Genomic DNA, 288,358 nt, shown 5'->3' on the forward strand with positions numbered 1-288,358 from the left:
GAACGAAGCTAGCACTGTGGCACCATGTAGTTAAAGTTAAAGTTAAAGTTATCTGTATAATATAATAAACATATTTTGCTGCATTTCATCTTAAAAATGATATTGTCATCATATGCAAATATGCACTTTATAAAGTGGCTCAGGTTGTGCAATATTATAACTATCACAAGCTTACAGTGAGGTGATTGTACTTATAAGTACAAACAGTTCTACAAGGAGCACTTAATTGAGACTGAGTGTGTTTATAGTTCTTGGGATGGAACTGTTTGTGAACCGCGAGATCAGTACAGGAAAGACTCTGAAGTGTTTGTTGGATGAGAGTAGTTCAATAGACAGCATGGCTGAGGCAGCGTGTGCTTGATGCTGTATACCGATAATTCTCTTTCCGATCAGCTGCTGTACAGCTGTGATTCACACTCAAGATACAGTGATATAAATACTCCGAGTGCTGCAGTGAGAGTAATATGGAAAAAGATGATCCGCTGTGGCAACCCCTAACGGGAGCAGATGAAAGAAGAAGAAGAAGGTGCAGTGAGAGTAACAACACTAAAGCAGTTATGGTATCTGGAATAGTTTGACCATTCTGTAGACCATTATATTGTTACAGGTTAATTGCAATCAGATGCATTAAACTAAAACAATATGCGGTTAATTTCAGTGTATTTATAAAGCTGCGTCAGGGATGTAGATATAAAAAAGAATGGGTAACCACACAGGAACAGTAGCACTGCTTTGACGCTGGGTGCCACCAGTCTGCAAAACCGAGCAGAGAACTTGCGTACGACAGAATGAGCTACCGTGGAAATGTGCGTGGCTTTACGCCAAGTTTATACATGAGGCCCCAGAGCTCAGTCCAATGGAGAATTTGTGGCTGGACTTGATAAAAGGCAGTTCACTCACAATCTCCATGCTGATACAGCTTAAGGAGTTTTATACAGAAGTTTATTCCTTTGCATAATAATGCAATACTTCTGTAAAAAAGACTTGTATAATGCAATTCATCTGCAAAATAACACTTTCTTTGGTGGAGAGGTGGGAATAATCCTGTGTAGCTTTGAGCAGTACAATAGGGAAAAATTGCATTTTCAAAATGTGCTTAGCAGATTCTCTCCGAAGGTCATCCTTTTGAAGCGCTCCTTTATTTGCGCACGCATTTATTCGGCGCTCAATTGAGGTCGTCCTTTTGAAGCTCGCCTTTATTTACGCGCGCCTTTATTCGGCGTTCAATTGAGGTCGCCCTTTTGAAGATCGCTTTTATTTATGTGCGCTTTTATTCGCCGCGCCCAATTAAGGTCGCCCTTTTGAAGGTCGCCTTTATGTGCGCGCCCTTATTGACGGATACCCTGTCCACACAGATTCAAAGCTGACATTGCTTCCAAAAGTGCAGCTAATATCGACTGAAGGGAGTTATGCTTATATTTATGTGATCAATTATTTTGCGTTTTATATTTAAAATTAATTTAGTTTACATGGATCTGTTTTCACTTTGACATTAAAGAGTCTTTTTTGTTGATCAGTTTAAAAAAAAAAAGCCAAAAATATCCACTGTGCTACAATGTTGTATAATAATAATAAAATATGAAAACCTAAAGGGCTGAATATATTTGCCCTAAGAAAACAGCAGTTATAAAGGAACAAATAATAAATTTATGCATGTGTTCCCTATATTGCTATATATGAAGGACATACTTTAAGGGTGATTACCATCTCTTAATGGGCTGGATGCTGGTGAATTTGGCTGGGGGCGTCAGAGTGCTTTGTGATGGACTGGCCTCACGTTCCTGTCTTTCCCTTTGATCCAAAATAAATAAATAAATAATTCTGATTAATTGAAATCAGACCTGGCTTGATGCTACTATAAGGTTAGTTGGGAGTGAATGTCACAAGCATTTGATATTAGCTGGAATTTGGCTGGCAGCAATGCTAAATGGAATCAAACTGGGTACCAGTTTTATCTTGAGCTTATTAAATGTATATATGAATTTATCTATTTACTTATAAATGTCGCTATTTTGTTTGTCTGCAGACGTATTTATGTATACATGTATCACCGTGTGCACTGGACCAAATCCTCTAATAAGCCCAGCACATCGCGGATAAATCCTTTCGTCAACCTTTGGCTTAAGAGATAAACAGCTGTTAGCGGCTGCTGCTGTCGCTGCTGTGTGTGGGATGTATTTCTGTTCAATTTCCATTAGCTTCGGATCTCCAGCCTTGCGAAGTATATGTCTGCAACAAAAAATTAATTCCTTAAAATGCAGTATTACAAGCCGCTCACCAAAAGTACGTGTACACGACTTGCATAACTGAGCTACCATAATGAAGCCCCTAAATAAACGGATCCAATGCAGATTCGTCATCACTTTGGTTACTTCAGCACTAGCAGGTTTTCCTAACGCATAAAAAGATGTATCTGAATTGCAGTAGTATATACTGTATACATATTAGAACGATAATAATGAGCCTATCAAGAACAGTTAAAGAAGTGCCAGCACGTGTAGCCGCATACTTGTAGTTGTATCATCAGACAAAGCGCAGTTAAGGCGCATAAACACATTTAGAATTAGTTTTGTTAAATTGATGACATTGTCCTAAGGCGGTGTGAAAACTGACTGTGGGTCTATCCGTGGTGGATCGTCAGGGGCTTCACGAGTTAACCAGTGAAATCGTGCATTATCATTATTATTCCCGATTTTCTGTTCTTCACTACCTGTTCCTGCCTGTCTGTCAGGCGTGCGGGTGCTGGGGGCGTCATCAGCCGTGTGACAGCGGTGCGCTGTCTCCCCTTCCAAATCGGGGCTATAGGCGCTTATCTAGTGATATGAGAAACAGTTGCTTGCGCATCTCTCGAGTCGTATCTGGAGTGAGCGTGTGCGTCTGTCAGACACAAGAAGCTGGATTCAGGAAACGGCTTGGGAATTCTCGAGTGGCTCTGAGAGTGTTTCGGGGACTCCACACTTAGTTAATGCCAATTCCTTGTAAGAGCGATGCTTGTAGGATCTCAGCACCTGGGACACCATAGTTACAGGTATGCTACATACAAAAAATATGCGGTCGTACTTGTTTATTGCCTTTGTGTTTTCCTTTTAACTCTAAGAAGTTAAATAAAAAGACGAAATATAGCGTCAGTCACCTGCTTCAGTCAACTAATGCAATAGGCATTTACACTTTGAAGCTTGAAATCAGTTTGACCAGGGTATGGGCTTTTTTCCCGATGTGGATTCCAGATTTTTGGAAGGACTGGGTGCGCGATTGCATGGGGGGTCTGCTTCGAGGTATAATTAACATTGCCTCTTCCACTCTCGCAACCCCTCCCGCCGGGTTTCCTGCTGCATCTCGGGGCAAAATTGAAAAATGGACCTTACATACGTTAGGAGCACTTTAGACACGCCCGGGTGGACTGAGGAAAGCTGGATGGAGCCCGGGTGAACTGTAAAGATGCGATTGTTTGAAAAGTGAAGTCCAGCGTGTTGTTAAAGACACACCGAAGCGACGATCTAATCAATAAGGCGCAATCAGTTAGCTTAAGGGGCAGTTTATTCCAATTTCATGTTTACAGTTAAATGCATACTGATCCTGACAATTCAAATACAACTATTAAAACGGTACAAGTAATCATTTTTTATTACGTATCTACATAGTATTAGGAACACTTGGCTTATATGACAATGTTGCCGCTTGATTTAATATTTTTAAATGACTGCATCATATTTGTTGCTTGTCGTTTACTAACCTACTAAAATTCTGCAAAGCTGATCTAAGGGATTTATGTGCCGTCCTCAACATCAAACTCTTTTAGAGCCAGACCGTTATCACATTCAGGCAATGAAGCATCCGTTATGGAAATCGATTACTTTCAGCCTTATCACGTATTATTTGCACAATTTTGTAAACCCAGGAACAGACCAGGCACAGGAGCGCAATTGTGGAAAAAATTGTAAACGCTAAAGTGATTTGACCTATAAATGCAATGGTGCTTTGCTTTGAGCTAAAAAAGATATTTTTAAACTTGGAAATAATCTGGAGCATACAATACATAGAGAGAGATGCTGATTTTATATTTCATTGTCAGAAGATGAAGCATATGTTCACATGCAAAGAAAACTTTATTGTTAAGAATAAATAAATTTTATAACATATACATGCATATTGTTATTTATTTGTTGGAATCTGACATTAAGAATAATCAGAGTTGGTATTCATAGCTCAAATAATGTACATTGACTTAAGGTGTTTTACTATCTCTTGAAATAATCTGCAATAATTGTATTAATTGTTTAGGTCTGAAATGGAGTGTGTATGCCTTCTCTTCCAGCTTATTTTTCTTGCACATCAGTTGATGTATGCTCAGTTTTTAGTAGAAGTAATCCTGCTGTGAAACCTTAATAGCGTATGCCCATTAACTTGATAATTGTTTAGTAAACATATATTGAATTCTGTTGCTGCAGGCACTCTACTATATTGCTGCCAATGGTTATGCATTTACAATTAAGTTGCTTCATTTTAATACCCAATTTTCAAATGCCACTTTGTCTGAGAACAGAAATATAGAATTGAAAGAATGATTTTGCTTTATTTCTAATTTAAATCTATATGGTGGTGTTGAATTACAGTAATTGACATTTTTATTTATTATCAATAGCAAACCATATTCTTCTTGCTTTTAAATGCATGCTGAAAAATCCCCAAAACAAGTGACGTTGATAAGGTAACAATAAAATTGCAGCCATTTTCTCACATATTAAGATTTTCAAAGAAAATGTGACTCATTGAATAAAATTCTTTTGAACATTTTGTATTTATTCTTTCTGTTTATTTTATATAATACCGTACTATTACTTCATTATACATTACATGGCAAAACATATAAGTGCATCAGTTACTCTTTTGTACATAATGAATTGTGACATTTTACCTGCAGTGGGTCTCACCCATTTCATCATTTTGTCTTACAATACAAAGCACACAAAAGCATTCTATAGTTTTAATGGATACCCACAATCTTAGATGTCATTTTTTTAGACAGTTTGACAGACTGAACCAATTTAAGTTTCAGTCACATGCACAGAAAGCAGACAGTATGTGAAAAAAAGCCCTGTTTGATGTAAGAGTAAAAGAATAGAGCCTTCATCATCATGTTTACTGTGCTTATCCTGGTGAGAGCCACAGTAGCAACATGCTGAGCTGAGTGGGTGAGGCCATCCTGTCCATGACAACTTCTTCCAACACCTCCTGGGGAATTTGCAGATGAGGGTATGATCTTCCAGCATGTTCTTGGTCTGCTCCTGGGTCTTCTTCCATTGGGCATTTTCTTACACACCTCCTTTGGGAAGTGCAAAACCAGATCAATTATCTTCTCTTGATCCAGTGAATAAGCAATTCACCTTTATGGTCCTCCCATATTGTTAGATTGAATTAAAGAACAGGTTTAATTAACAACAAGAATTGGTGCCTAATTAAGCAGCTGGTTGGAGTTTCACGCCCTAACTTAATTTGTCTTCTGTTGGCTTACTCACTTCACATTTCATTTCTGCTTCGGTGCCATTTAAGGAAAGAAATGAAGCAATTCAGGAGAACAAGGAAGAAAATCATGGGGACCAATCTTAAAATAAAAAGTCAATTAAAGTGAAAGGAAAAGGAGTTAATTAGCAGCAAAAACAGGTCACTAATTAAGAAAAGGGTTAGAATGAAAACATGCAGCTACTGGGGCCCTCCAGGACCAGAGTTGGGGACCCCTGACCTAAAACAAGGCCCCCCTACCTTATCACCATCCAAAAAAAAACATATCCCCATACCTGTTAAAGGCATGTAGCAAAACTATATAAAACAAGGCACATTTACTATGGAAAAAATAGACTGTTCATAATAAATAAAGAAATAAAAGCCACCTTAGGCCTAGTGAGACTTTTGGGCTTGGATGTTCTTGTACAATTTGTCCACTCTGGGTTCCAGCTGACTTAGAGACAATATCAAATTATTTTCCACATTTAGACACACTCTATTTTTGGATTTCAGTATTTTCAATGCAGCAAAACCTGTTTCACACAGGGATGTTGTTTGCAAAAAGTAAGAGGCATCTGGTGGCTTTTTTGCTCAACACTGGGTATTCATTTCTGAGACTGCTCCAGAATTCTGACAGGGGAATAGCAGAGAATTGCATTTTCAAACTTCCATCATTCCAGGTCTGGGAATTAGTTGTTAAAGTATTCCTTCAAGTGTGTCAGATGTGACAGTATCACAGGCAAGACTATGTCTGCAGGCACATTGGATGTTCGTAGGTTCTGGAGCAGGAACATTACAGTATTTCCTTCATTTAGCTTTTTTCTCCCAAAGTCTGTTTTTTTTTTTTTTTTATAAATGTACAAACTTTATTTTGCAAATTAAGCATGATGTGATCATAGCCTTGCATGCTCTGATTCAAGATATTTAAAAGTTGAAATACGTTGGCCAAATATGCAAGCTTCCTAACCCACGACTAGCTGTCAAAACAACTAGCAAACTGGGAGATCTCAGAGGAGAGAAATTCACACAGCTCTTCATGGAGATCAAAAACTAATTGTAAAACTGTGTCATGAGACAGCCGCCAGACTTCAGAGTGCAGCAGAAGGCTTTCAAAACTCGCGCTAATTTCACTGCACAGTTTGGCAAACAGCCTGTGTTTATGGAGATGTGCTTTGATACTATTTACAACTTTAACAACATCATTCATTCTTTGTGAAGCATACAGCGTGTATCCACAGCATCTGGAGCTCTGGTCTTTATTAACACAACAACTCCACTATGCTTGGCCATCGCCACAGCGACACCATCCACCATCCACCCATGCAATAAGACCAGACAATTAAATTTGCCTGCATGAACACGTCCAAAGTTTTAAAAATGTCCTGACCTCTTGTCTTCCCCTGAATTTCTTTGTAGAATGAAAGCTCCTCAACAAACTTTGTCTCCAGTAAATCTGACAATAAGCTGCGCTGTGTTAGCTACTTCTGTGCTGTTGTCCAACTGCAACTCAAACATGGGGATGTTCTTTACCTGTTCCAGTAATTGGTTTCTTACATCTTGAGCCATGCCAGGTATCCATCTACACACAGTGCTGTCTGATAATTGGACAGTATCAGGAATCGTTGGGTAGAGGGGTCCTTTAATCGGATTGACTGGCCCAGTGCTGTCTCAGCTGTGGAATGGCCAATAGGGGGAGGCAGCTTGATGGCTGAGGTCTCCAGGACTCTAAACAAATCCAAATCATATTATGTGATATCATCTACTGTTAAATTCTGCTCTGTACTTGTAATGTTTTTATTTTACTATTATATTGTATTGAGGATTACTTGTTTAGTTCTGTGTATTTTATTGTATTGACCCCCTTCTTTTTGACACCCACTGAATGCCCAACCTACCTGGAAAGGGGTCTCTCTTTGAACTGCCTGTCTCAAAGTTTCTTCCATTTTTTCCCTACTAGGGATTTTTTGGGGAGTTTTTTCTTGTCTTCTTAGGGAGTCAAGGCTGGGGGGCTGTTAAAAGGCAGGGCCTGTTAAAGCCCATTGTGGCACTTCTTGTGTGATTTTGGCCTATACAAAAATAAATTGTATTGTATTGTATCAGTTTTACGGGCAGCCTCCTCACCAAGCAATTCAAGACACTGTGTCTTTGGTTGCCAGTTATATCAGATTTTCTCCAACTGTATAAGCTTTCTTCGCACGGGCTATGTGATACATTGCCAAGAATGATGCCTTCAGTATCCTCTGTGAAATCGTTGCTTGCTGTGTGAAAGTGCTTGCTTATTTCACAAGCAATGCTGCTTTCCTTTGGAAAAACTCAACATATTTCCCAACATCAGGTGGATGCCTTTGTTCTAGATGTCTTTTGAATTTACACAGCTTTAGACATTCGTTTGACAGAATTTCCTGACATAGAATGCATTTGGGGTAATCAAGTCCATCTTTTTTCTTAGCCAGCTGTAAGAAGCTTCATACATACTAGATTTAGATTTTTCTTTAGAATATGACTCTTTTGATGAATTTAAAGCAGAACTACAATATGGGTTTCCTTCAGAATATTTCCTTTTTAAAAAACAGTCCATCATTATGTTTTAGCATTCGATGTACTAACTAGCTGTGAACTGCGTTAATGCCAAAATACAATGTGTCTACATCTAATGTATAATGTACTGTATAATAGAATACCTAGCAGGACAGTAACAAATTAAGAAAACCTGGATTTAGCCTATGTTATTGTGTGCAGCAAGAGTCCTTTTAAAAACATGACCCATTGGTATTTCAGAGTTATATTAACATGTATTCTTGGTTAATTCTCCTATGGAGCCTGTTATGGATTTAGATAAATAAAAGGTTCTTTTTGGAACCTTCATGTGGAAGATTCTTTTAGGAATCAAAAATGGTTCCCCTATAGCATCACTCTGAAGACCATTCTGGCATCTTTATTTTTTTTAAAGTGTGGAGGTATTTAAAATTCCCCCATTTAGGCCAGCTGTTTACACAGTGCTTAAAGAGAATGAGTAATTTTTTTCCAGCAGAGGACCATGACCTCGTGACTAGAGGTGCTGATTCTCATCCCAGTTGTATCATACTCAGCTGCAACCCATTCAAGTGTGTGGTGAAGATCACTGTTTGATGAAACCAAGAGGATAACAGCATTTGGAAATATCAGAAATTAAGTATTTAGGTTGCCAAAAAGGATGCTCTCTAATCCTCAGCTGCACCTTGATATTCATGACAAATAATGAACAGGAGAGGAAAGAAGACTCAAGAAAACATCAAGTATTAACCAACACGGCTCATGCTCGACAAATACAGGGAAAGAGTGCCACTTAACAGCAGAGCAGGACCCCATATTCTTCAAGCACCTTTCACTAGTTAAAACAGAGTATATTGTCATATACTTTTCCAGACCCATAATGCACATGCAGAGAGGACTGACACACTCTCATTAGTCCTCAAATTTTTGTGCAATGGTAAAGACTACTACTATTCCAAAGCCAGTGTGTGATCATCATTTTTCTCTGTGTATCTGAGGTTCAATTATCAGATAAAGTCTCCATTCCAGTACAATATTGACTTTCAAAGAAAGCTGAGTAGTATGATCTCTCAGTAAATGCAACACACCCTTTTCCCACCAGTAAAACATTGGGACCACTGTTCCAGTCTGCCGGACCCTAGGCTCCATTTCCATGGCAGATTAAAAGGTGTGTCAATCACAAAAAAAAAACAAAAAAACGAAAAAACAAAAACATTCAGTGATTTCTGGTTGGGTTTCATCTGTCCTTTCATTCTTGCCTGTTTTAATTGCTACAGCAAACTCCAAGAGAAAGACCTACTCCATCAGTGATTCTGGCACTGCTTCATATGAGGATTCCATATTAATTGGGTTTAGGAATTACTCATAGTGCTCAATCCATCTCTTAACAATAATCCCAGTTACAATCAACAAAATGTCATCACGTGTGCTGAGAAGAGCCTGTGTGACATCTTGCTTATCATACCTGAGTAATCATATAATTTGCTAGAATCTTTGCAAGGCCATCCGAAAGTCATTCTCCATGGTTTTAAACTCCACCCATAAGCAATGTTTTGCATCAGACACTGCTGTAGCTTCTACCTGCTTGGTATTCAGATATCTGTCATTCAAATCTCGACAACTTCCTGCTAATATTTCATGGGAGGCCTCTCCCTTCAACTTGATGTCTTCTCTTGATGCACTTGTTCCTCAAACAGACTCAAGCATTGATTAGCACCAACAATCTCCTGGCCACAGCTATATTGAGACATCCCTGGACTCTTCTAAAATGCAGAAGAAGCTGTTATGGAGGTGAGAGTTGAACTCCTTATGAATAGAAACATTTTTCATTACCAGCAAAACCACTTAAGCCACTATACAGTGACTTATTGCTTTTATTAATTATGAAAAACAGGAATTTAGCCATTTAGGTTTTCTAGGTCTCTCTTTTGCTTCGATCATGTGGGACATCTCAACACTAAAAAGTGATCATTGAACAGCTCAGCATCTCTTATTACCTGGGTGTAAAGAACACAAGGCCACAGATCAGTTGACATGACTATAAACTCAACAATTACTTCTGGCTGAAGGTATTCTGGTACTAGGTACAGTAAAAGCTTTCAGTGGGTTTCATTATGAACAATCTGCAATTATCACAGAAATCAAATAACAACACTTGCACTAAAATCAGGCAAGCCATTCATCCCAAACACACCCTTCCAGGTGTTTCTGTCATTCCCTATGTGAGCCCTAAGGTCTTGACATATGACTACAGAGTTAGGTAGGTAGATAGATAGATAGATAGATAGATAGATAGATAGATAGATAGATAGATAGATAGATAGATAGATAGATAGATAGATAGATAGATACTTTATTAATCCCAAGGGGAAATTCACAACATTACAAACTGCATTCTCTGTAGGTCCTGACATTTTTCACCAGCGCAGCCAGTTCGTCGATCTTATTTGGTAGTGCGTTCACATTTCCCAGGATCACAGAAGGCACCGAGGCTTACATAGCCATTTTCTTGTTAGCCGCTTAGCCCTTAGCTTAGCGCCGGCTCTGCTGCCATGATACGACCTTCTTATCTCGTCGGGTAAATAGGGAACCACACCGGCACGGGTCTTTGTTCTCAACGCTTGAAGTTGACTACCTGAATAGACGAGTCTCTGCGTGTAAGAATCCATGTCAAAGTAGTAAAAAGTGTCCAGGGAACGAGTCCACATAAAAGAAAGTGGTAGGAGTGATCAGAGAAATAGAGAAAAAGGTAGAAATATAAAGTCGTACACGGAGCTGCTGGAAAGGCTGTCACTCACGGCAGCGCCTGAGTCATGAGTTGGTAGATGGTACACTTTTGTGCACTTTTCTGTTGCCTCCCTCATGGAGACACTCAAGACCAAGAGAGAGAACACACTTTGATCATGCTGTGCATAGAGACAAGTCCTATAGTATCTAGCCACTATTTTTCAATCTCCTTCACAAGCACTGGCTCATTTCATACTAGAGAAGCTAAATATCGTATCATAAAACTCCACAAAATCCAAGAATAGGAGTATAACTCTAAATTTAGAATAGTAATTAAAAAAATACAATTACTGGACAATAAACCCATTTTAGATAGTTAATCTTCTGTCAGCTTTTCTTGATTAGTGTACTGTGGTAAAAATGGCAATCCATTGTGATCAGAATGAATGGTGATGTAAACACGTAATTTAATACAATTGTGTTTTGCTATTATTAATTATGAAAACTAGTTTTAGGGCAACTGAATTGACATAACTAAATGCAGAAGAGAAAGTACAATAAGGCAGATAGGCAGATATAATAAGGTAGCATTGCAAGACACAAGAAAGAAGACAGGGATTAGATAAACAGCAGGTAGAAACTCATCTGGTTAACTTGCTTCTGCACTGATACAAGAAACAAACATCATGATGGCAATGAAACGGGCAAATGAATGACGAAGATGACGGGAGGTGCAAATAATTCTTTTTATTATGTATGTCTTCAAAGAAACCTAGCACTTATCAGACAGATTTGCCTTTTCTTCTAAGTTTACAGATCTCCGCTGGCATAAGCATTTTCTGCAGAATCTGAATGAAATGGAGTAGCTGTTGTCAACTGATGTTACTGTACTTTACTTGACTTTGCCACATTTACACGCCTACTGGACCAAAATATTTGTAATAACTGTGCAGTGTTGTTACCTTGTCCACTGAGATTGATAAATTAGAATATAGTTACTGAAAACCATTATCCTTAAGCAAACTACTGTAATATAAACTGTGATTTGTAACATAATTTTCCGGATTAACATTAAAAATTGCTTTTACAATTTTTTTTAACATAGTCTACTTTGAAAGATCTTTGTTATCCTTATTTTTGTACACAGTTTTTGCAGATTTCAAGGCTAGGGAGAAGATTGTGAAATTTCTTGAACTGAATAATAGGTTTCTGAAATAATGGTGCACATTCATGTCTGAATTTGTCTGTGGGTTCAGTGCTCACAAGCAGAAACCATATTGCTGTTGTGATGTGCAGGGTGCGCAGAACCATAAAACCTAACTAGCCTATAAAAGAATAAGTACACAGTGTATTTAGTGTCTCCCAGATAGAAGAATTTAAAAAAAAAAGCTAAAAAAATACTTCTTCCAACAGGAATACAATTTCTTAGTTTTATTCATAATGCATAATATTCTACCATGACTGATTTATTTTAGAATACTAGTAAAGTGAAATTTAATCTCTATCACTTTATTTGCTTTAACCATATATGAATGAGATATTTTTATAAAATAAAGCAGATGCATGCAGTGCCTATAAAAAATATGCAATTCCCCTTGGACGTTTATGCATTTTATTTTTGTATAACATTAAATCACCGTGGATTTAATTTGTCTTTTTTGACATTGATCCAGGGCTTGAACTGGCATTTTTCTTTTCCAAAGGCAGAGGACCAGGCAGTAAGTGGCTGTCAATCTCACATTCTGAAAACCTTCTTTGAATATATATATATATATATATATATATATATATATATGAGCGTACATGAAACTTCAAGGGACACCACACCCGCTGTTTGGTCAAACATATGTACTGTATAAATGCACACTCAAATCTGCAAGGAAGAACTTGATTAAGAAATTATGTTCAATATATAATGCATCACAAGGAGGACCTAGAAGTCAACAAAATCACAGAGTACTGGCAATTATTTGTTTCCACTTCAAGTACTGCATTGAACTATAGCAAAAAAGACTCTTTAATGCCACAATGAAAACAGATCTCTGCCAAGTGCTCTAAATTAATTACAAATAGAAAACACAAAATTAAATGCATAAGTTTTCAAGTCAGTATTTAGTAGATGCACTTTTCGGCAGGCCTGACAGTTTGTGTGGACAGTTCTCTCTTTATCAGCTTTCCACATCTGGACACTGCAATTTTTCCCCATTCATCAAATTTACATCTTTTCCATATTCTTTTCATTCCTTAATGATTGACTCAACTGGACTCAAAGGGATATTCCGTGACTTGGATATTTTCTTGTATCCATCCCCTGTCTTGTGATTTCAGTTACCCTTAAATAGATTTGTCTGGAGTGCTCTTTTTTCTTCATTGTGTTAGTTGGGCCATGATACTGACTCACCACAAGTTGGACCCTCCAAATAAGGTGCATTTAGACTACAATCAGTTGAAGCCCTTGACTACAGTCACATGATTTCCATTTAACTAATTTTGAAACTTCTAAAACCAAACGGCTGCACCAGTGATGATTTAGATGCATAATATTGGAGATGCTGAATACTTATGAGAACAATTATGTTGTGTTTAATGTTTGTAATTAATTTACAGAACTTTACAGAAATCTGCTTTTACTTTAACTTTTTTTGTGTTGATCAGTTTCAAAAAGTCAAATTAAATCTACTGTGACTCAACGTTGTATAGCAATAAAATGTAAAAACTCATTATAGGTACTGTAACTAAGGGGCAATGTGCACATTTCTTGGTAGAAGTACCATTATGATATTCTTACATTAAAAAAACAAAGTATCTTAAAGTTCTATGTTTAAGCCCCAGCTAGCTGCACAGTTTTTTTTTTCTTTAGTTCAGTTGTGCTTTCAGTGAAAATGGAGACATAAATAATTGAAAGGTGTCCTGGGAATTCATGGGTCTCATTTGACAGTGTGAATGAGTTTTGACCGGCCAAGTTTAACTAACAAGGGATACATTATTAGGTGGAAGGTGTGGATGAAACAGACTTTTGAATTTATATCTGAAACCCTAGAGAGCATTTCAGCATAAAAAATGTCAAAAAATATTAATCCACAGAGTTCCAAGAATGGTATTCAGTTATCACACTTCTGAGTCAAAGAACTGAAAATTAAGCCTTCTCTAAAGAGTAAAACTTTATAACATTGCGTCACCTCTGTTTAGTTTTTGGTTAAGAAAATCATTAAAAATATAATTTAAAATAAATACCTTTAAAAAGGTTTGTACAATTTGAATAATTTATTGATTTATTGTGTAGAATGTACTATTCAAGCTAAAAATAAAATTAAATAATTTGGAGCTCATTTTCGATCAGTGTATTGTAATAGTATAACATTTACATATAATAGCGTTGATCTAGTCTAATTATAGTGATGCATTTAGCATTGCTGACACATAAGACCAGCTTCCTGGGTTCAAATCCCTCACTTGTGTGCAGAATGGAACATTAACACATTAGAACAATTGTGACAAGAACAGGCCATTTAGCCTATCAAGCTTGTCTATTCTAAAAACCTAGATTATACAAAATAACATCATGTCAAGATTTGAAGATCCCTAAAATCCTAACATTCTATTAGACTTTTTAATTTCTTCTGGATGTAGATTGTGATGAGTCTATTATGACTCCTAGATCCTTCTCATAAGGGGCACATTCAAGTTTCAGACCTTCCATTGTGTATTCAAATCTAAGATTTCTACTTCCTATGTGTAATGCTTTACATTTAATTACATTAAATTTCAACTGCCACCAATCTGCTCAAGCTTGTAAAGTGCCCAAGCCCCTTTGTAACAATTTATCTGATTCTAGATTATTTGTCCTTCCATCTAGTTTGGTATCATCTGCACTTAACAAGATTGTTCCTTATATTCTTGTCATATATATTAAAACAACTGCACCTGTCCCAGCACTTATCTCTGAGTGACACCACCTAATCAGTACCGCCGCTCCCTATACGCAGAGTACGCAGCCTGTGTAGGGCACCAACTCCCAGGGGGGCACCATCCCAGCTGCTCAAAAAAATCGTTTTCATATATTATAATAATAAATTAATATTAATAATATACATATACAAATAAACAAAAATATAAACGTATATATTGCATTTTACGGTGAACGCAGAGTAGGCTAAGCACACGTGATGACGCGCGCGCCCTCACCTCTGTTACGGCTGCCTAATATTTGGGGGAGGGGGCACAAAAGTTAATTTCTGCTTAGGGCACCCATTTGGCCAGCAGCGGCCCTGCACCTAATTATAAGGTTACTTGCACTATAATCCTTTACTCCCTTTGTTTTAGCTGATTTACAATCCATCTACACAATACACTCTGAATTCCCACTTCTTTTACTTTCATGCCCAATCTGTCTTGAGGAAACTTATTAAATTTCTTCTGAAAATCAAGATAAATAATATCATATGCAAATCACTGACTGAATACATTTATTGCTTCTTCATAGAATTCCAGCATATTCATGAAACACAACCTACCCAATCTAAACTCATGTTGACTCTTCACTAATACTCCTTGCCACATACTGATCAATCTTGTCCTTAATAATTCCTTCCATTTAGATACCCGTGATGCATGTTAAAAATACTGGCCTATAGTTACTTGGATCTTCCTGATATATAATGGTAAAATGTTTGCTATTTTCCTATGCTTAGTAATTTCCCCAGTGCACAATGCCTTTCTAAAAACATGCATCAAGAATTTATATAGGCACTTACTCCCCTCTTTAAGTACTTGATGATAAAATGTTATCTGGTTCTGGTGATTTGTCAGATTTCAACCTATTTTATCTAAGCACCACTACTCCCTCTACAATTTCCAAACCACTCAGTATCTCCTTAGTAGTCCCTGTTATTTTTGAGAGGTTATCAACCTTATTCACACATTTAAACTTAAATAAAAGGCAAGATCACAGCATTTGCTATTTCACTGTCTTTATATTCCAGCTCAGCTTTATCGTTTTTAATACTCTTCTCCTCCTCCTTGGCTATTCTAATACAGTGGAACCTCAGTTCACGAACGTCTCGGTACACGACCAAAAAGTTCGGCAAACTTTTGCCTCGGTTCATGACCACACACTCGGTATACGAACAAGCCAGTTTTCCTTCCGGTTCGTATGCGCCGATTACAGTATTTAAGCACGTGTTCAGACTCTCCCTGTTCATTGTTCTCAGTCAGATGTGCGTGCTTTACCTGTTAACTTTTTGAGCTCTACAGTATTTTGTGTGCTTTTGCAGTTAACCATGGCTTCAAAGCAAGTGAAGAGTGGTGAGAAGAAAGTGTTGCAATGTTACTTTTCTCTTTTTTCAAATGTTCATTTTTTTCCCTGTGCTTAAAACTCATTTAAAAAGAGTGTTTACAGCAATCAGGTTGTAATGCTATTAGCGTGAACTCCTGCAATGTTACTGTCTTGGTTGGCTTTTAAATAAAGTTCGGATTTGTTCAAATGTTCCTTTTTTCCCCCTGTGCTTAAAACTCATTTAAAAAGAGTGTTTACAGCAATCGGGTTGTAATGCTATTAGCGTGAACTTCTGTAATGTTACTTTCTTGGTTGGCTTTTAAATAAAGTTCAGATTTGGCTCGCGTGCTGCTGAGAGAGAGAGAGGTGGGGGGGGGGGGGGGGGCTCGCGTGCTGCTGAGAGAGAGAGAGAGAGAGAGAGAGGGCTCGCGTGCTGCTGAGAGGAGAGGGGGGAGGGGGGCTCGCGTGCTGCTGAGAGAGCGAGCCTGCGTGTGCAGCTGAGCAGGGAGCCTGGGTGTTTGTGTCAGTGTTATTCAATGTTTGTACATTAGTTTACTATTACACTGTGCATTCTATGGTGTAATTAACTATATTTGTGCTTGAAAATCTTTAAAAAAATATATTTACATACAGTTCATACGGTCTGGAACGGATTAATTGTATTTACATACAATCCTATGGGGGAAATTGCTTCGGTTCACGACCAAATCGATTTACGACCAGAGGTTTGGAACGAATTATGGTCGTGAACCGAGGTTCCACTGTATTACTAAAATATTGAAAACATCTATTTAGGTCATCTTTTGCCTTTTCTACAATATTCCTTTCCAACTGACTTTTAGCCTTCTTAATGTCCTTTTTAACCATTGCTCTTATTGTCTCATATGCCTTATGGTCAGTGGCAGGGGTTATATTCTTATATTTCTTATACAAATGTTTTTTTCCTTTGTAACTTCATTTATAGCTTTTCCAGCGTTACATGTAAAACACTTTTGAACCTGACCCACCTTTTCTCACTTGTCTGCACATGTACAGTATAAAAGCTTATCCCAATTTATTTTAATTGGGCTTTGCCCGATACTCAAGATTTTTCCTAATAAAATTAAATTTAACTATTTTAACTTTCGAACATTAACTCTGCCAGACACTTTGAAATGTATTATACTATGGTCTATCCATCCCCTGAATTTCACCTAATTATTGTAGAATACTAAATATAGACAGGCTTCCCCCCAATGGGTGTTTTAATATTCTGTTTTAAAAAACAATGATTGATTACATCCAGAAACTCCTGTTCTTGTTCCCCAATATTTAAATTCTATCACAGTTAGTAATTACCGTATATACTCACGTATAAGTCGGGTCTTGACACCTGAAAAAGTGATCGTAAAATCAGACCCCGACTTATACGCCTGTTCAAAAATGCAATACTTAATTTTTTTTTGCATCTTCTTGCCTCTTCCAATCTCACATCAGTTTCTCAGACACTTCAAATTTTGTTGCAGCAGCGCAGTTACCAATTTCTTTTGCTACTTCAACGACGTTTAATTTAAAACCAGCTTCATGTGTTCTTCTGATCGAACACTCCATCGTAGATAAGGGATGCTCTTACGATAAAGGTGTGAAATACAAAAAAACACAAATCAGTGCATACGTTGCTTCGGAATAATGTGGGTATTACCATGTGGTCACATAGGCAGAATAGAAAGAGAGAGAGAGAGAGAGAGGTTAGGAGCACGCGTTGATACAGCGCATTGCTGCACCCACATAGAAAAAAAAGGCAGTGTGCTCCATGGTTACTCTCTCAGGTGGGCGTTAGCATATCATAATCCCTTGTACTAATAGCGTGAGTTTTCCGCATTCGACTTATACGACCGACATTATAAAATACCAGAAATTATGCTGTAAAATCAAGTCCCGACTTATCTGCGAGTATATAAGGTATGAATTAAAGGCCTTTAATGACTTTAATATACCTCCTCTAAATTTGCTGTATTAATATTATTAAAACAATTCTAAACTGGAACTATTGTTTGCATTATAAGGTCTTTAAACACTGCTAACATGAAGGGTCAATCAATGATGCTGTCTAGTCAAATCCAAACATCTTTACTTAGCTGTGGTTCACTACCTAACTGGAGATACCTTGCATTTAAATTCTGATTTACATAAATGGCAACTCCCCCACCTTTTCTGTTTTGCCAGTCTTTCCTAAACAGCGTGTACCTGTCTATGAACTCTTGTCCATCTCCATGATTTAATTAGTTTTCTGTCATTCCTGTTATGTCAAAGTTATGTGCAGTGTGGTAATGCGCGGATTGCGCATTACCAAATTTATGTTGAAGAAGCCTTGAACTTGAAGCAGCAGTATTTATAAGGTTGTAAGGAAGTGAGCCTACCGTTTGTATGTTGAGGGCGCTGCCAGTGGGGCTTACGCGTGCAACCACCAGGGGTTCGAGTTTAAATGCATAGTTGCTTGGGGTGTGAATGCGCTAGCGTCTACCTGGATAGGTGCGTGAGGTAGACAAGGTGGCAGATTGGCTGGGCAATCTTGGCGCTTATATTTAAGGAGTTACCGGCCAACAGGGGTCGTCAGTGGACCTAAAGGCGAGGTAGGAGTAAGCACTGCTGAGCTATTTGGAGGAGCAATTGTGATTTTGGCAGCTTTGTATATATTCTTTTGTATATAGAGTTATATATCTCCTAGTGATCATTTTGGTGGAGGTATATATACTGTACTTATTTGGTGCCGAGATAGTGTTTGATTTTGGGTTTGGTGCAATTGTTTTTGTATATACACACACTTGTTTTTGTGCATTTTTCTTTCCTGCTGGAGGAGCTTCTTGAGTCAGAGAAAAAAAGAAGACAATCTTCATTATTGGAGTGTGTGTATAGTTTTTATAAGAGTGCACTGTTTTTGTAAATACACCATATTTTTTTCCTTTTTTTTTGTTTTTATTTATTCTGAGGAAGTGACACTTCGTGTTGAAGGACTGTGTCTCAAAGCCCACCTGACACAACTGCATTTTTGGTTGTACAGCACTTTTGTAAATAAACTTGCACCATTCACCCTTCAATTTTTGTCTGTGTCTCATCTCTCCAATTATCCTGTTCGGTTCATAAACTATCAGATGTCCAGAGTGTAGGCTGGGGCCACTTCCCACTACACGGGATATCACATGCAGCAACATATAATTACAACTTTTTTTATTATGAATATTCTTAGCATTAACACAAATTATTTTTAAGGCATTATTTACTTTATTTTGCCTGAAAGCCTCCCTGTGGAGGTTTTACGGGTACAACCAGCTGGGAAGAGACCCTGGGGAAGACACAGGGCTCACTGGGAAGATTATATCTCCCAGATATCCTGGGAATGCCTTGGGATCCCAAAGTATGAGTTAGCAATGTTGTAGAATGAAAGTTCTGCATACAACTTTCCATAAAACAAAACAAAAGTGTAACATTTGAAGAATTGATTCATTTTTGTGCCTTACTACTTTTGTTGCATGGGAAGTAAATCCAATCCAAGCAATCCACCATAGAGCACACACATGCTTATGCCTATTGTCACGCTTGGGTCACAGAATTGCACAGAAAACAGAGGAGGTTGAAGAGACTGGAATTTTATTCAAACACTGCAAACAAACATTTGTCTCTTTAAAGGGTTTCAAACGTGCTCCTTGAAAGGAAAGATTTGACACCTCCATTTGTCAATTAAAAGTAAGCACGGGGTTCTTCTTCTTCGGAGGAATACGAGCCAGGAGCAGGAGAAGTCTGAGAGAGAGAGAGAGAAGGAGAAGCAAACAATCAATTTTAACAAACTGAAAGAAGCCTGTACAGGCTTTTTAAGTAGGTGGAGCACCACGCGAGAGGCATATTACGCGACAGAGCCGCCAGAAAGGTAAGGAGGAATGTGAAGGTAGTCTGTCAATGTTTTTCAGGGGTTTTCCCATGGGTGTCTGTATTCTCTGGAGGTGCAATCAGCTCTGCAGCTCACACCCCCTCCCTCAGCTTTATTCACGTTTCCGTGAATCAAGCAATCCTCCAGGCCAGGTTCAAACAGACGTGACAGGACATCAGCATTAACATGCTCAGAGCCAGGTCGATGCCTGACTATAAAACTGTAAGGTTGTAAGCCCAAGAACCATCTCATGAGACGGGAGTTTGTATCTTTTTGACGGTATAGCCATTGAAGTGGAGCATGATCAGTTACTAATGTGAAATTTCGTCCCCATAAGTAATATCGTAGCGCTTCTACAGCCCATTTAATCACCAAACATTCTTTTTCAATAGTTGAATAATTGCGTTCTGTGGGGAGTAATTTCCTACTCAAGTATGTGATAGGGTGTTCTTCCCCATCGAAAACCTGGGACAGGACTGCGCCTACTCCGAATGCACTTGCGTCCGTCTGTAGTACAAAATCTTTAGAGAAATCGGGATTTCGCAACACTGGATAAGAAGACAAAGCGGTTTTTAAATCTGAAAAGGAACGTTCGCAAGGTTTTGTCCATAAAATAGGGCAGTTTTTTCTTCCCTTAGTAAGCTCTGAGAGAGGAGCAGCCGCTATTTGCAAAGTCAGGGATGAATCTTCTGTAATAACCTGCTAGCCCCAGAAAAGCGCGTACCTGTTTCTGTGTTTTAGGACGTGGGTAAGCGAGCATCTCTTCTATTTTTCTTAATTGTGGATGAAGTAAACCCCTGCCCATGGAGTAACCTAGATAACGAGTCTCAGACATACCTAGTTTACATTTCTTAGGGTTAGCAGTCAACCCAGCTTGTTTCAGGCAATCAAGGACAGCCTGAAGACGTTCTAAATGCGAATGCCAATCACTGCTGAAAATCACCACATCATCATGATACGCCCCAGAATATTCAGAATGTGGACGCAATATCTGATCCATCATACGCTGGAACGTTAGGGGGGCCCCATGAAGACCAAACGGGAGTCTTGTAAATTCATAAAGTTCATCAGGAGTCGCAAATGCAGTTTTCTCACAACTGTCAGCCTCTAGAGGCACCTGCCAATAACCCTTTGTGAGGTCTAGCGTGGAGATATAGGTCACCTGACCCAGTTTTTCCAACAGCTCGTCTACTTGGGGCATTGGGTAAGCATCAAATTTAGAGACCTTGTTCAGCGCCTAAAATCAATACAGAAGCGAACCAAACCGTCTTGCTTGGGAACTAACATGACCGGACTACACCAGTCACTTTTACTTTCTCGAATTACACCTAGCTCCAGCATCTTCTTGACTTCTTCGCGCACAATATTTCTTCGTGCTTCCGGGATTCGAAATGGCCACATCTGTACCCGGACACTGGGTTCAGTAGTGATTTTATGTTCTGCTAAATTAGTGACGCCTGGCAAGTCTGAAAAAACATCAGTGTTCTGTTCAATCAAGGTTAATAATTCTGTCTTTTGTGAGCCAGTCAAATCGTTACCAATGACAACATCAGTCTGAGAAACAGCAGCCAAGGAAGTGTAAACCCCTTGTTGGTCATGCCATTTCTTCAAGAGATTAATATGTAAAATTTGGAATGGTTTGCGCCGGCCTGGTATTCTAACTTTGTAATTTACTGGTCCCATACGCTCCTCGATAATTGCCGGGCCCTGCCATTTAGCTAGGAATTTGTGCGGGTCAGACGGAACCAGTACTAAAACACGATCACCGGGTTTGAATTCGCGAAGCTTACTGCGCCTATTGTAAAGACGCTTCTGTGTTTCCTGCTCGCGTTGTTGATGCTCCACAGCAATAGAAGAAAGTTTAGAAATTCTATCTTGTAACGAAACTACCCGATCTGCAAAGCTCAGCCCGAGAGATGTTGACTCGTTTCCTATCCATTCCTCCCGTACAACATCCAGGATGCCTCTAGGGCGCCTGCCAAATAACAGCTCGAACGGACACAAGCCAGTGGATGCTTGCGGCGATTCCCGCACCGCGAACATAACAGAAGGCAGGACAGAGTCCCAGGATGTAGGATCATTATGAGCAACTCATCTGATCATTTGTTTTAAAGTCTTGTTAAACCGTTCAGTCAAACATTTAGTCTGTGGATGGTAAACAGTGGTGCCCAATTTCTTAATAGCGAATCTATCACACAATTGTTTCATCACAGGAGAAGTGAAAGGTGTGCCATGGTCAGTCAAAATTTCCCTAGGAATTCCAATACGAGTAAAAATCACGCACAGAGCTTTGGCTACAGTGGAGGAGTTGGCCTTTTTCAAAGCAGCTACCTCTGGATATCGTGTTGCATAGTCAACCAACAGCAGCATATATTGGTACTCATTCTTAGTCTTAGGCAAAGGGCCTACAATATCTAATCCCACCCTCTGAAAGGGGACTTCCAAAATAGGCATAGGACAAAGGGGAGCCCGAGGAGGCTTATAAGCGGAGACAATCTGACAGTCAGGACATGAAGTACAGAACCGTTCAACATCTTTTCCCATATTCAGCCAATAAAATCGTTTTGATAACCGCTCTCTGGTCTTATCAGCCCCCAGGTGCCCTCCCAAGATGTGAGAGTGGGCCAGCTGCAAAATAATTTCCCTATGCACCTCAGGTACAACTAGCTCAATAAATTCCCCCATTAAATGGTCTGAAATCACTCTGAAAAAACAACCGTCTTTTTCTAGAAAGTGTGGCGTTTTCAAGCCCCCGGTATCACGCTCTTGGTAATAGGAGTCACTAGCAGTGCGAACCTGTTTAAATGCATATTCTAATGAGCCATCAGCATGCTGCAAGTGCACAAAATCTGACTGCTCGCTAGTACTCGGTTTGGGTTCGGAGGCATTTACAATCTGAGAGCCATCCGACTGCTCGCTAGTACTCAGTTTGAGTTCGGAGTCATTTGCAATCTGAGAGGATGTAGAAGGGCCTTCCTGCCATTCTGGGAAATTGTGGGGGGTGTCTCCCTCAGTCTCGCTGGAGAGATCAGGTTCAATATCTAATCGGGGCTCTAGATTTTCCTCAACCGCCACTAGTTTTCCTTCTTCTTCCCTCCCACTAACCTCAACAGGGAACTTGATGACTGGTGAGCGATGTTCAGCCATTAGTCTAGGAAAAAGGGCATTTCTTCTGCCTATCAATAAAGGCCAAGAGCATGAGTCAGAAACAGCAGACCAAACTTTAAAGTGATGATCCTTATAAGTTAAAGGAAAAAGTAATGTCTGATAGTCTTTAACATCTCCATGTACACAACGTATCTTTACAGTTTCAGTGTTACTAAGGTATCTGTCATCAAGACAGTCCCGTCTGACAACACAAAAGTCACTGCCCAAGTCCAACAACGCCGTCATCTCGCGGCCCCCAAACTTCACCGATATCAATAAGCCATCTTTCTCTTTTGATGACTATTTGAGCAACAAACCCCCGCCAAACCAACTTCCATTGATTGAGCTGGAGACAGGCGACATTCTTTCGCCAAGTGACTGGGTTGGTCGCACCAGAAACATTTTTGTTCAGCACCACTGCCGAAATATCCTCGGCGACATCCACGGCCACGGCCGCTTTCTCCAGATACAGGCATCTCATTCGTAACTGCGTTCCCTGGAGGTCTTCCCGACGAAATCCGATGATCAGGTGCTGAAGGTTGACGATGTTCAGGTCTACGGTCAAGGTTACGAGAATGCCCTGGGTGGTCTCTCGGAGGTTGTAACACAGCATACGGGGCACCAAACCCATCGCTTTTTCTCCAAGCGGTCTGCGAGCCTTCTAACCGTTGAGATACAATTATCAGTGATTCAAGATTATGACGAAGAAACTCATCTCGGAGAGGTGCAGGTATCCCGAACAGTACTATGTTCATAACAACCTTTTCTACGACTCGCTCCATCTTGTCCCCCTCAAACCAGCAATGCACTTTATGAATCAAATCTTGTATTTGTGCTCGGATGGAACCGTCCATATTCAGTTTCCAGTCGTAAAATGCAAAACCTTTAGACAAAAAGGTCGTGGTTTTACGCAAAGGAATTTGCTCCTTCAAAAAATAATAATCGCCAAGCTTATCAGCAGGTACATTTCGTAAGGAAAGTAGGGCATCACCAGACAAAAAAGGGATGACGACAACAGCCCAGTGACGTTTGTCCCATCCCAATAAAGTTGCCACTTGCTCAAAAGCCAAAAGAAACATCTCTCGGTCATCAGAAGGACCCATCTTTGTCAGCACATTCTTAGCATTGTCTGGGTGCGGAGGCTGTGGAACGATTCCCCGAATATTTTGCAGAGGAGGCGGAGGCGGAACATACTGTTGAGGGATTTGATTATCCATTCGTCGGACATTTTGAGGAGGTGGAATATTCTGTTGGGGAATTAAATCATCCTAAGGGAGCGGAACATTCTGGGTGATTCGAAAAATGTATTCGGCATCCAAATGTGCATCCATCTGTGCAACCACTCCTGGTACCACTTGTCATGCTTGGTCACAGAATTGCAAAGAAAACAGAGGAGGTTCAAGAGACTGGAAGTTTATTCAAACATTGCAAACAAACATTTGTCTCTTTAAAGGGTTTCAAGTGTGCTCCTTGAAAGGAAACAGTTGACACCTCTGTTTGCCAATTAAAAGTAAGCACAGGGTTCTTCGGAGGAGGAGGAATACGAGCCAGGAGCAGGTGAAGTCTGAGAGAGAGAAGGAGAAGCAAACAATCAATTTTAACAAACTGAAAGAAGCCCGTACAGGCTTTTTAAGTAGGTGGAGCACCGCGCGAGAGGCATATTACGCGACAGAGCCGCCAGAAAGGTAAGGAGGAATGTGAAGGTAGTCTGTCAATGTTTTTCAGGGGTTTTCCCATGGGTGTCTGTATTCTCTGGAGGTGCAATCAGCTCCGCAGCTCACACTATGAATACTGAGACAAAGCCAGTTTACCATTTCCACTTATGGTAGAAGAATGTCTTGAGATTATAGAAAAAGAGGCAGAGTTAAAAAAGGCAAAAATGCAAAAAAAAAAAAAAAAAAAAATTATATCATGCAAAATCAGTTATGTGACTGGTAGTTTCTGGCCAGAAACCAAAACTAAATGCGATGCCCATGAAATTAGAACACAAAATGGCGACCAAGTATTTCAAAATGGAAAAAATGAATAACTAATAACCAAATGAAGACATTTCCAGAAAACAAATTAACTGTCAATTGGTATAGATAAGCATGGTTGCCAAATTTACCAGAGAATTAAATTAGTGTACCCACACTGGACTAGACAAACATCACATGGAATCAACATGTAAGACATGAATTCCTTTTGTAACTTGTGTGAGTAAGAAGCTGGGTGTGAGCTAGTAAGTATCTGCAAGTACTTAGCTAACTAATGTAATTTCATTTTTACTACACAGTAGTGCAGTGCTTAGTGCCACTGCTTTGTGGATTCAACAACCTGGACTCGAATGTGTAGCCTACTTTTATAAACTTGAAGATATCCATTTCCATGTAGTGTAACTGTGTATGTAACATCAAACTGTTAAGTGATATGCAATGTTCACAGAAATGATGTACAGTTGCACACAATGGTATTTGGTGCTCATCTGAATGTACACGGTGCACATGCAATAATATTTTGTGTGACCTTAAAGTATCTGGTACGTAAGTGGTGGGCACGAGATAGTTTCCAAAAAAAATTATACCATGTCCCCTCAGGGCCTCCATAGTATAATCAAGCACAGGTACAATAATGAAAGGTTTTATTTAGATTTTTGACTGTTGTGTGTTCCTTAAGTTATGTGTGGCTGTCACTCAATGTGTACAACCTACTTGAACAAAAAAGTTGGAGAGGCAGAGAAAGAAAGCAGTGGAGGAATTCTTTTTTTTAAAGGTTTTCTTGAATTTTTAAGGGAGATCTAATACAGGAGTCAGACAACAGAGTCAGATTCACTAGAGAACATAAGTAACAAACACAATGAACAAGGCAAATTGTCACTCATTAATCACTCAAACAATTCAAAAACCACTAAACCTAATTTAATAATTTAAAAAGCAAAGCATTTTTCAACTGAATTTGGTATTAATTTATTCACAGACTCTGGAAAAATAACAGGTATGGTATTACTAGACCTCAGTGATGAGATGACACTGCTATCATGGGCTGCATCAGGAGTGGGCAGGAGGAGGAGTATAGGGACCTAATCGATGACTTTGTTAAATGGTGCAACTCAAACCACCTACACCTGAACACCAGCAAAACTAAGGAGCTGGTGGTGGATTTTAGGAGGCCCAGACCCCTCATGGACCCCGTGATCATCAGAAGTGACTGTGTGCAGATGGTGCAGACATATAAATACCTGGGAGTGCAGCTGGATGATAAATTAGACTGGACTGCCAATACTGATGCTCTGTATAAGAAAGGACAGAGCGGTTATACTTCCTTAGAAGGCTGGTGTCCTTCAACATCTGCTATAAGATGCTGCAGATGTTCTATCAGACGGTTGTGGTGAGCGCCCTCTTCTACGCGGTGGTGTGCTGGGGATGCAGCATTAAGAAGAAGGACGCCTCATGCCTGGACAAACTGGTGAGGAAGGCAGGATCTATTGTTGGCATGGAGCTGGACAGTTTGACATCCATGGTAAAGCAACGGGCGCTCAGCAGGCTCCTATCAATTATGGAAAATCCACGGCATCCACTAAACAGTATCATCTCCAGACAGAGGAGCAGCTTCAGCGACAGACTGCTGTCACTGTCCTGCTCCACTGACAGACTGAGAAGATCGTTCCTCCCCCAAACTATGCGACTGTTCAATTCCACCCAGGGTGGGGTGGGGTAAACATTTACATTATACAAAGTTATTGTCTGTTTTTTACCTGCATTATTATCAATCTTTAATTTAATATTGTTTTTTTGTATCAGTAAGGTGCTGCTGGAGTATGTGAATTTCCCCTTGGGATTAATAAAGTATCTATCTATCTATCTATCTATCTATCTATCTATCTATCTATCTATCTATCTATCTATCTATCTATCTATCTATCTATCTATCTATCTATCTATCTATCTATCTATCTATCTATCAGTGCTGCCTTTGATACTGTCCAACATGGAATACTCTTAAAAAGATTGAAAACTGGGTAGGTCTCAACTCTCAGCTGGTTTAGGTCATATTTAAAAGGCAGGAGTTACTTTGTTGAAATTGGTAACTATCAGTCTAAGCAGACAGGAATAATGTGGAATACTACAGGGACTTATTTGAGTCCTCCTTTATTTAACCTCTACATGCTTCCATTTGGTAGATTGTTACAAGGCAGCAAGCTTAATTACCACAGCCAAGCTGATGATACCCAGATCTATTTCTCTGATTCTCCAAATAATCTCAGATCTATTGATTCACTGTATGACAGCATACAGCTAATTAACATCTGGATGCAGCAAAATTTGCTCCAATTAAATAAATATAAAACTGAAATTATACTATTTGGCAATCAACAAGAAAGACTGAAAGACCAAGTCAAGAATCTTGGGGTACTTCTGGAAACAGATCTTAGTTTCAGTAATCTTATTAAAACAGGATCTAATTCTGCATTTTATCATCTGAAAAACATTTCTAAAATCAAAGTTTTGATGTCTAAAACAGACTTGGAGAAACTTATCCATGCCTTTATTTTCAGCAGAGCAGATTTGTTCAATGCTCTTTTCTCAGGCCTGTCCAAAAAGACAATAAAAAAATTGCAATTTGTTCAGAATGCTGCTGCCAGAATGCTTGCCAAACTTAAGAAAACAGAACATATTACTCCAGTGCTAAGATCATTACATTGGCTTCCAGTCAGCTATAGGATTGATGTCAAGATACTTATTGTAGTATATAAGTCACTAAACAGCTTAGACCCAGAATACATCACAGAGATGCTATAGACCAAATAGACCTCTAGAATCATGGCCAGACAACTGGTTATACGCAGAGTGAGATCAAAACAGGGTGAAATGCCTTTTAGTCATTATGCATCACAAAAATTGAATAATCTGCTAAAACATATTAGAGATGCCCCAACAGTAGAAGCTTTCAAATCAAAGTAAAAAACATTCTTATTTTCATGTGCATTTGACTGATTATGTGTTGTGTTTCACTAATACTGAACTGATATGCTGCTGTTTCACTATATTATTCTCTTCATTTTACATATTGTTTTAACTTTCTGTTATTTTACTGCTGAGGATGTATGAAGCGAAACAAAGAAAAGTTGCTATACATAATTATACCACATGGGTGTTGTGATACCACATACCAATGATGTGAAAATGTGAAAAGAAACACTTATCGTCTGAATGCATTAAAAATGACACTAAAGGAATCACCAAAAATGAAGTTAAAACATAAAAATGAACTAGTTGCTTTGTTTTATTGCATTTTATGTTTCTGACCTGTTCTAAGTCTTGAAATTGTTTAGTGGGAAGGGTGTCTAACCTGTACCAGTCAAATATTAGCATCAGTGATGTAGGTAAGATGGGTTTTGAAATTACATTTATTTCTAATTCTATAGAATGGGGAGATGCATTAGTTAATCAATAGCTATAAGGAACACTTGTAAAAATCATTTAAGGCATCAACACAGGCTATTATAAGTTTTGAAGTTAGTCAGTGTATAGAAAGGTGTGATCTTCCTCTTAAAATGCATGTCTTTCAAATGTTTTGTCAATGTAATCCCTCCACAACTGAATAGTTAATGTGCTCATTGGCGAGGCATAATATTAAAGTATCTCAGTTACTTTATAAGCCATAGCAGAAAGAAATATGTAACATTGATATGAATGCAGTAATATTTGAGGCACAAACACCAATCAATTGATCTATATTTATTTTATTTAGTGCCATACATAGAATATACCATTACAGGGAACTTTATATAGCAAATGAGGATACATTTCAAAATAAACCAGAAAAGCCTACAATACAGATTACATTTAAGGACTAGAATATAAGTAACTAAAAAATAATCAGTTCATGGAGTTGATGAAGAGCCTGTCATTGTAGAAACAGGATTATTTGAGAAGTTACAAAAAATGGAACATCTTTATTATTAGTGCAAACTCATGTTGTTGTCAGAAACTTGAGCACATTTGAGTGGTGTACATTTTAATAATTATGTTTGGAACTTATTTTGCATGTAACATTTTTTTCATCTTTTTTGATTCTCCCTGTTTATGTTCTTGTGCTTGTTATGTCATACACATATGATTTCTTCAAGTGCCGTGTTGGGGCGTAGAAGCAATGCTTAGCTGCAGCAAATTTATGTGAACAAGGTGAAAAATCTGATGATTATTTGAAAAAAAAAAAGTTTCTTCATTACATTCTAGGAAGTGGGCACTTCTTTTGTTAAAGAATTGTCCACAATAAAATAAGCCTAATTTGCAAAAAGATCAAAACAGTTTCAGGGTCAAAAATTCAAAATGCTAAAATACATAAAGACACAAATAAACCAAAATTACAACAGACCAAAAATCCACAAAATAGCATTACTCACAAATGGCAAAAGGGTATGAAAAGGATCATTCAAAAGAAAAATCCAGAAAGGCAAAACTGACCTAAATAATTTTTGAGTGAAAAGAGAACTAGCAACACTGAGATGTTTCTAAGCACCATCGTGACCTGTTTCAGACATATTAAGACTTGAAGTGTGAGCAGCTAGGCTTGCTAGCTGCTCACATGTAGCACTGGGAGGCCCCAATCCCATGGTCTCCACATAAAAGTGAACAAGACAAAAAATAAGATTAAAAACATTTATGAAAACAGTAAGATTAGAAAATAATAAAAATAAACTAGAAATCTTAATGTAAACGGAGGTAATTAAAAATTCAATTTTCATTAACACAATTAACAAAGTAATTTGTTTAAGTAGAACCCAAATTCTAAAATGATACTGAATAATGGACTTATTTTTTAATTATGGGCATTGACCTTCCACTATTAAATACAATAAAAGTATTAACAAAATTATTAACTAAAATACAATGAGGACAGACACTGAAAAAATACTTAAAGATGATACAGCAGAAATTGAAAATTACATTTCAAAGCATAAAATGAAATACAGGAGAAACAAAAAACAAAACTCAGTGAAAGACACACAGGAAGACATGACAATAGTTACAAAAACCAACAGAGTGTTAAAGTTGTTAAATAGATCGAGCACACACTATCCAGAACTCCATATTAAGCCGAGATATTTAATTACTCAGAAATAAGGCAGGGAAATGTTGAGTTCCCATTTTCTAATTTTGGAAAGAGTTTGTTCCGACACATACATAAAGACTTCTCTAATGTGAGATACAAAAGTTGTATAATAAAGACATAAAAGATCCAAAACAACTGTTATTAACAAAAGACTGAAAAACAACCAAAGTGTCTTTCTATACAATAAGGCATGACTAAATACTGGTAATGTGCAGATGTATCATTAAAATTTGTCTTCCATCCACTCCCTTCTCTGGTCAAGTGCTGTGTAAATATAATTTTCTAATAATTGTGTAATGATTGATCTGGTGTAGTAATGATGAGATTAATGATAAGGGTAATTGCTCTTGATTGTGATTTTATTTAACTCTCTTTGGTGGAAGATTATTTGCATAATATGTGCTTGGGTCTAATATCTCTGAATCCTTTTTATGTTAACAGGCTGCTGCATTCAGCTCAGCAGTTCACTTTGAACCCTGCCTTGTATAGTCTAGTCTTAATCACAAGGATCATGGAGTGTAGCTGAACCTGGCTGTGTGTGGTACCAGCTGTTAACAACTGGATATGAAAAACAGTTATGTGATCTGTACAGCATGATAATTTTAGAAAGCACACACCTCACAGTGTTTTGTTTCCATATTCAATGCATACAGTGGCCATTCAAATTGATAACATGACTGTACAGATTATAGCTGCTGTGTTATTAATATTGTCTTCTTTTATCAGGTTTTCCTCGAATAAAAGATCATTTCCTTTGGACAAGCAAAGAGTGCAATATGTTTCTTCTACACTATGTGTGACCATAAAGAATTGTTCTTCTATTATAGAAAGAAAAAACTCATGCCACAGAATAGTTAGAAGGTCTAATAAAATAATTACCTACATTTTCTTGAATATAGATTTCCATATTTTTGCTTTCCAGCTTCCACAATGAATATAATTAATCCTCAGATAAACTTACCTCAGGAAGTAAACTGATGCCACAATCATGTATGAGGCAGCAGCTCTAAAGAGAGCTTTTTACTAAATGCTGTTAAGTCCTGATTATATGAATATGAGAAAACGTTTTTTTGATTTCCATGAGGCATTAATTAAAACATTGCCCTCAAGAGAGTAGTTCATCAGTTTTGCAATTAAATACTATTTAATGTTGTTTAAACCACATAAAACCTAAATAAGTTTAGGTGCAGCTAATTAGATAACCAATTTTTTTTTTCCTTTATACCCAATACCAGTGGACATAATGAGAGGAATGGTCGGTGTAGTGATTGCTCCTGTTTTACTGGATTCAGCATCAATAGTCTACATTTTAATAGGTGAAGTAGTACAGACAGTTTTCTAATTATATTAGTAAAATAAACAAGAGCTAATAAAATCCTTGGCAGCTAGGGCAAGAACTAAAACATAAAAACATTCTTCCAAAATCATACATACAGTTAAAATGTTAGTGTGAATAACAGCCATTCATATGGAGTTTTTACACAAGGTTAAGTATCAGAGCACTTTAATTTATCCAGTTTTTCTTGAAATTTAAGTAGATCAACACAAATGAATAATCTGAAATTGTACAAAGGTAAGCAGTACAAAAAGGCCCTTTACAGAGAACAAGTGTGTGTGTGTGTCATCTGTTCAGTCATTTCCGACCTTCGGTGATTCTATAAGCTAGCTCTCTTCGATCTTGCACAGCTTCTTTGAGCTGTGTTATGCTCATACCCGTGTCTGCTTTGATGGTGTTAAGCCAACGAGTCCGCAGGCGGCCGGATCTTCTTTTGCCACTTACCATCCCTAGCATGACCGATTTGTCTAGCGAATTTGATCACATTATATGGCAGAAATAGGTCAGTTTGAGTCTAGTGATTTTCCCTTCTAACGAGATATCCGGCATTATGTGCTCTAGCACTTCTTTGTTTGTTACTCTCATTATCCATGGAATGCGGAGTAGCTTTCTCCAGCATCAAAGTACAAAACCGTCGATCTTCCTTCTGTTAGCTTTTTTCAGGGTCCAACTTTCACATCCATACATGGTTATTGGAAAAACAATTGCACGGACTAGCCTGCATTTAGTGGTGAGGGGTTAATACCTTGCACATTTTCTTCAGCAATGAAAGTTAATTAAGCCTTGAAATTTGATTCAGACAGGTACTACAGGCATCCCAATTTTTGTTAATTACTTACAAACCCTCAGCCTGCATTAAAGCAGTGTTGGTACAAACCTTCTGAAGCATTATTTGGACAATACTACACTGCAGAATGTTGAATATTGCTGTCGTAATGGTGAGAAAAATGCACTTAACAAAGGAAGACAAACTGACTATTATAAGTGTATGTCTTTCCTTTAGAGAAATCGGAAAGAAGACCTTATGTTATTAGTACAGTGCAATACTGTCCAAAATTGAATGCTTCCGATGGTGTAGCAAAACAGTTTATTCTAATACTACCTTTACACAGCCAATTACTGTCAGGAGGAGCAGGGATATCTGAAGAAGTCAGTCATTAAAGTTGCTTTGTGAGTGGTGTAAGAGTCAAGCTTATCTGGCTGCATGGCCTCTTGCAAGCCTTGGATGTGGATGCTGGCCTTGAGTCAATTCATGGAGCTAGGGAATAGTGTGGTAGATGGGTTTTATCTGACCTTGAGTCAGGCAAGGCTGGCAGTATGTATGTGCAGGCTCAGGGACAAAGTAGCTGTGAATGTGTGGAACAGCAGAAGAACATGAGGCAGACAGGTGCAACTTATGAAGACGTAAATGGGTCCAGCCACTGAAGAAACTAGCAATCCTTTTCAGGTCTAACTTCCACTGGCTTTGTGCAAAGTGGAAAGACCATTTCATTGTTCCCAACTACAGGAATAAAGGGTAATTGGTTGTGTTCTAGAGCTACTTTTAAATTTCAGTCCCACGTAGCTAAAAATTAATTTGGGTCTGTCAGGATTTCCATTGAAATGCAAACCTCCAGACCTTTTGAAGAGTGAATATAATGAATGGGAGACTGTGTGACTACTGAGAAATTTATTGAAAGGAGGAGTTAGTAACTTTCCGTGTCAGAAAATTCTAAATCAGCAATGGTGACAACTTAAAAATTGGTCAAATTAAAGTCTTTCTATAAACAAAAGTTCAAAATCAGAAAACAGATACCTAAACAACAAAGGAATTGGTAAAGAGGCCAATCTTCTTGTTAGGTGTGCAGTAATATGTTATTTTATATGTCTTATAAAGTATTTCCTTCTGAGTAAAAATAATTAGAATATCTGTCAATAATATCAAAAGATAGAAAGTAATAGAAGCATTAGTTGTCACTTTTAGAACTTTTAGGAGTTCCTACTTTCTGTCCATCTGCAAGATCACTTTGTACTTGTTTTACAAAATTGTTTGCCAAACAAGATTGTTCTTTAACAGTTATTGGAGGTTAGAATAGACTTGTTATCAAGTGTACAGCCTTACACTCTTGTCTCTATCTTTTACTACTATCATTTAATGCTTTGTGAGGACTGCTTTCATTGGAGTGCACATTTGGTTTTTGGTGCTTTCCATATCTGTTTTACAAGTGTTTTTTTTTGTCTAATAAATAGTGGATCAATCAGCTGATCCTCTCATGTTTATTACATAACAGTTGGTGCTGCGAGCAGAGATCACTCAAGAGCATTCCAAGTTTCAAAATAATATAATAAAATAATGCATTACTCCACAGCTCCCCCCTTTTTAGCCAAAAAGGTATTCAGTATATGATATATAGAAGGAGAGGAGAGGGTGGGATCATGCATTGATTACAGTGCGTTGCTGCACCCACCACTCGGTGAACCACCCGGATTGAGATCCAAGTGCAGCTCTGCAACGGGTGACACCTCAGCACCACAGTGTGCATTTTGTTACAGTGGCTGGATTTCCACTATGATATATTGGATTCAAAATATTAAGGATTCTGAAGAACATAGATTAGCTTTTGTTTCTATAACTTATTTTGGGCTGGAGACATTTTTCTTTAATCTGGTCTAGTTTTTTAACTTGGTTTTGAAATGTGGAGAATCCAACTGTACCTTCATTTTCTACAAATAAATTATGGTTAGTCCTTGTTTTACTTTAGCATTATATTTTGGAAATCCCATAACTGTATTTAACTTTCTTGTGGTCATTGCCATTGTCTGGTCCCATTATTATGAGGCAGCGACAGTTTGCTAAGGGTATATTTTAAAAGTAGCACCACACAACTGCGTTATAAGGCACTGTGTTTACTTATCAGTCATCAGTGATTGCAGATACTTGTTTAACCTTTCTGTGCATTTGTCTTCTATGCAAATCTGGTTTACAAATAGCACACTTTATTTATTTATTTTTTTATACTGACTCCTTGAGTTTAAGGATTTGACTTTGACACATATTAGATAGATAGACAGACAGACAGACAGACAGACAGACAGACAGACAGACAGACAGACAGACAGACAGATAGATAGATAGATAGATAGATAGATAGATAGATAGATAGATAGATAGATAGATAGATAGATACTTTATTAATCCCAAGAGGAAATTCACATACTCCAGCAGCAGCATACTGAAACAAAAAACAATATCAAATTAAAGAGTAATAAAAATATAGGAGTGATCAATAAAAAGTAATAAAAAAAGAGAAAAATAAAAGGTAGAAGAATCAACCCTTGCTTAATTTCTTTGTCTTCTTGTTCATTTCCTGTTCAATCTATCTCTCTTGTTGTCTCTTCTGCTCTATTCTCTGGAGCAGTATACTGGTTTAGTACTAAACAACATGCATTATAGTCTTTTATGTACAGACCCTGTGACGAAACAAAAACCTATGCATACATGTGTATACATTGACACTACTTCCCCAGCAATGTATGGCATCTCCTAAAACCTATGCAATAATTGGTGGCAGCAATGACATCACTGACACAGAATCCATTAAAATGACACAAATTAAACAAAAAGCTCAAATTGGTTAATTCCAGACAACCACCAGTTGACAGTATTGTAGAATAATATGGTAACCTAAAGCAGGTGTAGCATTTAGTAATATAAAGGAGGTTCTTTGTCTGAGATGTGAAATCTGTACTGTATATTCAAATGAATACACTGTTTAATGTGGAAGGTCCTTCTGATGGGGCATAGACAGATAAATGGGTCATAATGTTTATAATGTTAAGGAGTCAGTTAAATTTCAATGTGTGTGTATGAGTTTGTTTTTTTTTTTATGCAAAGGACCATCTCCTAATATACTCTATGAACTAAAAAAGAATTATGAGGGGTCATATGACACACATGAGGGACATTAAGGGAACACTGAAGAAAACTAACCACAAATGGTTCAGAGTTTCATATAAAAATGATTGCTGCCAGGATACAGCATGTTCCAACACAGGGAAAGTGGCTAAAGAAGGTGGAGTAAAAGTGTGATTAAGAAGCTAACAGTATAGATGTACATTAGACTTACAATAGACTAGTGTTCAATAAAAAATTAGTTCCTGTCTTTCCTCTTTTGCTGGCTGAATAAACTTGTAATCCTCTGTGAATAACTTTATGGAAAATAACTGTACATAAGATGTAAAAGACTATATGCTTACATTAGATTTTAATTTAAAAAGACACTGTAAAAGACAAAAAAATATATAGTTTCTAAAATTATAGGATATATATATATATATATATGTATTCAGCACTAAATTAATCACATTTCCTTGGCGCAAAAAAGAAATCAAATTAGTGCAGACGTTTTTGAAACTGCCAGAAAATGACTCCCAGGTGTATTAGACTATATCACATACCAGTATCATCTGGCAATTAAAGTAGAACACAAGATAATTTACTTTCCATAAATAAAGCACCTTGATATAATAGACAATGCACTAAATTTCTTTGTGCGATGAAATATGCTTTAATGATGCATGCAAAGTGCCGTTAATTTGCATTCAGAATTTAAGGTATTAATTTATAATCAAATACAAGATATGACAGGGTGATTTTAAACACAAGTTAAAAACAATGTTTTGACATTAATTGTAAATAAATGAATATATTATATACATTTAAATTTCATTTGCAATAATGTATTCTTTCAGTATTCAGTGGAAAGGTGCTGCTAGTTCCTGGAAACAGTTCCTCAAATAAATCCTGTTAATATATTCTGTTCTTTATGTATGGGTATGGATCTCCTACTATTTGTTCACTTTCATTCAATACCAATCTACCATACAAACTATTTATGTGTTTGTTCTTCACTCTGCTACTTAATATTCCATATAGGATTGTTATTTCCACCTCCAAACCTACATTCTAATCTTTGTTCATGTGCCAGCAATGCTTTACCAGCAACATAGGACTATGAACCTACATCTCTGCTGCTTTTTTGGGGCAAGAATATTAGGTGGGTTTCCAACAACTATGAAACATTTAGTCCTCTACTGTACATAATAATGTTGACATTCCATCAAAGCCACATTTTGACAACCATTCACAGGTCTAATGTTTACAAATTATAAAGCAGAGGTGCGTCTCCTTAGTTAACATTTGTTTTTGGGGATTCCATCACCCTTCACTTTTTCCTTCTTGTATATCTGCTAGAGTTTAAACCGCTCAGTTTTTGTAAAGATACTAGGGAGCTTTGCCCCCTGCTCGCTTTGCTCGGCCACCCCCTTAGGGAGCGTGCTACGCGCCAGCCACTTCACATCTCTGCCTCTCACATTGTGAAGAGGGGGGCTGAACGCACACTAAGGAGATGCGGTTGTTCCTCTGAAACCCCTGCTTATACAGTGATACAATGGGAAAAAAATTTTTTTACCTCTTCTTTGCTTGATCAGCTGGCTTACTGCTACTTGTGCTCTGCTGCGTGATTTGCATGTCACACATCTCTTCAAACATTTAAAAGGCTGTACAGTAGCTGTCTCATCTCCTTCCAAGCCTTCCAAGTTTTTTTTTTTTTTTATAATAGTGGGCAATATTGTGTTGGTTTGAACAGAATTTTTAAATTGTTTGACCCTCTTTACTTTTTTAACCATAAGTTTGATTTTCATAAAGGTGAAGAGTTAAAACATTTATAGCTTAGGTTGAAGCTGAACATGTCAGTTAAATCTCTCCTGTTTCATTTGAACTTTTTGCACACTGTAACTGAGAATTCTGTTTTTAGTGATTGTTCAGAGGTGCAAAATATCAATAAAGTACAGGTTACAATAGGCTACCGTTAGGGAAAAACTTACTGTATGAATTTGTAAAATGCTTGAAACTGCCTGCCTTTTAAAGTAGGTCATCCTGACATGTTATGTACTAACGCATCAAGTTAGAGATAGGAACATATAACACTTTAACTTTTTATTTTGTTCTCTGATAATAATTTACATATAAGAAGTTTAAATTTTATGCAGCCAACATTTACCCAAAATTTTAAATGTTTAACTATTTTGAGACATTTAGATAATACTTAATGACATACAGTTGTTTAAAAGATCATACCATTTATCTGTTCCCTGATTGATGCAAATTAACATAAATTTCATTATATTATGTAAATGTGCCTAGCTGATAAACGGATCTGTTCTTTTAAGACTAATAATTCCTGTAATAGAGACCTCAGCTGCTCATATGGCAGGGCTCCACTAGTCTGGTGTAATAAGAGACATCCATCATTGAGTTCATATGCAGCAGTGACTCACAACTTATTTTTCGTAACATCTACTTCTGTCTAAAGAAACACAAAACGTTTACTCAGAGTATACGTTCTAGAACATTTAATTGTAATGTTTGGATTTCTGTATTCTGTGTGTCTGAGCAATTGCACTGTTGCACTTATTTGTTACAAATTCTAAATTTGTATTGTTTTCAACAATAAAGTATTTTTTTCAGTGGTTCTGTTTACACTAGAAATAGCTTTTGAATACCACAAAGCATATGTATAGAAAATAGAAATATCTCCTTACATGATTTAAATAAGTTTGTTCATGAACCTACAACTAGTTTGGTAAAGAAAAAAGTGAGCATCCTGTATACATGGACTGCATTGACCTTTCCAAATGTTAACGTCTTCTTGCAGACACTAATAAAGCAACACAATGCTTGCAAATGTCTATAATTTTACCAAAATATTACAAAGTTCCAATCCCAGGTAAATCACTGGAGACAGCACACCTACTCTAATACCCCTTTATTAATATAAAGAGGGATAACCTGGTGAAAACAACTCCAAGCACCATCATGGGAAAAAAATGGAAAAGAGTGGAAAGTATGATGTAACAGATAACAGCAAAGATTTTTACAACTGTTAAACATGATTATTATTTTTTTGTTATTCAAATACTTGAAGATTTCACACTAGATGCTCTTCCAGAGGTTCACTAATGTGTATCCAACAGTCATCCTCTAAGGGGAAAAAGAAATGAGGTAGATATGAATCCCTAACAACAACATTATATAACCTTTGGTCAGTTAGTACACTATGGGAAAAGCCTCCATTTGATCTCAGCTATTATTTGTCTTTTGTTTTTCTGCATATGGATTATAATAATCAATTAAGAGTCTTATTTGGAAGAGGCCAAACACCTTTTGTTACCATGTGTCAGTCATATAATATTTATTACAGTAATTATCAGCTTAAGAAACAATTTAATTTAAGATGCAGACAAGTCTTCATTCTATTTAGTTAAATTTGGAAAATAGCAGCAAAGGCTTCATTTCACTTTTTTATCATCGTAAAATATTTAATTTTACATTTGTGACACAATTGTCTGAAATATATTACTGCTATTGATCAAATGATTTTACTATGAGTGGCTATTGTATTGTATTTTTCTAAGAACAGCCCTATAGATGATAGTATACCATTACTCTTAGTTATAAGCTTTATGAAAAACTTTCTGTTTTCTACAGTGTCATCAACTTCACCTTGTCTGTATGCATTTATATCTCAGGTGTAATAGCCACTTAGCTTCCGGCACATTGTAAACTACTGTCAGGAGGTGAAAATGGCTTAAATTGCTGCACTATACTGTTTTTTACAGTTTTCATTATGAAAGAAAGTAAAAAAAAGCTCAACAAACCACGTTTTCCTTCAATTTAATTTGCAAGCTTAATCTATCTCAGCTAATGCTGCTTCTTAATTCCTCCATAACAGGTTACTTTGACAGTGCACTCAAAACATAAATTCCAGTAAATTATGCAGCAGAAAAGACTGTAGGCGTCAAGTGGAATCTATTCAGTTAGTAAACAGGCAAACAGTAAAATATATTAATTAATTTAGTGGATTTAAAAAATGGATGATTGAATAGATCCAGTTTGCTGTTTTCTGACAGCAGCCCTTTCTGCGTTTTGGCTATATATATATTTTTTTTGCTTTTACTTGCCAATCAAAACGCAGTTACCTGTGCCTTACATAATTATAAATACTGTTTTCTTTAACACTAGAGATGAATAGGACTGGCAGTTTAGAAAAGTAGGCAAAAGCCAAAATGAGAATAAGAAACTATTTGTCATCAATGTTCGATAGTCCTTCAGTTTGTGATTGTCTCTATGTTATGAGATTTTTACTAAGAAGGACTTTGTTTTAGTATACTTGGTCTTAACTGCAACAATTCTGAGCAATAACACTCCAACATGCTAGATGGCATGTGTAAGTTAGGTTCAGTTTTACTTCACCCTTTGTCCATTTTCATGCTCTTAGCTAATCACAACATATGAGGGATGTTTATATGTCTACTTAACAAATGTGAGTGCATTCTGTAAATGGTTTACAAGGGAATAAATATCTAATTACATTCATTGCTGTTAAGACAAGCTTCCCCCTGTAATTAAAACCCAGTGTATGTTATCACTTTGAGTAAAGCACTATACTGCTCACTACCTGACACACTGTATGAGCCATGACATAATGGACCCCAAAGTGTGCATCACATTTTCATTTTGGCAGCTCTCATTGCTCCTTTTCCCACAGCTTCCTCTAAAGAACATAAAAGATTTCACAAGATGGGGTAATTCAGCCAAATATCAATCTCTAAAGGTGAAAAACATGAAGGTGAGATGTGAACGTCCCCAAAGTACTACTGTTAGCTACAATATTTAATATCTTATCTAGTGTACCTATGATTCTCAGTGTGAAGGCATACAGTCCTTTAGTATGACATTTACCCTAAGCCACCATCTATCTATGCTCTTTCCTCTTCTTAAAGAACTTATGTTAAAGTGTCTGCTGGCATCTGCAGTACTTTACATACTCATTTCATAATTTTAAACATTTCACTCATCTTCTGTTACAATTGTTTTCTTAAAATTAAAAGATTCAGTTGCTTCAGTCATTAATCACAGGTTATACCCTGCAGCTAAAACATGAGTGTAGAGGCTGTTTTATGGACTTTAAGAAACAAGCAAACAAGGGAGCTTGAGTTGGGAATCCCACACCTCCACTTACTAAATTCACCCCAATTTACCAAATGAGCTAGCTTCTTAACTGGCCCGGATACAGATACACAAGTTAAGTCAAGTTGGGGAGCACGCATTGGTACAGTGCGTTGCCGCACCCACTACACGACGAAATATCTCGGGATCCCGGTTTGCAACCCCCCAGGCAGATGCATGGTCCAGTCCCACCCTCTGGGAATGACCCTCTGTCTGCCGCAGCCAGGTGTTATGTGGGCGACCCCTTGGCCTGGTCCAGCCACTTGGGTCTCCAGCAATAAGGATCTTATGATCTGGATCACCCTCGGGGAAACGTGCCATATGGCCGTAGTTCAGTAACTGACGCTTCCTTACAATGCAGGCAATGTGCCTTATTCAGGACTCCATGAGCAAATGCTCACTCGACACTAAGTCAAACCAACGGTACCCAAGGATTTTCCAGTGAGACACAGTACCAAAGGAGTCCAGTCTTCATCTCAGGTCACTGGATAGCATCCATGTCTTGCAACCATATAGCAACACAGGAAGCACAAGGGGCCTCATGTATAACGCGGTACGTAGAACTCACACTATAACATGGCATAAGCACAAAAGCGGAAATGTTCGTATGCACAAAAAAATCCAGATGCATAAATCTGTGTGAACGCCAACTTCCACGTTCTTTCGCTACATAAATCCCGGTCAGCATGAAAAGTAACGCGCGTGCACGCGCCTGCTGTTCTGCCCCAGCTCCTCCCAGAATTATGCCTATTTGAATATGCAAATCAATATAAATAGCCCTTAAGCTCAGCCTTCTGTGAAAAGACAATGGGAAAAGCATGAAGGAAAATAGAAGAATTTCAGCGAATACCAAGTGGAGGCAAGGAAAAATGTACTATTTGTTGGTTTAAACAGTGATATAATCAACAAAAGGAAGTTGATCGAGTGACAGAGTGTCAGAGAAACACAAAAGTTCAAGTTCACAAAGTCGCACAGTGCCCGAAATAAAAAAGAAGTTGTCAGATATCAAAGTCAATGTGAAAAGGAGAGTGTAGCCCACCGTCTGAGCATCATATGAAATCTTATTAGGGTACAGAGAAAAGAAAAAAAATAGGGACACAGTGAGAAAAAAACTTTAATCTTGAAATTTCCACCTTAATCACGTAGTTTATTTTGTCATTAAAGTAGAACATCATAAACTTTATCTTAAAATCATTTCATTTACTAGTTTCTCAAATTCCATCGTAACTGAAGTAGCACGTTAAATGCTTTGTTTTGTATTTGATCTTCTATGTGCTCTATGTGTGTGAATCACTACGTGCTTCTGGGCTGTCTCTTCCTCTGACAGGATACAGAATCCATTACATTCGTAATATTACAGCACTCTGAATAATTAAAATACTGAGATATATATACGTGATATCATTTTCATGATGACAGGAATTAAAGCATGTTATTAAACATGGGAACATGGTGGCGGAGTGATTGTTCATGTCTCACGCAAGATGCTTGCTGCGCCATGCGTGACCTTCAATGAAATACTTTATTGTAGCAGTACTGTCTCTTTCAAACGTACTAACCCCCAATTCCTGTCCTTACTTTTCTTTCTCCAAATACCCAATTGCCACACAATCAGCTCTGTAATAGACGTTAAGCCATCTGTAAGCTTAGAACGCAGATTCTTCAGGACATTTAAGGAATATTGAAATATCTCAGTAGTACATGTTTAATTATTCTATCCATCTATCCTTCCAGTGTCGCGTCAGCACCAGCAAGAATACAGCGCGAGGCACTGCTGCACCGTGTCCTCACATGTTTAATTATTAACAATATATATTATTTAAATGAAGTTAAAGTTTTATCTGTATAATATAATCAACATATTTTATACATTTCATCTTAAAAATGATAGTGTCATCATATGTAAATACGCGCTTTATAATGTGGCTCAGGTTGTGCAATATTATAACTGTAGTGCAAGTTTACAGTGAGGTAATTGTACTTATAAGTACGAGCAGTTCTACAAGGAGCACTTGATGGACTAATTGAGTGCATTTATAGTTCTTGGGATGAAACTGTTTCTGAATCGCAAGGTCCATACAGAAAAGACTTTGAAGTGTTTGCCGTGTGAGAGCAGTTCAAATAGACAGCATGGCTGAGGCAGCATGTGCTTGATGCTGTATACAAATAATTCTCTTCCTGATCAGCTGCTGTAGATCTGTGATTCCCCACTCAGATATAGTGATATAAATACTCTGAGTGGTGCAGTTAGAGTAATATGGAAAAAGATGATCCCCTGTGGCAACCCCTAACGGGAAGAAGAAGAAGGTGTAGTGAGAGTAACAACGGTAAAGCAGCTATGGTATTTGGAATACTTTGGCTATTCCCAGGACCATTATATTGTTACAGGTTAATTACAATCAGATGCCTTAAACTAATAAACAATATGCCGTTAGTTTCAGTGTATATGATAAAGCCGCGTCAGGGATGTGGATCTAAAAAAGAAAGGGTAACCACACAGGAACAGTAGCACTGCTTTGACACTGGGTGCCACCAGTTTGCAAAACTGAGTGGAGAACTTGCGTATGCCAGGGTTGGAGCTACCGTGAAAATGTGCATGGCTTTATGCCAAGTTTAGGTTTTATACATTGCGATTTGAGTGTGGAAATGTTCGTACGCAACATTTTTGTGTGTACACACAGTTTATACATGAGGCCCCAGGACTCTAAAGATTTGGACCTTCATCCTTTTGCATAGATATCGAGAGCGCCACACACCCCTTTCCAGTGACATCAATCCGTCTACTGACTTCATAGGAAGAGTCACCAGAGACACGAATGTCACTGCCAAGGTAAGTAAAGCTCTCGACAAGGTTGACACTCTCTCCGCAAACAGACACACTGCTGATGGCTGTGCCCAAGGGTCATTAAAGGCCTAGATCTTGGTTTTTATCCAGGACACTCGCAAGCCCAGACACTTAGACTCCTCGCTCAGTCTCTCAAGCGCCCCGATCAGAGCCTCCGTTGACTCCGCGAAGATCACAGCATCATCAGCAAAGTCAAGGTCTGTGAATCTTTCTTCACCAACAGCTGCCCCACAGCCGCTTAATCCCACGACTTTGCCCAACACCCAGTCCATACAAGCATTGAACAGAGTAGGAGCAAGAACACACCCCTGACGAACCCCAGAATCAACTGGGAAAAACACAGAGGTCCTGCCTCCACTCTGCACAGCACTCACAGTACCAGTGTACAGGCCGGCCATGATATCCAGCAACCTCAAAGGGGATCCCGCGAGCCCTCAGGATGTCCCACAGAGCAACTCGATCAACTGAGTCGAATGCTTTGTGAAAATCGACAAGCAAAATTGACAGATACATGATGCAAAAGAAGTCTGCATTTTTCAGACAGATGACATCAATCTTTGGTTTTGCAGCTTAGGTGATCATATACAACACTGCAGCCTCATGTTCCAGTTCTTGGCTAATGCGATTGGAAGTCATCATGGTCTTCTGCTGCTGTTGTACTAATCTGTTTAAAGGTCAAACTTGTTGTGTATTCAAAGGTTCCATTCTGGATATCAGAGTAATTATTTGAGTAATTGTGGCTTTTTTGTTAACTTGAATGAGTCAGTTCATTCCCTTCTGATCTCAGATCAAAAGTGCTGCTCAGTAGGTAATTTTTGCCTATTGCACCATCCTATCTAAATTCCAGACACTGTAAAGTATGAATCCCATGTTTGCCTGTTTGGAGAATTGAGCTATTTGTGTTAATGAGTTGGTGTACCTAATAAAATAGCCATTGAGTGTCTTTGGTTTTCTGCTAAAAGGCAATATGGCATAGTGTTCAAGGCTTTAGACCCCAAGGATGTGGGTTCAGATCCCACTGCTGACACTGTGTGACTATGAACAAGTCAATTCACCTACCTGTAACCCAATTGAAATAACTAAAAGAAATATAATGAAATGTATCACAAATGTTGTTAGTTGGCTTGGATAAATGCGTCAAACTAATAAGTGATAAAAAGTTAGTTTTATGATAAACGAAGGCTTCTGCTGAATCTCATTTTCTTGGATGCCTTTAGTTCATTCTGTCATACTTGCCACTAAATACTTCCCAACTTATTCAAACTTGGTGTGAGACAACATATTTAATTAAAAAAAGCTTGATATATTGTATACTAGTGTGTTTGTTTCTATGTGTTTATTGATCTATCTATAGAAACAGGTGCTGATGCATATAAATATTGTCACAAGTTATCCAGTCAAGGAGGGTATCCTTGAGCCAAGAGTAATACATGGTTAGGTATCATCTGTTCTGATATTAGGCGCTGAGTAGATAGACTGAAGTGTTTCTAAGTGCTAGTGGGCAATAGCTCCATTCTTTTAATTTTATGTTTTGGGCAGCATGTGTGGGGCAGGAATGTGAAAGGTGCTAGCCCTACATCTTTAAGATTATCAAAGTTATTATTTAGTTGGATGGTTTTATGTAGGTACACTGCCAATACATACTGATTTATCATTCATACTGCCCAGCCAACAATTTTGTTGTTAGATGTAGCAAACACATGCAAAGAGAGATGTCTAGGATCTTACACAGAAAGTACGAACGTTCTCAGCTCAGGGGCTTTTGTGGCTGCTTGAGCCTTTCAAAGTAATGTTGCCTGGCCTTGTCAGAAAGTAGTGCTGCTAGGCTTAGGGTGATCTGAGTGAAAGAAGAATGACAATTTCGTGATGAGAGGAAGAGTAGCCGAAGTGATAAGAATAGAGGTAAACTGTCAAAAGGATATAACTTCACTTCAGGGTATAACTGCCTTTCAGGCACTGTTCCATTTTACCACATGCCATTTAAAAATAATGCTGTTGCAGAAGTATAAAATTGATTTATCTAAGCCACTTCACCCTGACATGCAATGTCGCAAGATTTACTCATATTTTGCAATCTTTTGTTAATTTGTTTAATTTTAACATAACATATAAATGCTAGCTTTAAAAGAAGAAGCATATAAAGAAGAAATCAATAAAACAGTGAATAAAAGTAGCACAGTCATGCAAAATACAGTGTAGAAAAACAAACAATACACAACAGTGTACAACAGTGTGCAGTTGGGGTTCGAGGTCAGGACCAGGGCTATATGCACGTTAAGGTGGCACAAGACAGGTTTATGACTAAGCAAAGCCCTGATGAAGCCTCCACTGTCAGAAGCCAAAAATGTTGCCATTCCAGTGCAATTGTATGGATTCTGCCAGGGGGCAGTATGCCTTGTAGGTATACAATGTACCATTGAAAGGTTACAGATGGGAACATCATCACAAAGTTCAGGGAAGTGTGTCCTGGTTGGAAGCATGCTATTTTCCTCTGGGATGCTAGTAGTCAGTTAATCAGGACACCATAACTCTCTAATAAAAATAAGGTACAATCTTTTTTAAGACCTGCCAAAATTTCAGAAGGGGATCACTGGTGGGCTAGAACTGTTTATGTTAGAGGGGACGAGAGCCCTGAGCCCTCTTTTTGCTTCAGAGACACCAAACTAGAGCTTCCCTCAAGAGTTATTGGTGTCCCTGCACCTCTGTAAGTTTAGGATCAACCTCAGCTGAATTACTGTGCCATTACTTGATCAGTAATTTGTTGGAAGCTGTGCTGAATTCCACTGTCCCACAGGATGAATTAAAACTCTATTCACGTTTGTTTATGCATGCATATGAGAAAAGTGTTTAATTAATGTGTGCATTTCAAAATGAAAGCATTTTCTTATAATTGTGTATGATTGTGGTTATTATTGATAATTTTTCCCAGATTAAACAATTGTTTTCATGTAATGACTTATTGTTTAAAATTTTTCCCAAACAAATAATTGTTGTCTAAATGAAAATAAAAATTCTAAAAATAAATTACCTTAATAGCAGTCTACATACTTAAATGCTGCACAATGAGACCTTTATTTTTTCATTTGTCAGTATCTTCAGAGTTTTCAAACTACTGTATTTAACTTTATTTTTTTCTTTTGTTGCTTTGTTCCTTGTTTTGTTTGCATGTTGGAATCCATGCAGTCATACATTGATTAAATAAATGTGCCATGTGGGTGTATGTCATCATGTTGTGGGATTCATCATCAAACATTGACTTGTGCCTCCACCAGCACACCCTCACAGATGTTATCAGAACAAGGTATGTAGATTGTGGAGGACTTAAAAAAAGAAATAAAGGTTTGGGAAATTCAGCAGCGATACTGCAGAGCCAAAGAGAAGCAGGCTAAGGTCAAAGCATGAGGACAGAGTTCCAATTGTCAAAACACAAAACTCAAAACAAAACATGAATTAAAAAAATGTAGCAGGAGGTTCCTTACTAACTAAATGTCCTGTTCCTGGATAAATAAGAACAAGTTTAATGTTTTTAATTGTTATTATCCAAAATCTTGGATGTTAGTGTTATGGTGACATAACATTAAACAGTTGTAGGGCTGATGACATCTCAAACAGTGCTGCCATCAACCAATTGTGGAGAGTTGCACTGTTTGCCAGCGATCACTAGTTGTGTAGTTTAACCTGAACAGCATCTCCATCATAGTCATATGGACCTCAATGCAACGAAATCAAGCAAGTTTGATTTTGCCGTAAATTGTATTGATAGGCTCCTGTGTATGTGCAAGACTTGACAACCAATGAGTGTTCAGCCAGATGCAGAACTCATGCAATTTATCTTCAAGGAAAGATGGAAACAAATCAGAGGCTCATCTATCCATGGTTTTGTGGAAAAAGGAAAAAGAAGAGTCAAGATTTCGACTGAACTCACCATACCTGGAAAATGTTCATACAGCCACTGGCACAGCATGTTGATTGGCTGTCAAAATGGAGTGAACTTCCGATAGTTTGGAATTTGAAATTGTGCTGAAAAGTTGTGTGTCATGTAATCCATCATCCCGTGTGATTCCTAGTCATCCTAGACTATCTAAATGCAACGAAATCCAACAACTGCAGTCGTTAAGTTTGATACGCTCACTGACTCAAAGTCAACTAAAACTATGGAATTGTTACACAGGCTGAAAACGTGCATGTGTTATATTACTTTATCTAGATTTATATTTTATTACTTTTATTAAAAAGGTAAATAAATAACACACAACATAATAAGTAGAGTTAAATAGCTAAAAAACTTTCCATTCTTTAGTGTGCAAAATTTTAGTGTACAATCTAAGTCATCTGGGTTCCTGCTTAGAAGAGAATAAGTGACCACAGTGATAAGTTTAGAAGCGTATCTTTAAATTTTATTTTAGTCATCTATAATCATAGATTGTGCATCTGTGTATACCATAAATGAAGCAAGAGTGCAAAACAAACAGCTCAGACAAATTATAGCATTTTATGTGCTGTTATAGGTAATGTGCAACATAGTTATAATGATGAAAGATAACAATATTTCCATGATGACATGGCTGCAAATTTAAAAATCTGGTGGTAAGTTGGGTGGAAAGTAAATACAGTTGACATCTGAGCCTACAACATGAGAAGTTCCAGTTTTTAAAAGCAGCACCAATTAGTTTTTGTTGCCTATCCTTTAGCCCTCATGGTCTACCTGTTATTTATTCCGGTATCCATTTTTAGGATTAGATTACTACATTAAAAAAACAACAGTTTAGAAGGAACATTTCAATTAAGACTAGAATTATCAGAACCAACGAAAAAACTTGTAAATCCAGCCCACCTTAAATCCCTTCGCACCTCTCCGTCAGCCTCTTTTGTCTTCTAAATGTGTCGATAAGCCCAAGCAGCAAGCAGCCTGCTATAACATCCCCTCACCGGCAAGAAGTTCTCCCAGTTCCTGCCTTGATTGATTTTCTTGGAGTGAGCTACCTAGAATTGTAAGGGGAAATAATTTGATCTGTGTTTTGTGTCTACAACATATTTAAACAACTATGTAAATGCATCGTTAAAACAGAAACGTTTTTCATGTTTTAGTAATAAATAACAAAATGTAGACATGAACTGTATAAAGTGTGAAGGCTCATGGCCAAATATGAGTTCGAAACAAACTCCCCGGCAAATTTACCTTTTGAGTAGTGAGCTACTCTTATTGTTAATATTATACAATAAAAACATGCATTTGATTTGTGTCTGTAACAGGCGCTGTAAATTTATAGTACTTGTAAAAGTTTTTTCACATTTTTTATTCACTTTTATTCTCTCTGTCACGATCACAATACAACACCCACCCCCTGCCCCAAATTTGACACAGTTACTTTTTATCTGAAACTGGGAATAACTGTAGATGTGAGTGGTGTTTTGAGACAATGGAACTGGAAATTCTCTGATCTGGAGGGATAAAAGTTGACACACAAACACTGGTGAATCTGCCTTCTTCGTATCTCACCGTCACTTTAATTTTTTTTTTTATTCAGTTTTATTGAGTGTTCCTGCTCACGCTGAATTAGTATGCACCTTATGGTCCATGATGTCAAAGCCGCACTGAAAAAAACAGACATAGGCATATATGATATTTGGAATAACTCATTTTATGAACTGTATAGTACATTTTGAAAAAAATTGTGGCACTGATGCAACATTATTCATATTATTCATATTCATTTGCACGCCTTCTTGCGCTTGTAATCAGTGACCGTGTTTTGTTTTTCCAATCTTGCCAATGTCCACTTTTGGGTGCATGGGGGTGTTTCTTTTGTACTCCAGGACATGTAGAGGAAAGAATAGTACAGAGAGGTCAGTTCCGCGCTATATGCAATCATCAGATTCAAATGTTAACAGTTCCCATACACCCAAGGACCATCCTTTCTACGTTTAAGACATGTGTACCTGTTGCAATGTACACACTTCTCTCTGTGCTGTGGTTACTATTACACTGAAGAGGCTGGGGGGAGCAGCGGTCTTGGAACAGAAGCTTATCGATGTTGCATCCTCTTTTGCTTTATCCATTGTCTTTTCTTGTAAGAAGTGACGACTAAGTTCCTCTGCAAGGTGAGCAAAGAATACTCTTCTTTTCTCAGTGGCCCCTGTGCATGCCTTATACAGTACATGTGCATTGAACGCCGCCAAGTCAAGCGTGTTATAGCACAAGCAACCGGCCACCTGCATGCTCCTGCTTGCACTGAATAAGCTCACGCCTTCTGGTGCACGATGTCAACGCAGCAGCAAAAAAGAAAGACAAATATATGGGACATTTTGAAGAAATCATTTTATGACCTGAATAATATCAATCAGAAAACACTGTCACACAAATACAATATTATTTGAAAACGAATAGCATCAGATAGGGTTTGAATTTATACTGGCTGTGTTAGTTAGAGTCAGATCGGTATGGGGGCGAGGGAGAGCGTGAATGTGACTGAGAGAGTAAAACTGAAAAAAAGCTAACTTTTAGAAATGCCATACATGTCTCAAAACATCACTCACATCTACAGTTATTCCCAGTTTCACATAAAAAGTAACTGCGTCAGATCTGGGGCAGGGGTGGGTGTTGTATCGTTGATAGTGACAGAGAATAAAATTTAAAAAAAATGCTAACTTTTACAAGTACTATAAATTTACACTGGCTGTTACAAACACAAATCAAATGTACGTTTTTATTGTATAATATTAACAATAAGAGCAGCTCACTACTCAAAATGGTAAATTTGCCAGGGAGCTGGTATTCGAACTCACGACCTCCGGATTATAAATCAGCGGATCTTACCGCTGCACCACAGAAGCTGTCGTATTGTACTTGCACCTTTTGTGAAAGTGTTTATTTGATATTTGACCATCAGCCTTCACACATTATACAGTTCGTGTCTACATTTTGTTATTTATTACAAAACATGGAAAAACGTTTCTGTTTTAATGATGTGTTTACATAGATTGTTGTAGACACAAAACACACATCAAATTATTTCCCCTTACAATTCTGGGTAGCTCACACCCAGACAATCAATCAAGGCAGGAACTAGAAGAACTTCTTGCCCGTTCTGAGGGGGGGGGGGGGGGGGGGGGGGGGGGGGGGTCTGGGTTTGGGGTATGGGGATGGTATTGCAGGCTGCTTTCTGCTTGAGCTTATCGACATATTTAGAAGACAAAAGACGCTGACAGAGAGGTGTGAAGGGATTTAAGGTGGGCCAGATTTGCAAATTTTTTCATTGGCTCTGGTAATTCTAATGTTAAGGAAAAATGTGTAGACTATAAATAGTGTACTAGTCTTGTCAAGATGTTCAAGGGTAGTGCCTCAATATATCTATAAATATAGACAATAACTGAAAGGTTTTGAGGATAAGAAGCAAAATGGCACGCATAGGTATGAAATACTTATCTGTATAAAGTATGCACTTTATTAAAGTCCTGTACATACGTTCACTGAATTTTTTGCACAAAGCCACCATCTTAATTAAAGGCTACTTTTTTCGAGCTTCAAAATAGGTATAAACTTAATTCAGCTAATCTAGAAGGGAGATGCCAGTATTGTTTATTTTATAAGTGTACCTTTTATAGATGGTTATACATACGAAGGTGTACCACCAACACTGAATCAGTGCCACCAGCCTATATTTTAGTTTATGTCTTCTTTTCCTGACTGAATACCTTTTCGAGGTCATGCCTATATGTTTTGTACAGTTTTTTAACATCTAAATTCACCAACATGTAAAGCATCAGTGTGTTATTTACTGAAGATTTTAAATTTGGGTAAAAGAGTTGATGTTCTTTATCACAATGTATATAAATTATGGGTGAACGTTTTTACATTTGTTGTTGTGACAATCTAGCATTCATCAAGTGCTCTATCGGGCTGTATGTTCACAGCTGTCATAAAACTGCAGCAAAATTTTCTTGACAGGTAGAAAAGCTGACATTTAAACAACCATGAGATAGCTTATAAGTAAGCTGGATTTGCAAGGGATTTCTTTATTATAAGATGTTCATTACAAAGCATACACCCAACCTTTTATTTTTGCTATTTATGTCAGATGTGCAATTAAAGTAATTAGCTATAGACTCCACGTGTTTAATCACTCCAAATATCACACTCTGGCAATGCAATTCAACACACCTCTAGTGATAGCACATTTGTGAGCATGAAATTTGGCAGAGTTAGTTGTTAAATTTACTATGTCTCATAAGCAAATGCCTTTTCCTCCCTCCCTCCCTCTTTTCTTTGGTGATTACTTCCATTTCAGCAGCTTGCTTTGTTGTGTAAGCCCGTGCAGCCCCACTCCAGACCTGAACAGTAAGGGTGACATGGTTTAATAAAGTCCCAAAAATCCAACAAGTAACAGTACAAGCCACAGCTTTTTGGGGCTTAGCCTGGCTAAATGATCCTCTGGTGCCAGGTCTGAGTTTGTGTCCTCTGTAACTAAGTTTCTGGATGTGAAATTCAGCACTGTTTGGTGACTTTAGACTTTAGCTAAACAAAAATGCTTGAGTGATTTGTAAGAAACTGACATATTTTATTGCTTCATTTGTGAAAAGGGATGTGCATGGATGAGATGTTATTTAGAAACTGACTAGATGTATCTTTTTTTAACCAAAATGGACGGCCTCAATTGTCTCTCCTTCTTAAACTTCCCATTCATGTACAGATGCTTGAAATGGAAATATGTGTTTGTCGCAGTAAAAAATACAACATCTTTGATTGTAAATGTGCTGACCGGAATAATCAAGAGATTTCGTAAATAAAATTATTCAAAATAAGAAAAAAGAAAGAAAGCAATGCTGCTGTATACCTCAGAATGCAATTTTAAATAACAGTAGTATAACTTGTACCAGCTGTTATTTTTCTTCTGGAAAAAGTACTTTTGGTCAGTAAAAGTAACCTTGTCCTAGAAAAGCCTGTGCAAAGCTTTTAGTGTTGAAGCCCTGCTGGTTTAGTCCAAATTATAATGGAGGAAATCAACAGCAGTGTATTCTGATAGTTCTGCAGCACTTTCTTTTTTCAGATCCTACTTGAAGAAAACAATCAAGGATCTTAGCATCCGAGCATCTTTGTATGTGTGAGAGATAGATTGTTTGGTTGGCAAAAGCCTGCCAATGCAAAAGACATAATAAAGAAGGATGAGATAGACAGAGGGCTACAAACAGGGATGGGACTAAGCCCTTCATACGCAAGTCCCAAGTAAGCTTTGGGTCCTGACCTTCAAGTTTCAAGCCAACTTTTAAATTATAAGGATTATATTCAGACAAATCAAGTCACTGGATTAAATCAAGGAAGACAAGTCAGGTCTCCCCTTTTATTCAAGCAAGTCAAGTCTAGTCTTAGTTAAAAAGACTTCAGTAAGAAAATACTTACACTTTCATCACTATTTGCAATTAATCTAAATAAGATAATGTGTAAGTTGAGAAAAGACTATCTTAGAGAAAGCAGTTCTTATTAAAAAGTAACAGCAACTGGTATGCAAATAATTGTTTTACTTTGCAGTATTTTACAAATACACTATCAATTTTTCACAGTTTCCACATAAGTACATTATGTCAGAAATATCCTGTATTTTAACCTTTTTTGAGAAAGATCATGCCACTTTGGAGTAATGTATCTACATAATCAACTCTCTTTTTCAAATAACTTTTTAATATAATTCTGTATACTTATAAATTAACAAAATATTTCAATAATAACCCATCATTTAAATTACACTGTAGAAAACTATATTTGACAGAATTGTTTTGTTGTCAATGAAGTGTCAGTCACATTTCAATGTGCTTGAACTAATTGTATCACAGTTAACTGACATGTTCTCTCAAAACATCTGTCTTTAATGTTGGTAATAACATGTAATACACATGGTTAATGTTAATTGTCTTAGTGTGTAACCTGTCTATGATACATTTTAAAAAGAGAGTGCCATTAGTTCTTTTGGAGGATGTTGCCAATGGCACGTTATGCAAAGAGTGAATTTTCAGGAATAATTTTTAGCTCATGATGATGACTGGCTTATAAGTTGATTTAAACTTCCTAGAGCTATCTTCATGGAGTTGTGTCCTAAACTGGAGACTACATTGCAAAGATCATCATGCAGAAATCACACAATTCCCATTCCATTACAGGTTTTAAAAACCATAAAGTATCTGGCAACGGGTGCATTTCAGCACAAACTGTCTGACTGACCGGGAATCATGCAGTCATTCCTGAGCAATGTCATGGCATCTGTAAGGGATGGTATACTTCACATGCTATCCAGATATATCCAATTTACTTTCAGTCTGGGTAAGCAAACCAAGATCAAAAGGCATTTTACAGTGATTGCTGATTTTCCTAAGGTAATCAATGCAATGGACTGCACAGATTGCTGATTTTCCTAAGGTAATCAATGCAATGGACTGCACAGATTGCTGATTTTCCTAAGGTAATCAATGCAATGGACTGCACAGATTTTGCCATGAAGGCACCATCACAGAATGAATTTGCTTTTGCAAACAGAAAGCACTTTCATTACAGTTAATATGTACTGTAGCTAATATGTGATGCTCAAATGTGTCTCACTAACGTTGTTGTGAGGTAGCCCAGATGATTCCACAATTCCTTTATTTTATTAAATAGTATTGTAGGAAACAAAAGTGGATTTTGACATTTGACAACCATAAAAAATAATTGCATTTTTTTTAGAGTCACAATTGTACTGCTACATATTTAGATCACATCAAATGTCAAATTGCTCGCAATATATACAGCCACCACTAAAACTTACTTTCACTGAAGTCCCATTTCCTCTGTTCTCCCATGGTTTGCAAACATCCCTTAGGAGCATGGGCATATTCATATGGTGATTAGATCATGAATATTGGTAAAAAGGCATTTTTTTAAGCCATACATGGTTACTGGAGGGAGGCGACAGGGAGTGGCTAAAAGCGTATTTATGTGTGCATCGTTTTAAGTTGATTTGAGATTTATAAAGAAGCTTGGCACATGGCATATGCCAGGTTTTATCTTTATATATACTCTTCATTTGGATCTTGATCTTTGTTTGTCCGCGAATTCACTGCCTTGTGTGGTGTTCCTGCTGTGTTCAGTAGAGGGCAGTAGTGATGGAGGAGGAGAGGAAGTGAGGGGGAGGATCGTTGGATGAGGTTGGAGTGTGGTGATTAAAGAGGATTGAACTAAAGGAGACTACGTGCTGTTTGTACTGGCTGAATACACAACACCTTGGTTGTTACTTTTGTTTACAAACACTGTCGATAGCACTCTTTGTGTTTAGATCTGGCGTCGACACTGTGCTTTGTGTTTAGATCTGGCGTCGACACCTGCTTCGTTGTCGAGACTGTGGTTTTTTGTGTTTCTATCGACCGTCGTTGGCAGCACTTCGTCCAAATCGAATGTTCACCCACTTCTTGGAGTCGGCAGTCAGAGTATATAAGTCGGGCACACTTCTATGATTTTCCATCAGTCAGCGTTTGGAGTTCAAGAAAGAAGCATTGGTTCTTCCTTACTCTTTGGATTGCCACAAAGCAACCTGCGAGATTGGAGAAAGGTTGAGAAGAGATCGTGAGAGGAAACGACAGCGTCATGAAAACGAGACGGACTGTGAACGGAGAGAAGCAGAAATGCTCCTCCACCACCACATAATTACTATTCGGACAGTAATTTCGAGTAGGTCGTTCCTGTCGAATCAATGTCCAAGGGTTTTGTTTTGTAATTTTGTTTCCCTTATAAAAAATCATAATGCTGTGCGACGAAGGGCCCAGTTCATGACTGGCAGCCGCGTTTAAACAGGGAGCCCTTCACAGACAACTTTAACATGCGCAACGTAATTGGGCGCACATGGCTAGTAAATCTAATATTTTGTGTGAATATGCTGTTTTTGCCTTTTGGTTGTGTTTAGCTTCTGTAATTTTTGTTTTTAATATGTAATATTTTTACATCTTCCATTAAACAAAGCAAAGTTACCACATTGCAATAAAATAAAACAAGGGGTCTTCCACACTGGCATGGATCCAATAAGCTGAGGAGTTAAAGCAATCTAAACTTTGATATTACTTATTTTACAATAGGCCTCTAAACGTCTTTGCCATGTAGACATTATTTCATTTATAATTTTTGTGACTAAGGTGGCATAAGACAAGCACCATACTATAATGTGTCAGTCCTTCTTGAAAAATGTAACAGTTGTCAGCTTCAGAAGGGGCCTGTGACGTTGGCATTAACAGTAGCTTTTCACAGCACTTAAGGGACATTATTTATGGGGCATTACTTACTGTATGATTAAGTACTTCCGATGCTCTACTCTACAACACCCCTTTGTGCAGCTTGGTGGTGGGACACATCCTAACTTGGATTGGCAGTTCAGGGAGATGGTAAAAACAAATGGACTGTGCATTGCACTTACACCCAATGTGAGCAGGGGTACAGAAGCAGTCTGGGAGAAGATAGTTCGGGGTTAGACAGGAGCATTATTTAGTTTCGACTCTCTGGCTTGAAGTGACATATAAACTCTGAAGATGTTGTTGTCATGTCTGTGATTTTTGAAGATGGGTCCAGCTACAGACATCTGCAGCTCTGTTTGAAAGGCAATTGGATTGCAAGTTTTTGTCAATTGGTTTACTCGATGTGAGTCAGATAACCCACTCCAAACCCTAATCTTAACCATAGTGTAACCAGGCGTATTACTGACATATAATGTAAGACGACAACCTCTTCAATGGAGTGGAGCTTTGGAGGTCTACAGGTAAAGTCTTTTGGGTTTTTGTCCCGCAGATCTTTCAGACGATATTCAGTTCTTTGCAGTGTAGCCTGTAGTAAATTAAGAATGTCCAAAGTTGTTAATCCTCTGTGCTGATCCCTTCATTAATTTTGCCCTCTCCAGCTGATTTGTGCTGATGATTTACATAGGTATGGAGTTCAAAGAATGTATTAAGGGATGTAAATTAAAGGAATGCTATTTAAAAAGTAATAATTGTAGTGATGTAATTTTAGACTTTGAAAGTTATTTATCTGAAGTCCAAGTCAAGTCGCAAGCCATCAATAAGGAAGTACAAGTCAAGTCTTTTTTTAGTTATTGTTCAGCAAGGCCCAAGTAAGATAAATCATGAGTCATGTAACTAGAGTCGCCCTGTCATCCTGGAAAGTGTCCCTATGAAGTTATGCTGGCAAAAAAAAAGGTTATGTGCATGAACAGTTTTCATTGGCACTGATAGTTTCTGGATTTATAGTTGGTCTACACTTAAGAGAATACCTAGTGTTGCAAAAATGGGAGTGACGACTGGAGCCTCATTTGAAACCAAACTTCTTTCCCTCAATATAACACAGTATGTGAAACCAAAGATCTGAGGGAACCTTTCTGGCTCTGCTGCTTTGACAGCTGAAAGGCAGTACTGGATTCCTGACACTTTAAGAAAGAATCCAGACTCGGTGATTTATCAACATTTTTGATTATGATTTGGCACCATAATTGGATGCCCTGGGACTTCGTAGAGAATCTCCTGAACATAAGGGTGATTCCAGGGTTTTCCTGAAAGGCACCCAGATGAGGGGAATAAATGGTCAATCGCACTTGGAGTTGAGACGGAGCAAATATCTCGTGGAAAAATGTGTAGTCAATCATTATTTTTACTGAGTCTTGGTTGATTTAGTAAGAAGGCTATTATTAGGTCTATGCTATTTAAGTGAATCTACAGTGACAAGAAACCCATTTTAAAGCAAAAGGTGCTATATTTACCTGATTTAAAGTTTTCATTAAGGTGTGATGATGCATTAAGTGCCATGCCAGACAGCAGAGTGAAGTCAATACTACTGGATAAGTAAGGAAAAATGTTTTAAAAAGTTAAAGCTGGGCTCATAACATGACCATTTGGCAGGTACAGTAGATTCTGGACAGTCTAACTCAAAAGACACATGGGCAATTAACAATTTTGACATGAAGTAAACAATGTCTTGCAAAATTTGAAGAATTTATAATAATGCATTCTGTCTGTGGTTCCTTTTGTTTCATTATCTGAAAATATTATTATAAGGTCCTCTTACCAGGGTATCTCTCTAATAAAGTATTGTAGTAGACTTACTTCTTACTTGTTAATGGTGTGAGAAGTTATATCTATAATATAGCTGTTTAAAAGATGCAGATATATTATCAATATTCAAGTCATACCTTGTGTCTTTCACCAGTGATGTGGATCAACTTACTTTTGATACCCATTCTACAGTAAACACCAAACTTTTCATTTTACTCATTTCTCATTTCTCTTACTGTGAAAGTGAAGGTGATGAAATATTTAGTCGTGCTGCTGAGTCTTACCTGCTGCATATGAGCCAAAGTGCACAAGTGAGGAATAATAAATGAAGGAACAGAAAATAAATATATGGATGCTTGTTTTGAGGTTTGGGAACATGGAAATTAATGCCCACTGAGGATGAATGACTACACTCTTTGACTTCATAATATTACTATTGGAAAAACTACCATCAAGACCATTGTGTCTTGTGTAATGGACCGACTGGTGTCCTAGCTGGAATGGACCCTGGACCTGGCCTGGAAGCCAAAATAAGGAATGATCAGGGGCCTCATGTATAAATGGTGCGTACACACAGAAATGTTGCGTATGAACGTTTCCACGCTCAAATCACGATGTATAAAACCTAAACTTGGCGTAAAGTCACGCACATTTCCACGGTACCTCATACCCTGGCGTACGCAATTTCTCCGCTCGGTTTTGCAGACTGGCAGCACCCAGCGTCAAAGCAGTGCTACTGTTCCTGTGCGGTCACCCTGTCTTTCTTAGATCCACATTCCTGATGCGGCTTTATAAATACACTGAAACTAACTGCATATTGTTTATTAGTGCAATGCATCTGATTGTAATTAACCTGCAGCAATATAATGGTCCAGGGAATAGCCATAGTATTCCAAATACCATAACTGCTTTAGCGTTGTTACTCTCACTGCATCTTCTTCTTCTTTCAGCTGCTCCTGTTAAGGGCTGCCACAGCAGATCATCTTTTTCCATATTACTCTCACTGCACCACTCGGAGTATTTATATCACTGTATCTGAGTGGGGAATCACAGCAGCAGCTGATTGGAAAGAGAATTATTGGTATACAGCATGAAGCAGACGCTGCCTCAGCCACAGCAAAATGCTTCAAAGCCTTTCCTGTATCAAGTCGCGGTTCAGAAAAAGTTTCATTCCCAAGAACTATAAACGCACTCAATCAGTCCATCAAGCGCTCCTTGTAGAACTGTTTGTACTTATAAGTACAATTACCCCACTGTAAACTTGCACTACAGTTATAACATTGCACAACCTGACCCACTTTATAAAGCGCGTATTTACATATGATAACGATATCATTAAGGTGAAATGCAGCAAAATATGTTGATTATATAAAACTTTAACTTCATTTAAATAATCTGTATTGTTAATAATTAAACATGTGAGGACACGGTGCCGCAGCGCTAGCTAGTTCAGGGATTGTTCCTGCATTGCATTGTATTCTTGCTGGTGCTGACGTGAAGGATAGATGGATAGAATAATTAAACATGTACTACAAAGATATTTCAATGTTCCTTAAAAAGTTTTGAAGAATCGGCATTCTAAGCTTACAGATGGCTTCACGTCTATTACAGAGCTGATTGTGTGGCGATTGGGTAGTTGGAGAAAGAAAAGTAAGGACAAGAATTGGAGGTTAGTACGTTTGAAAGAGACAGTACTTCTGTAATAAATTATTTCATTGAAGGGCGCAGCAAGACTCTTACGTGAGACATGAACAAGCACTGAGCTACCGCGCTCCCATGTTTAATAACATGCTTTCATTCCTATCATCATGAAAAAGATATCACGTATACATCTCAGTATTTTAATTATTCAGAGAGCTGTAATATCACAAATGCAATGGATTGTCCTGTCGGAGAAAGAGAAAGCCCGTTTAAGAAGCAGGTAGTGATTCACGCACAGAGCACAAAGAAGATCAAATACAGAACAAAGTATTTAACGTGCTACTTTAGTTACGATGGGATTTGAGAAACTAGTAAATTAAACGATTTTAAGATGAACTTTACGATGTTCTACTTTAATGGCAAAATAAACTACATGATTAAAGTGGAAATTTCGAGATTAAAGTTGACATTTCGTGCTTTTTTCCCCACTGTGTGCCTATTTTTTTTGTCTGTACCCTAATAAGCTTTCATATGACACTCAGACGGTGGGCTACGACTCGCCTTTTCACGGCGACTTTGATATGTAACTTCTTTTTTTATTTAGGGCACTGTACGACTTTGTGAACTTGAGCTTTCGAGTTTCTCCGACACTCTGTCACTTGATCAACTTCCTTTTGTTGTTTATATCAGCTGTTTAAACCAACAAATAGTACGTTTTTCCTTTGCCTCCACTTTGTATTTGATGAAATTCTTATATTTTCCCCCGTGCTTTTCCCATTGTCTTTTCGCAGAAGGCTGAGCTTAAGGGCTATTTATATTAATTTGCATATTCAAAGAGGCGTAATTCTGGGAAGAGTTGGGGCGAGACAGAAGGCACGTGCTCGTGTGTTACTGTTCACGCTGATCGGGATTTATGTAGTGGAAGAATGTGAAAGTTTGCGTATGTACAGATTCCTGCATCTGGAGTTTTCTGTGCGTACACACATTCCCGCTTTTGTGCTTACGCCATGTTATAGTGTGAGTTCTATGCATGGCGTTATACACGAGGCCCCAGGAAGGGAACTGGAATCTTCCCCCTCTTTGCTAGGATTTGGGCATGGAGGGATGCTGTGGCAACAGGTAATACACCAGAACTGGCATCGTAGCAGCTGTGCATGTTCATATTGGGTGGAGAACCAACCTGACTTGGGTAGTTAGCAGTCCTTTTCCCCGGGGGTGTTTGGGGTAGGGGCAGAAATATAGGACAGTGGGAGACTACCTGCTATGGGCAGCTCATTCCCTAATACACTGGCAGAATCCCTTCTGACAGGCCAAGGTATTGATGCCTACAGGGCAACATGGGAGTTGTGGTCCTGTTGGGTTCTGTGGCAGCCTCCAGGGGGAGCTGTTGGGAATTAACTGGTGAGTGGCCTGGGCAGATGATGGGGATGGGCTGTCTGACCTGGAAGTGCTTTCAGGAGAGAATGATTTGAGCAGCAGAAGTACTCCACTTGGTCAGACAAGTCACAGTTGGGAGCGGAGAAGGGCAACACTCATCTGGGAGGAGTGGAGGAGTAAAGAGTAGAAGGAGAGCAAAGAAAATGATTTGTTTGTGTCGGACAATTGGAAATAAACCTTTGGAAAGGTACTTTTGTTAAATAAAAACATTAATTGGGAACCTGGGTTTTGCCTGTGCAATAGTGTCTGGGGTTTGGGTTTCAGTGACACCCTCTACAGACCACAATTGCTAAGGCCATAACTAATGTTAAGAGACTGAGGCATGTCTCTAAATATTATCAAGAATGTAGGTCAGCTTTCTCTTTTTTGAAAAATGAATTGGAGCAAGCAAGCTGGAAGGATCATATGGACTTCATTTTAGAGCAAGTTTAGTTAGTGAGCTGTTAGTTATTTAGTTATTTTTAACTGTTAGTTATTTAGCTATCTGTATCTGACCCTGGCAGAGGTGACACCACAAAAATACTCTGAAATATTCTATTGTAATATATTGTGAATTATTGGAGTAATTGGCATACAATCTGTGCACTACAAGCATAGGCTAGAATTATTTAGAGTATTGAAGGAATTTGATCTATAGTATGCAGTCTTAAAAATACTGATTCTTTAATGGCACTTAATGATTCTCTACTGGGTTGTGTGGTTCCTTGTGGAGCTATTGATTGATAAAGCACCATTTAATTCTAGGAAGGGTTCTTATAGAAAATATATAGAAAAAAATGTATTTTAGGGTACCAAGCAGATCACTAACAGATTAAGAAAACCTGGACATAGCTTGTATTATTGCAGTAAGATTCCTTTTAAAACTCATGACTTATTGGTATTTCACAAAACTGTTGCCATCTATTCATGGTTACTTAATGTGTAGAGTCTGTTACAGATCTAAATAAATAAAGGTTCTTCTTTTAGAACTTTCATGTGTAATGGTATTTTGGGGATTAAAAATGGTTCCCCTATAACATCAATCTTAATAACTGCTCTGACACCTTTATTTTTAAGAGTGAAGGCTCAATCTTTTTTCATTTTGAATTCCCCTTATGGGTATTTGACTTCCTATGCAGTCTGTTCGCAAATCAATCTTTTTTAAGTAAAAATTATGTCAATGCTGTTTATGGTGAAAGGAAAACAAGTATTCTCCTCTTAGACAAAAAAAGAGCAACAAGAATCTATGATAAAATTAAGCAAGTCTGCTTTAATTACATCACCATAAATATCCATCAGGAATGCACTAAACATGTTTAGTTAAGCCAAGAGCTTTGACCTGTTTGAAGTGGATATGCTCTGTAGGTAATAAAGCTTTTAAAGCTTTGGGCTGGTGACCACTTATAGCAATTGTAAACTCCTTGGGGAAAGATGGTTTATAAAATTACTAAATACAGCTTCAATCAACAACACAAATGTATGGGGCAAATGACAGTATCTTAACTTCAATAATTCCAAATGTATTCATTAAAATATAGCCTCTAGATGCATTAATCAGATTTACATGAGAAGGAGTCAGAGGACTGAGAGTGAATGTGTCACATTCTGAGTGCAGCGGGACTAAGGCTTCTCTTGATGTTGTGGTGACATGCAGTTTTTATCACAAATATGCAGCAATACAGGATCATAACGCAGTAAATGTATTCTGAAAGCGTGCTGTAAACAACCGTTCCCTTCTCAGTAAAGATCAAAGCTAAAGAGTTGGAAAAATTTAACTGTTAAAAAAAATCCTTATATTGACATAGAAAACACCGATTCATTTTTAACTACTGTAAATTAAATGCTTTTTCTTGCTAGAATTTTAGAGCCTATTTACTGTAATCCAACTATCACCCACACATTTTATAATTTAATTCTTAATAATCTTATCGCATTAAAATTTAATGACTTCCATTACTATAAAACAGACTGACATGTCACTATGTATATATGGTACATATATTCATATTTAAATACACCACCAAGTATGAAGAATAAGTTTAATTGCAATAGATTGTGAGTCATGTATGCATAAAGTACTTTTTTTTATTTTTCCATCCTATTAAATAGCCAGTCTTTCAGATATAGCCTTTTCTCTGTTTGAAGCATCAGTCCATGAGGTGACATTTTTTCCATGTAATCTAGCCTGTGCATGTGAAAGACTTACTTTTCATCTTTTGCCTTCATTTCTTCTTTTTCCAGCAGCTTATTTAAAAATGACTGCACACTTCTTGTTTCTAATATCTCCTCTACCCCACAGAGAACCTCTTTACTTTCTCCATATTTGGTTTAGAAGCAGATATTGTCCTGGGGAACAGCAGATTGAAGTCAAATTTGCCATGCTTATTACAGACTGGAAATGGTAGAACCCTACTGATTTTGAACAAGTTTCCCTTTGAAAAGAATATTTCAAATAAAAGTTGTAGAAAATGAAAAAAGGTTATACATTTTATTTGCATTATTACTCAATGTTTAAAATTAATTCCAGTCTGCCATAATTTTGCAATTACGATGGAGGAAAGCATTACTGTATGTGGCATTGCAACATCATGTTTTGGAAAGATGTTTCAAATGAATTTCTGTTCAAAATATTTTTCAAATTTTCAAGCATTTTTGAACAATGGAAGAAAGACACTAGCAAGAGGACCTGTTATGTTCACTAGGTGGTAACTTATCCCTTTTTAGTCTGTGGAATGTTCATACCATGTTTACTTCTCTTCAGTAAGCACTTTGTTTGTTGATGTTATTTATACATTTGAGCAATGCAGTATTAATTTGCTGCCAAGAACAGTGATAAGAACTAGGAAAGAAGTGTGTGACCCCCAGCCAAATTTTCTAAAATATTTGATCCCTGAGAAAGCTGCAGCCTAATCTGTAATCCTTACATTTTTAGTATCACCCATTTCCTCTGCTGTATCATCTTGATACTTGACAGCATCCTTTAGCGTACAAAACAGTTCAGATCAAAGATGAGTGTAGTGAGGGTGGAGTGAGAGGTGTATCACAAAACCCTTTTGTTCACATCTTATCTTTGGGTCTGAGGTAAAAGGGGGTGGTCTGCTATAATACTGGGTCTTAAACTGAATTTGAGCAACTTGTCAAGATCAACTGAGTGTAGTAGCCTTTTATGATACTTTTTATACCTGTTTAAAAAATACTGTAGGGCTGTAAGTTTCTATTCATTATATATTGAGTTATTGGGCAAAGAATAAAATAAAAATGAAAATAGTGAAAAAAATAATATACCGTAATTTTTATAAAACTTAACACAGAAAAGCAATCTTTGCATGCCAATGGAAAATGAAATATATTTTGCAATTTTATTTATAGTGTGTGAATTAAGGCGCTATATAGCGCCCGATCCGGCACACACTCACACAGAGGAATGTGTAAAATCCAACAAAGACTTTATTTTTCTTTGTCTGTGGGCTACGCCTTCCCCATACCCACAGACACAACACAGTCCCAAAGCACTTTACACAAATCACCACAACACTCCCGTATGGCACCACCACTCCTCCTCGGCAACCTCGTCCTCTTCCTCCCGATTCTGGCTTCTGAGTGGTGGTTGCTGGCCCTTTTTATAGCCCACCCAGAAGTGCTCCAGGTGCTTAATCCCTTATTTCTAATTGCATTTCCGAGCGGGGCTGTATAGTTGTCCAGGCCGGCTCAGGGACCCATGCAGCACTCCCTAGCAGTCACCCCAGATCCCAACAGGGCTGTGGAGAACTCCATCTCCCATGGAACCCTGCAGGAAACTGAGGCAACATCGTCAGCAAGGGAGGTTACCACCAAGCATCCAGGGGGAGGTACTGAGGAGCCCATGGTTGCTCCCCCGAAACATATGTAGAAGGGGGCGAGGCATGGGACCCGGCTGCCCACCACAAGTGGTTGAAGACAAACCTGAGAAGTGTTGTCCAATATTACCTTTTTTTCACAAGTCTAATCTAATGTATTTCTTCAGGACCTCTTTCTGCTCCTAGCAAACCTCTGTCAGTCAAACAGGACTTTTAAAATAATTAAACTACATGTTGTCCTATTTTTGCTTGCAAACATAGTTTACACATTTACAGTATTTTATGTTACTATTCTAATATGTTTATTACAACAGTTTTATTCCTACATCAGACATACAAATAAAGAAGTTAATAATATCACACTTTTAACATAATTTTACACTTAACACAGTAAATGGCAGCAAAATAAATCATCAGAAAAACATGCCTTACTATGCAAATTGACTTGCCCCACAAAATTCATTTTTTACTCATGACACATGTAACACATGTACAATCATATGTACACTTCATGAGGTATTTTGAAATAAAATTTATTTATTGATACATATGTATGATAATTTAGTGTGGTTTAACAGGAAAGAATAATCAAAGCTTTCCACAATATGCAGGAAAAACATTTTAAATAAATCATTTTAATTTCCAGCTTAAGAGTATAGATGCTGTAAGATATAATTGCCTTTCCTTGGAATGGGCAACTGACAAAATAAAGGAAATTCAAAAGTATCTAAACTGTCCCAATTGGGTGCTGATCTACCAAAACATTTTAAGTACACCTTGCAATAGATGTAGGTGCGTTTGTATTTATATTAGAGAAGGTCAACAACCATTTTTCTGTTAACGATTCCATTAATTGGTCTTTGAGGATGGTGATGGAAATTATTATCTCAGGTTCAGTTTCAGAATCAACTGCCTTTAGTGCTCAGATGATTTGGGATTTGACAACTGGAGCATCCATTACATCATTTGTATGTTCGTCAATCCATTTATTAACTACACTTACAGTACATTGAGAGATTTCGCCCTTATCGGGTGCTTCTTCATACCATTAGTATGATCACTTAGAGTTATTTTCTGGCATTTACCTGGAATGAAGAACACACACCCTAACCATTCATCATGGAAAACAAGCATTTTTAACTTTAAGAAAATTTTTAATGTGTGGCAGACATAGGTGGGGAACAGGTTATTATAATCTATCTGACCAAATGACATTTCTTCTCTGTTCTGTGGCAAATAGATAGCTAGATAGATAGAATTTTATTTGTCCCCAGGGACCAATTTTTAAATAAATAAATACATAAATAGATAAATAAATTATATACATATTTATATATATATTAGGGGTTGGCGGTATGACCAAAATTCTATATCATGGTATTTTTCTAAATTATCCTGGTTTCACGGTATTCGACGGTATTTTTTTCCCCCCATGCATGCGTGGATGTTAACCACATTTTTCCACTGCAATTACTGGCTAAGAATAACCTATTCCACTGTCAAGAGTATAGTACAAAAAAAACATTTTAATGCGCACACAAGTATTAATACAGTTTTGCATTGCCCCATAAAGTGATAGTTTTCAAGGGGGTGGCACTAATGGAGAAGGTATCACATTGCATGACAGATGCAGTCAAATATAGAACCTTTTTATTGAACAAATTTTGCAAAAACAAAACTATAATTTTGACAACATATTTTCAACCATACAAAGAGGCATTTAGACTTAGTAAAATATCCAGAAGTGCTTGTCAAAAATTGTATTGCACCGAATATGTCTTAGAAAAGGAATAAATAGTAAAATATTTTTTGTAAACCAACTACACTTTATGTTAATGTTAACAATCTCTGTCCACTGACACGTTAAAGTGACTTTTTAAACAACTATCATCATTAAACTGCATAATATTTAAACTAATACATAATAACAATAAAATAAATAATAGTATTATTACTGATAGTTGCACTATTACTTCAAGACTTCAAGCCCCAGGTGCATTACACAGTATTCACCAAATTAAATTAAAATAAAACAAGTGCAACTTGGTGATGACATCTTTACCAACTGAACCATCATTTAGGCAAACTGCATTAATATGGACCTTGCTTCAAGCTAAGCTATACTGGGAAGAAAAAAAACAAACTATATGTCGAGAACAAAGTCAACATTTCCACTTTTATTCTCGCCGTTTATGTCGAGATTAAAGTCGACATTTCCACTTTATTCTCGCCGTTTATGTTGAGATTAAAGTCGACATTTCCACTTTACTCTCATAGTTTACTTCATAATTAAAGTAGAATGTCGTAAACTAAACTTCTTCCTAAAATCCATGTTTAATCAATTACTTAATTTACCCCGTCATAATTTAATGCAGCACATTAAATGCTTTGTGTTACGTTCCCCGACCCAGTGGTTATCACTACGCTTCTTAAACTGACTTCCTCTGCACTAAGAAGAGACAGCGATCACCATACAGACTCCATTCACTTCATGATATTCCTGCTTTCTGAAAATTTAGAATGCTAAGATAATACTTGATATCATTTTCATGATGAAATGCATTAAAGCAGGTATTACACATGCACGGTAGTGAGGCGGTAGTGCTGCTCCCTCGCAGTAAGGGGTCCCCAGGTGTATGTTCAGTGTAGAGAACTTTATGGCAGGTGTGACGAGGCTACAAAAAAACTGGATGTATGAATAGCTATCACACAGGTTTAACTTAAATATTGTGTAAATGTTGGGTTTGTGATCTGCTGATCGGAGACATGAACACAGAATTCAATGCATGTTCTTCTGAGCGGGCTATCTTTATTGCATGCATGCTGTCTCTATCTGACGTACCAAAACCCCAGTTCCTATCCTTCCTTTTTCTTTCACCACATAACCAATCACCACACGATAAACGTCTTTGTGAAATTAAAACTAGCTATAAACTTAGTCCACGGAGTGTTCAGAACTTTAAAAATATCTTCGTTATACATGTTTAATTATGCCATCTATTCAGAGTTGCACCCATCTCTGAACGAGTCGCCAGCACATCGCAGGATGAATACAAGCAAAATATACACTAGCAGGGTCAATATAGCACAACAAAACCCCACATCCTACATGACTTTGAAAGGAAACTGAAGCACGCTGAGTAAACCCACCAGAAAAACATGCAAATGAAAGGCAGGCATGCTGCCGTGCCCCCATATGATTAATGCATGCTTTAATGCATTTCACCATGAAAATTATATTAAGTATTTATCTTAGCATTCTAAATGTTCAGAGAGCAGGAAGATCATGAAGTGAATGTATTCTGTGTGGCGATCGCTGCCAGCGCCTCCTCTTAGTGCAAGAAGAAGTCAGTTTAAGAATCACTTAACACAAAGCATTTAATGTGCTATATAACTTATGACGGGGTTTGAGAAAATCTAGTAAATTAAATATTCATTTTACAATGAAGTTTAGTTTACGATGTTTCTACTTTAATGACAAATTACGAGAATAAAGTCAACATGTCGACTTTAATCTTGACATAAACGGCGAGAATAAAGTAGAAATGTCGAGAATAAAGTCAACATGTCGTCACACTATTACACAGTACCCAGGTACATTACACTGTACTGAAAACAAATAAAACAAGTACAACTTGGCTTGCAGTATTATCCAGTAGTATAGAAACAGTATTTACACATCTGACCTTTTAAAACTAAAGTATCTCCAGGCGACGGACGTGACTCCTTTTTTTCGGCAAAAGTTCTTCTGTTCATCATGTTCAACTTTATCGTCGGCTTCAGTTTTGGAATGTTCTCTGTCCATTTTCACCGCACAATACCTATGCTACCGCTAACTATTTGGTGGTGTAGCAGTGAAAAAGAGCCCTAGTGCAACAAATCTCTGTTTAGCAGTGTAGCAGTGAAAAAGGTCCCCACTTGAACAGTTTCCCGCTGCGCCACGTGCCGAATGTCGTTTAGGCAATTTAAACCGGTGTTGCGGTATAAGAAAAATCCATATCATAAAAAAATAAAAAACGGTTTTCGGTTTGAACCGGTATACCGCCCAGCACTAATATATAATATATATATATATATATATATACACACACACACACACACACACCCATACACACACACGCACACACACTACGGTCTGAACACAAACCAGAATAACTAAAAAGGAAAAAAAAAATTATTTCTTGGTATACTAATGGGTTGATGCACAACATAACAACCATAGTATCCCTTGCTATGAAGTTCTTGGATGTCTGTTCTTGATGAAACATACTAATCGCACCATGGATCTATGTTTGCAGTCAAGTGATCCAGCGCTGCTTTTCATATCTTATTTTTTAAAGGAATTGCTTGCAGTTCCATATTTGTAGATCACTTCCAATTTACCCTTTCCCATCAAGGAAAAGTAGAGATGCAGGCAAGGGCAAAATTAATTTCAAAATATATTAAAAGATAGAGGAGGAGATGACCAGTGGGCTTGTGGACAATTAAAGTTGGAAAGGCATTAAAATAAGGCTTATGTTGCTGTTTGCATAATGTAATTTATTTTTTAAGTTATACAGGACATAATTTTATGAATGTGCTTTATAAAGGTATATAAGGATTACTCCAGTTGAAGGAAATGAGTTGGCAAACAATTAGTGGTATAATGATGAATAAAGTGTGCATTTCACAGTGATTCTCCATCTGGTGTTACTGCAAATGGGTGCTTATTGACATATTTCACAGGTGGAACTTAATCACTAGTTCATTTTGGAGACGCTGGGAGAGATGTTCACAATATAGGTTTTTGAACTGAATTAAGTTTTTTTTCTAAGATTGATGAAGAACATATTGTTTCTGTGGCTCACTTCCATTGATTATATGACATTTTATTGTAAGGTTCTGTGCTTATTCAAGTCTCTGATTATCTTTTGATTTATTTTCATAAAAGCATTGCTATACGTTGCAGTTATGTTCCTTACTAAGATCGGTTCTGTGTAGTAGAGCCTCTGTAGTAGATCATAGAAGAAGTTTATGGAAGTCAGTTAATTAATTCTTTGACGTGGAAGTACTGAAAGAAATAGTTTTCTGGGATGTTGTCTTTAGAATGAAGTTAATTCAAAGATAGAAATACATTATTAGTATACACACCTTTAAAGGTCTTGATACCAAGTTATGCTATATATTGAATACTTGGTATTTTAAGCAGAAAATAAACAAAAGTTGCCAAATAAATGTCTGTCACCAATGGTGGAGACCAGGAGCAATCATTACTCTCCTTAGGTCTCAGAAAAGACATAATATTGTGCCTGGGCCTTTTCACATCAAAATAAAAACTCTTAGAACTAGATCCATAGGACCTGACAGTAAGATTTTTGAAAATTTAAGTAGGATGTTTATTTAAATGACATGCCAAGTATGTGAAAAGATTGAAGTCGAAATGTTCAACATTAAACTTATGAATAGTTGCTTTAACAAGAAATAATCTACTCTTGATCAAATTAATTTTAAACACAGTGATCTTATGAAATGCATCTATTCTATTTAATCTGGGTCAGTTATGTAAACCAAGATATGTAGAGACTGTAAAGAGTGCCAAGTTCCTTGGAATACACATACAGTAACTGAGGACCTTGCATTGGCAAACAATACCACTTCCTTAATTAAAAAATTCCCAACCCAGAGTATACTTTCTGATCTTCTGTCCCCAATTCTGTCTTACCATTCCTTTACAGAGGCATAATCAAGAGTGGTCTGACAAGTAGCATTATGGTCTTGGAAACAAAAGTTAACTTTCTGTTGTTTATTGTTAAAATACACAAGAAATCTGTAACATAATATAAATATTAAGTTTTAAAAGCATTTACTTATGTACAAATACTGTACATGTACATGTTTTCTATAAGAGTTGAGGGTTGGGGGTTGCATTGTGGTTGTTGGGACTTGTGAATGTGCTCTCAGAATGGAACTCATTCGTATGTAGGGGCTTTACTGTAGATGCATGGAATAGTGTTTTAGATAAGGATTCCTTCTGTTAAAGGAACAAATAGATCATTAATGATAGTAATCTACAGGAGAATTATTTTATATACAGGTAGTCCCCAGGTTACGGACATCCAACCTACAACTTACGAATGAGGACGCAGCTGCGACGCATGCGTCTCAGTAAGTGCTGCTCCATCATCTTTGGCCTGGGGATGCTGCAAGCATTGGCTGGAGGGGGGCGATTTCGCTGCTCACGCAGTGTATTGTCCCTCGGGAGGCTCCCGGAGGCAAGCTGTGACACGTGGTCCATAGTCACCAGGGCCACAGCTATCACTCATGTGCAGGACGATGGTTCGCTGCCTGCCCACTACACCACCGCAGCTACTGCTCCTGACTGGACACAGGCTGGATGGAGCAGAGGGGGGTGTTTCACTGCCCGCCCAGCACACACGGCTGGTAATGCTGCAAGCGGTGACCCGGTTGTGGCTGAACGGGGCGGCGGAGGTAGCACTGTAGTGTGCCTCGGATGGCTGCCTGTTGAATTGGGGTTGTGCGATTCACTACCCGCCTTTGGCCGCACCGTGTTAGTTCTTGGTGGGCAGACACTGCAGAGAGCATACTGTAGTGGAGGTGACTGTGAGGTGGGCTGGTGATGAACCGGCCCATGCCTCCCCCAATAATTCTCAACAGCAAGCCTGCTTGAACTGTTACGCACATAGCAGGAAGTTGTCTCTCATCAGTACATCAGACGTGTTGATGGGTGCCTTCCTGCTGTGATAACGTGTACAGTGCTGTGCAGAATTGCTCATCTTAACCTTTTGTCTTCACCCTTCAAGAATGTCTCTGAAACACAAATCTGATGCAAGTGCTGGTGATACTGTAAAGAAGAGAAAAACCATCGCCATTGAAAATAAAGTAGAAATAATAAAAAGGTCAGAGAAAGGTGAAACTCCATCATTCATTGGCAGAGCACTTGGTTACAGTCGGTCAACAATAGCATTTATTAAAATAATGTACGTGTTCCGACTTACATACAAATTCAACTTAAGTACAAACCTACAGTCCCTATCTTGTATGTAACCCAGGGACTGCCTGTAATTCTATTCAGTTGTCCATTTGGATCTCCACCTTTTCAGAAACTTTCAGTGGTTGATCCAGCCCTAAAGCTTTAGTACTGTATACCCAAAATGCTTATTTGAGCATAGTTTGTATCACACACACAAAAAAGCAAAGTACATCCTGATTATATTGCTTATTTTTCTTTTATTCAATAATTTTTTAATCTGAGGACATAATATTTTCTGTTGTAACATTTGTTATTTGTGTGTATTTGTTGAGATATTTGCTTTTGCACCATTTTTGTAGTAGTTGTTTGTTTTTTCAAGTAATCAAGAGACTACATTCCGTTAGGAAAGCTATTATTTTTCCTTTTTTTGGTCGCTTGGTTTATGCAATTGTTAGTATTGCTCATTAATTTTCAAAATAAGACCTAGGATTTCTACTACATTGTTATTTGCAAAGAGCAGAAAAGGCAATTTTACATTGAGCATGGATTCAGAATCTTTCATAGATGTAGTGTTTTATATTTTTTACTCTTATTAAGTGGTAAGTTGTAACTAAATTAAATATTTTGCATTGCCCAACTCTCCGTTCATGCTGTGTTTGCTCTGATTAGTTCCTCTTTTGGCTGCTGCCTAGAATAGATGTAACAGATGGAGAATTTTTGACCTTAGCTAAAAGTTCTCTAACAGCAGATGCTTCTCTCTCATAGCAGTTTCTGCATTACACAGATTACTGAAGTCTTTGAAGAGACAATCAAAGAAAGATTCTATGAAACATTAGCTGTCAGACAGGCATAAACTATTATGTCTGTGTGAAGCATACTCGCTTCCTACATGCCTTTTTCCAAAGTGCTGTCCTTGATATAAAGATGATCTGCAAATGATAAGTGAACCATCGACTTTAATCAAGTGAATGCAAATTAGATGTCTTTTAATTAACTGACAGTATATGAAATAGGGAATGAATTTACGAAGTTGGTAAATCCTGTAAACAAATATGTTTTCCTATTATTCCCATAGTTTACAGGCTTCAGTCACCACTTTGACTTTACCAAACCTTCTGCAAGACTGATTTTCAGAATTAATTTGATGTGATTTACCGTGGTTCATGGCCTACAAAACGCATTTTTTATACTCTTTTTACCCTTTGACTAAACCATTGTTCACTCCTCATGTGAATTAGTATTGTGTTCAACATTATCAAATTAAATTTGACATACATTTATTCATTTTCATACAGTTAAGTCCATAAGTATATGGACAGTGACACAATTTTCCCAATTTTTGAAATATTTGAAATAAAGAAATCATTATTGTGACTGCAGTGTAGACTTTCAGCTTTAATTTAAAGGGTTTACCAAAAATATAATACGAGCCATTTAGGAATGAAAACCATTTTACTCTATAGCCCCCCAATTTCCAGGGGCTCAAAAATATTTGAACTTTGACTGACGAGCTATTCTATAGCCAGGTGGGAGCAGTTCCCTCATTATTTCATTAACTATTAAGCAGATAAAACTTCTGGAATTCATTCAAAGTGTGGAATTTGCAAAGAGGTGGCCATGCAAGTAAAAACAGGCCATCATTAGACTTAAAAAAAAAACAAAACAAACCCATCAGGTACATTCTTAAAAAGAAGGAACACACTGGTAATTTTGTCAGCACCGGGAGGTCTGGAAAACCACAGAAGACAACTGTGCTGGATAATTGAAGAATTCTGTCCTTGGTGAAAAAGAACTACTTCACAACATTTAGCCAAACCAAGAACACTCTCCAGGAGGTAAACATATCATTGCCAAAGTCTACAATCAAGAGAAGATTCCATGAAAGTAAAGATAGAGGGTTTACCACAAGGTGCAAACCACGGGTAAACCACAAGCATAGGAAGGACAGAATAGACTTTTCCAGAAAACATTTAAAAGCCTGTCCAGTTCTGGAACAATTTTCTTTGGACAAAGGAAGCTAAGATCAATATATATCAGATTTTTGGAAAGAGAAGAGTATGGAGAAGAGAAGAAATGGCTCATGATCTGATGAGTACCACATCATCTGTGAAACTTGGTGGAAGCAGTTTTATTGCATCATCATACATGGCTGCAAATGGAAGTCAGTTTATTGATGATATAACTGATAGGATGATGCTTTACAGTACAGATGGACAATGAGCCAAAACACACTGTGAAAGCAAACCAAGGTCTTTTCATGGCAAAGAAGTAGAACATTCTTTCAATGGCCAACTCAGTCAACTGACCTGACCCCAACTGAACATACTTTTCACTTGCTGAAGACAAAACTGAAGGCAGAAAGTCCATCAAACAAGCTGCAACTGAAGGCAGCTGCTGTAAATGCCTGGCAAAGTATCACTAGGGTGAAACCCCAGCACTTGGAGAAGGCCATGGGTTCCAGACTTCAGTCAGTCATTGACTGTAAAGGAGTTCCAATCAAATATTGAAATTGATCGTTATATTTATAATTATGTTACTTTGTCCAAATACTTTTGATCCCCTGAAAATGGGGGAAATGTATAAAAATGTCTGTCTTTTCTAAATAGCTCATATAATACTTTTGTTAAACCTCTATGAAGGAAAGCTGAAAGTCTATATTTCAATTACATTTTTATTGCTTTGCTTCAAATCCATTGTGGTGGAGTACAGAGACAAAATTATGAAAATTGTCTCATTGTCCAAATACATGTACTTATGGACTTGACTATATATTCTAGCTGGAAGAATACTTTGAGGTATAACTCACATAGTGAGGGTAGTGTCATTACAAAAAATGTATAGAGTGAAGTTAAAATATCTGGGCTCTGTAAACCCAGAACTCTTAGTGAGAAACACACATACATAAGCATGAGTGGCAGAAAAAAGGCTCAGAAAGAAACGGAAAAGATAGTTAAAGCTTCATCCAAGCCTAAACAGGCCTCAAGTTCAAGCTCAAGGTACGGCGTGCCAGAAACTGACCTGGAGCAGATAGGAGAAACCACAAATCTCCCGGAACCTGACACTGCTGTATCATCTCCAGCAGAGAGCAAATGTGCAAGTGAGTTGAGCCAGGAATGCTTGCCAGTTCCAGACGGTTCATTGAAACTGAAAATGGCCTTACCTTCCAAGCTGTCAACTACCCCTCGCAAGCCAGCAACACCAACTCCAACTCCAACTGGACTTACTAGTTTACCCGCGAAGCACGGAGAAGATTGAAACGATCTGTCCAAGTTGAAGGTAACAATCACAGCAATGGCCACTGCTCTTCTGGAGCTCAAGAATAACACTAAGAAGAATGTAAATGATATAAGGAAACATCTAAACTTATATACATACACAAGACAAATGAGAAGCTGCTTCAGGATATTAAAGACCAGGACAAATGTTTAAGTAATTGCTTTGAGGCAACCTTTACAGCTTTGCTAGAAAAAAATGAGGAGAAAATCAAGGAAAAATACAGGAAAATGTGTCTAAGTGTGAGAATAAATTTAGACAACTTGTTGCTCAGTTTGAAGACATTAAGCAAATGTTCAAGACTCGTATTGAAATAGATGAACAACTGACATCTACCGCTGATGAAAAAGCAACGGCTGCAAATTCCAAATGCAAAGTACTTGGAGACAAACTAACTGCACTGAAAGATGGATACAGAAGGAATAATATCGGAATTGAAGGTCTCCCTGAAAACCATGAAAGTCCAAACCCAGTGAAATTCAAAGCTAAACTATTCTCTAAAACAGTGTTTCCCAACCTCGGTTCTAGGGGCACACTGTGGCTGCAGGTTTTTGTTCCAACCAGATTCCTAATCAATGACAACAGCTGATAACACTGATCTCATTTAATTAGCCGGTATTTTTTTCTTTTACTCTACATTCAGAAAAGCACAGCAGCATGAATTTTACATTTATAAGACATTTAGAAATATTTCTGCTTTTGCTATAGATTTAAATGCTTAACTCTCTTTTGTTGATTTCATTAAATTTTGCCCTTTCTCTGTGAAGTTTTCCCCCTTCATTGAATCTTATTAATGACAATTAAAAATGAGCAGAGCAGACATGCTGGCAAACAACACTGGATAATCTAAGGCTGCAACTACTTTACCATCAGACCCAATAATTAGTAAATAATAGATTAATTAATCAATTAGAACACCTAGAAAAGTAGAATGAAAATCAGGTTGAAAATATTGTTAAAAAGAAAATAATACATTACTTCCATATAACTGCTTGGTACATTTTAATATATATATATATTTTTTTACTAAACTACATTTTCTAATTTCTATATTGTTCCCAAAACACAGAACTTGGGAAATAACAGTTCACTTAATTAGCCCTGGAGTCCAATTAAAAACAGAAGCTGGTTGGAACAAAAACCTGCAGCCACAGTGTGCCCCTAGGACCGAGGTTAGGAAACACCGCTCTAAAATAATTGGAGAGGACTTCAAATCAGACACAGAGATAGCAGCAACTTACTTCATACGTGGATCGAATGCCTCAAAACCTAGAAGCTTCATTGTGCATTTTCACAAATTGCAATGTAAATTAAATATAATGTTATTTCTCAGACAGAAACAAGAAATTATATTTGAAAATAACCGCATTCCTATTTTCCCCGATTTCTCACCTTCAACGGCTGCTAAACATGCCACAATTTACAGCATTAAACAGCGCTTACGGAAAGCTGAGATCTGATACAGCCTCTTGTATCCTGCTAAATTCAAAGTGGACATTCAAAGCAAGTTCTACATTTTTTTGTCTCCGGAGTAAGCAGAAAAAGAAATAAGAAAATTGATCCCGACACTTTCTGAAATACAATCATGAGCCGCATTATGTCCTGGCAAGGCAAAGAAGATATTACGTGCTGTTTGACTCGTACCATAATTATACATCCTATTTTCTTCGCTGCCAATTTTTTTTTTTTTTACATTTTAATTACAATTATATGCGTGTATATGTGTGTATGTATGTTGTCAGAAACTCCACTCTGAGTCATAATAATAATAATGCATTTTATTTATAGGGGCACTTTACATTAGCAGTAAATCTCAAAATGCAACATAAAAAGTTTAAACAAAGGCAAAGCAAGATAAAAACAGAGATAAAACAACAATAATTATAGCATTATTGTTAATAAGCTTTCCTAAATAGAAAAGTCTTTAGCTGTTTTTTTAAAACAGCCCACAATCTGCTCTTAGGCCCTCTAGTAGGGCATTCCAGAGCCATGGAGCAGCAGGTGGTTTGGGGCATAACAAGGTTTGGGGCGGCCACATGTATAGTTGGTATCCTGGTTTCAAACTTGCAAAAATATAAACAGCACTGACGTGCACAAAACTGAGTCCAAAACAAAACTGAGGGAATAGAGAAAAGGTGGAGGCTTTTAAAAGGGAAGACAGGAAGTGAGGTCAAAGGGGTCGGGCTCACAAGGGTCTTCAGCTATAGGCTCAAGCCCGGATGTGACATCACAGGGACTGGAGCCAGCAAGGGATTCCTCCATAGGCTCGGACCCGGAAGTGACATCAAGAAAGGGAGAAAAAGAGTCAGTGCACTCTGTCACATCCTGGTCTGATTTGGAATTGCCCTTATCCAAGCCCTTTAGCTGCCTCCCATGCGCACGTGTGTGACAATGTATGTATGTACTGTATGTATATATATATATATATATATATATATATATATTGTGGAGGATTGCCGGCTTTTTACTCTGGCCCTCACCCCCAGGCCGCCAAGAGGAGCTCTCCCAGCAGCGTGGACGTGCCCCGAGTTCCAGCAGGGCCTCATGGACTATGTAGTTTTTATACACAGCCCTGCTGGATACCTTGGGGGCCACCGGGAGTCGTTGTAGGGGGGCTCGTGGACTCTTATGTGCCCTATAACCCGGGAGTACGTCACGGTCACGTGGCAGGAAGGAGCGACGTGCTCCCGGGTTGAAGAAAAGGACTGTTTACCCTGACCCGGAAGGAAAAAGGAACTGTGGACTGTTGGACAGGAACACCTCCGGGTCAGGGTGTATAAAAGGACTGTGGGAAAGCCCAGACACTGAGCTGAGCTGGGTGGAAGGAGGGCAACGCGTCTGGGAGTGTGGAGGATTATTGTATTGTTATTATTGATTTATTATTGAGTATTGTGGAGCGGAGGGTGCTTTGTGCACTTTATTAATATAACAAATATTATTATTGGACTTTTATCTGGTGTCTGACGTCTAGTCTGAGGGTTCAAGGGGTCACAGAGACCTTAATCTGTCACAATATATATATATATATATATATATATATATATATATATATACATATATACAGTGAACACCCGCTATATTGCGGTTCAGCTATCGCGCCCCCTCTACATCGCGGATTTATTAATACTATTATTATTACTAGAGGGCAGAGCCCCCTGCTCGCTTCGATCACCCACCCCCAGGTTTGGTTTATCGGATAAACAATTTAAAGAGATTGTTATTTTCATGGGAATTACTAAATATGCATTATTTTCATTTTTACTTTAAAACTTTTGTAAAAACAATATTTGTCCTTTAGTTCCTGCCCCGGGCGTGGTTAAGTCTCTTTCTCGTGTTGTGCTCGCGTTGTGAAAGGGAGGTCTGAACGCATGCTAAAGAGATGTGATCGGTTCAGCTGGTGTCTTGCTGCTGTTGCTGGCCAGCTGTGTGTTGTGCTTGTGGTGCTTTGCATCAATCACTTAAAAGCATGTGAAGGGGGGAGCTGAACACATGCTAAGCAGAAGTGGACAGATCAGCTACAGGCTGCTTCTACCAAGATGCCTGTTCTGCTTGTTGCTCTTTGTGTTCTAAAGAAGGTGGTTTGGTTTCGGTGAGGGCTTAATGCACGCTAAGGAGAAGGGCTTGGATCATCTGCTGGGTTTCTGCAGCTGCTACTGGCAAGCTGCGTGTTCTGCTTCTCGCCAAAAGCATTCCAACAACTGCTAGGTTAGATGTCAATGAACTTGTTTTAAATTGTTTGTAAGTAGGGAGTGTCATCAAAGTGTCTGTCCGAGATGATCTTGTCTCGATCGCTTTGCTCAAACCCCCCCTCCCCTGGAGGCGCGCTATGCTCCTGCCACTTCGTGTTGTGAAGAGGGGGGTAGCTGAATGCATGCTAAGGAGAAGTGGACTTTGTGCTGGCTTTGTGCTGCTTCTGCCAAGATGCTTGTTCTGCTTGTTGCTCTGCGTGTCAATCATTTAAAAGCCTGTACAGCAGCTGTCCTTCTGTCTCACTGCCTTGTCTTGCGTGACGTTAAAATGTTTTATAATAGAGAGATGTTACTCATATCCTTAGCTCGACATCCACATATCATATGTGTTTACAAAGTGTGTTTTAATAAGTTTACATGTATTTAAAGCATGTGGGGGGTATTTTAAGGCTTAAACTATAAAAAAAAAATGTGGTCTTTCTATATTGCGGATTTTCACCTATCGCGGGTGGGTCTGGAACGTAACTTCCGCGATAGGCGAGGGATCACTGTATATATATATATATATATATATGTGTGTGTGTGTGTGTGTGTGTATATATGTGCATTATGTGTATGTACAGTATGTGTGTGTTTTTTTTTCCCAAAGGGCACTATTTAACATCATACCCCTGATTTATTGTATTAGAACTATGTGGTTATCCATGGCTACTGTTTAACATCATTCCCTGGGTTTACTCTTTTAAGATTGTTTAAGATTGTATTTTATGTTTATATGTTTGGACTATATTGTCAATAGATATCTCTATTTTAATCCTTATACACCGGTGCTGGTGGGCTTGTTTCAGTTTAGACGTGATCTGCGCACTGGGACTATGTGAAGTGTGGTCTAGTCTCACATGGGGAGGCAAAATAAGGGGGTTGGGGGGGAGAAGGAAAGCAAGCTATTCGTAATCTATCCCTTTAATTCTTACAATTGTAATTGTCAACATAACAATATGCTAAATTTACTGAAAAAGCACAAAAGCATTTGATCATAATGGAGCACATAAAATGGGGGGCAGTGGTCTGAGGAAAGAGGGAAAGAGAGCAAGCTATTTCTGATCTATCCTTTTCATCCGCATAATTGTAAGTCCCAACACAACAATAGGCTTCATAGCCATAACTCCTGGCAATGTTGGAAATTAAGGTTAAAGCTATCATATGCAATAACGTACTACCTTAATTTAAGATTATAAAATGACAACAAAACTTCAGAAGCAATGTCTCTATGGCCAAACAGTGAACTTTGTGAGCTGGAATGTCAAAGGTCTCAATCATGAATTAAAGAGGAAGAAAGTATTCTCTTAACTAACAGGTCTAAACGCCAAGATAGTATTTTTACAGGAGACTCATTTAATCAGCAAGGATCAGTTTCGGTTGCAAAGAGACTGGATTGGCCAAATATTCCACTCCAGCTATACAAAGAAAACTGGAGGTGTGGGAATCTGAATTCATAGAACAATTTCATTTGCAGTATCAGATGTAGTATCTGATCCTGAAGTGCGATGTATGATGGTGATGGGTGATTTTTTTAATTATAAAGTGATTTTGATAAATATCTCCACACCCAATGTGGATGATAGAGACTTTATCCAAAATGTATTTGCATCGATTCCCAACTTGAACAAAATTATAATGGCTGGAGACTTTAATTCTTTTTTAAATCCAGACCGGGATAGGTCTTAAGCTACAGAGGCGACAACATCTAACACTACAAAAATAATTACAGTTTTTAATTGATCATAACTTATTAGACCTAAGGAGATTTCTAAATCCAAATTTAAAAGCATATTCCTTATTCTCTCCAGTACACCATTGTTACTCAAGAATTGATTATTTCTTTATAGATAATTTCTTGCACACGATCAAATCTTTCAAATACAATGCTATTGTTATCTCTGACCATGCCCCTCTGATCACTGAGCTCACATCACTGTGCCCCACATACTCTTAACCCCCTGTTATTAGCTGACAAGAACGGTACAGAATTTATATCTAAGCAAATTGATTTTTTTAGAGACAAATGGATCCTCTGAGGTTTCTTCAGGAACATGCCAGGTCTCCAAATGAGATGCTTTTTAAGAAAAGACAGGCTTTGCAAACAGAACTCAACCTTTTGACAATGAAAGAAGCAGAACAACTCATTTTTAAATCATGACATCATTACTATGAACACGGAGAGAAGGATAATAAGATCCACAAGCCGACAGTTCGTAATGCAATAACAGTAATCATCAACACAAATGTGGATGGGATCATTGACCTTAAAAATATAATGTACACATTATACTTATATTCTACTCAATTTAAAGAATACAAGACACAATCTAATGTGTTTTAAGATACATTACAGATACCACAACTAGATACTCTCAGTGCAGAGGAAAAGGAAAAACCTCTGACACTATAAAAGAATTACTAGACACTATAAACTCAACTTCAGAGTGGGAAAACACAAGGGGCCTCATGCATAATGTGTATAGAATTCATACTAAAACATAGCGTATGGACAAAAGTGGAAATGTGTGCATACACAAAAAATTCAGATGCACAAAATCATGCATAACCCAACTTCCACGCACTTCTGCTACATAAATCCTGGTCAGCGTAAAAAGTAACATTCGTGCACGCGCCTGCCACCCCACCCCTGTCGCCTCCCACAATTTTGTTTATTTCAGTATGCAAATCAATATAAATAGCTCTTCCCGTTCAGTGTTCAGTTAAAAGACAATGGCAACAGCACAGGGAAAATAGAAGAATTTCAGCGAATACCAAGTGAAGGCAAGGAAAAACATACTATTTGTTGGTTTAAGCATGGTATAAACAATAAAATAAAGTTGATTGAGTGACAATAGAGTAGCTAAGAAACTTGAAAGTTCAAGTTCAGAAAGTTGCACAGTGTCCGAAATAAAAATAGAAGTGGACAGATGTCAAAGTCACCGTGGAAAGGCGAGGTGTAGCCTACCATCTGAGTGTCATATGGAAGAGTATTAGGGTACAGAGAAAAGAAAAAAAAAGGGACCGAGTGGGAAAAACTTAAAAATTTCCTCTTTAATCACAGTTTATTTTGTCATTAAAGTAGAATGTCATAAACTTCATCTTAAAATCGTTTATTAGTTTTTCAAATCCCATCATAACTAAAGCACGTTAGCACATTAAATGTTTCGAATTCTATATGTTCTTCTATGTACTCTATGGGTGTGAATCACTACATGCTTTTAAATGGGCTTTCTCTTACGCTGACAGAACACAGAATACATTACATTCATGATATTATAACTCTCTGAACAATTTAAATACTAAGATGTATATTTGAGATAATTTTCATAATAGGAATTAAAGCATATATTAAACATGAGAGCAAGGTGGCACAGTGGTAGCATCGAGCTGTCCCTCATCCAAAGATTGTTCCTGCTTCCCGCAAAATGCTTGCTGTGCTGCGCACGACCCTCGATAAAATAATTTAATGCAGCAGTACTGTCTCTTTCAGATGTACTAACCCTAAATTCCTGTCATTCCTTTTCTTTCTCTACGTAACCAATCGCCACACAATCAGCTTTTTAGTAAATGTCAAGCCATCTGTAAGCTTAGAACGCTGATTCTTCAAAACTTTTAAGGAACACTGAGATATCGTTGTAGTACATGTTTAATTATTCCATTCATCTCTCCGTCCAGGGTCACGCCATTCCCAGCAAGCATACAGCACAAGTCAGGAACAATCCCTGAACAGGGCACATGTTTAATTATTAACAGCATACATTATTTAAATGAAGTTAAAAATGTATCTGTATAATCTAATAATATGTACCTTACTGCAATTCATTAAAAAAGATATCAAGAGCTCCAAGAAGATAGCGTTTGGAAATCTAAATTGACTTAGAAGCCAGTTGTCATCTGTAAAAACGCACTCTCTGCTATTGAATTGAATTACTTTATTGTTATTGTATGGTACAATGAGATTCACTATGCAAATCCTCCATAAACTTATTTTCCTATAAAATGGTAAAATAACAACAACAGCAGTAATAATAACAATAATAATAATAATAATACGATAAAAAAACAATGAAAAATATACAATATGAAAGCATACGTGGCTCAGGTTGTGCAGTATTTCAACTGTAGTGCAATTTTACAGTGAGGTAATTGTACTTATAATTATAAACAGTTCTACCAGGAGTACTTGATGGATTGATTGAGTGCGTTTAGAGCTCTTGGGATGAAACTGTTTCTGAACCGCAAGGTCCCTACAGGAAAGGCTCTAAAGTGTTCGCTGAATGGGAGAAGTTCAAATAGACTGTCCGCCGCTAAGGCAGCGTGTGCTATAAATGTTCTCCAGGGTTCTCTGCTCTCAACTCAATCTGTCGTAGAGCTTTCCAATTAGCTGCTGTACAGCTGTGATTCCACACTCAGATACAATCGGTTAAAATTCTCTGAGTGGTGTACTGAGAGTAGCAACGCTAAAGCAGCTTTGGTATTTGGAAGTTTGGCCATTCTGTGCACCATTATATGGTTACAGGTTGATTATAATCAGATGCCTTAAACTAATAAGTGGGTAATTTCAGTGTATTTGACAAAGCTTGTGTCAAGGATGTGAATCTAAAAAATAAAGGGAAACCACATAGTAACTAGAACTGCTTTGACGCTGGGTGTCACCCGTTGGCAAAACTGAGCTGAAAACTTGCGTACACAATGGTTTGACTGGTGTGAGAATGTGCGTAGCTTTACACCAAGTTTGGTTTTTATACATCGCGATGTGAGCGTGGAAACAGTCGTACGCAACATTTTTGTGTGTGCACATCATTTATACATGAGGCCACAGGTTCTGATGGGTACCCTGCTAAATTTTATAAAAAGTTTTCAATTAAGTTAGCTCCCCTTTTATTAGCAACATTTATAGGAGCCAGAGACAATAAAATTCTACCTCAAACTTTTCACCAAGCATTAATTACCATTTTTTCCTAAGAAAAATAAGGACTTATCACAATGTGCATCACAGACCAAACTCACTTCTGAATAATGATGTTAAGATACTCTCCAAAATCCTACCTAGAAGGATTGAGAAAGTGCTCCCTTCAGTAATATCACAAGACAAAACTAGATTTATTTAAGGTGGGCATTTGGCTTCCAATCTTTGGCACTTATTTAATGTAATATATTCACCCATAAAGACCAACACTCCAGAGATCTTATTATCTTTGGATGCAGAAAAGTCATTTGATATGGTTGAATGAGATTACCTATTCATCACTGTGCATAAATTTGGGTTTAGCCCTAACATATGTGCATGGATCAAACTACTGTATACCAGTCCAGAAGCTTCAGTTTGTATTAACAACATCATCTCAGACTACTTCAAACTAGAACGCGGTACTAGACAAGGATGCCCCCTTTCACCACTGCTATTTGCAAACAACATTGAGCCATTGACTGTTCACTTTCGAAATGCATCAGAGATTAAAGAGACTTTCAGAGAAGGACTTGAACAGAAAATATCACTATATGCAAATTATATGGTGCTGTATATATCAGATCCACAAAATTCTGTGCCTGCAGCACTAACTGTAATAGCAGAATTTCAAAAGATATCTGGACTCAAAATTTGTTTGAACAAAAGTGTGCTTTTTCTAGTGAATTCTCTATGAAATATAATTAGATTGGACACCTTCCCTTTTATCATTACAGATCAGTTTAAATATCTAGGGGTAAACATCACAAGTAAATATAAAGCTCTTTACCAACAAAATGTTGCTGTTTGCATGGACAAAATTAAACAAGATGTGCATAGATGGTTTTTCCTCCATATTAATTTAGCAGGGAGAATTAACACTACTAAAATGAATATCATCCCTAAGCTTCTGTTTCTATTTCAAAACATCCCCATATAAATTAACAAATATTTTTTTAAGAAATTAGATTCAATGATAACGTAATTTATTTGGCATTCGAAATATCCACGCATCCAAAGGGTGACCCTACAACCGCCTAAATCAGAAGATGGCATAATTTTCAGTTTTATTACTGGGCAGCAGACATACAAGCTATAAAAACCTGGGGCCTCATGTATAAACGGTGCGTACGCACAGAAATGTTGCATACGAACGTTTCCATGCTCAAATTGCGATGTATAAAACCTAAACTTGGCGTGAAGCCACGCACTTTTCCACGGTACCTCATGCCCTGGCGTACGCAATTTCTCTGCTCGGTTTTGCAGACTGGCGGCACCTAGCATCAAAGCAGTGCTACTGTTCCTATGTGGTCACCCTTTCTTTCTTAGATCCACATTCCTGACGCGGCTTTATAAATACACTGAAACTAACTGCATATTGTTTATTAGTGTAATGCATCTGATTGTAATTAACCTGCAGCAATATAATGGTCCAGGGAATAGCCATAGTATTCGAAATACCATAACTGCTTTAGCGTTGTTACTCTCAATGCATCTTCTTCTTCTTTCAGCTGCTCCCATTAATGGTTGCCACAGCAGATCATCTTTTTCCATATTACTCTCACTGCACCACTCGGAGTATTTATATCACTGTATCTGAGTGGGGAATCACAGCAGCAGCTGATCGGAAAGAGAATTATCGGTATACAGCATGAAGCAGACGCTGACTCAGCCACGGCAAAACGTTTCAGAGACTTTCCTGTACGGACTTCGCGGTTTAGAAAAAGTTTCATCCCAAGAACTATAAACGCACTAAATCAGTCCATCAAGTGCTCCTTGTAGAACTGTTTGGACTTATAAGTACAATCACCTCACTTGGGATACAGTTATAATATTGCACACCCTGCGCCATTTTATAAAGTGCGTATTTACATATGATGACAATATCATTTTTAAGATGAAATGCAGCAAAATATGTTGATTATATTATACAGATAAAACTTTAACTTCATTTAAATAATCTGTATTGGTAATAATTAAACATGTGAGGACACTGCTGCAGCGCTAGCTAGTTCATGGATTGTTCCTGCATTGCGCTGTATTTTTGCTCGTGCTGACGCGACACTGGAAGGATAGACGGATAGAATAATTAAACACGTACTACGAAGATATTTCAATGTTCCTTAAAAGTTTTGAAGAATCGGCGTTCTAAGCTTACAGATGGCTTCACGTCTATTACAGAGCTGATTGTGTGGCGATTGGGTATTTGGAGAAAGAAAAGTAAGGACAGGAATTGGAGGTTAGTACGTTTGAAAGAGACAGTACTGCTGCAATAAATTATTTCATCGAAAGTCGTGCATGGCGCAGCAAGCCTCTTGCGTGAGACATGAACAAGCACTGTGCCACCGTGTTCCCATGTTTAATAACATGCTTTCATTCCTATCATCATGAAAAAGATATCACATATACATCTCAGTATTTTAATTATTCAGAGAACTGTAATATCATGAATGTAATGGATTATGTGTCCTGTCGGAGAAAAAGAAAGCCCATTTAAGAAGCAGGTAGTGATTCACACACATAGAAGATCAAATACAGAATAAAGCATTTAATGTGCTACTTTAGTTATAATGGGGTTTGAGAAACTAATAAATTAAATGATTTTAAGATGAAGTTTATGATGTTCTACTTTAATGACAAAATAAACTACTTGATTAAAGTGGAAATTTCGAGATTAAAGTTGATATTTCGTGCTTTTTTCCCACTGTGTGCCTATTTTTTTTGTCTGTACCCTAATAAGCTTTCATATGACATGGTGGGCTACGACTTGCCTTTTCACGGCGACTTTGATATGTGTTTTCTTTTTTATTTCGGGCACTGTGCGACTTTGTGAACTTGAGCTTTCGAGTTTCTCCGACACTCTGTCACTTGATCAACTTCATTTTGTTGATTATACCATTGTTTAAACCAACAAATAGTACGTTTTTCCTTTGCCTCCATTTGGTATTCGCTGAAATTCTTATATTTTCCATGTGCTTTTCCCATTGTCTTTTCACAGAAGGCTGAGCTTAAGGGCTATTTATATTGATTTGCATATTCAAAGAGGCGTAATTCTGGGAGGAGTTGGGGCAGGACAGAAGCCGCGCGCACGTGCGTTACTTTTCACGCTGATCGGGATTTATGTAGCAGAAGACCGTGGAAGTTTGCGTACGTACAGATTCCTGCATCTGGATTTTTCGGTGCGTACGCACATTCCCGCTTTTGTGCTTACGCCATGTTATAGTGTGAGTTCTACACACGGCGTTATGCATGAGGCCCCTGGACACTGACACAAATGAAATCCTGCAGTACCTCTTATATTCCTTGCTTTATACACCAGTAAATACAAGGTATCGTCATTATACTAACAACCCAATTGTACTTCATTCACTCAGAATATGGAACCAATGTAGGAAGCACTTCAACTTAGAGAATATTTTACCTGTGGCACTTCTATATGTTAACCACCTTTTCCACCCTCACAAACTTACACAATTTTCAATGTTTGGTAAATATATGGGATTAAATCATTTAGAGATTTGTATATAAATATTATCTTTGCATTCTATGAACAATTACACTCCAAATTTAGTTTCCCATCAACACAATTTTTCCACTATCTCCAAATGAGAAACTTTGCTAAACAAAATCTGCCCAGTTCTCCTCACCTCCCACCTATTTCTATTTCAGAAGAGATGTTGATCAGTCTTGAAGACTCAGACAGCATTTCTATAACATATAAAACCATTTTAAAGTCCCTTCCTTTTAAAGATCCCAAAGTACAGTGGGAAAAGGATCTCTTACTCAACATTTCAGAAAAGGAGTGGAAGGCAGCCAATGCCCAGAATTCACTCTAGCTCCATACGTACTCTCAAAAGGTTTACTCTGGCTGTTGGCCTTTCTCTCTTTTGTATGGGTGGGGGTTGAATTGAATTTAGTTTAAGTTTGACTTGATTATATTAAATGTTACATACTTTAAATAAATTCAATAAAAGTTAAAAAAAATCTAATTTGAAATTAATTGTGATATTATATAGATTACAGCACAGTAAACAACTGAACATCTGAAATAGTTAAATTAAACCTGTAGAACATTTATCATATACTGTGTGCTATACTGTTTGCCTGTAAGTAAGAACAGTAAACTGTTAATCTTCCAAAAATACAATTTTGTGGTAGGTTTTCAAGCTATAGCACCTTTTTTTTTTTTTACAAAACACAAAGTGGATCAGAGAATTAAGTAGACTGTGCCATTTTTATACCTTGCTCTTTAGCTCTTAGAAACTGCACTGATTTTTAACTTATTTATTCTACCAGTTAAGTTAATGGATTCCATGCTGTTTCATAAGATGCCTTTCACACATTTCAGGTTAACCTTTATGCCAGGTTGCCTTAACAGTGAACGTTCAAACGCCTTTTGAGTGAACTCTAGACACACACATTTGGTTGTAATTTTACTCAAGTAATACAACTGAATTTTTTGTGTCTAGGCCCAAATTTAAAAGCTACTTACAATAGTGCCCAGAATAACAGACTATATATATTGTTAAAGTGATAGTAGCTAGAAACCTTTCCAGTCTAATATGCAAAACCTAGACAAATGTACAGAGTAACATATTGTTCAGTGTGTTTTCAAGAGTTCATCTCATCCTATTGTCTAGCCAGGATGCTTTAATACTTGAAATTATGAAAAAGCTTCCAATTTTGCTGAATTTTGATTGTACAGCATTTTATTTAGATACATTAATTTGTGCATTATTTCCAAATTTATGTTATCTATGTCTTTAAAGTTTGATTCATTGTTATTCCAAGATACTTATCTAGCATATTTAATATTTTTTTACAATAGTATGTGCACACATTTACAGTATATCACCCACAGTCAGCTGCTCATTTCCTCCATATAGCAAGTCCGCTCTTACACTGTATAGCCCTATGTTTTTCTTGCACTTTATAATCATCTTTTTCTGTAACTGTGCAGTAATGTATTAGCTAATTAACTGTGCTAACTGGCTTCACCTGGCAAATTTTGTAAGACAATAGGCCACAGTTTCAGTGCTGTCGATTAATCACTATGTGGAGCGGTATCATCATAGCCATCTCCAACTAAACCCCAAGAAAACAAAGGAGCTTGTGGTGAACATTTGGAAGAACAAATCTTCTCTGGCTTCTGTCATTATTCAGAGTGAGGAAATTGAGATAGTTAAAAGCTACAAGTGCCTGGGTGTTCACCTGAATGATAAGCTAGGATGGGAGCAGAATGTGGACATTTTGTACAAGAAGGGCCAAAGACAACTCTATTTTTTGAGGAGGCTGAGGTAATTTGGTGTGAGAGATCTGCTGCTGAGGAGTTTCTGTGAGTCTGTGGTTTTGAGTGGCATCTTTTATGCTGTGGTGTGTTTGGGCAGCACTATCACAGCCAAGGATACTAACAGATTGAACAAGATCATCATAAAGGCCAGTTCAGTCCTCGGGGTGAAAATGGACACTGTGGAGGTGATAGTAGACAGGAGGAGGCTGGCAAAGGTGTCATTAATTATGAAAATTCCCTCCCCTCCATTCCATAAATTGATATGGTGCAGGGCCAAAAGAGTGCAATGAGTAGCAGACTGCTACTCCCATGTTGCAGGAAGGAGCAATTTTGCATGTCTGTTCTTCCTGCTGCTATCAGACTACACAACTCTGGATTTTACTTTGTGTATGTTTTATTGGATTATTTCATGAATTGTATGTATGGGACATCAGACTCTGTAATCACTGGTACTTTATCCATCACTAGACCATTTTTCTATGGTTACTGGTCATCCTATGTATCACATTTTTTTGCATGTATTATAATACTGTGATACTACAGCGTATTTATTACTGTGGATCAGTAATACACCATTATTTTTGTATTTTATGATTCTTATTTATCTTATCTGTATCATCATATATTTTAATAGATGTTTTAGTTATTTAATCTATGTGTACTTGTTTTAATTTTGCTGTGAGCTGCTGGAACACCAAAATTTCCCTTCGGGGATCAATATATTGATACCTTAGTGTATCTTATCTTATCGTTTTTTTAACTTATCTTAGTCAGATGAATCACAAGTAGTACAGTTTGTAACTAAGTACTTTTTTGTTTACAATATTTGTATTTGGGTTTTTTTTAACCAGGGGTTAATATTATCAGTTCACTGATGCTCCTTACTCTGTAAAATGCTAAGTATACAGTTCGCTATGGGAAAAACCTTCCTACAGTAGATCAATTCCTGCCTTTTCTAGTGACTGATTTTGGCTTCTGTTAAAGATCATTGTGAGACACAGTAAACTGTATTGTTGTTTTACAGGAAACTGCATTGTTTTGAATTAAAATGGGTAATAATAGGTAATAAGTAATAAGTAAATATTTGGAATTTTGAGTATTCAAGTCCACCTGTTTTGCGTCCTATGCTTGCTTGGATAGGTTCCAGTTTTCTAGTAACCCTTCTCAGGATAAAGCAGGATAAGAAAATGGATGGATGGATTATTATTATTATTATTATTATTAGTAGTAGTAGTAGTAGTAGTAGTAGTAGTAGTAGTTAGTAGTATTATAATAGGTTAATGATTTTAATTTGTTTACATTGTTCACTCAGGCATTACATTTGCACTCTGGCACTGAATGCACATAAGGTGAGATGGGCTCTAGGCCAGATTAACCCTAATAAGGTAGGTGGCCCTGATGGGGTTACTGGATGGGCCCTGAATCATTGTGCAGAACACCTGACAGCAGTATTCACCAGCCTGTTGAATATCTCTTTAGAACAGGCCACTGTCCCCACTTGCCTCAAGTCTGCTACTTTTGTCCCTATTCCAAAACAGGCAGTGATGAGGTCCCGGAGCAATTATCACCCGGTGGCCCTGACCCCTATTTTTATAAAGTGCTTTGAATGAGTTGTCCTCTCACACATTAAGAACAAAATACCTACCTCCTTGGACCAATACCAGTTTGCTGACAGGTAAACAGGTCAACTGAGGATGCCACCTCACTTTCCCTTCACACTGCCCTATCACACCTGGAGCAGAGGGACAGCTATCTGCGGATGCTGCTAACTGATTACAGCTCTGCCTTCAACACCATCCCCCCCAACACACTGGCTATCAAACTGAAAAACCTGGGTCTCAACTCACACCTGTGTAGCTGGATCTTAGATTTTCTTACGAACAGACCACAAACTGTGTGCATAGGTAATCACTTTTCTTCAACAGTAACACTGAACCACAGGGCTATGTACTAAGCCCTCTCCTTTACTCCCTCTTCACAAACAACTGCAAACCTACTCATGATACTAACATCATAATAGAGTTTGCAGACAACACCACAGTGATAGGCCTGATCTCCTATAATGGCGAAACAGCCTATAGAGAAGAGGTCGAGAATCTGGAGAGTTGGAGCCAGAACAACAACCTTGCACTCTATTCCAAAAAAAAACAAAGGAACCGATTCTGGACTTCAGGAGAATGAACTACAGTGGTCAACATCCCATCAGCATTAACAGCGATAGGGTGGGGATGTATCATCAAAACAGCTCAGAGAATTAGTGGCACTCAGCTACCATCACTGGGAGATATCTTTACCCACTGTACCAGAAAATCAAAGACCATTTGTAAAGATCCAATCCACCCATAGCATTTTTGCTCCTGTACCCTCCGGCAGGTGCTTCAGAGCCCTGCATACCCACACTACCAAGCTGAAGAACAGCTTTTACCGCAAAGCAATCAGCCTATTAAATGCATGGTTCCTATAACAGAAACGATCACTGATTGAACTGAACATCTGCATCATCCATACATAGTCACACACTTACACACGACCCATGTGGAACTCATGTCATTCACATTGACTGTAATCTTCACTGTGACTTTATTTATTTTTGACTTCATTTATTATTTACCTATTTATGCGTACATGTTTACCTTTACTTTTACTCTATGTATATTTGGAACTGTTAATAGTAACTGTGCTTCTCATACATTAATGTTTACTTAGTTTATTATCTACTCTTATATACTTTTATCTAAGGCATCTATAGGCTTGTCCCAAATGATATTTCATTGTATTGTACAGTGACAATAAAGGTATTTTGCATCTTGCATGTACAGTCCATATACTGTACGTGTTAGAATTTTTCATGCCCTAGGTGAAGGTATAAATATCGTGCTGCTACATGGGAGGTTTGATGGCGATGTTACACGTGTGCAAAGGATTTAGGGATGGGATATTCTGTTCATGCAATTTAGTGTATAAAAAATCAAAGGAGGGGTTGGCTGGGTCTCCTTTGGTTTTATGGGCCTACACTGTATATAGTGTCCATGTTCTTCGAACTGCATTAGCAAAGTTGGTCACAGCTTATTGTCAAGAGGAATCCAACTCCTCCTGTATTTCTCTCTTCTTCCCTGGCAGTTGGACTTACAGTGTATAGTGCACTTTGAATGTATTTCAGAGTTGGTAAACCTTTCTTCTTTCATTTAAAAATGACTCCACATATCATCCTGTTTCTTTTCACTTGTCCACTCATCTACTTGTCCGTTCACGCTGTTGATGAGTGCTGCTGTTGTGCACCAACTGGTAGTCTGTCCACACTGAGCAGAAAAAGATGGTGAGCCTTAAAGTAGCCCACTCACTACAGCATTATTATTGACAAATTTTAACAAATAAAAAAACATGTGTAGGCTATTTTTCTTTTTTCTGTTGTCACCAAATTTCAAGCAAATTGCATTTAGTATTTAGTTTTGCTGTTGTAGGTTTATTTTACCACTAAATATCAATATATCAAAATAACCTTTCTTAGCGGATACCTAGTTCCCTAGATGTACCATCCTGCCAAATTTCAACATTTCAACTAAATGGCAAGTAGTGTTTTTGTTCAGGAGTTAGAGACGGAGTGAGTGAGACAGACAACTTTGCATTTTATATATTGTATATAAAGACTGGACTTAATTGGTTCAGATACATCTTTAAAACACAGCAACCTAATCTAAAACTATGCTTTTTCTTGAAGGCATTACTGGGTGTTATAAAGTTAGCCCTCCTCATAAGAATTAAACTTTCTTGGCATTAACAAAGTTATTTTGAAATTTCTTAAATAAAAGCATACAAAAAAAGGGAAACTGAATCAACTTACCAACATTGCGAGGTAAGAATGCTTTTTTCAACATATTACTTTACAGATCCATCAACATATACCACTACATGTAATGTTTTAACATGCATAAGCTTCATAAAGCTTTAAAAAAGTACAATATATTTATATAAAATAATGAAATAGATAGATAGATAGACAGATAGATACTTTATTAATCCCAAGGGGAAATTCACAATGAACTGCAAACTGTGATTTGTACCCAACACCAAAAATTATATGTATTAATATTTCTCAGCATGACATACTGTCACTAATAGAGTTATGTAAAGCGAGATTTAAAAAATAAAAATTGAAAATTAGAAAATTCAACAAAAACAAATAAAAAGTAAAAAAGTCCCTAATCCATTATTTTAAGATTAGCCAGCAACACTGCTGTAATTTTTATTTTAATTAAAACTCATGAAATCAGGTGGTCAAAATTCAAAGTGAATAGAAAAATAATTTTAAAGAAAACTACAGAAAAAATAAGTAATTTTGCAAGTTTCTGCAAATAACTTAAAGTAAATTCTTTAAGAGGGAAATAGGATGAATAATGACACCATGTTGTCTCACTGCTTCTGGGACTGGGATTTGACTCCTACAAAGGTTGCATGTCTCAGTAGAATTTCTGTATTTTCTAATTTGCTTGTATGGATTTTCCCAAGTACTGCAGTCTCATCCCAAAAAATATTTGAGTGATATCCCCATATTTTAAAAATTACCTCTATAATGAAAATTTAATTCCAGTAATTCAGCAAATACTTTTACATTTTTTGTCAATTTATTGAATTCTTTTTATAATTTTTAAAATAATGTTCAGTTATATCAGGTCTTCTGAACACCATTCAGATAAACAAACACCGCTTATTTTGAATGGTTTATTTCTTTACTATTGAAATACTATTTCTTTTAAGTATAAAGCTATAGAACTGTATTGTTTAGATACAGTCTATACTCTTGGAGGACAGGCAAGTCAAATAAATTTATGCAGGCTCACATAGTGAGCTGGATGTGGAGATTAATCTGGCAGTTCAGAGCTTTGGAAAGCAGATCATAGTGCCAGCCTGGATAATGTTAATATTCAGCAATGCTGAATTAGTAAAGAAAACAGGCAGCCTGAAAAACAAAAAAGAAACAAGCAATGGTAATTTATTCAAAGACACAACTAATAAAACCTCTATGAATCATACAAAGAGCAAAATGAAAAAGAAAATAAATAGTGGACTAAGATGGAGGTGTTTTATGGACATGTGGCAAAAGGAAGTTTCAGATTTATGGCTGCCGACCTGTTTCCGTTCTCTATACATCAAAAATAAGGTGTTACTGTTACTGTTATTGTTCTTTGTAATGTTATGCTGGAAGGGTGTTTACAGTAAAAGTGGTGTGATTAACAGGGGTTGCAAATGAGCCCTAAATCCCAGATAAAATACACAGACAAGTCCTGGGTTCAAAATAAAGGTTTTTATTTTGAGAAAATACCTCAATGCAGCAATAACAATCACTCTTCTTCTTTCTTTTCTCCATTACTCCTCCCAAACAAGCATTGCCAGTCTCCTGTCCTGGCTCCAACTCGCCTGGACAAGGCAGTGGGTTTCTTTTTATTGAAGACCCGGGAGTGCATCAGGTGCCAGGGCATTGCCTGTTGGAAGCACTTCCAGGTCATACAGAAGTCCCATAAAGTAGAGCCCCCTGTGGGCACCCACAGACCCAACAGGGCTGCCCCACTGAACTACAATTCCCAGCATTCCTTGTGGGTGTCCACATGGGTAAAAAAGCCCAGGGATGCTGCCATCCAGCGGGAAGGGGGAGCTTAAAGCCTTGCTAGATATGGAGCCTACCCCGATCATTGTATTGGCCTGTTGGCCAGTTAAGGGAATGGGGCCAACCCTGGCAGGGATGCCTGCCCATTAGTGTTGTCACTGTCTTAGATGCTCAGTTAGACCATATGCACAAATTCATGTGGCTATAGTAGTTGACTGAGTGCATATTGTCAGCATTTATTATAGAATTGTTGGTTTATGAATTACTGAATGAATTACTCGAACCGCCACCTTATCATGGTGGAGGGGTTTGCGTGTCCCAATGATCCTAGGAGCTCTGTTGTCCGGGGCTTTATGCCCCTGGTAGGGCCACCCAAGGCAAACTGGTCCTAGGTGAGGGATGAGACAAAGTGCAGTTCAACAGACCTTCTATGATGAACAAAAATTTGGACGCCGTTTTCCCTCGCCCGGACGTGGGTCACTGGGGCGCCACTCTGGAGCCAGGCCTGGAGGTGGGGCTCGATGGCGAGTGCCTGGTGGCCGGGCTTGCACCCATGGGGCTCGGCCAGGCACAGCCTGAAGAGGCAACGTGGGTCCTCCTTCCCATAGGCTCACCACCTATGGGAGGGGCCAAGGAGGTCGGGTGCAGTGTGAGTTGGGTGGTGGCCGAAGGCGGGGACCAATTCTCGGCTATAGAAGCTGGCTCTTGGGACGTGGAATGTCACCTCTCTGAAGGGGAAGGAGCCTGAGCTAGTGCGCGAGGTTGAGAGGTTCCGGCTAAATATAGTCGGGCTCACCTCGACACACAGCTTGGACTCTGGAACCAATCTCCTTGAAAGGGGCTGAGCTCTCTACCGCTCTGGAGTTGCCCCCAGTGAGAGGCTCCGAGCGGGTGTGGGCATACTTATTGCCCCCCGACTTGGAGCGTGTACATTGGGGTTTACCCCGGTGAACGAGAGGGTAGCCTCCCTCCACCTTTGGGTGGGGGGACGTGTCCTAACTGTTGTTTGTGCGTATGCACCGAACAGCAGTTTGGAGTACCCACCCTTTTTGGAGTCCCTGGAGGGGGTGCTAGAGGGCATACCTTCTGGGGACTCCCTCGTACTGCTGGGAGACTTCAATGCTCACGTGGGCAATGACAGTGAGACCTGGAAGGGCGTGATTGGGAGGAATGGCCCCCCCGATCTGAACCAGAGTGGTGTTTTTTTATTGGACTTCTGTGCTCGTCACGGGTTGTCCATAATGAACACCATGTTCAAGCATAGGAGTGTTCATGCACTTGGCACCAGGACACCGTAGGCCTCAGTTCGATGATCGACTTTGTGGTCGTGTTGTCAGACTTGCGGCCACATGTCTTGGACACTCGGGTGAAGAGAGGGGCGGAGCTGTCAACTGATCACCACCTGGTGGTAAGTTGGCTTCGATAGTGGGGGAGGATGCCGGTCAGGCCTGGTAGGTCCAAACGTGTTGTGAGAGTCTGCTGGGAACGTCTGGCAGAGCCCCCTGTCAGAAGTAGCTTCAACTCCCACCTCCAGCAGAACTTTGACCACGTCCCGAGGGAGGTGGGGACATTGAGCTCCGAATGGGCCATGTTCTATGCCTCTATTGTTGAGGCGGCTGACCGGAGCTGTTCGGTGGTTGCTGAGGCAAAAACTCGGGCATGGGAGGAGTTTGGGGAGGCCATGGAGAACAACTTTCAAACAGCTTCGAGGAGATTCTGGTCCACCGTCCGGTGTCTCAGGAGGGGGAAGCAGTGCAGTGTCAACACTGTATATGGTGGGGATGGTGCGCGGCTGACCTCGACTCGGGATGTTGGGGGTCGGTGGGGAGAGTACTTCGAAGACCTCATCAATCCCACTAACATGCCTTCCAATGAGGAAGCAGAGCCTGGGGACTCGGAGGTGGGCTCCCCCATCTCTGGGACTGAGGTCACCAAGGTGGTCAAAAAACTCCTTAGTGGCAGGGCCCCGGGGGTGGATGAGATAAGCCCCGAGTTCCTCAAGTCTCTGGATGTTGTAGGGCTGTCTTGGTTGACACGTCTCTGCAACATCGCATGGACATTAGGGACAGTGCCTCTGGATTGGCATACCGGGGTGGTGGTCCCCCTCTTTAAGAAGGGGGACCGGAGGGTGTGTTCCAACTACAGAAGGATCACACTCCTCAGCCTCCCTGGAAAAGTCTATTCGGGGGTTCTGGAGAGGAGGGTCCATCAGATAGTCAAACCTCGGATTCAGGAGGAGCAGTGTGGTTTTCATCCTGGTCGCGGAACAGTGGACCAGCTCTACACCCTTAGCAGAGTCCTGGAGGGTGCATGGGAGTTCGCCCAACCAGTCTACATGTGTTTTGTGGACTTGCAAAAGGCGTTTGACCGTGTCCCTCGGGGAATCCTGTGGGGGGTGCTCCGGGAGTATGGGGTACTGGACCCCCTGATAAGGGCTTTTCGGTCCCTGTACAACTGGTGTCAGAGCTTGGTCTACATTGCCGGCAGTAAGTCGAACCCGTTTCCAGTGAGAGTTGGACTCCGCCAGGGCTGCCCTTTGTCACCGATTCTGTTCATAACTTTTATGGACAGAATTTCTAGGCGCAGCCAGGGTGTTGAGGAGGTCTGGTTTGGTGGACTCAGGATTGGGTCACTGCTTTTTGCAGATGATGTTGTCCTGTTTGCTTTATCAGGCCGTGATCTTCAGCTCTCTCTGGATCGGTTCGCAGCTGAGTGTGAAGCGGCTGGGATGGGAATCAGCACCTCCAAATCCGAGACCATGGTCCTCAGCCGGAAAAGGGTGGAGTGCCCTCTCAGGGTTGGGAGCGAGATCCTGCCTCAAGTGGAGGAGTTCAAGTATCTCGGGGTCTTGTTCACAAGTGAGGGAAGAATGGAGCGTGAGATCCACAGGCGGATTGGTGCGGCGTCCGCAATGATGCGGGTCTGTCATGGTGAAAAAGGAGCTGAGCCGAAAGGCAAAGCTCTCAATTTACCAGTCGATCTAAGTTCCTACCCTCACCTATGGTCATGAGCTATGGGTAGTGACCGAAAGAACGAGATCGCAAATACAAGCGGCTGAAATGAGTTTCCTCCGCAGGGTGTCTGGGCTTTCCCTTAAAGACAGGGTGAGAAGCTCAGAGTAGAGCCGCTGCTCCTCCGCATCGAGAGGAGTCAGATGAGGTGGCTCGGGCATCTGATCAGGATGCCTCCTGGATGGCTCCCTGGTGATGTCTTCCGGGCACGTCCAACTGGGAGGAGGCCCCGGGAAAGATCCAGGACACGTTGGAGGGACTATGTCTCTCGGCTGGCTTGGGAACGCCTTGGGATTCTCCCGGAAGAGCTAGAAGAAGTGGCCGGGGAGAGGGAAGTCTGGGCATCTCTGCTCAAGCTGCTGCCCCCGCGACCCGACCTTGGATAAGCGGAAGAGGATGGATGGATGGATGGATGGAAAATAATTATTAACAGAAAGTAGACATATCTTTATCCGGTTAAAAAAATGCAATTTAGAAAAAGAAATTGTAAAGTAGAGTTAGACACTCTCATAGTTGAGTATTTTTTGCTTTTCAGAAGTAAAGATACTGATTTCAAGTAAATCATCTGCTGGTTACTCTAAACTGTTCCTGGCAGATACAAGTTTGGCTGTATATTTTAAAGGTCTTATGTCGCCCTTTCTACTTTGTGCTATAATATGCACAGAATGAAATGCAGGAAGTTTGTGAAAAAAATGAGATCAGGAAGCAAACTCATTTGTCTTCATTTGTAGCATTTCAGTGTGCACTACCCAGAAAAAAATGAGATCTTTTAATAACCTGAACCTATAATTTTGGCCTTCAAACATTAAAACTAGAATTATATAAATGGCCAGAATATAACACAAAACAGTTTTAATTGAAAGGATAAGGAAGAAACATTAGTAAGAAATAGGAGGAAAACAAGAAGAATAAGAAAAAAAAAGCTTGCTCATTCTTGCCAATGCTACCAAAATAGGATCTGGCCATCCCTCAGCCATCAATTTTAATGATATATGATTGTTACCTGGTGCTCAACAAGAGCGATTATTTTTTAAAAATCTCACTTTACAGGTAATCTGCAAGTATTCTTACTATGGACTCAGCAAAACATCAGATCATCCATGCAGTGGTGCATTGGTAGCTCTGCTGCCTCCCAATAAGGACACCAGGTTTTGTTTCCCTAGTTCTCCCTGTTTGGAGTTTGTATGTTATCCCCGTGTCAGGATGGCTTTTCTTCAGGTGCTCCATTTTCCTCTCATTGTCCAAAGACATGCAGGTTAGGTGAATTGGCAATGTTAAATTGGACTCAGTGTGAGTTTGGGGTGGGTATGTGTGTGTGTGTTTTCACCCTGTAATACTGGCACCCTGTCCAGAGTTTGTTCTTCCTTTGTGCCCTGTCCTAGCTGGCATAGGCTCCAGCACCCCATGACCCTGGAATGAATTAAGCAGGTTAGAAAATGACATGACAAGTCATCCATGATTGCTGAAAAGACAAAAACTACCTTTGACTCGAATATTTTCCAAACAATCAAGCTTTGTGGTGTAGGAGTGATGGTTTGAGCATCCTTTTCAGCTTTATGACCTGAACAACTTACTATAACTGAGTCTTTTATGAATTACACGTGCAGCTAAAGATTACCTTAAATTAAATTACACATCAAGATATATGTACCATAGCACTCAAGCAAATCTACTGTATAACAGAAAAAGAAGAAAAGATATTAAAACAGTCTGGGTCCAGAACTTACTCTCATGGCAATACTGTGATGGATCCTAACAAGAGCTGTGCAAATAAGAAAGCCTTCAAACATCACATGACATTACAAGGAACCTGCTGCTTCTTCATCTGTACATATTGATGTGGCTTTGTAATACATTTAAGTATGTAAGATAAATAATATATATATATTTTTTTAATTGCAGTATCTCTGGACTGCAAATTACACGCCATGAGAAACTTATGAAACTGTGCACTTGCTGATCTTTACCCTAAGTTCTATTTGTATTTATTGATCAGGCTGCAGCACTTGTGTTTTTCTCACTGTAATGTTGTAATGTTGTGTATGTGAATTTCCCCTTGGGGATTAATAAAATATCTATCAATCTATCTCTTGGTAATAGAACAAACCACATGTCTTGTAATGGTCAGGAAATAATTAAATTTTTTAAATGTATCACACAAAAATCATGACTGAAAATAAAAAAAAAACAAGCTCAAATTATCAAAAACAAAATTGTAAATTTTGCCATGAACATGTGTAATTCAGTATCATCATATCCGGGATTGCAAGAGTCTGCTGCAATCCAGCATTTTAGCACCAGCTAATCTGCTGGTGTGTAATTATGATATATCAAGCCAGAATTTATTTTGAAATTCAGGATTGGTTAATCTCTTTCTGGAACAGACCCCAGAAAATCAAAGTGAAACCAATGTGACATTTCCACAGATTCCTAGCTGCCTAAAGTCCTTTCCCTAATTAACTACTCTCAAAGCATTTGTAAAGGTGTTTATCCAGATAATTGACTGATGGAGTGTAGCGCAGCACTAACCTGAACAAATGCACTGCAATGATATTACACAGCATACCTATTTATGGACTTTTCTTTTTAGCTGTTATTCTAGTCTCACAAGCCATTATTTCTTTACTTTTTCATATACAGTGTCTCCCTATTTGTCAGTCAGTCATTTTCCAACCCGCTAATGGTATTCGCGAAATATATACATTACCTTTCTTTTTGCCTGTTAAAATTTGCATCGCTTCTCCGTGATCAACAATATACACCTGATCGAATTGTGTATTCTTTAAAATTCAACTTGTCGTTGCTTTAACTGTTCCGGGACCACAGATTCTCATAGCGTATGGTCCATTATTGTGTAAATCCACGTTTTGTGCATTGAATGATGCAAATGCGAAAAGACTTTGTTGTCTACTCTTTGCCTTTTATTTCTGACCTCGATTTGTCCTGCTATTTTTTCAATTACACCTGGTTCTGATGATTAATCACCTTTTGTTTGTGGTAATGCAATCTTTTCTATTTTCTTTGATACTGTAGCGACTGACATGATAAAGTGTCACAAAAGTTTTACTTGAACAAACGTGCTTTTACACTACTCAGTCAGTCAGTCATTTTCCAACCCGCTATATCCTAACACAGGGTCACGGGGTTCTGCTGGAGCCAATCCCAGCCAACACAGGGCGCAAGGCAGGAACAAACCCTGAGCAGGGAGCCAGCCCACCGCAGGGCACACACACACACCCACCAAGCACACACTAGGGACAATTTAGGATTGCCAATGCACCTAACCAGCATGTCTTTGGACTGTGGGAGAAAACCGGAGCACCTGGAGGAAACCCACGCAGACATGGGGAGAACATGCAAACTCCACGCAGGAAGGACCCAGGAAGCAAACCCTGGTCTTCTAACTGAGAGGCAGCAGCGCTACCCACTGCACCACCGTAACATAAAAATCCTTAAATAATATAATAGTGTCTGATATTCTTACCCTAAAGAATAAACACTCACCATATGCATCTCTGTCAAACGGTCCACTTTATTCTCTGTTTAAACTGTTCACAAACTGCATATTTCACTTACATGCTGAACATCTTATCAGCAGAGGCAATGTTTTCTGTGGAAATATGTATTACTCTTTAGAAGATACAGTAGCTGATGTCATCTTTTTACACCCTATGCTTTATCATTTTATAGTTTTTATTAAGCAAAGCTGCAGAAGTTTATAATTTCCTGTTGGTAAAGAAAATTGATTTGATCAAAGTCTTCTGCTTGTTTCTGGTATAGTTTAGTATTCTTACCTCCAGTGTCACTTTCCCAACATTAAATACAGCTAGTGTGGCATGACTTGCTTTACAAATAAGTTATTTGTTAGATTTTATATAAAATGCTGTAAGCTACAAATATTCAGCACACCATTATTTGTTCATTTTTATTTACTTTATACAACATTTGTAATGTAATACTGACAAAGGTAAGAGTTTTTGTCTCTGCTGAGGAATTCCCTCTGTGTATTAACTCTTCCTTCCCCAGCCACAAATCAACCCTGAGACAATGGCAGTAGGGATTGGACACAGGTCACTGGAATTATATGCAATTTTTACGTCAATCTACAGTCAGTCTGAGGCAGACACTGCTGCTGAGGAACTTCTTGTGCAACTATAGCTTTATAGTGTTAACACTCACCTCTCCCCCGAGTTTATCAAGATCATAGCACTATTTGTCTCTGCTGAGAAATTTGGAGATCTCTGTTAAGGTGAATGGTAGAACTTGCCGCCTATAATTCTAGCAACCTGTGTTTGTGTATTACTGCTGCTATTGAGAACTACTGGAAGGGGGTGAACACCCTGAGCGAATCCCTAAGCATAGACAGTTTACCAGTATAAAACTACTGTTTTGCTACTGCTAGTACATTTAAAGTCTATAACAGTTCTTCTTCATTTGTTCATTTCAGATAAACATCTATAATATAATTTCCTGAAGAAGCAACGATGAATTGGTCCACCTTTGGTGGGAAAGTATTTGTCTTTGTTATTGTTAGCAGGTAAGTCTGATATAAAATATGGTTAATTAAATCATATTGTTGTTTAAAATATGTTTACTATGTTAAAATCTAGCTTCTGTATAAATAATATAAACAAATCACCAATTATGTGTAAAAAGCCATGTGAAAAAGTGATGCTGCTCTTTTTAAAGATCTTTGAAACACTGCAAATACCTCTGCAAAATAACCTGCTGTCACTGATAATAGAGTTAATATCTACAAGATATACCTAGACCATGCTACATTAGAGGTGCCCTTTTATTTAGTTTAAACAGCTCCATACTGTTTATTATTCACTGTTTCATTTCAGTTATTGGAAAGGTCAAAAGCAAGAAATCACAATAACCCCTTGATTTCACTAATAGTAGGATACAGTATCTATCTTGAATTTACAAAGCTTCACTAGATTTTGACCCTTCTTCCCCTTTCTGACACAAAAATACACTGACTGAGCCACTTTAATTCACTTTTCAATGGTCTTTCTGAAAAAATAATACAATATTTTCAGTAGACTAATATTCACATTGTCTCAAAACGAATATAACTACAGTAGATTGTCATACAAAATCTTGTCAAAACTACAGTCATACAAAACTGTGTGGAAAATGAGAACAAGAGCTGTTAAAGCTAATGCCTCAAATAACCAATCAACATTGCTTGCCTCAGGTGGCGTCCTCTGACAGCCTTTCTCAGTATTCCAAAAAACCTTTGGATAATTTTCTCAGAAACAGAAAATCAACATTACTAGAATATTGTTAGAAATGTCTGAAGTATCAGAGTGATTACACTGTCAAGCCATCCAATTAAATAAATAGCAAACAGAGGCTCTAATTATTAAATTAGATTTTGTTAGACCCTAGAGTCATTGAAGTCCTCCAGGAACTGAATTTGAAACCCCTGATCCAAATAATTTTTTTCGTAGACCAGTTTAGTACTTATAGTTAACTGACAACAATTTAAAGAAAAAAATAAGAAATTTTAGGATTCAGAATGTTTATAAGCAAGTCAAAATCAAAGCACTAGAGTATGTTTCATTCACAGCAGTAAATGGATACTAATTAACAAAGTGGCGGAAACAAAAATCTGTTTCTGCTGTGGATCACCAGGAACTGACTTTGCGACGCCCACTCTAAAATACCAACAACAAATCTTCAATGTTGAGTCTATGTAGTAGCCTCAATGCTCCAAAAGACGTAAGCACAGGACCCCAGAATACACTGTTCAATACTGGAAAAGGAATTGCACTCTGAACCACAAGGCTGCCAATTCAATTTCTGTCCCTTACCAACTGTGTGGCACAAAGGAAGGGAATTAACCTGTTGTGCTTCTACTGAAAAACAAATATCTATAAACAGTGTACTATTTCTGTACAAACGTACAGTGCCTTGGGATGGTATTTGAAAAAGAAAGGCAACTTATGAAAAGGGCTTGTTTTGTTTGATTTAGAAATCTTTATCTTTAATCAAAGAGGTTCAAATGACATTACGTTCTCATCAAATGAGAACAAAATGGCAGGGAACAAAAATGTCTTTCTGCAATTAATCTAAAATCTCTGTAATGAGCTTGATTAATTTCTAGAAATATTAGACTTATTTTTCTAATTTATTTTTTGACTTCCAATTGTTTTATTGTTTTAGCAGGATTATTTCCACTGTGTGATGAACCTTGCATAGCTGCAGCCATACTGTTTACTGTTGCTACATCTGTTGTGGGTCAACTGACATGTGTGCCATCATGCTACGCTTATTTAAGATGGTGGTGCACTGCTGCTGGCATCCTAGCTTTGGATCTCATTTCTAAAAACGTCTGGTAGCTTGTGGAAATTAAAACAAGTTAGCAAAATAACGACTTTTTTGCAGACAACTTTTTGACCCAATGTTTGGGATTTGGTGTTCTTTTTGGTTTCTGTGACCTTGGCCTGTATGCTGACTACTGGCACGATTATGATTCATTGTATTTTATTTCCTAGTACTGTTGTTTTATTTATTCAATATGGAGAAGTCACTTATGTCATTACTTTTAATTTCTTTCTTTTAAGTTACTTCTTTTGTTTTTTTGTTGGTCATGAGCTCCGTCATGTTGTTACTTGGTTACCATGATTGAACAGCCCGTAGCTGGGGGTCCTGTACATCATGCCTTGTAACATCATCAAAGCTACAGTTAGAAAGTCAGCGCCAAATGTTTACTGGCATCTAAGAATGAGGATAAATACCAAAACAAATCACAAGCACTTTTTTTAGTTCCTTATTTTAGGGTTTGATATTCTGCAACATTCTTTTGATTTGAAATTTAGGATTACATATTAGGATTTAGAGAAAGATATAGGAATCATTTGGGTTTTGAATTAAGAAATATTAGCAAACTACAAGGGTGCCTAGTGATTAACTTTTGGTGGCTGATCTTTTACTCTCCCTGGTTCTGACACGGCATATGTCTTTGTTTTCATCTCCCTGTCCCTGCCTCCCAGAAATTTACCCTGCTCCTTATGAATGTTCATTTCCCAGTCCCTTTTCACTCTTTTTATTTTCCCTTTCTGACCATACTTTGTTTAACCTCTTCTTCATCCGTTTCTTCTTCCTCTTTGCCTTTTGCCAGTTCTATGTTGGAATGCCTCAAATCCCAAAGAATTACCACTGTTTATAAGGTATTACACTTTATAACTTCTCCCCACCTTCTCTTCTACAGCTATAACTTCAGGCAATTACATACAGTAAAAGGACAAGCAGAAGTTAAGTTACAACTTTAAATAATGTATTTTTGATAATATTCATAAAACAACAACATAAGCAAAGTACATGTGAACATGGAAACCATGCAACCTGATAAATGCTAGATGTGTAGATTCAGATGGCACACAAACTTGTAGTTAATTAAATGTCTCTGATTAATAAGTCATCATTTCTAGTCACTTTTTTCTGGACAGGCTGCTGCATGCCTGTCTCAGTATGGCAGCTGAGCTGTGCTCTTCAGTGTGTTGTCTTTATGGCCATGGTGAGAGAGAGAGAGAGAGAGAAAGGGAGGTGTAAATTGACCAAATTTATAGATTCTCTGTGCAAATCCTTACACCTAGAGGGCCCCATGGTACAGAATGGCCTCCCAAACAGCCATACTTCAGACCAATGGGTATACATACTGCCTTTTCACACATGCCCCCAAGACCAATTGTTGAGCTGAAGCTTGTTAGATAGGTAGTTTGGCTTTCCTGTGAGGGATGCCAAACCGTTTTGAGGCACTCCCCCCAACCCTGCAATAAAATTCACATCCTGAGTCAGTCCTACAGATTTAGGGGGGTTGGTTAATTAGATATGAAACCATTGTTTTTCTCATCAATTAAATCCTGAAATACTATTATTACATTTGCTTTATCTGATTTACAAATAAAGATACAAAAGATATTTATCAACCTATATACAAAATTTCACGCCCTAACAGTTTTCAAATGGGATACAGCCATTTGCGTACCAACACAGATTATAAAGGCACATCAGCTCATAAGCACATTTTCTGTTATCCACTGCTAAGAGCTAGTTAAGCTCAAATACTGTATGAGGTAGAGAAAGGATAAGATAGTGAATTAATATGAAAAATGCGTTACAAATTTTGTTGTTATAAAAATAAATTTGAAACATGAAACAAACTGAATTCTTTTTCACTTATTAGAAAACAAAGCCACATCTAGCCAAAGCCTATGACAAACTAATCTAAACCCAGCCCAAAACCCAATACTTTGTTGGGCTACGTCGGGCTTATGTAGCAGACCTCTAAATCCAGTTCAGCCATTTTGCAGCTTTTTTTTTTTGCTTTGTACACTAAACAGTCATCCTCCCCCACTCCCACCTGATCTGTTACAGACTGACACAGAGTGCTTGACCCTCTGTCTTTTGCCATTCAAGGGACTGCAGTATTCAATTCCTGTCCTCTGGAAGTTTTACTTTGGAAATTAAGAATAAAACTCGGTGCCTGAATCTGATCATCATGGTGGACCATAGTATTCACCAGTGCTCTTAAGTCCTTTGTGATGTGTTTTGCTTATCTTTGACCTTATTCATGTTGCCATGAAGTACACTGAGCTCTTTGTGAAAACTGAGCTGGATGAGTTCTGTCATGGCCACAAGCTGGTCTTCTTGTCCTCTCAGAAGAAGAGCATACTAGACCTGCATGTGTCACCATAGCAGATTACCTTGGTGTGAACAACTTTCTTCACTGGGTTAGAAACTTTGATATGAGATCTTTTGGCTGAAGATTACATCATTAGAAAGTCCTATATATATGGAGTTCATTAAAGTATTCATGTTGAACCTTTAGGAAATAAAAAAGAAATTTAAAAAATTTGGGTGCACACAGGGAAATACTCTATCTCATGTGCATCCACCTCCATTGGTCAGGTTGTTTTCCTTTAAGTAATGTTTTATATACTTGGTCAACATTACCTTTCTCCCTCAGGAAGACCATTAACTAGAATGCCTTGATGCCTACAGATTGAAATACCAGGAACATCACTTGTAGTGATAGTGAAATAAAAATATTCATGAACCAATAAGGACACCTTAAAAGAATCCATCCATCCATCCATTTTCCAACCCGCTGAATCTGAACACAGGGTCACGGGGGTCTGCCGGAGCCAATCCCAGCCAACACAGGAACCAATCCTGGGCAGGGTGCCAACCCACCGCAGGACACACACAAACACACTCACACACCAAGCACACACTAGGGCCAATTTAGAATCGCCAATCCACCTAACCTGCATGTTTTTGGACTGTGTGAGGAAACCGGAGTGCCTGGAGGAAACCCACGCAGGCACGGGGAGAACATGCAAACTCCACGCAGGGAGGACCTGGGAAGCAAACCCAGGTCCCCAGGTCTCCCAACTGCGAGGCAGCAGCGCTACCCACTGCGCCACCGTGCCGCCCCTTAAAAGAATACTTTACCCAAACATGTTATATTTTTCATCTGTTACTTTCTACAGGTAGTTTATAGTGGTGGACAAAAAAATGTTTAACATTATGTTTTCATGTAGAACAGAGATGACAAAGTTTCTGATATAATGGTGGCCTATGGTGGCCAGCACTGAATAACAGCAAAAAGTATCAAAATATCCACATTACTCAAAATATCCCAAATATATGTATTTTCACTAATATATTGTTAAATAAAACACTTCTGGAAAACGCTCTTGGGAGCTATAATGGAATAAGCTTAACTTAAACTTATTCATTGGCTATCATTGCACTTCATGTGATATCAACAAGATGTGTACACTGAGAGACATGAAAAACTAAGAATCAAGTTAAAGAGGAGCAAGTGAAAACCTTATCAGGAAGAGATTATGCCCTGTACTTGTGCATTTCCAAGATACTTCAACAAGCAGAACATCATCTCACCTATGCAGTTTCACCGACTGCCATTAAACAATCCTGAGGTACTCCAATTGTGGTTCACTGCTATGAAAATAAATATAACATCGGGGGTCAGGTCTACAGTAAAAGTGCATGTTCCATGTACATTCATGAGAACACTTTCTGGAGAAGGCTTATGTAAAAATATTTTAATAAATATAATATACATATGTTTCAGATGTCACCTTTGGGTAGATTGTTTAATCTAGGAGAAAACTCAGATACCGTGGTGGGCTTGTCTTGACTGTTGACTGTTTCAAGCAGGCATAACAAAAGGGGTATTAAACCTTAGTTGACTGGAAGAATATGACTCCTCACCAAGCAGTGAGTAACTACTTCATCCCACTTTAAGGTGTTCTAATGTATATTAAGGATGAAATTGATAAAAACCTTATTATAATGTATCTCAATCTACATTGTGTACTGTAAGCAGGATTTTTTGACATGATAACTATTTGCATTATCAAATGAAAAGCATGTTATTTCAGTTTCCAAAAATGCATATGACGTTGAAGTTCAGATCTTTCAAGCACTGCATGCACAATAAAGACTAGGAAAAGAAAATGAATATCAAGATCCTACACCTGAACATGTACCTGAATATTTTCCCACTAACAATTTATCAGTGCCAAAATTCTGGAATATTTTTGGTAGTTTAGAAATCCCACTTATGAAAAATGTATTTAAATCACTATCCCCTCTTAAAATAGGCCACAAAAGACGGTGACAGATGCAATTAACAAGGTTTAATTGTGTGTTAGATGCAGAGAGCCTGATGAAGATGAGAACAAAACTCAAGAGACCCCAAAGTGGTCAAAAAGATATAGCATTTAGGTTTCACTTCATTAACAAAGCAAACATAGGCACTCTGCACGCATTTTTAATTTTGTGATGGTTTTTGAAAAAGACATGCGACATATCAGAATATTAACCCTACCTTATGTTCACGAAAAATGGTCTTGATAAAGATTTATTGCTCTGTTCACCCTATCTGATGCAGTCCTTGTGGAATACTACATACAAACAAGGAAGAAGACTACTTTTGAACCTACAGTAAGAGGCACACAAATGAAAGTTCCGTTGAATTGCTCATCAGTTCCCACAGCTCAACACTTGGCCTATTTTCAGAGATATACTGTATATTACCCTAGAAGACTCTTCATTTATCCAAGAAGCATTTGGTAATCCTAGAGAGCAATCATAAAGACTCTACAGTCAAGAGCATCATTCATCTTAATTTGTTGACACAAAATTTGTTTACCACAGCTAAATGTTGGGATAGACGTTGTTAGAGACATTTTGGCCAATGCAGATCCTCTAAAGGACACTAATCTTAATATGTGAAAATAGTATGTTTTTAGCATGATTACTAAAATCTACATATATAAAGAAGAAAGTTTATTTTTGGGAGGTCCACAACAATACATGGTGATCAGTAGATAGAGGTTTTGGAGATTTTTTTTTTTTGCAAGAATCCCAGCTGATGTTAAGCACATAATTGTGGAAGTCTGGGTGTTGTGTTTGTTCAAGTAACCAATACTCAAAATACTTTAAATACTGAAAGAGGACATTGTAATCAGGTGTTTGGTATAAAAAAATCTTTTATAAGATCTACTTAATACTACACTCTGTTTTCTTCTGACCTGACCCCAAATGATAATGCAAAGTATGCTTCTTTAGTATTTATGGGTAGACTAACATGATTTTTTGCAATGTCATGAAAAAAATGCAGAGGAGCAGTTTTCTTTATTATGGAACATCACACAAAGTTTGCTTTAACAGTGTATGTAATAACTATAAATAATTGTACTGATCTGAACACTTCACTAATGAGTCGTTTAGAATGGAAGTGATGACAAAATAGAAGGCCATAACCCTTGCAAAGTAATACGTAATTCCTTAACCACACTTTGCTCATTTTTTATGCAGTTTTATTTCATATGTAGGAGATGTTATTATTTCAAATGCACAAGAAATTATTTCTTATGCTAGAGAAGGTTTCACCCACGCATGAGTAAATTTCACATATGTATGAGATACGAGGCCCCCATAATTCTTTTTCATTGTGTGGTTCAGAGATTCCATAGTTTATTACTGATAATGAAGAAAAATAAACAGGAATTAGTTTAAAAAAGTGAAAAAACTATTTCAAATGATTCATACATGAAACACGCACAAAGTATTACATGTAAAAATCAAATCAGGTCACACTGCTCTCACAGCAAAGTGCAGAGGGAGAATTATTTTTATTTAGTATCCAAAACATTTTTGCACCTTTTTATTGTGTACTTTTGAGGATGTAACCAGAAATGATTTACTAGTAACTCATTACATTTGTTTATGAAATTGATCTAAGTTGTGTAAATATTTCAATAGATCATTAAAAGTTGGGTAGCATTTCAAATGCAAACATTTTTATTGTTGTCAAGAATTATGGATGGTGTCCTTCTATCCAACACAGTCTTGGTTCTGTTTAAAATTTCATCTGAAAAAGCTATTCTTTGCTGCTTTTGAGCCATTTACTGTTGGGGAACCTGAAACTTTTTCTAAAAATATTTCAAAGCCAACCATGACACATTAGGAAACTGTTAAAAAGGGTAAAATAATGAGTAGAAGAGCTTAGAGAAATCATCTTTTCTAGATTAAAATAGTCTTCTTTACCATCTCACTGATACACATTATTTTTACAGGGCTTTGCTACATTATCACATTCTAAGCTCGAGTCAAAGTGATATTTTATCACTTTTAATTACATAAATATTGAGTTAACAAGCCAGATCTTAACTTGTGTGCTTTGTGAGTCTGAAGTATCTAATATCAGCTTTTTTGTGATGTTTTTCAAAACCTGACAATATTGTAGAAATCTAATTGCAGAGGATTACATTTTAAGTACCTATATTAAACACAAGTCTCTACAGTGAGAATTTCTCAAAGCTTATTTATTCTCCTGACTATCCTCACTTGACTTTTTTCAAGGTATTTGAACATAAACATTTAAACCTGACATTACATGAAGACAACTGTAGTTGATTAATTAAATGTATAATAAACTACTGTATATAATTTTCTACTTCCCTTTCAAAACAAAGTAAGTTCCAGATGTAGCAACCACATGTAGTGGATAGAAAGTCCCACAGACCTCTGAATTTGGAGGTTCCCCTAAGCACCTTCCTTTTTATTGGTAGTCTGGGTAGGGAACATTAGCTCATGCATGTTGCTGCCGCTTCTCCCAGTTAACAACACTTTTGATTAAAATTTGTATTAGACTTGCACTTTTTAAGTGTCTTGAGCATGGGAAAAGTGCTATATAAATAAAATGTATTATTATTATTTAACAATAAATTCCCAACATTTCACATTTACCAATCCATGCAGCAAGCACATATGATCAGGATTATTGCCGGTGCATACAGTTTCAAACCATCAGGCCGTTCAGGGGCCCGTGATGGCAAGGAGCCTTTTTACCAATACCTCTCAGCAAATTGATGAAACAATTGAGTATCTGTGAGTCCAAATGACCAAGGGGTGCCTCCCACTTTATGAAATGATATAGTATCCAGTATCTACAGGCCAAAATGAGGACTTCCACCTTCCACCTTATATTGCTGGGTAATGTACCATAGAGATGATATCATGCAGGACATTTAACTTCTCTGTTAGCTTGTGCTTCTTTGTTATTTGTCAAAAATGATTATTTTAGTGACTTATGACCAAAAGATGCTGGTGTGTGCTAACCCATTTGTGTCAAAAATGAGCTGGCACAAGCAGATATTGTCAAATTTTTACTGACCCAGCTTCTGGAACTGGATTGTGCATTTTCACGTGTCACAAGCCTTGCAAAGCTTTTGACATGCAAGACTTTTTTTTTTGCTGACAGTAGTTGATGTTTATTTGAAAACAATGCATTATTTTCCAACTGTGAGCTTATTGTCTGTCTGCACTTATCACATCACAAACATTTCTAATGTAACCAGTTTTGTTACATTTCACTTTTTACCCTTTCAACTCACACAACTACAAACGTCATTCTTCTTCATTGTGCTTTTCTTCCGTTTCTAAAAACACCGTCTGGTCACAGATTTTAGGCACATCTAAACTCCAGTCATAAATTTCAGTACGCAGAAAATGCAATATTTTTTGTGCAGTGAAGTAAACAGAAATCTGTACCTTTACTCCTTCTTGTAGACTCTGTGTGCCATGCCTTGAATCTACATTACCGAAACATACAATACAATAGAGTTGTTAATGCAGTGTTAAGAGATGTGAAGAAAAGATAGTCTTCATCTTCCCTGATTTTAATTAAAAGGAGAAACAAGATTAACACATTTTAAAGGTGAAGTCTTCCTGAAAGCAGTATGAACCTTTTTTTTTAATATGTCAAAACACTAAGGCCACAGTTAAAGTAGCTCCAGAGCTGGGTTTGTCATAACTGAAGATTTGACCAATAAAGACTTGCCATGGATAGAGAAAAGGCAACTAAGGGGTCTGGCAAAACATTGATATTCACTGAACAGTCTTCTCATCTGAAGCAGGCCAAGGCTTTGCCCACACCCTAAAATTAATTCTCAAAAGACAGAGACAGGGATCATCCTGAATGATTGTGAACAGGCTGTAGAACTGATACTTTTAGTATGGAAAAGGCCAGCTTTTTAGAACCTTCACTAAAGGGTGATTGTCATTAAGTAAGATGTGATTCACCACCAGAACTCTTTTAAGGCAAAGGTTCTGTCTTGTGTTGGACTCTGCGATTTGTCTTGCATCTACAATTGATAACTTTATAAAGAATGTTGTTCTCTATGTGATAGCAGTAGAGCATGTGGCACTGTTTTTTAGGACTTTGTGTTAAATGAAGAGAAACCATAAACTGTATGAAGAGATGAGAGCAAATAGATAAAATGAGGAGCTGAGTGGAAAAACGTATAGAGTTATAGAGTTTGCAGGTCGTCCTTGTCATCATGAAATGAAACAAGCACATTACATTTCAAGCAACCCCACATTTATTGTACTTGGGTTGCGAGATCAAGACAAAACCTTTTATTCTGCTGAAATCCAGGCAGTTCCAGGCAGGTGGAGCAAGTGCATTGAGAAGGATGGGGACTACATTGAGAAATTACATTATCAGTTTTGTTAAGGTTTGTTCCATTTTCTAATAAATCCCATTTCCTAACTTTAGCTTGACCCCCCTCTTATATTAACCAAAGATCTGACTACCAAAATAGTTCTTTAAAGCTAACTGTCAATCACAGTGTTTTTTTTAAATTTTAGATGCAAACATGGATACAGCTTCTAGTGTATTGCCATCATTTATGCATGTAGTGCAATAATGTAATGTGTCAATCTCTTGTGATCTTCAATGAATAGCAATGGCAGTAATAGCCAACAAGAAACCAACAGCCTTAAACTCAAGAATATGTCACCCATTCTAAAATACAATGCACAAAATGGCAAGAAGCAAAAAAAAATATATAAAGTGTGAATGAAAGACGCTATATGGCGCCGACCCGACACAGACAGACACGGGAGACACACTGATAAAATAAATAAATGTTTAATTTCTATTTCTTCGCCTGTGGGCAACGCCTTTCCAGTTCCCACGGGCACAACACAGTCCCCACAAGAACAACTCTACACAATACTTTTGTCTCTTATTCTTCCTCCACTCCTCCTCCGTAAGGTTTGTCCTCCTCCTCCTCCCGACTCTGGCCTCCGGAGTAGTGGCTGCTGGCTCCTTTTATAATACACCCGGAAGTGCTTCAGGTGCTTGATGACTTCATTTCCGGCAGCACTTCTGGGTGTGGCAGAAGGACTGCCCAGAAGGGCTCAGCAACTCCAGCTGCAGCACCCCCTGGCGGCGCCTGCAGATCCCAAAAGGGCTGCACCAAACTCCAACTCCCATGAAGCCGAGGCACCGCTGCAACCCAGGGGGGTTGCCATCTAGCGTCCCGGGGGAGGTAACGTACTGGCCACTGTGGTATAGCGGGTCCACAGCTCTCTTAGCAAAGGCCAGTTGTTTTAAATAAATAATCACCGCGCTCATGGCGTTGCAAGGGGGCGTGGTAGTGTGGCTGAAGTGGTTTCTGGGTGGATTCGTGCTGCGGGTGTTTCTCACCTAAGTGCACAGGTGAGGGATGGTCCGCAGCGTAATTGTTCCTGGGAACTGTTGATTGCCACAGCTGCCACATCCATTATATAGAGAAGCCCGAGACGGTTAAGGGAGGAACAAGAAAAAAGAAAAGAGAAGGAAACGGAGGTTGCAGGAGGAAGCAGTGAGTGAGCAAGCCGGTATGGGAGTGCGAGCGAGAGCAGGCTCGCGGCAGCTGAGCAGGCAGCCTGGGTGTTTGGCCGACACCCGGGGGAGTAGTAGATGTGGTCACTCCGTAGAGATTATTTTGAAGGGCGGAAGTGACCAGGAAGGCTGGAGACTCTCCGCGTAAGGGCTGTGGAAGGCAGTGGGAGTCGGGACTTGGGATGTGGTGTCCCCAGCGTGAGAAACTTGGTCGTTGGGGAGTCCCAAGCCGCTGTCCGGAGGATCCTACTGGAGTCAAGGATCGGTATGGTGACTGACAGCAGAAGTAGTAGTGAAAGAACGTCAGCTGCAGAGAGAGCATCTCGCCTGCTGCAGGGCCCAAATGGGACAAGCAGGTGAGATGCTAGTGTAGAAGATGCACCGGGCTTGTCATTGTTTTAAGACTGCTTCCAGCAACGTTTTAACTTTGGCTTTTAAAGGATTGTGTTTTTTCTATTTTAACCTCCATGTGCCACGTTTGTTTTAATGGATTATTTATTTATTGAACTTTGAATGCACTGCACTATTTATTTGGACTGTTTATTTTGAACACCTTTCTTTTTGTTGTTGGATTTTAAATAAAAGCACTTTGCACATTTGCACCAACCTCTTGCTCTAATGTTATTGCTTCACTGTCTAGCTCATCTCGGTTATAACTATCGATGGTGTTGGGTTCAAGGGCTCCCAAACAGAAGATGGGAGCATGGAGCAGAACCCGCATCGTCACAGCCACGCTTGCTCCCCTGGTCCTCTCAGTGTGGAGGCGCCCCAGCTGGGCAAGGGCCCTGGCCAAAAGCTACAAAAGATAAAAACTTGCCATTTTTTCATATAGCAATTGTAAAATGAAACAAAGGACAAAGATTACCAGCTTGGCAAACCTGTATAATTGAACAGGTTTTGTGGAAATAAACACACAATTAATTGCATAAGTGTCTCTACAGACACAAATCCAAAACAGAACTGAAGTACGTAACTGTTTTTCTGGGTTATGAAGAAAGCTGGTAGGGTGGGGCAGGTTCAGGTGGACGGACACCAGAGATGATGTTAGTAATGGAAGGGCTGTCATTCACCTGGTCTGAAGAGGAAGAAAGAGATTAAGGATCAGAAAACAGTGCCCACTCCTGGCTCTGCAAGGAACTATATTCACTAGAGCCCTTAAGCTGCCTCCCATGCACACATGCGTGACACAATATGAACCAAATCTAAGCCTGAAAATGGAATCTACACATGGAAAAAAAATCATATCAGGCTGGGACTAACCAGAATGGAGATTCAAGTTAAATAAGGCCAAAGTACCATTTGAGCTTAGAATCAGAAGGTGAGCTGGAGCAAGGACTCATTGGAAGGAGAATGAACAGTTAGTTTAGAGAGAGAGATGACAAATTGTAAATGGAAGTGTTTTCAGATAATCTGAAGTGAACACATGAGCAAGTCGCCCAATGTTTAGACAGTGAATAACACTTGTGATGTCAGGACCAGTAAGACTGCAGGTATGCTGTTCTGTCCCATTTGTTACTTCTGTATTCTCTATTTGTTCATTCTTTTCCCATTTTTTATTTTGCAAATAAATTATTTTTGTATATTTTGAACTTCTTGGCCTCATTTCAACTCAGTACATTACTACCAGAGCACCGATACCTGTATACCTTCTATATAATGTTAAGACATGCATAATAATCAACTCTGAACCTTCCATATTCTCCACTGTTTTCAGTTCTGTGGCCATGCGTATTTCTCAATCCCTAGCCCTGTGCTGTGACTAGCATAATGCAACTGCATCTACTTGCCATGTCCTTGCAGTAAATAAAGAAGAAAAAGCTTAATCAGCACTTTGTCAATCCCCTCAATTCACTTTCCAAATTTCAGTGTAGAGTTAACTTTTCTTATAAAATTGCACTTTCCCTTTTTTATTTGAAAAGCAGATGCTTCTTTTCTTTTAACATTCTTTCTCTTTCTTTACTTTATCTATCTATTTCAAACAGTGTGCAGGACTGGCAACTGGCATTCTGAGGATAATAATAAGAACATTTTCATGACAGGCACCATTTCTTCCAGAGGATATTCCTACTGACTTGTGAATTATTATTATTCATTTCTGGATGTTACCACTTTTACTAATGTGTGACGATGTATTTTTGAAAGGATACAATTTTCTTGTCAAAATACAAGACAAGCATTTTATAATGCTGTAAGAGATTTATTCATTTTACTGTACTTTTTATAGAGGAACAGATGGTGAAGAAACTCAGTGGTTAGAAACCATCTATGAATGAAGTCCTTTCTTCGTATATTCCTTTCAGTTGATTAAAGACAAAAATTTGCTTAATAAAAAGTTTGTTTTCCATCCCTACCATTAAATTTTTAACATCCTTGAATGATGCAGCTGCATATTGAAAGATGCCCTATATGTAGATGAGTGTCAGACTATTAACAATAATATTAGTTCAATGGATTTTTAACTATGACACTAACCAGGGTAAAAACAGAGGACGTGCTTCTGTGCTATCACATTGTTGTCCATTTTACCAGTTGATATTTAGTAGAACAAGAAAATGGAAATAAAAAATTTGCGAAATTTCTGATGCAAATTCATACTTTTAAATATTTAGATTCTTTTTAGAATATTAATGACTCTCTAAAAACATCTAACTCAATGGGCTGGCAAAAGGTGAACAAATAATGATACTTACATGACTCAACAAATCCACTTAATTGCAATGATGTTGGGATACTTCCTCAGCATTTTTTTTAATCCAATTATATTGTCCAATTTCTGCCCATTCAGCAGTTTCACACTGTTGGGCAAACTTATTATTGTTTGTTAGAATGTATTTTGTAATGCATACAGTAGTAAAATACATTGCATTTTTCATTTCAACAGATAGCCTATTGCAAACATTGGCATTGCTGTTGAAAAATCATGTATCAAATGATGTATAATTGAGACAATAGACAAAAGGATGCTATAACTTAATAAGGGAAATCGGAGTCCATTAAACATTCTAGTAATTTGCACTGATCGTGGCTTTAAGTGGCTCCATGTTCCTTGACTTTGCAAAAGGTCAGGAGCTGTGGATCGCTGTGGATACCATAGATCCCTGCAGCCTTCCCTACCCTCAGCTGGTTCACTACCTGTGCAATCTCAGTAAGATTGGGAGGTTCACAGTTAATTGGAGGATCAGCCTCAAGAACCGTAGACCTAGAGATATGCAACGTCCTAGCAGGAGGATCAGCATTAAACAGCTGCTCAAAGTAGCCAGCCCAGCGGGTTACAACTGCAGTGTCATCTGTAAGGACCATTCCATCAGCTGCTGTGACTGCGACTATCAGAGGAACAGATTTGGATGTGCATAAAGCTTCAATTCTTCTGTAAGTAGGACGTGGGTCACTAGACCGTAGATGGTGTGTCACTTGCTCACAGATTCCTCTAACAAACGCTTCCGTATCTGCCCTCAGAGCCCTCGAAACCGTCCCTCTCATTTCCTGGAAAGGGGTGTGTGGTGCTCCTGATATCTATGCAAAAGGACGAAGGTCCAAGTCTTTAAAGTCCTGGTGCTTCCTGTCTTGATATATGGTTGCAAGACATGGACGGTATCCAGTGACCTGAGACGAAGACTGGACTCCTCCAGTACTGTGTCATTTTGGAGTATCCTTGGGTACTGCTAGTTTGACTTTGTGTCGAATAAGTGGTTGCTCATGGAGTCCTGAATGAGGCACATTACCTGCAATGTGAGGGAGCGTCAGTTAGAGCACTACGGCCATGTGGCGCGTTTCCCCAAGGGTGATCCGGCTCGCAGGATCCTCATTGTTGAGGACTCAAGTGGCTGGACCAGGGCGGGTATGACTGGACTGTCAGCCAGAGCATGCTCTCCAACCTGACCTGACCTAATGTGGCAAAATGAGGTCAATAAATACATATCTAAATAAAAACAATCTATAAACAGCTATAATGGGAATGCTGGCCTCCACCATCCAAATCTGAGACCCCCATAACATGGCATTTGCCTGTTATACCCAGGCCAGGTGCATGGTGTGTGGCAATCAGGCGACCGCCTCAGATAACACTTTACTCAAAGTAGTATTTTCATGTCACATTATGAAATATCCATCCATCCATCCATCCATTCTCCAACCCGCTGAATCCGAACACAGGGTCACGGGGGTCTGCTGGAGCCAATCCCAGCCAACACAGGGCACAAGGCAGGAACCAATCCCGGGCAGGGTGCCAACCCACCGCAGCATTATGAAATAACAATACAAAAAAAAAAAAAATTAGTTATGTACTTTAAGAATTACACACACTTTCGGTCCCTTACTTTTACACTACCCTCAAAAATGGTGAGAAATATTTTAATTTTAAAAGTTTCAAATTTGCTGTAACACATTTTGCAGCACTTTGGCACACCGTGAGAATCAAAATGCCAAATGTGCATTGTGAAGTCAAATGCTCAAAATGCCAAATGTGCATTGTGAAGTCAAATGCCAGTTCATAGCATTGGTGTTCATTTTCCTGATGTCAATCCTGAATCTGCATAATTAATTAAAATTTATTTATCAGACAGATGCAACATTATTACTTGAATAACAGCTACATGCTGGCTTCAGATCCTATAAAACTGGAAGTCTGTAAACTAGTCATTACTCATAGATGCTTTCAAAGGAATCATCACTGCCTAATGTGTCTATCAGAAAATTACGTATGAGAAGTGACATTTTAGGAAATACTGTATGTACTGTTGTTTTATGTTTAATTTCTGATAAAAGATTCAAATTTATGTCACTAATAAAAAAAGTTAGATTAACGTTAAATGGAAGACATGTAATGCCATGACTGCGTAGCTTGGTGTTTAACCTGCCAGCCAACAAGGTGGCTTCCAATAAAGGTGACAGCAGTTTTTTTTTTTTAATTTGCAGGCCCATAAACTGTAACCACTGTGGGATAGGAATGGGCACCCTGGTCAGTGAGGAGCATGGGTTATTACCTGGACGGGAGGCCCAAAAAGAACGATGAACAGAGTGGCTGGGTGGGTAGAAAGATAACACTATGCCCAGACGGAATAAAATAATGGATGGCCCAGCGTAAGCCAGAACTTGGCAGTGGTTCCATCCCCCATGTGCTAGGTGGCAGTGGCCCTTTTATTAGAACCTAGTCAGGACACCTTCAGGGGGTGCTAGGAAGATGGGGTCCAAAAGTGCAGCCCTGTAGGGGTCCTTTGGGATCGATTGAGGGCGCTGTTGGGGGAGGACCTTCCTACTTTCATTATGGCCCAGAAGCACTTCCTGGAAGACGTGGCATGGCCCTGGAAGCATTCCTGGGTCTGACATAAAAGAGAGCCACACATGATGAGTCAGAGTCGGGGGGGCAGCAGGCAAAACTCAACGGGAGAATGAAAGTGGGAAGATTTAAATGTTCATTTCGATTATAATTGTATTTGTGGCTGATTGTTGGAAGATGTCTGTGAGTAGGTGCTTAAGAAGGAATAAAAATCCCTTGTTTTATTTGTATGGTGTGTGCTTTATTACAGTCTGTGGTTTGGGGCTCTCTGGCGCACCCTTGTGGTTACACCATGTAAATTTAAATGAGGCTCTTGAACTAAACTGACAAGCCTACTAAAATTAAAAATGTAATCAAATTGAAGTATAATGATTCTATCTAACATTTACCCTTGATTCCTCTTTTTTCCTGTTTACATTAGCTATCGTTGCTAATGTATGCAAATAACACAATATTATTATCCTATAAATGCACGGACTCAAGTTTTCCTAGGTATGGAGAACTTTGTCAGAGTGTCAGCATAAGAAGAAAATGTGAAGACTATAATCATCAAGACACTGATGGTGATGAACAACCGAGGAGGGTATTTGTACAGGCCTAACGCAAGGTTTTAATGTAAGCCTATTTGAGAGATGCTTTGAATTAAATCCGTCTTTAGCAGTCCATTTAAAGTCTACAGTTGCAGTCCTGTTTAATTTTACTTTGACATGTCGGTGTCTCCTATTCAGTGCCAGTCTGAAGATTACTATTTTTAATATTATTGGTGAATTATTATGTACTTGTTTTAACCAATGTTTTGTCACATCTCAATGTGCATATTCTGATTATGCTATTTTGTAAAATTTTGTTAATTTTTGGAATCTGTTTAAAGCTGTCAGTCATAACCGATGTCTGTTAAAAGTCTCATATGTTTGCACTGCGCATTTTAGCTTATAGCACGGGATATGAAACAAACAAAGATATTTAGACAAACGTATTGGACGAGTTTCACATTAAAACATTTGAATTGTTTTTAATGCCTATTTTGCATTTTATTATTTTAAAGCTAATCTTCTTTCAATGTTTTCTACTTTTTCTAAATGTAAAATATTTATTTTTGTCTTCATTGTTCAGAGAATGCACTGCTTCTTGAAATCTGTACAGTAATACAAAATATTTGTGAATTAAGTTTATCACCGGTGGCCTGATAAATGTTGGGGTGTGTGTGTGTGTTGGGGTTCGAGGGTTGGTGGTTAGTGGACAATACAAGTGCACTTTGCCTCAGGAGGCATCATTCTATGCATCTGTCCAGGACATACGGTTTTTCTTACAAGTTTTCACTGTATTGTGTGTTAGGATAATCAAGGCCTCTAAATTAGGCTTGTTAGTGAGAGAATGTGCAGAGAGTTCCCAGCGATTGATTGACATACTGTTTTGGAATATTTATCTCCAGGAAATACATAAATCCTTATTTACCATGTTCTTTACAGACTCTTGTATGCGTAAATTTCAAACTTTCATGATAATAACATCCGGTCTTTGGACACGAATCAGGAGTAGAATAAGAGACCATCACATTCTCCTGAGATGTGTCCAGTACAGACATTATTGGCCTACCCTTTTAAGTGCTTAACCACATTCTTGTATTCAAACACACGGAGTGTCACAACCAAAAACCTAAGGATTTCCTTTATAAATAAGATCAAAAGAGCTTGGAGTGTTTCACATCAACTGTCTTTTTAATGAGCAAAAGCAGTGAGGATTTTCTTTTTTCTTCCCTGCAGTATTCTTTATATTCATTAGATTATGCAAACAGAGAAAAAAAAGTGAGGCAAGGCGGATAGATAAGTGTTTTTAGCCAGGAGATGTGTCAAGATTAATAGAGAAAACAACATTACCTCAAAGTAATATTCTTGTAATATCCTGTCAAAAACTTTTCATGCTTTCAAACAAAGACAGCCTGGTGTGACCTTAGATGTATATTTGTACAAACACTTTGTGCCTGTTTGTTTTGTGAAATTCCCAGTATCTTGCTACATTGTAGTACATGTAAAAAGGTCATGACAGGCATTGCTTTGTGTTTTCTTCTTTAGCCCACACCACATATTTTATTCCCTGTTGTTGTGTCACATGTAATTGCCAGGATTCTTCAAAAAGTCAAGGACTCTCAAGGGAGATGCTGATTAGTTTTTACCGTCTGCATTTCCTTATCCTCTGGACTCAGAGATTGCTTGGCAGATTTATCATTTTTATTAAAATAAAAAATAAATAAAAATTAGCAGCACACTAAAGTAATTCTTCCAGTCTAGAATGTAAGAGGAAGTAAACAGCCTTATGCTCTAGCCGCATTTGATCTGATGTCTCTTTGATTTCACTGGGATGCAATCTTTCAGAGAGTAATGGATAAACGGCATATAACTGAATTTTATGGAAATACGTTATTTAGGAGTGTTGCATTGAGAAACTGAGAAATGTAATATAAATTTGTTGTTTCTTATGCTTTTTTATAAATGTAATAGACTGATTTTTGAGTCTTTGTGATTTATAGTGAGAGTTGAGATTCTTTTTTAGGTTTCTTGTTTGTTTTCCTATGGTAGAATTTACAATTGATTTTTACTTCTACCTGCTGATACACTGCTTCTAATCTTTTTCTTGATTTTGGCTAAGCAGCTTGTTAAAAGAGCAGTTTCATGACATAGTAGCAGTTGATTATAAAACTCTCTATTATAATAAAAAAGGTTTTATATTTATGCCAGTCCACGGACACATTTATGCAAATAGATGGGTTATCAAAACCCACCACAATTTTATGTAAGCAGTGTACTGCCAGATGTGATGTGAGATAAAAGCCGGTTTGTTAGGACACATCTGTGTAGCAAAGCTGGCATGAAAGCAAACTGCAGGTGGTTTTGTAGCAGCACATGTTTTAATTAGGAACTAGTGTCCAAACAAGAGAGCAGCACATATTGGTAATTTTTTGTTATTATTTTCTTAATAATTAAGCTGTTCAGGGCTTTACAAAAAATACTTTTTTCACCGTGATACACATCCCCAGATGCTTCCTAGTTATCATTGAGTGCAGTTTTTCCTCAAAAAAATGAACATTTGGAGCTCAGGCCTATTAAGAAAACTACCCTTTGATGTAGACTGGAGCTGATAATGAAATCTGACCCTTCAACTTTCCAGCTTGTTTAATTTCTATATCAGATACTGGGCATACACCAGAAACAAATGTAAATATGAAGTAACAAAAGGAGCTACATCCACAATGTTCAGTAAAACTACAATGTACAATATTATTTTATGCTAGTGTTTTAGTTGTTATCAGATCACCAAACACGAAAGGTACAAACTATCCTCCAAGATTCTTTTGTCAATGGTGTAGAATAAGAAATGCCAAAATCTCCTTTATACCTGTTAACTTTAACCCCTTACCTGTACCACTGTCCATACAGTATTTTATCCCACACATTCAACCCTAGGGACTACTAATAACAGGTTGCTTGCTAAACTGAGAGTCTTTGAGTGCTTGTAGAGTATGGCAACTCAACAAGGAATGGACAATCTAGCCTCTAAACACAAGTAATAATTAGACAAAAGCATTGACTTTTAAGTCTTTACTTAGTGAGAAGTCAAGCAAAGTGACACCTTTTGTTGGCTAACTAAAAAGATTACAATATGCAAGCTTTCTAGGCAACTCTGGCCCCTTCATCAGGCAAGATTTAATCTGGGTTTACATCTTGCCTGAAGAAGGGGCCTGAGTTGCCTTCGAAAGCTTGCATATTGTAATCTTTTTAGTTAGCCAATAAAAGGTGTCATTTTGCTTGACTTCTCACTACATTCATAATGGCTAACACGGTACAACACCCTAGTACTAAAGTCTTTACTTAAAAATGATTTCAAAACCAATAACTTCAGATATATGGAGATACACAGAATCATGCAAACTGGCCACCTTAAATCTGTCCAAGAAGAGGCATTCCAATCCCAGGTATCTTCTTTTTCTTGCAGGTTATGTGTTCTCAAGCAAAGCAAGAATGTAGTGAGAGAAATAGATAAGCTGGGGTCAGTAAGTTAGTATTGCTCCTCCAGAATCAGCTTCTACAGCATCAGCTTCCCCCCTTCTCACCCAAACAAGAGAAAAACACATAATCTGCTGAAGTTGTTCGCACTACAGTGAAAGCTTTGGATATTGTTATTAAATGTCAAGGTTGGTTGTCTGAAATTCCCAGCTAAGTAAGCAGAAGTATATAGTAATAACTTAAAAAGACTCTAAAGACCTGTTACCCCAGCATGCACTGCACTTCTCTTCAGCTTGACAAGAGCACAGACTAAAAGCAAAATGCCTCACACCTGCACAGTTTAAAGTATATCCTACAAGACTGGCTATAGTGATAACGGCAGTATCAGAAAGTATCCAAAGAAGCTACAAAAGTAAGTATATAATATTTATTGACAAAAAAGGGAGCGTTGCACTAGTTTTAGATAATGTAATAGGATAAAGTTATACTACCAGTAAAACTTTCTAAGCCAGCAGTTCATGTTAGTACAGTGTACAGTGAAGAAGGACTGTCTCAGTTTATAGCAAAGACCCCAAGAACAACAGACAAGATTTTAGAAAGAGAATAGCATGATGAGCAGACATTTAACTTTGGGGTATGGCATAAGAATTGTCAGAAACATTGCTAAGGTCTAATACACAGGAGAAATAAATAAGGAAATGCATTAAAAGGCAACATGATGATAGCAGTACAATATATGAAAAATATGTAATGTTTCAAAAATGAAACGAAAGGAATCAGGGCACTCTCAACAGACGTTTGTCCTGTCATGTCCAAGTTAAGATTTTGATGCAGACATATATGTTCAAAGTGTGCTCAAACCATCATCAGGCAGTGAAGTGATTTTCATACATGACAGCTTTGTAACTGACTAATCAGAAGGCTGATGTCCTTGTCATCTTTTTATTTTATGCAAGTTGAACAGTCAGACTAGAAGAGAGTGAAAAAGTTTTGTCTTCCAGAACTTGTCAGTTCTTTTTATCAAACAATGTTGTTTCTAAGCAATGTAAGAAATCTTTTTTGAGTAGCTTGTGAAATAAAGCAGCTACCTTTACTGTTATCTGCTACGTGTTGCCTTCATGGCAATGTCAGTCTTTAATGTAATGTTGAGCACTTTTTATAAATTTTATACTGGACGAATGCTGGCACAATTGGTTCTATATTATGTCTTCATGGAGTGGTTTGTATGGGTAAGATTAATTTGTCCAAGAAAACTCTTCTGAATTCTTCTAGCTTTTTTTCCTAACAGTAAGACATGCTTTCATCATTTCACTCCATAAGTTTCCTGATAACTTTAATTCATCTTCTTAATCAAAACAAAGAAAAAATGAAATTTATTTGAGAGCTCTGCTGTATTATTTTATTCTTTTCATTCTTCCATTTGTCAGGTTTATGGAAAATGCTTTTCTGTCAGCTGAAGCAATAGATGGAGACATTCTACCACCTACAATCCAGAAGCTCATGAAAGGATATAATAAATACCTGCGGCCTTTCTTTGACAGTAAGAAAATCATTATATGCTTCTAATTGTTTATGCTAGTGAAGCTCATGCCTATACTAAATATATATATATATATATATATATATATATATATATATATATATATATATATATATATATATATATGTTTGTTGTTACCATATAGATTAGGTGGCAGGATGACACAGTGATAAGCACTCTCCCACATATCCACTGCCCTGGTTTGAATTCAGCACCCAGTCAGTGTCTTTCTACACTTTACACTTTCTTTCTTTGTCTGCCTGGGTGTTTCTCCTAGTTCTTCCAGAATCCATCCACATTCTTAATGACACGCTAGTTATCTTAATTTTATATTAGGCCTATGTATTTGTGAGTGTCGGTATGTGCATGAGAGGACTGGTTCCCAAATGGTGCCTACTGATGCCAGAAAAGAATCAGGCCCTCCTGAACTTAGCATAATATTAGCAGAGTATTATGTCCAATATGAAATTTTAAAATATTTTATTGTGTTTGAAGTCCTACAGTTTATTTTTAAGTAAATTATGAATTAAAAAGAAGAAAATAACTGATGTTTTAGGTATTCCCATTCTTTATAGGTATTCCCATCCTGGTGTAACCTTTTCCCATTGTCCATCATTATCTGGTAACACTTCAAATGGCATTGAGCCATAGTCCACTAATCTCAATAGTTTGTGATTTTCTGTTTAGTTCTGTCTTAATGTTTACATGAACTTCCAAGGAAACAAAAGAGCGAAGTTTAGCTTTAACAGGACTCTGAACCCTCTGGTGGCCTGTAAAGAAAATTACAGGTTGTCAATTGCCTTAATTTATTTTTAAAAATCCAAAGTAAATCTTTTATACTGAAAAGGGCAAGCAATGTATTTCAGAATGTTTAAATAAAAATGTTAATTACTATATGTAGATACTGCAAAACAAAAACCTGTAAATCTTAATATTGGTCAACTTGTATTCTGTAAGCTAATGTTTTTGAAATGTCTTTCATTTTCTGATTCATAACTTCACTCTTTTATTTCTGATCTGCTGCATTTATATAAAACTGTAAGTTGTGTATTGATTGAAACTTTGGAGATATAATGCTGCTATTTTTTATATTGTTATGTTTCCTTAGATGGACCAGTTACTGTTGGTATGAGCCTGGATATTGCGAGTATTGACACCATATCTGAAATTAATATGGTAAGACTTTTTCATATCTTTGTTTTTACCGAGTTTCACAATATTCTGTATTATACATAAAAAAATTTACAGCAGGGCTTTTTAAAGACTGAGACTGCTTAATCCACTATCCTGAAGATTAGGATTTGTTCCTAAAAAAGCCCTGGGAAATGACCTCAAGCAGCTAATTTCTTCTTAGAGTGACATACTGGCACAGTGGTTATTGCCAACTCACAGCTACAGGGACCCGGGTTATTTCCTGGCCCAGTCTGTGACTGTGTGGAGTTTAACGCTCCTTATGTGTCTGGTTTTCTCTGGGTACTCCAGTTTATTTGCACATTCCAAGAGTGTTCAAGTTAGGTTAATTCTGTTAAGATCAGCATTTAAATACAACCAAAATTAACAGGATAACTAAGAGAAGAGCCATTTTACAAGCTACAGATCTTAACCAGTAGAATATAGAGAGATCATCAAACCCAAAATGTAACCCAAAAACCGCAATCAAAAAAAAGTAAGACAAAAGTCAGTAACCAAGGAGTCCTTTGAAGGGATTATTCTTCTTCTTCTTCTTCTTTCGGCTGCTCCCATTAGGGGTTGCCACAGCGGATCGTCTTCTTCCATATCTTTTTGACCTCTGCATCTTGCTCTGTTACACGCATCACCTGCATGTCCTCTCTCATCACATCCATAAACCTTCTCTTAGGCCTTCCTCTTTTCCTCTTCCCTGGCAGCTCTATCCTTAGCATCCTTCTGCCAATATACTCTGCATCTCTCCTCTGCACATGTCCAAACCAACGCAATCTCGGCTCTCTGACTTTGTCTCCCAACCATCCATTAATGAAAGAAAATGAGCAAAGTCTTAACACCGACATTTATACTGTCACACTAATGTCATAAGTTGCACATCCACCTGCCCTCTGTGGCAACCAAAGAAGTGAAATGGCCACTGTGACACAAAATGGCAATGACCATAAGTAAACAAAAATAAAGATTAACATGTGCAAATGAATAATATATTAACACAATTAGAAGAAACATGATCAAGGGAGGAATCATGACAAATTGGTGACTCTAAATTGTTCTAATGTGAGTGAGGACATGACCTACAGTGGATGGATTTCTGTTCAAGTTGTATTTTCCTTGTGCAAGGATAGTCTGTGACTTTCCATAACCCTGTAATGGAATAAGTAGGGTCTAAAAGGGTAGAATTTTTTACCATATTTGTCCTTTTGCTATAACCTTATTTCACTGAATTATATATACTTTTTTCACTTCCCAGAATTTCAGGAGTCAATTATCATTCAGAAGACTTTGTGAATTAATATATAACTCAAAAAATTAATGAATATTAAAACACTCTCTGAACTTGTATTATTGTGCTCTTTATATAACAAGAGGTGGGGTGGTCAGATGTTTCAGAACTTTCTTAATGTCTCTACTCAGTCTGTTTCATAATATTACTGAAGATGGAATGTTACCAATGCTCAACCCAGAGCAGCATACTTCACAGTTACTTCAGCTCACAGCTAAAATGAAAGAAATGAACATCTGTGTGTGTGTTTTTCCTAAAGTCACATCATTTCTCAAAGATGCTAATTAAAAAAAAAAAAGTATCCTCCATAGCATGATGCCTGCATGCTTTGTAGAAGAAAATGCCATTATTCTTGTAATTCAGAAAATTCAACACATGAACACATCAGTAGACAATAATGCTGAACTAGATTTTGAAATGTTACAGACAAAGAATGATAAAGTCAGAGTTGTAATGCATTAGATGTGAAGAGGTAATTGTTTGCATTAATTTGCATTTAATTGACCAAATGTCATGGCAAGATACTGTGCAAGAGTTTCAGAGAGTGTGTGCAACAGATTTACATGGGCGATATGGTAGCTGTAGCTGTTTGGAAGATCATAAAGGCCAGCTTCAATCTTGGATTTTTATAAGTTATATAAACAATATAAACAAACTGTGGGAGGATTTATTTTTACTGAATAACTGGATCATGAAGGCAAAACTTAAACAGACTGAAGGCCAATATAATCAAAGACAGATGTAGAATTATTGATTAGAAATAATATGTGCATAATAAATGCTCCGCATTTTAAATATGTTTATGTTAGAACAGCATATATAAAAAAATCATAAAACACATTAACCAATAGGAATAATGATTTTCTTACAGTGATCTATTTTTTTATATTCCCTGACACTAGGGAAACTGATAAATCCATCACAATCTAACAGCAAAGTATCGGACCTCAAGGACGTGCGAATTGCTCTGTTGTGAGAGTGACTGCACGTATATGATATATTAAAATGACTGGTGTCTAAAGTCCTTCTATTTATCCATGCAGCCATTCTGTGCACACAGCGTGTGCCTTTTTAGTAAAGCTGCTTATATGTAACAGCAGTTTTCAGTTTGATTTGCTCTGGTTTACTATAAACAGTGTGCATAATAATTTAATTTATTAGAATTTCCACCTCTCCATCATATAGACTTGGTTTCCAAGCCATTTGTGGAAAGTACTGTACCTCTATGAATTATTACCTCTGCAGTCATGATTTCCACCTTTCTGTTAATGGTTTGAGAAGTGGTCCCCTTGGGTTTCTGAGTTTCTCCATAAGGTACTCAAATAAATAGGACATCTGAGATTCTGGAGTTCATGAGTTCATGGTGTGCATGTCTTATCTGACAGCTGTGTCTGACAGTGACCCCATCTTTCTGGTGTTACCACACTTGATATGAAACTGTACCCATCAGTGACCACTAGTAAGCAAGTCATTGGGTTTTTTCAGTAACAGCAGCCAACAATTAACTAGAAATCTTTCAGCCTCAGCAAAGAGAAAATATACATCTACTGTATATATGGAAAGAAAGGACAGCATATAATATATAATGATAATAATAAATTACATTTACCTAGTGGTTTTCATACTACTCAAAGCAGTTTACATAGTCAGAGGGGAATCACTTCAAGCACCACCAATGTGTAGCACCCACATGGATGATGAGATAGTAGCCATTATTGTACCAGTATGCTCAATACAATTTATCTATTAGGTGGTGAAGGGATGAGAGAGACACTTAGCCAATTAGAGACAGGGCATGATTAGGAGGCCAAGAATGGACAAGGCCATGATGGGCAATTTAGCCAGGACATCGGGATGCACCCTACTCTTCGAAAGTTACCCAGGGATCTTTTATGACCATAGAGAATCACAGAGAGTTTTATATCTCATCTGAAGGATGGCACCATATTTATAGCACAGTATCCCTGTCACTGCACTGGGGCAGTTAGATCTACACCCAGACCCCAGGGTAAGTGCCCCCTGCTGGCATTGCCAACAGTGATTCCAGCAGCAACCCAATGTTTTCCTATATGTTCTCCCAAACCAAGCACTGGCCGGGCCTGTATATCTTTAGCTTCAGGTGGGCCGACCTGTTCTGAAGAGCAGGTGGTAGGGCTAATTTTTTCTTTGAATGCTTATCACACACAATGACCAGTAAGAACAGTAAAATGTTTTGAATTTCCTGTCTTCTTCAGCCAGTTTTCATATATTTTAAGCAGGAAGTGGTGTGGAGCAAGACAAAGCAAAGCAAAATTCTGTTTAGAACTGTTGTCTTTTTTTCATTGTTTATTGATCAGCTTCCAAATTTTCCCAAGGTGTCCCTACAATTTTATAATTTTTTTGTTCTTTGTCACAAAATATTATTCAATTGGGAAATAATTTGTTTACCAATTATCGTGCTCAGTTTCTAATTCAACTTAAAATCCCTCAAGATTTTATAGTAAAATAGTCACTAACACCTCTGTGACCTCCCTAATGTCACCTGACAGAGGCTGAATTAACCTTTATACTGTTTTATTATTTTATAATTTTCTGTCTTCACCAGTGAGTCATCTTTTCAATATAAATATAAGGTAAATTAACTAAATTACAGTTTCCTAACTGTTTCTACCACAAACACTATATTGTTTGATTCTCTTTCTCATTCTTGTTTTTTAATATACAGTATGCCATGACAAAGCTAGAACAAGTACAAGTCAGCACACACTCACGCATATAACATTTACTCCTGTGCAGATGAAAAGACATTAGAAGCCTTGCAGATAATCAAACACAAAACCATGTTTTCGAGGCCAGTACCATGAATAAAATAAAAACCAAAGTAAGTTATTATGTAACCCACCCACTGTACGATGCCAAAGTGGTTCTGCCATAGGGGAGCCATTTTTTTTTTGTTCTTTATTTCACCTTATACAATTTCTTGTACAGTATTAGGAATTTGTTAGTTTTCGCATACCCCTTGGGGTCAGAGCGCAGGGTCTACCATTGTACAGCGCCCCTCAAGGGTCTTGCTTAAGGGCCCAGCAGAGTAGGATCTCTTTCGGCAGTGACAGGGATTCGAACCGGCAACTTTCTGGATACCAGCACAGATCCTTAGCCTCAGAGTCACCACTCCGCCCCATTTTTGGTTCTAGAAAGACCCATCCACAAGAAGGATAGACAAAGAACCTTTTATTTATTTAGATTCATAACAGGTTCCATACAAGAAATAGCCATGAATAGATGGCAACAGATTTTTGTAATACCAATGGGTTTGTTATTTTTAAAACGACTCTTGCTACATATATCCAGTAACACAGGCTAAGTTGATTTTTTCTTAATCTGTTAATGTCTTGCTAGGTTGTCTACCATACATAAAAAATTTCATTTTTTTCACTGCAAATTAGGAAGTTTTTCAAAACACAAAGAACCAACTTCATATGCAAAGCACTCTTCCCAGAATGAACTGGTGCTTTGTCAAGCAATGGCTCTATAAGGAATCATACAACCAAGTAAAGAACCATAAAATGCCATAAAAGAACTAGTATTTAAGAGTGTAGATCAGTATGTCAGAAAAGCCACAAACTACTGCATACATTCAAAGGACTGATATTAAGTTGCAAACCCATTAACAATTTTATGTTTGCCACTTTCTGTTTTCTTTTTTTGTCCATGATGCATCACAATATGTTCATTTCTTTGTCAGCTGGAATTCCAAATCCTTTGTGGTTCAGTTTTATGCTTTCACTGTTTGTCTTTTGCTAGTTTTTGTCCCTGTTTGCTATGATTATTGTTTGCAGAATCTCAGATAATTATGCTTTCAGTCTGAATTTGTGCGGCTTTTTCTCTACATAATGCATAATTTGAACTCCATGATTTATTCCTTGTTGCTTACATTTATATAACATGTTCTTAGTGTGGACTGATTGATTTGGTTTACTCTGCTTTGTAATGTTTTCTAAGATCTTATAATATTTACTGCTTTTTCCAGTGTTAGTTCTCACCTAATACTTAACATAGATAATTTATTCCAAAATCATCACCATCTCTAATCACTAAAACATTTTTTCCATAATTGTTTACAGCCATTTGCAAACATTATTAACTTCGATATGGAATATTTGCCTACCTTATTTTATTTAGACATTAGAGTTGCTTCAAGTGCTCGTAACAGGTGTCAGTGTTGTATTAATAGCCCTTGATCTTCATCAGATTTTAAAATCTTTTCACAAGTTTGAAATTTCACTATGCCTTGGACAGTTTGCTGACATTCCTTCCTATCAGTGGTGTAGGGACTGAGATTTTATCTACCTTGTTCTCTAAATTTACACTGTGTACCTTTGCAGATCATTTTCAAGTTAATACCAGCATTTTTGTAAGTAAACCAACTAAAGGTATATTTAACTATATAAAAGATTCTATATAAATATGCAGTTGGTGTATACTAATGCCACTGGTTAAAAAACAGCAGCATTCTCAATGTCATTTACAAATGGACATCACTCATATTAGGATAACTCATCTATAATGAATTATGTCCAGTGGACAACAAGCAAAGTAATAAATATCTATTTTCTAAATATTTCAACTGTACTGCTAAATATCCTGTTCTATGTACCTTCACATTGCTTTGTGAAGAATAAAATGTGTGAGAAATTAACTTTACACAATTACTGTCTAGCAATAGTTTGCATTAGGTATAATGTAAAACTGTTCTTTTTTTCCCACTTCTTTATCCACAATCTTTTCTAATAGATTTTACTTTTTAGTACCCTTTTAAATCTTGTGGAAATTTTCTGGATTTTCACAAGTTTTAAATTGCCTGAGTATTCCAGGTGGAGACTCACAACTGCATTTTATAGTACGTCATAAAAACAGAATGTTAGTTCAAATAAAAAAAGAGAAGATAAAGAATAAAACTCATATAGTGGTTTTTAGAGACATCTCTACATATTTTTCATGGTCTGTTTGTATTTAGCCTTGCGAAGGATTGCTCCAACACCTTGACCTTTAATTGAGTTATGTATATTTGAGAATGTTAAATTTCCATGAGAATATATTATTTAAAATTGGTTGACATTTTTATAAATACAAGTCATACTTACAGTAAAACAATGTAAATACTGTAAAAGCTGCATTGATGTGAGACCTGTGAGATACAGTAATCTTATCTTTTGTTTGGTATTTATTTGTTAGCCAAAAAGCTCATCTGACACTTTGCACTTATATTCTGTGCAAATTTAACTTGAAAGTCTTACAGTGTTCATAAATTAACTGAAAAATGACAAAGAAGAACAATACATAAAATATCTTTTTTCTAAGATGCAGTACATAAAATGGCTTCAGGTAGGGATTATGGAGAATAATAGAAGGCTGTGCAGTTTTTATTTTATTATATACAGTTCATTGTGAAAACTTCAAGAGGATTTCCTCATTCATATTCATATGGTGGATCAGACCTGAGGTAAAAGTTGACTTACGCTAGTCTACTTTGGACAGCCTTTTCTGTTATGCTGTTTTAATTTAAATTTTAGTGCCAGTGCATGAAATATATTGCAGGTGTTCTGTGAGGCTGAAAGTAATTTGATTATTCAAATCAGCTTTAATGTCATCTTACTTTAAGCAAGTAACAGTGCAACCCATAAAGATGTAACTGATTGTTAGATTTGTATATATTATTTTGAGTGAAAACTTAGCCAGGGTTAACAATGTACTCCAGTCATCCTGACTACAATTAATAATACAACAGAGAAACTTCTCCAAATCTCAGTTTACCCTTTCCGTCTCTCCATTAGTCTCTGTGTAATATCCTGAAGTTAAATTGATATTACAACCCATATAATCAAAATAATGCATAAAAATCATTAAACAAACTTGTAGTTAGAAAACTCCCAAACTCCAAGATCTATTTTGTGTTAATCCTAAAATTGTATACTAATTGTTTATTTATATTTATTTCAAAAGAAAATTGGAACTTTTGCCTTCTCTTTGAAAAGCAACAGTTTATATATGATGGTCACTATTGCATTATGTTATGTAATAGTGTGACTTATAAATTCTTAATGACATTATCAACAGTTGACATGGAGTGTACACAATGTAAACATGTATAATGAAATTGACTTATAATGAAGTGAATATAATTATATTATAATAACTAAGTGAACACTAAGATAGTGTTCCTTTAGACTGAAATGTCTGACTTTCTTAAAAATAAATGTATGACAACAAATCAGAAATTCATAGAATATACAATTTTTGTAGTGTTTTTTTATTTGTAATATAATTTAGGGTAACTCATCTGAATCATCTTTCATTTTAAACACTCCTTCTGAATTACTTTACAGTTACAGTTGCTGATGGTTTACATTCAGAGTGATAAACAGTTAATGAAGTACCAGGCACCACATATGGTCTGTCACAATGGGCACAAAAGAAGTTGTAGACTGAAAATCTAGATGACAAGGTTCAAAACCATACAGACACTCAAAGAGAGACATTTTCAGGACAGAATGCTGTATAACATTACAAGAAAACTCCACTAGGGATAACAATTTACTCCATTTATCCTGACTACAATTAATAGTACAACAGTGAATCTTCTCTGAAGAGCCTTTTCCATCTTTCCATTAGTCTCTGGATGATATCTTGAAGTTGAATTGGTTTCACAATCCATACAATCATAGAGAAACCTCCAAAATCTGGTAATGAATTGTGGACCATGATCAGATATAATCACACTGGGAAAACCATGTCAACAAACATTTCAGAAAAATATCCACTCACTCTCTCTGAAGTTTTTTAAGGAGTTTGAAATGTGGCGCAGTTAGAGAATCTATCCATTACTATATACATATATATATATATATATATATATATATATATATATATATATAGAGAGAGAGAGAGAGAGAGAGAATCTATCCATTACTCTCTCTCTCTCTCTCTATATATATATATATATATAGTAAATCCATTAGAAGGAGGCAGATCAGTGACAAAATTCATTAATACTGATTCCCAAAGTCAATGTGGTGAAGGAATAAGCTGTAGTAAACATGTTGTAAACCCTGAGGTTGGTTTAGATCGAAAAGAAACCTTACAGTTAACAACATAATCATGAGCTTATTTTGGCATAAAAGATACATTTTAATATGTCTAAAGTCTGGATTATTTCTGGATGACCAAACATAGGTGATGTGTGGGCCCATTTAAAAATCGCTCTTCAAAGCTCTGAAATTACACCATACTTTACTAGTGGTTTTTTATCAGGTTTAGGAGCCTGATTCTGAACTGCTTTAACTAATTCTTCTAATTTCTCGGAAGGTGGGCTTCATACCAAATCCAAAAACTTTTCAGATGGCAAAATAGATTCAGGTTCTAAAATGATCTCATCTGGATCACGACTTTTTGACAAAGCATCAGCTTTACCATTTTTATCACCTGATCTATAGGAAGTTGTGGAATTTTATTGACTAGAGAAAAGTACCTTCAAACCTGATGAGCATCTAGTCGTTTGTCTATTTTCAAATAAGTAAGATATTTATGGTCAGATTAGATAAGGAAGGAAACTTTGTTCCAAATAACCAGTGTCTTCATTCTTCTAGTGCTAATTTAATAGCCAGGAGTTCACAATTACCACATCATAATTTTACTCAGTTAGGGAATTTTTCTTGAAATGGTAAGCGCAAGGATGAGAAATTCTTGTATCCGAATGTTTTTGAGCAGAATTGCACCTATAGTACTCCGATGCTTGACACATTAACTTTCACTATAAATGGTAAAGAAGGGACTGGGTGTCTTAACACTGGGGCACAAATGAATAATGTTTGAAAATATCAAATTCATCTAATGACTCTGGAGTTCAGCAGAATTTCCATCCATCGATCCATTATCCAACCCACTATATCCTAACTACAGGGTCACGGGCATCTGCTGGAGCAAATCCCAGCCAACACAGGGCGCAAGGCAGGAAACAAACCCCAGGCAGGGCGCCAGTCCACTGCAGGGTGCACACACACACACGCACACACCAAGCACACACTAGGGACAATTTAGGATCGGCAATGCACCTAACCTGTATATCTTTGGACTGTGGGAGGAAACTGGAGCACCGGAGGAAACCCACGCAGACACGGGAAGAACATGCAAACTCCACGCAGGGAGGACCCGGGAAGCGAACCCAGGTCTACTAACTGTGAGGCAGCAGTGCTACCACTGCGCCACTGTGCCCTCAGCAGAATTTGTTTTTACTTTTTCTTCTTTATAAATCAACAATATTAATTGGTAAATCCAACAATTCTTTGAGTCTTTTTAATATTTATAGGAGTTTTCTAATTATGAATACCTGACCTTAGACTCCAACACCATTCCCTTTAATGTTATCTCATAACTAAGAAATATCTCTATGAAATTCACTCTTGTCTAGTTTAACAAAAAGATGATTAGCCTGTACACATTATAATACTTTGTTTACATGTGAAATATTAATATCTGAATCTTTTGAAAATATGAGAATATCATCAATAATAAATAGAACAAAAACTCCCAATACAACTTGAAAAATATCATTGACGAACAACTGAAATACTGCTAGGGCAATGGCCAAACCTGATGGCATGATTTGATAGCCATGTGCTGTATTAAATTGTGTTTTCTATTCATCTGCTTCTCTTTTTCTTATTACTGTAGATTATATGCACTGCGTAGATCTAATCTGATAGATACAGTGGATCCAGTAACTTGATTTAGAAGAGAGGAGATGAGAGGCAGAGGATACTTATTCTTTATGGTTATTCGATTTACTTCTCTGTAAACAATACAAGGTCTTAATCCACCATACTGCATCTCTTCAAAAAAGTAGGGCCTATAGGACTATTTGACAGTGTTGTTGGCTCATTTTGTAAATTTCCTTAATATAATTTTCCATAGCCTCTTCTACTGGTTTAGATAAAACATACATTTTCTGTGAAATGGAGTGTTAGGTAAGAATTTTATAGCACAGCCATATTTTCTATGTGGAGGTACCTCTTGAAACTACTTTTCATCAAAGATGTCTTGAAACTCAAAGGATTTATTTAGAAGAGTATTATTATTATTACATATGAGCATGGTCAGGGAAATCTTTCATGTCTTCCTACTATATAAACTCCATAGCTTAACATTTTTCTGCTGCCAATACACTATCAGGTTGTTTTTTAAGACACAGAAAACCAACAATAAGTTGTGGAACTGAAAAAGAAACAACAAAAATAGTGATAATTACTTAGTGCAATAATCCAGTTTTCAACTTTATGGTGTATATTGTACATTCTGTACAAGCAGTCCCAATTCACATTTCATTAATTACTACTGAAGACTGTTTACATTTCAGTGGGATTGATTTTATTTCTAATTTAGATAATAGACAAGTACTGATAAAAATTTCACTTGCTTCACTGGAAATGAGAGTGAAAATGTTCCTTGTTATTAATTAATCCTGGTACTTGTAATAGGTATTTACAGACAGCTTGACTACCTAAGCTTACTTTTTCACACTAGAAAAAGGTAATTTCTTTATGCTGCTTTCATGTTTATTCCCTTTACAGAACTCCCTGTCATTATTTTTATTACTTCATCCAATATTGGACTTCTTTTTAGCAACTCTCCTCTTTACTTTTTGTATTCCAATGGCCAAACTGACTATTTCCTCATAGATCTCTAATGTAATCTTCGATACATGTCCTGTTTCTGTTGACTCAATTCCCTCTCAGGATCCCACATTTTAGTGATCAGGGTTTCTATTCTGCCACAGAAAATGTTGTGGCATATTTTTAATGAGGAAGAATCAGGAGATGAAATGTAGTCCAAAGCCTTACAAAGCTTGAATCCGAGAAATCTAACTGATCTGTCATCTAGCCTAATCAATATATCAGAAATCAAAGTCAAAAGAAAACCAAAGACTAAGTCATAACCAGAAAACTGATACACAAAATGCACTCACTACTGAAGATTTTTATCCAGTAGTCAGATAACCAAGAAGTTTCCATATACCTTTAAACTTATGACATCATGGGTGTGGGCATTTAGTGGTCCTTCATAGCAACATGGCTAGCAACAGTGCTCACGCTAAACTCAAAATGGCAGCACCAACAGAAAACAAAATGGTTGAACTGAAAGATGATACAGTGTTTCAAATGTTGTTAAATAGAAGTGGTTTACAACAAAATGTTACCAAAATAAGATTCAGAACTCTTACATGAACCAGAATGTTCATGAAAAAATGAAAACAAAGCTGCAATAAATTTATAACATAATCAAATCATAAAAGTTATTGAGTCAATTAATAGATTTAGAATTGTAATTATCAGAAATTAAATGAATGATAGCAAGTCTCATGTGTTTTAAACTTTAGCAGCTTAGACTCCCAGGATGTGCATATGCTGAATCTCTACTCACTGAATATGAAGAAGTGACATTTTGGTAATGTGCTGCATGAATTAAAGACATCAGAGCTCAGCTTTCTATTTTCCCCCAAAATATATCTCTTAAACATGCTATAATTTCAATTAGTTAAGGCTGGTTTAATCTACAGAGGTATAGTATTTCTTTCTGATTAATTAGAATGCTGCCACTTACAGTTCAATAAATAATTAACTCATTTTTAATATGCTTGTGCACCGATGTCACTCACTGATAGGTGTACTCTTTAAATATGCTTGTAGTTCCCAGTAAGAACTGATAAAGCTCATTCATTAGCAGATTGTCTAAATGGATAAATCAGATTTTTTTATCTTATTATTTTATATCTCACATAAGTTTCAGTTGGCACATTTAGAATGAAAGACAAATAGATTGGTAGATTAATATAGGACTTTTTCATTCACAACTTAATATAGTAATAAATCTTATAAATAAGAGTTAACTCAAAAAGTAATCTATTAACCATTTCATTAATCATTATTTACTAATGTTTGAAGTCACTATCTCTTGTTGGCATTCAAAAATTTGCACTAACATTTATTATGTTGTCAGTGGTTAAGTTAGTGGATAAGTTAGAGCTAATAAACTTTTACATTATTTTCTTGCTACTTTATCACATCATTATAAAGTATTAAAACTTTAAAGTGGTTATGGTGTTAATTTTCTTTTATATTCTATAGATAAATTAGTAGTTTTGCTAGAAGCCAAAAAGTGATTGGTTTAAATCCAGTGACTAATTGCATGGCCTCAAGCAATTTGCTTTATCTGTGTTTGAAAACTGAGATTTCTTGTGCATGTGAAGTGTGTCTGCAATACTAAAAGGTACTATATGACTACTTTTTTTTTTTGCTGTTTAGGATTATACAGCTACTATATTTCTGAGACAACGCTGGACTGATGAACGCCTCTGCTTTGAAGGAAATAAGAGTTTGAGTTTGGATGGACGACTAGTGGAGTTATTATGGGTGCCAGACACATTTATAGTGGATTCCAAAAAATCTTTCCTTCACGATATCACAGTGGAAAACAGGTTAATCCGAATATTTCCAAACGGAACTGTGCTTTATGCATTAAGGTAAGGAGGCACTAAGTCAATGATTAAATCTACAAATGTTTTATTTAACAATTTTTTATTTGCATGTGAGCAAGTTTAAATGATGGAAGTTTTCTGAAGCCTTTGCTCTGTTCATCAAGCACACAAGATTACATGCAAAATCCATCAGTCACATTTCTGTTGTGCTTTATTTCCATTATAGACTTTCAGACACTGGAACCTGTAAAAGCAACAATGCACAGTCCCATTAAAATTTTATACGTGAGAAGTGAATAACCTGTAGACTCCAGGGCAGGAACTAAGAGTTATGAGATTGCATAAATAATATGCCAGCCCTGCGTTATTTTATATGCTCACTAGAGGGTTCACCTCCTGCTCGCTTTGCTTGCCACCCACCAAGCCCCCCAAGGCCTGAGCTACACGCCAGCCACTTTGTGCCTCTGCTGCTCGCGTTGTGAAGAGGAGGGCTGACGCACCCCAAAGAGACGCAGTCGCTTCTCTGAATCCCCTCTTAAACGGTGATACATCGGGATACAGTTTTTTTTACCTCCTCTTTGCTTGATCAGCTGCTGACTTGCTGCTGCTGCACTGCCGTGCCACGTGATCTGCATCTCACACGCCGCTTCGAACATTTAAAAGCCTGTACAGCAGCTGTCCTACTCTTTGTCTTTTATTTCCGGCCCCGGGCGTGGTTAAATCTCTTGGCACTCTTGGTTAAGTCTCGTCTTGCGGGACGTGAGTTCTTGATATTTTTTAGTTTATAATTTAAAAACGGAATAACAATCTTAAAATCTAACAAAATCACATTAAAGTTTGATAAATTCTGAAAAGAATGATACCAAACATATATATGTAGGTTTTAAAATAAGCCAGATTTAAAGCGTGACAGAAAAGTGACATAAAAAGTCACATAAAATCGTTGCACAAAATCAATGCACTTTTAGGCTTAGGATTTTATATATAGAGAGAGTAGATTTGGCAATAGGCAAAAGATCTTTTTTTTCCTCCAAACTTCAAGAAAGTGGCAAAAGAGGAAATCAAACCTTATAGGAATACATGTTATTGTTAATGTTTTCATCGCTGCATTCATCCAGTTTCCTTTCTTTTTTAATCTTCCTTGTTGTGTGATTTTTGCAGGAACATCAGATTCCTTTAAAATCCCACAGACAGGCAGGTTAGGTTGGTTAGAGTTGCCCAGGTTATTTATGGGTTTGAATGTGTGTGAGTGTGCTCTGGGCTGGGCTGATATTTCATCGAGGGATTGTTCCTGCCTTGACATAAAATTGCAGGATACATTCATGCCCAGCACTACCTTGTACTGAAAAAAAAAGCATACTTTGAAAATGAATTAATGCATAACTGCTTTTCTATATGGTCATTTTTTTTCCTGAAAACACTCCTTCTGTTCCAGGGACTTTGACAGACCATATTCAGGGTACCACTTCTTAACAGCTCTTACAGTGGGTGCTGGTAAGATATACTTCACTTGTGTGGGCCTAACATTCAGCAAATGCATTATGAAACCTCCTGATTTCAAAACCCCTCTAGGTGATGGCTCACCTTCAAGATGAAATAATAATTCTGTCACACTTCACAGGCAGTTTCTAAAGCATCACTTTTGTGACATTTGGGTTGAAATACTTTGCAGATTATAACCGAAGCAGACAGGTGTACTGGTGAGCCTGAAATGTCAAACATACATCTGGATATTCACTTTCCTGCCAGACGAAAGACCAGTGTACCTGTTGTCATATAGAAACTGCTTAATTTTCCAAGAATGACAGCACACCATGTGTGCTATCCTATTTCATTCTTATCAGATTTTTTTTTATCTGTCCTTCACTGATGCATACATCTAACAAACAGAATGTCACTATTTATTACTTTACTCTGCAGAGAAAACTAGTAACAATTTTCCTATTCTGTTGCTTGATACATCACTATGTATATTAAATCCCTTAAAAGACATCATTTTAGTATCTATCTGATCTATTGGACTAATCCTGTCAAGAGAGCTGAATATGTAAAGCGCCACTTTCTTCATAAACCTTGAATTTGAGAACCCTTAACTGTAATTTTTAATAATTCATTTCTAGAGTCTTCTTAAAGAAGTGTGTAATTTTCTGCACAAAACTCTGTCCATTAATATACAATATATCATTTTTATCACGAACAGTTTGCTTGCATAATGCATTTAACAAGTTTGAAATTAAAAGCAAGATACATTTTTAATTATTTATGTTTACATTTGCTGTTTGTCTACCAAACCAATTTTAATGTGACTAAAAAAGTTTACTGAAGTAACTACATATAAGGTATGTTATAATAATCATGTAATTATACATCACCATTCAAACATAACATGTAGTTTAAGGTAACCAATTCTAACCATTGCATGTTGATTTCCTTGGTATTTCAGTTTCATTCCACAAAAATACACATACACACACAACATACACAAATTCACATCCATCCATCCATTTTCCAACCCACTGAATCCAAACACAGGGTTACGGGGGTCTGCTGGAGCCAATCCCAGCCAACACAGGGCACAAGGCAGGAATCAATCCCGGGCAGGGTGCCAACCCACCGCAGGACACACACAAACACACCCACACACCAAGCACACACTAGGACCAATTTAGAATCGCCAATCCACCTAACCAGCATGTCTTTGGACTGTGGGAGGAAACTGGAGCGCACGGAGGAAACCCACGCAGACACGGGGAGAACATGCAAACTCCACGCAGGGAGGACCCGGGATGCGAACCCGGGTCTACAAATGCACATGTATATTTTAAATAATCTAATGATCATAAATTTTGATATGAATACATTTAAATATCTAGGATCGTTGTAGCCCGAGATGAAAAATTAGATGCAGGGATAACCCAGGGAGTACAGTGTGGATAGAACAATTGGATGAAAGTATCAGGAGTATTGTGTGATCGAAGAATTAAGGCAAAGGTTAAAGGTAAGGTTTATAAGACTGTGGTAAGACCAGCAATGATGTGTGGAGCTGAGACATGGCCAGTAAAGAGAGCAGAGAAGAACTTAGATGTGGCAGAAAATGAGAAAGCTGAGATGGATGTGTGGAGTTATAAAAAGGGACAGAATAAGAAATTAGACAATCAGAGGTACTACAAAAGTGGGAGAGTTATCTAAGAAAGTACAGCAAAGTAGATTGATGTGGTTTGGATATGTAATGAGAAGAGACAATGAACATGTGTGCAAAACAGTGATGGGAATGGAAGTACAAAGGAAGAAAAATCAAGGGAAACCTAAAGCGGAGGTGGATGGATAAAGTAAAAGAAGACTTGATGGAAAAGAGTCTGACTGAGGAGGTGCAAGACTGAGCTGGAGAAAGTTGGTCAGACACATCAACCCTACACAAAAGTGGAAGGAGATGAAGAAGAGAAAGACAAATGCTGTGAACAACTTCCATGGAAAAAAGAAAAAAAATCCCATGTTACTCATGTGACATAATTCTCATGTCAGTTATCCAGTTGTATGCTGAAAACATGCAAAAATGTGCATTTTCTGTGAAAATATTGTTGAATAGATATTTCTGGAATTGTCGGCACACATCATAAATAGGAAACTAAAGTTACATGAGACTATCTTTTTAAATTGAGAGGAGGACCTTTGACCAATTAATGTGGGAGCGAGATGAAAAAAATGTTTATGTGTTCAACTCGTGTTAAGTGAAAGATGAGACCAAAACCAGTTTTGGTGAAGCTGCAAACCATGGCTTTGTGGTTGCTGCTGCTGTGCCATTTGCAAAGGCAAAAATGTGAAAATGGTGTAAGGTATGTATGAGGTGACAGTAAATTTAATTTTAATTTTTGACCATGCTGGTGCATTTTAGCCTTTTGTCCAATATCAAATCATTTTAGCAATTCTAAACCTGACATAAATTGGTTTGTTCCTCCACTCCATATAAACCTGTGAGACAGGGGTTATCTTCTTACAGTTTTCAACACTCCTTAAGAAGCTCTTTGTAAACCCCCATTCAATTTTGTGCGTCCCAACGAACATGTTTTCTTAAATCTTGTCCAGAGTGAAGACCCGGCTGTTCTGGCTTTCTATGTTTTGTTCTTTTTACAAGTTTTCTGTTATCTCTGCTCCTTATCAGGATAACTATGGTACCACCATACCATACACTAACTTGGAATTCAAGTTATGAAAGCTTTATTTACTATTTATCTGTTAATACTGTACTTGAACTATGCCTCTTTATGTATATCTATCCTACCCACTTTCTCAAGTATTTAAAGGAGGTTTACAAATTAAACACATACAAGCAATCCTGCCTATCCCAATAACCACTGGATGCAAGGCAGTGGTGCCAGTCACTTGTATGTGAGATCAATATGTAAACCTCCTATAGTACTTAAAATTAATATTTGTCAGATATACTTCTTAGAGATTGTTTAATTTTGAATAGCACTTGCAAGTAAGGATTTCACTTTACTCTGTACACATGACAATAATGACTCTATGAACCTGTAGAAAATCCCAAATCAGTGCTGCAGTCTTTTTGTAAATTACCTTGTAAAGGTACATGCTCTTATTGGTGGTTTATAAAGTAAAGATTTATTGGTTGTCTGATTAACGAAAGCTTAGGTTCCGAATAATTTAGAAAATATACATCAAATGATTATCTTCTTATTCATCACTCTTGTCAACTGACACTACTGGCACAGATTTAAGACATTGCTCTAAAAAGCAGCTGGTGATATTTATACTTATGGGGAAAGCAATGTTCTCCAGCCATCTGTGGTTCCTGATGTGCAAATGAGACATGGAAAGTCACAAATTACAGTAAATGATCATGTTGACATGAACAGCAAGATTTGAAGAAATTTCAACATTAAACTATAAACTTGATCACAAATTTTTAAAGGTTACAGTTGACAAAAATAGAAGCTAAAAACTGAGCAAGAAGAGGGACATCTTTGTTAGCATGGAACATATTTTTTATCTGAAATACATTCAATAGCACCTTAAGTGATATAGTGGTAGAGTGGTTAGTTATTTCTACTATTTCTTTATTACTCCAGGGTGCTGGGTTCAAGTCTCAGCTGAATCGTTGACCATGTGAAGTTTGTATGTTTTCTGTCACTCACCTTGTGTGTTCTGCATGTGCTGCATTTCATTCCCACAACCCAAAGGCATGATGGTCAGGGTGGTTAGCCTGGAATGAGAGAACCCTGAGTAGACCCTTCAAGTCAGAATGTAACTTGGACCAGCAACTCATATAAGTTAATTCCTGCCTTGAACCTAACCCTGTTTGGAAAAAAATGGTTTTGGAAAATACATGAATAGCATAGCATATTATTAAACTATGTACATCATTTACATTTGAAAAAAAAGGCATTTACATAAACTGTTTGAATAATTTTGTAAAAGACTTCAAACTTTATCAGTGTATTCTGTGCTTTTTTTAGGATAACAACAACTGTTGCCTGCAACATGGATTTAACAAAATACCCAATGGATAAACAGACATGTACTCTTCAGTTAGAAAGCTGTAAGATTCTGTTTTCAATATTCTTTTGTCTTTTGTGCTTTTTGTTGTTATGAAATAATTACTAAAATACCATAACGAATTTTGCTTAGGTACATTTTTTCATTACAATACAAAGTTCAGCTCAATTTCAAAGCCAAAAAAAGACATTAAATAAAAAACTGAGGTTCTTGGATGTTCTCTTACTCTACTACTGGTCTAATTTTCCTTTTATAATCATATAATAATACTATGAATTATGGTATGCATTTTTGTGATAAATTGACTGAGGCATACTGTATGTGGAAGAAGGCAGCAGAAGAACATGCTTCCAAATAAAACATTATTTGCTGCATACTGTTTACATATACAGGGAAAGTTGATGTAAGTAATATTTATACTCTTGGATCCCCAATCAAATAAATAAAGATTGTATTTCATAACGCAGTAAAATATGAGAAACGTCCAAAAGGGAGGAATATTTTATAGCAATGGTACTTAATTATATTGTTAAACAAGCTCTGCAAAATGATCTAAAGATTTTTTTGTCCAAAATACAGTGGTGTGAAAAACTATTTGCCCCCTTCCTGATTTCTTATTCTTTTGCATGTTTGTCACACAAAATGTTTCTGATCATCAAACACATTTAACCATTAGTCAAATATAACACAAGTAAACACAAAATGCAGTTTTTAAATGGTGGTTTTTATTATTTAGGGAGAAAAAAAAATCCAAACCTACATGGCCCTGTGTGAAAAAGTAATTGCCCCCTGAACCTAATAACTGGTTGGGCCTCCCTTAGCAGCAATAACTGCAATCAAGTGTTTGCGATAACTTGCAATGAGTCTTTTACAGCGCTCTGGAGGAATTTTGGCCCACTCATCTTTGCAAAATTGTTGTAATTCAGCTTTATTTGAGGGTTTTCTAGCATGAACCGCCTTTTTAAGGTCATGCCATAGCATCTCAATTGGATTCAGGTCAGGACTTTGACTAGGCCACTCCAAAGTCTTCATTTTGTTTTTCTTCAGCCATTCAGAGGTGGATTTGCTGGTGTGTTTTGGGTCATTGTCCTATTGCAGCACCCAAGATCGCTTCAGCTTGAGTTGACGAACAGATGGCCGGACATTCTCCTTCAGGATTTTTTGGTAGACAGTAGAATTCATGGTTCCATCTATCACAGCAAGCCTTCCAGGTCCTTTAGCAGCAAAACAACCCCAGACCATCACACTACCACCACCATATTTTACAGTTGGTATGATGTTCTTTTTCTGAAATGCTGTGTTCCTTTTACGCCAGATGTAACGGGACATTTGCCTTCCAAAAAGTTCAACTTTTGGCTCATCAGTCCACAAGGCATTTTCCCAAAAGTCTTGGCAATCATTGAGATGTTTCTTAGCAAAACTGAGACGAGCCCTAATGTTCTTTTTGCTTAACAGTGGTTTGCGTCTTGGAAATCTGCCATGCAGGCCGTTTTTGCCCAGTCTCTTTCTTATGGTGGAGTCGTGAACACTGACCTTAATTGAGGCAAGTGAGGCCTGCAGTTCTTTAGACGTTGTCCTGGGGTCTTTTGTGACCTCTCGGATGAGTCGTCTCTGCGCTCTTGGGGTAATTTTGGTCGGCCGGCCACTCCTGGGAAGGTTCACCACTGTTCCATGTTTTTGCCATTTGTGGATAATGGCTCTCACTGTGGTTCGCTGGAGTCCCAAAGCTTTAGAAATGGCTTTATAACCTTTACCAGACTGATAGATCTCAATTACTTCTGTTCTCATTTGTTCCTGAATTTCTTTGGATCTTGGCATGATGTCTAGCTTTTGAGGTGCTTTTGGTCTACTTCTCTGTGTCAGGCAGCTCCTATTTAAGTGATTTCTTGATTGAAACAGGTGTGGCAGTAATCGGGCCTGGGGGTGGCTACGGAAATTGAACTCAGGTGTGATACACCACAGTTAGGTTATTTTTTAACAAGGGGGCAATTACTTTTTCACACAGGGCCATGTAGGTTTGGATTTTTTTTCTCCCTAAATAATAAAAACCATCATTTAAAAACTGCATTTTGTGTTTACTTGTGTTATATTTGACTAATGGTTAAATGTGTTTGATGATCAGAAACATTTTGTGTGACAAACATGCAAAAGAATAAGAAATCAGGAAGGGGGCAAATAGTTTTTCACACCACTGTATGTTAATTTTGTGCACACGCAAAAGATGTATGGCTCAGTGAGGCTGGAGCTAGATTGCTACGCACGCAGGTTGTATTTTGCCCTGGACACATTTTGGACAATTTTAAATGAGATAAATGTGATCACTGAAAGATTTTAAGTTGAACTATTGAATGCTTTGTGTATATGGAGCTAGAGTGTATTCTATGCTGGTGCCTTTTTGACCTGCCAGTACCCCTCAGTCACATCTGAAGAGAGTTCTGCTGACATTGCATAGCAGGACTCCTTATTGAAAAGATAATATCTAGATAGGCACTACCAACCTTCTGGCCACAGAGCCTTACAGCTTCCTCCAATACAGACAATGAACGGACCATGTTCAAGACCTCTATGTCCTTGGTCTTCGCAAGATTCAGGAGAAGGTCTTCCAGAGAGGAAAGTGGAGCTCATCCTTAACTGAATCATCCACTAGTCATTCAAAGTGTACCCTCACTAACTGTCTGAGTGTTCAGGTATGTCCATTGGACGTCCAGTTGAACCATATGTTTAGAGTTCTGTTCTTTTCCAGGCTGTGCTAAATTCATTTCTTTACACAAACTGAATTCTTACTTTTTCAAATGAACACATCCTTGACATGGTGCCAAATGTCAGGTTTTATGAAAGCATACTGTTTACCTTAAACTTGTAATAAACGCCATGCAATACAAATGATTTCAGTTTGTGTTTTCTATGTATGTATCACATCTGTCCGAAATTTATTTTTACTGAAATTCATATGGACATGCAGTAGCCTGTTTTTTTTTAGATAAAAATTTTAACAGAAACTGATCTGTCTGCCCAACTTCTTTTTGTCATGGTCCAGTGTTTTATGTGTTGTAATTTTCACAGCTACCAGGAGATGGTGTGTGACTATCAAAAGAGTTCTGTTTTTATTTTATTTATTAACTTAATATTATTAATTCAGTTCAAATTCTGATACTTTTCAGCCTGCTTTTTGTTTTCAGATAATAAGGTTTTCAAATAACATTGTATGCTCAACTCATATTAAATTTAAGTAGGCAAACACAACACAGAAATGCCACCCCTTAGTGTTTTAAAGCATAGATTATAAAACATGCTGAACTGGTCTTAAAGTGATGTTTTTCATTTATATATATATATATATATATATATATATATATATATATATATATATATATATATATATATATATATATATAAATAAAACAACTGGTTTTATTGACAGCACTGAGGTGTCATAATAAATACAGCATTTAGTTCAATATTTATTTTTCTAGGCTATGTTACATCAATGGAAGGAATAACCTGATTTGTTATTGTTTTTTTTATTAATACATTAGTAACTGTAACCCAAATCTATCCTTCATTCTCAGTTATGACTATAATATTATTCTGGTTAAAATTTCTAATCCAAGTTACAGGTAATTGTGTCCATTTTTCCTCATATAAAAAACAACTGATCACCGTGCCTTGCTTCATGCATCAAGCTTTCTTCTTAGATCAGCTTTACATATAACCAGTTTCACAAATCCTTCCACTAAAACTTATTTACTAAGGATATATTGATTTAATTTAAATGGTAAACGATATGGAAACATGATTTAGGGGATAGTAGTTTCTCAAAAAAATGCCTCAGTAATCTTTACAAACTTGAATAGCAATAGGAAACACCTACTCATGTGCCAAGTAAACTGACAAGTAAAAGCTAATTATGTACACTAACTTATTGAATATGCTAACCAGAGTGAGGTGGACACTGTCAGTAATGTATGCTTGCTATGTTTGGACTAGTCACACAGCTCTCCATTTTTAATTGTCCTTGTCTACCTTGGCCTCCATCTTTGAGGATATGAAAAAGTATATCTCTGAAGAGGTGGCACAGTGGTGCAGTGGGTAGCGCTGCTGCCTAAGAGTTGGGAGACCTGGAGACCTGGGTTCACTTCCCGGGTCCTCCCTGTGTGGAGTTTGCATGTTCTCCCTGTGTCTGTGTGGGCTTCCTCTGGGTGCTCTGGTTTCCTCCCAAAGACATGCAGGTTAGCTGGACTGGCGATTCTAAATTGGCCCTAGTGTGTTTGTGTGTGTCCTGCGGTGGGTTGGCACCCTGCCTGGGATTGGTTCCTGCCTTGTGCCCGGGATTGGCTCTGTGACCCTGTGTTTGGATTCAGCGGGTTGGAAAATGGATGGATGGATGGATATCTCTGAAGAACTTCTCACCATGCAGTTTTCTGGAAAGCCAGGAGCAGCTTTGTCACAATATTTCTGAAGTTAAAGAAAGGCAAAACAACATTACCAAAGTGTCTGACTCACTAAGGAGAATTAAATTAAATTTAATGCAACAATTAAATTAAAGCAATACTCCACCCAAAATGATCTTTTTTTTATCTGTTAATCTGTTACTTATTCCATATTGTTTGTAGTGATGGCCAAGAAAAAATGTTAATCTCATGATTTTACGGAGACCAAAGGTATCAAAATTACTGATACACTAAGCATCCATAATAAACAACAGCACACAATATCAAAATTTCCTTGAAACATGTTTTTCTGAAAATCCCCTTTTGGGCATAGGTGAAACATGCTTAAATAAAAATGAGGTCTTTGAACTAAAGACCCACACCTCTACCACCATTTATTAATCAGGAGTTCTGCTGAGGAATAGCTCATTCACTGGCTACCATCCGCTTCATGTGATATTAATATTGTGAAGTGTGGTGTGAGAGACGTGTGTAACTAAAGATTAATAGGTAAAGAAAGTTGATTGAAAACATTATCAGGTGGAATAATGTGCTTCTTCTCATTTTTGCTTATCCACAATGCTTCAACAAACATGATATCAATTCACTGGTTTAGTTTTACAATCAGTTGAAAAACCTGCAAGTACTGAATTTGTGGCTTTAATTCAAAACCTCAATTCTGTTTTCTGTTGTTTATGAGTAAAATTTCTGGAAGTGGTTTATTTAATAATATTTCAAAATACAAGTGTTTGGAGCATATAGCTAGATACCTAACAGTTGAATTACATGACACAAGCAATTTAAGTTTTTTTTTTTTAGATGTTTTGATATTTTTGTTCTTGTTCAGCATTTGTCCCCATTGATGCCCTTTGTATCAGTAATTATATTACCTTTATTCTCCATTTAAACATGAGATTAAAAAATTGCCAGTTTTAGTTGTAGGTTAAATATTCCTTTATGGTACTGGAGACCCAGGTTATGGCTGTAACTTCCAAGTTAACTGACTTACAAAACAGGAACAGAAGGCATAATATCTGCATAGCTGCCCTCAGAGAAATTATTTAAAAAGGAAGGCTCATTGAGTTCTTGAAAAATTGTGGCTAATTATATTTTCTCATCTGTAGCAGTTTTTTGTAATTGTTGAAAAGTGTCATAGAGCATATACTCACAGAAGCGCCATATGCTCAAGATCATTGATGATAAAATTGTTCATTTGCCAAACAGTTCTACAGAAGGCTTAGAGATACAGTTACCCCAACTTAACTATTGAGGGTCAACTTATTTATTCCTTTCGTAATTACTCTCCAGAAACAACTAAAGCTGGTAATTCTGTGTTACTGGTAATGAAAAGGTGGGACTGTGGCCTTTCTGATTTTACCCTCATCTTCAGCTCTAACACAGGTCTGAAATGCTATCTTTGATGGCCCAAAGCTGGCTCGCAGGGGTATTGATAATTAAGACACTTTGGGCCTCTTTCCTTTTTGATATGGCTCTTGCTGCCTTCTTCTAATCAAATTTTATAGCACCTCTTCTAACACTTCCACTCATCAGCCAACTTGTTTTTCTGATGTATATTCCATCTAAATCAGGATGCCAGATTGTGTTTCTGTTGGCCTTCTTGCTTTTCACAATGGTGGTAATCTTTGCCTTCCTCTAGCTGAACGTTTTTTAGATCCAGTCTGTGCAGCTTCATAAATGCTGCAGTTGAGCTTTTCATGGCAGCTCTGAAGTTGCTATTCATGTCTGTTTTGGTTCCAAGTTGACTTCATTGGAATAGTAAAGTGGTCTTTTCTCTTTACTGTGTCACCAAAGACATCTTCAAGTTTACTGAATAACTGGACAGTCTCAGCATTTTGTCTGTGCACTTTCGGGTTAAACCACAAGATTTCTAAACTCCTGCACCAGAGTGTCAATCTCTGCAGATAATATGCAACACACTTTTTCTACTCTTACTGGACTAGGCTATCTTCCAGCCTTTTATGTACATATGCAGTACTTCTAAAGGTCTCAACATGACATTACTCTGGTTATTTATTACACAAGATACAGAACAGATGGTGGTGGTAGTGAATACTTATGCCCACTCTAGGATTCACTGAGTTTCTGTATCACACTAGCTATGTAAGCCTGGGCTCCTAGAAACTATTGAAATTGTCAGAAAAAAAATTGAAATACAGAGTCGACGGTTTCATTTTGCAGATGTGCTCACCCCCCTTGTCTATCAGCGCCTAAGCAAGTTTCTCTCTCTTTTGTCTTTTCTCTTTACTTTGGTGACTGAGGTGCTTTCTTTCAGCTTCATGCTGTAGCCTCGTACTTCTTTCTTCTTTCAACTCGTTAACTTGGGGCTGACTTGCCGGCTCTTTGTGCTTCATCCTATAGCTTCACACGTCTGGGCCGAACAGACAGACACACACACTTCCACACGTAGACATTTATATATAAGATAAGCAGTGAGGTGGGGAAGGAAGGATTATATGCCATTAGATGCTTCTACTTTGTTAGTTTATGTGTAATTGAAGGAGGGGTTTGGGGGAATGGTTGCCATACCTGCCTTTTAATAAAGTCACTGTCTTCACATGCATCTATTTCTTCAGCTGTGCAGGCTTAGATGGCAGGGTGGATTTATGGTGTGAGGCATCTTTTAGTTTTGTTCTTTTTATTGTTATTTAAACATGTTCCTTAGTGATCTGTTGTTAGTATTTAGGGTTTCTGTTCTTGGGATTGTGGGTGGGATTTCTGCGATCAATAGTTTGAGCCTGTTTGGCTGGCTGTTGAGGGCACTGTAGTAACGTTTCCAGATTTAGTTTATCAAACCACTTATATCGTTTTTACTGTCTTCATGTATTTATCTCTATTGCTTCTTTATCTCCCTAAAGGCTAATCTAATGATTGCCTTTTGGAACGTTTGGAGTCTCAGTCTAAATGTCAAAAAATCCAGATATCACTTTCTTAAAAAATGTTTTAGCTGAAGATGTGTCCCAAATCAGTAACAAATGCTACTAAATAGTTCTGTCTTCAGCTGCAATCTCCCATAAATGTTAGATGATTATATTAGTGAGGCCGAATTTGCAAGATAAAACAAAAGAATTGGGCTTAGGACCCCCAATGCAGGTACTGTTAACCGTTTGCAGAAATTGGAGAGGAAATAAAGTAGCGTTATGCAGTGAATTCTAATGATTATTCAGGTCTTTCCTAACTAGTCCATTTCTAAACATAAAAGACTTTGAGGTAATTTGGGGGGCTCATGTGATTGCCTTAATGAACCCTATAGTACATAAATCCCTGCACTCATGTTATTGTATCTCCAATCTGCCAGTTCTCTTCGTAAGCTAACCACTGAATCAAACTTGGCTGACACTTTCCACCTTTCTACTAAAGGTCACTGCTTTTATTACCCCCTGCCAGCACTACCAGCTTAATGAAATTCTTATTTATCAAGAGGATCTCAACATCCATAAATATGTTCTTACAAAAGTTTACTTTTTGCTGATCCTATCTTAGGCTACCTGTTGGTGCTTTAACTAATGTCTAATACAGAACATAAACGTATGTGAAAACTCACGTTCAGACTAAATGAATTTACTCTTTAAACAGTGGATCTACGGATGATGCTGTGTAAGTTGGGCTAGCTAAAAAGGGTGTAATTCACCATTTTACATTCTCTTACTCAAGTGATTTGACTTGATTAAACCATCAGAAAAATCGCTGCCTGAGCCAACCTTTTTTATATAGCTGTCTTGCGGTGATGGCACATGTCATGACAGTGGTGTTCATGTGGAAAGCATTGGCCATCATATTCCAAACAATAAGGCCACTACCATAACAAAATGAGTGTGAGATGACAATGCTCACAATGAAAAAAATTGAACAACGTCATTGTTCTTATGATAGAATTAAACAACCTCAAAAATATGCTGAATAATACCATCCAAAAACATGCTGAAATATCTCAGCAGTGACTGAAACCAAAGATAATGACAACTAGTGGATTTCAGACAGTATCTATCAAGATTTTTAGTTTAAGACTATCGACTTTTCTTTCTCAGCTGCCAACAAATTCTTTTTAATACTCAGAGGCACTAGAACAACATATCCCCTGTCTCAAGTTCTGTTCCATTTGTCTCATGCGTTTCCTGCCATTTTCTCTTTCAGAACACATCACCCCCATTAGCACTTGTAATATCTCCAAAAAAGTGTATTTATGCAATGATGACATCATGCTCTTCCTTGGTAATGTCCTTTGAGATTTTCCTGTTTTTCTAAATCTATTCAATTCATATGAAACTCAATCTCAGCAATCTCATCTACCCCATACATTCAATTAAGAAGCAAATTCATATACCTTGGCATTGTTGTTTCTAATTTGGTGCAGGGCATTGTCACCTCTAACTATCAGTCTGTCTTTAAAAATGTTAAAGAGGTCCTTACTTATTGGTCACATCTTCCTGTTTGCGTTTACTCTCGTGTGTGGCCATTATTAAAATTGATACTTTTCCCTGCATACATTTTTATAGTTGCATGCTTTCTCTTTCCCAAGTGTTGGTTGAAAATGAGATCCCTTTTCTCCCACTATTTCTAGAAATGTAAAAGTTCTAGTATCAAATACTGGATTGGGAACCTATACTAACTTGTGCTATCAGCCTCAGAAGATGCCTGTTAGAATACTTAAAATTCTTCAAGGGAATTGCTGTTTTCTTGTGTGGTGCTCACCACATTTTTTTTCTTTTCCAGTCCAATTTCCTTCATACTGCACCATCACTTATCTCCCTCCACCTCACAGAGGATCAAATACAATTGCTACAATATTTATAAATATTGCCAGATAAACACACTGCAAATTCAAAACAAAAATAAAATCACAAGTAACCACATGCGATAAGATTCATGATCGCTGAGAAAATACCACAACACACTTTTCCAAAACTACTGAAGCTGCTGTTTTTATTCCTTCTTGCAATATTAAAAAACGGGAATCGAATTGGACTAATGAATTCTCGTGCTATGTTGAATTTGCATACTGCCAATAAGAAAATTGATTTAAAAACCAAATATACGAGGGAAGTTCCAAGATGGATAAAAAGCTTTCTTTCATGTTGCTCCCAGGCTTTGGAATGACTTGTCTTTCCATGTCAGGTCTTCATCCTCTATCGAGGTTTTTAAAACTCAGCTTAAGACCCACTTTTTTTTTTCCACCTTTCACTCTTTCACTGTGTATAATTGGTCAAAGGGGATGGTCTTAATTGGTTGCTTTTTATTAATCTGTTTTTGTATGATCGCTTGTACTATGTTAATTTTAATGCTTCTTTGTATGTTGTTTTAAGTGTGCTTTTATAAATAAATCTAACTGACTGAATTTGCTGTCACTATCACTGTAAACTGTCTGGTAGAGTAACAGGTTCAGATCTGTCCTCAGAAACCTCAAGCAATGTACAGGGTTAAACCCACCACTATAATTTTACCATTGAAACAATTCCCTAGCATTGCTGTGCCTCCCCCAACTTTAGCATTAACCGGGTTAACTGGCCAAATGTGCCAGTAGAGATGTCAATGATAAAATTGGATTCCAGGTATTCTAATCACTAAAGTCCAGGTATTCTATGATCTATCCTTCTTTCTCTTCACTTGAGGTTAGCTTTTAGGATACATGAAGTTTCATTATCTTCTCCCTTGCCTTGACATCTACACCTTGCTTTCCCTCAGTCCCATTCTCATAATAACAAATTTGTTGCCTCTCAGTACGCCTCACTTCTTAAAGCATGCAACAGACACCTTTCTCTATACTCAGTCTAGTTTCCTTGTGCCATCTCTTAATTCTGCAAAACTGCGTTAAAATATCACTCTCTCATCCAAAGACCCAAAATAACTAACACACAATCAGAACAACTTAAATTTGTACATTGATTAGATGTCACACCATGGGGGTCCTGTCTTTTTTCTTATTTAATCCTAAAAATGATTATGGTTGTTTTTCTTCTGTTTTGTCTTTTTCATCTCAACACAATGTATATGCTAACCAATTTTGACTTATTTTGAATTATTGAAACTGGCAAACAGTATACTTAACACAGTCTTTCTTCAACAATCGCCTTTGTCTTTGTATAAAAAACATGTTCTTGTCAGTCTTCCTCACATATCCTTTCTGTTGTCTCATACAATACATTCAGCTCAAATAGCTCTTGGACATTTTTGTTGTTCATTTTGTAGCCTGCTTATTCTTCCATTTACATTGTTGTCATTATAAGCAGGTAATTGGTTCTATAAATGTGAAGGTATTACTAAAGAAATATAAAGCAAATATTTATGCACCCACTGATGTGTGAATCTAAAGGAATCACAGACCTTAATAGACAAGTAGTTCAATTAAAGATGTGAAAAAGCCTTTGGTAAAACAGTGCAGATGGAATCAAATCTTGAAGGATCTAAAGGCCAAGCAGAGCTAGAATAAGTTTGATATCTCTTGCTTTAAACCCACCTATGTTCACATCTGTTTAAAAACAGTGTACTTGCAGAATAATCACTTTGCAGTGACCCGCGTAAGTACTGTAAAATTATGCATTGTTACTACTTACTTAATGTGCATCAGGAATACTGGTATAGAAAACTAAATATGAAATAATAGTAATTACTATGGACTTATCTATACTGGTGCTCAAGTAACATGTCAATGTGGTAACAATTCACCCTTCATACACAGGTAGTTACTTAATTGTTCCTAATTATTCCAATTTATTATCACAAGGGAGTGAAGCCAATCTCAGAACCAAAAGGTGAAGAATAGAAGTCATTGGTCTTTGGAGCGTGAACCCACGCTCATTCAAGCTCATATCCACATTTACTCACACTCACAAATTTAGAGGTGCAAGTCAAGTTAACCTGTCATTGAGCTGTGAGAGGAAAGCCCATACAAATACATGGTAAACATCTTGAGATCATCTTGAGTTGTGAGGCAGCAGCACCTATTGCCAGTGATGTGGAACTTGAGAGGTGTAAATTGATGTGTCAACAAGTTTAATGTTTTCCTTACAATTATTGAACTGAAAATAAATCCTACAGTAAAATAGATAATGGGAGAGCACAGTAACGTCGAAATCGGCCACCTTTTCCTGGATTCATAAATCAAATTAAGGGGACCTTTGCCTATGAGAGACCTGTCTTGTTCTTGTTCTGCAGTGCCAAAGGCTAGATGGGGCCTCAGTTTTAAACTATGCAATTAACAATCATTCAATTACAGCACTCATTTTTGCTAATGATGTAACATTAATACTTAATTAATCTATTGGGCAAATGAGACAGTGATGCTTATGTCTGTTGGCACTTGCCAAGTCTAATTGTGAACAAATAAGAGTGGGCAGAAAACAGAAGGAGAAAAGGGGAAAAAAAAGTTTTATGCTGTAAATTTTACAGTTAATGATTTATCTTTTACCATGAGCTGCTCCGCATCATATCACCAAGATTCCTTTGAAATTACAGGGAGCCAGGGGATTGCCTCAAAGGAAAGAGCCGTCTACTGGTGTCAAAGCTTCATTTAGATTTTCTTTATACAGTAAGAAACGTTTATGCTGAGGCAATGCTTTAGTGACAAGCCTGTTAATATTAGGAAAATTATTTATTCTTATGTTACTTTTGAGAGCCAGTAAATGGGTATTGCAGATTAAGTAGACTCAGTGATTCACATACAGTCCAAGCACATTATTAAAATCCTCTTTATTTCCATTTAAGTATTTTATAATACAATGTCACAAATTCAAAGTACCTAATATTTTGAAGTTTAAATTACTGATGATTTAGTCTACATGCAAAACAAATAAAATGTGTTAAGTGCTTTGTATTTATGAGATTGTTAGGATCAACACATGCCTTATGTTTGATCAGAATGCATACTCTTATCAGTCCTTCAACTAATAATTCCAGGTCTCCGGTCTTTTCTTTCCACAGATAATTTGACACTTGCTTCTGTTTGTAAATTATAATAAATTGGTCGGAAACTAGAGTCTTGTGTGTTCTTATGAGGATCTGATCTGCAAAAGATGTATGTTTGTCTAGAATAATGTAAACAACAACTTCACCATCACTATTGATGCATTTTGCATTACCATATACATGTATTTTCATTTTTTGGAGGGCTGACTGGCTGGTAAGGGGTTCCCAGGGTTAGAGGTGGCACTAGGCTGAGGACAGTGAATAGTATTCTCAAAAGCCAGATAGATGGTGAAATTCTACTGATGTAGGTGAGTAGCACCAGGTATATAGTTGGGAGTGACCTGAAATAAAGCCTGCTACAATTTCCTAGGGTGCTAGAGTGGAGACAACTCAAAACAAGCTAAGGGTTCCTGATCTACTAAAAAACAGGATACGATTTATGAGGGCTGTTGGGAAACAGGTACAGTTTTTCTGCTCTGTCATGTCCCCAGGAGACAAATGGGATTCTATTGTGCATCCAAAAAAGCAGGCAGTCCTTACTCATCTAGCACAGAAAGTGATTCTGCTGCTTGGCCCTGATGTAACCTTGATCTTTAACGTCCACCCATGATGAGCTGTTTGATGTATTGGTGGGAAGAACAAATGCTGATACTGTACTGTATTTTGAAAAAACTGAAACACGTTATAAAATGTACTCATGATGCAACATTCAGGTGTGTTCAAGGACTGTGTAGACACTGCAGCCCACAGAGAACTGAGTTCAGTAGCTAGGTTCTAGAACCTTCTCAATCCATTTCATGGTTGTGGAGGCCAGAAGCTTTCCTAGCAGGATTGGGCAATAGGCTGCAAACAGGCCTGGACAGGACTCTAGTCGATCACTGGGACCACTCTCTGTTGCTCACATACGCACTCCATATTCAAGCACATAGATAATTTGCAATTGCCAATTAACCTAAACAATAAAAAAAAGACTTTTATAATTTATTCCTCCTGTGCTTAAACATGTCTGGCTGTATTAATTAACATGAAATGGGACTTGCAAAGCTATTCTGTTATGACAAATGTTAGATAATAACATAAGAGAAAGGAAAACTTTATTATGGTGACCTGCCATTATGGAAAGCAGGTGAATGTGGCACTGTGATGGTAAATACAGCGGTGAGATTGGCTTAGCGTAAGGTAAATACTGAGTAAATTTACTCTGTACATAATGACTTACACACAACAGTGTACTTCAGGGCATTCATATCTAGAAAACCTTCCATGCTTGCATTTTATTCTTTTAGAGTTAGGAAGATCATTTAAGCTATCCGTTATGACTTAAAGCATTGGGAGGAGTAAGATACTGACGCACTGGTCCTCTTCCATTTGTGCTCAAGCAACTGGGAAGACTTCATGAAACAGAAACAATTCACTGATGCAGAGGTTTCCAGCTGTACTCGCTAACAGAAAATGCGCACAAGTTTCATTAACTTGTATAGGGGATCTGTTTGCTGTCAGCAGCAGCTATCAAAGGTGAAAAGGAGGAAAATATATGATTTGGTGTAACTGCTGTCAAGATAATATTGAAACAGTAAACTAATTTGCAGTTGAAGTCTCACAGAATTTTTCTCTGCTTTAATATACATAAGTTTGTTGATCCGTCAGTGATTTTCAAAGGCAGATTTTGCAAATTAAAATCTTTGCAAGGTGCAATCTGTTTGAGATACCTCAATGAAAACTGATCTTTGTAAAAATTTTCTTTGAAGAATAAGTGCGCCAAATGTAAATAAAAGTTGTCCACTGGGGAGCTTTTCTTGTAGAGAGACAGTTAGACAAAGCTATCACAGTAGGTGCTTCTCACATTAAATGTTATCACACCCAGAAATACAAAGGAAAGGGTAAGTAAGTAGAATAGTACAGTACTTGGTAATACCTTTCAAGTGAGAAAACTAAACCACCAGAGATTTTTCTTTTTTTGTGATATTTAGCATTCTTCCTGTAATTATCATTCCCTTGTCTTTTTGATAATAAATTCCATTTTGGGGCATAATATGGGGAGATATCAGTGGGTGCTCTACTGCTTTCAAACTGTATACTGTATGTATCTATTGTATACTATATACAGTACTGTATGTGTATCTGTATGTGTATGTGAGTGTCTATATGCATGTCAGCTGTAATTGTACAGTGTTGATGTTGTTTTATTACGTTGTGTTGATGTGCTATTTTACAGTATTTTTGAAAATATGTACATCATTTTGAGCTAGTCAATAAAACGTGTGCCTTATTAAACTAAGTTGCGTTGAATTGTAACTTCCACATACCAAATTATTCCTGAATATTTGTGGTACAACCTGTAAAGATATATGCAAAAAAATCAAGGCTGTATGATTTTGAACTACACTGAATTAAAAATGTATTATGTGACACTTAATGCTACAAATTTGTCTTGCTGCTTCAGTTTTAATACAGTATAAAACTTCCAACATCAGAGGTATCTGCCAGGTTAATGCTTCAAAACATTAAATTATCTTTGACTTATACTGCATACAGAATATGCCTGCTTTTCTTTTTATGTATGTACAATATAGAACTGAGTGTATTTAGTTACCTTATTGTGTAGCTCTTCCTACAGAGGAAAAATAAAAAATACTTTTAGTAAAATAATGACTAACCCCATCTTTGTTTTTTGAAGCAAATTATATTTTGCATAGGTGAAACTGAAGTTGTTTCTTGCTGTCATCTAGAATTATAGCAGTATTTACTGGAATTTTATCTTTTAAATTGCAAAATTTAATTTTCTATTTATTTTTTAAAATTTTTTTAAAGGGGGTTACAATGTCAATGATGTCATGTTTTACTGGACCAGAGGAAATGATTCAGTGAGTGGCCTGGATACATTGCGCTTAGCCCAGTATACTGTGGAAGATTACTATACCTCAGTATCAGAAGCCATTTATGAGACAGGTAAGTGAATATTTTCATTACATATTTTGAAAGTGTATTGTATAAGATACAAGTCAGCTGCATTATTTTGATTGTTTCATTTTGCCATATATATTATTTGTACAAAATGTGGTTATAGCTCAATGAATATTTCACATAAACTCGACTTGGCATGGCCTTTGGAAATCTGTGAAGAAAAGTGATTTGACAGCTTGTTTCCTCAGAGGGAATGATGAATTTTGTGTTACAGAGACTATGGCCACATTGGATGCCACCTTTCATCATCCTGCCATAACATATCAGATTTAGGCAAGCTTCACAGTTTTTGAGCACCAGTGGATTGAGCAGTGGGTATATTAGGATGCCATTCAGCAGTCTCTTTATAAGGCATGAAAATGGATCCTTTGAATTCTGTGTAGGTGTATATTTATATAGATTTTTTAATTACTTCCATATTAAGCAGGTTCACAGCACAATATCAAGTGATTCCTTACATTCCAGTATATTAGAAATATCTTGGAAGCACCTCTCTAATATCTCACTGCCCAAAGAATCTTATTTATTGGAGGTGTTGGTCAAAGCTAAAAAACACAGAATGGGGTGCAAGGAGAGAAGTAGGTGGCTGGTAGACAGCTAACATTTCAAAAAGAGCATTTAGAGGTCAAGTGAAAATGTAATATGAATATAAAGTCCACATATAATAATAAATATGACTTTTCAAAGGTCATATAACATTTGATGAGTACCCTCACAACTAAAGGTTGCCATTGATAATAAACAGCATTTGGTGCTCAACCCTCTCACATCAAAAGGTTGTGGCTACCACGGGGCGCTTCATCTCCCCAAACACCTGATACAAAGGCTAGAATAGACAAGTATAAAAGGAATGAAAGAGTTTCATTGTGGGATTCTCTTCAGGTAAGTGTTTCCCACCACACACACAAGTAAAATAAACCCAGCAAACAGCAAGCACACAGCAATGCTGTGTTTTCTGTCTGTCTTATTTTTCTCACTCTGTGTCACTGCCTCCACTCCTCCATGCAAGCATTGTCCTCCTTCCTACTGACTCTAGCTCATTGAGTTGTGGCAGGTAGCCCCTTTTATCTAATCTTTAGAAGTAGTTCCAGTGATTAGAACATTAGAACAATCTAGACGAGAACAGGCCATTCAGCCCAACAAAACTCGGCACTTCTATCCACTTAATTCTAAAAAAATATCAAGTCTAGTTTTGAAAGTCCCTGAAATCCTACTGTCTACCACACTACTTAGTAGATTATTCCAAGTGTATATGGTTCTCTGTGTAAAGAAAAATTTACTAATGTTTGTGCAAAATTTGCCCTTAACAAGTTTCCAACCATGTCCTCATGTTCTTAGTGAACTAATTTTAAAATTACAGTCTCAATCCCCTGTACTAATTCCCTTCATAATTTTAAACACTTCAATCGGCTAACCTCTGAATCTTCATTTGCTTAAACTGAAAAGGCTCAGCTCTTTTAATCTTTCTTAATTCATCCCCTGTAGCCCTGGAATAAGCCTAGCTGCTCTTCACTGGACATTTTCTAGCATTGCTATGTTCTTTCTGTAGCCTGGAGACCAAAACTGTACACAGTACTCCAGATGAGGCCTCACCAGCGCATTAGAAGCTTGAGCATAATCTCCTTGGACTTGTACTCCACACCACACATTGTGCTATATAACTTAACATTCTATTTGCCTTCTTTGTGGCTTCTGAACACTGTCTGGAAGTTGATAAGCATAGAGTCCACTACAACTCCTAAATCCTTCTCATAAGGTATACTCTTGATTTTCAGACCTCCCATTGTGTATTCAAACTTAACATTTTTATTCACTATGTGTAATACTTTACATTTACTGACATTAAATTTCATCTGCCACAGATCTGCCCAAGCCTTTACGCTGTCCAAGTCCTTCTATAATGATTTAACAGATTCTAAATTATCTACCAATCCACCTATCTTGGTATCATCTGCAAATTTAACCAGCTTGTTACTTATATTCATACCTAAATCAATTATATACTGTATATTAAAAATACTAGCGACCCTAGCACTGACCCTTTGTAACACCACTTTTAACATCAGCCAATTCTGATAAGGCTTCTTACACCATCACCATCAACCTCTGCTTCCTGTGTCTGAGCCAATTCTGCACCCAATTACAAAGATCACCCTAAATTCCCACTTCTTTTACTTTGATGGCTAACCTCTCATGTGGCACCTTATCAGATGCTTTCTGAAAGTCAAGATAAATTATATCATATGCTCCACTTTGATTATATCCTTTTGTTGCTTCCTCATAGAATTCCAGCATGTTGGTAAAACATGACCTCCCTCTTCTGAATCCATGCTGAATATTCAGAAAAACTCCTGTACTTGCCATGTGCTGCTCATTCCTATCCGTAATAATTCCTTCCATTAATTTTTCTGTGATGCATGTTATGCTTACTGGCCTATGGTTTCTTGGATCTGCCTGGTCACCCTATTTATATAACGGGATAATATTTGCCATTTTCCAGTCCTTCGGAATCTTACCAGTGTGCAGTGATTTCCTAAAAATATGTGTCAAGGGGTTATATATGTACTTGTTAGTCTCCTAAAGTACTCAAGGTTAAATATTATCTGGTCCTGGTGATTTGTTTCATTTCAGCCTATTTCATCTGAGAAGAACTTCTCCCTCTGAAATTTCTAAATTACTCAGAACCTCCTTAGTAGTCCCATTTACTGCTGGGAGGTTATCCACTTCCTCAGTTGTGAAGACCTCAGAAAAATGCAAGTTTAGAGCGTCCACTGTTTCACTGTCTGTATGTTTTAATTATCTTTTACTATTCCTGATGCACTTCAGCTCCTCCTTGACTGTTCTCTTGCTACTATAATACTGAAAGAATCTCTTAGGGTCGTCTTTTGCCTTATCTGCTATATTCCTCTCCTACTGTTTTTTAGCCTCCCTAATATCCTTCTTAATGGTTGCCCTTATGTTCTCATATGCTTTATAATTCACTTTTGGAGTTATTAGTCTTATATGCCTTATACAACTGTTATTTTCCTTTGCAGCTTCTTATTTAACTCTTTATTAACCAACTATGGAGTTTTTTTTTAAAGTCCCTATTAATTCCAAATTTAGGTATGTGCTGTATCTGTCTTGCATGTAATAAAATTTTAAACCTGCTCCACTGCTACTCAGCTGTCTCCGCCTTTGAAAGCTTATCCCAATCTATCTTCCTTAGACTTTGCCATATCTGCACAAAATTTGCCTACCAAAGTTAAACTCAGAACTTTTACTTTTTGCATCCGCACAAAATACTGAGAATTGTATTATATTATGGTCACTTGACCCTAGTGGTTCAATCACCTCTACACACTCAATTTTATGTTAATTATTACAAAATACTAAATCTATACAAGCTTCACCCCATGTTGGTGCTTTAACATACAGTATTAAATAGCAGTCACTGATTACTTCTAAAAACTCCTGCTCTCTTGTTCTGCTATTTGCAAGGTTATGCCAGTTAATATTTGGATAATTAAAGTCCCCCATGACTATAATATCCCCCTGTAAATTTGCCTTTTTAAAATAACTAAAAAGATGCGTATTAAAGTTACTGTCTGCATTGGGTGGTCTATAACACACTGCTGGAATAAGGCCTCTTTCCCTAACGCTTTCCAGGCAAAGCCACATGTCCTCACTAAGATGGGCCTCATCATCCAACTGAAGAGGACTTGCATTTAAAGTCTGTTTGACAAAAACAGCAACCCCATCTCCATTTCAGTTCTGTCTCTCCTCCCTAAAAAATGTGTATCCCTCTATGTTATACTTCCACCCATCTTTGTTATTTAGACAGGTTTCCATTATTGCTATAATATCAAAATTATGCTCTGCTACATACAACTCCATCTCACTTGTCTATTTTTTGACACTTCTAGCATTTAGGCAAGACTATTTTTAATGTGTTACTCCTTCTACATTTAAACGTTGGGTGCCTCTCTGTTTAAGATGTATTCCGTTGCAGCGGAACAGGTTCCATCTGTTCCAAAAGGAGTCCCAATGCCCCATAAACCTATACCATTCTACCTTGCACCAAGATTTGAGCCACGCATTAAGCCTTCATATCTACTCAGTCTTACCTGGACTGGTGCGTGGCACAGAAAGAACTTCAGGGAAGACTACCTCGTCAGTTCTGCTCCTCAGCCTGGCACCTAACTCTTTGAATATGAATCTTAGAACTGACATACTACCCTTATGTATATCATTTGTTCAAACATGGACAATGACAACTGGATCCACCCCTGCCTGGCCAAGAGCCTATCCACTCTTCCAGGGAGGTCTCCCACCTGTACACCCAGAAGGCAACACACCATGTGAAACTGTCTCTGACGCAAACCTGTGCTTTAATCTCCCTAATGACTGAGTCCCTAACTATCACTACCCCCTCTTTCTGAAAACTGGTTTTGAGGTGGCCTGTTGGGGCTCCTCATCCCTGCCTACCACCTCAGAATCATCAGAGACACCGTCCAGGTCCACAAGGACCTGAAAACGGTTTGACTCTTCTAATTCTGGGGTTGATGCCCCCGGACAGTGTGCACCCTTTACCTTGCCTTGTGACCATGACCCACCTGTCTATACCTGTCTGGTGTAGGATCTCCTCCTGCGCCATTTTAGGTATGCACACTCTCTCCCTAAAGGACACCTGGGACAGGTCCTCCAATTCTCTACTACAACGCAGGCCAGCCAACTCCTTCTCCAGTTGTGCAGTTAAGTGCCCTTTCAGCTAGAAGGTATAAAATTCTCCCTCTCAACTGCCTGCAGTTTGTCCTTCTATGAGGTTAACTTTACTTTTTTCTGTCTGTTCTCCTAACTTTGCACTCCTCTTATTCCTTATTTAAAAACTCTCCATTCGCACTGTATGTATTCCCCCATATTAATGAACGCTTATGCTGTCGCCAACTTAACTAAGGACCTCTAAGAACATCCATCCATCCATCCATTTTCCAACCCGCTGAATCCGAACACAGGGTCACGGGGGTCTGCTGGAGCCAATCCCAGCCAACACAGGGCACAAGGCAGGGAACCAACCCTGGGCAGGGTGCCAACCCACCGCAGGACACACACAAACACACCCACACACCAAGCACACACTAGGGCCAATTTAGAATCGCCAATCCACCTAACCTGCATGTCTTTGGACTGTGGGAGGAAACCGGAGCGCCCGGAGGAAACCCACGCAGACACGGGGAGAACATGCAAACTCCACGCAGGGAGGACCCGGGAAGCGAACCCAGGTCCCCAGATCTCCCAACTGCGAGGCAGCAGCGCTACCCACTACGCCACCGTGCCGCCCTCTAAGAACATTCCAATCTAAAATTAATAAATAAATAAAACTTGCTAAGTGACTATCTGCTGCTTATCTGCTCCTGCAGCTGCTTGTGCCTGATCAGGCGTCTTAACGCAGGCCACTTACCTACGCACCACTGAGCCTTCCTCTTTACTGTTTCGAATTCAGCTGCGGCCTTTTTTTTTTTTTTAAAGTAAGGAATCATTGTCTCTGTTTCTCTGATATGAAGCTGTGGCTCTGAAGCACTTCTGGGTGAGGTTACAGCCCTACAGAGTAGGGACTGCCAAATCCCACAGCTCCCCCGGTAGATCCCATGGGACCCCACAGGGCTGTCCCCCTGGGCTACAATACCCGGCATGCCTTGTGGGCACCCACGCAGAAATCCTAGCCTGGGTTGGCTGCCATCTAGCATCCTGTGGGAGACAATGCCCTGTGTAACCTGTCTCCCCATGTTCTTAAAGGCTGTTGTTATCCCGGCCGAGCCAGGCTGCTTGTTGTCCCTCACAAAAGACTTTACATTTTTGTTCAGTTAATGATGCTTCTGAGGGCAGTAACAGATCGTTGACTTGCTTTTATGAAGAAACTGACTGTGTTATAGAAATTTCCCCAGGTTATAAGATTTTTTTAACAAGAAGACTAAGGTAAAAATCTTGAGCCCTTTGCAACTAATTTCCCATGTGGCCTTTCACAATATCCACTGTAAGACTTACCTGTTTGTTAACAACCTTCTGCTTTTGTTACCTATGGTCCAATGTTATCTTCTACATGTTCTTTTCTGTCAATGCTTTTGACACATTGGCTGGGTATAAAAGAAATTGGTACACAACCACCCTTCCTTTAGATCTGACTACATCAGCAGGCTACTCTTCCTCTATTCATACTGAGATTTCAGTCTTGGTTCAAAATATTACTATATCCAACTGCCACTGTTTTGAGGCTAACTGATTAAGATTACAACTTTATTACAATTTATTCCACCATTGAGGTTGCCTATGTTTTCTAAAATGTTATACTGGCATTATGTTGGCCAAATAATAAGGTAGAAAGTAAATGTGGTTTATTGGCTGTCCGGGGCTCTCAGTGAGTTTATCTTTACAGGTTACAGTAATGACTGGATCTTTATGACGGTTGTGATTTAATGTGGTTTGGGTTGACCTTTTTTTATCACAGGCTGGGCTTCTCAGATGCCATATGTTCACAAATCCATACATTCACGGCACATTTCTATCTACAGTACTTTAGCTTTGATGTGATTGAAATTGAAAGACTGGTGATGTGAAGACAGTGTAGCCTGCACAACAGACAAGTGTGAAAGAAATATGTTTTAATTCTTTAGAAGATGGGTAAAAGAGTAAAAGAGAAGCATAGAAGGCTTTGCCAAGTTAACATGAAATTTTTTAGATCCAAAGTCCAAGATGTTTGGTCCAAAAGTCTGTCTCTGTCATATCTATACAGGGAAGTAGGAAATTTTTCCAAAACAGAATAACTCTGTACTGGATGTAGGAGCCAAATTGGCCCTAAAATGAGACCAATAATGCCTGGTGAAGTCATTACTGACCAAATTTTGGAATTCCATCACAATATGTTTTTGAGTATATTGCATATGTTGTACATTATATTGTAAAACTGGGAGTTGAATCTTAACATCCTAGTATTACTAGCGCTACATTCCATTATGCAGTGTATATACTATACACACAGAAATGCAAACTCATACTTGTCACAGCATCTCTCAATTCTTGAACCCACAGCACAGAATGACAGGGGCATCTTGAACTTTTAAGAATGCTTTATTTTACAGTATGTCTTGTATACTGGATTGAAGCCAGCATTGAATTCCTCTGTGAGAAGCCATGGGCAGCATACACTGCAGAAGTAAGTGATGACTTATGGCATTGCCCGCTGTACTCTCTGCATTACTTAATATCACAAAATTGAAACAATAGCATATGTAATCTGGAGGTGGAAATATACATGACATTTTGATAGCTGCTAAATGATTTCTTCTAACACATAGCTGGCCTGAGGAATGAGTTGACAACAACGTATTCCAAGATAACATAAATGATAAACTGCTTTTGGAACGTGTGAGAAAGAGAGACAGCGAGTGAATGTCAGAAAGAGAGCCATCCACACCAAATAATTTTGATGAACAATGCACATTTTTTATGGTACTGTATTTGAAACATCTGTTCCCCTTTAATGATCATTAAGAAAAAGTCTATAAGATTCTAAAATAAATCAATATTTGAAAATAAAGCATGTAAGTGATTAAAAAATAAATCTATATAAGTCACTATACTTTCTGGCAGTATAATATTTAGGTGAGGAAGAGCAAAAAAAAAAAGCAAAACTATAGTTATTTTAAAGTTATTCAATGGCATGGATTTTCATCCCTCCTGGGCAAAATATCTGTAAAAAAGGATTATTTATTATGCAGATGAAAATTTAACCAAAAAATAGAGGGGTAACAGAATAATAATGGTAGACTACAATTGCAATATATACACTGTATACTGATAAATCAAAATATTGGTATTTCTAGAACGAAAAGCATAGTGTGTCTGTTTGACTTCTGTGTGGTGTGTGCTGGAATGTTGATCTCTGATACATGGCTTGAGTGGGCCACCTGTCAGAGGTGGTGATCATTTTGTTTGAGCAGGGCCTTGGACACAGTAATGTAGGGGCACTACAAAACTGGTAAGAAACTGGTTTGTCACAAAGGCTACAATATTTGCACATAGTTTATGGGACAAAAATAATGTAGTGGGATCCTATAGAGGAAGATGCAGGCACACTAAAAGTTTTATGTGCAAGGCTGTTTGATTACAAATGAGATTTTGTGTTCTAGTTGCTCTAAAACGTAAAGTGTATTTATTGCCATACTTTAGATGGTTCTCATACTTATACCCAAATTGATGATGCTGTACTTGTATTTGATGCCATGTGAAAACCAGCATTTGAAGTCTTCATCATTGTTCCTACTACATGTCATCTTCAAATGGCTTCCACTTACTAGGTATGGGTCTGTATTTATACACTACAAATGAGGGTCAACAATAGGCACCCATGGAATTACTTAAAGTAAATATAGAAATGTAGTAGGAAAAACATTTACAAACAGAGACATTCAGAAATCGGCTGGGGCTTTATTCACCACCTGGGTGGTACTCCCAGAAGTGACAGCCTCCCAGCACCACTTCTTTTAGAGGAAAAGACAAGTTATCAGGCCATACAAGTGTTGTGATTCTGTATGCTGACAAATTTATTTACACTTGTTGAAGCCCTTTTGTATTAATTGTTAATTTCCACTATGGGTGTTTTTGTGGTGGCAGATCTGATTTTTTGCATATTTTTGTTTTAGAAATGGAAATCTAGAAAGGTATTAAAAATATTTAGTCTTGCTTTTATTGCTTTTTTGTTCTTCCCTGGGCAGTGCCATTTTGCCTTCCCATTCTGGCAGTTGCTACTGTATGCGGTCCCAGAAGTTAACATGTTGACATCATCATTGTGCTTCTGAAAGAGTTTGAATTAATCAAAGAAAAATGCCATTTAGATTTCCCAGTTTTATGTTACAGCCAGGGTTTTTTTCCCTGGTTTATATTTACTGACTGTTTTATTGTTGTTATTATTAATTTTGAGCTATTGATTTTCTTGTTTATATGTTATTTTTAATATTTTCACTTTATTTGTGGTCCTGGAAACAATGAGGAATGACTTAAGCACATTTATGTTAGGTTCAATGCACAGTGGGGGTTGGTGGTCTTTTGTCTTTGGAACCCCTGTAAACTTTGTTTCTTTCTCCAGCTTTACTGGAATTTTTTTTTTTTTTGCTTTTTTTGTCCTCCCAGCCATCTGACTTTATATAGGGACGCTATCCTGCTAATTATATTTCTATATTTTATAAAATCATATGGATTTATTTATTTAATTTTTTTCTTACTTATTCATTAATATTTTTAGGTTATCTTGTTTGTTTTTTCTTTTTTTGTAACTTTCTCTTTGACATCTTGTAAAGCACTTTGAGTTATATTCTTTGCATGAAAATGTGCTATATAAATAAATGTTGTTGTTTTCTCCTTGCATATACCGCAATTCCTTGCAGTTCCTTGCAATGCTGACATCACTGCTGCTCAGTTCTCCTTCTGGCTATTTATGTCTCCCGGAGAAAGGAGTTATTGTGGTTGCATTGGGATTTTTTTCTAATTATTGACTTTTTGTTGGCTCTTTCTGATTTCTTGAGATTCTTGCTTTGGATTGCCTTTGAATATTTTGCTCTCTTTTTCTATTTTTTTTTTTTGCTAATAATTTCTTAATTTATAAAGATTAATGGTTACCTTTTGTTCACAAGCTAGTGTTTTTCATGATTTCCCCCTCTTGTGAGGCGTACTTTGATATTTTAAACTTTAAATGCCAGTTTCTTCATTTTTGGATCTAGCCAAGCTGAATGACTATTGTTAATAGTTGGAGCCACCTGGACTGAGTGAGCCACTTCTGTTCAGTTTTGTAAACGGGCAGCGCCCGGCGTCAAAGCAGTGCCGCGTATTTACAGATGATGACAACTGGCTTCTAAGTAGATTTCGATTTCCAAAAACTATCCTCTTGGAGCTGTGTGCTGAACTGGTGCCTGATTTACAAAGGCAGATTTAGAGGAATTGGGCTATACCTGTTCCTTTGCAAGTTTTGTCCACTCTCGGGTTTTTAACCTCAGGAGCTTTTCAACGTAAACTTTTTAACCGATTGGATATTTCACAATCATCATTGATTCACGCCATGCCAGCTGTATAGGACAAATCAGACAGCGATCATTTGAATGTAATTAACAGAATGTAAAAACAGATAATAGGTAATCAGATGCAGCATTTATTTTTTAACCAATTCATTTAATTTGTGGTCAATATCGTATGTGCAGCCTTTATATTCCTTAGTTCATTGGCCACACTTCTTACAGCATCCAGTATTTCATTTTGTAACTCCAGAACAGTGTCCATCAGCACACAGCCAGATGGTCTCGCAGTGATTTGTGGATCTCTCCCCCAAAGATGAACTCAGCACAGTAGCACTATCACCATGTGGATTCATGTCTTCAGTACAGGGGTCAGTGTTTGTATTATTGTTAGAAACAGAATAAAGAGACAGTGGGCTGCAACTCACCTTTTCACAACGATTTTGATATCTGACCACCTTTTTATTTCGGGTGCTATGCGTCTTTCTGAACTTGAACTTTCAATTGTTCCTGCCACTCTGTATCACTCGATCAACTTCCTTTTGTTGCTTATACCACTGCTACTGCATTGGCCTTTTTTAGTGATTTTGGCCTAGTGAGGTTGGGGTTTTGGTTTTTTGACATGTCCTTGAAATTATTGTTATTTCCATTGCCCAAAAAGTGAAGTTACCAGTCGTTATCATTAAGGGCTCAAACAGTTAAGTAATAATACATAAACAGTAGTTAGCTTAAACACTTTTATTGCCTCATTTTCTTCCTGTCTTTCTCTTGCTTTCTAGTACATCTCATATACCATTTTCTATCTCCAACTAATGACATAAGTATAGAACACAAAACCCCTCCAACTGGAGAGAAACACACATCTACACTTGTCATTTTATTAAGGTATATTTATTTTATTTGACTGTAAATGTTCACTTCCATTTTTTGGTCACCTTTTGTACTTATAAGCTGGTGTTGAAAACTAACTTGGCTCTGTCCAGTCTACCTAGCTGTCACCTTAGTCAAACTGCCTTGAGTGTTTTTCTTTAATCCAACCCTACAGTTGATTGATTCTAGGAGGATTATTAGAACTGAGCATGGCCTTTTTATCCCCGCTGTCAACTACAGTAAATACCCCCTGAGTCAGCAGCATCAACCACAACTGGACTCAGAACTCCACCTATGGAGCACAAAGAAGACCAAAACACACCGTCTGAGCTTAAGATAATGATTGTTACACTCTGGGGGGACATAAATGATATAGGGTGATATAAAGGAGGATATAAGAGATATAAAAAATAAATAAAAATTGACCTAGAATGACCCAGGTAAGCAGAGACCTGAGGAGACTTTGTGCCAGCAAAGCAGTGGGTCCAGATGGAGTATCGCCACGACTGCTGAAGGCCTGTTCGTTGGAGCTAGGGAGTCCTCTACAGCGTATCTTCAAACTGAGCCTGGAACGGGGGAGAGTCCCAAGGCTTTGGAAAACATCTTGCATCACCCCAGTCCCAAGGGTATCACATCCTGGTGAGCTGAATGACTTCAGGCCTGTTGCCCTGAAGTCACATGTGATAAAGACCATGGAGCGGCTGCTGCTTCACCACCTGAGACCACAGGTCCACCACGCCCTCGACCCTCTGTATTTCGCATACGAGGAGAAGGTGGGAGCAGAGGATGCCATCATCTATATGCTACACCGATCCCTCTCTCACTTGGACAGAGGCAGTGGTGCAGTAAGAATTATGTTTCTGGACTTCTCTAGCGTCTTCAACACCATCCAACCTATGCTCCTCAGGGACAAGCTGACAGAGATGTGAGTAGATTCATACCTGGTGGCATGGATTGTGGACTGTCTTACAGACAAACCTCAGTATGTGCGTCTCAAGAACTGCAGGTCTGACATTGTGGTCAGCAGCACAGGAGCGCCACAGGGGACTGTACTGTCTCCGGTCTTGTTCAGCCTATATACATCGAACTTCCAATACAACTCGGAATCCTGCCACGTGCAAAAGTTCGCGGACGACACTGCTATCGTGGGCTGCATCAGGAGTGGGCAGGAAGAGGAGTAAAGGAACCTAATCAAGGACTTTGTTAAATGGTGTGACTCAAACCACCTACAACTGAACACCAGCAAAACCAAGGAGATGGTAGTGGATTTTAGGAGGCCCAGGCCCCTCATGGACCCCATGATCATCAGAGGTAACTGTGAGCAGAGGGTGCAGACCTATAAATACCTGGGAGTGCAGCTGGATGATAAGTTGGACTGGACTGCCAATACTGATGCTCTGTGCAAGAGAGGACAGAGCCGACTATACTTTCTTAGAAGGCTGGCGTCCTTCAACATCTGCAATAAGATGCTGCAGATGTTCTATCAGACGGTTGTGGCGAGTGCCCTCTTCTACGCAGTGGTGTGCTGGGGAGGCAGCAAAAAGAAGAGGGACGCCTCATGCCTGGACAAACTGGTGAGGAAGGCAGGCTCTATTGTAGCCACGGAGCTGGACAATTTGACATCTGTGGTGGAGCAACGGGCGCTGAGCAGGCTCCTCTCAATCATGGAGAATCCACTGCATCCACTGAACAATATCATCTCCGGACAGAGGAGCAGCTTCAGTGACAGACTGCTGTCACTGTCCTGCTCCACTGACAGACTGAGGAGATTGTTCCTCCCCCACTCTATGTGATTCTTCAATTCCACTCAGGGGGGTAAACGTTAACATTATACAAAGTTATTGTCTGTTATATCTGCATTTTTATCACTCTTTAATTTAATATTGTTTTTTTTTTATCAATATGCTGCTGCTGGAGTATGTGAGTTTCTCCTTGGGATTAATAAAGTATCTATCTATCTATCTAGAAAAACAAGAAAAATGAGAAACAGCTTCATGATTTAAAAGACCTGGAGACATGTTTAAATGTTAAAAAAATACAAGTAAGTTAGAGAATAAAATTGGAGTACTTGCTGCTCAGGTTGAAGATGTTAAGCAAACGTTTAAGACTCATACTGAAATAGCTGAAAAATCGACATCCGCCACTGACGTAAAAGCAACGGCTGCAAAATCAGAATGCAAAGTGTTTGGTGACAAACTGGCTGTACTGGAAGATATGCATAGAAGATACAGCATCAGAATCCAAGGTCTCCCTGAAAAACGTGAAAGTCCAAACCCAGTGAATTTCATAAGTAAACTATTGTCTAAAATAACTGGCGAGGACTTCAAATCAGACACTGAGATCTCAGCAACCTACCATATACGTGGATCGAATGCCTCAAAACCGAAAAGCCTGATTGTCTGTTTCAACAAACTACAGGTTAAAGAGAACCTGAAGTCTGATCTCAGACTGAAAGAGAAGATCATATTTGGAAATAACTGCATTAGTGTTTTCCCAGATTTTTCCCTTTCAACAGCTGCTAAACGTGCTACATTCTACACCATTAAACAGTGCCTATGCAGAGCTAAAATCAGATACGGCTTCTTGTTCCCTGCCAAATTGAAAGTGGCTATTGAAGGTCAGTTTTACATTTTTAGCTATCCGGATGAATCAGGAAAACAGCTAAGAATGCTGATCTCAAAATCCTTTTATAAAAAGATTATGAGTCATATTGTGTTCTGGTAAGGCAACGAAAATTCTGTTTGCAACATTTCCCATAACTATCTATATATACAATTCACAAAGTCGACGCCAGAAGGGGAAGACACCCATAAAAGCACGCACACCAAAACAAGACACCCATGAAAGCACGCAGGAAGAGGCGTGGATTCACTAAGCCGCCGACAAGTAGGAAAGAGCCTCGCCCACCAACTCTATGACCATTGGATACGACGACAACTCGCAGAGCCACACCCACTAACTGGGACGCGACACCTCGAAAAAAAACGCCGTCATTTATGTTCATCTGTTGTACGCTACACATCGACCTCTGAGCCACCTTGAGTTGGGGGCAGCAAGTCTTTGATAGGCTGCAACAAAATGATGAAAGTACAGGCACATTTTTTTCACACAAGCTGAGTGGGTGGGTGTTAGTTAGTTAATTAGTTACTCAAAGGAATTCAAGATTTAATATGCACAAGCGGTAACACTGCAAAAACAGCCCAAACCAGGAAAGACAGCTGGCAAAAAGTCACCAACAAACTAAATGCGTGTGCATTGTACTTACTGAAAGCAGCGTTACGGATTTTGCAAATGTTCATTTTTTTCCCTCTGCTTAAAAAACATTGAAAAAGCGGCGTAGTATGGTTGGTTTGCAGCGTGTAAAACAGTTTGTTTGTCGCAGATAATTTGCTATCCACACAGGGAGGAACCAGGAAGCGAACCCACAATCTTCCACTGTCTCCTTACTGCAAAGCAGCCGTACTACTACAGCACCACAAGGCAGTTAAAGAAGTTATATTTATATTTTTTACACATCACACACTAGAAGCTGCTGACGAACCCTTCTCTTCGTTGTCAGTCTGTAGCTGCGAAAAAATAAAAGCAATACGAGTTTTAACAGACGTCATTCAAGTGTATCATAAGTTTCTGTAACGTTAATGAAAATGGCCAGGAGGTGTCACTAGAGAAGTGAGTGTTAAATGCTTCGAAGCTTCGATACAATTTCCGACACAATTGCTTCAAACGTGTTATAATCAGCAGACTAGCATGACGGATGGGGCGTAATGGTCGTCCTTCCCCTCTCCTCGGGATTTTTCAAATGTTAATTTTTTCCCTGTGCTTAAAAATCATTAAAAACCCAGCCTGATTATGCGGCGTATAGTACGCCGCGGGTTGGCTAGTACATTCTATTTCCTATTTGGCCAACTTTTTTCCTACATCATACCCTTTTCTTATTGTATTTGGAATGTACTATCATGTGTTATCTCATTCTCCATAGGAACTGTTTAACATCATTCCCTAGGTTTATTGTATTGCAACTGTTTAAGATCAGATCCTAGGTTTATTGTATTTGGACTGTACTATCATAATATATCTCAATTTTAACCTTTTCTAAACTGCGGCTGAACTGTTTGTTTTGTCCTGGGCATGTCAGAAGATCGAGACTTAGTGAAGTGTGGAGGGAAAGAGAGCAATGCTATTTCTTATTTATCCTTTCTACGCCAATAACTTTAACTGCCAACATATCAATAGCCTCCATAGCCATAACACACTGGCAATAACATGAAATCATATGTAACAATGTACTACCTTAACTTAAGATTACAAAATATCAACAAAAGTTCAGAAGCAATGTCTCTATAACCAGACAGTGGACTTTGTGAGCTGGAATGTCAAAGGACTCAATCATGAATTAAACAGAAAAAAAGTATTCTCTCATCGAACAGGTCTAAATGCTAAGATTAAATGCCAAGGTAGCATTTTTACAGGAGACTCACTTAATAAATAAGAACCAGTTGCAAAGAGACTGGATTAGCCAAATGTTTTACTCCAGCTATACAAAGAAAACTAGGAGTGTGGGAATTGTAATACATAGAACTATTCCATTTGTAGTATCATATTTAGTATCTGATCCTAAAGGGTGATATGTCCCGGTGATGGGAAATTTATTTAATACTAAGGTGATTTTGATAAATATCTATGCACCTAACCTGGATGATAAGAGATTTCATACAAAATGTATTTGCATCTATTCCTAATGCGACCACTCACAAAATTATACTGAATGGAGACTTTAATTGTGTTTTAAATCCAGACCTTGATAAGTCTTCAGCTACAGTGGTGATAACATTTAATACTACAAAAATAATTACACAGTTTATAATGAATCATAACTTATCAAACCCATGGAGATGTTTAAATTCAAACCTAAGGGCAAATTCCTTCTTCTCACAAGTACATTACTGTTAATCAAGAATTTATTATTTCTTCATAGACAATAATTTTTTGCCTATTATCAAATCTTGTAAGTACAATGCTATTGTTATTTCCGACCACATCCCTCTGATCATGGAGCTTAAATCACTATGCCCTACACACTTATCTTGTATCTGTGATCTTAACCCCTTATCATTAGCTGATGAGAACTGTACAGAATTCATATCCAAGCAACTTGACTATTTTCTAGAGACAAATGCATCCTCAGAGGTCTTTGCAGGAATACTCTGGGAAATTATGAAGGCATTTTTAAGAGAACATATTATTTCATAGCTTTCTCACAAAAATAAATTGGAAACCAAGAAGTGGTCTGAGTTAATCTGTGAACTTACCAGAATAGATCTAGAATGCACTAGGTCTCCAAATTAGGTACTTTATAGGAAAGGATAGGTCTTGCAATCATTTAACCTCTTGACAACAAAAGAAGCAGAACAGTTCATCTTAAAATTGTGAACTCACTATTATGAACACGAAGAGAAGTCTAATTAAGATCTTAGCTCAACAAATCCTCAAGTAGGAAGTCCGCAATGCAATAATAGTAATTACCTGCACAGACGGAAGTAAAATCATTAACCATTAAAATATAATCCACAAATTTAGAGACTACTATAAGTCCTTATTATTCTACACAATTTTAAGAAAATAAGACACAATCTAATGAGTATTTTGATTCGTTACCACACCACAGTTACTCTAAGTGCAGTGGAACTGGATAAACCTCTGACAGTCTCAGAATTAGTAGACACTATAAACTCACTTCAAAATGGGAAAGTAGCAGGCCCCGATAGCTACCCAGTGGAATTTTATTAAAAATTTTCAAATAAGTTAACTCCACTATTATTAGCAATGTTTATAAAAGCTAGAGAAAACAAAATTCTACCTCCAACTTTTCACCAAGTGTTAATTAACGTCTTTCCTAACAAAAATAAGGTCTTACTACAATGTGGATCATAGAGACCAATCTCACTCCTGAATAATGACGTTAAGATACTCTCCAAAAGTCTAGCAAGAAAGACTGAGAAAGTGCTTCCTTCTGTAGGTTTGGAAGACCAAACCAGATTTATTAATGGCAGACACATAGCTTCTAATCTTTAATTTAGTTTTTAATGTAATATATTCACCCATTAAATCTTACACCTCAAAGATCTCATTATCTTTGGATGCAGAATTGATTGATATAATTGAAAGGGACTACCTATTCACAACACTGCACAAATTTGGGTTTGGCTTAAACATATATGCATGGATCAAACTACTCTATACTAGTCCAGAAGCCTCCATTTGTATTAATAACATTATTTCAGACTACTTCAAACTAGAACATGGTACTTGACAAGGATGCCCCTTATCACCAGTGTTCTTTGCAATCATCATTGAACCACTGGCTTTTTACTTTTGAAGTGCATCAGAGATAAAGGGGATTATCAGAGAGGGACTTGAACAGAAAATATCACTATATGCAGATGATGTGGTACTGTACATATCTAACCCACAAAATTCCATGCCAGCAGTCCTAAAAGTACTAGCAGATTTTCAAAAGATATTTGTACTCAGAATCAATCTGAATAAAAGTGTGCTTTTTCCGGTGAGCTCTCTAGCACACAATATTAGACCGGATTCCTTCCCATTTATCTTAGTAGATCAGGTTAAATACCTAGGAGTAAATATTACAAGTAAATATAAAGCTCTTTAACAACAAAATTTTGCCGTCTGCATGGAAAAAATTAAACAAAATGTGAATAGATGGTCTACTCTCCATCACACATCAGCAGGGAGAATCAATATTGTCAAGATGAACATCTTTCCTAAGCTTCTTTTTCTATTTCAAATCATCCCCATGTTCTTTAACAAAACATTTTTTAAGAAAATTGATTCAATCATAGGCTAATTTATTTGGAATTCAAAACATTCACACATCCAAAGGGCTACTCTACAATAACCTAAAGCAGAAGGGGTCATGGCACTACCTAACTTTCAATTTTATTACTGGGTGGCAAATATACAATCTATAAAGACCTGGGGCCTCATGTATAAACGGTGCATACGCAGAAAGGTTGCGTAAGCCCGCTTCCATGCTGAAAAACGTAAATCTTCGTGTAAAACCACGCACGTTTTCATGGTAGCTCAAACCCTGGCATACGTAAGTTCTCCGCTCGGTTTTGCAAACTGGCGGCACCCAGCGTCAAAGCAGTGCTACTGTTCCAGTGTGGTTTCCCTTTCTTTTTCAGATCCACATTCCTGATGTGGCTTTATAAATACACTGAAATTAACCGCATATTGTTTATTAGTTTAAGGCATCTGAATGTAATTAACCTGTAACAATATAATGGTCCACGGAATGGCCAAACTATTCCAAATACCATAGCTGCTTTAGCATTGTTACTCTCACTGCACCACTCTGAGCAGCTGATCGGAAAGAGAATTATTGGTATACAGCACCAAGCACACACTGCCTCAGCCATTCGCTATTTGAACTGCTGTCATTCAACAAATGCTTCAGAGCCTTTCCTGTACGGACCTTGCAGTTCAGAAACGGTTTCATCCCAAGAACTATAAACGCACTCAATCAATACATCAAGTGCTCCTTATAGAACTGTTTGTACTTACAAGTACATTTACCTCACTGTACACTTGAGATACAGTTATAATATTGCACAACCTGCACCACTTTATAAAGTGCATATTTACATATGATGAGAATATCATTTTTAAGATGAAATGCAGCAAAACATGTTTATTACATTATACAGATAAAATGTTAACGTCATTTAAATAATCTAAATTGTTAATAATTAAACATGTGAGGACACGGTTTCGCAGCGCTAGCGACAAACTGGCGCCCCTATTATTCCTGCCTTGTGCTGTATTCTTGCTGGGGCTGGTGCAACACTGCGGAAAGAGAGATGGATAGAATAATTAAACATATAATAATAATAATAATAATTCATTACATTTATATAGCGCTTTTCTCAGTACTCAAAGCGCTATCCACACAGGGAGGAACCGGGAAGCGAACCCACAATCTTCCACAGTCTCCTTACTGCAAAGCAGCAGCACTACCACTGCGCCACCTATGAAGATATTTCAATGTTCCTTAAAAGTTTTGAAGAATCGGCGTTCTAAGCTTACAGATGGCTTAATGTCTATTACAGCACTGATTGTGTGGCGATTGGTTACTTGGAGAAAGAAAAGGAAGGACAGAAATTGGAGGCTAGTACATTTGAAAGAGACAGTACTGCTGCAATAAATTATTTCATCGTAGGTCACACATGACGCAGCAAGCAACTTGCGTGAGGCATGAACAATCACTGCGCCACCGTGTTCCCATGTTTAATAACATGCTTTAACTCCTATCATCAAGAAAATTATATCACGTATACATCTCAGTATTTTAATTATTCAGAGAGCTGTAATACTATGAATGTGATGGATTCTGTGTCCTGTTGGAGGAAGAGAAAACCACTTTAAGAAGCAGGTAGTGCACATAGAGCACAAAGAAGATCAAATACAAAACAAAGCATTTAACGTGCTACTTTAGTTACAATGGGATTTGAGAAACTATTAAACGATTTAAAGATGAAGTTTATGATGTTCTACTTTAATGACAAAATAAACTACGTGATTAAAATGGAAATTTCGAGATTAAAGTTGACATTTCCTGCTTTTTTCCCACTGTGTGCCTATTTTTTTTTTCTGTACCCTACTAAGCTTTCATATGACACTCAGACAGTGGGCTACGACTCGCCTTTTCACAGCGACTTTGATATCTGTCCGCTTCTTTTTTATTTTCAGGCACTGTACGACTTTGTGAACTTGAACTTTTTGAGTTTCTCCGACACTCTATATCACTCGATCAGCTTCCTTTTGTTGATTATATCACTGTTTAAACCAACAAATAGTATGTTTTTTCTTGCCTCCACTTGGTATTCGCTGAAATTCTTCTATTTTTCCCCGTGCTTTTTTAATTGTCTTTTCACAGAAGGCTGAGCTTAAGGGCTATTTATATTGATTTGCATATTCAAAGAGGAGTAATTCTGGGAGGAGTTGGGGCGGGACAGCAGGCGTGTGCACATGCATTACTTTTCACGCTGACCGGGATTTATGTAGCGGAAGAACATGGAAATTGGCGTACGCAGATTTATGCATCTGGATTTTTTTGTGCGTAAGCACATTTCCGCTTTTGTCCGTATGCCAATTCTACGCACTGCGTTATACATGAGGACCCTGGACATCAACACAAATTGAAGTATGGACTTGCAGTACTTCTTTATATTCCCTGCTTTGTGCCCCAGTAAATACAAAATATTGTCAATACACTAATACTTCAGTTGCCCTTCATTCACTCAGTAAATTGAACCAATGCAACTTTAAGACAGAGGAGCTTTTATCTATTGCACCTATACATGACAACTTACTTTTTTCTACCCTCTCACACATAAACAATTTTTAATGTTTGGAAAATGTCCAGAATTAAAACACTTAGAGATTTGTACATAGATAATGTCTTTGCATCCTATGAACAATTTCTCTTCAAATTTAACTTCTCATTAACACAATTTTCCCACTACTTTTAAATTAGAAACTTTGCTAAATGGAACCTGACCAATTTTCCTTACCCCCCACCTATTTCTATTCCAAAAGAAACAGTGATCAGTCTTGAAGACTCAAATAGCATCTCTGCAATATATAAAAACATTTTAAAGTCCCTTCCTACAATGGGGAATCGATCTTTCACTTAATATTTCAGAAATGAAGTGGAAGGCAGTCATGCATAGAATGCACTCTAGCTCCATATGTACAAAACATTCAATCATTCAACTTAAAGTCTTTTATAGAGCTCATTCATCTCATTTAAAATGGTCTAAAATTTATCCAGGACAAGATTAAGCCTGTGAACATTGCAGTAGAGCTGCAGCCTCACTGATCCACATGTTTTCGGCATGTGCCAAATTAACATTATTTTGGATAAAAATCTTTGGGTGCTTATCAGACAGCATTGGTGTCTCAATCACTCTGAACCCATTAACAGCTGTGTTTGGTGTATTCCCAGACGGGCTTAAAGTTGAGAAGGACAAACAAACTGTGATTGCGTTTCCCTCACTACTAGCCCTCTCTTTTAAGTGGGCAACAAATATTCTATACTAAATGAAATTGGAAAAAAATCTAATTTTCACTTAGAAGATCTGTTCAAAACGTTTTTAAAAATATGGCAGGATCTAATCAATAACATTTTAGAATAAGCTTCTATATCATGGAAGGATACTCATCCTTCCTTGCTGCTTTTAAAGGTTTGCTCTGGTTGTTGGCTCTCCTCTCTTTCTCTTAGGTGAGGGCTGAATTTTGGTTTGTTAAGTTTGACTTGAATTTATGGAGTGTCATTTGCTTCAAATTAAAATCAATAAAAACTTATAAAGATATTTAGATCTACTGTTTGTCAAACAACCTAAGTAACGATCAAGACAAATACCTGGACAATATTAGGGATTTTATAAGTACTATATCAGCCAAACCAAATTTTTATGTCTCAAAAGGCGGATATTGCTTAATAAAAAGAGGATATATATTCAGGTTTCTATTATTTTTTGAAAACATTATCAATAAATCTGATTGTAGTCATAAATAGATTTACTTACACCTTTGTGATGTCCCCCCCATAGATTGCTGTTTTAAGAATCTACTTAAATTGGTCATATAGCCTTTGTGCCTTGTAAAGGGAAAGCAGGAATGTGGTATGCAGTGGAATGCACACTTTTGTGGGCACAAAAGAAATGGGCAGAAATGAGATGGAATTTTGTTGGGAACAGCTGGGAATGGGATGAAACTATGACGTAAAAAAACAGAACTGTGCAGACCTCTACACTGGACTAGCTTTTTTAATGTCCCAAGCTTTTTTGGCATATGAATGCTACTTACTGCTGCCAAGCAATATATCCAAATCGGAAGTGCCTGGGACAAAAGACAGGTAAATGGAAAGGCTGGCAGGGATGTTGGGAAAACAGGCCAAGATCTGGAATTAAACTTGTGTGAAGTAGAACAATTGAAATAATCAAGAACCCAATCCACCTAATTGAAACTTTTGCTAACCAAAAATAGGAATAAAGAATAAGACAAAAGTTTAATCTGAGAAATAAAGAGAGGAGTCAAAACATGACATGAAAAAACTAACAAGGAAATGTAAGAAACTAGAAAAACATAAATGAGTCCCTATAATAGAGAATCAGCCATTGGTAATGTACATTAAGTAGTGTGTTGAATATCTAACAATAGACCTCCATGAAAGAAACTTCTGGACACTTGTGGTCAGGAGGTCAGCACTGCCATGCATAACCTCAGTTGTTTATAACCCAAGACATCCATAGAATAGGAGGTGTTTAGGACTTGGGAGTGCAGAACAAAGGTTTTGGGAGAGAGAGTGAAAAAAAGATAGGAAGAAACAGTACATCTGGAAAGCTAGCAAAACCCCCACATGATGCAAGAGGTTTTTCACAAGAATAGATTGGAGACATGAAAAAGGTTTGGAGCAGCCACCCATATATTATTTCCTGGCTGTAAAATTAGTTTTAAAGGATGTACAGTGCATACAGGTTTGAGTCCAAGACAGAACTGATTCTCTGGCACAAAGATGGCGGCTTTAAAGGAGAGTTGTGGAAGTGACGTCATCATTGGGGCTGGAAACGAAAGTGGTGTCAGAGGCCAAGACTGGAAGTGACGTCATCATTGTGGCCAGGGCTGGAAGTGATGTCATCAGGGCCAGGCAAAATTTCCCATAACTGGTCTGCAGAGAAGCAAGCAAAAGAGTAAAGTGCACTCCACCACCCCCTGGTCTGGCATGGAATTACTCTCATTCAGGCCCTTTAGCTGCCTACTTTGCAAATGTGTGTGACAGGGTAAACAAACTGGCTAAGTCTGCTGTAAAGAAAGGGAGAAGTCAAAAACATCTGATAGGAAACGAGAGGACTGTCAGAAGTCAAAAGAGTAACTATTAAGCCATCCATGCTTTTCAAGTGACAGAGTCTAATTTGACTGATTACAACTGATTCATTGTTTAATACATATTATTATATGAAATGTTATTTTAAGTATAGACTGATATACTAGAAGCTTTAATAAGCACATGTCATGCCATAAATGGCTCCTGTAGATTTGAGTTCAGCAGACTGTATCACTCATCTTACCCCTCTACATCTGGTGATGAAACCACAATAGGTTAACACTTGCATTTCCAGGAGAATCGGTTCAAATCCCACTGTCCGTGTGGAGTTTGCTGGTTCTGTCAATTTCAGCTTGGATTTTCTTCAAATACGCTGCTTTCCTCCAACATTCCTTAATAAAATTCATTCATGTTAGGTTTCAGCTCTAAATCGACTCTTGGTGATTTAGTAGTTCCTGTAAAGCTCCTGTGATGTTGAACTTGACTAAGCAGATTTATAAAGTCTTTGTCCCAAAATTAACTGTTAACACAATGAGTGGCAGTGACATATTTGGTTTAATTTCCGAAATAAGAAACGACAGATTTGCATATATAGCACAACAACAACAGCGACAAAAAAAAATCACAAATAACACAAAAGCAACTTTTTTATAGATTATATGTTTCAGTTCTTTGATGACTGTTACATTTATTGATTTATAAAGCCTTTGTCCCAAAATTAACTGTTAACACATTGAGTGGCAGTGACATATTTGGTTTAATTCCGAAATAAGAAATGACAGATTTGCATATATAGCACAACAACAGCAGCAACAAAAAAAAAAAAAAATCACAAATAACACAAAATCAACTTTTTTTATAGATTATATGTTTCAGTTCTTTGATGACTGTTACATTTATTTTTTGTTTTTTCCAACAATAAATACATTTTTAATCAGATTTTATTGAAATACAAAACAAACACTTTAAAGAGGAACACAAGCCATTCTAACGGGAATTACAATAAAATGTAACCTCATGCTTGGTGCCCACCATATACCCTACCACCCTATAACACAATCCAACCCTGCAAAAAACAAAAGAACAAAGGAGCCCATGAGGACTAGATAGAGATAGATTTCCAACAAAAAAGTACAATGTAGATGTTTGCCATGCTTCTAGCACAGACTATAACCTTGAACTGGAAAACTAAGCTAAGAAAATGAACAGACTGAAGTATGAATTGATAGTTTCACCTAGATGCTTTCATATTTGGTAATGAATATTTCATTGTTGACAATTGATTCCTTGTGTATATAAGACAGATTAAACAGGGTGGCTATTTTGATTTATTCATAACATACAAAGAGCTGAGATTTCTGATAGGGTTGACAACATATTAAAAGTGCCTGCAGATTTTGGACCAGTCATCTTTCCATTCCATTAAATATAAAACTAAAAAACTTACTGCCACTTTTTTGTTCCCTGTAATATTAGTTGTTGCTTTAAATTAACAAAAGAAGCTTGAACTTCTCTGTGTTTAGTTTAAGCATTAGACATTTTTTAACAGAAATGCCTTGAATTTCATACCTACAGTAATGTATGATGCAAAGATCCTTTTTTAATTTACAGCGTGTTTGTTGAGTGAATTTCTCAGATGCTCAGGAGTGATTGCTTGCTTATTAATAAAACCCTGATTCACCCATGCAAGACTAAGAGATACAGTTCTGCAAATTTATGTCAATCCATGGATTTCAGGATCAAGAACCTATTTTCTCTGAACTCATTTCTTTGTACTTAAATGAAGAAGAAACATTTGGCTTTTCAATAACTGAACTAACAAAAATAAGCCAGCTGCTGAGGTAACTTCAATCAATGCCACAGAGTCAACTCAGGGTCTCTGCCCATGTATCCTTTGACTCTTGTTCTTTCTAGTACTCTAATTATTTTATTCACATATCAAGACCTTTGGACAATCCAGCAAACTGAAAGGCATGATTAATACTACCGCAATAATAGCTTGGCTTGTGTGTATTTTGAATCATCTTTGGCCATGTGGGAAATCAGAAGCAGCACATACACACTCACTTCAAGCAAAGGTACCAGGGAGTCCTTGTATAACTGAGCAGTGTACTGTATATGAATTTTGTATATATATATATAATTTTGTATATATGTATATGAATATTGTGAATTTCCCTTTGGGATTAATAAAGTATCTATCGATCTATCTATCTATCTATCTATCTATCTATCTATCTATCTATCTATCTATCTATCTATCTATCTATCTATCTATCTATCTATCTATCTGTGTCCAGTATCTTTTCCACGACTGTACAGGATCTTTACTCAGTCATTACCAGTTTTGGTAGTAGCTCTGGCTCCTGATATATAGTGTGGTGTTCTGTGGTACAGTGTATACCCACATCACTTCAACAGCAAGAATGGCTCTGTGGAGTGAGTTCTGCATTTCTGTTACTGTCAGAGGATGGCTTCAGTGCTTGCATGGACTGAATGTTGGGCAAGGTCCAGTGGCTGTGGGATATTTGTTGGTGAAGAAAGATTCACTGATCTTGACTTTGCTGACAATGCTGTGATCTTCACGAAGTCAATGGAGACTCTGATCGGGGCCCTCAAGAGACGGAGCGAGGAGTCTTGAGTGTCTGGGCTTGCGAGTGTCCTGGATAAAAACCAAGATCCAGGCCTTTAAAGACCTCTTGGGCACAGCCATCAGCAGTGTGTCTGTCTGTGGAGAGAGTGTCGACTTTTTTGAGTTCTGCCTCCATGGAGTTTGGTTGTTCATCCTGTGTTGGCTTGGGTTTCCTCCAGGTGCTCTGGGTTCCTCCCATAGTCCATAAACATGCCGGTTATCTGGATTGGCAATACTAAATTGGCCCTAGTGTGTGGCTGGGGTTGTGTTTGTATTTGTGTGCTAACCCTGTGATGAACTGGCCCCTGTCCAGAGTTTGTTCTGCCTTTATACCCTATGTTAGCTGGGATAAGGTCTAGCAACTCCCCGTGACCCTGTTCAGGGCTAAGCAGGTCTGAAAATGAATGACTGGCATTGCTTTTGTGGTGGTTTTCCTGTCAAACCTGATGATGAGTATTTTCCATCCTCTGTTCGACATCTGTTAGATATAAAGGTCCAATATGAGATGCACAATTGTCGCGACTGACAGGGCATGTGAATATCTGACAGAATTTGACAGATATACAGGAGCAAGGATAACTTTTGTTGTGCATATTCTATTGTATTTTCCACCAATTCCTAGAATCCTCACATAGAGTGAGACTGCTTGATTTCTGCATGTGGTAATTTGTAATACCAAGTGATGGAGAGGCCATTCCCGAGGCACTAAATGTGACACACACCTATTCATTTGGAAGTAATGCCCATTGGGGGCTGGTTGGCCTGGAACCCTTGCTGATTTTGTTTTGTTCTCCAGCATCTCAACCCTAGAGTTTTGTTTTTTTTTTTTTCATTTTATTTTTTCTGTCCTCCCCCAGGTTATTTTAGAATGAGTGTCCTAAAAGACATATCAGGTGGGCCTTGGATCATGGCAATTCTGCAGATGTGAACAAGGACATAAAACTTCACAATTGTTATTTTCATCTAAACTTCAATTAATTTTCAACTAGTGACTTTAGTTTTTTACTTATGAACAAAGCAAACTAGCTTTAACTCAGATGAATACATAGCTCCTGACACTAACAGTGAGGAACAATACAGACATTGTCGCCATTTCCGACTATTTTGTGCATGCGTGCTAGTGAATGAAATAGGCAGTACAGGCAGCCATGCTATAAGCTCTGCCACGGGTAAACAGCTTGATCAGCAATTGTTTATTTAGTTAAGTGCATTTCAGAATCAGATGTGGCAAAGTCTAAGGAGGATAGACTGGGATAAGCTTTTAAGTATGGAGATAGTTTAGTAGCAGTGGAACAGGTTTAAAAATGTTTTATATGTAATGTAGGACAGGTAAATATCTAAATTTGGAATTAATATGAAATTAAAAAAACTCCACAGTGTGTTAATAAACAGTTAAAAAAGAAGCTGTAAAGAAAAAAACAGCTGTATAAGGCATATAAGTCTAATAACTCCAAATTGAATCATAGGGCGTATGAGAACATGAGGGCAACCATTAAGAAGGTGTGGCGGATGTCTGGGGCACTTGCCCAGCCGGGATGCCTGCAGGATTAAAAGACCGGGAGAGAGACAATACCTCTCCTGGCACATTGGTTTGTATCAGGGCCATCGGATCAGAGCTTGGACGCTCAACCATGTTGGGGCCTGTGGCCACTGCCAGGGGGCGCCTGGACAATTGTGGAGCTCAGGGTGGCAGTGTGGGCGGCACTGCTTCTGCCACACTGAGGAGTGGTGCCAGAAAAAGATCCGAGGACACCTGGAGTACTTCTGGGTCCCCATGCAGCATGTCCACCACATTCAGAAGTACTGCCAGAAGTTAATGGGGCAGCACCTGTATCATATCCGGGTGCACTATATAAGGAGGCCGCGTCACTCTGTTCAGGTGGCTGGAGTTGAGGAAGTAGAGGACAGAGCTTGTGTGGAGAGGTGTGAAGGTGGTGAAAGAATAGAGAAGAAGAAAAGAATTGAGAAGAAAAGGACAGAGCTATTGGGGGTGATCTGTGCACTGTGTGTGGTGCTGTATAAAAAGGGAAAGAAAATTAAATCGTATGTGCTTTTGGGACTTGTGTGTCTGGGTGTCTGTCTGTGTCTGGGCTGATCGGATATTAGGAAGGTTAAAAGACAGTTGGAGAGGAATATAGCAGATAAGGCGAAAGACAGACCTAAGAGATTCTTTCAGTATTTTAGGAGTAAAAGAACAGTCAAGAAAGAGGTGAAGTGCATCAGAAATAGTAAAGGGAATTAAAAGATGCAGACAGTGAAATAGCGGACTGTCTGAACTGGCATTTTTTTGAGGTCTTCACAAGTGAGAAAGTGGATAACCACCCAGCGGTAAATGCGACTACTAAGGAGGTTCTGAGTGATTCAGAAATTGTAGAGGGAGAAGTACTGCTCAGGTTAAATAGGCTGAAATTAAACAAATTACCAGAAGCAGATAATATTTACCCTTGAGTTCTTAAGGTAGCTAGCGAATACATATGAGGTATATGACAATTTAATTCCCAGAATGCACCTTAAAAATATATACATGTACACTAGTGGCTACTCTAGCCTTCAAAGTACCCCCCTTGTGCATCTATACACTGATTTAAACAGTGTTCCAATTTCTGGAAGCAGGCCGGGAACTCATTTTCCAGAATACTGTTGAGCATCTCTCTCACATTCTGTTGGATATCAGTTACATTAGAAAATCGTAGTCCTTTCAGCGCAGCTTTTATTTTTGGAAACAGCCAGAAATCACAGTAAGCTAAGTCAGGTGAATAGGCAGGGTGATCTAATTTGGTAATCACTTTTTTGGCCAGAAAGTCTCTCACAGTGTATGCAGTATGACGTGGCACAATGTCACAATGAATGGTCCACTTGTCAGGCCATAATTGGGGTCTTTTTCTTCAAACAGAATCTTTTAATCTCTACAGTAACTCTAAATAGCATTGTTGGTTGACTGTTTGTCCCTGTTCAATAAATTCTTGGTGGACTATTCCCTTGTGATTGAAGAAACACACCAATGTGGTCTTAAACTGTGTGCGGTGAACCCAGGGATTTCCATTGCATGCTCTGTCACACCTTCTCACCCATCTTTGAACCTCTTATGCCACTCAAACACACTCAACTTTTTCATAGCATCTTCATTATATGCCACTTGCAACAGTTGTAACATTTCATTCGCACATTTGCTGATTTTCACACAAAATATAATATTAATACATTGCTTTAAATTTCGATCACCCATTTTTACACCAAAGTGTACACACAAATATCTATTACCTTCCCAATAGCTAACTAACAACTGTCTCTGTCGCCCTGCAATTTACGTACGTATTAGTTCAAACATGAATACACATGTGATATTTTTTTGATACATTATGTCATGGGTGGCACTATGCGGCCATTCCGGGAATTAAATTGTCACACCTCGTATATAAACCCTTGACACATATTTTTAGGAGGTCACTGCACACTTGGGAGATTCTGAAGGACTGGAAAATTGCAAATGTTATCCCATTATATAAAAAGTGTGTCAGGGTATATCCAAGCAAATATAGGCTGGTAAGCTTAATGTGCATCACAGGATAAGATTGTGCAGCACATGCCAAGTACAGGGGTTTTTCTGAAGAGTCAGCAAGGGTTCAGAAGAGTGAGGTCATGTTTTACTAATATGCTGGAATTCTATGAGGAAGCAACACAGGAAATGATCAAAGTGGAGCATATGATATTATTTTATCTTGACTTTAAAAAAACATTTGATAAGGTGCCACATGAGAGGTTGGAGATCAAACTAAAAGAAGTGGGAGTTCAGGTTGATGTTTGGAGATGGGTGCAGAATTGGCTCACACACTGGAAGCAGTGTGTTATGGTGTGAGAAACCTTATCAGAATTGACTGATATTAAGAGTGGTGTTCCACAGTGTCAGTGCTAGGGTCACTGCTATTTTTAATATATATAATTGATTTAGATATTAATATAACTAACAAGCTGGTTAAGTTTGCAGATGATACCAAGATAGGTGGATTGGCAGATAATTTAGAGTCCATTAAATCATTATATAAGGACTTGGACAGCATACATTCTTGGGCAGATTTGTGGCAGATGAAATTTAATGTAAGTAAATGTAAAGAATTACACAAATGAAGTAAAAATGTTAGGATTGAATATACAATGAATATACAATGTATATTGTATATTCGGTATGAAAATTGAGAGTACAACTTATGAGAAGGATTTAGGAGTCGTAGTGGACTCTACGCTATCAACTTCCTGACATTGTTCAGAAGGTTTTAAGATGGCAAATAGAAAGTTAGGTTATATAGCACAATGTGTGGTGTGGTTTACAAGTCCAAGGAGGTTATACTCAAGCTTCTAATGAGCTGGTGTGGCCTCATCTGGAGTACTGTGTGCAGTTTTGGTCTCCAGGCTACAAAAGAACATAGCAACGCTAGAAAAGGTCCAGAGAAGAGCGACTAGGTTCATTCCAGGGCTACAGGAGATGAATTAGGAAGATAGATTTAAAGATCTGAGCCCTTTCAGTTTAAGCAAAAGAAGATTAAGAGGTGACATAATGGAAGTGTTTAAAATTATGAAGGGAGTGAGTATAGTGGATCGAGAGTGTTATTTTAAAATTAGTCAAGAACATGGAGACAGAGCTGAAAACTTGTTAGGGTAAATTTCGCACAAACATTAGGAAGTTTTTATTTACCCAGAGTACCAAAAACAGTTGGAAAAAGCTACCAAGCAGTGTGATAGACAGTAAAACTTTAGGGACTTTCAGAACTAGACGATGTTTTTTTAGAAGAATTAAGTGGATAGGACTAGTGAGCTTGGTTGGGCTGAATGGCTTGTTCTTGTCTAGATTGTTCTTATGTTCTATGTAGAAACTATGACTTGTACTTCCCATCGCCAAACTGCACATCCCTGCCATGTCATCTTAGGGAGTACAGCCAATGCCGTCTCAAAAAACAAGGCCCGCTCATGCGTTACTTATTGGTCCGGTGACGTCACAATCGAGGTGCTATGTTTACAAACAGTGCCAGCTGAACTTTCCGTCTAAGATCGTCGTTGAAGTTGTAAAGAAAGTTAATGGCGTTTTAGTTTTTGATATAAAGTTATTGCAATCGTAAAGGTTATAAGTTCAGATGTCTGCGGTGCAGTGCAAGGTAATATTTTGATGTGTTTTGTTTATTTTAATGGTGAACAACTGCACCGCGTGCCAGGTAACCTCGATAATGCTGCAAGTGGAGGTTAGGGCATGTAATACAGTATAATGGTGTGACTCTGTGACCTGTGTTAGGTGTCGCCTAGTGAAATGATGGGAGGTTTCGCCATGACAAATTTTTTTAAACATACAATAATACAGAGTAGTTTTAAGTATTTTTTAAATATTGGTTTATGTGGTAGACTGTCTATTCTATATTTTTATCTAGATCTTTTTGCAGTTACTTACAGGCATATATTTATGTGATAACATTAAAAACAATAAAGTTATACTTATGTACTTGTAAGTGGAAAAATATAAACTGGGGAAAGTGAGAGAGTTTTATGCAGTACTAGTAGGCATAATGTTATGTGTTTGAGTGGTGAGGGAAAACCAGCTGATACATGTGCAGTGTTACCTATGGATTGATCACCCATGCTGCAGTGGCAGAAGATTATTTTTGATGTTTGACAGTGTTCACTTGCTGAAATGCATTAGAAATAACTGGTTAGGGCAAAGTGATACTGAGCACACATTTACTTTTCCAGACATCACAAATGGTACTGTTTGCAGAGCTTCATTTTCTCATGTGCGCCAGCTGCATGACAGTGAGAGAGATAGTATTATTAAGATGGCACCATCTCTCACTTATAAAGCACTTTATCCATCAAATCTTGAGCGCCAGAATGTGAAATTAGCTCTAAAGGTCTTTAATGAAAAGGTTGTTGTTGCTTTACATCATTTTGGTGAACACACTGGTAAAGATGTAACAGGAACTGAATTATTCATAAAAATCATTCTGAAGTTGTGGAATATTTTAAATGTTAAATCATGTGATAAAGGTTTTAACAAAAGAGATGTGGATGGCATGCCAAATTGTAATGTTAATGATGATCGTGTTTCATTTCTAACTGATGTGTACAGATGGTTAGGTGAATGGGAATTGAGTTGCAAACCACGAGAGGGATGACTGACTAATGAAACAATGGTAGCACTGAAACACACAGTATTAACATTTATTGACTTAATTCCATATTTGCTTGAAAATTTGAACTTGAACTATGTTTTGACGGGAAAATTCCAAACTGACTGTTTGGAAGCTTGCTTTGGTAAATATCATCAATTATCTGGTACAAACTATCACATCTCCGTACAAGAGATTCAGGAATCTGAAAAAAAATTGAAGCTGATTAGTTTATTGCATGTTGTGTCTGTTTCTAAAGGTCAAGTGTCATTATTAGACTTCATTTCCCAATGTACTGAAACAACTGATAGTTCAAATGATGACAATGTTGAGGTTCTTAATTCGGATTTGGTTACTGTTATCTCTAAATGTGATGATTTAATGTTAACTGAGGCACAGTCAAAATCACTTATATTTGTTGCTGGTTATGTAGGGTTTAAAATGGTTACAGGCGGAGTTCAGTGTGACATGTGCAGAAATGAGCTAGTCGTGGATAAGTCATTGCATTTAGAATTTTCACAGGAATATAATTACCTGCTTGACTCAGACAGGGGTGGTCTGAAATGGCCCTCAGATTTGTTGGTTGAATGTGTTACACAAATGTTTTTGATTTTCCAGTCAATTGTTACTAATGCTGAATATGAGTCAAATTTTTTATTGTTAAAAAATCAAAAATCTGCATTAATCTCACTGTTTAATGAACGGCTGAACAGATGTGGACTGCAAGTTGGTAATTGTGTTTGTGGGAAGAGTATCTGTGACTTACTGAAGTTGTCCATGTCTACAGTGGCCAACATCTGTTTAAATAATTATTGTAAGTGCGCTGCAGATAAACGTGGTACTTTTAAGGAAAAAGCTAACCCCAAACGTAAACTGGCTACATTGACAAAAAAAGAGGAAACTAATAAGCCAGTTCTTTTGATATAACGTTCTGCTTTCGTACAGATTAATATCAACACATTTGTTAATTTTGCTTATTTTATGATGGTATGAAAAAAATCATCATTTATCATTAGTCATTCCAAAATAATGGCTGTTTGTATTTTATCTGGTGTTGCTTGTTATTTTTTAGATTTAACTGCATTAACAAAGTGTTAAATGTAGCTTTTCTTGTGATTATTAACGGGTAAATCTGCATTATTTTTCATGTTACTTCTGTTTAATCCAGGAATATTTGATTTCCTGAGATGCATGAAAATATTCATTTTTCATATGGTGCCAACCACTCGTCGCTGTGATTTTCTAGTTTTTTTTTCTTACTTTATCATAGTCATTTTCATATATGAACATTCAGTATTGCATTGTTTTATTCAATACAGTATTCAGTGTTACTCTTAGGTTAATCTCATGTTTAAGGCATTACTTGCATTAATGTTGAGTTGCTGATATCTATATAATAGTCGCTGTTAAGTATGTCAAATATGTGATTTAAACGTTATGTGTGACGTTTTATATAAAAATAAATAAAATGCATAACGCAACTGACTTGCCTTTGTTATTTTACGTATTGCATTAATTAATTTTACACGGAAATAATTTATTTACACGCGTACAACACGTACAACGCGACAGGTTCTCTATATGCGTCTGTTGCTGCTGTAGCACCTTGATTGTGACGTCACCACAGGCATGAGCGGGCCTTGTTTTTTGAGACGGCATTGGTACAGCTGTTGGAAAGGGACACTTTTAGCAATCCCTCAGCAAAGATAGCACATCTCTGCTGAGTGATCAATTGTCAGTATGTAGTAGGGTATTTATGTCATCATTATGCCTGCTTCAGCTTTATGAGGTACTGTATTACTATCAGAACCTGTAGAATATTTAAGGGTATGGTCAATGTACTGTAATTAAGCTACTTGTGTTTTGTAATTTAAAGTACAGTAATACTACTTGATTGTGATTTTAAGAATATGTTGAAAACATTTTTCAGTAAAATCTAGTATATAACGATGAATGTGTTTCTCCAATATACAAATCCACACTATTAAAACAATTTCTGCCAATTTTGCACAGATTCCCTCTTCTGCACAGAGGGAAGACCATTAGCTATGTATAATTTCAAAATGTAGTCGGTTCCCCCACTCTGCTGCATTGATTGCTCCCTGCTTTGTGTTCCATGCTTATTTTCTTCCAAAATGAGGCAACATCACAGTACTTTTGCTGTTCAATACAAGATTTGGGCCAGTGATGAGAAGTCATGAGGGAGTCATGTAATTAGTCAACCCCTGTGAGTACTATTCATATAATCTGATACCCTCACAGACAATGAGATTCAGCAACTGCAGCCATTAAGTTTGAAATGCTCTCCAACTCAAAGTCAAGTTGAGGCCTGCAGTGTGAAGCTGCCATAAGTTAAATACCAATAAATATGAAGCAATTCTAAGTGATTATATTCATTCTATCCCTGCAATAGTGGAACACTGCATAAAAAGTTAGTGGTCAATTATTTTGTAGAAGGCTATAAACATGATCTAAGTTCTATAGCATGGCCACCTCTGTTACCAGATTTGAACCCTATTGGGCTCCTTTGGGATGTTCTGGTATGCCACCTGAGCCAGAATATCCTCAACTGTGAATCATAACGCTAAATGCCAAAGGAGTGGAATTGCATCCCTTTTACAAAAATGTAGAATTTATGACAAAGCACAGTGAAGATGTTCTTGCAGCTAGAGTTGCCCCAGTACTCAGTAAAAATAATTTATACAGGTATTTCCTTTGTTTTGTATTTTACCAACATAATAAAAGACAAAAAGGTATAAAAAATGCTTCAGTTAATGAAGGAGACCCTTGTTTTCAATTTACCTGCAATAAATATCTCTTTTAGTTTTTGTTGAACTCATTTTCTTCTCCTTATTGAAGACAAGAATTGTGTAAATCACCATCTTTCCCTCTTTCTTTTTGAATATGATGGCTGCTTGTACTGCACTCATTACTAACTATAATAGCATACAATGCAAACCTAACCCTATTTACCTTAGTTTGAGTCCTTCTGCACCCTTACACACTCCAGCTGGTTTTAATAGCCAAATATTCCCAGTAAGAAAATAATCTTGGTGTTCTCCATAGAAATACACAAAGCTTTTCATGCAGTAAGTGTTCCATGTTAAGGGCAGTTCCGGCATTTTTTCTGAAGCCTAATTATCAGTGAACAAAATATCATAAAGCCTTACTTCTGCTAATCTCTAAATGTTCAGTCCTCTACAATCTGGCTCCTGAAGGGACAGCCCTTCCTCGATCATAAACTCCCACGCTTGTTGTGTCTCGGGATTCTTTTTATTTCCCTTGACCTACTTTGGCTGATTAAACATAAATAAAAAAGTCACAAGCCAAAGGTAAAATTGCTACAATGACAATCAAGAATACTCGATGCTAGTTAGGCACAACTGTATACATTTTTTAATAAGACATGTTATCCCCAGCACTGTGATGCACCTTTGGGTATAGCAAGTTTTAACATTAGCATTTTTATAGATTAGTGCTGGATGCATTCTTTAATGGCATTCATCATGTAATTCAGAAAATCTATAATCCATAAAAGCTTGCATGTCCCAGGAGCAGCGAATCAATTATCTTCTGTACTGTACCCTGAATTGCTTTGTAAAGCACTTTGAGCATAGACTGTGAAATGTGCTCTATAAAATAAAGATTGAATTGACTTATGGGCAATGGTGACTGAAATGTAACAAAGCATTGGCAGTAGTTCCTGTTTGATCTATTTTAAGAAAGAATGTAGACCAATATCTTACATACATAAGCAAACTTTTTACTTTTCATTGACTTTTCAAATGAATTTTCAAATATATACAGCATCAGAGCCGTTTCTTTTTAATAATTTAAATCTGTACTTGAGATTCATAGCATTAGTATTTAAAGTGATTTCAAAGCAGTGGTGTGTTTGTTTTTATATAGTTGCTGATTGATCTCCATGACTGCAGAAACAAACAATCAATAAACTAGTCATTAATATGTGAGTCAATTTTAACTCTGAAAACTTTACAAAGCAACTAAACACTGCAATAAGAAGGCAACCAAATTACTGTCTGTAAAAATAATTAAGATGAGAAGTTAAATTAACAGTACATCAAAAAAGACAAAGACAACGTAAATGAAGGAAATTAGATATTTCATATTGTCAGAATGCCATTTCAATATATAGCAGTAAAACAAGCCTAGCAAACTTTCAAGGTCCCAAGTGCACAAACAGGTTTAACTCAATGCAGAAACATCTGAGAAAGAACCTCTGTTAGGTTGGCAGGATAAAGCCAGATGCCCTAGAATTTTGTGATGTCATCTGCGCTGGTAACAACAACAACAACATTTATTTATATAGCACATTTTCATACAAAAAGTAGCTCAAAGTGCTTTACATAATGAAGAGAAGAAAAATAAAAGACAAAATAAGAAATTAAAATAAGACAACATTAATTAACATAGAAAGGAGTAAGGTCCGATGGCCAGGGTGGACAGAAAAAACAAAAAAAAACTCCAGAAGGCTGGAGAAAAAAATAAAATCTGTAGGGGTTCCAGGCCACGAGACCGCCCAGTCCCCTTTGGGCATTCTACCTAACATAAATGAAATAGTCCTCTTTGTAGTTCGGGTTTTTCACGGAGTCACTTGATGCTGATGGTCATACAGACTTCTGGCTTTTACTCCATCCATCATTGTTGGAACATCATGGTGCTTTGGGTAGATGGTGGTGGCGCACGCCACCACCAACAGGACACCGGAAAAGGAAACAGAAGAGAGAGTAGGGGTTAGTACAGATTTTGAATGAATAGTTATTATAATGAATTAGATATACAGAGTATCAGGATTAAATTACAGTGAAGTTATGAGAAGGCCATGTTAAAATAATGTGTTTTCAGTAGTTTTTTTAAAGTGCTCCACTGTATTAGCCTGGCGAATTCCTACTGGCAGGCTATTCCAGATTTTAGGTGCATAACAGCAGAAGGCCGCCTCACCACTTCTTTTAAGTTTTGCTCTTGGAATTCTAAGGAGACACTCAGTTGAGGATCTGAGGTTACGATTTGGAATATAAGGTGTCAGACATTCCGATATATAAGCCGGGGCGAGATTATTTAAAGCTTTATAAACCATAAGCAGAATTTTAAAGTCAATTCTGAATGACACAGGTAACCAGTGTAGTGACATCAAAACTGGAGAAATGTGTTCAGATTTTCTTTTCCTGGTAAGGATTCTAGCAGCTGCATTCTGCACTAGTTGCAAATGATTGATGTCTTTTTTGGGTAGTCCTGAGAGGAGTGCGTTACAGTAATCTAGCCGACTGAAAACAAACGCATGAACTAATTTCTCTGCATCTTTCGATGATATAAGAGGTCTAACTTTTGCTATGTTTCTTAGGTGAAAAAATGCTGTCCTAGTGATCTGATTAATATGCGATTTAAAATTCAGATTACAATCAACGGTTACCCCTAAGCTTTTTACCTCCGATTTGACTTTTAATCCTAATGCATCCAGTTTATTTCTAATAGCCTCATTGTATCCATTATTGCCAATCACTAAGATTTCAGTTTTTTCTTTATTTAATTTGAGAAAGTTACTATTCATCCATTCTGAGATACAAGTTAGACATTGTGTTAGCGAATCAAAAGATTTGGGATCATCAGGTGCTATTGATAAATACAGCTGTGTGTCATCAGCATAGCTGTGGTAGCTCACGTTGTGCCCTGAGATAATCTGACCTAATGGAAGCATGTAGATTGAGAAGAGCAGTGGACCCAGGATAGAGCCTTGTGGAACACCATATAGAATATCATGTGTCTTTGAGTTATAATTACCACAACTAACAAAGAATTTTCTCCCTGCCAGGTAGGATTCAAACCAATTTAAGACACTGCCAGAGAGGCCCACCCATTGACTAAGGCGATTCTTAAGAATATTATGATCAATGGTGTCAAATGCGGCACTCAGATCTAAGAGGATGAGAACAGATAAATGGCCTCTGTCTCCATTTACCCGCAAGTCATTTACTACTTTAACGAGTGCAGTTTCTGTGCTGTGATTTGTTCTAAAACCTGACTGAAATTTATCAAGAATAGCCATGTTTATTGAGGTGCTCATTTAACTGTATAATGACTGCCTTCTCTAGAATTTTACTTAAGAAAGGCAGGTTAGAGATGGGTCTATAATTTTCAAGAGCAGAGGGATCGAGATTATTTTTCTTAAGTAGGGGTTTAACTACCGCAGTCTTAAGACAGTCTGGGAAGACCCCCGTATCTAATGACGAATTTACTATGTCAAGAACATTATCACTAAGCACGCCCGATACTTCTTTGAAAAAATTTGTTGGTATTGGGTCAAGGGCACAGGTGGAGGGTTTCATTTGAGAAATTATTTTATGTAAATCAGGTAAATCTATCCTAGTGAAAGACTTTAATTTGTTTATTATGGGGTACTGGGGTTTAGGAGGATCCTTAGTGTTGGGGAGATATACTATGTTATTTCTAATATCATTAATTTTTTGATTGAAAAATACAGCGATAGCCTCACAGGTTTTACTGGAAGTACTTAGGAGGCATTCCTTTGAGTTACCTGGGTTTAACAGATGATCAATTGTCGAAAATAAGACTCTGGGATTACTAGCATTGTTATTTATAAGCTTAGAGAAATAGCAGCGCCTCTCAAGACGGACTGTGTTATTGTATTCTGTTATTTTAACTTTTAATATTTCATAGTCAATAGTTAGTTTAGTTTTCCTCCATTTATGCTCAGCTCTATGGCATGTTCTCTTTAAATCAGACACTCTTTGGGTCTTCCATGGTATAACAATGCTAGAAGATTTTTTAACTGTCTTTTCAGGTGCAACTAAGTCAACAGCAGCCCTCACTTTAGTATTAAATCTTTCCACCTTACTATTTACATTCTCCTCGCTATTATAGTTGGCACTATAAACGGACTGATTGGTTAGAATGTTTGAAAATTTTAAAGCTGCTGATGAGTCAAAGAACCGTTTTTTAACAATATGCTTCTCATGAGTGTTTTCTATCATTATTTCTATATTAAAGAGTAGAAGAAAATGGTCTGATAGACCAATATCAATGACCTGCTTTATATCAACTTTTAGTCCTTTAGTAATTACTAAGTCTAACGTATGACCTGCTTTATGTGTAGGCTGATTAACGAGCTGTCTCAAATCAAGAGAGTCCAGGAGGTTCATAAATTCTTTTACTTTCTGGTCACATTGATTATCTATATGAAAATTAAAGTCGCCGACTGGTACATATCTGGAAGGTTGCTGTTGAATATTTGAGTAAGGCCCTTAACCTGGAAATTGCTCCAGAGGCACTGTACAAGGGCGACCCTGCGTTCTGACCCTCAAATGTCATTAGAAATGACAATTTCCCCTGGGGGGTTAATATAGTACATCAAATCAATTCTTTGTATGCTTTGTTTTCCTCCCATGATGCTGACTGTATTCTGATAAGTTAAACAGGTAATGTTAACAAATTCTTTGCTTCCAACATCCTTGGTTACCCTACTTGTTTAACTGCCAAATTACAGCTTGTTTCTTCTCTCCTTGGGGAACATTGAGCGTGGATTTCCTGGAGACTTTCCACAAACATTATAATAAGAAATAATAAAACATTTAAAAAACAGGCTATGTTCTTAAAAAAACAATTACAAAGCAGCCTTTAGAAAACCTCCCTCATATAATAAACATTACTACTGGGATTTGTGGTCACATAATTTCCTTTTATGTGCAGTAAATGAAATTACCAACATGTTGCTTTTTCCAAAGATCTGTCTTTGTGAATGATATTAATTGCAATTAACAGGATTTTGTGTTCCTTTTCAGGCCAGTACCCAAAATTAATATTTCATTTTGAGCTGAAAAGGAACATTTTGTATTTTATACTCGAGACATATGTTCCATCAAGTCTGCTCGTTGTACTTTCTTGGGTGTCATTCTGGATCAGCCAGTCTTCAGTTCCAGCCCGAATATGCATAGGTATGTATTCTTCTAAACTTAAAATATATTATATTCAACAAAAATGTCTATCATTAGAATATTATTAACTTACACCTCAAAGTACAGCCATTGGCTTAATAAAAGAATAATATTAAGCAGGGAGAAAGAGTTGATCTTTCTATTAAAAATATGAGAGCGTTATATCACCAACAGAATACAGGCAGTCCCCGGGTTACGTACGAGATAGTGACTACAGGTTTGTATTTAAATTGAATTTGTATGTAAGTCGGAACAGGTACATTTTTTTAATAAATGCTATTGTTGACTGACTGTAACCAAGTGCTCTTCCAATGAATGATGGAGTTTCACCTCTCTCTGACCTATTTATTATTTCTACTTTATTTTCGATGGTGATGGTTTTTCTCTTCTTTACTCTATCACCAGCACTTGCAACAGATTTGTGTTTCAGATACATTCTTGAAGAGTGAAGACAAAAGGTTAAGATGAGCTCTTCTGCACAGCACTGTACACTCTATCACAGCAGGATGGCACCAGTTGTCAACACATCTGATGTACTGACAAGAAACAACTTTCTGCTATGTGCATAACAGGACAAGCAGGCTTGCTGTTGAGAATGAATGGGGTGGTTCATCACCCTCCCACCACAGAGTCACCTCCACTACAGTATGCTGCCTGCAGCGTCCGCCCACCGACAACGAACACAGTGTGGCCAAAGGCGGGTAGTGAATCGCCCACCACCACCCCCATTCAACAGGCAGCCACCTGAGGTACACTACAATGCTACCCCCCGCCGCCCCATTCAATCTCAATGGCCTCCATTCAGCCACAACCGGGTCACCGCTTGCAGCATTACCAGCCGCCCACCGAGAACAGGACAGCCGTGTGTGATGGGCGGGCAGTGAAACGCCCCCCTCCACTCCATCCAGCCTGCGTCCAGTCAGGAGCAGTAGCTACGGCGGTGTAGTGGACAGGCAGCAAACTGCCCCATCAAGCTACATGACTATGGACCAGGGGTCACCGCTTGCCTCAGGGAGCCGCCCAAGGGACACTACACTGCACGAGCAGCGAAATCGCCCCCCTCCAGCATCCGGTCCAGCCACAGCTTGCAGCGTCCCAAAGGCCGAAGATGACAGAACGGCAGTTACTGGAGGCGCATTCTTTGCAGCTGCGGCCCCGTTCATAAGTTGTAGGTCAGATGTTCGTAACCTGGGGACTGCCTGTATAACCAGAATTTAAAACACTAAACAATTTCAGTAAAAATAGTTGTTGGTATTATTTTGAAGGTGACTGCCTTCGAAAAATCAGAGACCTTTTCAGCAGCATGTTAGTATTATTATGACTAAGCAATTTTACATGTATACAGTATGTTATTATAGCCTTGATAATAAAAAAACACCCTATTTTCTTTATAGGTGTCACCACAGTTTTGACAATGACAACTCTGATGATGGGAGCCAGGACCTCGCTTCCAAATGCTAACTGCTTCATCAAGGCTATTGATGTGTATTTGGGAATTTGCTTCAGTTTTATATTTGGGGCTTTAATTGAGTATGCAGTTGCACACTTCTGTACCCTTCATCATCCTGATGCAGCTAAAATTATATCGGTGAGCACAGTGGCATTTCTAAAATGTTAAGACTTTGAAAATGTAATCATACTTTCTACTTTGAAATACAGTATACTGAACAAGAAAGTAAAAAATATACACTGTATGTTCCTTAGAATAACAGCAAAGTTCGTCCCCAGAGCTTTCCACGGGCTTTTCAGAAGTGGTTGGAATTAGGATATTTCTAAAAGAGAAGTGGAACTAGTTGGGCACCATCCTTTTCCTAAATACTAAAGATGTCAGTTTGTCTAGTTTGAAAACACTATTTTACCTTTGTCCATCCAAATAGTTCCTTGAAGACCTAGTGGAACTATGTACTGGCATAGTTGTTACTTTCCAATCATCTATAAATTGCCTGGCAGGGTCTGACGAGTGTCAGAAATGGTCATGGGGACCTGTCTGCATGTCACCATAGCTGATTTGATGAGTACTCCCATTGTTAATATTGTTACGCTTGGGTTACAGATTTGCACAGAAACACAAGAGGTTGTAGAGACAGGAACTTTATTCAAACACTGCAAACAAACATGTCTCTTTTTCAAAAGTTTAAACATGCTCCTTGACAAGACGGAGATGACAGTTCCGTCTCACAATTAAAAGAATGCAAACATATCTTCCTCTTCAAAGGAGTGCTGGAAAGTTAGAGGCGCACCATGAAGACCAAATGGGAGTCTAGTAAATTAATAAAGTCCATCAGGAGTCACAAATGCTGTTTTTTTGCTACTGTCAGCCTCAAGAGGCACCTGCCAGTAACCTTTCGTGAGATCCAGTGTGGAGATATAGGATGCCTGACCCAGTTTTCCCAACAGCTCATCAACACGAGGCATTGGATAAGCATCAAATTTAGAGACTTTATTCAAGCACATGAAATTGATACAGAAGCGAACCGAGCCATCTTGCTGTGGGACTAATACGACTGGACTGCACCAGTCACTTTTACTTTTGCAAATTACACCCAATGGCAGCATCTTTTTGACTTCCTCGCGCACAATATTCCATCGTGCTTCTGGAATCTGATACGGGCACATCTGCACCCTAACACCGGGTTCAGTAGTGATTTTATGTTTTGCAAGATTAGTCACACCCTGTAATTCTGAAAAAACATCAGTGTTCGGTTCAATCAAAGATAACAACTCTGTCTTTTGTGAATCAGTCAAATCGTCACCAATGGCAACATCGGTCTGAGAGACAGCAGCCAAAGAAGTGTACCCCCCCACCCCCGTGAGTCATGCCATTCCTTCAAGAGATTAACATGTAAAATCTGGAATGGTTTGCGCTGGCCTGGTATTCTAACCTTGTCATTTACTGGCCCCATACGTTCCTCAATAAGCCATTTCGCTAGGAATTTGCGCGGATCCGTTGGAATCAGTACCAGAACACGATCACCGGGTTTATATTCACGAAGCTTACAGCGTCTATCATAAAGACGTTTCTGAGTTTCCTGCTCACGTCACTGATGCTCCACAGCAATAGAAGAAAGTTTAGAAATTCTTTCTTGCAACGAAATTACCCGATCTGCAAAGCTCAGCCCGTGAGCTGTTGTCCCGAATCCTGTCCATTCCTCTTGTACAACTCGCCTGATCATCTGTTTTAAAGTTTAGTTAAATCGTTCAGTCAAACCATTCGTCTGTGGATGGTAAACAGTGGTACTCAATTTCTTAATAGCAAAGCTATCACACAATTGTTTCATCACGCGAGAAGTAAAAGGTGTGCCCTGATCAGTTAAAATTTCTCTAGGGATGCCAATACGAGTAAAAATCTTGCACAAAACTTTGGCTACAGTGGAGGAATTGGCTTTTTTCAAAGCAGCCACTTCCAGATATCGCGTTGCATAGTCAACCAACACAAGCATATATTGACACCCATTTTTACTCTTAGGCAGAGGGCCTACTATATTTAATCCCACCCGTTGGAAAGGGACTTCCAAAATAGGCATAGGAGAAAGGGGAGCCCGAGGAGGTTTATAAGCAGAGACGAGGTGACAATCAGGACAAGAAGTACAGAATTGCTCCACATCTTTCCCCATATTCAGCCAATAAAATCGTTTTGATAAACGTTCTCTAGTCTTATCAGTCCCCAAGTGCCCACCCAAGATGTGAGAGTGAGCTAATTGCAAAAGAATGTCCCTATGTACTTCAGGTACAACTAACTGCTCAAAAAATTCCCTGACTAAATGATCTGATATCACTCTAAAAAGACAGCCGTCTTTCTCAAGAAAGTGCAGTGTTTTTAAGCCCCCAGATGCACGCTCTTGGTAATAAGAGTCACTAGCAGAGCGAGCTTGTTTAAATGCATATTCTAATGAGCTATCGGCATGCTGCAAGCGCACAAAATCCGTCTGCTCGCCAGTGCTCGGTTCTTGTTCGGAGGCATTTGCAAGTTGAGAAGTTGTAAATGTACCAGCCAGCCGCTGTGGGAAATTGAGGGAGGTGTCACCCTCAGTCTCGCTGGAGAGATCGGGTTCAATATCTAGTCTGGGCTCAAGAACTTCACCAACAGCCACTTCGGGTTCAATATTTAAACGGGGCTCGAGATCTTCCCCAACAGCCAGTTTGTCCTCTTCCCCCCCCCCCCCCCACTAAACTTGACACGGGGCTCACTGACTGGCGTCCGACATTCGGTCATGAGTCTAGGAAAAACGGCATTCCTCCTGCCGATCAGTAAGGGCCAGGGGCAGGAATCCAAAACGGCAGACCAAACTTTAAAATGTCGACCCTTATATGTTAAAGGAAGAAGCAATGTCTGATAGTCTTTAACATCTCCATGTACACAACGTATGTTTACAGTTTCAGTGTTACACAGGTACCTACCGTCAAGACAGTCCCGTTTGACAATACAAAGGTCATTTCCTGAGTCCAATAATGCTGAGATCTCGCGGCCCCACAACTTTACCGAAACCATTATTTAATCTGAAGAATAAGGAACACGGGAGCAACAAACCTTGGCAAGACCAATTTCCAACGACTGAGCAGGGGATAGGCGACATTCCCTTGCCAAGTGGCCGGGTTGATCAAACCGGAAGCATCTTTGTTCAGCACCATGGCAATGTCCACGGCCTCCTGCTTCCCCAGTTATGAGTGCTACGTTAACAGTCGGATCCCCTAGTGCTCTTCCTGAGGAAACCCAGTTTTCAGGGTTAACAGCATGTAGATGCTCTAACCTCCATTCAAAGCAACGAGCATTCCCTGGGCCATCCCTCGGAGGCTGCGGAACAGCATAAGGAGCAGCAAATCCACTGCTTTAACTCCAAGCTGTTTGAGAATCCTCCAAACGTCTGGCTATGATCGTCAACGATTCAACATCATGACGAGGGAATTCATCTCGGAGAACTGCAGGTATCCCTGCCAGCAGTATATTCATGACAACCTTTTCCACAACTCTCTCCATCTCGTTTCCCTCAAACCAGCAGTGAATTTTATGAATCAAATCTTGAATTTGCGCACGAATGGGTCTGTCCATATTCAGTTTCCAATCATGAAGTGAAAAACCTTTAGACAAAAAGCTTGTAGTTTTTTATAAAACAACCTGCCGCTTCAAGAAATTATAATCGCCGAGTTTATCGCGAGGCACATTCCGTAAAGCAATTAAGGCATCCCCAGACAAAAAAGGGGTGACGATGACAGCCTAGTTTCGTTTGTCCCATCCCAGCAAAGTTGCCACATGTTCAAAAGTCAAAAGAAACATCTCTGGGTCATCGGAAATCCCATCTTCGTCAGCACATCCTTGGAATTAGCAGGAAGAGCAGGAACCGGATCATCCTCCGGGTCGGGAGGAAGCAGGACATTTTGAGCGATCTGAAAAAACTCCTCGGCATTCATCTGTGCAACCACTCCTGGTACCACTTGTCACGCTTGGGTCACAGATTCGCACAGAAACACAGGAGGTTGTAGAGACAGGAACTTTATTCAAACACTGTAAACAAACATGTCTCTTTTTCAAAAGTTTAAACGTGCTCCTTGACAAGACGGAGATGACAGTTCCATCTCACAATTAAAAGAATGCAAACATATCTTCCTCTTCAAAGGAGTGCGCGTCAGGAGCAGGGAAGGACAGAGAGAGAGAAAGGCAAACAATCAATCAAAAATCGACAGGTGTTGTTCGGACTTATAAGTCTGCGAAGTACCAAGCGGATCGCGCGATAGATCGGCCGCAAGTAAGCCCAGCAAGCATGGGAGCAATGTGAAGGTAGACTTTCAGCATTTTTTTTTAATCTGTAGGGGTGCGATCAGCCCCCCAGCTCACAATATGAAAATGGTCAACTGAAATGGTTCTTCCAGTGATAATTCCTTTATCTAGCCTATAACAGTGTGATGTAAATCACTTGTGAGGTTTCTATCACAAAAAAATTGTAATAATAACACAGTGTGAGGTGCCTGATCTTATCTGAGAGAAAAGATTAATCTTTGGGGTATAGATCCATAGGCACTAGTGAGGTCTAACCACAACACTGCCATATCGACTTTCCCTCAATTTTGAATGAATCGTGTGTTTTAAGTCATGCAACCCTACTGCACTGAGATGTCAATGTACTTGTTCTTTCAGATTTTGATAGTGATGCTAATGAATATCTTCCTCTTGACGCAATGAGATAGTCAAGATTAATGCCTTTTGAGTTTTCATCCTTAAAAATCCATTACCTCATCAGCAAACATCCACTGCTATATCAGATAATCTTTAAAATGCTTCAATATCCTCCACAGCTTTGTGGCACCTGTTATAAGTTTTATAGGGATTCTCCAATTGGCCCTTGGACTGAGCCGCTTTTAGCTGTTCTTACAACCTTCAGTGGTCTCAGAAGTTGAACTCATAGGTAAAACAAGTTGACTAAGGTCTGACTGTAGGCAATATTGAAGTATTCGCCAACCTCCTTCAAGCATAACAAGTGGCTACTTTGCCCTAAATATTTTTTGGTATTTGCTGTAAATATTTTTTGGTAATGTCAATGGGGTTTGCAATAAAGGCTGCCCAGTTTCTTGTCCTTTATATGCCTTTTTGTTGCGTGTGCCATTGTGCACTCCTGAATTTAAAGTGCTTCTTCTTTAAGAATTTAGAAGGTCTGCCAAGGCATGTTCCTCCTTAGCAGATGTGGTGTATTGACATTTAAATGTTTTCAATTCCATCTTTAACTGCTTAATTTCTGTTGCCATGCATTCATTAAATATGGACTCCACATACTCTGTTTCTCCTCTGTGTCAAACATTTTGACTATTAAACTCACAATAATTGCTGCCATAATTTTAGCGACTTTTGTCCACTAATCCACTTTGCTGTAAAATTCAAAATTCCATCAACATCCTCATCAAACTAGTGCAGTTCCTCCACTTTGATGTTAAGGCTTTGGCATTTTGATGTTCTGCTCTGGTTGGGGTCTTGAAGTGCCCAGAGGTTCCAACACTGGGCTGGTTTTCCCACAGTACTTCATAAGGAGTATCCCCTGTGTGCTGTACTAACTGCTTTCACGCCAATGGATTTTTGAAAATCTTATAAATAATATAATATAATATTTTTGGGGGGATGTTAGATTTCATGCATGAGTGGTCACTGAATACCAAGTAAACCCAGAGTTAATAAAAAAATAAGTTGTTGATAAAAAAAAGTGTAGCCATTAATCTATCCATGATTTAGCCCACTTAATCCAGTTTAAAATGCAAAGAAAGGTTGGGACCTGCACCAGCATCAGGAACCAAAAAAGAACTGGCAAATAGCTCATTGCAGGACACACTAATACACACTCCTGCACAGGCACATTTACAGTTGCCAGTTAACCTGTCTCACACATCTTTGAAATGTGAGTAAATTTCAGTTGTCATGGAATCACACCACAATCCATCCCGGGTTGCACATTTTGCACTATGCTTACTGCTGGTTATCAGTCACAAACTCATGATGTCTAGATGACAAGGGCATTCGGAATCAGTTTTTTTGCAGCAAAAGAGAACTCTTATCCTTAGTAGCACAGGGACTACGCTGCATGCACTAAGCATTGCAAGCAGAGCATGTCCTTGTGACATCAACTGAACTTGCTCTCTCACTCAGCCCCAATCTTCTGCACCACTACACTCCATCGATCCACAGTGCAAATCCTGCTGACTACGGCAAATGTTTTGTCATGGAATTATAGCACAACCCATCATGGGCTGCACATTTTACACTGTGGTAACTGCTGGTGGTCAACTGACAACCTGCACCATCTGGACTTCAAAAACCCTCAGAAGCAGCTCCTCCTCTGCCATGATCAATAAGAGAGCACTTATCCTCAAGTGTGAAAGGACTGCTTGATAATGTCATCTGAGCTCTCAAAGTATAAGATTGTCAAAACCCAAAAAAAAACAAACCCTAAACTTAAACGTTTTATTTAAATGCTACCTTGGTCATCAAACTAATAGATGTATGCATTTAAACATATTATGAAAACTTGCAGAGTCTCTTTTTTTCTCACTACAACATCTGACTAGTGAACCTGCCACTTAGTTTTGTACAAAATAAGGCATGTAATGTCACAGAACTGTGTGTATGCACATGGTAAGAACACCTGTGTCACTAAAACATCCTCCATATGGCATACTTAGTGACTTCAACGGATAGAAAAGTGTGGAGAAGGGAAACAGACAAACTAAAAACATATAGTGACTAAAACAACAACAATAACATTTATTTCTATAGCATATTTTCATACAAACAATGTAAGCTGAAAGTGCTACAAGGTATTTTATTATCATTCCACTTCAACAATATGGACTATATTGTTATGTCTTTTACATAAAATCCAAATAATAATTCTATTTTAATTCCTGATTGTAATGTGACAAAAGAGGACAAATACAGAGGGGGCCATGGAGAACTAGCAGAGAATCACCTTTCTTATTGGGTAATAGGTGACAGCACAAATGGCACAAATGCTTGGATACTTGGAGATCTGGCCTTTTACTGTTTAATCTGTGTTTGCCGGGCCTGTAGCCATGGAAGGCCACACATGGTCCAGAAGTAAATTGGGGGCTTAACCAGAACGTGCACCTCTAGTAGGTTTTATAGGCATACTGAACCTTCATGACAGGATGAAGAGAGGCCACAAACGCATAGAGATAATGAGTTTCGAGATGCAAGAGAGCGCTTTGGAGTGACAATGGTAGACAGGACAACAACCTGTGTAAACAGGTCTTTCGGGGTTTTTGCTATTTGTTTCATCCAATAACAGTCTAAATTTATGTTTGGATGAATAAAATATGTTATAAGTTTGTACCTTTAATGAAATTAGTTTTGGTGGAGAGTGATGTTGAGCTGCTAATTTACTATTAAAGTAGTTAAGTGTGTCATCTGCTTCACCAGTACTTTAAAATGTCAGAGCCAGTTCAGCCTACTTTTGGGATATTTGTATATTTCAGCAAAACTATATTTTAAACAGATTAGGAAATGTATATAACAAAATAGCTGACAAAACAATCTGAAAGCCCTTTATCCTGAAAGTAGATTTATCAGTATATAGCTGGTGCACTTTCACAATCTCTTATGTACAGTGTACATTGTGAATTTCCCCTTGGGATTAATAAAGTATCTATCTATCTATCTATCTATCTATCTATCTATCTATCTATCTATCTATCTATCTATCTATCTATCTATCTATCTATCTATCTACATTATTCTGTACTCACAGGAATAAAATGAATTACAGTTTAAAGCTATCTACTGCAACGTTACCAGGATGCCATCTGCTGCATTTTGAAATCCCTCACATCTTTGCTCCCTGCTTCAATCTCCATATCTCTGATTCTGACCTACGGTATAGTCATGAATTCTAGCTGCATAGCTTAGTGCACATTTTAATAAGCCAACAGAGTTGCACAAAGCATAGAAAGGAAGGAACTTATCTTACTGCACTGATACCATATATCTTATACAATGTGCGGTAAAAACAAAAACAAAACTCAGTTATTTAGATGAAAAATGCTGATACAGACTAACCCATATATGTCTTGTAACACTGACTGCTGATGAGTAAAAGTGTAACACAAGGCAACAATCCTTTTCTTCCAGTTGTTTTGACAATGAGATAAGAATATCAATTGTCATAACTCTGTGCAGAATACAATCTCCAGTACATGCCAGCTTAAGTATAAAATATTTGGCCTGTTGATATCTTTTTATATATCTCAAGTTCATTTCATGGTGTTATAAAATGGGAAGCTGCTCCATTTCAGATATTTTAACCCTCACAATGCCTTCAAATGCTGACTCAATGGTGTGCCCTCAGGTTCATTTTTAACACCCCCTTTTAAGTGCTCTCTACATCAAATTTTTAGCCCATACCTACTTTATATTGACCACCTTAACCTGTAGTACTAATGATCCTAATTTTCAGAACAGTTTGTATGCAGCTTAAATCCAGAGGACAATCCATGATAAATGACAAAAAACTTACCCAAAGGACACCAGTGTTTAAAAGGTGTAGGAACTGTACAAAAAAGTGACAATTGGGAACATTTTTGCTTTTTGTAATGTTAGGTCATTTTACTACAACCCTTCACATTTTTGAGCTGAAACAATTACTTTTAAAATGCTTTTATGGGTAGTGAACAAAATAATTACCTGAACTGCAGCAGAACATTCATGAAAGTCAATGGTGGGTTAAAACTGACCCAAAAGACATGGCAAAGCAAACATTTTTAGAAGCTGTGCAAATTATGGGATTTTTAAACTTTTTTTTACTTTTTGGTTATAAGGTTTGACCCTGAAAACTTCGAAAAATGAAGTCTCATTTCAATGAAAACTTTTTATTAACAAGCTATTAAGTCGTGTTTTCCTTTTTGTAAGATTTGTTGAATTTACTGCTATAGTCTTGCTAAATAAAATAGTTGTTTTGCTCTTATTTAGCCACAAAATCTGCTAATGGGGTAAGCAATATTTACTTGACAAGATTGCTTAAAATAAGCTCAATAATCATAAATACAAATTTCTTGATAAGTTAATAAATCTTACAATAAGGAAAACAAAATTTAACGGCTTGATATTAAAAACATTTCCTTTAATTTTGTGCATTTAGGTGCTTTTACTAATTTCAAACTCAAAAACGGGTAAAATTTGACCCAAAGACATTGTGATAGTTAAAATATATTTCTAGATGTCTTGATTTTTATATAGTTTAAGGTATCTAAAAAGGTATGAACTTCTTTCAAGATATCTTAACAGTGCAATTCTAGACGTCTCAAATATATTTTGTGATATATCAAAATACTTTCCTCCCCATTTTAAGATATCTAAAATAAATCTGAAGATATCTTAAAATAGACAGGATGTTCTGCTGAAAGAGTAGGAAATTGTACAGAATGTGACTCCAAGATATCATGAATTGAATTTCAGATATCTGAAAATATAGGCAAGGTGAATTTTAAGATATCATTTTAACATATCTGATAATGAATTTGATTTTGTATTGCAGAAATTTATACAGTACTGTGCAAAAGTTTTAGTCAGGTGTGAAAAAATGCTAAATATATATAAAACATATTGTGAGATATCTGGGAACATGTTTTAGATATCTTAAAAGGTGAATTACATTTTATGATACCTGAAATTAATTTTGAGATATCACTGAATGTGAAGTAGGCTTGCCACAGAATACAGATATCATTGCTAACAGCCATGGAATCACAATCTTTTTGGGGTTAACTATTGCTGTGCTTCTTGTAGTTAGACACTGTAACTTACACTTCAAAAGCTCTAAGTTGAATAGAGCTGGATAGGACACTGTATGTGTGCAATTTGCCCCTTTGCTTCTAAATCCACATTCGTTTTCTCAAGTGTCTCCCCACATTTTAAAGATTAGCATGACTGCTGACTCTAAATTGACCCAAAATTAGTATCCACCCTGTAATAGACTGATACAGTGCATTTCTTTACTTTGTGGCCATGAACATTCGCATTTTTAGATCCTTTGTGTAATCTGCAAATGGCTGCCATAATGGCCTGGCAGAAGAGGGAATGTGTCGTGATGTACTGGAAATGCACAAATATTTTCCTACAGGATCTCCGCTTTAATAGTTTGGTAATGCAGGCCCTGAGTGGTGATGCTAAATTGTCATGGTCTGGTAATCTGCACCTTGTGATGGACTTGTGTCTTATATTTCTGTTATGTACACAGCAGAGGTGTGACCAGAACATCATGTGTGGGTGGGCATTTGGCTTGTCTGGGGGGGGGGGGGGCAAAAAATATCCATCCATCCCCATTTTTGTAAGGGGGTCAAATAATAATAACAACATAGTTTTATATAACATATAAAAGCAAAAATTGTGGCATAAATCATAACCTGTTGTTCAATAAAATTAACAGAGGCAATGGAACTTGTATTATTATTTTTTGTGAACAAATAAATATCAATAAAATCAAATGTATACAACATATGAGAGTAAGAAAAGAAACGTGGCTTATTGTAGTCATGAGAGGCTATAGGACATCAGTTTCCAGTGTTTAACCTGGATATTATCTACAGGACCAGTCTGTGGTTACTCTTGGCAAATTCTGAAATAAATTCATTCATGTCTAGATTTTCTGTGATGTTTTTCTCATGTGCCAGAATGACTAAATTTTTCTTCCTTGAATGCAGCATTGTTCGGCGGAGTGGAGTGAGAATGCGGTTCAAAGTAGAGAAAGAGCTTTCGCATGCAGCTGAAGACACACCAATGATGAGTGCTGTGATGCAGACATGGCTCTGACGCGCAGGATACTAGACGCGTGTTTATGGAAGCCGCCACCATCTTTTTTTAGAGCTTTTTTCCAATTAGTGTAGCTGTGTTTGGTGAATATGTCCTCGCGGTCCGAATTGGAAACACTAAATTTGCGGCAGGCAAAGCAAAAGCTGCCATCACGGACAACAGAATATTCAAGCCATGGTCGAGTCTGATACCAGCTTGCACTAAAATATCTGAGTGTCTTTCCGAATGCGCGCTTGGGATAATTAATTAAAATGGGCTGGGATGGGCTATCCATATTTAAGTCAGGCAGACTGGACTGTATATTTTGTTGAAGGCAGAGATTTGGAGTACCCGACACAGACGCAGAGCTGGAGGATTGTGTAGGCTTAGCTACATCTTTTGGAGTTTCAGTTCCTGACGTGGGTGTGCTGTACTCCGTGTTGGTAGCAGCGGTGCTGGGCTCAACCGTGGAGCCAGCAGCTTGCGGAGGGACAGAGGTTGAAAATGTCTGCTTTTTAATAAGCCACCTATGCATAGCCTTTGGTGTTACCAACATGAAAATAAAAGAAGAATGGAACATATACGCTGTTTTAATTAAAGAATGCGGTCAACAAGTTCAAAACGTGCTGCAAATTGTGCGGCGAAGTGAACTTTGAGCAGCACGGTGCCTATCTAGTGCAGGAGACACTGACGGATACGCTCCAAATTCAAATGGGCCAATTGGAAAGCAACTCAGTATTGAAAATCAAACGTTGTTCTTCTCCAGGGTTTTCATTGGACAGACAGAGCATTTCGCACGGTGGGCACTGCTTGTCTCTGGGGGGGCAGTGCCCACCCCAGCCCCCCCGTGGTCACACCTCTGGTACACAGTGCTCCTAAGATGGGCATTAGCTTTAATTATATTTCTTTTTTTATTTATATTTTTACATTGACTTCCAAGAAATAAAAAGCAATGAACAGAGTCCAATCTTCTCATTAATAACAAGGAGATTGGCGGCTTGTGGCTAAGGAGAAAAAGGGCATAATAAAGAACTTTGCTAGACCAGCTTTTCAGACCAATTTTTTATTTCCAATTTCAGATCTTATCCCAGTAGCATTGGTCACTAGGTTGGTACTAACTCTGCACAGGACATATTTTCAGACAAACTCTCATTCTAATACTGGGCCAAGTTACAAAGTATATTCATATGTTGTAGGAGCACCACCATTATAACCCCACCTCAACCAAATCTGGTCCCAATAAAGTAATGTACTTAAGATATCCACCATACAGAAGCATGAAGAATGAAAACATTGTTTAAATAATGGCCATAACCTTATTGATTTGCTTGTAGTGTATAGCTCTAATCACAGATGTTTAATTGGGCATCCTCTTCTCTCTCTCTCTTTCTTTCACACAATAGTATGGACGTGAATTGCAGAGAATTGAAGATGAGATGAATGGAGCAGTGACAACAATTACAAGCAACTCCAAATGCCCAAAACCCCAAGATGATGACTCCAGTTTAAGTAAATGCCCTCCCTCTGAAAGTGAACCAAAAGGGGAAAGTAAAGAACAAGAGGACCAGTGTACTAAGGTTTATTACCTCCTAAAGAAAGTGGTCTGCTTTTTAAACTGCTGTCAAGTTGAAAACCCACATTACATAGATAATTATTCAAGACTGTCGTTCCCACTTTCGTTCATCATTGTGAATCTGCTGTATTGGATGTATTATCTTTATTTATAAAAACTGTTGGATTCACAAAAAAAAATTAGAAAGCAAAAAATTAAATAAAATAATTTGCAAAGTGTAGTACAGAAAATACTCTAGGAACCCAGAGTACTGTGTATGCAACTTGCAGTGAATCTGAAAGACAGGAAGCTGATGTTTTTAAGGGTTGAGACCTCACGCATGTAATCATATAAGAAAGCAACTCTGGAATAAACCCTTTGGCTCAGTATATTTTCTATATTCTTTTGTGGAGTGAAATGTTCGCAAGACTTAATTCACTGTTTCAACTTTTGTCCATCAGCAAATAAAGGGAAGTACAGTCTTTAGCCATTTAGTTATTTATTTTTGTGCTTTTCTTATGCTACAGCCACTGAATGTACAATCAATGCAAACTATTAATAGGTTTTGCATCCTTTAACAAACAAATATCTGTAAACGCATTTCTGCCTGTGTATATTTTAGTATAAAACAAATAAATAATGGTCTCATCTTGTTTAGATCATATTGAATGTATGCAAAGAAAACCTGAAATAGTTTTAGTCTTTGTTTTCTGAAATACCAGCTCACTATCTGTCCATGTTTTGCATTATGGATTATAAGACACCACAACCTTGTCCGCTGCATGGCATTCGTGATAATCAGCATCCGCATTATCTACCCTTCAAAGGTATCCCAAAAAGAATATGCATTTTAAATTTATCAAGCAGTGCCCCTTCTGGAAAGAAAATGTACCCTTTCATAAATATACAGCATGTGTTCCAATGGACTGTCTGATTTTTAAAAACCCTACAAGTTAAAATTTTGTATGATTGTTATAATCATTTGCTTGATGTGTTAGTTGTAGGGAATAAACAGTTGTGTTCCCTATCAACCCTTTGTATGTGTGAATGTCTTCGTTTCAAGTACAGGTATCCACTGCTTAATGTTCACAATACATTCTGTGAAATATGATGTTATGTGATTTGGACAGTGTGCGAACACCATATTATATGCATATACAGTACTCAGCAAAACTTTATGAGATACTGTAGTGTAGCTGATTTGACTAAATACAGAGACATAACGCTACAACGATCCAGAGATGCATGATAAATGAGATTGGGTGCTGCTGCCCATGTGCCAAACCTTACTACTGTTAAAATAAAAGTTCACATAATGAAAGCAAGTACATTACAGTACTGACCTTGCAATCGCTTTGTATACAAGAGAGTTGAGATTCACATTTTGCGGACTGGAAGCTGTTGCGTTTATTACGTCAGGTTACGAACGCTACATCCTGTTCCCCAAATAGGATTTCCAAACCTTATGGGACCAAGAAAGTATATGCAATCGGACATTGTCTGAACACACATTATGTAGTGCAAAACTGTATTTGATTTTGAAAATATGAAGTTAATCGACATTCACACTTAACTTCAATTATTAATAACATTTTTATTTCCAATTTGTAAAAATTACATGTCTTTGAAAGAAGAAAATTAACAAGCAATATTTTCACCTACATAATTGTTTTACTTGCTGGACCTAATGAAGAAAAAGTAGAAACATCTGACAAGTCTTCCGTAGTTAAAAAATGAAAGTGACAATTTTTGATTTGGTCATTCAGCATTGAAAAGCCTTTCACAGTAAGAAGTAACATTTAAAATAGTGCAAGAACAAATGAAAAGAGGTGATTGGCTTCTCAGTCCTGGTATTATTATTTTCTAAATTACCCTGAATAAGGTATCTTCTAAAACAAGAGGCAAGAAAACCCCAGTCATTGCTACAGAGCAGTGAAGTATTAGGTGTAGTGACCTAAATTAATTCCATGTGGGATGAAGAAGGAAGTTGTCAAATGCAAACACACTGAGTACTTAAAATTATATCTATCCAAGAAGCCCTTCTATTTCCCTACATGTATAGAGCCAAATGTTTAATAATATCACTAGACATATAAATACAGCTCCTAAATATATTGATATTTTTGTTTCAGTGCAGAGGGAATGTCACATCAGCGCTTGCAGTGACTCAAAAAGTGAGATGTCTTCTATTGATTTTGAGCACTGGACACAGCACTACTGCACTTTATTTTAACATCCTTATTAGTTATTTGTCAGTCGGTTTATTGATAAGGGGTACATATGGTAATATTTAAAGCCACATGCTGATCTTTCATGGGTTACTGTATGAATGCTCAGTTGCAGAAAGAGACACCTGTCATATTCTGTTATTCCTAAACATCTTTGTACTGTCTCAATTTTTGCTTTGCTTGCCAAGAAAAATCTACAGTTTATTCATGTATTTCTGTTTTGATGAAACATGCTTCATGATAGAAAGAAGTATTGTAAAAGTTCCTATTTTGTGAATTTGTCATTGAAATTAGATGTTAATATTTGCAGTGTGTTGTGCAAATCTGTGATTATTCTTGCTTATTCTTCTTCTTACTTGTGATTGTCATGCATTTTTATATGGCATTTTATACTGACAAAGACAGAGGGCACCTACAGGAAGAAAATATGCTAAATGATAAGCACAATTAAATTGAATCCTAACTAGATCCTTATTTATTTTATTATGAACTTTGTAAAGTGCCTTTACAAGAATCATTTTGCTCATTGTAAAAGCAAATACGTATATACATTCCTATAAGTCCAATTCATGGTGTGGGGAGGGGTGTAACCTATTCTGGCCACACTGGGTGCAGGACAGCAACCTACTCTGGACAGGACCCGTTTGTGATAGTGCCCACTAACGCATGCACATACCTCCACTAACACTCATACACAGCCAATTAAAATGAAAATTATACTGCAAAACTGAATGGGCACAGACAGTTGCGGACACGGAAAGAGGACCCGTACCCTGTTCTGTTTGTAGTACGATTGTATGTGCATAGCACTGTGTGCAGCTCCTCTTCAAATGCGTCCATGCTGCTGTTGTGTGGCATATGTTGACAAAAGACAGGTGTGCACTAGACTGTGCACACACAAAATTCCGCACAACATGACACCTGACAAAATTTTCGCAACATGCACTCTTGCAGCTATTCAGATGCACAAAGCATACATGGACATTTAGAGTTTCTAGTTAATCTAATCTGAGCATCTCTGAGGATGTGTGTTGAAAACCAGAGTACCTGGAAGAAAACTTGGTCAGAGGCAGAGAAATGTGCAAACTCATGGGTGATGAACAATTGTGGGATTTAAACCTAAAATTCTGGATTCTGGATTGATGAATCAGCAGTGATAAGTATTGTGCCACCATGACACCCTAACAAAATAATTATTGCACATTTAGTAATCAATTGCAATTTTGATGCAGACTAATAAAAAGTACTCATGAAATATAAGAGCTTGTATCTGCAACCCACTAGATCCAGAGAGATAACCTTGTATTTTTTTGTGTGATCTACTTCCATACAGGCAGTGATGCATCCTTCTAGTATGTTTTCAATAGCCACATAATAGCAGGACTTCAGGACTCTACTCAACATTTTGAATTTCATCAGTTATCTGAGATGATAAAGGCCAGAATGTCTTTGTGTGGCCCATGTTAAGTCATTCCTGATGTTGATTCCCAGGTATTTGAAACACTCAGCCTTTTCCATTGCAATACTGTTAATGAACAGAGATGTGTATTCACTTACAGTACTTGCTTCTCATTCTCCCAGCTGAATTCCACAATGCACTCTTTTATTTTGCTGACATTAATGACAGACTGTATTCCTGACACAAGAAGTGTGTGATTAGTGTGCTGGAAGTCAATAGTCAGTTCCTTGGTTTTGCTGATGTTAACTTGCAGTTCTTATTGCACCAAGAAACAAAGTTCTCCACTTGACTCCAATACTCTGTCTAATCCCCCTTATTGATTGATACATTCCATAAGTGCAGAGTCATCTGAGAATTTATGCAAATGACATGACCTGGTATTATATTTTCAGTCTGTGATGTACAAAATGAACAGAAAAGGAGACAGGACTGCTTTTTGTGGTTCTCCAGTGTTGCTCAAATCCACATCATAGACGCAGTTCTAGAGTCTCACAAACTGCTGTCTGATAGTCCATTACCCAGGAGACCATGGGCTCATCCACTTGCATATTTCTGAGCTTACATCTTAACGGGGATGGCTGGATGGTATTGAACGCACTGGAGAAATCAAAAAACATAATCCTCACAGTGTTGCCAGCTTTATTTAGGTAAGAATAAGCCTCGGGAGTAATAGATAATTGCATTCTTCACTCCAAACCTTTGTCTGAAAGGCAAAATGCAATGGGTCCAGGTGGTCTACCACAAAAAGACTTATAGTCCAGGAATAACCTCTCAAAGGTCTTCATGATGTGAGATATAAGTGCAACTAGTCTGTAATCATTATATGTAAAGGCACCTACTTTCTTTAATTCAGGAAAAATGCAGGATGTTTTCCACAGCAGTGGCACTTTCTGAAGCTTTAAAGTCAGACTAAACAGGTGACAGAAGATACCACAAAGTTGGTCAGCACAGGCTGTAAGAACTCGAGGACTGACTCCACCTAGTCCCTCACCTTTTCTTGTGTGTAGCTTGGTCTTCAGTTATGGACAGCTCCTACTGATGATCAGAGTTGGATTCATCACTGGTCATTCCAGTTGAAGTGGCAGGAGTTGTTAATGTAATAGGGATGGTGTGTGGGTTTTGATCATTGTACAATATTGGCAATAGGAGAACAAATCCATTAAAAAATTGGTCCATGGCATTAGCTTTCTCTATACACCCTTGTAGCACATAAGCCCTGGACTGATTGAGTCCAGTAATTATGCCAAGTTCATTCCAGACATCGTTCTTCTATAACTTTGCAAGCTTCCTTTTCTTCAGCACTTACTGGGCATCCTTCTGAGCTTCTTTCTCACTGGATTTGAATGCTCTCTTTTCCTCCTTTAGGGAACTTTTAGTACCTTAGTAATCCAGGGCTTGCTGTTTGGAAAGCAACACACTGTCTGAGAGTACCACAGTGTCAACACTAAAGCTAATATAGCCTGTAATGCAGTGACCGAGTACCTTAATATTATCCCCATGTGACTTACACATCGTTTTCCAGTCTGTCATATGGAATAAGTCATTCTGAGCGATTTCAGCCTTCAGGCTTCACTTTCTCACTATACTGGTGGTAACAGGTTGCCGTCTAATAACAAGCTGGTAGCTGAGAATAAAATGACTCAAGTTGTGGTGATATCTGCCTAAAATTGCCAGAAGTATATACTTTAAGGTATCTTTAACATTTGAATAGAGCAGTTCTAGCTTGTAATTTCCTCAAGTGGAACATGATCCAAACTGATGGAAGTTTATCATTGTTCCTTCCAAGGTCAAACCACATATTATAACTGCAGGGTCAGAATGATTCATCATTAAAGTGATAATGACTGAGTGAACCATTTTCATTGCTGAGTCCACATTTGCAGAGGGAGAGATATAAAAATTAATAAGAATGGTATAGCTCCTCTCCCTGGACAAATAATGTGGATAAATTCTGTTGGCCAAAATTTCAATGTTTAAATCACAAACTTTAATAAGCTCCCTTTTACACATCCCCATTCCTGTATTTTTTCCACACCACACTGGATCTATTCGAATAAGATGAAATCCACCCAGCATTAAAACAGTGTCAGGTTGATCAGGTTTAAGCCAGCTCTCTATAAAACAGAAAATGCCACTGTACTTGTATGCACTTTGACATACAATGACAGCAGAGAGTTCATGCATCTTATTTGAGAGCCATCAATCATTGCTCATTACAATGGATGGCAGACCAGTTATGAATCCTTTTCACTTTGCTTTTATTCTCACGTCTGTCTTTGGACGAACAATAGTTGTGGTACATTGAAACTCATCTGCTTAGCTGCTTGTGATTACAGCGTAAATTGCTGATTACTGTTTATATTTAATACACCCTGCTTTTATTTTCTCAGTCTCATGCATATACATGCAATATCTTCATTGAACAGACATGGATTATGTTATGGATTGGGCATAACATAACCAATGCTCAGGATACAAATGATGAGGTTACAGTCAAGTATCACAAAAACCATTTTACATAGTTACATACTGTATGTTTTGTTCGCTACATTTCTTAAAACCAGTTGTTGTACCTGATTAGAATAATTTGAATAAGTGTTGAGTAATATGACCAAAAAGCTGTGCATGGCTGCCTTTTTTGCTGAACGTGTATCCTTTGTGCTAGTGGAACTGCCTGTCTAAATGGTGGAATGCTGGAACAGCCATACCCAGAAGTAGATTTAGCTGACAAAAACAAACAACTGACAAAATTGTCTTCAGTCCATATTTCCAGGATTCTTTTGTATATATTTTTGTTAATAAAAAAGACAAGATGGCTTCTCCCATTTCTATTGTCACAAGTTTAGTTTTGATTTAGAATGTTTCCCATGGTAAAAATGCATGCTCTCTCTGTGTTTGCATGAGTTACTTTATTCTGTGACTTTATCAGCATTGACAATGAGGTTTAGGAAAAGGTACATTGTACCTTTGTATGTGTTGAATTCTGGGAAAAGTATGAAATATTACTTGTTAATTGTGTTCTGGATAAATAAAACTGCCCGTTTCCTGTTTAATCTATCAGAACTGAAAAAGTTATACATTTTGATTTCTAATGATGGTAAAACACAGATTTAGGGTCTTTTTTGCCAGGCCAGTATAATTGTAGTGACTATTTCATTCATGTTGTTGCTTTTAAAATGCAACAAAATGCAGAATGAAGATTATTTTTTTAGGTTTATTAGAGTTAATCATTCACATAAATATTCATTCATAAGTAATTTTCAACAAGAGTAATTTACAGTAAAATAAAATCTATATGTAACAGTAAAGCATGAGAACACTAAAATCAAAGTTCTGAAAACAGCATTCATTAAATGTCAACTTTTTATAATGTCTGTGAGCATATACTGTACTAGTAGGATATGTTTTGGGAATAACAAGCCAATGAAAATGTTCTGTACATTTTTGCAGATGTATTTCTTTAATTCAAATGTTCATAATCTTTGTGTCCACTGTAAATGCACACTGCATGCTTCTTTTATGGTGTTAAATTGTCATGAATAAACTGAATCTTTTTTAGTTTCTCTTTTATTCTTATTGAACAATCTGTATCCCTTTTGAATTGACATCCTCTTAAATTCTTCATGTGTACAATGAAGTTCTTACTTGCATGTCTGACCAACACACTATGCTTCTCCAATCTCCAGCACCATGCTAGACAAGAGTGTATTAAAACACATAACGTCATCTACATTTGTTCTCCTCACTTGAAAATATATGAAAGATAGTTGTCAGTAATTAGTTGATATTCAGTACTACAGAATCTTATGCTGGTATTTTTGATTCTTTATGTACACTTTCCTAATAGGTAAAGCCTTACTAAATTCAATGTGCTGATTCTTTTGTTTCTCTTAGCCTACTGCAGAAATCTACATTTTTGTTTTCGCATGACAGAAATCAAAAGAAGAAAAAAAAAGATTTAATGAGTCCCTCTAATTATTTTCTTCAAAATACATTGACAGCTGTGTTTTGAGGGACACACACATAATTGACAAATACATATTTGTTTACTTGCTTTATGTGTACTCAGAAACAAGAAGTCCTCAAAAACAAAAAGGAGTACAAATCTTTTTCCTTCAAGTGATAGAAAAGCGACATGGGGATTCTCTTTTATGTGTCCTTGTTTTATTTTAATAAAAGAAATGTATATACCCCATATTCTTACAAAGTGTTTAGCTCATATTTTAAATGTATCTAATGGTATACGGCAAAGTCAGTTGCACTGGTCAGTTTGCCAGAAATGAAAACAGTAGCTGACAAGAAAAAGAGAGATCTGGAGGAAATAGTGACCTTAGGCCTCTCTCGATTAAATATTTTGGTAACGTCCTTTGGTAAGACCTTACTAGAATTAAATTTTCACATACCTTTAGAAAGTTTGGGATGTGCAATAATGTACAATTCCTAACATGTACACTACCAGTAATTCCAGTTTGAGGTCTCAATTATTCTGATTCCCATAATACATACTAGGTGAGGATAGAAGATTAGACTTTTGAAGCTGAAGTGATACATTTAATGACACTGTGTGTTAACATAGATGAATGGTCTCATCAGCTTGTGCCTAAAGTGGACAATACTGGATGAAAATTGGATAGTACATGTTGCTGGAGCTACAGGGAGACAACATTTATAATTAGAAGACTAAAAAGATGCGTGGTCCAAAACAGAGAAAAATGTTTGAATGTTTTTTACAAGAACATGCAAGGTTGGGTTTATCCATCCATTGTCTTGATCAAGTAACAGTTAAGCAAAAGGTAAAAGAATACAGACCCTTCCTCTTTTGAAAAAAAAAAAAAACAAAAACAGTGTGCCACAATTTTCCTTGAAATATAATGGTGGAAAACTAGAAGGAAGTAGACTATACAGGTCTCTCTTCCTCCCATCAATGAGCTCCTGCCCAAAGTGCATCCTAACTCAATGAGCCACTGGAAAACTGCTATAGAAAGATGTCCATTATTTTTGCTGTGTATAAAACATACAAGTTAGACCCAGAGTAAATACACAATAGTAATAAAGTGAAATGGTGTACATTTCATACATAAATAAAACAGATCTATTTCAAACAGATTATAATGTGTCATTTGTGTAAGCATTTCATAAAAACAAAGATAGCTGAACTTGTTTATTTAATATGCTACAATTTATTTTTGTCCAATATATAATAGACAAATTATAAATAAATACTGTACAGCCTGAAAAAACAGCACACAAGCCACAGAAGCAAACATTTATTCTGCAATAAAAATGCCATCACTTTCACTCAGATGGTTAATGATGGCAGCAGTTTAGCAAAATATACATATGTCACTTGTGCTTGGCTGTCTTTATTAATTTATTCTATTGTAAACAATTCTTAATGGATATCAGTAGTAACGAATTTCTTTTAAATTATGGCATATGTCATACATGAATACATTAAAAGACAGTATTTCCTTTCCCGTGTCTCCAGTGTCATTAAGCAATGAATGTGCCTCGAGATGGCATGGCTCTTTATTGATGCATTAATAATGTACTCTCCAGATCACCACATAATTGAATTAAAACCACCTAAGGAAGATTATCACAAAATGGAAGCCAACTATTTAATAAGTTAAAAACAGAGAAACATTACTCTTTAGGAACAATTGTCACGCAGAATTATATCAAACTCAAAAGCATTATTGCATATTATTTTTATGTATGATTTCATGTGCCACCAAAAATGAAGAGTAATTCATGGAGCTAATTCATCTTACAATAATGCTGCATAAGCCAACTTTGAGTTAACCAACTCTAGTTAATTGGAAATAAGGATTAACTCAACTGCAAGCATTTGGTAACATATTAAAATTCAAATAATTCAGTTAACTAAGTCAAGAATTGCAAGTGTAATGTTTGTGTATTCAGCCTATTTAAAAAGGCACGCGTGCAGAATGCTGAAAGCATAATTTGCAGACAAGGCAGTGCATTAAATTTCATTTAAAAGAGCTGCTGGTACAGCACTATACAAGTATTTACAAGTATCTCCTTGACTAAAGTAAAATGGGACACATGGCAAAGGAATGATGGATTCATTTTTAAGGGATGCTTACTAAATATTCCCGTACTTCTCACAAATCCACTTTTATTCAGGTTGCAATATAATTTTGGCTTATGGATGCACAGTGCCAAAAACAGAATTCCATCACTGACGATTTCTGGCCATGGCCTTCATCTACTGCAAAGCATACTAGCTGTCAGCAGCAATCATTTCTCTGTTCAAGATGTGTTGCCAGGTCTTTTTCTGCCTTGCTTGCTTATGGGATTCTTGAGGATTCCAGTGAAAGGCTTCCCTAAAAATTTAATTGGCTTTTTTTGTATAACACATGAAAAATTTCGCTTTCTTTCCCTGATTTGCAAATCTGTTTGAGATCCATTTATTCAGCCACTATTGAAAACTATATTTGCAAATGTCTGAAGCTTCCTCCTTATCTCAGAAGACACTAGCCATGCCTCACATTCATAAATGCATACTGACTTGATGTCAAATTTAAAGATCCGGATTTTGGTTCTTAATTTGAGCCAAATGAAGCACCATATATTAGAAGCACCTACCTTTCATGATTCATGCTGAGACATTCAACTTGGATCCACCATCAGGTGAAATCTTGCTACTAATGTAGATGAAGATGCCAATGTTATCAATTAGTTGGTTTGCTATAATAAAGACAGTGGTATGAGCAACATCAGTCTTTATTGGTCTTTGTCTTTTCTGTGTTGTTAAGTAATAAGATTAGATAGATAGATAGATAGATAGATAGATAGATAGATAGATAGATAGATAGATAGATAGATAGATAGATAGACTTTATTAATCCCAATGGGAAATTCATTAAGTATCTGGCAAAGGTACAGACCTGCCAGGACTTGATGCTACAGCATCAGCTCCAGTTGAGACCACTAGTGGGAGCAAAACTGCAAGTGAGGAGGGCAAGGAGTACTTGACAATGCCAGGAGGACTACTGGAACCAAACATAGCCTTTTCATCCCCACATTGATATTCAGCTAATAATGCCCCACGAGTCTGCCACATCCTCCCCCTCACAACTCACTCTCCAAGCTGAAGATAATGTTTGCCTCACTCGGGGCCTCTCTTTTACATAAATTGTATAAGACGAGATATAAAGACAAACAAAAAGGAAATAAGGAAAGAAATAAGAGTCCTAAGCAAGGAAAATGAGAAACAGCATCAAGATACAAAAGACCTGGGGTCTCATGTATAACAGGGTGCATAGAATTCATACTGAAATATGGCGTATGAACAAAAGCAGAAATGTAATTATGCACAAAAAATTCCAGATGCATAAATCTGTGCATTCTCCAACTTCCATATTCTTCTGCTACATAAATCCCGGTCAGCGTGAAATGTAATGCACGTGCACGCGCCTGCCACCCCACCCTAATACACCCAGAATTATTCCTGTTTGAATATACAAATCAATATAAAGAGCCCCTTAAGTTCAGAGTTCTGTGAAAAGACAATGGCAAAACACAGGGAAAAAAAGAAGAATTTCAAAGAATACCAAGTGGAGGAAAGGAAAAACGTACAATTCGTTGGTTTAAACAGTGGTATAAACAACAAGATGAAGTTCATAGAGTGGCGGACAAACTCAAAAGTTGCACAGTGCCTGAAATAAATAAGAAGTGGTCAGATATCAGTCAACATGAAAAGGTGAGTTGTAGCCCACCATCTGAGTGTCATATGGAAGCTTATTAAGGTACAGAGAAAAGAAAAAAATATGGACACAGTGGAAAAAAAAGGTCAAAATGTCAATTTAAAACTCGAAATTTCCACTTTAAACACGTAGTTTATTTTGTCATTAAAGTAGATCATAAACTTCATCTCAAAAATCATTTAATTTACTAGTTTCTCAGGTCCCATCATAACTAAAGTAGCACATTTTATGTTTTCTTCTATGTACTCTGTATATGAATCACTACGTGCTTCTTAAACAGGCTTTCTCTTCGCCAACAGGACACAGAATTCATTACATTCAAGAAATTACAGCTCTCAAACAATTTAAATATTAAAATGTTTACTTGATATTATTTTCATGATGATAGGAATTAAAGCACATGTATTAAATGTGGGGCATAGTGGCACAGTGGTAGTGACAGGCTGGCGCCCCATTCAGAGATTGTTCCAGCTTCCTGCAAGATGCTTGCTGCGCCATATGAAACCCTCGATGAAAAAAGTTATTGTTGCAGTACTGTCTCTTTCAAACGTACTAACTCCCAATTCCTGTCCTTCCTTTTCTTTCTCCAAGTAACCAATCACCACACAAGCTCTGTAATAAATGTCAAGACATCTGTAAGCTTAGAATGCCATTTCTTCAAAACTCTTAAGGAACATTGAAATATCTTCGCAGTATATGTTTAATTATTCCAATAGTGCGCCACTGTGTCCACACATTTAATTATTAACAGTACACATTACGTTAAAAATTTATCTGTATAACGCAGTATACATACTTTACTGCATATAATCTTAAAAATTACATGAAAAGCTCCAAGAATAAAAAGTTTGGAAATCTAAATCAACTTAGAAGCCAGTCGTCATCATATGTAAATATGATCTTTCTTCTATTGAATTGAATTGAATTCCTTTATTATCATTATATGGTACGATGAGATTCAATATGCAAATCCTCTATAAACCTATTTTCCTATAAAATGGAAAAATAACAGTAACAATAATAATAATAAAAATAATGATACAATAAAAAAACAATGAAAATATACAATATAAAAAGGATAAGTATAATATACATATACATAAAGTGCAGATAGTGAAATGGTTCATAAAGTGGCTCATAAAGGTTGTGCAAAATTACAACTGTAGTGCAAATTTACAGTGATGTAATTGTACTTATAAGTACAAACAGTTCTACCAAGAGCGCTTGATGAACTGATTGAGTGCGTTTAGAGCTCTTGGGATGAAACTGTTTCTGAACTGCGAGGTCCCTACAGGAAAGGCTATGAAGTGTTTGCCGTATGGAGTCAGTTCAAATAGACTCTGTACATGATGCTGTATCCTGATAATCCTCTTTCCAATCAGCTTCTGTAGAGCTGTGATTCCACACTCAGATACAGTGGATTAAAATACTCTGAGGCGTGCGCCGAGAGTAACAACGCTAAAGCAGCTATGGTATTTGGAATAGTTTTACCATTCCATGGACCATTATATTGTTACAGATTGACTATAATCAGATGCCTTACACTAATAAACGATAGTGCAGTTAATTTCAGTGTATTTGATAAAGCTGTGTCAGGGATGTGAATCTAAAAAATAAATGGAAACCACATAGGAACAGTAACACTGCTTTGACGCTAAGTGGCGCCGATTTGCAAAACCAAGAAAAAATGAGAAAGTCCACACCCAGTGAAATTCACAGCTGAACTATTCTCTATAATAACTGGAGAAGTCTTTAAATCGAACATCTAGATTTCGGCAGCCTACCTTTAACTTATTTAAAAAGCTGTATAGATCAGCAGAATTTATCTTGAAATTTATCTTTTAAGAATATTTATCTTAAAAATAAAAGGTTCTTTATACATATCCCAGTTATATTTCTTTAAGCTACTCTTTTAACATATACATTTCTACTATTGGCTTTTGGATTTCAACAAAGTGTTCATTAGAGAATCAAATTATAGGAAATAAAACCAAACCTTCCATTAGCTATGTAGTCATGCAAATACTAATCTATTCTATTTCAGATTTAAAAATATACTTAATTCTTAAACATTGGGAAAGGATATAATATATGCAATAAATGTCTTATAACTCAAAGTCTATTTATATTTAAAATGCTTTCAAGGTAGTTAATAATATTGACAATGGAGGTTCTAATGCTTTTTGTCAGTTAAACTTTTACTTTTATTCTAACTATAAGAAAACAGTGTAATGCATAAATATAAGATTTATCAATGTTTACTTCTTTACCAATAACTTCATGTTAAGGCTAGTTCATGCATACTGTGCCACCGATATCTTAAGAGTTTCATTGTGTTTTTCTTAAGAGTGCTGGCTCTGTAAAAAAGGACAGTCTACCCTTTTTGTTGGTTAAAAACAAATTATTTATAAATTAACCTTATGGTAAATCATATCCCAGTAGGAAACAAGTCCTGGACAAGAAACCAGTCTTTCATAGGTTGAGCACACACACAAGTTAAGAGCAAATCCAACACCCAGAGAAACCACACAAACATGGGAAGAATATGCAAAGTCTGCACAGAAAACATTCAAATGTAATTATTTCATTTTCTTATTGCAACGCAGCAGTGCTATTCACTGCATTATCATACCACCTTTCCTTTCTAATTTTATGTATGTTAAACCTTTTGTTAAATTATCCTTCAACTTATCTATGTATATACCTTTACTTTATAATATTACCATCTTATTTGTGAATATTTTGGCTAAAACTTTGTCACTTAAAGAGACTCCTTATAGATACTTCACATATGCACATGAATAAAACAAGAATATCTAGAAACCAATCTGACACACAAACTCTCACAACACACCACAACACAATTTTTGTTCTTTATAGAAATTGTCTCATTTGAATTTTATAATTATCAAAAGAATATTTTTCCTTAAATCTTGATCAGGGAATCCAGGAAGGATGTTTTACACGTATATAAACTTTTATGAGCAAATATGGAGACACTTTCATTAGATAAAATATTATACATAATTAAAATTCATATTTTAACCCACATTTATTCAGTGCTCTGTTAATTTATGCCAATAATATTTTAAATTTTATATGCATAATATATTTTCAGCAATTGTATTAATGATTTAATGTACCTATAACATTGTTAAAATCAATTGCAAATGAAGTTTCGTAGGCTTAAAACAACATTTTCAGATACACCTAGTATTCTTTTAACCCATTTAATCACTCAGAAAAGTTTTTCATTTTCATCTTTCATTATTTTCAAACGTTCTTTTGGTTTTTCTCACTTTCTCTCTACATTCTTTCTTACATGCATGACTTCACTGCACTCTGATCTTTGTTTATTTGAAGTGTCTAGCTAGTCAGTCAATCAATCACCCAACATTATAGTGTTTTGATAGCATCTTCCAGTTTACCATACTTCCTGCTTTACTTTCACTTTAGTTTATCACTGAGCATAAAGTAAGTCTTGTACAGGATTTTTTTCTTTAACTACTCACATTACTAACCCCCTTTATTTTGAAACTTTACATTTCTATTTTTTCCCAATCTGTGTAAGTGTTTAAGTTATTTCCTTACTGCTTTTTATCCTTTTTAATTCATTTTATTGTGTTCCCTAAAGGCAGGAGGCAAGACCAAATCTGACTACTCATAAAATAGAATGTTATAATGATAATTTCAAGTAAGTGTATTAATAACTAAGAAGACATGGATGTAGTCCTCATAAACAATCTTACTCTTATGTAATCCTATTTTTTTCTTACTAGTTATGTCCTCTTATTTTTCTTTCTACAGTTTTTTTTCTTCTTTCTTTAGCCAGGGTCAGTGCACTATTAGTGGAGGGTCTCTTACTCTCAACTGTTTTAATCTGTTTTTAGTTTTTATTTTATTGCATTTTTTTGTTTTTTGTATTTTATTGGGAGGTCATCAAATTCCGAAAGTACACCCTCTATTTATTTATTTAGTGGTTTGCAAGTAATCAAATAGTGCACTGATTATTTTGGAGGTGGAACATCTTCCACTTGCTTAATACAAAGGGATTTTATCTTAAATCCAAAGAGAGATCTACAATGCTTACTTTCCCACATGCTGCCACTACTACTGGCAACCTCAGTTTATTGTCAAACCCTCAATAATAGTGCCTACTAGCTAGCGAGTCACTGACTTCAGTAAATGCAATATCTCTGACAGTCAACTTTACCACTGGTGTTCCCATGACTAATGCAAAAATGGTGTTCTGGCACAGCTTTGCCATATCAACCAGGGAAGGACAACACTCAAGGACAATTTCACCAGTCAAAACATCAATGTTAACTCAAATGTAGTCCCTTCTCCAAACCCAATCTATCCTTCTCCAAACCCAATTATAATGGACTGCATATGTGAAATTTACAAATGCACAGTATCCATCCATCCATCCATCCTCTTCCGCTTATCCGAGATTGGGTCGTGGGGGCAGCAGCTTGAGCAGAGATGCCCATACTTTCCTTTCCCCGGCCACTTCTTCTAGCTCTTCCGGGAGAATCCCAAGGTTTTCCCAGGTCAGCTGAGAGACATAGTCCCTCCAGTGTGTCCTGGGTCTTCACCGGGGCCTCCTCCCGGTTAGACGTGCCCGGAACACCTCACCAGGGAGGCGTCCAGGAGGCACCCTGATCAGATGCCTGAGCCGCCTCATCTGACTCCTCTCAAAGTGGAGGAGCAGCGGCTCTACTCTGAGCCCCTCCCGGATGACTGAGCTTCTCACCGTATCTTTAAGGGAAGGCCCAGACACCCTACGGAGGAAACTCATTTCAGCCGCTTGTATTTGCAATCTCGTTCTTTCGGTCACTACCCCATAACTCATGACCATAGGTGAGGGTAGGAGCGTAGATCAACTGGTAAATTGAGAGCTTTGCCTTACGGCTCAGCTCCTTTTTCACCACGACAGACCGATGCAGAGCCCTCATCACTGCGGATGCTGCACCGATCCGCCTGTCGATCTCATGCTCCATTCGTCCCTCACTCATGAACAAGACCCCAAGATACTTGAACTCCTCCACTTGGGGCAGGATCTCACTCCCAACCCTGAGAGGGCACTCCACCCTTTTCCGGCTGAGGACCATGGTCTCGGATTTGGAGGTGCTGATTCCCATCCCAGCCGCTTCACACTCAGCTGCGAACCGATCCAAAGAGAGTTGAAGATCACAGCCTGATGAAGCAAACAGGACAACATCATCTGCAAAAAGCAGTGACCCAATCCTGAGCCCACCAAACCAGACCCCCTCAATGCCCTGGCTGTGCCTAGAAATTCTGTCCATAAAAGTTATGAACAGAATCGGTGACAAATGCACAGTATAATTTTTAAACTTTAAACAGCTCCTGTTTTATTCACCCAATCAAACCCAACCTTCACCATGCCCATTCAGCAGAGAAGTCCCCACCAGAAAGCTACGTCAATGTCAGCAAGGAAATGATACCTGTGGCAATCCAGCTTATGGAGGAGGAAAATCCCCAAATCAGGTACAACACAGGGGTCATGGTGAGATGAACAAATAAATAGGATATTTTGGCACCAAACTGTTGAAGAAAATACTCAGTAAATAAACAGGAGTCTTGAGTCATTGTTATAAATGAACTTCAAACCTGGACTTCCTTTATTCACACCAAGTGGATCCCCCATATGCCTTTTTTAAAACATCATGGCAGACTGAAGAAACCTAGCAGAGAGCTTTCTTTAATCATCATGGTTCATTTACATAGAATGACTACAAAGCATTTCAAACATACAGCATGCAGATAAATGGTATAGTCCAGAAATATACCTCTGCCATTTAGTATTGTGTAAGTCCTAAAGTAGTTAATTATGCATTAAGAGTTTTTGGGCAAAAACCCGGTTAAAAGAGATAATATTTAAACTGTTATCAGAGAACAAGATGCCCATGTTTACCAGGCAGGCAGTTTCATGAACTTTTTCCTTTTTTTGTATTATTTAGATCAGCATTTCTCAACCTTTAAGTATTTGCGACCCGAGTTTTCATAACAGTTTTAATCGCGCCCCCCCTAAGGTTTTTTTGAAAGGAGCTCACTAATACCAATTTGCTCTTTTTTAATTAATGATATATCATAGATGCATATTTTATTATACCTACTTAACTTTTATCGACATTTATCTAACGCTATATTTATTTTTCTAGTATCAGAATGTAGTTTAAGTTAATTTGTTTTGGTTTCAATAGATGTATTTTTCATATTTTCAATTCTTGTTTTCTTTTTTTCACATCTTCGCGCCCCCCTTTTTGTTACTTCGTGCTCCCCTAGGGGGGCCCGCCCCACAGTTTGAGATCCACTGATTTAGATGATACTTTCTAAAAATCAAATGGAGATATGAAAGCTGTCAATGTGGTTCTTTCAAGTACACGTTTTGACAACATCCTTCATATATCAACAGTTTTCCCTGTCAGGAAGCATTTTCTACCACATACATGAAATTTATCCTTAATCATCTTTCATCTATATCCCAATTGTATTGTGGAAGAATAAATTTTAACACAGCTGGCACTAATCCAATATACTGTCTTCATAATTTTATACATATCTAGTATAGATTTCGTCGCTAACACCCATTTTTGGAATATTGGAGGAAAACTGGATTACCCATTCAGAAAAATGCAAAACCTGAAAACTTCATGCAGGGCTGGGATCAAAACCCAGGACTCTAGAGCTGGCATCCCCATTGTTATCATGTAATAAAAATTTCTAAAGTCATTTAATCTTTTCTCAGAGTCTACAGTCCTGAGTTTTTTTTTTATCCTGTTTATTCATGCTCCAGTTCAGTCCTGTGTATTTATGTTTATTTATGCTCCAGTAGAGCAGCTAAGTGTTGAGTTATTTTTGTTATTTTTATGCATATTCATTTTTGTTTATTTATAGTAACATCCTTTTTTGTGTTTTTTTGTGGTCTGTTACCATATTTATTCAAAATGTTGGTTGTTGCAAAAGTATGGTACCATATGCTTTATATTTGTGTTTATTTACTGTATATATGTAGAGATCAATCATTATGTTCAGCTAAAAGACAATATAGAAAAATAACCAAAATGAATAAAAATGACCAAAACACTATTGGGGTTTCTTTAATACCACATTATCAAATAAGCAATAATGTTGGTAGTTGGCTCATGAAAAATGCTTTTGGGCTGTGTGATATTTGCTGGAACATGTTTTCTGCATTATATGACACAGCCAAAAACCAGAACTGAGGGGTTTGCTCTTGTATTATGCAATTTAAACAAGCACAAAAAACTTTTTAGGAAAGACAAAAATTACAACATAACAGGTTTTACTAAAACATTCAGAGAACAAAACCTTAGCTCAAGCATCAAACAAAACATAATAATTTTAAATTATAAAGGAAAATTAAATCTTACTTGTTAAATTGCATGAGGTAATATAAAGTTATTGTAAGAATAATCAGAACCAGTCGGTTTATTATACAATTGTGAAAACTCTTTTTGAGAAAAGTTCACAGTAAAATACACTATTTAAAATAAAAATGGATCGATTAACCTACTATGACTGCCAATGCACCTTTGTCCTAAGACCTGTTTATTCACTGTGGTACAGTATGTCCTGTGTCATTGTGCCTTTCTTATCTGTCTGGTTGCATTGCTCCACCATTTTCCCACTCTTATGTATCACTTTCACATTTTATCCCATCTCTGTCACTCATTAATAATTTGTTGTCTTTTGCTCTTTCTTGGGTGCCTTTATTGCAAAGTCTCCACTTGACTTCAGTAAAGGTGCCCCTCTTTAGATACAGAGACACTAAACTAAAATTCCCTGTAATGTCCATTACTGACCCTGCAGCCTTAGATCCCTGAACAGCCCACAAAGTCAGTTTCTGAGAACTGACAACATTCATCCCAATGAGGGACTGCATATTTGCTCACAGCCAATTCTGGAGATAATTTATGTATTATTTGTTGAATGAAAATGTTAAAACAACCCTTAGACTGAGCAAACATATGAATGTGGCCTGATATAAAACTGTTAACTAACCCAGTCTAAAATAATAAAAATATAAAAATAATGATTCTGTTATTTTTCACATGGAACAGGTCTGTGGCAGTTCTGTATTTTTTGCTGAGTGCCATTTTGTCCAAATCCCAGTACAGTAGCAAAATCCATGAAATGTATCATAATAATGCATTTGCTTACTATAACAATTTGAAAAAAAATTATGGCCTATAATATTGTTAACACTCCTTGAAAAATCATTTATGAGTACTGTTAGTAATAATGCATTACAGTATGTATGTGATAATGAAGTACCCTAAGACAGAGTCCCTTTAATGCTGCTTAGTAATATCAAGTAGATTTCTAGTAGAATACTGAAAAAGATATAACACAGAACATTTTAAAAATTATGTTTATCTGCTAACATTCATTAATTCAGCTCAAAATTGTACATCATTCTTTACTCAGAATATAAAAAAATGTAAGGAAAAGCCCACATCTGCAGCTGTCTCCTTCGGCCACATGTTTTGACAATGTCCTGATCTTATGGATTTGATGACTTTATGCAGCTACTTTAATTTAATTTAACTCAAAATGATCGTTTTTAATGGCTTTACAGTGATAGCACTGCTTCATCACAACTGGGAGTCTTTGGTTCACGTCCAGGGTGCTGTCTGAGTGTAGTCTGCATGATTTTCCTGTGTGTGCCTGGATTACCTCCAGGTGCTTCAGTTTCCTCCCAAACTCCAAAGACATGCAGGTTAGGTGGATTGGCAATGCTAAATTGGTCCATGATGTGTGTGTTTGTTACTTTCTGATGGACTGGTGCCTCGCCCTGGGGTTGTTCCAGCCTTGTGCCTTAACTTGTGACTTTGCACAACATATTGCCAAGTAAGAGATGTTTTTCTCAGCTTGGTTATTTTTGAGTACTGTAGTACACTTGAAGAAATAGGCTGGGATGGGTTTCTGTATGGTGAATTTAGATGTTATTAACGTAATAAGTAGAAATTTCATCTTGTGCAGTAGTGTGCAAATCATTAACCAGTCTTAAATAAAGACCACATTCTTAATGTATTCTGTTGAAATTCAGTGTCATCTCTGCATTATGGGCAACTACTGCACTGCTCGCAAACCCCTTCCAGCAGACAGCACTACTGTGCAAAAATTAATATACAACCCCAATTCCAATGAAGTTGGGACGTTGTGTAAAACATAAATAAAACAGAATACAATGATTTGCAAATCCTTTTCAACCTATATTCAATAGAATACACCACAAAGACAAGATATCGAATGTTCAAACTGATAAACTTTATTGTTGTTTTGCAAATCTCTCATTTTGAATTTGATGCCTGCAACATGTTCCAAAAAAGCTGGGACAGTGGCATGTTTACCACTGTGTTATATCACCTTTCCTTTTAACAACACTCAATAAGCGTTTGGGAACTGAGGACACTAATTGTTGAAGATGTGTAGGTGGAATTCTTTCCCATTCTTGCTTGCTGTACAACTTCAGTTGCTCAACAGTCCGGGGTCTCCGTTATCGTATCTTGCGCTTCATAATGTGCCACACATTTTCAATGGGAGACAGGTCTGGACTGCAGGCAGGCCAGTCTAGTACACGCACTCTTTTACTACGAAGCCACGCTGTTGTAACACATGCAGAATGTGGCTTCGCATTGTCCTGCTTAAATAAGCAGGGATGTCCATGAAAAAGACGCCGCTTGGATGGCAGCATATGTTGCTCCAAAACCTGTATGTACCTTTCAGCATTAATGGTGTCTTCACAGATGTGCAAGTTACCCATAACATGGGCACTAACACACCCCCATACCATCACAGATGCTGGCTTTTGAACTTTGCGCTGATAACAATCCGGATGGTCCTCTTCCTGTTTGGCCCGGAGGACACGACATCCATGATTTCCAAAAACAATTTGATATGTGGACTTGTCAGACCACAGCACACTTTTCCACTTTACGTCAGTCCAACTCAGATGAGCTAGGGCCCAGAGAAGCCTGCGGCGTTTCTGGGTGTTGTTGATATATGGCTTTCGCTTTGCATGGTAGAATTTTAACTTGCACTTTTAGATGTAGCAACGAACAGTGTTAACTGACAATGGTTTTCTGAAGTATTCCTGAGCCCTCGTGGTAATATCCTTTACAGAATGATGTCGGTTTTTAATGCAGTGCCACCTGAGGGATCGAAGGTCACGGGCATCCAGTGTTGGTATTCGGCCTTACCGCTTACGTGCAGAGATTTCTCCAGATTCTCTGAATCTTTTGATGATATTATGGACAGTAGATGATGAAATCCCTAGATTCCTTGCAATTGTACGTTGAGAAACGTTGTTCTTAAACTGCTGGACTATTTGCCCACGCAGTTGTTCACAAAGTGGTGAACCGCGCCCCATCCTTGCTTGTGAACGACTGAGCCTTTTGGGGATGCTCCTTTTATACCCAATCATGACAAACACCTGTTTTCAATTAACCTGTTCACCTGTGGAATGTTCAAAAGAGGTGTTTTTTGAACATTCCTCAACTTTCCCAGTCTTTTGCTGCTCCTGTCCCAGCTTTTTTGGAACGTGTTGCAGGCATCAAATTCAAAATGAGTGAAGATTTGCAAAATAACAATAAAGTTTATCAGTTTGAACATTCGATATCTTGTCTTTGTAGTGTATTCAATTGAATATAGGTTGAAAAGGATTTGCAAATCATTGTATTCTGTTTTTATTTACGTTTTACACAACATTCGAACTTCATTGGAATTCGGGTTGTAAGTGGTAAGCGCACCTCAGTAATTTAACGTATTGTAAATGTTTAGAGCAAATTCATCATAGCTGTCATACTCAAGTTTTCCAATTTTCCATGACATGATCAATGCAATCAATTTCTAGAAAAATATATACTGTAAATATTTTGGAGTATGTGAAATGGTCTTTATACATGGCACTGCCAGCCTGTTTCAGGGTTTATTGGGTAGGAGCTTTGACCCTGCATTCTCACTATTTTGGAGTAGTCCTAATCATTATACAATATGATTGAGCAAAACTTTATGAATATTAATTTGCATTTTGCTTTTGGTGTTGAGTATTTCATGTTGAGATATGCTTTAAACCAGCTTTTTTGGTTATAGTGTACGATATGACAATACATTGAATGACCTTCATTTTGTGCGATTTTTTTTTCTGTAGCTTTATTTGGCTAATATTTTATGATCACTGGTGCTGGTAGCCTAATACGTTGTGAAATGCAGCGCCTCTCCCTTACTCCCTCATACATGGTTTGTGTTTAGTTCGGCCATGCTCCAATACAGCTCCTGTCATGCGGCTCCAATGATGTCTTGGTACAACTACCTGTGGCATCACATGCTGTTACATATTTATAAATATTTTTGTATTTCTTTATATGATTTTTCTGCATTAAAAAACAAAAATTACTCAATGTACAGTATTATTAAGTAACTGCTATATTAATTTAGATCAGTTCAGAATTTTTTTCCATACACATTTATGCATAATTATGTTAAAGTATCAGCAAAGAGATTATCTTTGTAATTGCCTTATAGAAATATTACTCCAAGTCCTTTATTTCTAATTAGGGTACAGTTTTCTCCTGAGGTTTTAAAAACTTTCCCATATCTCTTTCAATCCACACATTTACACATAAAACAAATAAAACTATTGAATTTTAATGCTAAACATTTCAAACAAAGCTTGCTATAAAAACATAATTTTCATTTTACTATTCTATTTTAGATACAAAATGTGAGGTATTACGTTTAGTGAGAGGTCTGTGGCGATGCATAGTTTTAAATAAATAAACTCAGAGCAGTCAGACTTTGTGCAGTGACAGGTCTGAGTGAAAACGTTGCAGAACATCTCCAGAGATTGATGGGGAGATAAGCTGATCAAGCAGACATGCGCAGTTCAACCAATTGCCTCATTACATCATTGCATCTAAATCAGCTTTAAAGGAGCCTGAGAAGGATAGTGAGAGAGATCAGACTGAAAAAGAAAGTAAAGGCAAAATCAAAGCATAAACCAGCGTAGCACAGAGTGGTCAGTGGCTCTGTGAGCAACATGGAGGAGCAGGGAGTGACTGAGAACTCTGAGAGGTCCTGTAGACAGCGGCAGAGGCAACATGAATGAGTTAGTCAAGCTCCGAGTATACTGACAGTGAATGAAGGAGGTGGTCTGGATGGAAGCAAGAGAGGAGGTCCACAACTGTCGGTATCTCCACCTGGCTGCAACACTCAAAGGCTGAGCTAGAGGAGATGGAAGGAAAAAGATGCGCTGGGCTGACAGGATGCAAAGGAAAAGAACCCAATGTTCGTGTTTTTATTGATCATTTTAGAGAAGGAATGTTTTGCACAAAGCACTTCTGCACATACCACTTGCATGTTTTTAGTACTTATTGTCTGGCTCATCCTCAGACATGACTATCCTCAGACTATGTTCAAGAGGAATATGGCAGCTGCTTCCAACCAGGACTGTCACATTATGTCAAGCATAATACATTTAGAGGAAAGGTAAAAATGAATAAAAACATATTTTGTCAGTAATATTTTATGTATACATAATTTATTATCTTTTCTCTAAAGAAGCAAGATGAACAGTATAATTCCAAGTTTGAATTGGAAACTCCTTTGAACTTTCAGTTACAAAAAATGTCTCTCCCTCTGTAAGTTTTGTTTTTTGTTTTATACATGAAAGACCACATCATTTTGCTTATAATTAAACAGCACAGATGTTACTAAGATTAAAGTTATATTCTATGATTCTAATCAAGGCAACTTCTTAAAAAATGTGATCTAAAATGTCCCCATCCATCCATTATCCAACCCTCTATATCCTAACTACAGGGTCATGGGGGTCTGCTGGAGCCAATCCCAGCCAACACAGGGTGCAAGGCAGGAAACAAACCCCGAGCAGGGCGCCAGCCCACAGCAGAGCGTGCACACACACACACACACACACCAAGTACTCACTAGGGACAATTTAGAATTTCCAATGCACCTAACCTGCATGTCTTTGGACTGTGGGAGGAAACTGGAGCAAACCCACACAGACACAGGAAGAACATGCAAACTCCATGCAGGGAAGCGAACCCGGGTCTCCTAACTGCGAGGCAGCAGCGCTACCCACTGCGCCACCGTGCCACCCTCTAAAATGTCTCTTCTGAGTTTAAATAATGTTTTCTGTAAATGATAATGTTCATGCTAATAAAGTTAAGTTTATTTATTCTGGCTAAGGAGAACTCATTGGAGGATTGCTTTTACATTCATTCCTATCATTTCTGTATCTTTTGAAACATTTTTATTTTGTGATCTTAACAAAGATCACTTCTAAAACTCTGGAAGTTAAGCTATAGTTAATGAAATTATTGCTGAGACTGAGAAAAGTGCAATGTTGCATGGATTTTATAATGTAGACGGACGCTTGGATTTGGGCAAAGTCCTCTAGCAGGACACAAAAAAGAAGCAATTAAAAAATTTTAAATTATCACAAAGTAAACATTTGGAATGTCATTTTATGATAAAATAAACCGAGTACCCGTAACATCAGTGTTACCTTAGCAATTTAGTATTTCCAGTCCCAGTTTGCATGAAGTTGAAGTCCATTTTGGTAGTTTTAAGTGCAGGGAAGTAGCCATTCCTATATGGAAAGAAAGCCCATTTTTGGGCACAATTACACACTCACCCACACTCACTCATTTAAAGGGCAACTTAGAGTTATCACTAAGCATCATCTGCACACGGTTGTTGTGTACTAAGAAACTAGATAACACAAAATAAAAAATGCAAGACACAGTGAAACCCTGCAAACACAATAAAGAAATTGAACAAAATCACCACCTAACATAGCATGCAAATTTGATCAGTTTGTGTTTCAATACAGACTTCAAAATAATTTGTATCTTGGCAATCCCACTTTTACCATACTTTTGAGTCCATGATAGGAGAAGTTCAAGACATAAAACTGTAAAGTTGTGATTTTAAATCTAAAATACTGATGTCAATGTGAATAAGGAGGAAAACTGAAAAACAGTGGTCATACTAAATAAAAATAAAACTACAAAAAAGGGACTGCTCAAGGAAAACAAAACAAGGCATTTTAGAAAACAAGTTTTTACTTATTAGAGCCTCAAGGTTGTCTTTGTGGTGCTATTCCCTAAAACTTAGGTCTGCTTGAAGTCTATCATATCAGTAGGATGAAGTGGTTAGTCACCACAAAGTAAGAGGCAGCAGTGGAATGAATAATTCTATTTTCAATTCAATGTATTTTTGTATAGCATGCTTCACTGAGTGCTGTATCAAGTTTACAGGTAGATGCAAAAACAAACTTTAAACTTACTAATTACTAGGGCATCCATTCCCGGGCTCCCGGATTCCTGGACATTTTTCATTCCCCGGAATGAAACTGCTGTAATTCCCGGGTGAACAGGAATGGCCAAGCTCGCATATATAGCGTTTAAAAGTGTAAAAATCGATCAAGAAATAACAGAGTTATAGTTGAAAATAATTAAGGAGGTGCCATTGCTGCAGCTTGCACTTCATCAGACAACAGCTTTGAACAGCAACTTGAAATTGCAATGCATCAGTCTGTTGCATCCGCATTATCTGTGCCGAGAAACTTGCCATCACAGAATGATGACAAGAAACTAGATGCATCAGTAAAAGCTGAAATGGCGGTGTTTCAGCGCAATGGCAAGCGCAGGGCGTCGTTTAGAACAAGTGTATCAGTATCTAATGATTGTGCCGCCTACTTCAGTGGAGGCAGAGCGTGCTTTCTCAGCGGCTAGCGTACTTCTGCACGAAGGTGCGCTCTTGCATGGACGACCGCATGCTGGACATGTTAATAATAATAATAATAATAATAATTCATTACATTTAGATAGTGCTTTTCTCAGTACTCAAAGCGCTATCCACACAGGGAGGAACCGGGAAGTCTTCCACAGTCTCCTGATTGCAGAGCAGCAGCTGTACCACTGCGCCACCTGTGAGGATGCTATGCTTTCTATGCTCTTATTACCACATCTAAAGATACATGTACTTATATGACAGCATGAACTGCTTGTAGATAAGGTTAGTTTTTTATTTGTGTCAACATATTGCAGTAGTTTTATTAACAATAAGTGTCAGTCGTTCTAAAACCGTTCACATGTGAGATGCCCGGGATTCCCGGGAATGAAATGTGGGATTCCCGAATTCCCGGGAATGGATAAACCCGTCCGGAAATGGATTTCCTACTAATTACATATTGAAAACACAAAAGACACAGATTTTTTTTTAAACAGAAAAGAAATTAAATCGCTTCTAAATTGATCAACATAAATTGAACCTAACAATGTTTGCCCATTAATTGTTGATCTATGGCTAGCTGACAATGAAGTACAGCAAAACCAAAACTCCAGTAGGCAGCAAACCAGAAAACATAAACCTCTGGGGGTCCACTGTGAGTTACTGCATAACAAGACAGAGTCATACTCAGTCACAGCCCAGGACACCTTATCCAGCTAGTCTCACTGAAGCCAAACATATAATATTTATGTCTGAAGACAACCATAAGTGAATTTTGCTTCAAACAGGATGGGAACAATTAGACTGCTCACTTACACATTTCTAAACCAAACCAATGCCTCATGAAGGCGGTGCTCAAAGTAAAAATGGTGGTTCTGAACTGCAAAGATCAGAGGTGCTCTTGTTAATCTGATCCAACAGACATCAAGCTTCTTTTTTAGTGAACCACCTAAACTTGAAATTAAAAACTCTATTAGACATATTAACGTGTGTTGTGTGTGCAGAGAGCACATTAACCATTTTAAAAATAAAAATAACCTTAACATGGGATAAACCTTTCTGTAACATCAGATTATACACTTAGTCATAAATGTGAGTGTTATAACAATAGTGTAGGAGTTGATGTGAGTTGGAAAGAATTGACAGCTATGCTTCTGAAAATATGAACTGTAATATATGTATTTGAAGTAAATGGTGCGTTAAACTCTGTCAATAGGACAGCAGTTAAGGGAGCTGATAACAAACACCTATAACAAAGGACATACAGATTTCATACTAAAAACACATAAATCAGCAAATCTGCCTAACGCCACCAGTAAAATCAGGGGGAAGGCGTTGCATAGCATCCACCTTCTGACTTCAGGTCTAAATGAATAACTAAAGAAATGTAACATTACTGTCTAAAAGGAAATGAAAACATGCCATGATAAAATAGCCGCAGCATTTTAACATGTTTAATATCCATAGACCCCAATGCTTATCCAAACTCTATTTGCTGTTGTTAGGTCATATAGTGATGCATTAGTTACAATGACAGAAACATATTGTAGCAGACAGAGACAGGTCTCAAACCTATGGAGCCCCATTTGTGCATTGTGTGTGTGTGTGTGTGCGTCCATCTGCACTGTTGCAGCACTCATTACAAAGCTGCAAATTAATTATTAAGCTACAGTGCTACTGAGCTCCTGAACAGATAACAGCAATGTTAGCTTTTTATTTTCTCTCAGCATCAAGTCTTTGCTTCAGTTTCTTTTGCTCTCTCTCTCTCTCTGGTACCCTGTGACAATTTAAAATGCATGGACTGGAGGAATTGGAGGCAGGTGTTTTAGAAAGAAGCCCAGTGGGTGTACTCTTTGCAGTGCAGGAATTTGCTTCTATTCAGTACATATATTTTTTAATGGGTTGTCCCCAGATGTGACGAGAATCACATCAGGCCCCACAAGATAATTGTCCAGCTGACTGCCCATCCACTCCTCGGCATTCTAAGGAAGAGTTTGTTCTGGACCATCTTCTATGAAAAAAGAATCTTTATATTCGGTGATTCCCAAACTCCCAGTATCTCAGGTGTCTTTTCCATAGGAAGGAAAAAAGTTTGAATGTACTGCAGTGGCACCAAGTGCCATAGCAGAATACCAAGAGGAGTAACAGAACAGAGAGGTGTTAGTAAGTGATCTGAATTATTGCATTACTTTTATTTTTATACAAGTGGTTAATAAACACAGATGAAATGTGCACAACTAATCAGCAACTCTAATCAAAGTTTACTAGACTAAAGTAGTTAGTCTTCATCCTGGATTTAAAAACCAGGGACTGAAGGGGTGCTTCTTATAAAAGCAAGGAACAGAATAACAGCAATAGCATTAAGGGGTAAATCAATACTCAACAAATACTGGTAAAAATGAGCATTTCTAATGAACAACAAATGCTATAGCACAAGACTTTATATACTGAATGATATATATTTAACAATAATTATTATTGTGTAAAATCAACAACAAAATTATAAATATTAGCATTTTAATTTGTGTAATGTGTGTTATACATTTATTTCAGCAGTATCAAATGATTTTAATTCCTACATTAAAAAAAGTCATACATGTAAAGAAGATTTCAATGTTAGTGACTGATTAATTCAATGTCAACACAGAGCTACTGATTAAATGGAATAGAAAAAGAAGCCAACAGAAACTAAACACAAAGTACTCCTAAACTACTCTTGAACTCCTGAAATACTATCACAGAACTGTGGCACTTAGTATGTAGAGATACAAGAAATTGATTAAGCAAAGTGAAGCTGAAGGTTCTCAGTAGATGACCCTGCAGCTACTGTAACTTCACAGAGGGAAGTCCTGCAGCAGTTTGACCAAAGTGTCAAAAGTGAAAGCTAAGCAAATGCACAGGATTATCTTAGACTTCAATGACTCCGTGTCAGATTCAGTGACTATATCAGTAGACCTTCAGGTCTTCCTGGACAATACATGACCTTGAGGACTTTTTTTTATATATATAAGCCATAGCTATTAAAGCAGATGTTCTTAATTAATTTTAAAAAGTTTCAGCCATTACAAACATGGCAAGAATTTTGATTTTTCATCATGTTTTTTACATATAATAACCATGAGAAGACTGAAACAATGGGTCCTGAAGGCTATGGCTGTGGATGCATTTATTTGCTGTGGACTATGAATAAAGACAAATAGCAAAGAATAATGAACAAGGAGATGAAGAGTTTGTCAGAAGTCTAGCCCAGTTTGTTACTCAAAAGCACCAGACAAATCTGTCATCAAGCCCAAAACAAAACCCTAAATTCACAGTCGATAATTTTAGCAAGAATTTATTTTACCAAAATATAGTAATCAAAACACCCTTGCTAATTCTCAAAAGAACTATCCGTAATCAAGGAATACCACAAAGTGTACACCATCTGCCTTTATATCATTGCGTAGATGGTGTTACACGTTGTGCATCCATGCATAGAATTACCATAGAAATGTGTACAGGAAAGACACAGAATGGTGGCCCCTGTAGTAAATAACAATAGTGTTGTGAAAGACAGGAACAATTTTTCACATTATTAAATAAAATTTAAAAATGAAAATGAATATCACCATTCCAGATAACATAAGTAAAAACAGTTCAATAAGAATTAAACAGGCCCTGCAAGACATTCAGGAAAGTTAAAAAGAGACCAGATCATATCAAGCAGAGTCTATCAGTTGGAAGCTTTTGATCCAATTATTTATGCTTTTTTTGCAAGTAAAAACATGTTTCACTAATAAGTTTACACATTGCATCTGAGAATTTTATTTCAGTTTTTTTCTATTTTTGTTGTTAATCTTGTTTCAGTATTTTGTTTATTTGGTGCATACAGTGTTAGGACCTAATTGTATTAGGCACGCACTCTGATCACAATGATAGGTAATCAGACTTTTGCAGGCTCAATCAAAGGTTTTGTGTTTTATTCTGTTATCCACACTAGTGTTTTGGGCCTCTTAACAGTCTGTGCTGACTCAGTATAGTTTCATTCTTTCAAAATGTTTACATTTATATATTGTATATTACATGTATTATTTGGCTGACATCTGAGATACAATTCATCATATTTCTTTTATTTTTCCAATTCAAGCACAAACAGGTAAAGTGACTTGCTCATGGTTATACAGTGCCAATAGTGGGATTTGAAGTCCAAAGTCTTAATCACTATACCACACTGCCTTTTTAATGATTATTGGGTTTTGGTCAGTCTAAAATTATTTTTTATATATTTCTGTATTTTCCTGTTAGTTTTGACTAAGTTTGTGTTTGAAATCTCCAGTGATCACCACCATTTTCTGCTTTCTTCTCATGGCTACAGCCATATTAATGTTAGCAACGAAGGCCTGTTGCTACCATATGATTCACAAGATGGTGGCAAATGTCCATGTTTTTGAAACTAAACAAAATTACTGTTGGTGTGTTTGTGTAGTTAATACTTAAGAATCTCAGTTAGTTATAGGAATTTCTTGTGATTTTTTGAACTTTGTTTTTTTTGGAACTCATTTTGGGCTTACTTTTTGGCTCTTTCTTGTCTCCCAACTTTTTGACCATTGTCACTTTAATACTACATCTCTGTCTTTCATTTCCCAGTCTAGTACCTGCCTTTGGGCGTGCCATTTTCCACCTCTGGCATAGCAGTATTTTATTTTCTGTACCTGCTGAGTAGTGACACTTTGCTCCCAGTGCTTCAGCTGTGTAAAAATGCAAACATAGTACAGTATACTGTGATTTGTAAATTGTATTGGATAAGAGTGTCAGGTACACTGGTAAGTTTCTTGAATTGTTATGGATAAAGAATTTACATTAGTGGTAGAAATACAGTCACAACAAGCTTGTAAGAAATAATGCTATTTTCATAATGACAATGTGAGAAACTAAAAAATGTTTAATGTGATAACAATCTAATAGAATACATTATGAATGTCATCAGTGTGGCTTTTGCATGAGAAACAGAATCCTGCAGATGATTCCTGGAGGAAACATGTAATATTGCTGAGTGAAGTTAAAGTTACATTTGGGAATAAAATTGCTTGAAAAATCAGTTTATAGTAAGTGCCTCTAGTAATAGTAATTTTAACATTCTATGATGAATGAACTGTCACTGAATGTCTCCTCTTTATTTCCTTTTAAAGAGAAGACTAATCATATTTTTACACATTCCTCTACTCTGACTATTTCAGGAATTTTGTGTAAACGTTTAAGTGGATGTGCTTTATTTGTCAGTAAATGACTTGCTTTTGGTATGTTAAGTTAAGGTCACTGGTGTTTTGATTGCTGGGATTCATAAAACTAACAAAAGGCTTTGTGTCAAAACCTAGGCCTCAAAACTACAATGAGGCCTTAAAAATATAAATATAGGTATGGCCCTAAAATTACCTGCACAGACACAAAAATAAAGCCAAAAAGGGGAGGAGAGCCATAACACACCTGGCACAGGATAACCAAAAGAAAGTCTCTTAAAAAATAAAAGACTTTGTTAAAAAAATTTTCAAAAAACAAAATAAATGTAAGTTTATCAAAAACGTTGGTTACGAAAGGCAAGCTAAAAGACCACAACAAATTTAAGTCCATAATCTAAACACAAAAAAAATCATAAACAAAAACAAAATTTCAAAAACCAGAATAATCACAAGAAAGAACTTCCAAAAATCAAAGAATGCAAAAAATGACACGAGTGTAAAAATGAATGCCTCAACACAGGAATAAGATACCTCAGGTCTTATACACGGTGATGATATGGTCCTTTATCTGCAGTGTCACAGTGCCCAGCCTTTTGGGCTCAACACAAAAAAAATGAACCTAGGACAATGGATAAATGAAATTGTAAAATTTTAACAAATACACAAAACAAGACTCATTCGAAATAATAGAATATAAAAAATAAAGAAAATATTTAGAAACATAAAACACAAGATGCACAGAAAGCCAGAAAATTAATAAATACTAGGAAAGAAGAGCAAAGCCAGGGACAGAGCCCTGGCCAAGCTGTGGCAAATTGGTGAAACTAGAAGTGCATGTAAACCAAGATGTTAAAAAGACAAATTAATGATTTCAGGTAGCTGACTTATGGAATAAGACATTCAATGTACCTGCTTTCCATCTTGCTTATATTTTTTTAGATAGCTTGATGTCTGGCACTTTTAGCCATACTCATCCCAAAAGAAAGTTACTCAATTATATTTCATCCCTTAAAAGTAGGTTTGGATAAAGGCTTCTGGTATTTAAATAAATTTATTACAGGGTTTCCCAATGTAACGGGCCATGTGGATGGAACATACTTCTTTATTTAGGCATTTGCACTATTCTGTTATGCAGAGTTCTGTTATGCAACACTGTCAGGATAAAGGTGTCAACATGATCTTTACTTATTGTTAGTAAGGTGCCATTCAAAGTGTGGGTACGGTTCTTTTGCAAATTTGTACATGAAAGTAATTAACCTTTTGTCTATTTTGGTATGTAACTACAGGACAATACAGGGTTAAGAGCAGGTCGGATAGTGTTCAGTATCTTTCACAATAATGACTCTATACAGTATATACGGCAAACACTTAAAGCCATGGGTCTTACACTTTGTTGATGTTGTCGTTTATATCAGTAATACTGCAAAAATGGAATAAAAAGCTTAGCTGAGGGTGTATAATATATAAAGTAAGGTAATATCATCAGGAGAACATTTTGCACAATAAAATAATTCATCAACACAATGTTTACACAGATTTTACTTTTACACATTAATTCCACTCCATTCTGTCTCCCTTTCCTTAGCAGCTACTGCTCCTGCTGTATTGCTCCCTGTTTAGGAGGAAATGCTACTAATCTTCATGCACTGCTACCAGCACCTCTTGCTCTGCTAGCATGAATGCTGTTGCCCTCTAGTTCTCAGTCTTGTAGTCCATGGTTGACTGGCTATCCAGTGATGGGCTCATAAAGGCTTGTACATTTTGCATTGAGCACACGTTAACCTGAATCAACTTATTGTTGTGTGAAATCTGGTGTTCTGGCTATAGCAAGCTGGGATTCATTTTGAGATCCAAGATTATCTACTCTCTCTTTCCAGAACAGATCTCAGATTTTTTTTTTACTGTTTTGGGAGAAGAACTGTAGCTTAATTTCTTGCACTTTCTGTTTACAGTATTGTACTGATGACCTCAGAAATCCCCATAGCTCCTGCACACCTCCACTGTTTTCTATTTTTGTTTGGTTTTTTAACATAGTTTGCCTGAAAGTTGGATCCATAGTGCACATAAACGGATACATTAAATTTATTTTCTAATAAACTATCGAAAAGAGAAAACATGTTGTAAAGAAAGAATGATATCATGTTTTATAGATATGTGGCCATGGTGAAATGTTCTTCATTAATCATGGAAAAAGAATCTTAGACAAGTAGGACTATAGTCTTCTGTATATCCAAGTGAAAACTTGAATACTTCTTTATTATATCAGATTAAAATTATTTTTGTTTTGGCCCTTTTCAATGAATGTATATTCAAAGTGTATGCACATGTTACAGCTATAATGCAAGAATATAAATTCTGTAGTTAGAGAATACACCATTTACTTACATAATCACACAAATTAGGTTAATCAAAGATCTGAGTGTAGCTGCGTTTATCCAAAATTGTCAAAGTTCTGCAGCTTTTAGTTTGCTTCATAGGATGATTCACTCACCAGTGTGACACATGTTCAAATAATTTTACAGATAAAATATTTTCATTTTAAAAGTTTTAGTAAAACTTCAAAGCAAAACAGTTCACTCAAAGTAGAAGAAAAACTGGTATTAATAAAAGGAAAAGTTATACTTGAGGCATCGTTAAGCAAGTTTAACACGTTAGAGATGGTCAAAAAACTGTAGGCCATCTCCCATTTGCAAACATATTTAATAGTCCATGTTAGCAGTAAGACTACTTCCTAACTGGCTTAATTAACACTCTGCTCTAAAGATATAGCTAAGAAAGTCCTAACTCATGTTAACTTACAGGGGTTAAAATGCTATACCATATTCTAGGTAGCTATAAGGAACTGATATTCTATAATTGAAATTAAGCAAACATTATATGAATTTCACAATAAACATCTTTCTAAGATTGGCTCTTACACTGAGAGTTCATCTTTATTTTGTATATAAAAGCAATTTTATGATTTAGTCCTCACTTCTGGGACAGGTAAAATAAAACAGAGAGAATAATGCTGACAAGGTTTCCAGAGAAAATGTTTTCAGGCTTGTATAATGTAGGAATTGTTTAACAAAAAACAGATGACTCTGACTGTTCTCTCGGTTCATTTTTCCTTCAACCAATCAGTACAATAAACAAAAGGTTTTTAGGTGACTCTGCCAAGTTAAACCAATTACATCCAAGTTTCCATCGTGCCTCTTAAATCAAATAATAGCTAAATGAAAAGTTGGTAGAGGATGTCTGGCAGGCAAGTGGCATAGCCTCGCAATTTATCTACCGCTCCTTTTCTTTTGAAAGGTTTACTTCATCTTCAGAATTTTAGCTGAGATGACAAGGTGTATAGGTGTCTTGACAGATCAAAAACTATTCATCCTTTTATAGTACATAGAGTATGTCAGGCAGCATTTACAAATGGAAAGTGATAATATCTGTAACCCTTCCCAGAAATACAAATAGCCAGGTACAGAAAATAATGAATGGTGGTAAATCTGCTGTCATCTTTGACTCCAAGGTGAATGATGCTGGTGTTAGTGATGCTTTTGATGAGATCCAGACCAGGCTAATCAGACAGAAACACAAACAACACATTTTTCTGTATGTCTGCTGGTTTTTATGGAGTTATATTTCATGTCACAGAGGTCAACTGTCTACCTCCTTGACACAGCCATATTTGTTAATGAAACAGGATTCATCAATGAGAAATTGCCCCAAATTTTTCCTGAAAAATAAATCAGGGGAAACCAGTGCTATAATCAAGAGGAACAAAATCAGAAAAAGTTTTCTTAAATTATACACCTTGCTCTGGACCAAATTGGCAAGCTGTTTCAATCAAATCACTCTCACCATAACTTAAAGCAGATGTCACCCTGGACAACTAATCAGGAAGACAAGGCGCACAGACAAATTATGTAGTTTCTGGTTTGGTATGTTTAGAAATTACACAGAAAAAGAAGTAGTCAGTAGGTAAGACAGGCAAAAGTGCTCAGCTAAAACAGCACAAAAATGAATTGCCAGGAAGTCTTTTTGTACCAGGACTGCAATGACAATGTTCAGACACTTCAGTAGCACCACAGAACTGGAAAGAGCATTACTCAATGAAAATGGATTGGCAGGAGCAGTCACTATTAGTTGCTCAACCATCTTGATTCAGCTCAGCAACATGCAGCTAAACAATTTTTATTTTTGATGTTAGTGCTAAAACTACAGCCCAGGTACCTATCTCTGTTCTCTAGATTTGCGTTATATTCATTGTTAATTAATGTAAGTTTTTTCTAAGACTTTTATGTAATGGTTTATCTTTAATTGTCAGGGATTAGAGCTCCCTCTAATTTTCTAACCCTGTGGTCAAACGTTCCCAGTTAAAAGTTGAAAGACAAATATTAGGTCCCCAAATGAATTGGTGCCTGTTAGTAGAAACAAGCCAAGGTCACACCCTAAATTTCTAACTGAACTATAGGGATTTATACCCAGCTCTTCTCTCAGTTAGACATCTAGAATAATTTTGATGAGAGTAAGCCATTCAACCAAACAACCTAATCATTCCCATTCACCTAGATTCTCCAAAATAACATCAAGTCAAGATTTAAAAGCCCCTCGTATGTTTCTTTGTGTGAAGAAAAACTTTCTGACATTTGTGCAAAATCTGCCTATGTGTTTTTGTTGAGGAATTTATTTTAAAGTAACAGCTAGGAACTACTGTACTAATTCTCCACATAAACACTTAACTCATGTCATCTCTTAATGCCCATCTACTTAAACTCAAAAGATTCAGCTCCTTCACTCTATCCTCCTAGTTCATACCTCTCAGTTCCTGAATCCACCTAACTACCCTGGATTTTCTCTTGTGAGGCTATGTTTTTTTTGTAATATGGAGGCCAAAGTTGTACAAAGGTTTGGTCAGGTTGAGGAGCATGCACTGGTACAGCACATTGCCACACCCACCATACGACAGCTCAGGATCCTTGTTGGCAACCCCCTAGGCAGTCACGAGGTCCAGTCCCACTCTCCGAAAATGGCCATCTATCTGCCTCAGCCAGGTGTTACGTATGTGTCCCCTTGGCCTGGTCCAGCCACTCGGGTCCTCAACAATGAGGATCCTGTGAGCCAGATCACGGATCACCCTCAGGGAATCACTCCATATGGCTGTAGTGCCATAACTGATACTCCCTCACAGTGCAGGTAATGTGCCTCATTCGAGAGTCCATGAGCAACTACTCATACAACACAAAGTCAAGCCAGCAGTACCCAAGAACTCTCTGAAGAGACACAGTACCAAAAGAGTCTGGTCTTTGTTTCAGGTCACTGGATAGCGTCCATGTCTCGCAATCATATAGCAAAACAGGAAGCACCAGGACTCTAAAGACTTGGACCTTTGTCCTTTTGCAAAGATATCGGGAGCACCACACACCCCTTTCCAGCGACATCATGACCCCTCATGCTCTCCCAATCCATCTACTGACTTCCTAGGAAGAGTCACCGGACACATAAATGTCGCAGCTGAAGTAAGTAAAACCTCTCAACAAGGTCAACATTCTCTCCGCAGACAGACACTCTGCTAATGCCCAAGAGGTCAATAAAGGTCTGGATTTTGGTTTTTATCCAGGCCACTTGCAAGCCCAGACACTCAGACTTCTCATTCAGTCTCTCAAGAGCCCCAATCAGAGCCTCCATTGACTCTGCGAAAATCACAGATTTGCCAGTAAAGTCAAGATCAGTGAATCTTTCTTCACCAACAGATGCCCCACAGCTGCTGGACCCCACGACCCTGTACAACACCCAGTCCATGGAAGCACTGAACAGAATCAACTGGGAAAAATGCAGAGGTTCTGCCTCAACTCTGCACAGCACTCACAGTACCAGTGTACAGGCTGGCCATGATATCCAACAACCTTCAGAGGATCTTGCAAAGTCTCAGGATGTTCCACAGGGCAGCTCAATCAACTGAATCAAACTCTAAATTGGCAAAGGCTGGAAAATAACTGCTGATTTTTGTGTTTGATCTCCATGAGAACCCTCAGTGCCAGAATAGAGGAATTTTTAGGTATAAAACCAAACTGTTCCAGTTGCTGGTAGGTGAGCAAGTGATCAAGGATCATATTGAGTATGACCCTAGTAGGCGATCACCCTCCACTTTCCAGCATGATGCTATCCAGGGTGTCCTGCAAGATGAAACACCTCCTTCTGGGAACACTGGCAACACCAACACAACCCTCAGCGACCTTCAGGGTTTTGTCACGGGAGGTCCCCCACATCACATTAGGATTGGGTTGCACCCAAGTCTGTAAGTTCCTCATACAAAATGTGTGTAAGCTCTTCAGAAACACCCTGATCTTGGAGTCTGGCCAGGTCTAGCCTCATTCTCCTACTAGGTGGTAGCCTACTAAACCTAAGCTGGATCTTCAGAGTAGTAACAACAGGTCTGTGGTCACAATTCATAAACTGGGCACTTTTGTAGACCCTGCAGTTTTGTAAGAGCCTCCAGCATCTTCCCACGAGGATGTGAACAATCTACTTCACTGTACCACCAGTATTGGAGTATCAAGTTCAACGATGCTGCTGAGGGCACTGGAACTAGGATCCAGCAATCCGCAGCCTCTGACCTTTTGCAAAGTAAAGGAACATGGAGCCACTTTCACCACAGTCCCCAGACCTATGTGGACCGACACAATCTTCATAGCCATCCCTGTCAGCGCCAGTGGTCACATTGAAATCACCCTTGACCAGAGAAGCCTCACCTTGCAGGCATCCATCAACCACTAAGCAAAGTTGCAAATAAAATGTCTCCTTCACTGAGATATCACTCACTCTGGTTGGAGCATACACTTTACAACAGACAAGGCACACAGAAAGTGCCTTAATCTGAGTCTCATAACACGTTCGTTGAAAGGAGTGACATAGGACACCATCAGAAAGAGCCGATCCACCCCAGCAACAGATACTCTTTGAGTATAACAGCCATCAGAGCGACCAGACCGATAAAAGGTATATCCATCTACAGAGATCTGGCCAGTCCCAGGTCTGTGCACCTCAAGAGAGTACTGCCACTGAAATGTGGAATTTACAAACTCCTCCGACAGCAGAGGAAGATGATCATCATGCCAGAGAGACAAGACATTCTACGTGTCTACCCAGATGGGCCACCTCAAATTGGGGCCTGCGTGCTGCTGTGCAGTGGGTGAAGCCTCAGCACCACACCAGTTCAGATCCCCAATAGGCTTGACCCCATTGGCTCTCCGACTGTATTGATTCTTCCGGGGATGAGGATCCCAAGGGCTTTCCTTAATCCCCTTCTTAATGCAAGCAGCTACCCATAGTAGAGCTACTCTCATGGAGAGCAAAAAGGAGTCCCGTTATATATATATTATATATAAATATTTTTTATGGTGGCTGGAGTGCCATTCCTGCCACTAACCCCCTTCAAGTTGGAGGACTGTTTGCAGGGCAGATGCAGTTTAACGTCATACCCAGGACCAGGTCCTTCTTATGAGGTTGACTTTCTAGTTTCAAATCTCTTGCTGTGTATTCAAATCTAACATTTCTACTTCCTACATCAAATACTATTACTTTACATTTACTTACATTAAATTTCATGTGCTCCAAATTTACCCAAGTCTATGTTGTATAGGACCCTCTGTGATAATTCTGATTATTCTACATGATCTGTCCTTCCTCTTATTTTGGTTCTGCAAACAAAACCAGCTTCTTGTTTGTATTCTTGTTCAGATCATTTATGTATATTAAAAACAGCAGCACCCCGACCACTGATTCCTGAGATACACTTTTAACATCACTTAATTCTGAAACGGTTCCTCTAAACATAACCCTTTGTGCCTGAATTCAAAGTTCTTTTAGTTATTAGCCTCTCAAGTGGTACCTTATCAAGAGCTTTCTGAATATCATGATAAATAATATTACGGTGGGTTGGCACCCTGCCCGGGCTTGGTTCCTGCCTTGTGCCCTGTGTTGGCTGGGATTGGCTCCAGCAGACCCCCGTGACCCTGTGTTCGGATTCAGCGGGTTGGAAAATGGATGGATGGATGGATGATCCACATAATACTGTGCCTGCAGTCCTAACAACACTAACAGAATTTCAAAAGATTTCTGGTGTCAGAATTAATTTGAATAAAAGTGTGCTCTTTACAGTCAATTCTCAAGCACACAATATTAGATTGGACACCTTCCCTTTTATCATTGCAGATCAGTTTAAATATCTAGGGGTAAATATCACAATTAAACATCTTTATCAACAAAATTTCGCCATCTGTATGGAAAAAAATTAAGCAAGACTTGCATAGATGGTCAACCCTTCATCTCACTTTAGCTGGAAGAATTAACATTAAGATGAATATCCTCCCTAAGCTTTTCTTTTTATTTCAAAACATTCCAATATACATCAATAAATCATTTTTTAAGAAATTAGATTCAACCATAACCACATTTATATGGAATTCAAAACATCCACGTATCCAAAGAGCGATCCTACAAAGGCTAAAGGCAGAAAGTGGCATGGCTCTACCTAACTTTCAATTTTATTACTGGGCAGCAAACATACAAACTATAAAAACCTGGACATGGACACAAATAGATGAACATATACAGACTTGGTCCGCAATAGAAATAAAATCCTGCAGTACTTCTTTACATTCCTTGCTTTGTGCCCCAATAAATACAAGTTATCGCTAATATACTAACAATCCAATTGTGCTTCACTCACTCAGAATATGGAACCAATGTAGGAAGCATTTTAAGATAGAGAATCTTTTATCTGTAGCACCTCTGCACGAGAGCCACCATTTTCAACCCTCGCAAACAAATGCAGTTTTTAATGTCTGGAAAACATTTGGGACTAAATCACTTAGAGATCTGTCCATAGACAATGTCTTTGCATCCTACAAACAATTACATTCTAAATTTAACTTTCTAGCAACACATTTCTTTCACTACCTTCAAATCAGAAACTTTGTTAAACAGAACCTGCCCAATTTTCCTCACCCCCCACCTCCCTCTATGCTGGAAAAAATATTGCTCAATTTCAAGGACTTCGCACTTCTGTAATATATAAAACCATTTTACAGTCCCTCCCTTTTAACAATCCAAGAGGACAGTGAGAAAAGGATCTCTCACTGAACATCTCAGATAAGGACTGGAAGGTAGCAATGCAGAGAATTCACTCGAGCTCCATATGCGCAAAGCATACACTTATTTGACTCAAAATTATATATCATCTGTCTCGATTAAAATTGCTCAAAATGTTTCCAGGGCAAGATCCAACCTGCGAACGCTGCAATCAAGTTCCAGCCTCACTGGGTCACATGTTTTGGGCCTGTGACCAAAATTTTTAAATGCCTTTCGGACAGCCTCCTAACCCAATAACAGCTGTTTTTGGTGTACTCCCAGAAGGGCTTAAAGTGGAGAAGGACAAACAAACTATGATTGCCTTTACTACACCATTGGCACATAGACTTATCTTGCTCAACTGGAAGAATCCTAACTCTCCTCTTTTAAGTCAGTGGGTAACTGATGTTATTTACTATTTGAAATTGGAAAAAATTAAATTCTCACTTAGAGGATCTGTGCAGAAATTTTTCAAAACCTGGCAGGATCTAATCAATAACATTTTAGAATAAGCTTTTAAAGCACTGAGGAAGCAGATTCTCTCCCCATTTCTTTTTCTTCTCCATTTATCTTTATTCACTTATTAATTCTATTTACTTATTCTTACTAGCTTTAAGTTTTATTCTGCTGCCCATGCTCTCTTTCTCAGGGGTAGGGGTTGATTTGTTTTCAATCCTATTTTTGTAAAATTGATCTATTTGTATGGAATGTTGTGTGATTTCAATAAAATCAATAAAATTATAAAAAAAAATTCCAATCTCTGGTTTTCAACAGATCTAAATGTTTTAGAGTCCCCCTGATACCGAAAACATTGTTATTTCAATGATGGGTGGTGTCTTTCTGTGTGTGTGTCTGTGTGTCACAGTTTCTTGAGGATGTACTACAGCTAAAACGGCTGGACAGAAAAATACGGAACTCTAAACTTAAGCTTGTTATGAGATGAAGATGTGTTGATTAGTTTTTGAGCCAAATCATGCAAGTGAAAGAGGCACTCTAGAGGAACCTGGAAATACCATAATTCTTAATTATGAATTCTTCCATCAATTGCTATTGTAATGAACTATTTTGTGATCAGAAAGATCAGCATCAGGGCAGTACATAATTACTGAAATGTTATAGAATAGTTTGGGTAACTTTGTTTCTAGGGCACAAAACCTACTGACACTCATTTCCAAATTTTTTACCTTCTGTTATTTTTTCCAAATTTGCAGATTAAATTAGGGTTAAATCCCTGCTGTGACCCCAGCTCTTTTTTTAAGTTTCTGTCTGCTTTGAATAACTGAATTTATATATTGTATTCTACTGTAATAATTTACAGAGAAAACATATATGAATAGAATTTTAACTTTTTTTTTTAACAAACAGCAAAATAACTCAACTTGTTCTTGTTGAATGGCCTGTGATCTTCCGCCAACTGAACTGGATATCATGCCTGAAAGAGACAAACTTGTCTTCGAAGAAGAACTTGTGCTCTTAAACTCTGCAGTACCTAATCCAGAAGGAAACAGTTTTGATTCCTGAAAGTATGACATCCATCCTTTATTAAACAAGACAAACGTCAGCCAGAACCTATCTCACAGGACTGGTTGCAAGGCATGATCTAGCCTTGAACTGAATGTTCGTTCACATGAATTTAAATTAGAGGAGTCAGATAACTGAAAAGTTATATATTTAGAATTCAGAAGGAAGAGCAGAATACCTGCAGAAAAACTGAGTAAGGTTGTGTAGACTCCACATAGATAGTGACTCAGGTACGACACTAGAAAAGTAAGAAGAAAGGAGAGTAAGTTTAAAACTTAATGCTTGGGTATTATACAGACTAACTAATTTTCTTTTATAAAATCTAATAACAGATAATGATAAATCTGCATTACAAATTGTAATTCTTAAAAATTTAACATCTCGATAAAGCATGTGTACAATGAAATGCTAACATATGATTTGTAGGGTTTCCTCTTCAATCACAAACTCAAAAACAAGCTAACTGCAAACATTAAAAAAATGAAAGGATAATTACTTTAAACACATGATTATATGTTAAGATTTTATTTGTGTGCATTGTTTGGGAAACATATTACAGCAGGCAGTGGAAAAATGAACACTGTACACTATGGCTACATAATGGAAATGAACTGATAAGAAATGAATTGATTAAACTTGATCATTTAAATTCAATCGTGTCAGTGAACATGAGCTTTGAGTTTTAACAATATGCGCTGTGGTGTAAATGAAGTAAATTCACACCTATAATCTATAATTTTCATCTTGAATGTCTACATCTGTGTTCATGGAGAAAGCAAAGTAAATACCACTACAGTTCTTCAAGAGAATAAGAAGAACATGATGACAGGAAACCACCAGCATGTGGTAAAGTACTCCATGTCACAGGTTAGTGAATACATCATTTACAGAAATAGTAGGGAGTAGTGTTAATATTATCATGTGTGCAGAGTACAGTGTAACTCTCACATGTCTGACCAGCATGTACAATAATAAACAACAATGCAGTAAACTACATACCTTAATTTATATCTGTTTTTCTCATTCAAAAAGAAATTATGCTAGCATTTTGATTCATTATAAGCACTTTAAGAGGTCAAGCCTTGTCTTAGTAAATTCAATTTGCAGTTTCTTATTGTTCTGTTTTTAACATCGAATCAACGACAGAAATCCACTTTTGTGTTTTTTTCTGTGACAGAAGAAAAAAAAATTAAAGAGAACTTCTGAATTTTTCCTTCAAAATATCTTGTTCAGCTACCTTTTGAGGTGTACACACATTAATAACAGCAGTTGTTCTTCATCACAGTTATATGTGTTGTTGTTATATTGTTGCTTGTTGTGTGCTCAGAAACAAAAAGGAAATCTCATCCATCAAGTGGTATAATAGTAACATAATAAGAAATGCAAATGGGGATGGAAATGACTTGTTATCCTATTTTTTGTGTTGGTTTTGTGTTAATTAGTAGAAAAGACAAATTCAAGTCATTAGCTTAATGACAGATAGTGTGGCGGGCGGCCGGGTCCCATGCCCGGCGACGGCCCTTCCACATATGTTCCGGGGGAGCAACCATGGGCGTCTCACTACCTCCCCCAGGACGCTTGGTGGCAGCCTCCCTGGCTGACGATGGTGCCTCAGTTTCCCGCAGGGTTTCATGGGAGATGGAGTTCTCCACAACCCTGTGGGGATCTGGGATGGCTGCCAGGGGGTGTTGCATGGATCCCGGAGCCCACCTGGACACCTCTACAGTCCCGCCCAGAGGTGCAATTAGCAACAGGTGATCAAGCACCTGGAGCACTTCTGGGTGGGTTATAAAAAGGGCCAGCATTCACCACTCAGGAGCCAGAGTTGGGAGGAAGAGGATGAGGTTGCCTGGGAGGAGTGGTGGTGCCAAGGTGGAGAGAAAAGTGTTTGTGTGTTGGCTAAGTGCTTGGTTTGGAACTGTGTTGGGCCTGTGGGACACGGGGAAGACGTGGCCCACGGCTGAAGAGAAAATAAAAACTCTTTGTGATTTTACACGTGCCTCTGCATCAGTCTGTGCCGGGTCGGGCGCTATATAGCGCCTTATCACAATAGATTGATAGATAGATAGATAGATAGATAGATAGATAGATAGATAGATAGATAGATAGATACACATAACTTCTGTCTTTATAGGCATCTGTTTCAAGAGAGGTTAAGTGTCTTCAGGTTTCTATTAGTGATTTGTACTTGTGCATTGTAAATAGTTGTGTGTGCTTAGTTATTATTATTGTTATTAAGTTGATTTTATTGTTTATTGTTCTGCTTGAAGTAAACAGATGGAGCCATGTCTGTTTGTTTGCCTGCTTACTGCCTAGTTTTAATCTTTTTAACAAGTGCCCTCACCTTGATTTCTGTTGCTAATTGCTTCGAGACTCGCAGCTGGGCTTACTCTACTGCACTGTACTTAAGGTGCTGTCACACAAGTGTCAACCATTGTGAGTAGCCATTCTTGTGTGAGGATCTACTTGTGTAAAGACCGCGAGTCTACCTGTGCAAGTCCACTGAGGAAGGACACCAGACAAAAAGGCAATGGCCACTCCTACTTGACTAAGGAACTGTTTTTTGCTTTCCTTTCAATATAATCTTCAGAATTTGTCAATAATAGATTCCTATTATTAACACAAGAAGCTTCTCTTGCCCCTTTAGCAGGAAAGGGAGAAATCCAGACAACCTTCATCTGCTGTGTCAAGTCACCACTTCGGACATCCTTTTCTCCTTTGGCTTGTGGAACTGCCAGTCTGTGGTCAACAAAGCAGACTTTATTTCAGCTTTTACCACCCAAAGGAGTCTCCAAGTGGTTGCTCTGACAGAGACATGGATTTGACTGGAAAATTCATTAACACCAACAGCACTCTCCTTTACCTTCAACTTTTCTACTTCTGCCACTCCACAGGTAAGGGTAGGGTTGGGGGGACAGGTATCCTTACTTCCAAGAGCTGGAGTTTCACCCACTTTGGTAATGTATACAACGTCACTACTTTTGAGTACTGTGCAATTACTGTCTCATTTCCAATTAATATGAACATTGTTGTTATTTATCTCCCTCCAGGTTTGCTCAGTAACTTCCTTAATGAACCGCATGGACTGCTTTCTTCACTCCCAGATGACAGCAGCCCACTTCTAATTCTCGGGGACCTGAGCATCCACCTGCACAGCCCTTCTGCTGCTGACTTTCTTGCTCTTCTTTCCTCCTTCAACATCACACATCTCCACACCCCACCGACTCACAATGCTCGCATTCTGCTTGACCTTGTTCTCTAATGCAACTGCACACCCACAGATGCAACTGTCATTCCTCTTCACGTCTAACCACTTTCTCATTCAGTTTTCTCTGCTGCTTCCCTCTTCTCACTGTTCTCTTCCCCCCACTGTATCATTTTTCTGCCATCACCTTTGTTCTGTGTCTCCCACCTATTTCTTTTCTTTAGTCTCCTCTGCTCTTCCTCCTCCTAACCACTTCTTCCCTCTTGACATCAATACTGCCACAGACACCCTATGCTCAACTCTGTCCTCCTGTCTTGACAATGTTTGACCTCTCTCTTCCAGGCCTGCATGCAAAAGACCATCCTGTCCCTGGCTTTCTGAAGCACTCCACAATCAACCGACTGAACTCAAGATGACGGAAAGGAAATGGATGAAGTCAAAGGCTCAGGCAGATGTGGCTAAGTAGCAACCCCTTCTTGCATCTTTTCCTTCTGCCACCATCAATGCTAAGGTAAGGTTCTCTCAGACCAGAATTAACAGCTCAACCAACACATGCTCTCTGTTCTCTGCTTTCATCTCCCTTTTTACCCATCCACCACCCCCACAACCCCCTTGTCCGCTGATGACTTTTCCACCGTTTTTTAGGATAGCCAACTATCCTCCTATCAGCAGTCAGTTTTCACCCTCACTGCCACTCATTATACCTCCTCCCATGCATCACCCAGCATTCTCTACATTCTCTGCCACTGATGTTTCTGATTTCGTCTCCAATCACCCCCACTACCTGTTCACTTGACCCTATTCCCTCACATCTCACATAATCTGCAATTCATCCCAAGTTAAAAATTACAGGCGTGTCTCGCTTCTTTCCTTTCTTTTCAAAACACTTGAACTTGCTGTTGTTAACCAGGTCTTTTTCTTCCTTGTACAGAATGGATTGCTCAACACCAACCAATCCAACTTCAAGAGAAACCACTTGACTGAGACAGTTCTACTGACTGTGGTTGACCAGCTATGATTTGCTAGAGTTACTAACATGTCACCGTTCCTGATCCTTCTGGATCTCTCCTGGATATTTCAGCATGGACGAAGGACCACCATATACAGCTCAACCCGGCAGAAACCGAGCTTCTTGTCTCACCATTGCAACACTTTTCACATCCGTATGTAACCTTCGGGTGGTGATTGATGAGCAGCTATTTTTTTCTGACCACATTTCTACTGTTTCTCATTCATGCAGGCTCACGCTATACAACATCTGCAAGGTCAGATCTTATCTGACGGAATTTGCAGCACAACTTCTGGTTCAGGCTTCGGTCTTTTCATGTCTGAACTACTGTGAGTCACTTGTGGCAGGAGTCCCTGCATGTGCTATCAAGCTGCTGCAGATGGTCCAGAATACAGTGGCCCGTCTGGTATTTTACCAGCTGAGATAGGCACATGTCACTCCTCTCTTCAGGTCTCCCTGTAGCAGGACACATCAAGTTCTAATCCCTGATGCTTATCTACAGGATAATCAACAGGTCAGCACCTGAGTATATGGAGTCCTGTACTCCTTCTTTCCCACTCAGGGCTGCCAAGGAACAGTGTGTGGTGATGCAAACCTCTGTGTGGTATCAAGTCTCAATTCGGACTCTTTTCCAGTATAGTTCCTAGCAGGTGGAACAAGCTACCCACCTCCATTCATACTGCTAACTTCTTCATTGTATTTAAGAAGCAATTGAAAACCCATCTGTTCTGCAAATATCTGTCTAATTGATTGTGAAAAAAAATTTTGCTCTGTGATCTTTCACACTCTTGGTTGATTTGTTATTACATTAATTGTAATTGCTTTATCAATGTATGTTTATAAATTTGTTAGTTATTACATCTTTTCCCTTGTGGCAATCACATTTTGTTACCTGTTCTATTACACTTGCTGAACAAACTAATGTAACTAATGTTGTTTGATCATGCTTATCTCTTTTGTAAGTCGCTTTGGATAAAAGCATCTACCAAGCAAGTAAATGTAAATGGATAGAATTTTATTTATTCTCAGGGGAAATTTGGCTTTTTACAAATGTTCATTAAATACATTATTAAATAAATAGATAAATATATTTACACATACACACTATTGTCTGAACACATACTAGAGTGACAGAAAGAAAGAAAAGTTAAAAGGAAAGAAAACTTCTGACTTGGCAATCACAGTGAGGCATTATGCAGGGTTGGTATAAAGGAGCTCCAGTAGCATTTCTTGACACACTTCTGCTGAATAATTCATTGGCTGAATGTACTCAGAGGATGTGCAGCATTTTTCATAATGACACTAAGTTTTGTTGCATTCTCTCCTTTGCTGTTGGGGGCTGGAGTGCATCCCATAACTGAGCTTGCCATTTTAATTAGCCTGTTGATTCAGTGCACCTGTACTGAAGTGATGTTACTGGCCAAGCATACCACAGCATAGAAAATTGCACTGGCCATCACAGAGTCATAGAAGATGTGAAGGATGTGACTTACCACATTAAAGGAACACAGTCTCTTAAGGAAAAAGCCTGCTCTGCCCTTTCTTATACAGTTCTTCTGTGTTATGACGATAGTTCAGCCTGTCAGTCATATAAGAGAGGGATAGCAAAACCACATAGCCACACTTGTTCTTATCTATAAAGCTTGCTGTACCCTGTGATGTGGTGAGAGATAGTCCATGAACAAATGGAAAGGTAAAATATTAGAAGGACTTTTAACTTCTAGTCAAACCTAAATTTCTTTCACTTTTCAGAGAACTGAATACCTAAAACTTGCCCAGTGTATGACATCCAAGCGTTTGCCTGCTCCATCATTTCTCTTTCAAGAGTATGCTGCAGCGTGGTCACTGTAGTGATATACTCTAAAAGCCATGTTATTTCAGAATTTTCCATTATACACATTTTCTATATATTTCAAGTTGACAAAACACCACGAAAACCTGGCCTACCAAACAAATTGCAGAAGCTGCTTTGAATAAGCTGTACAAGCTGTATATAAAAGTCTGCCAACAGATGGCACTGCTTAATCAGATTTAATGACACTATGTCAGGAGAAGGTATAATACAACCATTCAAAACAAAAGAAAAATATTATGATGGCAAAATAATATTGCCTCCAAATAAAATCACCATGGGAACAGCAAAAATTACATGTATACCCCACAACACTATGCAGTACACTGATGTTTGAACATTATCAGCAGCATTTAAAAAGGTAGAATTTAAGATGTCATTTTTGAAAATATGTTAGTTGGTTTTAACACAAGACTTCAAATCATCACATTTAGCATTTCAAGTAAGGCAGAAATATTTATCTGCCAGATGTTCTTGGAGGTTCTAATTTGACTTGATTCATGTTTTACTATGTACTGTAATGGAGCAACAGTAATTAGACTACCTACTTTTCTATAGTGGTTCCTTCCATGCATCAGTTACTGCAGGTTTAGTAAATGATGCCTAATTCCATCATATGTATGCCACAAATTTAATTCTGCTGACAAAAGATCACAAGGCCTCATGACTGAGAGGTGTCCATGTCCTGCAGTAGGCCAGTCCTTTCATACCATTCCTCTAGCGAATACCACACACTAACATACACAAAGTGGGCCATTCCTACCAAATTAAGAGATTTCTGTACTTCGGAGGATACCGTCATAGGAGTGGGGTTAAAGCTACCTTAGGTTAGAACCATGAGGGATCTCGAGTCAGGAGGTGAGATGACATGAGGCAAAAGTGGCTAGGTTTAGAGAGAAATAGATAGAAAGGAAGAGGGAGAGTGTGAAAGAGAAAAGCCAGGCCACAAGCCAGCAGAGCAAATATTAATGAAGGCTAGCCTAGTGTTATGATTGGTGTATTTGGTTGGTCTGGGCTTTTTGAACTGAAGGAATTCAGTTTTGATGTCAATTTTTCTATGTCATTATTCCTGAGAAACACTTTGGATTTGCATCACCATTTATTTATATTTGCATCGACCTTGCCTACTTAATATTCTGAGGATTCCCTAGAAATGTGTGATGTTATTAGCGCAAACATATAAAATTTCATCATATGCATTTCTTGGTTATCTGAGTTTGGGTTCATTTAACATTTGGTGTGCAATTTTCTACATAACTTCTCTTAATGGCCCTCTGACTTCTTTTTGTTGGCTTACAATTTTTGATTTTTGTTTAATGTTTCTAGCTAGTTGAAAGATCGTTTATTCTCTCTGGTATCGACCCTGCACATATTTTTCACCTTGTTTCATCTCCTGACCCTTTAACTAAAAATTTTTTATTGTCTTCTGCTGAGATGGAAATCCCAGGTTATATTTTAGCTTGATTATTCCTTCTTTACATTTTCCCTTTTAAGACTCCCCAGTTGTGCATTTAAATAAAAGAGTCAATTTCATCTAGTTTTGGTGATTACATTCCCTCTGTCACCTCTACGTTTAATTCTAATACTTTCTATGTAAATTTAGTGAATACTTCATTACGTAAACCTAATAACTGGTAGGAAACTTCTTTTTCCCTGCAGAACACCCTGAATTATCAGAGGGATGAATACAACAGGGTGCAGAAAACATTCTTGCAGGATGTTAGCCAATGCTGATATATACAGTACCATATTATCTGCATATAGAGACATTTTTTGTTTAAATCCTTCTCTAATAATCCCCTTTATCTCATAAGCATTTTGACAGTGAACTGCCAGTGGTGCAATGGTGATTGCAAAAAGTAGTGGTGACAAGGGGCATCCTTGGTACCATGTTCTAGATTAAAGTAGTCTGAATTAATGTTGCTAATACAAACTGAAGCTTCTGGATTGGTATACAGCAGATTGATCCATGCACAAATGTTCGGGCCAAACCCAAATTTCTCCAATGTAGTGAAAAGGTAGTTCCATTCAATCATATCAAATGCTTTTCCTGCATCCAAGGATAATAATATCTCTGGGATGTTTGACTTTGTGGGTGAATATATTACATTATACAGGCATCAAAGATTGGACGCTAAGTGATGGCCTTTAATAAATCCAGTTTGATCTTGTGATATTACTAAAGGCAGCACTTTCTCCATCCTTCTAACTAGCCAATGCTGATTTGATAGCACAACTGCTACACATCACCTGTTCCACCTCAATCCAATGGTTCTGTACTGGATTAAGATCTGGTGACTGTGAAGTTACTGCAATGTTTATGGGAGCAGCTGGAAATTATTTAGATTTAGTGATATTGCACATTTTCTTGAAAGATGTATCCATTTGAAAATTAATAAACTTTGGCCATAAAGGAAAGCACATGATAAAGAGCAATTCAACTAAGACATTCAACCAATTTTCATTTAATATTAAGGGGCCTAATCTGTGCCATGAAAACCTTCTCCGCACTATTGCACTACTACTATCACCAATCTATATTGTTGACGCAAGACAGGATTGGTCCATGGATTCGCACTGTTCATGCTAAATTCAGACCCTGCCTTCTGCATTTAACATGAAAAAGTTGAGATTTAGTAGGCCAGGTACTTATTATTTTTACTCTTAATCTTCCCATTTTTGGTGTCAACATGCCCAATGTAGCCTTTAGTAACCTCTTGTTACTAAATGACTGCAATGGAAACAGGAGTGGCCTTCTGCAGCTCTAGCTCATCTGTTTCAAGGTCCATTGCACTGTGTATTTAGGACTGTCTTCCTGCACACTAATATAGTACTACTATTTGAATATTTATGACCTTTTTATTATCTTGAGTAAGTAGGTGTGCTATTTTGTATTAAATATGTACTGCTCTTTATTTGGCAGCATTTTCTGTAATCCAACAAGTGCAGCAAGTTTCTGAGATGCTGGAACCACTAAGCGCAAACCCAACAGTCATACTGCAATTGAAGTAGCTTAGGTCACTCTGTACAGCCTTTTCTTAAGAGTAGTTTAACAACAACTAAACCCCTTCACGATAGATAGATAGATAGATAGATAGATAGATAGATAGATAGATAGATAGATAGATAGATAGATAGATAGATAGATAGATAGATAGATAGATAGATAGATAGATAGATAGATAGTGCCCTCTATAATGTTTGGGCCTCTGCTTCATAGTTTAAAATTACAAATCAAGACAATACAATTCAGACATTTGCATACATTTATATTACACCATGGAGAACTTATATATACAGTATATTTCTAGATGGTGTGAAATGTTTCCAAACATATTTAAATGAAAGTCTGCAATGTGCACTCTAATCACATCTGAATTGTTTGATTTGTAATTTTAAACTGTGAAGCACAAAAATGTGTTTTTGTCCCAAACATTATAGAGGGCATTGTATACAGTATACTGTGGTCAAACAGTAGTGAAAATCAGGTTCAAGGATGTAATGCTAGTTCACTAGTCAGGTTGCCCCTTTTAATTCTTTCAACAAAAAAATAAAAGAAACACATGATGGCGCTACAAAACTAAAAGTACAGAGAGTAGCCTTCTCTCTATTAAACATGTTCCTCAGTTGAGCAGGTCTTGGAGCTCTGTCTGGAAGTGAGATGAGTGCTTCCGAGGCCTAGCTTTATGGGTCCTGGCCAGGAAAGGGGCAGAGTCAATTGTCCTCATTGAGCATCTTCTCAGAGCTGTGGAGGTAGAAACAGGTGACGAGGTTATCAACAGTGCCCCCTCTCACTCTGAGATGGTACTGCATACCTCAGTTGAGCCTAGAAGGTGACCCACTGACATGCATGCGTGACTGTGAGGGAAAGAAGTAGATGAATTAGAGGTGAAAGTGAAGAAGCCATCACACAAGACTGTCAGAGAAAACCTACATAGCAGAGTTCAATGTGGCAGGTTTGAAAAATAACAGTTTTGTTGCTTCTTCTTTCAGGAGGTCTACTGCTTTGTCTGTCTTTATGGCATTGATAATGTTCAGTCATGTCTGATAACTCTCCATTTTTCTGTTACATTTTTGGATTGGGAATGTTTCATTTTCATTCTTCTTAACTTGTCATACTGAAGCTGCCTTTATCAGATCTTCCTGTCAATCTAACAATCTCCTATTTTTAATTTCTTTTCAGCATTTTACCCTTGTGATTTGTCATTTATTTGAATTATCTTTGACATGTATTGTTATGTGTTTTGTATAGCTCATTGGGATGACAATGAAAGGTATTATATAAAACAACCATTGATTGTTTGATTAAATGGTAGCTGAAAATGAGCAATTGGAGGTTTGTGATGCATGTCAAAGCAGATAATATGGTGAAATAAGTCCAATCCTTTCCTGAGTTTACTGAGCTTAGAGCAAGAGCAGTTACAGTATCTTCAAGAGGAAGGAATCAAAAGGTTTAGCAGACAATACAGTAAGAGAAATACAGAATGAAGTAGGCAGAGGACCTCTCCCACTTTAAAGAAGGCATCTGTTAAAACTGTAAATCCAGTCGGCTATTTCTGTGCAATTATTGCTCATCCACACTGGATAGTAGGAAGTCATCACCTCAGGCAAACAGAAGTGTTAGGGGACAGGTACTCACAGTAAGCTTTACGGTACAGTAACTTCTTACTGATTTTTAAGATATGGGCCTGGGTGTCACACCTACTGTAAATACCTACACTAATATACCATGTATCACTAAAACATAGTATAACACATATGCGTATGTAATTCAATTTGAAGAATTAAGATTTTTAGCAAAAAAATTACAAAACAGATTGAGAATAAAGATAAATCAAAGTGAATTGGCCATGCTCATTAAATATAAGTAGAAGGCGTGCATTCGTAACAAACATGCATCTTTAATAAAGAATGCTGCCAGTTTACTTAATCTTTGACCCCCTGTAACAGACCCCTTCATCCTTGTGCACTCTTACTATACATACTGTACCCTGAGGAAAATGTCTCTTAACGTTGTTATGCTCACTACTGAAGGGCTGTTATTCAGGCCTTCCAGTTGCATTTTACAACACCCACTAATAAGTGTGTGCTGTCATTGCAGTGTTGGTGAAACAATACCATGTGGACTTATTGTAAGAGATTGAGAAAACTTAACAGCTAAAAGTACTTCAGCCATTTTCTTGGAACCATTCATCCCTGACTAAATAGCTCCTGTACTTGAAGTTTAAAGAGGCTCCTTTGCATCATATTGTCAGTCGTTATATACTGTTTGTGCACATTGTGCTCCTCAACAACCTAATATTTTTCTCTGATGTCTATTATGATAGGCACTGTTACAATTATATTGGTTTTAGTATTTTTTTCAGGTAGAGTCTTGCTTTGCTATGTACCACTTGGAAACCCTGAACTATTCAAATTCTTACTACTTTCAGTTTCTGTTTTTTTCTGAGATACCTGATCATTTTTACATCATAATTTTCTCCCACATTTCCATTTTTTTTACTCCTGCTATGGGGCAGCAACAACCGCAAGTGAGCATCCTGTGATATTATTACTTGCATCTTTTTTTTTTGTTGCTTGTAGATTTCTGGCTTTCATTCTTATATTTTTGACTATGGTTTAGCTTATTGTCTTGGCTCTGACATCTCAAATTAATGTCTCACCAGTTTGAACCTATTTGTTGCTTTGACTGCATTTCTTCAGGTTCCTTATACAGTAAATGTATTCTGTCATTTTTCCTCAATCAAAGGGTCAACTTCTGTTAGGAATGGACTGAGGATGATGATCCATCTGTCTTCAAACTATCTCTACCACTACAGTCCCCTCAAATATTTTCAGATAGGGCTTTTTGTCACATGGTAGTGACCTTCTCTTCAGTACATGTGCCAATGTCATGATCTACCCTTGTGGCTTCCTATGTTGGACTTGAAACAGATGGTGGGATCTGCTTTCTTAGTGCTGTGATGGCTTTAGTAATACGAGTTTGCTGGTTGGTCAGTGTCTTCTCAGTGTAGTTTTCATCTTTTGTTGTTAGGTATTCTATCAATTTTGGCATTAATGAAGCTTAATGAAGACTTTAAAACCAAACCAAGGCGTTGCTTTGTTGTGTTGTTGGATTTTCCAGTCTGACAAACCTAATCAGATCCAGATTAAGCATTTTCCAGATAATGTTTCTTTAGTCTGTGATAGTTCTGTCTCTCAGCTCTCTTTTCTTCTTCTATTCCTTCCCCACTCTTGCATTTGTAATCAGAAACCATCCTTTCTGTCCTTCTAAACTGTTGGATGTTAGTTACTTGCCTGTTTTTACAGAGTAGACAATGAGCTGAAACTCTGGGCATGCAAATAGATATAAGTCAGAAAAGAAAGCAGGATTTTAATTTACAGATAATATTAAATCCATGGTTGAGTCATTATAGTGGAAACCTTTGCCCATTTTAGTGTTTTTGTAAGTTTCTTCTCTTTGACCACTAACAATCAGGCTAAGCTACATTAATAAATATATAATAATTTTTCATAAAGGTCTGTGCTCAGATCTGAACTCAAAATGTTAGGATTGAAACTGTACTAAAGCCAGATAATACACAAATGACATTAACAGAAAGCGTGAGAGTTCTTTTTATGGTCTAGAAAACACATAGACACTCACCAATGAAGAGCATCCATCCATCCATCCATTATCCATCCCACTATATCCCAACTACAGGGTCATGGGGGTATGCCAGAGCCAATCCCAACCAACACAGGGTGCAAGGCAGGAAACAAACCCCAGGCAGGGTGCCAGCCCACCGCAGGGTGCGCGCACACACACCAAGCACACACTAGGGACAATTTAGAATCGCTAATGCACTTAACCAGCACATCTTTGGACTGTGGGAGGAAACCCACGCAGACACGGGGAGAACATGTAAACTCCACGCAGGGAGGACCCGGGAAGTGAACCCGTGTCTCCTAACTGCCAATGAAGAGCATAGGGAGAAAATGAAGTGAGATTGAGGCCTCTAAATGTTTGCCCGGTGCTCAGTTTGAAAAGCTTTGGGGAAATGTTGAAGTACCATAGTTAACAATGCAAAATAAAGCATGAGCAACATCCAGACAGAAAGTCAAGGATAGTGGTTAATAAAGCTTGCATGCTTCGAAGTGTTCAGCCACTTTTCCTCCCCGTCTGACTATTGAGATGGGCCACACATAGAGTGTCAAAGTGATCTGAAGTCTCTACAGACAGCAGGTCAACTGTGCTCGACTGCTGCTTAATGATTATGAGCAGCTTTAGTGCTGCTGGAATTCTGAGTGCTGTGAACCTCAAATGCAGATGTACTTTGAGGGTCCCTTTGCTTTCGTGCCTGCCGATCCATATGGAATATGCTTATCTACCAAGGGCTAGATTGGACTTCACTGCACTCCCAACCTTCGAAGCACCTGTGCTTACAGATCTGTCTAATCCAACATCCATTTTTGTAAACTCTAGTTATTCACTTCACCAGGCTTTATCCTATATAAATAATTCCCATATGCCATCTTTTTTTAAAGAATAAAAACAGCCCTTTAGAAGGTTAAAATATTTTTTGGTTACTATTTATGCAAGGACCATTTTTGTTTTTATTTTAGATTCTTTGAGTGTTGTTACAGTATGCTCCTTTAAGTGGCAAAAAGGAATGACTCTCCTCTGCCTCTTAAGATGATTGTGTAATTTGAGTCAATTGTTTCCTTCATCAGTAGATCATCTTAATATTCCCAGGACATCCATTTCATTACTCATATAAGCCGTGTGAGCAGATGACAGGGCTTTTTATTTTTTCTGTTTTTTGGTTGCTAATCTGGCTAAGCAATAACCACCTCCTTTGAAAAAAAAATGAAAATGAGTGTTCATGATAATTTGTTGCACAGAATCATCGCCTTCCAGATCCCAAAGGGCACTGATTGCATCTCTTTAAGATAATTTAAGTTCAGAATGTCACAACACAGTCTTCATTCGTGCATTTGTATGGCAGTCATGTGACATTAAAACAATGGTATTTCCTGAAGAAGTGCAGATGGAGAACATATTATATTGTTAAAAATAAGCTAGCTGGTCAGTAAGAATGGTGCATTCACAGGGGAGAAGGAAACCTTTGACCTTAAAGTTGAAGTTTCATTGCAGCTGACAGCAAAATCTGATGAATAAAACAATTCACAAAATGGTGCTTGACAGAAACCTGTATGATGTTTTGCATTAAACCCTTCTGAATATCTTTGTCAAATGACAGTAGACTGAGTGTTTTTTTAATGAATTCTATTATGCATTATAAACTGAGAGGCAAACTGTGATGTAAGAGTGAATCATTTGAAGGAAAACTGATCTCTATATGAATTCTGGGCTGGAATTTCTATGAAGAAAGTTATACTGTCTAAACATTCATAACAAGAGTGTGTACTGGCAACTGAAACTGCTTAATTTTTAAATTATAAGATGAAAAATGCCTGTGAGTAAATACTTCCAGATAACAGAGCAAGGGATCCATATTAAGCAAAACACTAAATTTCAAAAGAAAATCACCTTGAGTTTCAGTCATAACAGCAGCCCCCTCCTAGTTGGCATAGTGCCACTTTGCTCTGCCAGGCATGTCTGAGTTCTGCAAGACAAAACTGTCATTGGCAGAGAAGGTGTAAACATCTCAGATGATTCAATGATAGGAAAATGTCTTTTTTATTTTTAGTATTGTTTCCTAAACAAGATCCCATATTTCCAGCGAATAATACAAACTTTAGGTAAAGGATTCAAATACAAATATATAGCTGACTATAAATACCCAAATGTAAATCAAAAAAGAGATGAAACCAGAGTCTCATTTTTTTTGCTGATAAGCACCGAAAAAACTCAAGTAATAGTTTACAGTAAGATGCGTAAATTATGTAAATAAATATTGTACGTTTTACAGACACTTGAAAGCTCTAGAATTCAAAATCATCCACCAATTCCTCCAGTCTTTAAAGAGGCTTAGTCCAAAGCAGGGTTGTATGAGTCAGAGACTGTCCTGTTATAATCAAAAAGAAGGAAGGAAGCAGCCCTACAAGGAATGTAAACACATCACAAAGTGCAAGTGTACGCATGATTATGTAATGTAAAATATTAATAGTAAGTGTGTGAAAATGTTGAGGCAAAATGTTCACACTTAAACCATTTTTGGCATGTATATATTACCAATAATCATATTAGGAAACTGCTTTCAAAAAGCAGGTGGTCTACAGAGACAATAACATGGATGTTGTAGTTGCTTCGATAACAGATTTCTCACCATTGCAGAACTGTTTTCAGGGGGGTTTGGGTGAGGGGCATTTGCACAGTAAAGGGACCAAAGAGGCTGTGCACAGGGATTCTCTAGGAATTTGCAAGCACCAGGATCTTTGTTCCTGTTGGAGTTTCCAGTCCGAAGCCCATTCTTTCAGAGGGGATACACATAGGGGTTTCCAGTCCAAAGGTGTTCTTTCAGGGCTGGTATTTCTAGGAGATTAGGAATCGCAGATTTCAAAATCCTTCTTTTAACATATAAAGCATTAAATGGCTGAGGTCCGGCTTACTTGTCTGAACTTATCATGACTTACAAACCAGAGCACACATTAAGATCTCAAGATGCTGGTCTGCTTATGGTTCCAAGGATTAATAAAATAACAATGGGAGGTCAAGCTTTTAGTTACAGGGCCCCTAAACTGTGGAATGGTCTGCCTGCTACTATAAGAGATGTCCCTTCGGTCTCAGCTTTTAAATCCCAGCTGAAGACTCACTACTTCAGTTTAGCATATCCTGACTAGAGCTGCTGATTAACTGCACAGACTGCATCTCTGTTGTTAGTCATTAGCACTAAAACATAAGTAACATGATAGTTAGAATTGGATACTAACCCTCACCTCTTCTGTTTCTCTTCTTGGTACTCAAATGTGGCACTTGGTGCCATGGCCCACCTGCCAAGTTGTTTTGCTTGCCTAAGGTAAAGTCATCCCTGATGGAGGATCGCAGGAATCGTGAGAAAGAGGGGTCCTTTCATCGGATTGGCTGGCCCAACACTGTTTCAGCCGTGGAATGGCCAAATGGGGGAGGCAGGTTGATGGATGAGGTCTCCAGGAGTCTAAAATTATCCAAATCTTATTATGTGATATCATCTACTGTTAAATTCTGCTCTGTACTTCTAAAAAATTTTTATTTTTATTTTTTATTGAGGATTTGTTCTGTTCTGTGTATTGTATTGTATTGACCCCCTTCTTTTGACACCCACTACATGCCCAACCTACCTGGAAAGGGGTCTCTCTTTGAACTGCCTTTCCCAAGGTTTCTTCCATTTTTCCCAACTAGGTTTTTTTGGGAGTTTTTCCTTGTCTTAGAAAGTCAAGGCTGGGGGGCTGTCACGAGGCAGGGCCTGTTAAAGCCCATTGCGGCACTTCCTGTGTGATTTTGGGCTATACAAAAATAAACTGTATTGTATTGTATTGTATTGTCTGTGTGGTTGCGAGAGGCCGACTTCGCCAAGTTTAACTTTGAAAATAAGGTCCTAATACATTTTTGAGGTACAATATTCCCCCTCGGCTAAAGCGGTATCTTTCGAAAAGAATTTCCTCCGGGAGCAATAAAGGATCTTGCCGATCGTGCAAACCCCTCTCTATATGAAATTCTCTTCTTATAATTTGCGTACCGATATCAACTGGTCGCTCATTCATGAACAGTGAAGCCATGACTGAATGAATTCCATGCACGGACACTGATTAAGTGTGTGAGTTAATCCTTGTTTACATAGAACAAACCTGCTCCAAGCAGGTTTGAGGATTAGGATGTGTTGCTATGACAACACTTCCAGCAAGAGTTTTGAAAAACCGACAGATCCAGGATCATGCCAAATCTTCAACAATTACATCCGGCTAAATGAGTAATCCACATACGAAAAATACCCCCCTGATGATAATTAATGAAAGAAAAGAAATAAACAACTAATGAAATAAAAAGATTAAAAACAAATACATTAAGAGCTTAATATTTCAACTAACTAAACAATAAAAAACCTAAAAGATTTACTCAATTCTGAAACACAGTAGTAAATTAACTAATAACAAAAAGAGAACCTCAAAAGAAAAATAATAGAAAGAAATAGGGCATACATAAATAACACAAATAAAAGATTTAGTATTTACCTAAACCAAAATTCAAACCTCAGTTTATTTAAATCTTTGAAAACAGAACATTTTTTTTCCAAAAAACACAGTTTTCTGAAAAGCACACAAAACAATTTTTCAAACATAAATCAAGGTAAAACGTCTGCCACTGCATGCTGTGGCTGCCATTTTGCAGTTTCTTGTGGCTCAAGCTGCTCACAGGCAGCACGACGGCTAGTAGGAATGTGGGGCAAGCTTTCTGACAGCAGTGGTTGTGATTGCAGTGCAATGAAATCTGCTTTGAACCTCTTGTCATTGTAAGTGGCAGTCCTCCAAGGTGAACAATACTGTAAGCTCATCAGCTGGGGACTGACCAGTTTTTGGTACCTCACATTCCTTTTCAATTACTTGCACAAAAATCAGAGTCTGATAGGTCAGAGTTCAGTTCAGCTGTAATATGAAAACTATGAGTATTTTGTTTTCCGTATTCACATTGATCTCTCATCAGATGTTGATGCCATTTTTGCCATTGTTTGCTCTTTGCTATTTATGCAAATGTAGGGAATCTCAGTCAAACCAACAAAACCAATTTTCCTTCAAGTAAAAAGAGTCAAACTATAATATAGTGGTGGGTTTGGTGAACATTTATAGTTGATTACCACCCTCAACCCCTCCTCTTTACAAAAGTCAACATCCGCCCTAAAAGAGTTAAGAAAAAAAGTCTAAATCTAGGGTAATAATTGTTAATATTTCAACAAAGAAGAGAGGACAAAATAGGTTGGTAAAGCCAGCAATTTGTCAATGGTGAGCAGGAGTCTTGCATGGGACTCGCAGGTAACTGCAGCCCAAACAACTGTAGCATTTGAGAGTCTTAAATGCTAATTAATCCTCATCCCTGCAGACAAATCAGGGTAAAGTACTTGAGCAAAAAGTAAAACACAAAGGTAATTGAAAACAGGTCAATAAAGGAGCAGGAGAAAATGAAAAAATGCACACCAATAAGTCTAATGATATGGTGAGTTTTTTTCTTTATTTGTACTTTCACTTGCCTTCTGATTTTTAACTCAGGATGTCGATGACAGGATCAACATAAATTGTGTGTATGTCTTGCCATAATAAGATCATTATTGTCAAATATGAGAAACTGTTTGACACCCAATTACATTTTATAAAAGCTGGTCCATGTGTACCTAATACTTTAGATTAAAATACAGAAAAAGGGAAGATCCTTTATATTTTTTCATTTGAAACATAAAAATACTTTTTCTGGGTCTGAGAGGCTAAGCACACTCCTCTAACAGCTCTCTGTTCTTGTGATTTTATGTTAGTTTTTTTATTTACTCCTGAATGCCTTTCTTATTACAGAGTGCCACAATTGGTGCGGTTTCTCTGTGAAGGAGTGTGTATGGATAGATAGATAGATAGATAGATAGATAGATAGATAGATAGATAGATAGATAGATAGATAGATAGATACTTTATTAATCCCCAAGGGGAAATTCACATACTCCCAACAGCAGCATACTGATAAAAGCAATATTAATTTTTAAAGAGTGATAAAAATACAGTGCAAGTTAAAAAGTGCAAGGTGGAGAATGCGAGGCAGGTATAACAGTCAACAACATTGTAACATTGTATAACGTTAATGTGTCCCCCCCCCCCCCCCGGTGGAATTGAAGAGTCGCATAGTGTGGGGGAGGAACGATCTCCTCAGTCTGTCAGTGGAGCAGGACAGTGACAGCAGTCATTTGCTGAAGCTGCTCCTCTGTCTGGAGATGATTTTGTTTAGTGGATGCAGTGGATTCTCCATGATTGACAGGAGCCTGCTCAGCGCCCGTCGCTCCGCCACAGATGTCAAACTGTCCAGCTCCATGCCTACAATAGAGCCTGCCTTCATCACCAGTTTGTCCAGTGTGAGGGATGGCCGGCCAAATATTTCGGTCCACACCCCCAGGCCACCAGGTGGAGCCCTCCCAGCAGCATGGAAGGTCCCCAAATTCCAGCAGGGCATTATGGACATTGTAGTTTTTATAAACAACCCTGCTGGATAACATGGGGACCACCAGGAGCCACTGTAGGGAGGCTTACAGAGTGTTACGTGCCCTATAACCCAGAAGTGCGTCATGATCACATGACCGGAAGGAACGACATGCTTCCGGGTTGAAGAAAAGGACTTTTAATCTGACCCGGAAGTGATGAGGACTTATGGATTGTTGGGCTGGACCCACTTCTGGGTCAGGGGGTATAAAAGGACTGTGGAAAAGCCCAGACACTGAGCTGAGCTGGGAGGAAAGGTGGCTAAGTGTCTGGGAGAGGAGGATTGAGAATATTGTAGTGATTATTAATTATTGAGCTTTGTATGTGTAGTGTGGAGTGGAGGGTGCTTAGTGCACATTATAATAATAAAAAGAAGAAGTATTGCACTTTTACCTGGTGTTTGGCTTGGTACCTGAGGGTTCAAGAGGTTGATAATAATGTGCTGCTTCCCCAGCACACCATCGCGTAGAACAGGGCGCTCGAAACAACCGTCTGGTAGAACATCTGCAGCATCTTATTGCAGATGTTGAAGGATGCCAGCCTTCTAAGGAAGTATAGTCTACTCTGTCCTCTCTTGCACAGAGCATCAGTATTGGCAGTCCAGTCCCGTTTATCATCCAGCTGCACTCCCAGGTATTTATAGGTCTGTACCATCTGCACACAGTCACCTCTGATAATCACGGGGTCCGGGAGGGGCCTGGGCCTCCTAAAATCTACCACCAGCTCTTTGGTTTTGTTGGTGTTCAGTTGTAGGTGGTTTGAGTCATATGGTACATGTGAATATATCATGCCACGTCCTGATGCTATCTCCTCTTCCTTTGTCAAGTTAATCAATATAAGCTACATCACCTTGTGCCCTGCACCTCTAAACTGCTTCAAAAATGATTGGATGTACACTAAAGTTAAATTGCACCAAACTTCCTTACTGTCTAATACTTACTTTGCATATCAAACAAAAAAGTATTTGCATTTTACTCTTACTTTTTAAATTTTTTTAAAATTTAAGGTGAAGTAAAAATATATTTATATCTTGTACTATGTGCTTGGTTTCTTTACTGCGGGAAAGTGTGAATAACAATTCTATTGTGACATACTGCAAATAAAGGAACAAAGTAATTTCATACAACCATCCATTTTCCAACCCGCTGAATCCTAACTACAGGGTCACGGGGGTCTGCTGGAGCCAATCACAGCCAACACAGGGCACAAGGCAGAAACCAATCCTGTGCAGGGTGCCAACCCACCGCAGGACACACACAAACACACCCACACACCAAGCACACACTAGGGCCAATTTAGAATCGCCAATCCACCTAACCTGCATGTCTTTGGACTGTGGGAGGAAACCCACGCAGACACGGGGAGAACATGCAAACTCCATGCAGGGAAGACCCGGGAAGCGAACCAGGGTCTCCTAACTGCGAGGCAGCAGCGCTACCACTGCGCCACCGTGCCGCCCAACAAAGTAATTTTCAAACTAATATTAGTGATGTTAATGGTGTTAATGGTTCTTACTGTTTAATGTCTCGCTCCACATGTCTTCCTTGAATATAAAATGTCAAAGGATCAAAGAATAGTAAGTGAATAATTCACCTTACAATTTTTCCAGGTTTACAGCATATTATTACCATTCATAAATTTGATTTTAGACTTGAAACAATAATAATTTGGACATACTGTATTTACATCCTAACTGCTTAGTTAAAATGGGTGCCTCTTTTTAAAATTTCACCAGTTCTGCACTTTATGATACACATTTAAAAACTTTGTTGGACACTATGTATGAATTTAATTTTTTTTTTCTTATATGTATCCATTATCCAATGCGTTTCTAGTGAATGAGATAGTATGTTATCTTTATTTACTGCTAATAAAAAGACTGATTTTTTACTTTACAATGTACGAACCATTAAAAAAAAGTTAAATACATTTTTTGGATAGAGTAGAATTGTCAAAAAAAGGAGAGCTGCATATCATCCTGCTGGAACCAGGGAGTATATTGGCAAATTATCTGTCCAGGCTATCATCCATTTGCTTCCCAGCTCCATTTTTCACTTTTAAAATGTTGCAATTCATTTTTGAAGAATTTCAAACTTAAGTGCCAAGGGACTGTCTTCAGAATTCTGCAGAGGTAAGGCTAGGGTGATGCAGTTGTTGACTTCTTTTCCCTTTCTGTTTGTAGAATGTAACATGAACTTCTGGAAGACCTCTGGCATCTCTTTCTCCTTGGACTTGGAAGTCCCATCGCTTCTATTTCAGCAGACATTTAAGGAAAAAGACATGAAATCAGCATTCATTATCAGATCTGGAGAAGATAGAAGAAGGTGAAGCTCCAGCTTCAATAGCTGTCTCTCTCTGTCTTTAGGATAACTTAAGCTGGTCCTGAATATATATATTTTTTCTTATTGTTTTATGGCACTTTGGTTTTGGACATTGAATGAAGTTACCTTCGAGTTCACTTACCCTTCATCTTGTTTCTCTAGTTTTATTACAAAAGTCTTCTAAGGACTCCTGTGCATGACAAACAGGAAATTAGTCAACTAAAAATTCCTGTGTTAGGTCTACTCCATTGAACTAGACAGTCACACTGTTGTATGTCTTTTTAATGTATATTACAGGTGTCAAGTTACAGGATTTTATGGTTTTATAAAATAGCCACTGGTCCAACCTGTGTTTTGTTGAGGTTGCATGTTTTTCCCATGCACACTGAAGTTGAATTGCACAAAATTTCCTTATTTCCTTACTTACTTTGCAGACAAACTCAGACAAACAAATAAATGCCTTTCCACTGTTGAATACGTTGGTTTTATTTTTTTGCAGGGTCCTCTGGTTTTCCCTTCTAAAAATGTACAGGTTAGTTTTATTGTTGGCCATAAATTTGGCCAGATAGTGAGAAAGAGAAAGTGATTGAAGCCTGTGGTGGACATACAGTAATGCTCATTCATAGCTGGCTCCTGTCTTTTGTGCTGGTTGCTGCTGTTATGAGAAGTATCCAGCTGCAGTCAGGCCATTTTTAGGCCTCCAACGGCTCTGAGTACTTCAGACACTATGAGGAATGGAATCTGTTTATACTCATGTGAGAAACACAACAACATTTATTTTTACCTCTTGTATAACCATACACTTAAATAATTTACTAATTGGATTCAGTAGACACTTTTAATGTGATGTATTGCTTTACCTAGAAAATTAATTTCTTTCACACAAAAAACTTACTCTGACTTCTGAAAACATTAATACATATATAAAACAAAAAAACATATATTTTGTGGTTTGTTTTCGGAGAAATGAGAGACCTTGATAGTTTAGAAATTTAATAAATGATGAATACACAGGCCTCAAAACTACTGAATCCACATATTTGAGAGCAGGAAGTAAAAAGGAATTGAAATTGACATGATGGGCGTGTAATGTAGGCGTCAGTACATCGGTGAAACAGGGGAGTGGTTCCTGGAAAGTGGGTGGAGTCAAAAGAAATACCGTTGTCAGGCCTGATAGGGGAGTCAGCTTATGGGCTTCAGAATGTCTCAGGTCACTGAATCTGTCTGAGGCTTCAGACTGTCTTGTCTGCAGCTGGACTATATTGGTTGTTATAGGCTCCAGCTCTGAACCAGAAAAGGCAAGTTTGAGAATGGATGGATAGACATATTTAAAGGTATTCTTTACTTGTGCACCAAAAAAGTTAATTGGAAGGCTATAGTTAATACTTAAATAGTTTGATCCTGGTGTTTCTCTTATGAGAAGTGTTTTCGTTTATAGATAATGTTTGGCCAGGTCCAATTCGTGTACACGCAGCATCTCAATTATGAGGATATCAATATATATCAGTCACTATTATTGCCATTTGCTCTCCATTTTTAAATCAGTAAATTGCAGTAAACTGTGTACTGTTAACTTCCTTGGCATTCACCCAGAGTGGGACTCTGGCTGGGAATTCTATATAAATACAGTTAAACATGAGTCAGACTCAGGGTGACATGTAATGATCTGCTCTACAGTGTTGAACTCAAATAACTCGCAGAACAGTATTCTGTTGCCATCTAATGGATGAAATAACATTAGGCTGCAACACATTATGAATATTTCTGTTCTGCTACTTTATGATAACTCTATGGTAACTCTAATTCAGTTTTCATGAGTGGGTGGAGCCTTTAACTAAAACCAAAACTGAACCATTGCTTGAATTGAGCACTGACACGGACAGTGAAACTGATACCTTTTTGGTAGATTCTGATCTGTCAAGTTTCAATGATGTTTGCATTTGGTGCCAGCTTCATGCTACTGCTGAAAATGATTCTCTGTTTTAAGACAGACGTATTTGATGATTCAAGATGACATTTTGAAATTTCAAAACTTTGTATAACACACTGTATTTAAAAGATGGCAATAAAAATTCTGAAATTCTATTCTAACAGATATCCATAAGAATAAGTGTGGCAAATTTTAACATGATTAGTCTAGTGTGACCCAAGTTGCTTCATGCTGACAGACAGAGAGACATGCTGATCATTTTAGGTGTTTTTCAAATTAGATCCAAGCACATGTAAAGAGACGGCAATTAGATGAAAAGAAAGTAAAGTTTTAAAAAGAAAATGAATAAAAGTCAGTCGGGCCTTACATCCTTTTTTAATGTGTATTTTCAGAACTAGAAAAATAGAACTGTACTACAGATGTGTGTAATGAGTCACCCCCAACACCCCGCTACGGATGCCATAACATCAATCAGTGATGTCCCCTGAGACTTAAGGGATTGTACAAGGAAAGGCTTAACATTTTATAAATGTATAAACTGTATACAGCCACTTAGTTTATTTATAGTGTATTAACAGATACAAAGAAAACAGAATGTGCAGATGTGTCATTTTGTTTCTTATAGCTATGATGGAGGAACAGTTATAGGAGCGCTGCTAGTCAATAAATGTTATGACCTGTAGGGGGCATTACAGCACCCCAAACCCCCAGATACAACTACAAAACACAGTCCTGGGTTCAAATACTGTACAATGTATTTATCTCATACAATGCCTCCCTAAGTTTTCACTTTACATCTTTCTAAACCACACAACAATCAATACATTTCTCCTTCCGCACCTCTCATGCAGTCTCATCTACACTTTCTGGCTCTGACTGGATGGACAGAGGCAGCCTCTTTTATACCAGACTCAGGAAGTACTCCTAGGTCAGGCGGAAGCCCCTGAAAATATGCACAGCCCTCCCCAGTAGCTCCCTCTGTTGGCACTCAGGGACCCTGCAGGGCTGCCTCATAGGACCATAACTTCCAACATGCCCTTCAGGTACATAAATGGGCATCTTGGCCCAGGAGTCCTGCCATCTACTGTAAGGGTAGAGGAGGTAAGGGTATGGGAGTTTATCCCGGCTAGGCTGTCAACCCAGCCCTGGCATCCATTACAACTTCTGTACTGTCATGCAACACATCATTCATGGTCCTGAACAGGTGTGATACTTTCTCGTTAGCAAATGAATGTCACCTTGTCTTTTATCTCTGCAAATAGACACTTTTTAAATATTTAAAGGAGAAAATTGTCACATGACGTAACACAACTTATCTCCCTTTTTTATTTGTTAATACAGCATTTACTGTAAAGTTTAGCTAGCACTGTATTTCTGGTCCATGTACCACTTTTCAGGTCTGTCATGAAGTGACTTTCTGTATGAGAGCTTCAACTTTAACAGTTTATTGTTCAACATTTTTCGAATATTTGTCAGGGCAGCAGCTCATTATTATGCTTGCATATATTTATTTTTCTATTTTCAAAATAAAAATCCATTTGGTGGGCCAAATTCTATTTTCAGGTTATGAAGATTAAATATATATTGTGTTATTGTTTCTCTTTCAACTTCATACTGTATGTACACTATTTGCTACAACCCCCTGTGACTCCTGCTTAGGATTAAGGGGGCTTAAAAATTGTATGGTATGGCTTGTTGTGCCATAATTGAGCACCCTCTATTGAGGAGCAGTGTAAATGCCAAGATCAGAGCTTTTTTCCATTTAGAAAATGTTTCAGTTCTGAGTGACTGGTGAGCCGTCATTACAAACTAGGCTGGTGCAGAAGAGGCCTATTTGGTACACAGGACTGCAGGAGTGTGGGAACTAAAGAAGCATGTCAATTGGCTTATTGTCTTTGACTGTGAAAACAGTAGTCTTATTGTTATTATGGCAGCTGGTGAAAATGGTCAGAGTTTATAAAAAGCAATTTGGAAGATGAAAAAAATTAGCCACAGTGTCTGTGATTTATAGAATCGAAGAAGAGCTTGTAACAGTGACTGCCATCAGAGGAAGACTGGCAGAATTAAAACAATGTCTTTCACAGTCAGATGTGAGCAAATAGCTTATTGATGGTGAAGACCACCCATTTTGTATGTTTTTCTTTCTAATCCTTTGACCACATACATAATGAACACATGATCGTGGTACTCATGGAATTTAGAATTAACAGTGTTAAAGGAAACACATGAAACATATTTGTTTTTGTATGTGTGTGTTTTATTGAATCTCATTGTTAATTTATTGCTGTTCTGTAATATTTTTTCAAATCATGCATCAGTGTTTCCTAAATGTGTCCTTGATGCTGGTTACCAGATTCTTCATGATTGATTTTGGCAGGGGGTGGCTTATGCACTTGGTTGGATAACTTATTGTGGTAAAATGCATTCAGGGGTCTGTGGCAGTGTGCCAATTTCAGTTTTAAAAACAGTGCACTCAGGTTCTGGGAGAGCATAGGTGCACATTGTAATGTGGATAAGTGAGCCTGGGGTGTTGATAAGGAAATTGTTGGATCCTGCTTTCACTTGCAGATGTGCCTAGTCCAGCCAATTTCCTCATTAGCACTCTTGGGTGTGTAATTAGGGACTTGTGTCCGCTAAGGTATAATAGAGCCAGAGTAGGACAGAGGGGAGAGATCAAACAGGAATGAGAGATTGAGAGACAGAAAGAACAAGAAGGGTTCGGAGGTTACAGGGAAAAAAGAAGAGAAAAGCATGGAAGCAAGTGGTCAGGGATAGCCCTTGGTTGAGCGAGCAGAGCAGGAGTGACCAGTCACTCTTAGTGAGTTCCCACTGAAGGCGTAGAGATGGTGACAGGAGAAAGGAGCAGGGCTCTCAGTCCTTGCAGATGCTGAGAAATGGTGACAAGGACATGAGCCAGTTTAAATTGATGACTGTGCTTGTCGGAAGGTGTCTTGTAGAGCAGACCATAGAGATGTTCAACATTAATGTAGTTTGAGAAGGAAGCACCATGGCTCATTAAAGGTTTTGTGGATGATCCAAATTGTATTTTATTCTTAACTTTAATATGTTATTGGATTTATTTATTGATGATTTTATCCTCCACCAAAGAACACTGTTTTCATCACATATGATTAGAATGCTGCTCCAATCTCCAAAGGGATAGCGAGACTAAATGTCACATAAAATATACAACGCATTGTGAAGGAAGAACAAGACGTCGACATAACTCCTGTATGGTTTCACTTCATCCAGTGGACAGGATGATATGTGTCATGATCTGTGAAGTGGAAGGTGGAAGGTTCAGTGAACCTCAAATGTGACATGTTTAGCAATAAAGCTCGAGCAAGGTTGCCAGAGCAGGAAGGAGAAGTACAGGAGAAGCAGTTTATTTGTGCCCAAAATTAGCAGGTTGTGCCAATCACTATGAAAACCAAGAACTGATTAAAAGCAGGAATATTTTAGTCATGTGCAATTTTATGTAGCATATTCAAGAATAAGGAGCTCCAGTGAACGTACAACATTAGCTCCTGGTTTAAAAAAATCAAGTAACCTAAAACTGAGGCCCATTGCTCGATTTCGCAGGCAACTAATTAGATATAAAGAACTATTTTAGATTGTGCCTTTTATTTTGTTTTTTTGCCTTGCGGTTGAATCCTGGATTGATTTTGAAGCATACTGAAGTATTTGCTATGTTAAGCTTATTTTTTTTTTGTATTCTGTTGTAATATTGTTTTTTCAAATAAAAGGGAAAAAACTGGTCGACTAGCTGACAGTATGTTCGCCTTCATTTCTGGACAAATGTCTGTAGTCTTAACCTTTGATTTTTTCATATTACATTTTTCAGTAAATAGTTTAGTATACATACTATACAGTATATCTTTAGGATTGATCATCTCAGTTTCTTATAGCTAGTAGAACATTACGGTTTAATGTTATTTTATTTGAAGCTCTTTGGTAAAGTTTAACTAAAGCCTTTCTCCCATTACATTCATTGGACAGTGCCAAGGGAGTAGACTACCCTGATATAAATATCCTGAATCTTTTACCAATTTCCTTATATTATAAACAGGTAGAAAACTAGACCACACAAAACATGGGTGTATCAAGGAAGAGTGCCCACTTCTTCTGCATTTGTAATCAGAAAAAAGGCAAACTTGCAGCTTGTTTACTATAAGCATACTTTTAGCTTATAACATTTTTCAAAAATCCCCATTCATCATTTGAATGACTACAAAGAGGTTTTGGCCATATGAATACTGTATGTCAGATTCTGTCCAAGAGAATAGCTTAGCATAATAGTTGATCACCCCTAATATATAATCTGTGGGTATATCATGTAGGAGGTGATTTTACAAGTATTAGTAGCTGAATGACGTCCATGGTGTAATGACTTAAAGTTGCCTGTGAGTATCTTTTTACCTAGTTCAAGACCATTGGGTTAAAGTGTCATCAGATAATCTGATGTATATCGGAAATATTGTGTAACTAAGTAATTTTATGAACACTATATATGTACACACACATACACATATACAATATATACAATTTGTACCCTTGAGCGTCCTTCCTCCATAATCGCATATGTGTCTCTGAATGGTTCAAATGCTTTTACTCCTTCCTGTGGGTGTCATACTCGCAGTTCCTCTTTTGTCATGTCACCAAAACCAATCTGACCAATCACACCAAAGTCAAACTGACCAGTCACACCAAAGTAAAACTGACCAATCACATTGTGCTGAGAAACTCGACACAAAGACCTTAGTGTTTTATTATATAGTAGATTCACATCCCATCCAATCCTTGTGTTGTTTGCCTACTGGGAGGTACCACAGACCTCTACAGGGTTTTCTCCTTTTGAACTTTTATACGGAAGACAACCCTGAGGTCTACTGGATATGTTAAAAGAAGGTTGGGAAGAAGAGATCCTTCCCTCTTCAAACATTTTGGAATATATCGCTCAGTTATGCAATAGGTTAGAAAAAATTAGACCCATATTAAAGGAGACCATCCTGTCTATTCCAGAAGTGGTAAGTCACTTCCGGCCCTTTCATATGACGTTATTTCTGGCTATTCCAGATGACATCGGTACCATTACCACATCACTTCTGGTTCGCCTTTGATAACTTTTTATCTGTCCCACAGCTTCGGCATCATATACTGCCAGCTCACTTCCTGTCTTCATTTTGTTTGTCTGCATATTGTCTGGACATTATATGGGGACGGTCCCCAAACTTTTTTACTTGTGGAAGCCTCTTATTTCATAAGTAAATTTAGCACAATATATATAACATATATTTTGTTAACCAATGGCTAAAAGTATTAGTTCACTGGCACTCCTTACTTTTTAACGCACTATATAAAATTGCACACGAGTGAAACATTTCTGCTGCAGATCTTTCTTGCTTTTCTTACTGGTTTTTGTTGATGGTTTTACATTGCAACGGCTAGTCAGTAAGAATGTGAATTTTGAGAATATATTCTTCTAGGGCCGGACACAGTGCAAGTAACTGATATATATATATATGTATATATATATATATATATATATATATATATATATATATATACATGTATATATATATCCATCCATCCATCCATTTTCCAACCCCCTGAATCCGAACACAGGGTCACGGGGTCTGCTGGAGCCAATCCCAGCCAACACAGGGCACAAGGCAGGGAACCCATCCTGGGCAGGGTGCCAACCCACCGCAGGACACACACAAACACACCCACACACTAGGGCCAATTTAGAAACGCCAATCCACCTAACCTGCATGTCTTTGGACTGTGGGAGGAAACTGGAGCGCCCGGAGGAAACCCACGCAGACACGGGGAGAGTATATATATATATATATATATATATATATATATATATATATATATATATATATATATATATATATATTTATATTATTTTTAGGAAAATTATTCCTCTGACCAGTGTAGGGCACACACAGCCACCTGTCCCTGAAGTACAAAGAGAATTAAATTTGTATATTAACATAATGTAATATTCTCAAACTCAATTAATCCAAGGTCATAGATGGCCCATCCTGACAGCATTAATCACAATGAAGAAATCAACAATGGATGAGGCGCTAATTCATCATAGTATTCTTGATAGTCCTTTAATCACTTAAAATGTTATAATTTTCAATTGTGAAGTGTTGCACTAAGGCAGGGGTCTGCAAAGTCAGCCATTGAGGGCCATAATGGCTTGCAAGATTTTGGTTGAACCAGATTGCTTAATAAGAAATTAATTCTTGCCAATAACAAGTCTTATTTACATTTATTATTAGATATTTTGTTAAATCAGATAGTTCACAATGAATATGCACAAGTGTAAATGAAAACACGTTAGATGGAGAACTGCTGGTTCCTTTTTTCATTTGCAGCTTATTGCTAATAAGGAGCAATTAAAACACTGAATATACAGTAGCTGATTAATACCAATATAAGAAATTAACGGTTTGGAATCTTAACAAGCAAGAAAACTAAAATGCAGCATAAAAAAACAGTTATACGTGTGTTTTAATACCAATAAACAACTTTTCTGTAAGAAAGTGGATTGGAACTAAAACTTGCGGCCACTACGGCTCTCCAGGAGGTATATCCAATAATAAAATCTAAAATGATGTATAGAATAAAAGGTATAAAACATGAAATCAAAGCAGAAATTTTACATCTGCCATATAGTACAGTCTAATACACTAATACACTGACATCTGTGTTTTAATGCATTCTGGGCTAAGATTGACATAAGTAAAGAATATAACAATGTACCATTTACTGGAAACCAGTCATTACTTTAGCAATAGGAGAAAGGTGAAAGTTAATGCTAAAAAATTAAAAACAAAGTATGTTTTGACTGTTAAGAAACATACTTCTATTTTACATAGCAGAATATCGCCATTTCTGATCCCTTTCATTTTGGCATTGCTTACTTTTTAACTTTTGTTTTTGTTTTTGATTATTTGCAACAGTAGCAGTGTGCACTTCCAGGTTGATATCAAGAATAATTTAAAAATCCTGACTTGTTTCTTTAGTTTTAATTTTGGTTTCAAAGGCTTTGATTTTGCTTTGTACTTTTGACTATAATTTCTGTCTACAGCTCAGGGCATATGTGCATGGTATTATTTGACTTTGTTGACTTTAAGGCTTAGAATCTTCCAACAAGGTGTGTAGCATTTAAGGTTTTGGTGCTCCATTTTGACCTCTGTAACAAGAATGAGTCGAAGACATCACAAAGGTTTGGGGCAGCCACCTGTATATTATGCTTGGCTGCAATTGCTCTTTTTAAATACATGAAGTGAATCGTTCAGAGTCCAAAACAGAACTGCCTGTACTGAGTCAAGATGGCAGTTTTAAAGGCCCAGAAGGGAAATGACGTCTTCATCGCAGGAAGTGGGAGTGAAATCCTGGTGTTCGGAAGTGACGTCATCCTTGGGGCCGTCCAGAGGCGGGATTTCCTGGGACAGGTCTGCAAGGGACTGAGAGAGATAGTCAGTACACTCCGCCGCCCCCTGGCCTGGCATAGAATTACAAGTGTCTAGGCCCTTCAGCTGTTTCCCATGCGCACGTGTGTGACACCTCTCACCTGGGGCCTCATGCATAACGGTGTGCATAGAATTCACACTAAAACATGGCATAAGGACAAAAGTGGAAACCATTACCATTGTAATACAACAGCTCTCTGAATAATTAAAATACTGAGATGTATACTTGATATCATTTTCATGATGATAGGAATTAAAGCATGTATTAAACATGGGAACACGGTCGCGCAGTTATTGTTCATGCCTCACGCAAGATGCTTGCTGTCCGTGACCTTCGATGAAATAATTTATTGCAGCAGTACTGTCTCTTTCAAACATGCTAACCGAGTGGAGGGTTTTAGCTAGTTTGAAAATGTGTGGCTTTACGCCAAGTTTAGGTTTTATACATCGCGATTTGAGCATGGAAACGGGAGTATGCAACATTTTTGTGCATACACACCATTTATACATGAGGCCCCTGTTTTTTTTTCTTAGTTGTGATTCCAGCTCATGATCTTCCACATTCTGCATGCCTTTCTCCCTCTTGGCAGAACAAAATCTGGTGGTACACAGTCAAAAAACAAGACTAAATATTTGGATTAAACCACATATATCTTTCATGGCCAATTGTTCAACCATTTCAACATTAACACCAATTTTTTAAAAATTTTCCTTTAAAATGTGCTTGAATTTTTTATTAGGTGTGTCAGTAGCACCACTATGTGAAGCAATTTTTATTATTGATTTCCTTGCAGTGAACCAATACAGATAACTATAATAGAAAAGGTAATAATGTATGATGATACAAGTGATCAAAGAAGAAATGTTGGCATGAGAGTGAAAAGGGAGTGTTGTGAACAAAAGATTATTTTTTTAAACAAAGCACTGTCTAAGCAGGCTAGGGTCAGAGAAAAACAGATCAAATAATTACACTGATTGTCAAAAACATTATGTGACACAAAGTTTAATAAAAAATTAGTTACAAACAGATGTTTGTAGATTGCTTTTGGAAAGACTGGAATGCTTACATAACACACCCATTTTAAATAAGCAAAGAGTGATGGTAAGAGTGGTCAGTGGCATCACATGACCAGCCACTGGCATAACACCCATAAAAAATATAGCCATGACCATGCAATGACAGCCAAAAATGGAGGCACGAATGGTGTTTCTACTGTATAACTTAAAAGGGCTTGTTTTGTAGACCAGGCCCTAGATGGTCAGCACAGGGGCCTGGGTATGTCTACTTAGTTTGTTCTTATTGAGGAGGGAAGAACAGCACAATGCTGACAAATGCTAGAGTTAAAAAAAAACAAGGCTCAGGAGTTAGAGGGGTGGGGGTTGATTGGGGAATCTGCTGAAAAACAATGTGCCTACTGGAAAAGATTCATCACTAAATATCAAGAAAAAGTTAGGAAGATTATAGTTATGGTTCAGCCAGGGTAGTTGATCTAGCTCATGTTTATTCTTTTCTTGGTTAATGATTTTGTTCTTATTCAAATATTATTTGTCTTTTTATGTTGAGTATGTTTTTGGTTTTGATTTTTTGTATTTAATAATTTATGTTTCATGATTTTATTGTGTAGTTTATTAATTATCCAATGATTACATATTATGTAAATACCTCTTGTTCTGTGCCTTGTATTCTGTGGGTAGTGCCTCAGAAGGCAGGTGTATGTATTCGGGCTGGGATCATGGTCTCTCAGGTTGACTTTGTTTGATTGTTGTGGAATTCACATCATTATTGTGAGCATTATTTGGATTTTTCTGATTTTTGTGATTTTTTTTTTGTTGCTCTGTTTCTGTGGATTTGTATTTGTGTTTTGGGTTGCCCTCAGCAAACCTTTTTTTAATTAATTTGTTGGCAGCTTTGTGCTTCTCCTTTTGATTTTCTAATAAATATATTTAATTATAAAAAAAAAATTGTTTTGGTTATGTCATTGTACCAGAGACTTTCAGCATTGTTTTAGGTTTTGGGGAGATACTGTCTGGGGTGATCCAGGTATCCAGTGGGCCTAGACCAGAAATAAGTGCAGGATTGACCTTGTTGTGTGAGTTTTAGATACCTGCACTTCTTTTCATTATTTTTTGTGTCTAGAATTCCAAACAGTCATGACTTATTTACTAAAATATCAGAGGAGATAGGCTTACCGGAGGCTCTGCCTTCTTCATGTCTACACTACCATTGTGAACTCTTGACTGCTACAATAATATCATGATGATGTGCCAATTTCGTAATCCTGGTAAAGGCAGAAATATGTTAGTTAGCCAAAAATAGTAAATTAAAGTAATAGATATTACTTAAACCAGCACAAGACATGTTCAAAGGGCTGAAAAGTGGCATCACTACTCACAGTGCCATTGTGCTTTCAAGGATACACTTATATCAGAGTAATTTCAAAATTTTTAAATCACTTCAGTAAGAAGTTAATTCAGAGTGTGAGGTAACACATATCTTTGAAGGAAATCTATATCAAAATGTGGAAAAAACAAATACAATACTTAAAAAAACAGTGAATCTCAAGCCATAAATCCAAACAAATATATTCCACCAATATGTATCTTGCATTGATTTATGCCTATCAACTTTCTCCAAGTTTATCAATGGCACAAAGGGGGACATCTGTATCTGTCCTCCATGCATAGTGAAAACGTACTTTTTTGTCATGCCAGTCATACTCAGTATTGCAGCACTAAAGGTCACGAAACATATATATATATATATATATATATATATATATATAGCTTTAGATAAACACTAAATAAATAAATAATAACAACAACTAAGGGTAGGGTACAGCACACAGTTTAACGTCTGGACAGTCAAGGGGTAGAAATTGTTGCAGATCCTGGCAGAGC

The 288,358-nt window shown here is 37.7% G+C and overlaps 1 protein-coding gene across 1 annotated transcript; it reads left to right on the forward strand.

The window, feature by feature from the left end:
- The first annotated feature begins 2,715 nt into the window (after positions 1-2,715).
- Positions 2,716-219,669, forward strand: LOC114645574 (gamma-aminobutyric acid type A receptor subunit pi). The gene is made up of 10 exons (XM_028793412.2): positions 2,716-3,028; positions 101,627-101,716; positions 124,105-124,217; positions 125,326-125,393; positions 138,021-138,238; positions 143,668-143,750; positions 158,869-159,006; positions 198,438-198,590; positions 199,985-200,178; positions 212,271-219,669. Exons 2-10 carry the CDS (start codon positions 101,664-101,666, stop codon positions 212,592-212,594), a joined length of 1,344 nt encoding a protein of 447 aa, XP_028649245.2. The 5' UTR covers positions 2,716-3,028; positions 101,627-101,663; the 3' UTR covers positions 212,595-219,669.
- Positions 219,670-288,358: the final 68,689 nt, after the last annotated feature.

The sequence above is a fragment of the Erpetoichthys calabaricus genome, chromosome 2 (assembly GCF_900747795.2).
Source record: "Erpetoichthys calabaricus chromosome 2, fErpCal1.3, whole genome shotgun sequence".
NCBI classification, from domain to species: Eukaryota; Metazoa; Chordata; class Cladistia; order Polypteriformes; family Polypteridae; genus Erpetoichthys; species Erpetoichthys calabaricus.

What these genes read in the sequence shown, in the direction of transcription:
- LOC114645574 (XM_028793412.2), top strand. Translation starts at nt 101,664, where the DNA reads ATGAATTGGTCCACCTTTGGTGGGAAAGTATTTGTCTTTGTTATTGTT. An exon ending in CCTGCGGCCTTTCTTTGACA is followed by an intron (nt 124,218 to 125,325) that starts GTAAGAAAATCA and finishes ATGTTTCCTTAG; the next exon opens with ATGGACCAGTTACTGTTGGT. An exon ending in TACTCTTCAGTTAGAAAGCT is followed by an intron (nt 143,751 to 158,868) that starts GTAAGATTCTGT and finishes ATTTTTTTAAAG; the next exon opens with GGGGTTACAATGTCAATGAT.